The 285,967-nt window shown below is 47.3% G+C and overlaps 10 protein-coding genes across 19 annotated transcripts; 5 read left to right on the top strand and 5 right to left on the bottom strand.

The window, feature by feature from the left end:
• Positions 1-11,442: 11,442 nt before the first annotated feature.
• On the top strand, positions 11,443-38,623 carry MAPT (microtubule associated protein tau; the record flags this gene model as incomplete). Its single annotated transcript, XM_082010463.1, has 15 exons — positions 11,443-11,515; positions 12,898-12,984; positions 14,371-14,457; positions 16,073-16,142; positions 19,273-20,192; positions 22,750-22,805; positions 24,039-24,218; positions 25,479-25,615; positions 26,259-26,305; positions 26,762-27,033; positions 30,380-30,466; positions 30,614-30,706; positions 34,325-34,406; positions 35,028-35,140; positions 37,845-38,623. 15 exons carry the CDS (start codon positions 11,443-11,445, stop codon positions 38,058-38,060), a joined length of 2,520 nt encoding a protein of 839 aa, XP_081866589.1. The 3' UTR covers positions 38,061-38,623.
• Positions 38,624-43,334: 4,711 nt separating this feature from the next.
• Positions 43,335-124,773, bottom strand: KANSL1 (KAT8 regulatory NSL complex subunit 1; the record flags this gene model as incomplete). Of its 3 annotated transcripts, none has more annotated exons than XM_082010410.1 (14): positions 43,335-44,417; positions 44,893-45,139; positions 47,584-47,696; positions 48,285-48,342; positions 49,593-49,711; positions 52,080-52,231; positions 52,565-52,726; positions 53,137-53,322; positions 57,450-57,615; positions 60,668-60,863; positions 62,296-62,386; positions 67,497-67,620; positions 72,617-72,758; positions 123,470-124,773. In XM_082010410.1, the coding sequence occupies 14 exons, from the start codon at positions 124,771-124,773 to the stop codon at positions 44,169-44,171; spliced, it is 3,309 nt and encodes a 1,102-aa protein (XP_081866536.1). In that variant the 3' UTR covers positions 43,335-44,168. The 3 variants fall into 3 exon arrangements, with proteins under 3 accessions (XP_081866536.1, XP_081866535.1, XP_081866537.1); XM_082010409.1 differs by having other exon boundaries at positions 62,296-62,411; positions 67,516-67,620; XM_082010411.1 differs by lacking the exon at positions 52,565-52,726 and having other exon boundaries at positions 62,296-62,411; positions 67,516-67,620.
• Positions 124,774-151,526: 26,753 nt separating this feature from the next.
• CDC27 (cell division cycle 27) lies at positions 151,527-183,414 on the bottom strand (the record flags this gene model as incomplete). Of its 5 annotated transcripts, none has more annotated exons than XM_082010599.1 (19): positions 151,527-151,609; positions 153,811-153,967; positions 155,817-155,891; positions 157,686-157,814; positions 158,897-159,014; positions 159,683-159,891; positions 161,165-161,317; positions 162,628-162,800; positions 163,637-163,844; positions 164,488-164,587; positions 165,018-165,151; positions 168,597-168,711; positions 169,398-169,612; positions 169,724-169,878; positions 170,413-170,510; positions 171,531-171,656; positions 173,776-173,923; positions 177,195-177,270; positions 183,388-183,414. In XM_082010599.1, the coding sequence occupies 19 exons, from the start codon at positions 183,412-183,414 to the stop codon at positions 151,527-151,529; spliced, it is 2,499 nt and encodes an 832-aa protein (XP_081866725.1). The 5 variants fall into 5 exon arrangements, with proteins under 5 accessions (XP_081866725.1, XP_081866726.1, XP_081866727.1 ...); XM_082010600.1 differs by having other exon boundaries at positions 165,018-165,133; XM_082010601.1 differs by having other exon boundaries at positions 162,628-162,797; positions 165,018-165,133.
• A 5,479-nt stretch (positions 183,415-188,893) lies between these two features.
• LOC309413311 (myosin light chain, embryonic) lies at positions 188,894-194,288 on the bottom strand (the record flags this gene model as incomplete). Its single annotated transcript, XM_082010423.1, has 6 exons — positions 188,894-188,922; positions 189,609-189,686; positions 190,108-190,281; positions 190,849-190,998; positions 193,315-193,342; positions 194,190-194,288. 6 exons carry the CDS (start codon positions 194,286-194,288, stop codon positions 188,894-188,896), a joined length of 558 nt encoding a protein of 185 aa, XP_081866549.1.
• A 5,284-nt stretch (positions 194,289-199,572) lies between these two features.
• On the top strand, positions 199,573-204,616 carry LOC309413414 (parathyroid hormone/parathyroid hormone-related peptide receptor-like; the record flags this gene model as incomplete). Its single annotated transcript, XM_082010534.1, has 13 exons — positions 199,573-199,587; positions 199,728-199,965; positions 200,263-200,373; positions 200,495-200,619; positions 200,821-200,915; positions 201,279-201,465; positions 201,922-202,075; positions 202,252-202,312; positions 202,894-202,960; positions 203,231-203,329; positions 203,712-203,849; positions 203,975-204,016; positions 204,254-204,616. The coding sequence occupies 13 exons, from the start codon at positions 199,573-199,575 to the stop codon at positions 204,614-204,616; spliced, it is 1,695 nt and encodes a 564-aa protein (XP_081866660.1).
• Positions 204,617-208,414: 3,798 nt separating this feature from the next.
• Positions 208,415-225,372, bottom strand: DDX42 (DEAD-box helicase 42). Its single transcript, XM_082010640.1, has 17 exons — positions 224,429-225,372; positions 223,408-223,558; positions 222,734-222,795; positions 221,672-221,708; positions 220,063-220,212; positions 219,674-219,778; positions 218,956-219,075; positions 217,681-217,857; positions 217,056-217,184; positions 216,069-216,168; positions 215,325-215,372; positions 214,686-214,783; positions 213,107-213,383; positions 212,207-212,433; positions 210,749-210,859; positions 209,861-209,962; positions 208,415-209,205 (listed from the first exon to the last, which is right to left on the bottom strand). Exons 1-17 carry the CDS (start codon positions 224,647-224,649, stop codon positions 208,456-208,458), a joined length of 2,865 nt encoding a protein of 954 aa, XP_081866766.1. The 5' UTR covers positions 224,650-225,372; the 3' UTR covers positions 208,415-208,455.
• A 3,528-nt stretch (positions 225,373-228,900) lies between these two features.
• Positions 228,901-238,227, top strand: CCDC47 (coiled-coil domain containing 47; the record flags this gene model as incomplete). The annotated part of the gene is made up of 12 exons (XM_082010422.1): positions 228,901-229,345; positions 229,475-229,582; positions 230,943-231,117; positions 231,439-231,560; positions 232,766-232,831; positions 233,538-233,639; positions 234,507-234,617; positions 235,157-235,242; positions 236,637-236,695; positions 237,398-237,507; positions 237,673-237,840; positions 238,147-238,227. The coding sequence occupies exons 1-12, from the start codon at positions 229,085-229,087 to the stop codon at positions 238,225-238,227; spliced, it is 1,449 nt and encodes a 482-aa protein (XP_081866548.1). The 5' UTR covers positions 228,901-229,084.
• A 2,273-nt stretch (positions 238,228-240,500) lies between these two features.
• Positions 240,501-251,585, top strand: STRADA (STE20 related adaptor alpha; the record flags this gene model as incomplete). 4 transcript variants are annotated; one of them, XM_082010695.1, is made up of 12 exons in its annotated part: positions 240,501-240,536; positions 241,826-241,883; positions 242,762-242,790; positions 246,419-246,521; positions 247,036-247,157; positions 247,292-247,400; positions 247,518-247,641; positions 248,641-248,812; positions 249,474-249,578; positions 249,742-249,983; positions 250,671-250,713; positions 251,384-251,536. In XM_082010695.1, the coding sequence occupies 12 exons, from the start codon at positions 240,501-240,503 to the stop codon at positions 251,534-251,536; spliced, it is 1,296 nt and encodes a 431-aa protein (XP_081866821.1). The 4 variants fall into 4 exon arrangements, with proteins under 4 accessions (XP_081866821.1, XP_081866820.1, XP_081866823.1 ...); XM_082010694.1 differs by lacking the exon at positions 250,671-250,713 and having other exon boundaries at positions 251,384-251,585; XM_082010697.1 differs by lacking the exons at positions 241,826-241,883; positions 242,762-242,790 and having other exon boundaries at positions 240,501-240,512.
• A 2,145-nt stretch (positions 251,586-253,730) lies between these two features.
• LOC309413413 (E3 ubiquitin-protein ligase RNF113A-like) lies at positions 253,731-260,844 on the bottom strand (the record flags this gene model as incomplete). Its single annotated transcript, XM_082010533.1, has 10 exons — positions 253,731-253,828; positions 254,307-254,413; positions 255,065-255,158; positions 256,043-256,132; positions 256,713-256,819; positions 257,021-257,130; positions 257,410-257,517; positions 260,099-260,203; positions 260,327-260,403; positions 260,745-260,844. The coding sequence occupies 10 exons, from the start codon at positions 260,842-260,844 to the stop codon at positions 253,731-253,733; spliced, it is 996 nt and encodes a 331-aa protein (XP_081866659.1).
• Positions 260,845-272,009: 11,165 nt separating this feature from the next.
• Positions 272,010-275,841, top strand: LIMD2 (LIM domain containing 2; the record flags this gene model as incomplete). The annotated part of the gene is made up of 4 exons (XM_082010693.1): positions 272,010-272,232; positions 274,699-274,743; positions 274,991-275,130; positions 275,682-275,841. The coding sequence occupies exons 1-4, from the start codon at positions 272,191-272,193 to the stop codon at positions 275,839-275,841; spliced, it is 387 nt and encodes a 128-aa protein (XP_081866819.1). The 5' UTR covers positions 272,010-272,190.
• Positions 275,842-285,967: the final 10,126 nt, after the last annotated feature.

Below are 285,967 nucleotides of genomic sequence, written 5' to 3'. Positions count from 1 at the left end.
GGGGGTGATCCTCTATCTGTCAGCCTTTCCCTGCCCTGGGATGTGTCATGGTACCCACCGGAGCATGAAATAAGTCCTGACAGTTTGTTTCTGACCTGATATTAATGAAGAAAATTGTGATAACCATGAGGAACTGCTGGCCACACCAATAGTCCTACTTGTGGTAGATTGCAAGCATCCACAGACCAGATGAGCCCTGCCAGGCTCCTTTTACCACTGACTGCTGTGTGAAAGGGCCCTTACTCAGCTGCTTATCATGGGAACATCCTTTATCATTATTCCACGTGAGCGACGGGGAGGAGTGCGGCAGCTGTCAATTATTGGGGATGGATGTCTGTTTTTATTTCTTCAGGCAGTGCAATCTCTCAGGAAAGCAGTTTCTTCCTCCTCATGGTGTAATTTGCCAGCCAAGGGAAAGGAGACTTCTGATGGGACAGAACACTGTTGTGATGTGACTATCCTAATTCATTAATACTCCAGTGGCGTTTCTGGGAACTTTTCTTTCCTCTTTTCCCTCTCCCCACCCAGACACACATTAACATTACTTTTCTGCTGTTGCTGGAATGTAGCATGCTCAGAACACATTGACTTGTGTTTCCTTCCCTGCTGGATTCTTTTCAGTGGCAGTGGGCAGGCTGGGGGAGCAGCTCCTCCCAGCAACCGGTGAGACTGTGCGAGAACTTTGCCGTACTGTCACGCATCGCAGTTCGGCCACATCTCAGCATGCAGTGCAGCCTTTGAAAGGCCGCACAAGAGAAATATTAGGCTTCCGCCATTTTCTGTTAAGTGAATAGTGACTGGTACAAGCCTGAATGCCGGTGAGTCCGCCTTAAAACCTGCAGCAGCAGGGAAGATGCTCTGATTTCCAGAGGGTTGGGCTGCAGCTGGGATGGGAAGAGTCAAAGAGAATTAGCTGGTAAATAAGATCTCCTGCCTTCTCTTTGATCCGCTCTACATGTTCAACTGCTTAAAGGCTTCCCAAGCAAGCAGGATTTTGAAGGAGGAGGAATTTATCCACCTGTAGACCATCTCATGGCTCTGTGAAATGCACAACTGCAAGATACTCTAGCAGGGGGCTGGGAAGAAATCCGAAGGTAGCCTAGTAAATCCCTGCTGAAGAGGCTTCTCTGCCTTCTATTCAGGAAGAGCCTGCTGAACAGACAAGACAAGCTTTAAAACTACTGTTGCTTCCTTTTTTTGCTGCTGTGTAAGCCCCTCTGATCAGGGCTTTAATCTAGCTAAAGTTAGTGGACTTAGAGAGAGCCTGATCTTCGCATCATAGTATGGAATGGGAAGGGTGATCTGGAGTTCTGACACCTCCTTGGGCAGCGATCACCCTAAACGCCCTCCTGTAAGTGCACAGAGAAAGCTGGGGTGGGGGGGGCTGCTGCAGTGGTGTTGCAAAAGGTTGCTTTTGACTTGCTTGGATGAGCCAGACAAAAAGCAAAAAAGAAAGATAAGGGGTAAAAGGAAGGGAGGAAGATACTAATAGCAGCAGTGTAGATGCTGCAGGTTGACACAGCGGTGCTCAGGTTTCAGGTGAGGTGGAAGGTGGAGCCTTGCTGCTGTTATGTCCCCGTAGTGTCCCTCAGGAGCTTCCTCTCGTTTCTCTACTCAAGTGCTGCTCCAGAGAGCCCTGCCTGAAGGACAACAGTGTGGCTGGGAGCACGGAGGTTATGGTGGCTGTGGGAGCCTGGCTTCTGCTGTGGTTTGTCCCCAACCTGCTCTGTGAACAAGCCTTTTCACCTCTGTTCCCCTTGCGGGGAAAATGGGAAGAACGATGTCTTTGGTAAAACATCTCATGCCTCTGTCAATAGCAACAGATACCAGAGGTAGGGTTAATATTCCTGCATTGCAAAACACTTGTGTATGTTCCCTCAAGCGATCCTCAGCACACTCCTGTTCTTGGAGAAGGCCACACTTGTGGTGCCCTTTTATTTGGGCAACGAAGAGAGAGGCATGCAGATAAAACCATTTCCCATCTCCTGAGTCCAGCTACTCTTGCAGCTCGGGCCGTGGGCTGGAGTTGTGTGCCTGAATAATCTGGTCTCCTAATTGCCACCCTGCCTGGAGGCAGCTGCTGAACTGGGCCTAAGCTGATTTGGGATGGCAAATTCTGTTAGTTTAATTCTCGGCAACACTGAGGAACTTGTCAGCACATGAGTATCCCTTGGCTTTTCTCTAGCCACGAGCATGCCCTGGAGGCCTTTGCTAAGCTGGTAACCCCCATCAGTTACCTCGCAGAGCTCTTGGCTGTGGAGAGGTTTGCTTTGTAAGGGCTCTTTACTGACGGTTCCCTGAGCTCTTGTGTCTTTGAACCCGGCTTTTCTGTTCCCTTTTGATGCTGTTTGTACAGAATTGTGGCATCTCATTGCTTGGGGCTTCTGAGCCCTCAGTGTTACTGGTCTCTCCTTTCTCCATCTCCTTTCCAGAGTTGGTAATAAGTCACTAGCTGGTGTGGGAGTTTTTTATCGCCTGGGCTCAGTAACTTTTAGGTCCCAAATGGGTGTGCCTGAAGCCAGTGTGACCACCCTTGCTATGTTGAGGCTCTTGTGCCTCAAAGCTCTTCTGCTATCAACCCAAGCCCATCTTGCATCTGCATGGAAGGTGTCCTGCCCCCAGGGAAAGGTGTCAAAAGTTCCAGGCCCCCAAGGAGTCACTTAAAGTAGTAACATGGAAAAAATGTGGGAAAAAAAAAGAAGTACGCATTTTGGAGACTATTTCTTTTGCAGCTCCGTCCTGTTCTAAGAGGCATTTGCCTTTGAACCTGAAGGAAGTTTTTCTAGCCTCTTGACTAGATAACTTCAAACTCCATGTTAATTTCTCAGCTCACTGTATATTAGGCAGTGCTTGCGATTAATGAGATCACTGTCCTTATTCCTTCTCTGTCAGATTCTTGGAAAAACAGTACTTGGAAAAGTACACAAAGGAGATGAAAAGGAAGTTGCTTATGAATTATGAACAGCCTTTCAGGCTGATGTTATTTCATGGGGCTGTCACTCCATTTTAATTAAGTAATTCAGATGGAATGATGCTTTTTTTAAAACGCTGTTTGTGTTTGATCGCCTTTCAGAGGTAACAGATAGCTCATGTTTGTTGAATTTTCATTTTCAAGTAACAAGGCTGGGTGCTTACTGCCCTTACTGATTAAATAACGGAGAAGGAAGACACTGCTGTGGCTGAATACAAGACACAATAGCCAAGAGGCTTTACCCTGCCCGTATCTGGAAATTAGCTGGGTGATTGCTTAGACATTTTGTGGCTGGTGTGAAAGGTGGAGCTGCTCAGTCGGACACAGTGATGAGTACCAGACTGTGCAAATCCATCCAGTTTCTCTCGAAGCATTGCACTCGCCTTCTGCTGAGATTCCTCTTTCCTCTGTTTTCTTACCAATGTGTGGCTAGTAACCCCCCCACACCCAGCCGCAAACAGATCTGCCAACGCCTAGTTTATTTTGGGATTTGTGCGTATGTAAATCGAGCCATTAGTTCCCAGACTCGTGATCCCTGGAGCTGCGCAGTTTGAATTGCTGCAGATCGAGACTCTACCTCTTCCTATGTGATTGGGGATAATCCCGCGGCCGTTCAGAAATCGTGGCTGTCGGATTGTGTCCTGTTGATCCTTGGGCTGTGGTTGTAGCCCTGCATGTTGCTGGGCCCGCGGGTGAGTGGGGTGCAGCTGTGTGGAGGGTTGACCCTGGCTGGAGGCCAGGTGCCCACCAAAGTGGCTCTGTCACCCCCCTCCTCAGCTGGGCATGGGAGAGAATATAACAAAAGGTTTGTGGGTTGAGGTAAAGACAGGGAGAAGTCATTCACTGATTACCATCATGGGCAAGAGAGACTCAACTTAGGGAAAATGAATTTAATACCAATCAGATCAGAGTAGGATAATAAATAAAAACTAAATCTTAAGACACTTTCCCTCCACCCCTCCCTTCTTCCTGGGCTTAACTTCAATCCCAATTTTCTCTCCCTCCTCCTCCTGAGCAGCACAGAGGGACAGGGAATGGGGATTGTGGTCAGTTCATCACATGTCTCTGCTGCTCCTTCCTTCTCAATGAGGACATCTCACACTCTTCCCTGCTCCAACGTGGGGTCTCTCCCATGGGAGACAGTCCTCCATGACCTTCTCTAATGTGAGTCCTTCCCACGGGCTGCAGTTCTTCACGAGCTGCTCCAGCCTGGGTCCTCCATGGGTGCTGTCCTTCAGGAACAGGCTGCTCCAGCCTGGGTCCCCCACAGGTGCCGTCCTTCAGGAACAGGCTGCTCCAGCCCGGGTCCCCCATGGGTGCCGTCCTTCAGGAACAGGCTGCTCCAGCCCGGGTCCCCCATGGGTGCCGTCCTTCAGGAACAGGCTGCTCCAGCCCGGGTCCCCCCACGGGTGCCGTCCTTCAGGAACAGGCTGCTCCAGCCTGGGTCCCCCACGGGTGCCGTCCTTCAGGAACAGGCTGCTCCAGCATGGCCCCCGCGGGGTCCCAGGTCCTGCCAGCAAACCTGCTCCAGCCGGGGCTCCTCTCTCTCCCCACGGGCCCACAGGCCCTGCCAGGAGCCGGCCCCAGCATGGGCTGCCCACGGGGTCACGGCCTCCTTTGGGCATCCCCCTGCTCCGGCGTGGGGCCCTCCCCGGGTGTGGGTGCAGATCTGCTCCCCCGTGGAGCTCCATGGCCGCAGGGGCACAGCCGGCCTCCCCGGGGGCTTCCCCAGGGGCTGCCAGGGACCCTCTGACCTCGGTGCCTGCAGAGTTGTTTCTCTCACATACTCTCACTCCCCTCTTTGCCTGCAATTGCCATTGCACAGGTGGTTTTTTTTTCCCTTATTAACTATGTTATCACAGAGGCGCTACCACCATCGCGGATGGGCTCGGCCGTGGCCAGCGGCGGGTCCATCTCGGAGCCAGCTGGCGCTAGCTCTGTTGGACATGCGGGGAAGCTTCTAGCAGCTTCTCACAGAAGCCACCCCTGCAGCTCCCCCCCCGCTACCAAAACTTGCCACGCAAACTCAATACGAGCTGCTGACCCACTTTCCTTGGACAGGCATCGTGGGAGCACTCATCTCCTGGCACCAGAAGGGTTGCAGGGATGCGTTTTCGTGCTCCTTTGTGACAGTGCTAATGATGTCATCTGGCACAGATTACGCAAGGCTGAGTGCCACCGAAGCACAGCTGTGTGGTCCCTGGCATCTGCTTTCTTCCCCCTCTGCCACTAGGCCACTCTCAATAGGGTACGTTGTTTTCAGCCCTGGTTTTATTTACCTTTCATTGCGGAGAAACCTTCTGCCAAGGGATTAAGACTTCAGGCTGCCCAACTTAATTTGGGATCTAAATCTTCCCAGGCGGAGAGCGCTGGAGGCATTGTGCGGGGTTTGCTGGTGGTTAGCCGGAGCGGCAGCGGAATGAGGGCTCTGCTGTGCCTTTGTGCTGGTGCTGATGTGTCCTGACTGCGCTCCAGCAAGACGTCCGGGGTGCCTGTTTGCTGGCTGTGCGGGAGCTGCTGCTGCAGACCGGGCATGGGGCTGTGTGGCCTCTTGGTCTGCAGCACGGGGGGTCACCAGGCAGGAGAAACATACTGCTTTACGGGAGAAATTTCTTTCCAACACCTGGGGCTGGTTTATGCCCTATAAACAGGGCTTAAATGTGTTCTAGCTGGGAACTTCTCATGTATTTCATTCATTTGTTGATTTAATTTTCTTTTTTAATCCCGGTTTGCATAGGCCTTCCCTATTCTCCTTCCCTCTTTATGAAATAGTATTTGTAACTGTTGTTACAGTTCCTCTGCAGCAGTTGTTTCGTTTGGACCAGTTTTCATGTGTGTGGGTTGTGCAGGGGCGAGGGGTTGCTGTAAATTGAGCAGTTGGCTTTACTTGAAACAGTGCCGCCCCAGCCAGGCTCTAGTAGCTTTTACTTCTGCTGACAGACCAGACCAAGCCATTTTATTGATGCCTTCAAGCCTAACAAGCTATTTAGAAATAAATTTGCAGAATAGGCAGAGGAAGAAGAGTGGTGCCTTCATTTCTGGCTCAGTTCTCCTGGGCACAAATGCAGGACATTGTCGGGGAGGTGGCTCTGGTGTCTTGACCCATGATCACTACACGTTGCATTGCACTGCACTGCATCTGACCACAGCAAGGTCAGGCTGGCTGTGGGCTGGCACGGAGACCTTTGTGGGTGTTGGACAAAAGGCGGTGTGTGGTTTTGCAGGCCGTATGGGAACCATCATATAGAGCTGATAGGCTTTACTGTCAGGTGTCTGCAACCTCCCGTGAGAGGAGTGATGTTGCTTTCAGTATCCTTGCCAAACTCCACAAGGAAAATTATGTTTTTTTTCCTCTTTAAATGTCTTGTGGACCTTGAGCTGACTAAGCTTTCACTTCCTGACCTAAACTTCAGTGCTGTCAATGGCTGTTAAAGGTTTGCATCATTTCACTTAAGGCTTTTCCTTACTGGATATGTGGTCCTACATGGTTTGGGCTCTTTGGGGTGTAAATTGCTGTTTTGGCTTTTGGCCCTTAACATTTTGCACAACACAGGCCTGCAGGGACTGTTCTGGGGCCTGGTTCAGCCGTGCAATGCTATTCAAATACTTGAGAGTTGCTCAATGTTGAGCTTAGCTGGCTGAGTCATGGAGAAGTGCATCCCGAGTCGCCCGGTGGCCTGAATGCCATGAGCCGCCCTGCGCTCCCTCTGCTCTGCCGATGGATCCACGCGCACGTCCAGCCCACCCCAGTTACGGCAAATTGGAATATCTGCTCCTCTCCAGGTTACACCGGTCTGAAGGTGGGGATGGCAATATTCAACTCTCAAACCAGTTGGAAGCTTGGAGGCCACTGTTTTGTAATCCTTTATCATTGGGAAAGCAACGTGTGCCAGCCTGTGTCGCACCTTAACGCTGGTGCGAATGGCAAAGCAATTGCATTTGGTGGCAGGAGATGGCCGAGCTCTCACTGGTTAAACTTGCTTGTCAGGCAAACCACGTTTATGTTTAGGGCCCTAACTACGTTGCATATACAGAGCAAAATCCAGAGGTACTGGTGGGCTGAGCCTACGCTGCCGTTGCCAGAAATCAGCCTGTTTCTCCTGCTCGTGGCAATAAGAACTTTGCCCCGCTCATGCCTCCTCGGGTACCTTGTTGCACAGCTGAAAATGACTGCTCAGTACTCCTCGTCTCTCGAAAGGCGGGCTGTGGGTTTGAGAAAGGTGAGGTTTGGAGAAGCTGTTAATTATGGGATAGGCTGTTGCTTTTTAGATAGTGTCCCTGGTTAACAAGAATAGTTCTGCTGGAAATGGATAAGATTCTTAGGAGGGTTTGTGCCTTATCTGTCATGCAGAGGGTGTTGCCAAAGTTTATCTCTGCGCAGCTATCCTTGGAGTAATTATTCATTACTGAACCATTGCTTCAAGGTGGGGCTGGGTTTAGTTTTTTACAACATTTTTTCCCCTTAATGCTAACGTTTTTCCCCAAGAGGCGTTTCCCCTTCCCTCACTTGAAAAATAAGTAAGATTATCATTATAGACTTTTTTCAAAATTCAAAGTAGTTTTTCAAATGCGCAATTTTCAGACCATCTTTGTTTAAAAAGTCTAAGCTAAAATATGCAGTTTTAATAAGGTTTAAAATCTCTTTAGTCATATGAGTTTATTACCTGAGTGAAAACTCAATGCTGAGACTCTCCCACTAGCATAAGAAGGGGTTTGCATATAGATGATTCAGTTTTGCTTCTTGGTTTCGACCAGACAATCTATGCCAAAACCGTGTGCATCATCAGTACAGTTTTGAGTGAGCAATGCTTTTAGCTGACGTCTACAATGGATGAAAAAGAAAGGAGAGAATGAAGTTCAACATCCATCAGAGAGCCATAAAATGTCTTTATAGATGATGTTGCTGGTGAATAGGACTGTATGATTATATGGCCGGTGTATTGCAAATTCTGCTGGGAGAGCTTTGCAGCTTAGAGATAATGGTGGTGGCGGCTCACTTGTACTTGCCCATTGAATCACTTTGTGTGCTTAATGTTATTTGCTTATCTGGTGCTGATGAAATCTCATCAGCCCTATTGTAATGGGTTTAAGGCTCAACCCTGCCAGGCCTTGGAGGGCAAGCTGTAGGAAATGCTTCCCGAGTTGCACGAGACGGGCAGCGCTTGGGGGAAAGGCATCTGTTGAGTGGGCATTTCTTCAGCTAAAAGCAAGATGCTGCAGGAACCATGTGGGAGCTGGATCCTCCTCCCTGCCCCTTGGCTCGTGCCAGTTTGAGGAGTTTTTGTTCTTCTCCACCACTGACTGGTGCACACAGTGGCTCAGGCACAGAGTGACTCTGCTCCTCTGCCTGCCGTGCTGCAGACATGGCGGGAGGACGTCGTACTTCTGCTGGGAGATGCTTCTGCTCTCCATAGCAAACTCGAAATGAATGAGCATCCAGGGCATTTCATAAACTGCAGCCAGATTTCAGGTGCTCTCAGGGCCCCGTTGAGTGTTCTTTTGATGGATCTTTGTGGCTTTTGGTGGTGCTTTTTTCCTTGTAACAGAAAAGGCAGCTCTTTCTCTCTTGTCTCTGAAAAATTAATGGCTACATCCTCCAGCGCTCATCTCCAGTCCTTTAGCTCTGAGACGGCTGAATCCTGCCATGCAGGAAGCTCAGTGGGAACGGGGGCAGGGACGCCTGGCTGTGAGCAGCACAGCGTTAAAAGCCTTCTTGCAAAGCTCAGGCAGATAGCAAGATTGTCAGCTTCTCTGGAAAACAGCCGGACGTTTCTTTGTGCTGAAAAGCCCCGGCACTGGCAGGTCAGCGGGAAGCAAGCGACAGTCAGCCCTGTGACCAGGCTCTGCGCGCCCGCCAGCAGATCCACCGGCCTTTGCTGAATCATTGCTCGCTGCTGTTGTGCCAGGGTTGCACAGATGCTAAATGCTCTGTTCAGAGGAAAAGTGGAAGATCTTCAGCTGTGTCGGATGCTGTCCATGGAGTCAGCAGATGAGCCTCCGGCGGGGTTTGCGAGCTCACTAGCTGTCAATCAGAACTAGGATTCTTCTCTGGATGGTGTCCCGGGAAATTCTTATCCAGAGGCAAGAAAGGACTAAATGTATCTTTCCAGGGAGATTGGGGGAGACATGAATTGCTCTTTTCCAAAAACAGGTGGGAGGAAGAGAGAAAGGGAGGCAGAAAAAGGAAACAGTAAGCCTCATTTAAATCCAGCACAGCAGATTTGTGAGTGGTTTGCCTCTGGGTCTGCAGTTGGGAAGCAAAGATGTTAATATCTGTAGATGTTTAGTGATCTGAGGTGGGCTGGGAGGACTTTTAGGGATGACCAGTTGTGAGTCGAATAGGAACTGCTTCTCCCATCCATGTTTTCCTACCAACAGACAGGGCAGTGCATGGGGAAAACTGCTCTACCCAGCCCCGTGTGTGCATCTGGGGCAGAGAGGTCACTCTTCTGTACATGCACACACATATACACACACGAGCAGCACATTTGTATGTCATTTTACACTCATGTTCATGCCCAAGTTGCTTTTGTGGCCTGTACACTAGGTTAATGTTATATTTTACTATTTCAGTACTAAGTAGACCTGTAAATAGTATCAAGCAGCGGCCAGATGAGACCAGGATATAATCAATATGATCCTTTGAGCGCTGGGAGGAGGGCAGCCATATGTCCAAATAATTAGGGCCCACCATTTTTGGGGCAAAAATGAGGTACTTAATTCTTTCCTATTTTATACGTCCATTTTTATGGGTGATTTCTTTTCAGGGCAAGTTCTCAAACTTACTTGGTACAGTTCTGTCAAGTGGCTTTGTAGCTGTCTAAGGCAGAAGTTAAATTGCATAGTCATCTTGCTGCTGAGGCTTAAAAAAATCTGTGTGAGAGATCTGGTTACTAGCACTGGAGTTTCTTTTGCGTAGTTCCATATATCCAGTTAATTTATGGCCAGCAAACAAAACCACATGAGTTTGCTTCCTTGCTGGTGGTAACCTGAGCTTTGTTGCTGGATTTATTCACTCCTGTTGGTCATGGAAAACGTGCGATTACACTAATAGCTGGTTATTAATCACTGCCAATGGCTGTAATTATATCGGCTATTAGGAAGTCAACTAAAAGCAATGTCTGTTCAACAAGCATGGAGAATAAGGAGAAACATGGTCCCTGCTCCACAGAAGTGGATAATGTTTGTTGGAGACTTCATCCCCGTTTGCAGATAAATGCATGTTAGAAAAATAACTCTGAATTTTAGCACCTTTCTGCTTCCACTCCAGTGTCCAGACCTATTTACCGTGCCTCGCTCTATACTATAGTGTTGGCTTTCTGAGCACTGCAAGAAGGAGTCAGGGTTAAGCAGCCATTGAGCTGTCCTCTCAGACCCACAACCAAGCGAGACCCTCTTCTCTAAGAGCGCCTGGTCCAAATCCATGTCTGAAGAGTCCTGGTTTACCCCTGTATGTCACTTTTGGATTGCTTTTAAGATGATCAGTCTGTCATGATAGCTGTGTATCCCTGCTGACTGTATCCACAGGGGTTGAAGACATCCCTTCCTGCAGCAGCGTCACACCTTACCGGCAGACACTTTCGTTGAGAGACTGATGAAAGTGGCAAATTCAGAGTTTGGAGCGTGCAGTGGAAGTATGTCTGCACTAAGCGTGCTGCTCCTGGTGATCACCTGTGACAAAACGGTGTCTTGTGTGCACCAGGATGGTCATTTTGCTTGGGATATCTTAAATACCTGTGGAATTTTGATATTGCAGCTGGGCAGAAGTTGTATATATCCTTACTGTGATGGATGCAGTGACTGTCACATGCTTTTGCTGGTGGAGGAATAATTACACCTTCCCTTTGTTCACAAGGAACATTTGTTCTTTTATATGTCTTTTATGCAAAATCCGTGTTTTCCTTTTGGCTCATGCCCATAGGTGAATTTTTTACAGCCTCTGAGTGTGGATTGCTGTAACCTCCTGTGCTGAGAGCTTGGTGCAGCTCCGCTGAAGGGTGGTGTCTGTCTGGAGCAGCCCTTTTAGGTCCCCGTTTGGCATGTTAGCACTCCCTTGCTGCTGCCCTCCTCCATTTGATGACTGTGGACAAAACATGCTTTTGGTGGATTTGGAGGCACTAGCATTAGATACTCTGGGGAGTATTTCAGCACTGGTGTGAAACCCAATAGGTAACATGTATCTTGAGCTGTGACCTTCTCTGAGCACAATGGTGTGATTTCAGAGCTCATCAGGAAAAGGGAACAAAGTAGGTATCTTCTTACAGTGGCTGAAAAGATGGTTGGCTGTTGTTGGCTGATTGCTTGCAATAGGATGTTTAATGCTCCTGGAGATTGTCTGATAAACCGAAACCGTCTCGTGGAGCAGTAGGTGTGAGCACAACAACTGGGCTCCAGGGGAAGGCATGCTTGTGTCAGGTTTTGTCTGATGGGTGTTTGTTTTTACTCTCCTCTTCAGGTAATTTTGCTGAGAGATGGCGGAGCAGCGTCAGGACATCACCATGATGGAAGATCACGCAGCTGGCCAGGAGAAGCACATCCCATCAGGTGAGCACCTCTGGGAGGAGATGGTGTAAAGGACCTGCCTTGCCCACTGCTGAGAGAACGACCTAAGTGGGGAGAGCAGAGCCAGCATGCGAGCAGTCCTTGGGGATGGCCAGGAGGAGGTGGTATGTGTGTCTGGAGGTTAGCGTGGATCAACTGGCTGCCGCCAGTGGACAGTAGGTAGCCCACAAGATGCTCTGATGTTCACAGTCACAGGAAGATGCTGCTGTTTGATATCATTGCCCAGCAAGAGCAGAACCACTAGTATCCAGACTAGTGTTGATCTTACTTCTGCAGCTTTGCAAATGTGTGTTTCTGTGTTTACTCCTTAGTTTGCTATAAAAACACAGCACTGCTTTTATTTGGAAACACAGCTCAAGGATGCTGCTTGCTGCCTGCTTTTCTCACCTGCACAGGGAGATGGGGGGAACTGAACAGAGAGCTCTGGGAGTGGGGGCCATGCAAGAGTCTTTTGCCCCCTATTTCAGACCTGCATTTCTCAAGAACCTTTTTCTTTCTCATTCCACCATGCTCCACAATTGAGCTCGGAAACCCACATAACACCAGCAAACCTGGTGGGGACTCACTCCTGGCTATGCTCCATATAAACATCATCTTAATTTTCTTTTCTTGAGGTGCTTTGGACACACCTTACACCAGATAAATGGATTGCCTCTGTCCTGGAGAGAATCCACAGCATCCATTCATCCTGGGTTCTGTAATGCATTTCAGTCTGATAGCTCCTCTCAGCTTGTAGCCTCAGCTTCACACATCACAGGTTCACAGGGATTTTGCTTATGTTAGTTTGAATCTTCTTTTCCAAGTCATTTTCTCCAGTTCTTATTATTTTATTTGCCCAGACTCCTTGTAGAGAGACTTGTACCTCTTGCCCTACTCTTCCAAAAGATGACTTTTGCAACCACATCTTCATGCAGTACATTATGTGCTACACCAGGCCCTTTACAAAGACTTGCTGGTTAGCAATGATTAGAATTAATGCATCATGGAAGTGTTCATCAGCCTGCTCTGGGAGGGAGGCTAATGGCTCCAGAAATGGCAGAGAGGACAACAGTGACTCAGAAGTTGTACATCTTTTCTGCTTATGTTGCTAAGATCTCCTTTCCTGCTTGTGCCATGCTTTGTTGTTTCTAGCTGTCCGGTTCACTGGGCTTTTCTTTTGCTGATGGGTTTCCGCTTGTTCCTTTTGGTGATGACACTGGTGCTTTTGGTTGGCATTTTCACGCTTTGCTTGCATATTAGTTCAGGTGTTTTATACTCTCCAATTACAGTTTCTTGCTGCTGTGGATCTGGGCAATCAGAGTTCATAGATCACAGGCCATAATTCATAGCCAAGGGCTTGTTCTAAGTATTTGAATGTTTTCCAGGCTATCCCCTTCAGATACCAGTCGATGATGGATCGGATGAGCCTGTTTCTGAAACATCTGACGCTAAGAGCACCCCAACTACGGAAGGTGGGAGCTCTTTGACTTACTGCTTTGAAACCATGATGAGTGGGGTCATGATAAACCTTGCCGAAAGACTCGCCGCACCATGTTCTGGTGGGGTTTCTCAGGAGGAGTGTCTGCACTCTTGGACAAATGCTCTTCATTAGTCTTATCAGCAGCGATGTTTGCCATTCTGCAGAATGAGATAATGAGCTTTAAAGGAGGAGAGTGGGTTGGAAGGCAAGAGAAGGTGAAGTGTTTATTATAGTTCAGGAAGTTGCTTGTGTTTTGTTTCCTGAAGACTTTTTACTCTGCAAGATCCCATTAGCTCAGCACAGCCAGGAACAATCCCACGTTGTGTGCTCCCAGGGCCAGAAGTTTGCATTGTTGTGCTCCCCCAAGATACTGCCAGCACGTCCTGGTCACTGGTTCCCTTTCAGAGTTAGCTGTACCTCATAGCTCATTTTTTGCCCCCTCTGTATTTATATGTTCATTAGTACAGCATAATTCACGCTGGAATGATGAGATAGGCATCTCATTTTATACATAAAACAAAACTTTATGCTGATGTAAAGGTCATATTGATAGGACTCAGAGCATGTCTGTGCTGCTCCAGAGTGTCATCTGAATGCTACGTTTGTAGAAAGAATCTAATTCCGAAGTGGTCTAGAGACTTGTTCACCGTTTTAATTAACTGCATTTTTTGTGTTCCTCTGGCTGCTTTAATCCCAAGTATCTGCCTCTTGGAGACTTCAGGTAAAGGCATTAGTTTGCAAAATTTATCTAAAAGAAAGGTGGACAGAGATGCTGACCAGTTCCAGCCCTGTCCCACTGGAGGTGTGGGCCGACTGGTTTTCTGTGAAGTGTCTATGTTCCTGTGAATGCAGCTTAAGAAATCAGTCTGTAAAACCTGGCTGGTGTGCAAAGGGATGTTGGCCCTCTTTCCAGTTGGATTGGGGCTGTCACAGCGAGCAGACATCCCTAGGAAGGTAAAGACAGGTATCTGCCTGTCTCGGAGCCACCCAGAGTGCGATGCAGTTTATGACAGTATCTGATGGGAGCTGTTCTTTCCTGCTGCAGACCAGTGATGTCCCCATGCGGATAGCATTGCAGTGCATGTAGATCAGGCACTGGTGGCTGTCTTTAGCTGTGTGTTTTCAGACAGTGTTTATGGTAATGCCTCCAGCTGCATAAGAAGTGGAGAGATGCGTAGTTTGTGTGGCAGAGGGGACAGCTCATGGTATCCCTGCAATGCTGGCTTTGCTGTGTCATGCTCTGTTGTCTCCCTCCACAAGCACTGGCTCAAGGGAGGGAGTCGGGTGCTTTTCTGAGCAAAACATTCTTCACGGCATGTCCTGGCCTCCACAGGGTTTTGCCACTCAATGGCTATGTGAAAGCTGCGTTGTTTTTCAGATGCTACAGCACCTTTAGTGGAGGAAGGAGACCACGAGGATCAGGGTGGTGTCGAGCAGCACGGGGAGATCCCAGAAGGAACCACAGGTGAGGGAGACCCAGGTGCAGTTTCATCTCTTGATGCAGACAGAGCAGAGAGCTGGACTGGTTAGTGCTTTAAAATAACACTGCAAAACTCTTGCAGGCAGTGCTTTGCTCCCGATGTGTGCTTCTTTCTTCTCCACGGCCTGCAGAAATAATTCCTAGCTTACAGTTGTCCTCTTGCCTTCCCCATCCTGGGGGAACTTGCAGCCTTTTTCTTCTCTCTTTCTCAGCTCTACATCTGACAATCTTTCTATCTGGTGTCTCTGTGGTGGCTTCGCCTCCCATCTCCAGGAGCAGTGCTTACCTGCAGATCCCGGTCATCTCTGTCCCTCTGCCAGCAGCCCCACTTTGCTGGCGAGGCGAGGCGGTCACCGCAGGACCTTGCTGCTTGTCTCACTGGCACTCTGCTCAGCCCAGCCCATGCGGTTGTCTTTGAAGCGGCAGGTGAAAACCAGGCCACTGCAGCAGTTCTTTGGCTGCCGGCGTGTTTTAAGGATAATGCAGAGGAAGTGAAGTGGCTAATTTGGCCTGAATGCTCTGTGGGGAATTACTGCACCTGGGCCTGGTTTTCTGGGGAAGAATGGGGGCCTTTCAGAGGCAGAGTAAGAAGGGAGTGAGCTGCAGCAGTGCTGTGTGTGTACAAGAGGGCAGGAGCTCCTGAGAGAGTCAGGTCTGTATGTGAAAAATGAGTGTATGTCCTCTGTGCAGCAGCTGCTGTCTTTTCCTAGAAGACCTGAGAAAGGTAGTGGGTGGAAATAGGCTTCTGCCGATGCCCAAACACTGAAACGAGCCCACAGCACACTCCCTTGGGCAGCCAAATTGTCTGTCCTGTATCCAGTCCCCAGGCTGCTTGCTGGTGGAGCCCTGAGCTGAAACACAAAGCGGCTTGCCTGCTAGCAAGGATGCGCAGTCTCTGGTTCAAGATTTGACTGTACCAGGGAGCCAGGAAGAAGCAGTGTGCCCTGAATTCTTTAGAAAAAAATGGGAAAAATGGAGAAAGTCCTAGTTTGACTGTAGAACTGTGACATACAAATATAATTGATTAAACTTGTTTGAAAGTAGTCATATAATAAATTGAAAAAACTCTGGTAGAGACAAAACATCACTTCTGTGAAAAAAATTGTGCTTCTGTAATGTACCAGTATTCCTGAAGTGTCAGATTTATATCAGACTTCTGTTTACTGGTCTTGGCAGAGTTCATTACAGTAAGCTAGGTAGCAGACACCAAGAAGGTAGGGCTCAGGTAAGACAGTCATGTGAGTGCTGCCAGCCGTGTAAACGCTAGGTGGGGGTAGAAGAAGGGATATAAATCCACAAGTTTCCCTGCTCTTTAACAGCCTGTTTTCTGCACCTCTGCCTGAAGGAGCTTGTACTAACCTGCCACCCAGGATGTGCGAGTTGGTGAAACACTCCCCCAGTCTGGCAGAGCACCAGCTGAATAAATCTAGCTAGATCCGCCGTTGGCATAGGTTGATTTCCTTTCTGATACTACCCTGCTCATAATGCAGCGCTGATGGGCAGAATCAACAGGGAGGTAAATAAATTCTCCAGACACATGCTTAAACTTAATTCTTGTTTTGATCATGTTTCTCCCATTCTTCCTCTGAACTGGGACCAGCTGAAGAAGCAGGCATAGGAGCCACCCCCAACCTGGAGGACCATGCTGCAGGAGATGCTGCTCAAGGTTAGTGAATCATCTGTCGCTGGGGTCCAGTTATTGCTGCCCACATGTGCGGCTGGTTGCTAGTGGCTTGGGAATTTTCTTCTGTAGTGCAAATGCTCTGCACTGTACGAGCTGTTGTGCTGTCCTCCCTGTTCTTGACAGGGGAGGGTCATACATGCTTTGAATGTTATACTCATTTCAGGGATCTGCAGCTTTTCATGCACCAGATTTCTCTCTCAGATGGCTGAAGCCCTGGTGCTTGTTAGTCCAGTTGCAAAACAGGGCATCCTCCAGGCTAGAAAAGGTAATAAGCAGAGCCAAAAGGAACAGCTCAGCATTGAACAGTCAGTTTTGGGCCCTGCATGTCACACATGAAATAAGTGAATTGTTTAATTCCAATTACTGTGTCTCTTTCTAATGTAAAACATGTCTCAAACCTACTCACTGATGCCCTGACTCTAACAAAGGTGGTGTTTCCTCATCCCAGTCTTAGGGAGTGTGACTGACAAAGCCAGGCACGATGGGCACTGAGCATTTTTAGAGCGTTAATTGTGTGTCTGCTCAGATGAGCCGAGAAACTATCCAGGGACCTCTTGGCTATCTGGAGAACCTCTCTTGACTCTGCTCAGTTCAGACTTGATGGAAAACTTCAGGATGGGATTTTCCCAAAGCACCCACTGCTAACTTAATTCTGTGCCCAATGGGGCAGACTTATGGGTTCAAACTCACTGTGATATTGCTGTCTTGCTAGCACTAATACACCATAGCGCTAATTTGGTGCGCTGTTTAAAATCTTAGTTAAACCCCATTTTATGAGGTAGTTTTCTGCGCAGTAGACATAACAAATTCCTCCAATTGCTTGGGCAGCGTCTTTCCTCCACATGGCTGCATTTGTGCTTTACAGACATCTATGTCTTTTAAAGAAGTAAATAAGTCTTTGCCTTCTCAGCTCAGGGCAGAATTGAGGTCATCTTTGCTTTTCCACACACAGTTATGTGCAGTCTGCTCCCTGCAATTAAAAAAACCCTTTACTTGCCTGTCCAGTGGTTTTTGGACTAGCAACTCTTCTGTATTTAAAATAGTGGCACCACTATAAAAGAGAAAGCAAGATTGTTAGTAGGAGGGGGGTGAAGTTCTCTCTTCTGTCTGCCCTGTTCGGTCTGGTTCTAGCTGCTGTTTCTCACTAGATTTTTAATAGGACCTTTCTATACTGACCTGGGATCTTTCAGCTGTCAGATATGGAGACATACAGCTGGCTGGAGCTCTGATATAACCTGTATATGACATTTCTAAGTTCTTAAGTAAATTATTACTTCTGTGAAGGTGGACTTGGAATAAATGTGCTGCTTCCTTTTAATAGTTCTCTTTGATTCAGAGGAAAATGTGATTATCAATACACACAGAGAGTCTTGGATGTCTTGTTACTAGCTGCCGTCATTTTTCATGTTGTGGGATTTGAAAAAAATGATCTTTGCAGTGAAGGTGGAGTGGATTAAAATGCCTTCGGAGTCTCAGGTGGCGAAGCGTCTTTTGATGTACCGTTTTCGCTGTGCTGGCATTCTGCCAGCTCTTGACCTTGTGCTGCGTGTTTGCCTCAGAGCTGCCAACAGGTCCTGGAGTATGGAAGTACAGCTAATAAACTGTCCACATCTCTGCATCGGTGATCGTTAATGGTCATGCTATTTGTTTGCAGAAGAAATGAGCCAGGACCGTCTGCTGGCTACTGCATAAACACCCTTCAAATCCCTGTGGTCATAAAAGCTGTTTCTTGGTGCCACATTTCAAATATTATGTTCCAAATAGGTGCCAATTTAGGATTTTTTCTTAAACCACAATTTCCGAGGTCTTTGTGTGGTAGTTTCACTTAACCATTATGGTTAAAGTGGGGAGAACATTGATAAAAGACAGAGTCAGTCTTCACTTCTTCTTTTCTTGTTTTAATGTTTGTTAATTTGACAAAGCAACAGTTGACATCTCAGTACTGAAGTGCTCTGATCTAGGCTCTTTAGTTTACCTGATCAGTGCTCAAAAAAACCAGAGTATTTGAAGCTGGACAAATTCATATTATAAGATGCACATTCTTACTAGGGCAGTTGACTTTGAAGCAATTTATGTTATGTTCAGGGTGAGTTCTTCATTGCTCAGTGCATCTTTGTTTCAGCTGAATGAATTTCTAACAGAAAAACTCCAGCTCAACCAGAATATATGGCTTAATGCAGCAATTGTTGGGTAAAATTGTCTGTGTCATGCATGAGATCAGCGATAGAACAGAATTCTGTCTTTTACCCTCCCCAAAAAACTATCTGTGTCTCTGTGACCTTCGGTTGTGGGTCTTAAATGTTGTTTTCTCCTCTGCCCTAATGGTGGCAGCAGTGCTGGAGCTCTGATGAGTCTGAATGGTTGCACAGTCCAAAATTGCTGTGGCCATGTGGCTACAGCCACATTTTTACTTAATAGTCCTTTCCACTGAGGCTATCTTCTCCACTGGCTATTGAAATACACAGCAATAAGAGAGAAGACATAGGATTGCTCTTCCCCAAGCTCATTAGCAATAGAAATGTTCTGGAGAACAAAGCAGAGATGGTTTGAGCTCTGGGAGGATGTAACTGGTACCATGTCTGCATGAACATCTCCTGCAAGGGAGGAGAGGACTTGAAGGGCTTTTGTAAGACTGTGAAAGAGGGGAGGATGTCTGGCCTGTTTTGTTTAGGCCCTTGAGGGAAGAAGAGGTGGTCACTGACCAGCAAACTGATGGTCCAGTGGTGGTGTTATGTTAGAAAATGGGTGTATTCTTGGTTTCTGAAAACCTCTGTAGCTAAACCAGCTCATAGACCATGGATGTGGCAGATGTTGGCCTTTATGGCACATGCCTGGGATACCCCAGCCACCTCTGCAGCCAGGTCCAGGGAGAAGTCTGGTCTCCTACCTGCTGTGGCTGTCAGTGTTCCTGATTCCCGTGGCGATCAGAGTTTCTTTAAAGGCAAAAGCCACTGTAGAAGTGAGTTGTCTGTTCAATGGGGCGATGTGGGACTTTTTTTTTTCCTCTAGATTGATAGTAGAAATCCTTAGTCTCTCTTCAGTGTTACATGTCTGGCTACTTATTTGACATGCCTGTGCTAATTGTTTGCCCATGCTTCGTACCCTGCATCTTCAACTCCAGGGGAGCCAAGCTCTCCAAAGCTACAGCCTGGTCCTCAGGAGCGTGTGGGAGATGCAATAAAAAGAGAAAGCCCACCCACAAAGCAGGTAGCTGGGGTTCTTCAGCAGCCTCTTCGGTCACATGAAACGAAGGCTACAACAGCAGCTCCCACCAGAATCGAGGTCACCATCCCAATACCCCTGGATATGTACCAAGACTCCAGAGCATCTGAAGACAGCAATGAGTTGTGGGATCATCAAGGCAGAGAAGGCATTGGTGTGGATCCAGTGCTGGGAACAGAGCTAGGTCATGATGTGCGCACTGAGGGGTTGGCAGGAGCAGGTGGCACAGATGACTCCCATATTAAAGATGGGCCATCTCCTTTATATACCAGAGCTCCATTAAAAGAAGATGCCAGTGGACAGGAAAGAGATGAGGACCGTGATATTGATGAAACTTCTGAACAGGATTTGCTTTCCATGGTGGGACAGCATGTTTCACCAGGACCTGAAGTGGGCTTGTGTCCAGCAACAGCCAAGAAAACTCTTGAAGAATACGCCTTTGAAGAAAACAAGTCCAAAGATGGCCTCAGAGACATACCAAGAGAGGCACTTCTTGTTGACACTGGATCACATAAAGCAGGAGGGGACCAAGAGGAGAGGAGACAGCCATTGAGGGGAGAAGAAGACACAATTGTCACCCCATCAGAGCCTTCTGAAATCATCTCCCAAAAAGAAGCAGAGCCCAGGGAGGAAGAAGATTCTGGACCCTTGCTACAAACAGCCAAACTCCCTGTTGAGTTAAAAGATGACATGGAAGACAAAGATGCTCCTTTGGAAGAGGCTGTGCCAGATACAGGAGAACGCCGGACACCCAAGAAGAAACCTTGTGCTCATGTTTCAGATAAAGCTGTCAGTCGCGTCCCTCTCCTAAAAGGTGTGTGCACCGTTTGCCTGCCCTGAGCTCATGTTGCCGGTGGCTTGCTCATGACAAAGCTGCCTGAACCAGTACTTCAGCTTGCTGCCACCTCTCGAATCCTGCTGCTTTGGAAATGGCCTGGACCTTTGCTGTGAACTGATCTACAAAGTGCCGCTGCTTCTTCCTCTCCCTGCTTCCCTCTTTAGTTTAGTCTTGGATATCCTGGCATACTTGCCGGACCCTTATGCTTCGGTTTTGCGTCCCTTGCATGGTGCTGGCGTGTCCCCAGTTATGCTTTGTTCACCTGTTTTTGTTTTGATTTCCTTGGAGTTGTGGGGTGGGTACCTTAACTCACACCAGGCACCTTCACAGAGAAGACGAAGACTGGATGGACATTGTTCTGGCATGTTGGAGTGGGGCTAACCCGGTGTAGGCTGCAGCTTGTTCCAGCGAGACACGTGCCATCTGGTTTGCATGTGTCCACTGTCCAGTCCAATAACTCTTTGTGTTGGCTTTCCTAAAGAGGAGGGAGGAGGAAAGAGGCAAGGGAGATGGCAGGTGTAGCCATGGAAAAGGCCCCACATTGGTCCTGTTTCTTGTACTTTTCTCTTAAATATCCGCTACTGACTGCTGTTGGAGGCAAGGCCTGCAGCTAGCTGGACCTTTGCCCGCTACCAGCCACGTCCAGTGCTCTTACAAAGCATCCTTCTCTGATCCCAGTTCTGGACAGCATGTCCCTGGGTGGTCCAATGCAATGTCTGATTTTGGGGTGTTTCGTGGGAGCTGCCTGTGTGTGTGGAGGCCTGGCTCTGGGGTGCATCTAATGTGTGTGTCTAGGCTAGGCTGGGCTGGGAGGGCAGTCAGACCCTGGAGCTGCGGTGTTCATGCAGCAATCTCAGTCTTAGCTGTCTTGGGTGAAGGTCTGAATTCTCCGCGGAATGCATGAGCGTCCCTGCCAACAGAGCAGCTCTTAGACCTTTTCTTTCTCCAAGAGCTATTTTCTACCATTACTGGGGGACAGAAGGATGTCACTAGGGGCCCTGCTCAGTGGCCGAATGCAGGTTTTGCAGTGAGTTGTGTTAATAAGCTGGGGCAGCAGGACATGTTAAAACCCGATGGTGTCGCACCGTGTTGTACCTCAGCTCTGGCTGTCCAGGGCCTGGCCTGGGGAAAGCTCTGCCTTTCACCCCAGCGCCACATCCCAAAAGCTGGCTTGGCTGTTTCCATTAGCCTGGAAATGCTGCTCTGGTTTGCGGCAGAGAGAGCGTGCTTTTTGCTGCGTGGGGTTCATGAAGAAATTGTTGATGTAGCTTTTTCCATTGGAGCTAAAGCTCATAACATATTTCTCATATTTCACTACCTAATGAGCCAGCAGGAAGCTTCACACGTGCTGCAGGGCATTGGCATGGCTTGCTATCGCTCGCATCGGAGCCTGAAAACAATGGCAGGTTGGGGATGCATTGCCCAGGGTCAAGCAGTTCTTGGTTCAATAGGAGGAATTTCTTTAATAATTTAATGGTCTTTTCCTTCAAAGACAGATACTTTGTGGCTGTTCAGCTCCAGCCTTGCGGCTCCAGTCTGCAGTTTAACTGAATTTGGGAAGGGTAGTGCGTCCAGCAGCTCTGGGAGTGGCTGCTGGGATGGGTCAGTGCTGGATTAACAACACGGTTCATGTCACTGAGAAAGGGTTGCCCCCCCCGGACAAGTTTCCAAAACACTGGGGAGAATATCAGCAGTTTTTCCTCCCAGATTAGGGAGGAATTAGCTGAAGACGGGGAAAAAGGGTTTTGTTACGAGTGCCTTCTGGTACAAACATTACTTCCTCCCTGTTTCTAATCTCATGATTAGCAATACTGCAGTCGGTTGTGCTTGTAGACTAATGGGACAAAACACTGAAATATTGTCAGAGTCACTGTAAGCTTGATATGAATCAAGTAGGATAAATCTAAAACCTTAAGACCCTGCAGGGTCTGCCCCAGATCAAAGGCGCACTGTCTGCTGGGGAGGCAGAAACCAGTGTGTCAGGAGAAGTGGGAATTAACAATGGCCAGGTATAAAAATGCTTTGCAAAGCTAACACACTGAACAACAACTTTAAATGAGATCACGGGCAACCTGGTGCTGCTAGGATTGGGGCATCCTTCAACTGTAGTCTTTATTTATATGATTGTTAGAACCAGTGGATGTTTTAGAGAGGGAGACTCATGTTTAGGGTTGAAGAGGACTGTTCTGTCCTAAACTTAACAGATGCTACTGGAGCTGAGTCCAAATCTGGGCAAAATGGTCTCATACAAACCTTGTTGCATGTGTCTGATGCTCCAGTGGTGACTAATGCACTGTTGCTTGTGCACAGGATAATCTGTTAACCCAGAAAGAATGTGTTTACGATGTGGAAATATTTCTGCAAGAAATGACTGACTTTTTAATATTTCTAAGAATAGTATTTAATTTAAAGGAGAGCAGAAACATGGAACACCCACCCAGCATGCATGTTGCTGTAGCGCAGCCATTATCATCCCTCTAGAGTTTACTGACCAGTCCCAAGAAGCGTAACTGTGTGTGGTTCCATTTGTCAGGTCGTATTGACAGCAAAGACAAGGAAGGGACCGAAGCTGAGGAAAAGAAACCGAAGGTAAGCTAAAAAGTAAAACCAGAGGTGACATCAACCCACTATGTGCTGTCCATGTTCCTGATTCCCTCTCCTGCTCTCCTGGACTGCGGTTGTGCCTCTTAGGAAACCTTGCCATTATCTTCCATTCTTCTGTCTGTCTTTCAAGAGTGTTTTTCTTTTTTTCCTCCCTCACCCCGGTTTGGATGGTGCAATCCATGGTGCTCTTTGAGGGCGGGGAGGCGAACCAAGTCTAAAACAAACATGTGGTTCATGGGGTTGGGTGGGTGGTTAGAGAAATCATTTTCTCAGCCTGAGACTGGAAAGCAAACAGCTGGCTTTGCTGGGGCAAACTGGTTCAAAACCAAACTCAAAACTGCATTGGGCTGTACTGGGGACAAGCAGCCTGACAGTGAAAAGAGCAAGACAAAATTACATAATCTAGGCCTTGGAGGTGCTGTGTTCTGGGTGAGGGACAGAGTTTAATAGTGGGTAAATTCCAGAAGCTTAAAGATATCTGTCACAGTGCTAATTTGGACGAGGTTTAGTTCAACTGACCGTTAGCCTGGCTAGTGCCTGGGCAAGATCATGGACAAGCTGATGGACAATTTAGTGGGTGAAGAATTAAAAGTGAGGAATATAATTATTTTCAAACAATGTAAAATTAGGTCTTTCTCTAGGGAGGTTTGTCAGGGTTGTATCAAGCTAGGCATTTGACATGATACCAAGCAATTGTCTAGATAAGAAACAGTGATCCATTATTAATAAAGTAGGTATGATGGGGTTGAGAGACCTGGGAGCAGTCATCTGCATCTCCCAGAAATGCTGGTGTTGATAATGCTGTACCTGCAGCATCTTTGCCAGTGGAGCACATCCAGAGTTTGGGGGTAAACAGAGCAGTTTAGATGGTAAAATGTGCCAGTGGTGTGGAGGGTGGTGGCAAGGGCAGGCTGTCACAGGGTGACACTTTCCTCAGAAAGGGGCGTGGGTGTTGCTGCACCCTGTGGGAGGAATAGAGCTGAGATATCGCATATTTGCTGGTGCAGCCATGGGACCTTGGCAGTGCCCTGGGCCTTGCAGCTCTTGCCCAGCTCTGGGAGCTCCCAGCAGGGAGAGGGCAGTACCAGCCATTGCCTACCCCACGCCCAGTTCTGTATTGCACCTTCTAATCCTATTTAATGTTGGTGTTCCCCTTTTGTTCCCCTCCTGTACTGATTTTTTTTGTTGTTCCAATTTTATTTTATTTCCATGTTTAAGAAATCCTCACCTTCCACTGCCAAACCCCCAGGCGATAGACCCTCCATCCCCCCCCAACGACACACCTCCTCTAGCACAACCCCTTCGAAAACACCCTCCAGCCCTGCTTCCACCTCTAAACGAGTCTCTTCTGTCACATCCCGACCTGCCGGTACAGAGACGCAAGAAACAAAAGCCAAGGTAAGGAAATGGGATGTGAGAGAGGGAAAGCTGCCTTGGGGAATACCTTAAGGCATTCCTGACAGGTTGGATTGATAGTGCTTGGCTGGGCAATCTCTCCATGTCCCATTCAGTGGAGAAGGTGGGATGTGCTTCTCCTTCACCTTCCGGTGGCGGTGGCCAGACTTGGCTCCAGTTTTTGTGTTTGAAGCAACTGGGTCCATCTCACCAGCACATAGGCCCCTTGCTCTGTGTTAAGCAAAAATATCTTGTCGCTGCAGGGTGTTACCTTGTCTCCCTGAGGCATTTCCAGGTCCCTTTATGGTCTTTCATGCTTTTCTTGGTTTTGCAGCTTTATGCTGTGTTTTATGGGTGCGTTGGCTGTAAACAGCAGATGTATTTGAAATGTGCCGGAGCCAGATCTGCCAGGTGCTACACAGAGAATAGGAAATGCACGTACATCCGTGGCTTATTCTGCAATGTAGAACATAACTTGGAGTTTCCCTTTGTGATATTTAGTCATACAGATACACCCGTGGTGAGGGAAAGAGCAGAGGTCGCAAGTCGCAGACGATGGGATATGATTTTACCGTGGTAGGGATTGCGATGGCTCTGCGCTGGTTCCCTGCTGCCTTGGGACCAGTCAGCTTGTAAATTGTCACTTGCATGTTTTTCCTGAGCTTTTGTACACAGACCAGCATTAGAAAGCAATAGATTTGGGGAGGCTTTTCTGCAGGATCAGAAGACAATAAATAGCATATTGCTATTTACATGCCGTTACAGATGACGTACGTACAGTAGTGGATTACAGGTGAGGGTAAAGGAGATGCTTCCCTGTGTTTGGAGTCTGGCACTGTGCTCCTGAATAGAGCCTCTGGGCTAGCCAATGGATTTATTTATCTTCTGAACAAAATTTTAGCAGGACAGGGAAAACAAAACGCTGAAATGTAGAGAACAGACAAAGAAGGTGAACATATCTTTTAACCAGGCCTGAGTGTGTGGTGAATAACGTAGCTGAAGCTAAGAGCTCACGTGGGAGAGCGGCATAGCTGCTCTGCCAGCCCACGAGTGACCGTGCAGCGGTTGTGGCAGGCGCCGTGACGGGAGATGGGGTGTGAACAGGCACGTTGCAGATGCCTGCATTTGGGGAAACCCGTGGGAGCTCTTGTGGGCTGTCAGGGCAGGAAGCAGGAGGGTCTCATGTGGCTCTGATCCATGAGGGGTGATAGCACATCCCCAGGTAGATGCCCCTGCATCGGCCTTTCCCCCTTGCATCCCCAGGGCCCGGAGATGAGAGGTGGCATGAAGACGGCCACGCCGCGGTCCGCAGCTGGGCAAGCTCAGAGGAACTCGACCAATGCCACGCGCATCCCAGCAAAGACGCCCACGGCCCCCAAGACACCTCCCAGCTCCGGTAAGTGATGGCGAGAGCGGCGTGCCGCTGCCTTCCCATGGCATCTCTGACTCTAGAGATGCTTTGGTGGTGCTCCCAGGCTCTCCGTGCAGTTCTGTGGGGGCGGGGAACAAATTTGTCCCAGTGCGGGCTGGGGTTATGTACAGTGCTAAGCAGGGTCACGGCCAGCAGGCTGAAGTCTGTGTGGTGATTCGGAGCTGCTCAACCTGGTCACGGGGCTGTGGGTGCAGAGCTAGGGACCATTCCTCTGAAGTGAGCCTTTCTGGGTGCTGCTTTATCTGCTCTGTTCAGATAGTTGCCAGTGTGTAGGAGAGGGCAGTTGCTTTATGCCTTTGGGATTTCCTCCAATTTGGAAGATTTAGGCAGCTCCATTTTTTTAATCCATCTATTCCTTTTCTCTTGACAATATTTCACAAAGACCAGGGGCAAGAGGATCAATTCTTCGATTGCAGAAATGGAGATTAGCCCATTATTCTCAGAGGAGAAAACCCCTGAAAGCATGAGGCATTGTGAATTTCCATTAAAACGGTGCATTTCACTGAATGTATATATTTCTCATGCTTAACCAGAGCTGCATAAAACCTTAAATTAATTAAATTTCCAGCTTTATTATGTTTAAGCATCTTCCTCATTCATTAAACAGGCAGAAAGGAGCAGAAAAAACCACCTCCTGCAGCAGCGAAGTCTGAGAAAGGTGATGTTTAAGGGTTTTCTTTTCTTCTTTCATTTCTTTTCAGACTGGGGACAGTTCTAAGCTACTCAGTGATCAGCCTTATTTAATTACATAAAATAATTTTGTAAAAATGCTTCCAAATTTCTAGTAGAAAAGTGGTTTTCTTTGAGTGTCTTTTGTCTGTAATTTGTCATGCATGCTAATGTCATGCTCGGGTGGGGAATCTTACCCATGATCCAGCCAATGAAGACCATCTTCTGAGATACTAGGGAATTGCCTTTAATCACAGTTTTCACTTCAAACTGACCTAAAAGAAAGCACGTCCATCTTCCCCCTGCTGATGGTCTGCACTAGGAGTAGCGGGTGGGCCCTGGGATCAGGCAGATCAACCTGATGAAGGCAGGCAGTGAGTGAGGAAGGGGTTGCGTACCCAGATTACTTATCCTGTGCTTGCCTCCCTCTGTCTGCAAACTTCAGGTGAGCAGCCAAAGTCTGGAGACAGAAGCGGTTACAGCAGTCCCGGCTCCCCCGGGACTCCAGGCAGCCGTTCCCGCACTCCCTCTCTGCCCACCCCACCAGCCAGGGAGCCCAAGAAGGTGGCAGTGGTTCGCACACCACCGAAATCTCCTGCATCCGCCAAGAGCCGCATCCAGCCGTCAGCTGCGCCCATGCCTGATCTGAAAAATGTGAAGTCCAAAATTGGCTCAACCGAAAACCTGAAGCACCAGCCCGGAGGTGGCAAGGTAAATGTGAACTCTGCTTCCCAGGGGCCTGTCTGTAAGGAACAGCGGGTGCTTGATGCTGCATCTGGGAGGGGAGAGCCCTCCCTGGAGCAGCAGCAGCCCAGCTGGGGCCAGAGATACAGCAGTAGGCAGCCAAGCTTCAGCTGATCTCCAGCCTGATTCTGATTTTGGAGTTTTTTGGGCTGATTGGGTTGGGTGCTTGTCTTGAAATTGCTTGCCTGGCTTAGTGCAGTACAGCTGTCCCGCAGAGGACTGCAGAGAGCTTGTGATGTGTCTTTCATGGAGTGGCACATTAGTGTATGGACTGGCTGCCAGGGGAATGACATTCCCTTGTGGTGTCCAGTAAGGGAGAGCAAACTGTGACCTGCAGCCCTAAAGAGTCACAAGGTCAGGGTTGTGTTTCTGAATCCTGCACTGTGTGATCCGGAGCGGTCTCTTCAGTGTTGCCTCCATTTCTTCATTAGCGAGCAGCCCGGATGGTCTCCTCCCTGCGAGGGTCCCAGGCTTGGCACGTTTTTCAGAACATTGTGATTTTGGATCCAACTCCGTTGGCAAGGTTTTGGATTGTGTTCTGCGATCTGGCACTGTCTTGCTACACGATGCAGTGCCGTACGGCCAGAGCTGGTGGCACTATGATTATCCTTTCAACCACTAGTACTTTTCACTCCCAGAGCGGCTGTTTCATGAGCAGCAAAGTGAACTCCATTCTCCAAGTGCTTGGGAACAAGGGTCTCATGTTAAATTTTGCAAGCCCAGCAGAGGAGAGTTTGGGTGAGGGAGTGCTGTAAGCCAATTCATCCATGCAGCCTCAAGAGCAGCAGTGTGTGGTTACATGGCTCCAGCTGTGGTGTTGGCTGCTCAGCACCCATCTGAGCCTCTCTGCACTGCTCCGTTGCACTGTGGATGTGTCCTGAGGCTTTTATAAAATCCTCCTTGCTGCATGGGTGGAGACATGAAAGCACCTGGTTCCTCTGATTGGTGAAGGCCCGGTGGATCTTACACAGATGTTAAGTGACAGAACTGCACATCTGGTGGACAATGCAGTCAGGAGTCCCCATGTGCTGGTGCTTCCCTGCCACGGGGTGGGACACTGCCTTCCAGATCTTGCTCTGCAGCTGCTAATGCAGCAGAGCCGTGACAAATCTTCCCTGAGTGCGGTGCATGCCATTTTATGTGACTAGGTAACTCCGTGGCTCTCAGTGTTCGACTTTGGCATGGGGGGTGGCTTTGAGATGGCTTCTCTTAAGTAGCAGCATGCTTCTACATTTCCTTCTGTGCGCTTTTTGCTGCGGCTGGCGATTTACTGGATAATGCATATTTTGCTGTGTACTACAATCCAGGGGGACTGTGGAGCCTGGGCAGGGCTGCTCTGGCCATTTGGTTATGAGCAGAGCAGAGCAGCATGTGTCCTTCCAGCTGCCCATGTCCCAGGGCCTCAGCCCTCCTGCCCGCTTAGCACAAGGTGTGTGATTTTCCTGCCACCTCCACAAAACACTGCTTTTCAGGGATTTTAGAAGGAACCCTTCTGTTTACGGTAAATTGGTTAAATTGTTTGCTTGTTCTTTTTAAGCCAGCTTTTACAAGTTTTTTTCTCTGCCAGCTTCTCTTCCAGGCAACATGTTGTTTATTGTTGTCACTGAAAGAGTAAGAACAGCTGAATTTGGGGCAATTCATCGCTCTTTGCAGGGAAGAATGGTTGGATGCTCTGTTGGGCATTTTGTAGGACATGAGGCTGCTCTTAGCAGAACGGTTGCAAACTGATCCAACAAGTTAGTTTGATTTTAGTGTGGCCAGAAGATGAGTCTGGAGCCTGGTCTCCATGCAGATTTCAGACTCCCAGCCTAGGGAAGCAAAGATATATGGGCCACATATGCCAGGAGTCAGCTGGGCCAGATCTCTTCCAGTATTTCTGCATTGTCTGGGCACTTTTGTTGTTGCTGGATCACTGAGTACTGCTCCGGCAAAGTGGTCTAGCAGAACTGGACCCTGATTTGCAGGATTAGTTCATGTGAACTTGGAAAATGTCACTGGGGGCACGCGTCAGCCTTGGTGCTTCTCATGGTAAAGGGCCAGGGCATAGCGAGGAGATCTTGCAGCAGCAGGCTGGGGACATGCTGAAATGGAGGGCAAGGTTGCCTGCTCACCCACCGTCACGGATGTTGTCATCCAGGGACTGCATGTGCAGTATGATGTGCCGCTGGTCTCTTGCAGGATGCTGTGTCTCTTTCCCTCTCATGAGGGTTATGCTTCAGACAGTCTTTCTCCTGAGGGAACACAAGCCTGTGTGCCTGCTAGTTTTTACCTGCATTTACATCTGGTTTACACTTGTGTAGGTTGTAAAGCCAGTCCACGCAGGGGAAGGAGCAGGGACGATCTTCATCTTCTCTTGTCTGGAATAGCTCCTCCTACGCATGGGGTCACTCCAGCATAGCTGTCCTTATAAAACCCAAACAGGGAAAACAAGCCCTAAAGGGAAACAGCTTAACTAATTAGTCCAAAAATCTGTGTGTGTGGGGAGAGGGCAGACAGGCCTTGGGACTGGAGGGTGAAGTTAGCACGGTATGTGGTTCCCCTGTGGCACAAAGCCATTTCCAGCCTCTCTCCCCCCTGAGATGGCGTTAGGAATATGCAATAGAGCAGCTGCCTTTGGGGTTGGTCTGTGCTGCCCCTTTCATCTCATCTATACAGGAGCTAAGAAAACTGTAGGCGTGGGACTGCATCCCTGGCAGCATTTGCTTTTTCTCTTTGTAAGTGTAGAGGGATTTTGAGCCCTACACAGTGCAGAGCTCAGGCGTCCCCTCCCAGACCGTGCCGGACACACAGGTCCTGCTGTCCAGCCTGCTGCCCTGGCCAGCTGGGCCTGTTTGCCCAGTTTGCTCCACCTGCTGAGATGTAAGGCTATGTATCTCTGTCCTAGAGAGGGGTCATGCTGCTCGGTGTGGGAGATGGGGCTGAGCAGGCATTTTTCTCTCAGCTCTATCCTTCCTTCTTCCAGTGGCTCTGCAGAAGCTGAGTCTCGGACCACTGGTGCTTTCCAGCGTGTTTACCGCCCGGCAAGTTCCCTGTTTTGTTCAGTGAAAGAAAACAGGGTGAGCTGGCTTTTTGCTAGTGTTTCTGGCCTGAAAACCAGGGTTGCCTTACTAGCCAGACACGTCCAATCTCTAGCTACAGCCTGCCCACCTCTATCTTCAGTTTCCAACCCATGAGTAGACAAATCTCTGCAGCAAGCCAGAGGTTCTCCTTTGCTCTTGTCACTGGAAGGCAGGTTCCTGGTTTTAGTGATGTAACGCATGGTCAAGCTGCAGATGGTCATGTTGTTTCTCACACTCTTTTCTGGCTACCAAAGGTGCAGATTATTAATAAGAAGCTGGACTTTAGCAGCGTTCAATCCAAGTGTGGCTCAAAGGATAATATCAAACACATCCCAGGAGGAGGCAGTGTGAGTACCTTCACACTTTCAATGCACTATAATAGTTCTTATTATAAGTGGCATGTTGTATACACTAAACCGCCAATGCTATCTGCAGCGACCCTGCCATCAGATAGCTATTGGTGACGTGCAATGACTCTTTTCTGGCTACCAAAGGTGCAGATTGTTAATAAGAAGTTGGACTTTAGCAGCGTTCAATCCAGGTGTGGCTCAAAGGATAATATCAAACACATCCCGGGAGGAGGCAGTGTGAGTACCTTCACACTTTGAATGCACTGTAATGATCCCTATTATTAGTGGCATGTTGTATACACTAAATTGCCAATGCTATCTGCAGCGACGCTGCTGTCAGATAGCGATTGGTGACGTGCTGTCATTTAACCCCGTTAACCCAAAAGACATGGTTAGATGAACCCTAACAAGTCCTGTACATGCCTGACATGGACAGAACTAACTGACCCGTGTAGAAACCATGTCTGTAACAAAACATCCAGTTAACCCGAAGGTTTTACACTACCTGGAAAGCTTAATGCCTCATTGTCTGCAGGATGGGTGGCCTCTAGCAGACAGTGATGTAGTTGCTGATGCAGTAGATGGATAGACTTATAAGCAAATGCAGTCCTTGTTGCTTAATGTACTGCTAAATTGCACATGACTCTGCACAACTTGGGAAAGTGCAGATTCCTGCCCATTCCCACCAGGCAAGTATGATCCATGCAAATATTAAGCTTCTCCTCGCTAATGAATGTGTCCGGCACTGGAGGCTGAGCCTAAAATAACACTGAGTTAATTGATTTGAATGCCAGCATTTCCAGCCATTCCTAGCTGAATAGCTGGACTCAGCTTTCAGTTACTGTGCCTGAAACCTGGAGAAACTCCACAGAGGTTGGTGCATTTACACCAGTCTCTCTGGAGACAGAGTTTGGGTCCAGGAAGGATGACAGACCAAGGAAGGAGCACCACTGAGACCCCAAACAGTGTGAGCCAGGGTCTGTGGTTGTCTGGTCTGCAGCCATCTGAGGAAGCTGTCTGGTGCCCCTCAGATGTTGCCGATGGATTTTCTTTGTGCTGTTTTTGATCTCTGTGGATGCCCTCCCTGAGCATTGCAGAGGGCTTGGCATGTAAGCATTGGGACATAACTGGGTTTGCAACCTCTGTCTTAAATTTGATGTCATTTATTTAACGGGCCAGAGGAGCTGCTTCGCGGAGGTCAGACTTCTGTGAAGCAGGTTCCATGCTTGTTCTGCTCTTTCTTACCCCAGGGTCCTGCACTGGCTGGACTGCCTGTTGCATGGTTGGACCACTTGTTACGCCAGGAGTTAGTGTTCATCACGAGTCATCTGTGCTGTGGCTGGTAATTTCTTCAGCACAGGGCGGCAAGCTCATCCTTTTCTCCACTGAGAGCTCACACCATGGGCAAGTGTTCGCAGCTGCAGTGGGTTAAGAATTATCTGAATTTTTGGCTGGAGATTGTCGTCCCTCCCCAGGCTCTGCCAGCAGTGAAAATCGTGTGATTGCTGCCGGCTGTGTTGACACGGAAAGCAGCAGCTTAGCTCTGGGTGCAGGCGCTCGGAGCAAAGCCATGTGCTGATGTGGCCAGAGCGTGGCCACACAGGCTGTCCTGGCGGCAGAGCTGTGCCTTGGGGCTCCTCCGATAGAGGGGCAACAAGAGACCACCGGGGTTTGATGGCCGTCACGTCTTATTCCTCCATGACACTGTCAGCGGTGACTGCCTGCCCAGCCATTGCTGCTTCAAGAGGAATGAACTCTTGCTACAGTAACCTGGGGTTGGTATCTATTTTTTAAGCCAGTGAATGCTCTGACAAGGTGATGCATTAGGCAGAAGTTGACCTAAGCATTGCTGATGCTGAGAGGTGGGATCCCCAGGTCTCTGGCACTGGTTTCCCAGGCAAGCAACTCTGTGCCCCTTTTCCTTTCTTGCTAAAATGGGGAGGATCCTTCTCTGCTCCCCAGCAGGATGGTAAGGGTTAATGGCGTCTTGTCTGTGAAAAAAGGGAACTGGAATGAGAGCAGAAAATGTTTCAATTGCTGATTGCTTGCTCTGGAAATGGGAGGTCTTTCAGTCCCAGGTCCCATTGGTACCCGAATTGCTCACAGTCCTCTTGGGGCCCGTTTCCTGCCTTCCAACTGAATCTAGCTCTCCTCCTGCCCAGTGCATTAAATGTGTGATCTTTCCCCAGCCCTGTCTTCATGTCTGTGTCTGCGATGTGCTCCCAGACCCTAGGGTTGCTTTTCTCCCCTCTCATTGTCTCCACTCTCTGTCAAATGTGCCTTTTGGTATGTGTCAGCATCAGAGACAAGGCAGGCCCTTGTGCATGGTGCTCTGGCTCCGTCCCAGTGGGATGGTGGCACTGAGCCTCTGTTCCTCCCACCTTTTCTTGGCTGCATGATGGAGGGGGGAGTGTTTCTCCGTGGTGCGCACAACCATGGTCCAACACCTCGCTCTGAGGGCAATGGGGTCGGTGGACGTGGGGCTAACGTGAGAACTGAAGGACGCACCTTCGCCACGGGGCTTTTGAGTCAGCACAGGGTGCTCGGGTGTGATGGAGAGCCGTGGCTACGGTGAATCCTGCGTGCTGGCTTTCGGCCACATTGGTCCGGAGGCTGCCTGGCTGCTTGGAGGAGGCAGTTCCTCTGCAAAGGCCCCTTTGGTGCTGGCACATCCTTCCTGAGATTTGTGAGAGCAGCACGCCCGCCGTGGTGGTTGGTGAAGACGCAGAGAGCAGCATACGCTCTCCTTGAAATCCAGGCTATTACTGAGAGCCAGACACTTCCCGGTGAGTAGGAACCAGCCTTGAGGTGCTGGCGATCCAATTTCTCGTACACAGCCCCGCTAATCAGCAATAGCTGATTCACACACTGGTGTGAGTTCAAAACCAGGGTCCAGAGAAACTTCGGGAGGTATGGGGATGTTTTCTCACCCCTGTGTTGCCTGTTCCTGATGTAGCTGGTGTGTATGTGCTGTGGTTTGCTGTCCCTGACACGCCCGATGGTCCCAGACCTCTCCAGTCTATGGTGTTTTCCAGTGTGGTGTTTAACCGCTAACGTAACCACTAAACAGCTCCACGTTAACCGTTCCTTGTGTGTGCGTCTCGTGTAACCCGGTTGTCCATGCGCAAGAGGCCGCCGGCCCCACGCCCAGGCATGTCACAGCGCTGTGGTCGGTCTTTGAACAGGGTGATTTAAGTAGAATTGCTGGAGCCCGTGTTCCGAGACATAATGGGTGAAACGAATAAAAAACAGAGCATAGTATCATGAAATACTGTTGTGGTTCAATATAGTATAATTGCCATTTTAATTTATATTATGTGAACTCCTGACAGATATTTAGACTTTGCTTTGTTTTTTTTTAACCCTTATTTCCACTACAGCATTTTTCAGAAATGCATATTTTGGTCACTCTTTTAAAAGTTCTGTGCACATTGATCATTTCTGTTCTTTCAGTTTTTGTGGACATAAGCTTTATGTTTTACACCAGAAAAGGTATTTATTTTTTACGTTTTCTCTCTGGTATATCTCCTCCTTTTGGATGATGTGTATGCAAATCTTAATTAATTACCACTCCACTTTCTCTCTCACTTAAGCACTTTAAAATTGCCTCTACTTCCCTCCTCTGTGGAGAGGTGATCTTGTGCATGCTGACAAGTTAAGAGAGGCTACTGCACACGGGCATTAATGATCTCCCATTTCTGATGACAGTTTCTTTTGTATTATTAATCTTACTGGGGTTTAAGCTGTCCTTTCCCTTGAATCCAGATCAGGTGCCGGTGTGTGTTGTGCCTCCCCCTCCCCAGGTTGCCCATGGTGGCAGCAAGCTCATCGCCTTTTCCTTTCTTGTACGGACAGGTTCAAATCGTTTACAAGCCAGTCGACCTGAGCCACGTGACATCCAAATGTGGTTCCCTGGGCAACATCCATCACAAACCAGGTACCCTTTGGCTCCGCAGCATCCAGCAGCGATGGGTGCTGGTTGTTTGGAGCTCACAGGCTGTGTCGTGGTGTGCAGCCGGAGATGGGGAGAGTGTTGGGGTAGTGTGGGGAGCGAGGGGAGGCATGTGGGATAGTGCCTCGAGCATCAGAGTGAGCCCTGGGGTGCTGGATGCTGTTACTGGCTCTGTCACTGCAAAATCCTCTCCAGTCTGCCTGATCATTTGATAGTAGGGGAAGGATCTGGTCTGGTCCATGGACACCTGGTCTGTGCCAACACATCTCTGTAAATGAGCAGTATTTAAGAATAAAGAGCGGGAATTGCTGGTGTTTGTTTAGCTCCCTGCCCTTGGTTCTGTAAAACATTGGGATGTCTGTCAGCTCTGCACAGCATCCTTTGGAAAGTCTCTTTCACCCTGGTTTCCATTTGCCATGGCTCCTGGGTTTCCCAAATCACTGGGAGGTCCGTCCTGCTGCTGTTTTCCTGGTCCTCACCTTCTGCTCAGCCTCAGCAATACTTTGGTTGAGCCACGTCAGAGCGGCAGGTCAGATCTCAGCGCTTTCTCTCCAGCCTGCCCTGGCTGGCACAGGAGCTAACCCCACTCGTGCTCTTCTCTTCCAGGCGGTGGCCAGGTGGAGGTGAAATCTGAGAAACTGGACTTCAAAGATAAGGTGCAATCAAAAATCGGATCCTTAGATAACATCAGCCATGTCCCTGGAGGAGGAAATAAAAAGGTAAAGGGGCACTGGGTCGAGAACAGGCATGCTGTTCTGCTGCAGGTGTCTGTCTGCCCTGTGAGCAAAGAGCGCTTGAAGTCTGGACTCGGAGAAGGTCCTGCTCACCCAGCTCAGCTTTAGCTCCCATGGCCTCTCCCCTCTGCTTACCAGGCAGCACTTCTTCCCCAGTGCTGGAAGTGACTTGCTGCCCACGTTCTAGCCTGGGGTGGGTGCACAGTGTCTGTGCACACTTGTCCTTCAGAGGACAAGAATGGCCCTGCTGGGGGACAGGCGGCTCAGCCGCTGCCCAGGCAGCCAGCTTGCCTTCCTGCCAGCAGCTTGCTGAGCCTCACTTGCCTGAGGCTGCATTTGCCAGCCTGGAGGACATTTGCTGGAGCACAGCTGTGGCAGAGCTGTGAGGATGGCAGTCTGTCCTCTTCCTGGCCCATGGCCACCTGAATGAGTGTGAATGTAAGTGATATCCTCTCCTGTGGTTTCCTGCTCTTTCTGCTGTTCTCTGAAGTTTGTGCAGAAACGTATCTGTGTCTCAAACCTTTCACATCAAGGGGTGCTACTGTCAGCAACTGCTTTTGCACACTGCCAGTTACTCCCAGTGGTGTGACACAAAGCTGTCATCTCAGGGTGCTGCATAGGTGTTGGTTCTCCAGTGAAAGTGGAGCATTAAAGGCTTAGCTTTATTTAGGAAAGGTGACTTTGCAGTAGGCTGTCACTTCAGAAGAAAGGTGATCTCTTCTTACTTCGTGTCTCAGTCTCAGCTGAGACTGGCCGGGGACTGGTGTGCGTTTGGGGGGATTTAAATCAAAAGACAACAGCCAGTCAGGTCAGGTGAGATGCTGAACCTGGGGTGAGCCGGTCCTGCTGGAGGCTTCGATGGTGACTTCACAGTAAGTCTTAGCTAAGTAAAACACATCAGCAACCTCACTTCCAGGATAGCCAAGTCTCTTGCAGGCAGGGGATCGGGGAGATCAGGTAAGCACCAACTTGAGACTCCAGCCTGGTGACACACATGGTTGAATTTCTCCAGGGAAAAGTGGTTTTTATCTTGCTTGTTTTTCAAATGTTTTTTTTCTCAATGGGAGGGGGAAGTTCTGTTTTGGCTCCTGTATTTTGGCACTTTGTTCTTGGCCACATTTTCTCTGTGCACCTCCCAGCTCTTCATCTCCCAGCAGTGCGCTGGCCTCTGACTGAGGGATCGCTTGACTTCCTTACCCTTCTCTCGCTGCTGCTACGCATCAGACTGCCCTGTGCTTCACTAAGCCCATTTTCATCGTTTTTATGATTACAATGATGATTCTTTCATATCCTGGCACATTCACTGGGCCATAGTTTGAAGAACTTGCCCTTTGGAGGGCGAATTTATTTGCAAGGGTGTCACCCAGCAGTGGCATACCTGCCCCAGCCTTCCTGTGTGGCCGTCACCCATACCGTGCCTAAATCCACGCTTGGAGGAGGTTGTTGGTGTAACTTGAATTCAGATGCTGCCTCAGATTGCTTCCCTTGTCCAGCCCATTCCCATTCGCACCTTGGCACCAGGGACCATCCTCAGGCAGTGCTGCTCCGAGGTGGGACGCTCCGTTCGCAGGGAGGGGACAAGACACAGTTGAGCTGCATCATCCCTCCGTGTAGAGCAGCTTGGCCGCCCCTTCCCCAGCCTTTCCCATGTCCCCAGTCCCCTCCTTGCTCTGTGACATAGACTATCCAGAGTTGAACACGAAGTCCACAGCTCCTCAGGCTGAACGCTGGTTCATGTGCCACTCTTGCATTGGGTCTCCCGGGGGGAGCCGGGGTGCTCTGCGCCCTGCCAAAGTACCTGTGCTGGCAGCATCTGCTCTCTGCTCCATATGGAAAGCTTTGTTCCCCATCTCCAAAGGCAGCTGCCGTTCTTCTCACTGAGCCAGTGAATGGCCCTGTTTTTCAGATCTTTTTCTCCCCAGTTTTCTATTTCTCTTCTTTATTTTTTGTCTTTTTCCTTCTGGTTGACATTTATTGGATCTTGTTTTTTGTTGCTGATGCGTTTTTTGCACCCCACCGCCCTGGGCGGGTTTCTTCACCTGTAGAGAGAGAAAGGCAAGGAAGACAAGACCCGTCCCCAGGCTCCTCGGACCCTGAGCCCAGACCCCGCTGGGCTCCAGGCCCTGGTGCTGGAGCCGCCCACCCCCCTGGAGAGCCAGCTCCCAGCATTGCACTCGGCTGCGGAGGGCACCAGTAAGTAGCAAACCCGATGCGCTTCACCTCCCCTCCCTGGCCCTCGCGCTCGCCGGGAGAGAGGGGTTTGGCTCGTGAGAGCGGTGTTTTGTGCCCAGCTGGGGCCGTGGGTCAAGGGGAAGCCTTATGCGCCGTATGGGGATCCCACCCCCTCCGTAAATCTCTGCCAGGGGAGTGGGAGCAGCCCAGGTTGTGTCATCCGAGTCCTGTGCCTGGGATCCACTGCCACACCGGGCCTGGGCGCTTGGGAAGGATTTGGCAGCATCCCGAGGTGCTCCAGTCCTGCCGTCCCCTCCGGTTGTGCCCATTCCCTGTGTGGGCTACTGGAAGGCGCATACCTGAGGACTGGGGCTACTGGGGGCATCAGGCCAGTGAACTGAACTTTCCTCCCAGCTGCACAACAGCAGTGACTGAGCGGACAGTTTGCAGGTAAAAACAGCCTCTCTGGATGGTGTCCCGCATCCTCCCCGCTCACCGCCCTCTCCTCTCTTTGCAGATTGAGACTCATAAGCTGACTTTCCGCGAGAACGCCAAAGCCAAGACTGACCATGGCGCCGAAATCGTCTACAAGTCCCCCACCATCTCCGGAGATGCCTCCCCGCGCCGCCTTAGCAACGTCTCCTCCACCGGCAGCATCAATATGGTGGACTCCCCCCAGCTCGCCACGCTAGCTGACGAAGTGTCCGCTTCGCTGGCCAAGCAGGGCTTGTGATCGGGGCACGGCGGGCAAAGATGAGAGAAGACAAGGGAAAAAAAAAAGAAACAAAAATAATAATCTGGCCTTCTTCCTCTGTTCCTTTTACAGCTGCTTCCCTATCCCCTAACTGGTTAATGATTTAACCTGCTTTTACTGTTCATTCAGCTCTAGCTCCAGGACTTCAAAATCAGTGACACTATGAGGTACTAAACCTCCTCTCCCCCTGCTCCTCGGAGCGCACAGCCCGTGCCCATCTCCCCCTCCCTCCCTTCGTCCCCCCACGAGGCCCCTCGCTGTCCCGGGCCTGCCTGGGGCCACCCGCCCTGGCAGGGATGCCCACCGCCCCAGGAAGCGGGGAAGGGGGGCAGCCACAGCACGACGCTGACCCGAGCACCCCACACCGCAGCACAGGGCAGCGGGGGGTCCTCGCAGGGAGCGGATGTGACCTTCCCATGCTCGTTACCCTAACGTAAGGTAACAACTACCCTAAGGTAGTGGGTGCTGCAGCCAGGGACTGTGGGGAGGTGCCCTCCCTTTCTGCATTAAATTTGCCTGCTGATTTGGAAGAAACCTTTTGTTTTTACCTCTGAAAGCCGAGATGTGTATGAAGATCACTGCCAGGTATCCCCTAAACCCGCTCTCAGCTCCGGCAGCTGCAGTACTGGCGAGGCTGGGGTAGCCCAGTGCGGGAGGGGCCCCGGACGGCCGTTCCCCTCTCCGTGGCTGTGCTGGAACCGCTGAGTGGATGAGTAGAGGCTTTTCCCCATTCCTTTGGCAGCCCCTCGTGTCGTAGAGTAGATTTGTCTGTATATGCTTGGACCGTGCCAGGGTGATTGTTTTCATAAACGAGCATGTGTTTAAAAAAATGCTGTAAGTAGTTTTGAGCTGCCCCACGCCGGCTCTGCCTGAGGGCCCGAGGGGAAGCTTTGCCGAGCTCTGGGTTGCGCCCAGACCTGGCGCCGATGGGGCAGCCCGGCACCGCATGTCTGCCGGGCGCGCGGGTGGGCACCGAGCCACCGCCCTGTGGCCGTGGGCTGGGGGCCTGCGTCGGGGCCTCCCCGCTCTGCGCCGCGCCCCTGGGGCTGCGCACCCCCAAGGCCCAGGAGTGCCGTACCAGGGGCATGCGCGGCTCCAGGGCTGGGATGGCCCCTGGCTTTGGGTGCAGCTTGTAACATTTTTGGGTTGTTCTTTTTTTTTCCCTGCAAGGTCAGCTAAGAGATCGCAGAAGTGGCAGCTCCATGGCTCTGCTGTTCTCGTGCCGTTGGCAGCGGTAGGAGACAACCGGGAGGATGCAAGGGGAAGGCGCGAGGGAGGATTTAGCTGGTGCATGGTGGCAGCTCCCCAGGTCCCGTCACGAGCTGGGGGGCCAGGGGCTGCTCCCTGGTGCTGACCCCCCCCAGCCCACTCTCCTGCTTCGGGTTTGCAGCGTGTTACCCCTCGGGGTGTCTCCTCCGCACAGCACTAACCACCCCCAGCGCCACGCAGGGGAAAGGACCCGATTTTCTTTCTTTTGCTGCTTTGCTTCCTGTGGCAACCGAGGGAGTGTCAGGGGGTGGCCCGGGGCTGTGCTGCACCCGTGGCCGTCCCCGCGTGCCCCTTCCTTCTACAACCAAAGAGGCTGAGATGCAATCAGTGCAGCTCAGTGTGCGTCCTCCCTCCCCATCTTCTCCCGCCAAGAGGCACCAGCCGGGCTGTGGGGGTAGAGCTGGCCATGGCAGGCAGGGCCGAGGGGTGAGCCGTGCTGCAGGGAAAGCCATGCAGGGCCCAAAATCCTGGTCATCCTCCGGCTGGAGGCTGGCTGCCACCGGGGCTGGTTTAGCAGCCATTAACAGGGCAGAGCAGCGCTTCCTCCCTGGACAGGAGCCACCCTCATCCTTGGCAGGAGCCGATGAACCTGCCACGCTGCCGCAGCCTTCGCACACCCTGCGCCGGTTCTCCTGGGCGAGGAGGCCTGGGGAGGGCACCTGTCCAGCGCCGGGGGGGACGGCTGCTTGGGGGTCCAGCGCTTGTCTCTGCAGCCCCAGGAGCTGCTTTACTGCTGGGGAGAGGCTGGTCCAGCACCAACGCGAACGGGTCAAGCAAAAGCCCACGTCCAGCTTGTCAGTCGCTCCCTTTCAGTTGACTCCATGATTGTAAGACTGTACTCCGGTCTGTGACCATCTGTATTGGTGTAGGATGGAGGAGCCGCTGTGGTATTTCTGTCCTCTGTAAAACAACCAAGTGGGAGAACGACCAAACGCCAGCCACCCCTTTTAACCCTTTTCAGCTACAGGATGGCCCGTACCTGAGCATGCCCAGCCCTGCCCATGCCACCCCCCCAGTCCTTGGTGCAGCTCCCAAGGGACACCGATGCCCCAGGCCAGGCCATCCGTCCCGTGCAGCGAGCTCCAGGCACCAGCTGGTTCCCACTGCGAGTGTCCTCAGCTGAGCACGCATCCCCGCCCTCCTCCTCACACCCCATCCTCCCCTGGAACAGCCCTTTCCATCCACCGCGTCTCCCACACTCCCCTTCTAGCAGCCTGAGCCACGTCCTCAGCCCCGACCCCGTGTTCAGACCCAGGCCTGAGGGTTACCATGAGCAGCTGGACAGACTGACCCATGGCTTTTCCTTTACTCCGCACACATCTTGGTCTGAAAAGGGTTAAAACTGGCACTGATTCAAAAAACCATGTTTCTGCACTCAAAAAAGAAAAAAAAAGTTAAATGAACTTCCAGTGCCAGACTGCCGGTGGTGCTGGCAGCCCCGAGTTCCCCGCGCTGCGCTGGGAGGGGAGGGAAGGTTTGATCTCAGTGTATCATTCTAGCTTAGCTTCTGTCTGTGGATGTCCATAGTGTATCGTGCGTTTTAACAACTGGTTTACACTGTTGCCGTAAAAGTGAATTTGGAAATAAAGTCATTACTACGATAAATGCCGCCTCTTTTGCAGCGCCTGGGAGCTGGGCCCAGGCGCACAGGACTCGCCCCGGCACATGGGCTCGGGCTCAGGCCGGGGTTTGGCCGCATCCTGGCCCCCTCCGCAGAGGGGCAGGCGCTGTGCCAGCACGTCGGGGTGAGCGGCGAAGCTGGGCAGGGAACGGTTTTTCTCTTTTTTTTTTTTTTTTTTTTTTTTTTTTCCTTTTCTTTTGAAGAACCAGCCCCCCAGCAGCCCGGGCTGCAGCTTCACCAGCTCCCCTTCCCCGCAGGGAGGCCGCACTTCTCCCTGCGGCAAACCAGGGTGCCGGAAGGGGGGGCCCTGCAGGTGGGCAGCGCAGAGGCCCTGCAGCCAGGAAGGCCAAGTTTTATTTTTGGCTCATTGTGTGACCCGGGACAGGACGCTTCCTCAGCTGCGGGGCAAGAGCAACGGCAGCTCTGCGCCGCAGCCCTGCTGAGCCCCGGGGCCGGTCACAGCATCGCCTCCTTCCCTCCAGCTCCAGCCCCCTCAGCCGCAGCCGCTCGCAGCCCGAGCTCCCTGCGGCAGCCGCAGCACCGGGAGCCCTTCGCTCCGCACCTTCCCCAGGCCTCGGGAGCTTCCAGCACGGCAGAGCTGCTGCCATTGTTCCCTTCTCAGATTGGATTCTTCCTCCCCTGCTAATTACTTGTAACGAACCCAGCAATGCCCAGGTCCCTGCGTCCTACTTTAATCATCTGGGTAATCATCACCCAGCACCTTCCTCCTTCCCAGCTGCTCAGGCAAGGAGGAACAAAGCACAATTCTCCCGTCCCGGGAATGCAGGAGCAGCCATGGGAGCCGCCTCCCACCACTCGCCTCTTGCCAACGTTCAACTTTCACAGCAAAACCCGCCACGAGGAGAAACTATTCGCACAAGCGGTTCCTGGGCGCGAATCCGCAGTGACCGGGTAACCCCAAACGTGTGAAATAAACCCCGGGCGCTGTGACCGAGCAACACGAGGCAGAGCTTGGTTCTTGCCAGCTCTCCCAGGGAAGCGCCACCAAGCCCCGGTCCTGCTCCGTCGTGTATCCCAGCGCAAAGCCCAAATCCGGGGAGCCCGCGGAGCAATCCCTCCTGTCCCTCGCCCACAGCAACTGCTGGGAAATAAAAGCTAAAAAGGGGGAGAAAAAAAGAGGCAAAACGCGCGGTGGGAGGGAAGCGGGCTGCGCATGCCGAAGGGCCCCTTCCACTTCCCAACCCGGCCTTTCACAAACACACATTGCGTAGAATATTCTGTTTTAATTTTTTTTTTAATCTTTTCTTCTTTTTTTTTTTTTTATAAGCACATTTGTGCTTTGCCAACAGAATCAAGACATTAACAAAGATCAGCTTCTCGGAAGAAAAGCATTTCTATATAACAAGGACATTACACAGCTCAAAGCAGGAAAAGAAAATATTTACAAAATACAAGGTGGTTTTTTTTCGTGGTTTTTATAATGCTAAAAGGGTTATTCAGAATTTTCAACCTTATAAATAGAAAAGCACTTATGCAGAGGGATATGGTAGCATTGTTTGTTTTTTTTTTTTTTAAAGAAACGATGACAAATCTTTTAACTAGAACAGAACCAGAAACACTAGATAATGTTGAAAATTGTGAAAAACCCAACCATTAAGCAGTTTAGCTACTATTTCTTTACGATTACAAAATGGAAAAAAAAAAATGTCCTTTGTAATTTTTTTTCTTTTTTTTTTTTTTTTTTTGGTGATGTGATTATACATAAGACAGGCACAATGCTAGCAACAGGACAGGGACCAATAGCCACACCGTCGGGATCAGAAAGCATTACAGATGGGAACGGTGTGCGGGATCCGGGAGTCACTGCGGGTGCGGAAGGGCCAGGGGTAGGGGGGGAGGGAGGGACAGCAGCGAACTCGGTTTCAAAATAAAATACCTGTCAGGAGGCGGCACACCGGACCGACGACGGGGAGTGAAACCGAATTGACACCTGTTCTCGGACTGTGTGTGGAAGTGGAGCGAAGCAGGTGGTGACAGACCCCGATCCCCCCCCCAGCACCTCAGCCACCCCCCCCCTCTTATTTCCCCTTTTCCAAGACCAAACCCACGCCCAGGGACCACCCCGACACCTCAGCCGTGCAACCCGGACCCACCACGTCCCGTCCTCCTGGCACGGACGCTCCCTCTGCCGCTCGCTGCTCTGGGTGCTGCGGCCCAGAGCCGCCCTCACCCCAACTTCCCAACCCTGCGGGGGCACACGAGGGCAGAGCTCAAGCATCGGTCGCAGACCCGCGTTTCCCAGCCGAAAGCTGCCGCTGGCCTCGGCCGACGGCCATGTCCCTTAAGCGCATCGCAGCGCCTGCTCCTGCTCGAAGCATCCGACCGCACCAGGCCGGCGACTCTCCCCTCCCCTGCCTTCGACCCGGGAGAAACGCGCAAGGTGTGAACGAGGCTGCTTCCGAAATCCCACTCCTCCCACGCGGAGCTGTGCGTGAAGCGGCTAAAAGGGTCCTTCCTTCTCCCCCGCCGGACAGGGCAGCCAGACCCCAGCACAGCAAACGGCTGCTCCCAGACCAGGGGAGAAGGAAGGAGGAGGTGGCGGGTGGCCCCGGGGGCAGAGGGGAGATCCGGGCGGGGGGCAGAGTCACCCCTCGGGATACCTGGAACCACAACCTGGGGGAGGACAACGCCGGAGGGTGGAAGTGCAGGGCGGGCGCTCTGCACGTGAGGACAGACAGACAGCTAGTGAAGGTTGCAATCCCAAGACATCACTTTTCACCACTAATTTCACTCCACTAAAACCTTTCGGGGGGCGGGGGTAGGGTAGCAGGTTAGGAGGAAAAAAGACACCCTTTTGCTTGAGAAAAACTATCCCCGAAGTCTGCTAGTCAGCTAAATCCTGTGCTCTAGTTTTATACACCTAAGAGGGGAGGGGAGGAAAGAGGGAGGGGGGTCTGGTGGGCTGCTCCCCTCCCGAGGCTTCACTCCGCTGGGAGGAATCTGGGGGCTCTCATTCATGTGACAAGGAAACATGGAGAAGAGGAAAAAAAAAAAAAAAGAAAAAAAAAGAAAACAAAAAAAAAGAAAACAAAAAAACAGTTTCTAAACTCCTTAAATTCACTAAAAACTGTGAAAATTCCCGGCAGGATGTTTGAATATCAAACGCAGATTTTGGAAGCTTTAATGCCAAGAGTTAGTTCTGTGTGTTGGTTTTGCTCATGTCTTCCCGTATGTCTCTATCTGTGCGCTGGCCGCTGAACTGCTGCGGAGGAAGAGGAGGAGGAGGGTGTCACCAGGGGGGGTCGGCTCTTGAGGCTGGCCAGGTTGGGCAAAGCAGAAGTGCCATCGGTCTCCCGGGAGGATTTACTGCCCGACGTGCGCCGGGTGCAGCGCGACGACCGGTCCTGGGGGTCAGATTGGTCCTCGCACTCTGTCCTGGGGTCGTACGAGAGCGGGAAGGTGCGTCGCTCCCACGGCTGCACAGCCTAAGGGGAAGAGACACCAGGCTATGGAAAATCCTCCGGAAAAGCTCTTCTGCTCCAAGCACGACTCCGGCTGCCCACAGCAGCGGTCAGAACGGGCAGCTCCATGGTGCTGTGCCAGCCACGGACTTAGCCTAGCCTCGTTAACAGCGCGGGGAAAGCTTTAGCACGACGTGGTGAGGACACGGCAGCCTCCAAACTGAACCAACCACTAGAAAAGCATCCTGCTGCCGATGCCGAACGGCACTATGCTGGCCAGACACGAGCGTTCGGACAGGATTTCCCACATGCTGGTTTCCAAGCTGCCTCCCCACAGCGAGGAGGATAAAACAGCCAAATTTGAGCATCAGATTTACCTTTATACCACCCATCTGCAGCAGCCACTGCGGCGACACGCCAATGGGCCGCGCTCGGATCTTCCCACCAGCCTCCAGCAACACAACTAGAGCAAACGGCCATGGCTGGAGCCAGCACCCACCTGCTCATCGAGGCCGGCCTCGGGCGTGGAGCAACGGGTGTCCTCGCTGGACAGAAGCCGCATGGAGTCACGGGAGAGGGGGGTGAGGGGAGCAGAGAGCAGTTCGGGGCTGATGGGGCTGCGCGGTGAGTGGGTGTGGGACAGCTCCAAATGCGAGTGGCAGTTGCCCACGTCAGGGGATGCCGGCTGGGGAGTCGAGGGGTTCCCCAGCTGGGGGGTCGTCCGTCCGTCCGTCGATCTGTAAGACCTGAGATAGGAACACATCTGAGAGCCTGGTTTCAGTCCCAGCTGCGCTCCCACCGATGCAGCGGCCCAGGCCGCTCGCTGCCACCTGATGCCACCCTATGATCCCTTCCACCGCCCCCTCCTCGGGAGCGGCCGTGCGATGGGGAACGCTGCGGGGCTTTGGTGCATTCCCACACACAAGCAGGGAATGCCGCAGCCCAGAGGTTAAACTCATCCAGGCTCATCTTTGTCCCTTCTCCACTGTCTCGATGCAGCTTTGCAACACTGATGCTGCTCTCCTAAGGTTATGTGTCCCACGCATCTCCTACGCTGCGAGTGCTGCATAAATACCACGATGAGAAGCCATCCTATGACATCAGACACTTCACAATCTGTTTCTCTAAGTGTTTCCACCATCCACATGCCATGCGACACCAGGCCGTTCAAGAACCAAGCGTAGTGGATCAGTAATGCTGAAAATGCAGCAAGTTCAGCAGTTGGGGGTAGGAGCAGCACTGTAAAACCCCTAAACTTCAGAAGATTTGAACCAAGAATTAAGAAAGTTTGAGCACCTACACAGATTTCCAGAAAAAAAGACCCACAGGCTGCAGAGAAACCTAACTGGAGTCCTCACATCTGTGTGCAACTCTTCCAAGATGAGCTGCAACAGCAAGTGGAGATCAAGGACTACTAAGGATCAGATTCCAAAATCTACCTTGGCCAAAATCAGAACATGCAGACCCAGCCCCAATTAGATGGAGTCAATGTGCTGAGTCAAGATGCAAATTAAAAGCTGCTACAGGAGAAAAAACACACTATTCTGTTACATACATGAGGCAGGAAGACCACAAGATGCTCAGCAGATCTGCTGGAGCAGGTCACAAAGAGAATGACACTTAAGGGAAACTAAGCGAGTTTACCCCAGTGTTTACTGGTTATTACCTGGCCCAGTCACTCCACGGGCAAGGAGCAAGGTACTGGCTGAATCACAGCAACAAGAAGTTACCAGGCCCGGAGGGGCTCCAACCATTTCTAAAGAAAGACTAAAGCAGCTGCAGAGAACAACCCCAGCACAGGAACTGTGGGACTGAGCAAGGACCCTGGAGGAGTTCCGGACGTGGCAAACGCCAAGCTGAACTTGGCCAAGTCGCTCTCGTCACAAACACAGCAAACCATGTCCCGGGATGCGCTCAGGAACGTGGCCAGCGGAGCAGGGACACTCACATCCCCACCTCTCCCTGCTGGGGAGCTGCACTGGGAATACTGGCCCCAGCTCTAGGGGAATCTCCGTCCTTGGAAGTGCTCATGCCATGGCCAAGGCCATAGTCAACCTGGTCTGCTGGCAACAGCCCTGCAGGAGGCTGGACCGGAGACCTCTGCAAGTCCTTTCCCACCAGCGTTCTTAATCCTATGAGATGAAGTTTGAATTCACCTCTGACCAAGCCAGGACCTCAACACAGCATTTTTCACCGATGTCCTTCCAAGAGGGTCTTTAGAGAACAGTTATGGTCATGTGAGGAACTGGCTGAAGAAGTTTGCAAAGAAACACCAAAATGTCCCACACACCCACCAGCACTGGGAAATGCAGCTGCAGACGAAACAAGGCAGCAGCAGCAGAAATGAGTTTGACAAACGCGACCTTTGCATTCACAGAAGTTTTTGCAGAAATAACCCTGTACGATCGCACACACCAGACAGGGCTATACTGAAACTACAACCAGACTAAGACGGGTGCTTATTTGCATGCAGCTGTAGTTCAGCAAGCACTTTGCCCAAGTGCGGAGTGGTTCAAAACCAAACAAAGCATCGCAGATCAAATGGAGAAGAGCAAACCTCTTCTTATGCAGGCTTATGATGAGATCAACAGCTGGGAAGCGTGTGCCGTTTTAGACACACGCTCACAAAAAGACACTGCAGAAAGGGAACGAAGCGTCAAGTGGTCAGAGGAACGTAAGGACACATATGTGAACGGAGCGGAGAAACGCACTGCTGAAGCAATCGAGCAGAGACGCGATAGCGTAACGTTGAGAACAACCACAGTTCCTTGTTCCTGCATGAAGGATGCCCATCTCAGCCCTTTCGTTTTTCTCTGGACTCCCGAGCCAGCACACCAGCCTCCACTCTTCTAGGGTGGTGTAAGTGCTTGAGAAAGCAGAATCCAAACAGATGGTGCAAGAGTTGCTTGTCCACAACTTAACTGGTGTGTAGCTCTACCCCCACCTAAGCAAGACTACGTCCCACTCCTAAAAGGGCTCCTCAAGCTTCTCTTGTGGATGGTCATCAAACTTTCCAATACCAGCACAAGCTTTTAACCATTTTTATGGATCAGCCAATCTAATAAGGCCTCCACAACCGGCTCCCAGGAGTATCCCACTGCATCCTCTTTGCTTTCGAGTGCTGTTGGTGCACTGGGGCAGCCCCTGCCAGCACCGAGGCGGTAGTGAGGAACCGTGCCGGCAGGCGTACCTGCTGCCCCGCCGCTGCGGGGGCATGCTCGTGCTCCAAAGCCACCGGGCCCGCTCCATCTCTTCACACTTGCTATGCCGAGCAGCGAAGGCCGAATCAGACAAGTCCTCGATCTGGAAAGGGAAGGGTACAGGGCTTGGTCAGAGCTTTCTTAGACTCAACACCCATCTACGTGCAGTTTTTTCAGCATTAGCTACAGCATGAATTTAAATAAATGTCTATGTCTGGAGGGAGGCGGATGCTATCAGTGAGTGCAAGAGCACCTTGTTAAACTGAGTCTGCATTGTTTAGGAAGAGATTAAAAACTAAAAACCAAAGGAAAGTACTTCGGCCCAGAGTGAAAGCGCTCACACAGAGGTTTAAGGAAATACCATCAGTATCAGTTTAGCTAAAACCATAACTATAGCAGCGTGACTGGTCATTGATTTCTTGATTAGACTATTTCACAAAAAGATTGCTGCCCAGAGAGGTCTCCTGACAGCAATCAGACCTCACATTCAGCTGTACCCAGCCAGTTAATCCAACTTCTGCCTTATCACGCCTTTCCTGAAAAGGAACCAACACCAGGCTGGTTTCTGCAGGGCCAAATGTGCCATTTTTACTCTGCACCTCCCTGCTGAGGTGCCTGTGTTCAGTCCCTTCCGGAATCCTCCGTGGACACAACCCCTCCCACGTTAACTCGGAAATAAAACTCTTCTTACCTCCTCATTGTCTTCATCAGGGTTCACTTTCAGAGTGCTGATATCCACTTCACGCCAGCTGCAAGACACAAGGTCAGAGAGCAGTCAGTCACCGGCACAGCCAAGCACAGCACCACATGCCCTGCATGCACTAACGCTGTCTTTTGGGAAAAGAAAAAAATACTAGCTTGCCACGATGAGCAACATACTTAGGCTCAGTTTTAAACCACATTTGTCTACCAAAATCCCTCCTGTGCTATCAGACAACGGTTTCTCCCCTTCCCCTGTTAGCCTGCTCCATTTTGAGCACATCCTTTTGCAGCGGGTTTGCACCCACTGAGTGCAATGCCGGGGGACAGACAGGAGACGTCCTTCCACGTTGGGAGGGTCAGGAATGGGGAGCGAGGCTACCAGCGTCCTCCCGCTGCAGCCCTTCCCTTCTGCCTCCCTGCCCAGCTCCTGGCGCTGGTCTGGCAGCATGGCTGAAGCCAGCCAAGGCCAGAGGAAGCAGAGCAGATGTCACAGCATTTCCTCCTCTTCCTCTGGCTCAGCAACAGGCTCCCTCCCTGCCCCGCTCTGAAGAAGGCCTGGGAAGAGCTTGTAGGACCAGGAAGACGAAAGAGGTAAGTTGGGAAAGAGACCTGGAGAACTGGAAAGGAGAAGGACTCTAAACTGGACAGTTGGATGAAGAAGCTGCATCAGCGCCGCAGCAAGTTGGCGCACTCCGGCGTGCAAATCAGCAATGGATCTCATCCACGGTGTTAGTCCAAGAACATCCGAACAAGGGCTGACAGCTCACCTCGCACTCAGCTCGGGCAGACACCTTCTGATTCCTACCACCGCCCACGCACGGGAGGGCTTCTCCTGGCCGCTGAGTGGCCCTCCTGCACTGCCATGTTAACCCAGCCCGGGCACCCACCACCCAGCCCGGACGCATGCAGAGCTGGGAAACCACCAGGATCTTCGGCTCAACATACTTGTCAGCTTTGCAGCAGGACAGAGGACAACAAGGATGACTTTAGGTTGCACAAAAACTTTAGACTGCACAAAGACTGCAGTTAGATTGCCCTGAGCAGGGCAGCCAGCTTTCATGCACGAGGGACACTCAGAAAACATATTCCCTAACTCAGCAAGTCTGCATCAACGATATGACCAGAAGTTTTCCAAACTTTCTCCTACTTTCAGGGAAGAATAAAGCCCCTTTCCTCACCAGCATTAGCAGCCACTGGGAGCAAAGCCCTAGGCCAGGGTTAAACTTCTGAGAGGACAATTGCACAGTAAAAGCCTGGGACGTGACAACCCCGCTGGAGCCAGGGGTCAGGCACATACCTGGGTGTGAGGATCTCTTTGTACTGCAGTTTCTCCACACGAGTCGTTGCAGCAACGGACATCGGGATGACGATGTTGTTAATATCAAATGAACTTTCGCCTCTCCTCCTCCTTGGCTGCTGTAACACGAAGACAAGAACCACGTGAGAAAGAGTTGTAGGTTTTGTCACGTTAAGTCCTTGATGGAAAAAGGACATGGCCTCATATAACCTATGGAGACTCCAGAACTAACAGTCATTTCCATCAGAACGGATTTCACCTACTGCTTGCTGGAAGTCCTCTTCCCAACCAAAAATTCTTCATTTTGAGGGTACAAGAAAGGGCAAGGGCTGCAGTGGTCCTGCAGGCACTGAAGCAAGGTGAGTAAGGGCTTGCAGAGCTCCAGCCACCATCTCCACACTGGCACCAGCTGCTGCACAGCCAGGTGGATCAGGAGATTGGTCCGGCTGATAAACTGACCCAGCAAGAAAAGCCTCCCATATCATCCAATTCCCTACTGCCAATGTAAAGAAAGTAGTGAGACCATCAGGAAAGAGGGAAGAGCCATCCTGTTTGGCAACGGCTCCCCGGCTCGTGGCCCTGCAGGGGTGTGGACCCACCACAGGTGACACTGTGACAGAGGAGGAACGTGAAGCAGTCGTACAGGAGTTCACCTCGGGTTATGACAGCTGTACTAAGAGTCTAACAGCTTCCATCTGTATCGCGCATTTGACTGGAATAGATTTTTTTAAGACAAAAATAAGCTCCACGCTTATCTATTTAAACCTGGTTGAACGCTGGGTGCTCTCCTACCATCTGTCTATCCAAAAACCTCCCCCAAACCTATGACAGCAGCACTGCCGGTACAGTGATACGAATCCTCATGGATCAGCTCGATAAGCAAACGGCCCGTCTTCCTCACAAAGTCACCTGCAATTTACCATGTTCTGCATCTCCTTTGATCCCTGTGGCTTTTAGCGTAAAAACATGCAGGAACCCAACTGCCAGGGACCTGCCAGGTCCCAGGACTCCTGTGAAGTGGGGTGAGGATGGAGTGGGTGGGTAACTATTGCCACGGCAGCAAGGAAATGCCAACGTGTCACTGTCAACAGTGAGGCTGGACCCACTGGTTGGGGAGCACATGCAAACCTGCGCCAGACTGCGATGCTTGAACCCAGGACCCGGACCCTTGAGTCCGGAGACTGGACCCAAGCGCTGGCAATGCTCCTGCAGGACTCGGCTGCTGAAGGGAAGACGCTTCATCTTCCTTTTCCGAACAAGCTTGTGAAAGAGCAGCAGAAAAAGCAGCAAGAGAAGACCAAAATACAGGTGTGAAACACAAGGAAACAGCATCTTGACATGCCAGAGCCACTGAGAAGAGCTGTCCTCTTCTCCAAAACAACTAGCACATTCAAGCCAAACTACCACTGCTCCTTGGGTTCTTCAGACACCCTGTGCCACCACAGGGTGTTTCGCTGATGTCACAGCTGATGATGCAACAGCAAACTCCGCAGTGAAGGAATCCAGCCGAGATCCAGCAGCTCCAGAGCAACAAGCTTGCACCAAGGACAAGGGCACACACAATGCTGCGCTGGAAGTGGTGCCCTCAGCTCTGCCATGGACGGATGCCTCTTAACCACCCTGGTTTCGCCATCAGGGCTCGACAAAATCTGCTGTTATTGCTCGGTCACATCCAGCTTACGCTGTGGCACAAGCTACTAACTGGAGTGGTCAGACAGAGACCAGGTTCTTCACTGGGACAGTTTTAGAGTTCAGCAGATCTCAGTCCTTTAATCAAGAGCTTCTGTTAACGTGTGTGAGGTGCTGGGAGGATGGATGATGCCTGGCAGAGGAGCTATGTCATCCATCTGTCCCAGGGCACAGTGGGAGGGAGTTACAGTCGTGCTCACTGACAGCTTTTAGACACAGCTTCATAAAGGTCCCAAATCCTGTCACCCTTTAGCATTCTGGGAGGCTGAGCATGTCTCAGAAGGCAGTATGAGTTAAACAACTGCTGCAGCTTGTGTAGAGGTGAAAGTTAAGATCCCAGCCACCACTGATGTGATGCCCTGGGACTCAGCCCCAACCCCGTTTACAGCCCAGTGCCACCGAGACCATGCAGGGCAAGCCATCTCAGTGGAAGCATCCTTGTACCAGCAGCAGCACACTGCTGGTGCTCAGCTCTTCTTTTCCTGGCATCCTCAGACAACTTCAGAAACCAAAACCCAGATGTGGAGCAAAGCCAGGAGACTACTGAGAACAGGAACGTTTACCAGCAGTTACTGCGTTGACACCGACCCTGTAATGGAGCTGGCTGGTGCTCTGCACAGCCAACGTCATCCAGGAACCCCAGCAGACCCAAAGTCAGAGTAAGAAAGGGGGCCAGCAACCCTACCATCGGCTGACCCAACAGGTCCAGCACGGTAAGATGCCTGAATTTCTCAAAAGCTGAGACCCCGTGACAAAGCCAAGCCCAAAAACCTCTCCAGAAAGGCAATGGATACTTACAGCTGTGCTGGAGGTGCCCTGTGAACTTGTGCTGGCAGGAGCGGAGCCTTCCGAGGAGGTGGACAGTTGCCGCGCTATAGGGCTGTGAGGTGTAGGGGTCACAGCTGCTGACAAGTAGCTTGGGCCACCGACGTCCGTGTGATGCTTCAACACTACACAAGGAGGGTGGGAGAGAATGAAGAATGCCATTAGCAAAAAAAAAAAAACCCACAAATGGGGGTGGTGGTGGATAGAAAAGGACCATGTGCACCAGAAATGGCCAGTGCTGAGGAACACTTTGCATGAAAGAGAAGCACCTTCTGACGGCGGCTGCCAGCTTGAGAGGCCCTGGGGGAAGAAGCAGTTAGAGCACGAGGCGTTGCTGCGGTGGCGACAAGGCCCAGAAGCAGTGCGTTCCCCCTTCTAACGAGGCCGAAGGGGGGAGAGAGGCTGGATATGCAGCAAAGCCCAAGCTCCCCCCGAGAGACCTGGCCGTGGGAGCCTACCTTCACTCCTCTCAGATGAGCAGTCTCGCAATCGCTTTTTGTCATAGGCAGGAGGCTGGACAAGCGAGCGCTCTGGCGCTCTCTCGGCCTTGGACACGGCCGTAAAATCGTCTAAAGGTGGCCTGTGTGCCTTGTCTGGTTGGATTTTTTGATGTGAGCGCTCTGAGGAGGGGAACAGAGAAAGAGCTATGAAACGCCCGTTTTCACCTCTCTTTCTGTTGGCACAGGAAACTCGGGTAGAGTTTACCAGCTCCATAAATCCAGACAGGTCAGGCTCAACACCATCAGGGTGCCGGAGAGATGTGCTCAGAGCAGAACGAGCCGAGGTACTGCCCGTGCCAGTGTGAGCACAGGCTCAGACTGAGCAAGAAGAGGTCCCTACGAACCAAGACCAGCCTGAACTTCACAACCTGCACACTTCACCTTCAGCCCTGGCCTGCCAGACCATGGCCTCATCCCTGAGAGCTGAATTTGAAGGGTATCCTCCTCCTCTCTCCTCCCAGATTGCAGGGCTGTCGGGCACAAAACTAGGCAATGTTTTTGCACGCGGCGGAGGCAGGGAGGACACTTACTGGCTGCAGTGAAGAACGAATTCACCAGCTTGTGGCGGTCCTTGCGAGCAGGGTCAGACAGGCTGCTGGTAGGCATGGGGGCTCTGTGCTTGAGCGAGAGCTTTTTGGGAGGTTTAATTTTCTCATAGGGTTTGTTCTGCCACTGAGATTTCAACATGCTCTGGAAGTGCAGGCTCGTCGGCACATCTGCAGAGGGATACAAACCACAGCATTCAAATGAACTAAATCATGCACCAGAAACCTGCGGTACCGTAATGCTCTCCCAGGCCCCCGATAAGAACAGCCCTCGACAAACATACAGGCATTGACTGTAAAACCCAGGCTTGCCTACGCCTTCCTCACATTCAGAGAGGACCTCCAATACTAGGACCCAACATTTCTGAAGCTCTTTGAGAGAAGGACTTTCCTACAGGATTCACAGACCAAGTATATCCCAGCAGGAGAACGAAGCCTTTGTCAGAAAAACCATGCATCTTTACCACTGAAGGTATCTCATGTACTGCCACGCTCAATTCTGCTATCTCAGATCTGACTTCCAGGAATCTAAGATACCTCAGCACATCAAATCTACAGAGGTGCGAGCTGGAAGAGAGAAATTGAGCTTAAATCCTCAATTTCAGGTCAAGCCAAAAGCCAACCAAGTACTGTATGACGTTAATCTGCCCGATGTGGCATCTCAAGCATCTAATGAAAGTTGTGTAAGCGAGCACACTTCAGAGGCTCAAAGAGCAGAAGTACTGCTGCTCACCGGCAGCTCCCCGGGCAGGGGCCGGGTCACGCAGCCGTCTGCGAGCGGGCAAACTCACTGGTAATTACCTGCGTAACTGATGTATTTCGAGCCTGAAGTTTCTCTGCATATACCACCCATCACAGTAATCCAGAGTACTTGTCCTTATTTAATCCTGCAATCTCACAACGAGCATAAATACGCTGTACTGCTGTGAAATTTGGCAGACACTACTTTTGCTTACATTCCTCCCAAATCCCATACAGACGTGCACTCCTGACCTTAGTCGAAAGACAGAACACTAATGAGATTATTCAGTGTATTTCTTGTGCAGATAGGCTAAGGTAGCCTATAAAAACCATTAACTGGAGTAGCAAACTAGTCCAGCCTCAGGAGTCCCACAAATAAGCCTTCCTTTCATAGTCATAGCTTTAAACTTCAGATTTGTTCACCAAATACGGATGCCCAAGTCTCCTCTAAGACCCAGCTCTCTTCTACATGCCCGAGGGCCAAAATCCTAGTTCAGAAAAGCATTAAAACCTTTCCGGTTAAGAAGGCAACTTCTGAGATGTTTGTCTTCTCCAACTACACCCGTAAGATGATTATACACCAGCATTTGTAGTTTGACATGCCACCCGTCTGCTCTCCTCCCACAGCACAGGCCAGCAGACCGTCACCAGCAGGATACGCAGCCCGATGCAAACTCATGCTGCTACGACTAGGAGTTAAAAGTAGTACTAAGATGAGCATCAAACATCCCTCCCGCATCTCTCAAGCTCTCATGACATTTTCACAGGGACTTTGAAGCCACCCTGGGCAGAGATGAACCTTCCCAGGCCCTGCACAAGGAATAAAGCTCCTCACTCTGCGCCTGCAGAGAGGACGCGGAGGCAATTAGGAGCTGCCATGGGATTCAGAAACTGCATCTAGATAACCTCAGAGGGCAAGCGGCAGAGATTTGAGCCCTGTCGGTAATCTCAGCGGCTGATACCTGAACCCCGCTCCAGTATTTCCCCACCAGTTCCAGGGACTGGAAAGCCCCAGCAGAGCCAGGCAGGCAAACAGGCTGGAAAGAGCTGGCAGAGCATGGGCTGGAGTCGGCTGTTATTAATGGGGGAAGTTGACTCTCAGGAAAAAGCGAGGACAACTGCATTTCCCGTACCTTGACAGTTAAAGCTCTGGTTTAGCCCCATCCATTTGCTAAGGAAGGGCTATCAGAGCGCGATGGCAGCTCTTCGGCCACCATTACTGGTTTGTGGAGACATGTCCCAAAGAACAGAGAGGGGCCAAGCCAGTCCTTTAAGGACGTTGCCAGCAAGGCTGCAGCACGACTGTGCTGAAGTGGTCCGACTTTGGGAAAATAGCCTCCTCTCTTTGCTAATCTTTTGCTTTCTCCTCAAAATTCACCCCATCCCAGCATCCCAAACGTCTGTGGAAGGAGGGGACAGGTCGAAGAGAGGGGAAAAATGTAAGACAAAATGTTGTCAGCAGAAAATGAGTTATTTGCTGGTTCGCCACTGCCCTGCTGTCAGCCCTGGTTGCACCAGAGTCCGTGCAGCAAGTGACACTGTCACTCCTCCTCCTCCTCCGCCAAGTGGTGCAGGCCTCCCGGGGACCGGCAGATGGCAACCACACTGAGCCCAAGTGCCCTGGCTCTCGCCATCCCCACCAAGGTTATTACATCATCTGAAAATTCCCAGCAAGAAATCAGATGAACCAGAAAAAAAAAAAAAAAAAGGCAACCAACTGAAAGGAAGGGGACAAAGCGCTTACGAAGCGCAAGTGCAACGGGTTAAAAGCCGCGATGCCTGTGCCTCGCTTGCCAGAAGAATAAATGATCTTTTTCCTCCTGTGGCGCCTGGCAATTTTGCCCTTGGCAAACTGCACGGGAGATCCCCGGCTGCTGGCACCAGAGGAGCCTCGGAGAGACAGGCTCAAAGTGAAAGTCAGCACATGCTCTAACAGCCTCACAAACTCCTCCAGAAGGTCTTGACTGAGCCTCTGCCCATCGACCCAGCCAGTTCACTTTCAAGGTAAGCCCCCAAAATAATCACGAGGAGCACCACCAGCAACCCAGATCAATACTCGCAGGCAGGGAGACGCCGCGATGCGGACTAACAACGTCAGGCAGAGCCATTTCCCTACCTGAACGTGCTATCTGGCTTTATGTTTGGATAGAAAAGTATCCCCATCCCAAAAAAGCACGTTCTGCAGAATTACATTAAGCATTAGCCAATACTCAAAGTTATTCTGAGGGAGGAAGGGGGGGGGAATGGGTATTTCTGTATAGGTGTTTTAAGCTTTACTCCCTACAGTTTTAAAAACAAGTTTTTTAATCTCATGCAGTCAGAAAGGATCTTTTACCATGTAAGCTGGCTGCAACTGACCCTAAGAAAATGGAAAGTGAATACGGGATGAGATAATTTGCTTGGTGGCCATGCTGCAATACCACACAACAGCTTTTCTCACCACTTCCTAGGTTATTAGCTTTAACACTATAGCAGAGGATTACAAGTGCTGTGAAATCGGGAAATAAATTTCTGCTTCAGGAGTTCAGCGCGTTAAGGTCCTTTAGCATTCCGTAAGAGAGATGTGTCTTGGGGGTGTGGTGGGGACTTAGTTTTTAAAAATAGCACCAATTTACTATTTTAGTCTGTTTTAAATATAGCACTAGTGAAGGATGCCAGATTAATTGTTCCCAGGCACCCCATGCATTTTCTACTGTCACACAAAGTTTGTGCAAAGCTGGAATTTTAACCCAAACACAATTAGCCCAGTGGCTTAACCTGAACCAACCACTTCACATCCTCATGAGAAACAGGGACACACACCTTCCTCCCAGCATTACTAGCAGTGTTTTACACCTCAAACAGCCAGTTAGGCACTCCTGCCGAGGAAAGGAACCACTACGATCTATTCACTGCCTGGCTCTCGTGATAAAAGTACCAGTTCCTATCATTTGTGATTCTGTATTTTGTGATCGGGGGAAAAAGATGACTGATGGACACAAATCTCATGGAAGCCAATAGTTTTTGGTCAAAGAACAGGCTTGTATTTAATATGGCAGCTTAGGAAGCAAAACACTCTGGAAACTACTTCTTTTCCCTTGGGAAAAGTCCCTACACAGAAAATCTGTGAATACCCCCCAGTCAGGGTTGGTTAGTTATTCCTCTAATGATGTTTAACCCTGACACTGCAGCACACAGAAATAAGCGTCTTAACGAGAACATCTCTTCTTACTGTATCCTCTGAACCATGGAAGCTCATCTACAATTCCTTACAAGGTCAAAAAAATTTCTTGTGACAATCCACAAATAATTTTATACAGATGATTAAACTCTGCGGAAGCAAATATTTCTCAAGTGGTTTACAGCAACAAAGACACCAGCCTGAGACTCAGGTTCCAGTACAGATGCCCAGGCACTACTTGGTTTCTCCACCTTGATCATACCCAAGCAGATCTGCACTTCCCCTGGAAGTCTAGGATGGAGGAGCAGGTTCCAGAGCACCTCCAAGCATTCCTTGTAACCCACCTCAGGACCCAGGTTGACAATACCCCTGGCAGGTCCATGGATGCTGTGCTTACCATCTGGGAATGATAGGACAGGATGAATACATGAGTCCAGTTGGGAGAGGCGCTCCAGCAAAGGAGCATCGTACTGGATTTCCAGAGTTGTCGAGCTTCGAGTGCCACACAGAGCACATGAAGGGTTCACGTCACAGCTACATCGCACCAGGTTATTACGATGGACCTGGAAAGGGGACAGAGAATAGCATCAACACATCGGAGGTCAACGTGTCTAAGGGCTCTCTTCACACATTCCCCTTTGACAGGTCATGAAAAACATCCTAAAGGCTGTTGTTCGATTGGTTTGGGTTTTTTTAATACCTTGTATAAAATCTGTTAATTTAGTCTGGACTCATAAAAGGACGCTTTCACTTTGCATAAGCACAGCTGAAATCTACTACTCACCAGCACAGACAGTTTAACGTGTACTAACTTTGGCTAAAAGTGTTTAATTTTATCTAGATTGAAACCTCATTTATAAAAACCATAAGGCAGCACAATTCAGTTGTCAGAGAGAGGAAAAAAAAAGCCTTTTTGAGTTCAGATGGGTCAGAGAGCCATCACTATATGCCAAGGGCTGACACTTACAGGGATTATCTTTACAGAGTAAAAAAACAGGGTGTTTGTCAGCCTTGTTTCTTAAACCAGGACAGACTTTCAATGCACAGACTTACAGACTTTCTATAGACTTCATTTATATGAAACCACGTAGGCAGATGCACAACTGGACGTAAATCCCACAAAGACAGCAACCTTTTGATGCTGCAAAGACAGCATCAAAATGGAAGGACGTATCAAACTGGATCCTGCAGAAGTCTGTTCTGAGTCTAGGATTATTCAAGTAATTTCCATTAATGACTTGAATGATGGAAGAGATAGTATCCTTAAGCCTTAGCAAATAACACTAGAACTGGAAAGGGCTGCAAGCACCTTGAAGGAAAGAGCTGAAAATCCACTCATGGTTACAAATTAAGAGAAACTATCTAAAACAAATCAAATATAATTCACTGAGGGCAAATGCAACAAGTGGACAAGAGGAGGAAGAGGTAACTGAGCAGCAGTTCTGCCCAGAGGACCTGGTGGTTGTTAGGGATCAGAAAATGAGCATGAATCAGCAGTGTCATACCATTACTGAGAATTAACACCCCACAGGGCTTTATAAACAGGATGGCCGTGCAAGACACATGAGGTAATCCTGCCACTCTGCTCAGCATTGCTAACATGTGAGCTGGAGGGCTGCACCCAGTTTTGGGCACATTATTTCAAGAAATGTGTGCACCAAACGGTGAGGAGAACAACAAAAAAATTTGAAAACAAGATCCAGAAAGATACATCCTATGTGCAAAACCGGAAAGACCCTTGGTGTGTTTAGTATAGAGGTGACCACATTAAGAATTACCACATCAACTCTCACACTTCGGGGAGAGCTTCTGAAGTGATGAGGGGAGCTGACCAGTTTACAACAGGACTTGGTACTGACTTTAAAATGGCAGCCAAGGCAGCTTATATTAGAAAGTTTGGTTTGTTTGGTTTTGCTCTCTGAAAAACAAGACTAGCTCAGCACTCAAATAGCTTGCCTAAGGAGGTTTAGACAAACCGTCTGGCACAGTATGAGGACAAAGTAGTCTGCTCTGGGGCACGGGGATGCTGTGGGTGACTGCAGGAGATCCCTGCCGACCCTTGTTTCGCAAGACTGTTTCCAATCCAGTGTGGGCTACAGTCCCACTCAACCTTTAAGTCGCTGTTCTTTCCTACAGGACACCTCCTTATCTAAAAATTTCAAGTGATGTTGTATTCAGATTTTGTAAAACAGTACGCACAGTTATGGATGATCTCTATGGAAAGAGTGAACTCTCCTGGTTGTAATTTCTGGTCACAACAATCCACAACCACTTTGCGGTAGGTGAGAGAGTGTGGTCAACTGGACATGGTATTTCTGGACCATGACCCAGCCATCACTCAGCTTTCTCTCAAATAACTGGAGGAGTCCACAGAAAGCCTCTGCTAACTGGCACATCTTCCACCCTTTGGAATTGTTCTTCTGAACCATTTCCAATTATCAAATCTATTTGATGACTACAGTCAAGATCTAACACAGAATTAACAGTCACTTCTTCAAACACTGAGTGCACAAGTCAGCATCACCTACGAGACGGTTCATAAACTTCCAAATCACTGAAGATCTTGCAAGCAGTCACTGCAGCGCTCTACCAGAAATACCCCAGATAAAACTGCAAACGAGTAACCAGTTACAGCTAACTCATCTGAGTGAGAATCTATTTTACTCAGAAAAATGTGGCCTTTTTGAGCTTCTCTTTAAAACTCCAGCACTCGCAGAGTGAAAGCCCCTGAACCCTTGGGGTAGAGTTTGACTTTGAAACACTCTGACTCAAAGGTAAGTGGATTTTTGTCATCTATGATTCTGCAATCATGAGAGCTGCATGCATAAAAAAGGTCCTTATTCCCTCAATTTCTAACTATCTATCCTCCAATTGACAGTTTAAGCCATTCCTAAGAGAAATTAAGAAGACTGAAGCACAGCCTTTCCTCATACAGGAAATAAACTGTTTTTCCACTGAACTGAATTCTGCATAAGGGCAAGGGAAGACTTTGAAGAGGAGCATAAAATAAAACAAAACAAAACCAAACCAAGAATAGAGTCATGGCATTCAGTCATTTCCAAACTTAAGCAGCGGAAGCGAACACGATCACCTCGGCAGGCCTTTTGCAAGACATCCCACATACGCCTGGTCCGACAACTGTAGTTTTTCCCTGCGCAAGTAGCAGCAAGTTCCTGGGGCTGTGTTAGTTCCTGTGCTCAGAGTTAAAGTTTCCTAATACTTGACTTTTCAGGGCTTCTTTCGACTGCTCAGACTGTGCCATATTGAACTACTCGGCCTGAAGTTCACCTCAGGCTGGCTGGTTTTAGAAAAGAAAAACCACATCAAAGTTCAGCATCTCCCCTCCCCAGCAATAGCTAATAAAAGTCTTCCAACAAATTAAGAGCTTCTCCTTCGTTTCTCCTCTACATCTCCAACAGTCTTTGAAGCCTCACTGTCCTCCTCGTCCTCCCCATTGTTTTTCCCCTCTTAATAACCACAAACCTTCTCAAAACAGGGACACCTCTTCATACAAAGAGCAAAAGCACACTGGACCAACGCATCAGTACCTCAACCAGGCCCTTTAGTGTGGAGCTTTAACTACATACTGCATCAAAAAACCCAAACAGCACTAACCTTTTTGGAAAGGGGCATAATGCTGCTAGGTCGAACAAGCCGTCGCTTCTTACAGCTCAGTACTGGGCGAGTGCGAGCTGCTACACACGTTCCATCCGAAGATGAAGAAACCATGTTCAGTCGTTGCTTTTTATGCAAGAGCTCCTCAGCTTCCTGGCCATCTCCCTGAGCATGTTCTGCCAGGCCAGGCTGAAGACTGCCCGAGAAGAGAAAAGAATGAGACAGACACTGTTATTCATTCAACCACCCCATGTTAGCCAGCAGTACCAGCCAGGTTCACGATTCATACCTTAGCAAAGACTCCAAGTAATGGCTTTTATTAAGGCAACTCTAATTTTTGCTTTTACTTGGGTCACTTTCCACTCTCTGAACCTTTGACAAAATGGCTTTAGAAGTTCTGAACAAAAATAGCATGTAAAGCCGGACACAGAGCAAAACCGAAAGCTACTCTAGCCCCAAACAGTTTTAATCCTAGAATTCAGCTTCCCTCAAAATTACAGTTCAGGGTGTCTTAATAGAACAGGTTTTCACGAGTCTAAATGCCAGTGAGCACAAGACAGAACATATCCTTTTCTAGAAAAAAAAGATTTAACCTTGATGTAAACTTGATTCTGATTTAATATTTGAGAACTGTACCTCTGATGACTCTCAGCAGTGACACCAGAAAGGTGCAATGTTAATATTAACCTGTTTTACGTACAAAGAACTTTCCTGTCCACACGCAGTAACCATGCCACCTACCAAACAGCAGCGCGGCTCCTCATCTACAGAACCTTTTCATGTATATTTTACAAGTGTTTCATTTCTAAAAATGCAAAACATTAAAGCCCTGTGGTCTAAGGCTCTGCAGTTCAAAGGCTACAGGCATATAAAGGGCTCTGTTATAGCCTGCAGTGTTCCAGCTGTAGCAATGAGTTCAGCTGATCGGTGCTTTGTGCGCTTGCTCATGCCGCACCAGTGCAACATCTCTCCCTCCTCAAGGTACTAAGCAAGTGCAACGGTGCTGGCAAAGCTTCTCTAGCCACTACCAGAACTTTGAAGCTCTGTGCGTTCAAGGGTTTTCAAGTGGTTCAACCCTGAAATCATCCTGTAGCACAGGAGAATTTCTTTCACTTCTTTTCATTTACCCACTTAAAGTCTTACTCAACAAAACCAGCCTGGAGAAACAAAGAATTTAGAAAGCCTTACTCCCCAAATCAATGGGATTTGGGTTCCTCAGTATCTCCAGAAAAGCGGAGGCCAGTGGTTACAGCTACTTCTACAAAATAATTGCAAGCAGGCCACTAGTACCTTTGAACCATACAATTTGCAAGTGTATTAAAAATAAAGAAACAGTTTTGAACACGCTCATTGCATGTTGCCTGCAGGGCTTGTTCATGTAAACACAGCTCAGTTTAATACCATTTTCAGGAAAACAATGCAGCAGAAAACCTCAAGCAAGCAATCTCCTCAAAATGTTTCCAAGTATGACCTACTACCAAACTTTTTTCAAAGAGAGACCATTTATACTGTTACCAACCCGGTTACTACCCACCAGCATGCTACAGGCTGGTTTCCAATGGGATTTTGTCAAGATCATAAAAATCAAGCTCTTTCCAAGAGCTCTTCACAATACGCAAGCAGCTTACGTGTTAATAACTCCATTGACGGGTCTTGGTGCTCCACAGGGCTTGGCGGGATGGGATTCAGGAGTATTTGCAGCAGAAATACCCAAGTTCTCTAGTGGCTGGGATCCAGAAACACTCTAAGGAAGGATGAGAAAGATCACAAATTAATAAAAAAGCTTCTTAAATAGACACAACATTCTTATGCCCAGTTTCTAGTTGAGGATTCTGCACTGTAGCCATGGGTTTCCACACAGGACTTCAAAACAAGGGTTCAGAAGTCACTATGTGAACAGAAGACCGAGACGTAAGAATTTCTTTAGGGAGCAGCTCTGGCAAGGGGATGGATACACGAGGGCCCTTTCAATGCGAGAAACAAAGGACTTCCAATTCCCCTCAGGCAACCACCAAGGAGCATGAAAGGCCGAGGTCTTTAGGGAGATTTTAACATTTTGTCTCAATAGTGCAAACAAGTTCATAACCACCTGTAAACCTTGCAGGCGTCTTCTGAAGTTTGATGTTGTGCTCTAAGCCACACGGCTGCAAGCTCTTGTCTAAGCACTTTGGGGGAAAACAGGAGGAGAGGGAGAGGAGAACAGACTTGCAAAACTGAATTTGCATTTAACTAAATACCTGTGCAAACACGGTCCAAACAGTACTTTAAAAAGTATTTTAAATGAGTATGCACACAAGCTGTGGTTTTTCGATACAAGCAGGCCAACTCAATAAAGCTAAAACTGCCTGATAAACACAAAGCTAGAAACACTTTTTTGTCAGAGGAAAGCAAGTAAAAATTAAGCTAGAGACACAGAGCTCCCCAATCCCTTCTGCCTTAGGTCTGAAACACACCCCCGGCCCTGCGGTGAGCAGCAGTTACTGTGTGGCTGCAGCGCTGGACGTTGCACGTCTCCCACTGCCCCGCCAGTGGCCCCAGCGGAGGGACTGCCACCCCAGCTTCCGAGGACACGCTGGCTTTGTACCTCCTGCCCGTGACATTCCTGCTCTCCACCCCAGCGGCTGCCCGCGTGGTTGAGCACTTTCGTGCCCCCAGAACTCATCGCCCCCCAGCCTCATCCTCGCAGCCCTTTCTTTTTGTTTTCAGACAGGCTCCTCCTCCCCGGGGTTAAACTTCATTTCTTCCTTCGTGCAGCACTTCCTACACTCACTGCCAACGTCCCTCTAGCTGGGCTTCCCCCTTCGCGCACGCACGGGCAGCGGTGCGGTTCAAGTGCTAGTAAAAACAAGACAGAAAGGTCTGACTTCTCTACATAGATGGCCGGCCAGCCAGCCCCCCTGCTTGTCACATACTCCATCTCAAAAGCATCGGTATTGCATCAATTAAAATTTTCCCTGCAATCACTCCCCCAGCTCAATGAACAACTAAAATCTAAAATCAGGCTACGGCAGTGCTGGACTAACGGTTTCCAGAATAGCAGAGACCTGACTCACCAAGGGAAGAGCAATTTCTAACAACACAAACTTCTGCCTGTTGCCTGTTTGAGGAACTTTGCTGGGTTTTCTACACTTCTGCTAAAAAAGACGTTTCTCCCAGGGGGGAGGCAAGGACAGGATCAGACCAACAGGCTCCTCTCCGACACTCGGTCTGAGCACACAGACGGAGGGGCGAGATCAGATCGCGCCAGAAGTGTTACGCAAGCGCAACGCGGCACCCTGGCAAGGTGAGGACAGTGCAGGAGCTGAACGTTTTCCCTCTGGTTTCCAGAGGCTTGGCAAGGCTGAGCCTTCACATGACACCTCCGCCAGAGGCACCCATGGTTCAGGAGGGCGGGTACACATGACTCATAAGCTCTTTTGAAATAGGGTATTTATTTTCTTCTCCAGAAAGGGTCTTAAAGGAGGAACCTCTTCTCCTAGAGCTGTGTCTGGCTCGGTGGTTCAAGATAGGAATAGAGGGTGACCCCTCTGCTTCCTGTAGAGGAGCTGGAAAGCATCAATCGAAAGTCTATTTATCAGAAACAGCCCAGGCTTGCCTTATCACACTGAAGATGGGTGTACCCTAACACGGCTCTGACATGAGCAACGGGACAACGAGCAGGACTGCAAGAGCTGACATCTCCAGCGTTCAGAGCAGTGGCAGGGCTCTTGCACCAGCTCCTCCTGGATGCACCTCCCAATGCTGTGCCGTCCTCCGGGGCTGGCTGGGCAGCCAGGCTGGGATCCAGAGGAGCATGCATCACACCAGGATCACACTGATGCTCCAGACTGAGCTCTTCTCTCTGTTTTGTGTACGCCTGGGGTATGGAAGTCCAGGTCTTTAGGATCCCTAGGAGTCTTAGGTGGGGCAAAGATTCAGCTTTAGCACACTTGCTTGCTGCACATGAAACCAGGAGTTTGCAGACTACCAGGGGCTCTCAGGGCAGTGAAGCAGCTGTGTGCTCACAGGTAGTCATGACCCAACCCAGGCATGGCCCCCGTATTCCCCAAAAACCCAAACAGAACCAAACAGGTTCAGGCCTTCACCTATTACTAGACACAAACCCCTAATGCAGGGAAAAGCCCTACCAAGACACGCCATCAATATCTTTTCTCATTTACTACTGAAAATTTTAAGTGTATCCCCCTTGGTAGACTAGCAATACAAGCAATGAACCAGTACCAACAGCCGAGTTAGTTCTTCAGGGCTTTGTGTTATTCCCATCTTCAAGCAAAAATATTTATTCACATTCCAGTTCCTAACAGACATTCCCAGGCCCTCTTTGCAAAGCTCTTCCCTCCATGACAACGGGATTAGTTCCTCCTAGGGATTATCAGCCCCATCCCACATATCCAGCCGATGCCTGAGGACACGTATCCTGTGTTCAGGCAGGCCAAGGGAGGTACCCATGAGCAGATGAGATCCAAAGAGGAGCTGGGGACGAGACAGGATGGATTCCTCCCCTTATTCCATGTTGCAGACATCTCTTACTCTGCTGGTTTGGATGAGGAAGGGAAAAAAAGTGCCAAATTCTAAGCAGCCCAAAGAGTGCCAAAATGATAAGCACCTCTCCAGGAGAGGCCCAAGAGATACCCTTCCAGTAAGTGTCCTAACGCAACAGGAATGGTCTCTGGGCTAATCTCTGGCTTGGAGCAGATCAAGGCTCTGACTCAACACCCCACCCTTACGAATAAGTCTAACGAAGCACGAACCCTCCAGCAGCAGGGTGTAGAAGTTGGGTGCCTGGAGGCAGCATTTCTGGTGGCTGACACCACCACCACTGCTGCAGAGAAGCTGGCAGATGTGCGTGTCCACCAGCAGCCACACATGGAAGGGGAATAAAAAGTCCTTTTCAGAGGGAGTTACCCTCCAAGATGGCAAGCATGGCTGCAGGAATACCCACAAGAGGGTGCCAAGTAGGAACCTGCAGCCTGCTTTACACGAAAAATGCTGTTCTTCGCTGCTCTCAGTATCTATCATTTGTGTCATGGTTACCTCCAAGACCTACACGAGAGGTCGGAACTCCATCATGCTAGCGCTGCTGTAACAGAAGTCTCTGAAAAGCTCATCCAAGTGAAAGGGATGAGCAAAGGCACAATGCAGGAACTGAGTGAACACAGAAACAGTGAGATGGCTGTGAGCAGCAAAACTGGCCAAGCAAGCATTTTCTTTTCCATACATCAGAAATCTACAGACATTTTCTACTCTATACATACAGAGATGATGTATAAGACAATCTAAAAAAGAACAATGTGATGATTTTGTAAGTATATAGAAAATGTCTTTAATATGTAGGGACAAAGTCAAGTGGGACAGCCCTTCCATCTGCAGATTCCCAGGTTGAAAATACACTCATGTCAGATAAACATTCTGATTCAGACAGATAAGGAAGAAAATATTCTTCCTATCACTGTTAAATTTGATCATTTATCTCTGTTACCAGTCTGCCATTTACAGATTAGCTCCCAAGTAACAGCCAATTCATCAGTGCCGGAGCATGCTATTTCTGAAGCGAATGGGAGCACGCTGTTACTGTGCTTGTTTATTACTCTTCAAGCGCTTTTTGGGTTAAAGCATGAAAAGGGGGGCTAGGGGGATGACATGACAGACGGACATCACTGTTCAAAACCAGACACTGCGTAATGCTTGTGATTCAGTCACAATCAGTAGCAGCCCCTGTCATCCTGGCTCTCCAGCCTCCCGTCGCTCCTCCAGCATGGCTCTGTGTTCATCTGAAGCACCATCTACTATTTCAGTCGTGAGCAAAACCTGTTCATTGTACCAAATTACACAGCAGAGTTTTGGGCTCAGATAATCTTTTAATTAAAGACTTAAATTCTAAACAAACATCTGAAAGCCAGTGTCAAGCAAGGAGACATTTATTACAATCACTTGTAATAACCCCTTTGCGGTCCAGCATTAATAAAAAATTTCACAGTATTTCAGATTACCCTTCAGTATCAAGGAAAACTCTGACAAGGTCTTGCCAGTGATAGGAGAAAACCCTCAAAGTACAATTTTATGGTCACTTCAGTTAAGTTTTTTATCTGTATCAACTACATGGAATATTGGTCTATGAAACTCAAGCACTGCCACTGCGGCAAAGCTCCCAAACGCGACATCAGGACGGAAGAGCAGGAGCGCGGCAGCTTGGCAGCAAGAGTTTGAGCCACACAGGGACCACCCTTCTCTTAGTACTACACCACAACTTCAAAAATCCTCCATTTTACTATGTCGATGTCTCCCACAGGATCAAAAGTAATCACAGCCAGGCTGAACAGTACGATCAAGCCTTTAGTCTGCGGCCTACATTTCTGCATTAAATAATAAATACCTGGCACTCCACATAGTTTCCAGTGCATCTCACTGAAATCATTAGTTCCCCTTCCAAGGGGTAGCACTCAGGCAGATATTAATAGCCACATCTTTAGAAGCCTTTGCTAATTGTGCTGCTCTCAGTTTGAGGTACTTTTTTGCTAGAGGGAAAGGATTAGTTAGGATTTTTAAGCTTCAAAAAACACTAATGCATATTAGAAAGGTACTCCGAGGAACTCTGTTCTAAAAGGTGTTTAAATCCTATCGTTTATTAACCTCAAAATAATCTGGGAAGGGGCGAGCTACACAGACCAACAGATCAGCAATTCCCACGTGAAGTTGCCCAGAGAGGTGCTCCTGCAGGAGGCTGGTCCCATGCCCGACATGGTTCGAGCATTCCTCTCCACCGCAGTTTAAAGGATGAACCTTCCCTACCCAAAATTCATAAACGTGAAGTATCTGGACCACTGGTCACTTCTGCTGCTGGCACTTACCAGCCGGTCAGCCCCAGGCTCCAGCTTAACTTCAGCACTAACGGGACGGGATGCATCATCTACTGCAGGATCAGGGGGTGATGCTTCACCAAGAACTATCAGCCCCTGGAAGAGAGGGAAGGCAACAGGAATTAACTGCGGGTCCTTCGGTCTCAGCAGGGAAACTGCGCATCCATCGTCCCCCAGAAACTACAACCGCTGCGCAGCAAGGCTTGCGTTCCCACCGCATTTTTCAGACGTGATGCCAAACCGAATCCCCTGATGCCTGGATTTTCCTGACATCTAAGCTGAACTCGGAGGGGGAAGGACAGTGGCTGAAGCCAGATCACATGCCTTCAGCCCATTAATAGTAGACAGTTAGCTCCCTCTCGGGCAAAACTGCTGAAACGCTGCTGGCGTCCCGCTTCCCACCCCTTCCCCTCCTCCCGCACGCGAGGAGGTTCAGTGAGCTGCATGCCAGCAAAACCAAAGAGAACATTTTTCTGTAGTGCAGAGCAGGAAACGACTGCTTTCATAGTACAAAGTGGAACTCGCCACCACAGCCAAGCAAGTAATTTTGAGCGGATGCCAAAAATCTACAGTCAAACTTGTTACTCTGAGCAGATTTTTTCAAAGAAGTGATATTCACAAAATTCAATAAGGAAAGAAAAACACTGATAAACAAGCCATTGCTATAAAACTAGTGGGACAAAGCACAGTGGCAGAGCACTGTTTTATCAGGCTTAACATATGTTGTCCTGTTTATGTTTTACTCTAAGTGAAACTTAGTCTAAAGGCAGGACTGCTTTCTCTCTGAACAACACAAAATAAAATAATCACAATTATGCATATTCTAAGCAATATTATAACAAAGCAGGCTAAAACGTGCAAGGGATTCGAGAGTTGGTGGAACCTACAGGCCATGAATATAGTCCAGGACAAAGACAAGCCAGAACATGTTTGCACGTGGTCAAACAAGGAACTATGGAAAGGGCTGCTCAGATTAAGAATAGGCGGATCAATCATCTGAAAACAATTTTGGAGGTTGCACGGTGTGTCACAAGCAAGTGAGCCTGGACGGGAACCTGGACACGTTATCTGGAGAGAGGAGAGAGCTACAAGGCTTCCCTCAAAGTCCACAAAGTCAAATCTTACATGACCAATGCCATGGCACAGGGCCATGGAAGTCCCTCATAAGGCTGATCTTACGCCTTGACACAATCTCCTATACAACACATCGGTGGCTTTCCAGAAAGACAGTGGTAGCCCATAGTTCAGGGATACTTTTTTTAAAAGCAGCTCATGAACTAAATACAACTATACGTGGCCTCTGACCAGCAATGAGGAAGTAGCCAGCTTCTAGAATAAACATGATGATCATTTTCTAGAGTTTTCTGACATCCCAGAAGGACGTTTAGTGGATGAGAGAGGCTAGAAGTCTAAACTCAATTAAATACTGCTGGGCTTTTCCTCTACTCTTGAAAGATCCCTCTCTGAAAGCAACCCATCACATTTTGCCATTGCTTCTAGAGATGTCCTCAGGCATGCTTCAGCGAAGAGGTGGGTCATCTCCAGATGTTGGGTGCAGGAAACAGTGGACGTGAAACAGGGAGAAACTGGGACTGAAGCCAAAATTGGAACCAAGGAAACTACTTCCCTCTGACTCTGGAAAGCCTTTGGACTTCTCATTTGCTCAGTGAGGGAATGAGACAGGGAAGCATGGGCATCAGGAAGAGAAACAGCCACCAAGGACTTTTCTGCCTTCAGTTTAAAGGAGGAGGATGAAGGGAGCTGGTCCACCCATGCCTCAGGAAGGAGCTGTAATGAATTCTACATATTGCGGCTATTTGTTTAGAAGTATGCCCCTTTACTGGTGACTTTGAAGCAGTGGCAACGCTTCACACAGCCCTCCCTGGGACAGTCACAGATTTGGTTTTTGTGCCCTCGTACAGAAGCTGCGCTGCCCGAACCCACCGTGCACACCAGCTGTCCTCTCCCAGCTGCTACCCACGAGACAGCCTCTACACACCTACAGACCCGCACGTTGGATGGCATCTTCCTACTGAGGGCTCATGCTCTCTCCTTTGCTTCCAAGAGTTTTAAATCTCTGTTACTTATACACTTCTGAATAACAGAGAGGAATTAGAAGGGCAACATCAAACTTCCAACTCGCTTTCAGGAAAAGGAAAGGAGCGGCGCATCTCAATTATTCCCAGGTCACACAATACTTGTTTTTCACCAGCATTCTCCAAAATAAAGAAAAAAGAAAAGTCCCCTCCAATACTGATGAGCAAACTTGCTGGGTCTTTACTCCCATTTTTATCACTCATTATGGTATTACTTAGAAGTCAATCGTACAGGTCTCAGACAGAGACAGATACAGAGGTAGATCTCAGATGTCTCACAGTCCTGCGAGAGTCAGCAGCTTCTGCCAAGGGACTAACAAGCAAAGAAGAGGACTGACACACATTAAGACACATCAGAAAGAGACACTCGGGTGTCCTAAACAGCCCCACAGAGGGACAGCAGCATCTCTTATCATGCCCTAAGCCTGACATACCACTGCAGACACAGGAAACTCATGTGAGAGCTGTAAATTCTTCCAGCAAGAGGCTCCTCCTAACTCCCATCCCACCCTTCCCATCACGCGTTTCTCTTGATTCAGCAGCTCCGACCAGAGCACGGCCCTCCCCACGGGACAGGCTGCACACAGATCAGACCAAAGGCTCGAAGGGAACACAGCAAACCCATCTCGGATGTTCTGGGAACAATTTGAACCTGGGTCTGCAGAGACAATGTGCAAAACCACCCCATCTTTAAGGAGTTTCAGTCACTATTTCAACCAAGTCTGCCACTGCACAAAATTCCTGCAGGAGCCCTTCATCTTCATTTATCTCTTAGTCCATCTAAGAGTGGTAAGAGACGGAGAAAGAGAGAAAAAAATGCTCTTTTGTGCCTTTCCAAACACAGAGCATCTGCCACCCACACATGCAGGGAGGTGCAAAGACTCTGCGTGGGGGGGATGACCAGCACAGTGCCACACCCCACCCAAAAAAGGCCCAACGCACATTTGTGAAAAAAACCCAAAAAACAAAAAACACCACACCACACCCCCCCCCAAGCCCCCAAACCCACCGTATTACCTTCACGGACATCCAGTCCCTTAAATTAAGTGTACGCGCTCTTCAAAACCAAGACAAAATCGAAGGTACAACAGCCCGCTATTTTTAAGTGCCAGAAAACACAGTACTTTACAACTAACTTTGAACACATGCTCCCTGATTTGTTGTTTTCCTCTGCATCTCACCGGGCCCCGACTGAGCCAATCCAAATGTGCTGAAAACACAATTACTGCTGAGACACCCAGGCAGCAGTGTACCTTCAAAACAGAAGGTTAGTTTTGACTGCCTGGTCCTTCTCTTGCTTTGATTTCACAAAGCAATGCATCCTTCTTGAAGGGTACACTGGGATGTAAACCTTAATACATAAAGGTAATTAACTGAAAGAATAAAATAGATACATGCACTCCTTTCTCCAGTCTCCTATACTTGTCCCAAGCTGCTTTTAGCAATCTTCCTCTGAGTTTTTCATTGATGAAAACAGAACACATTTCACAAGGCATCCTCGAGCTCGACGACACCAGGACAATGACAGCTGGGTGCAAGCGGTGATCTCCATGAAGTCCTATCAGAAAGATGAGGTATCCGATACCTGCTTTCTGGTTCAGGCAGAACAGCGACTACCAAATCCTCAACATCTGAACTCCTCTGGCACTGTAAGTGGCATGCTTTATCTTAAAATCATGTATCAGGTTATGGTAGCTGAGGAGTTTTTGTTTGAGCAAATCAAAAAAGATGACATCCTGTTTTCCGAAACCTCAGATGTACTTTTCAACTTTGACACAATACCGTGATGTTCTCCTTTCAGACCCAGAGACTGCAACCTTAGATAAAAACATATGGGATGCTTGTAGCCATTACCAGGCCATTTCACAAGTCTGTCAAGTTGTCATCATCTGCTGAAAGCACCAAATCTTCCCCTTCATTAGATGAGTTTTCTCATTTCTTCCATTACTTAACTTTTAGCATACAAATGTTTAGCTATTTTGTATTTTATACTTAGAAACCATGTTGCATGATAGGCTTTCTTAAGACAGAAGGAAGACGGTTCTTTCTGAAACTGGTTCATTAATTTGACATATAGTCCGCTTCCCAGAAGCCTTTTGCTCTAATCTCGGTAATGTATTCCGTTCAGCAAGCCATGCTCTTCCACCTAGTCATTTACAGCCCTCACTACTCACTTAATTACCCTGTTTTTCTACATAGCTGCATAAAAGCCCAGTCTTCCTTCCCTGCCTGTGCTTTCTACCCGCCTGGAAGCCTCTCTCCCCACCACCCCCGAGAACCACACATCTTGGGAAAAACGTTTGCTGGACTCTGAATTCCTAAGGATCTGTAAGTTGATGCAATACTATGAGCCTTCTTGCCACAAACTCCCGACATTCTTCCCTCCAAGGCCTGACATTTAGACATGCGTGCCCGAACAAGTTTCCATAACAATTCCTTCCTCATCCCTTCTCTGCTCTCCCCCATTCTCCCACCATCTGAGACCAAGTCTGAAAAAAATTATTCCTTCCACAGGGAAAGGTCAGCACCTAGAAACAGTCTTTTTTTATGATACAGCCTCAATTTTAAGCCTGTGCTGTGTGATAGCATCTGAAGCTAACTTCCTCCACAGTAAGTCTCTTGGTAAGTTGTTCCTTATCCCCATCTTCAGCTACTCGCAAAAAGAAAGAACAGAAAGGTTTTTTTTCCTGGAACAGCAGAGAACAGCAACACGTATGTAAAAGCAACAGTTTTGTTCAGTAACCAAAGACTGACTTTAAAATAAAGTATTGCTCTCTTCATGTTACCATACTGAACCAAAGAAAAGAATTACACTCAGCCCATGCCAAATAGCATTTCAATTAGTCACAACTGTGAAATATGCTTTTCGAGAGATGCGGGGCACGGGGGGAAGCATCAGATTTTGCATATACACTCCCCACTGCATCAGAAAAGACAGCCATTAGGAGGCAGACAGAGCAAAATCACAGACATGCAAACACACTCCTGATCCTCACCTTATTGGCTCTAATCTGCTTGTAAATGTCCGTTTGCTGCCGGATTCGGTATTCCAGGTCCGAGACATGGGCTTGGAGCCAATTCCAGCGACTGACGATTGCTGCACGGTCTGCTGCCCATCTCCACTCTGCCCTTCGCCTCCTGGAAAAACAGAGAAGGGAAGGGGGGATTATTTTGAGTGTGATTTTAATTATACAGTCCACAAAAAAACCTAGCAGAACTGACAGATAGATCAAAAGCTACATACTGAATGGCATGACTGATACCATCTAGCCACTGCTAATAATTACCAACCGAACTACAGACGTGCTATAAAAGCCATGCCTCCGCAGAGCGGTATTAAAACAACTTTTGGTACCCAGTGATTGAAGTCCTGCCTACGCAAGCGTTAAGATTTTATTCCACGCTTAGCTGAACCAGCAGCTCCAGTCCTACCTGACCACATCTGCCAGACCCACTTTTCTAAGTCTTGGAGGAAACAAAACCCACCTGGCCTTCCCTTCCTTGACATAGCCTCTTTAAAAAAAGATCTCTGTCCTCAGTCAGAAAATATGCCTGAGCACCAGCGTGTACCACGTGGCCACAATTAAAACTCAGTGGCAAGTTTCACAACACGCCATCACTGGGTTTTAAGAGTAACCACTGCTTGGAGACAAGCGACAGAGCTAACAGCGCCTTGCACAAGCCGCTCCCCCACAACGAGGTGTTGCAAAGGAAAGCGGGCAACAGTAAACTCGATTTCTGCATCTGGTGGCTTGACTGAGCAAAGAAAGAAGCCAGGAGAAAAACATCAGAAATTACCAAGCGAGCGGCGACTCCTGGTCTCCGGGGCTCAGAGCTGCATGTGAGAGAACGCGAGCACGCGTGGGTGCGTGGAAGGAACCCACACACTTTGCAACTCTTGACCAATTTCCTACTTTCTTTGTCTCTGCTGTGAACAAAGTACAGTTCTGCAGGAGCACGAATATTCTTTTGATGGACTACACCATCGCATTTTATGGTCGGCTGTTACAAAAACACCTTTACCCTCTACCACTGTACTCCAGGGCAGAAAGGAACACAAAGATGGTAACGTACATATAAATCCACAGGTCCACTCTCCCACATAAAAAGCCATAATATTGTGAAAATATACCCTAAGCATCCTGATTCCGGTGGATAAATATTAAGGCTACCCAGAAAGGAAGAAAACCACAACATGATGCAAAAACAAAGCAACAGCAGAAAGTGCATGCACAAATCCAGTGCCACTGCACAAACCCTTTGTCACATCTGGATGTTTGGTAATTAAGAAATTAATCACAAAATAATTCCCTTTGGCCCTCATCTCCCCTCCTTCTGTAGCATTTTTGAACCCAGCAAGAGCACGTGCAGCAGGGAGCCACAGTCATGTCCAGATTTTTCTTCTAAAATCCAACCAAGAAAGTCTTCTGCCGAGATTAACCCATTTCAAAGATGAAACCAGCCATTACAGCAAAAGCAGCATGTGGTAAATGAGATTTACTACTGAAGCACCCGCAGCTGCAGAGATGGTAAGCAACAGCAATAATCAAGTTCTTAGAAAAATCTACACCTCCTATGCATCTGCCCTTATTTAGGCACACTGCTACCAAAGGCACTTGCCTAAAAAAAAAAAAAAAAAAAAAAAAAAAGCACCAGGGTTATTACAAGTTTCAAATCACCTAATAGAAATACCCTGAAAAGGAGGAGTTGGTTCCTTTGAACTCCAAGTGAAACCCACAAACTTAGAATAAGACACGTTCTCCATATTCTTGGTGGACCTCCCGGCTGCGTGGGCGACGTCGCTTCAGTGCCAATTTAGATGAGGCCAGATTTCCACCAAAACGGGCAATTGTATCCGCTGCCTCCCAGCTCTCTCCAAGACCATTTTCAAAGCACTTTGAAGGAACTTAAGTCCTTCTCTCTGGAGTATTTCCCTGTGTAAAGTGCCTGCTCTGTTTTGATCAACACTGACCTTATGTTTCATGTAAATTTTAGTATTTATTGTAGATGGATGCCAAAGCGAGGACAGATCTTCATCAGTTACACCGAGGATATAGCCAGCAGAGCCCAAGACAAAAGGCAGCCGAGGCAGCTGAGCACCAGGGCTGGGTAAAGGTCTGACATACCTTACCAGCCAGGCAGAGTGACCAGAGGGTTAATCTGGTTTACACTGGGCTGAGCAGTTGCCCACACCACCCCAGCATCACCCCATCAAGCAGCTCTAATCCAGATCTCCCGCCCAGTCATGCTTTGCTCTGTTCCAAGGAGGATAACGCCTTGCAAGCTTTACGGTCCCTCCTCCTCGTGCGGGATCTCCAGTCTGAGCCTAAATGGCACGAAATCCCCTCCGTGACACCCCGGAGGGTAGAAAAGCAGTGTTTGGGAAGCAGATCTTATCGCACAGAGAGGTTTCTCTCGAGCACTGCTGGAAAAGCGGCGCTTCTCTGACTCAATCACCCACAAGATTGACAGTGTTTTCATGTCGTAGTTTCCCACAAGACTTTCCAGAACACGTTACTTCTCTGCCAGCCAAGTTTCAGTGAAATTCTCATTTCAGAAGCTAAGAACAATTTTACTGGAGAAGAGTTCTTTTTTTTTATGGCTTACAAATAGGAAAGACCTCTGCAATGGCTGTGTCTGCTTTTATGGCATCTTCAGCATCTGCGGATGCACTAGACTATCCGGACCCCGGGAAAGTTTAGGACTCCAAGCCAGATCTCAGCAGACTTCAGTTTGCTCTCTGGGGATCCACGTAGCATTGGGAATTGTTTTTAGAAATATCAGAAGTTGCCGAGAGCATGTCCAAACTGCCAGCTCCCTTGCTTGCCTCTGCAACATCATAGAGCACCTATACGTGCCGGAACAATACCGGCCAGGTCCGTTAAATACATCTCAGTCTTTTGCTCAGATTACACAGAAATCTTTTTTTAAGTATAAAAAAACAATCTACGCCCATTTAGATTCCTAAGTGACATGGCAGCGTAAGCAGCAGCAGACCTGCTCTTCACCTTAAAATCAGGACACATCCTACCCCAGAAAAACCTACTGGATTTAAACCAAAAATAAACCAAGAAAGCGAAACAGTAACATTTACTTCATCCTCTGACACCCTGCGGCATAGGTGGAGGAGGGGAAGATACATAATGATCGCTCAGCCACGCTTTCCAAAACAGTATTGAGTGTAGTGTGGTCCTCTATATTTAGAATTAAGCCTTTTTCAGAGCCTGTTCAATTACACCCTTTGCTGCGATGTGCTGTCAGCAACACGTATGTGTTTTCTTCATGTAGATCAGCTTTTGGATAGCAAGCTGCGTAGCTTCTTTAGCTTTAATCTCTATACAAATACTTTGCAAGAATGATTATTTTCTCAACTAGCACTACAAAGTAGCAACCACACACAAAATACTGCATCTGAAGTCGCTGCAGTCGGCGCCGGCAGTGACCCGAAACCTCAGCGAGACACGCGCTCTGGGGGCAGGGAAACCCACTTCCTTTCTTTTTAAACATTAGGGACTTTAACATGACAATTAATAAAAGAGTTTATTATTTGCACTTGCCCGAAACGGGTTTTGGATTAAGCTGAACAAGACCGAGGAGACGGACAGATGGCCGCAGAGAGCGGTGTCGCTGCGAGCGGGCTGCACGGCTCGTCTTGAGAGCGGTCTTGTGCTTCGAGAGGCAAAGCTTGGCGCGGGCAGGAACGTGAGCAGCAACAAAGCAGTTAAATCCCACGTGCTCCAAGGGAAGGAGGGTTCATCATGCTGCTGCACGGGTGTGCCCTGCCCGACCGCAAGCGCTTGCACAAAACAGGCTACGGAGGATGGCATGGGACAGCCTCTCCAGCTGGGACAGCAGCGTAAGCTCATGAAACAGCCCCAGCACAGGAAGCACGTTCTTTAGGGGCCTGAGATTAAAAACAAAAAAAATTCAGAAATTTCCCAGTTAAGACTCATTCCCCTTCTGCAGGCACCGGCGCGCACAGGAGAGCGGCCGCAGCAGAGGACGCGACAGCAGCGGCGGCCGCCCCTCGCCTGCGCGCGCCCAGCTGCTGCGGCACTCGGCTTGACCGACAAGGACAGCGTCCTGCGAACTTCAGCAGATGGTGCTTATTGTCAACGGTGCGCGCGCAGTCGGCAACCTTACGCCTCCTCACGTGGAGGGAGCCCACACGTGCCCAGAAGGTGCCCAAGAGGGCTGGGAGGCTGGGATGGAGGAGGAAGAACAAGCAGGGAGCTGAGCCAAGCTCAGCCCGCAGGGTTATATATACTGTGGGGAGGCCGCGGGGCTTCACGGGAAGGGGGCGAGGAAAGAACAGGACCCCTCTCCCCATCCGTGGTAGAAAAACCTTAAATCCTGCCCTTTGTGGCTGTAGCAGGGCAAAGCCTCCAACCGGTGCCAAGAGCTCCTGCCCTGCGGTACCGTGCCCACCCCTCCAGCAGAAATGCTGTGCAGCCTTTAGGAAACTACAGGAAGAAACTTTAGCAACACAACAAATTCTCAGAGGTAAACGCTTCTTCCTAAAAAATCCCAGCAGGTAGTTCGACACGAATGCAGGAGGGCGGGGGGGAATAAATCCCCCGTTACATCAGCCCAAGTCCTTGGGATGGGCTCTTTTCCTTCCCTAAGTAAAAACCAGGCAACTGTGGGTTAAAATCAGTTATCCCAAACGGCAAAGTCCACTTCAGAAAGCAAAACCCTGCTCCTGCCAGGCAGCACTGTCCCCACTGCACGGGCAGGAGAGCCAGCGGGACAGAAAGGGGACTTGCCCCTGCTGGCCCAGCAAGCTGCCACGGGGCAGCCAGCCCCGCATACCCCACAGCTTGGCTTCGGCTCGTTCAGAACGGGGTGTGTGCTCTCACTTTACCATGATATTTAACGAGCAGTATAAATACAGCCCTGCCAATGAACACGGCAACACCCCGGTCGATGCATTTCCATCCCTACGACCCATGCGAGACCCGGTTCAGTCGTCTCAGCAGCCACAGTGCTGTGAAAGCTGTACAAGCTCCATACAGACAAGCACTCCCTAAGACAACCTCCACCTATGGTACGTGCTTAAACCAAGCCTATGTACAAAAATGAAGGCCAGGCTGTCCACAAGACACTTCTGGGTGAAGATGCACAGGGATCCTTTCCGTTTCCAAGGAATGGCACACCCATGCCCTCCTCCCATGAGCAGGTTTTACATATTGCCTTAGAGGAAATTCGGGCTCACTGAAGTTCTCTATTGCGGCTGGCTTTGTATCAGCAAGTCTTACAAGACACACTTTCATCTTGCTGCTTCTGGACCTCAGAGGAGCTGCGTTGCCTCCCTCCACCATGCGGCCGGTGGTGACAAGCCCTTGCCGGCCGTCAGTCTGTCCTGCTTTCTGCTAAGTCCATGCAGCTGAACACCAACAGGGTGGACAGCGATGGCACCAACAAACTGAGGGAGTTGGAGATTATCAGAATTATTTTTCACCAGGAGATTGCCCTACTAAAGGCCCAGCTGCAAAGTGAACAGAGCAGATCCACCAGCTGCTGCTAAACCATCCTGATAATGACACAGAGCAGTAGAGAAAAATGAAGTTAAAAGATTTCAGATTGAAAAGTTACAGGCTGGAGGGGAACTACGTATCAGAACCACTTCTAGGAGTCAGCAGCAACGAATGAGGAGCAGCCGCCGGGGTCTGGAGTGAAATTGCTTCTGCCACCTAGAGCACTTCAGCAAACCCAAACCATCTTGATGTTAAATGAGGAATAACAGGTCGTGCTGGAAGAGAAAGAGTTGACGCCAGAAGAGAGAGAAATGCAACACACAGAAACACTGAAAAACTCTTCACGCAGCCCAGCAGCCTGTGCAGTGAAATAGCAATGGGAGAGATTCACCGTGAACCAGAAAACGCTTTCAGCAACGAAGCACGAGCCCGCGGTGAGCTGCACGGCACTGCCGGCTCTGCTGCACCACAGCCACCCTGCCCGCGTGCTGGGCAGAGGGCAGCGGAGCCGGCACAGCCCCACGGCACACGGCGGATCTGAAGGTCCTCGGCCGTGATAACACCAGCCTCTCCCTTCCAGTGCAGATACAGATTAATGCTGCAACACGAGGCAATAAGCTGCAGATTTCCAGGCACTTTCCATATGGTTCCCCTCCTCCTCTATTTACTGGCATATACCCAGGGGCTTTTCTGTCCCCTGAAATGCAGTCACCTACCAACACACAGGCCATTCTATATTTACTCTCCCTCTTCCTACACAACTTTCTATGGGGGGAAAAAAACAAAACAAAACACAAAAAACCACCAAAGATCACCATGTCTGGTTCAAAGCCCCAGATTGAGACCTTCTCCCAGAGGACACACAACCTCAGCCTCTCCCACCTGGAAAGGTGATAGCTGATTTCACGTAGGAGGCTCACCATGGCATTAGTACAGACCCCAAGAGGTATGGTATAGGACATTTCTTGAACAAGACAATTAAGTATCTGTCCACCAAATGAGGCTACTGGCAATCAAGAGACGCTCGCCAGATGACCCACAACTGGGGCTCCACTTTGACAATCCTGTGTCTGCCTGTGCTGTGGGGAGAAGGATTTAGTCTGTAACACCCGGCCAAGACGCAGCTGGGTCAACATTTCACTACCCAAGGGAGAAGGAACAGAGCAGGGATTGTAAAACAATGTCCAACAGACCTTCTTCTGCAAGACTGCCTGCACAGAGCTGGTTCTTCATGGAGGTCTCCATCCTGATCCACTCTTGTGCTATATGGACAAATTCTCTTCTTCTTGGGTTGTCTGATTCTACCTACCATGTTGACTTGCTAGAGTTCCACCGCAGCATGCCACATCCTTTCCCACCAAAGGCACAGCCCCACACTGAAAACCTGGGATTGTTCCAGAGCTGCTGTCCACACGTATCCCCTCATGGGTCTACCAGGCTTCAGATCTATTGAGGGGTTTGTCAAAAAAGCAGGCTGGGTGTTACTGGTTTGCCATGAACTGCTCCTAACATCCCAGCTGGTTGGCTCCAGATTGGTAACAACCTGCTTTTGGCCTGGTATGGCCCTTCACACTTGTCCTCTCCCTGAGGATCCAAGAAGAAATACACGTGCAAGATCTCATCATCAGTTACACACATCTCTCAGACTGCACCAGCCAATTTGCAACTGCAGGAAGCCACAGTCCCATCCTAAATTTTGATTCCGCTCCAAAATCTCTGCACAAGCTGCCTTCCTCTTCCCAGCTCTGTACTCAACTCCACATCCCACTGCACCACACCCCTGCCAAAACACTCAGAGGTACACGTCGTGCCTTCCTGAGAGCTACCCAAGTACGAGCACTCGATGCAATTCACTCTTCTTAGCTAGAAGAGGAGTCTTGTTGCCAGCTACAGTAAAAAAGAACAGGGCACACCAGAGCTAAGTTCCCATTTCCACCTGGGATCTTCAGCAGGGACAAAGCCTGCCAACAGACCACAAAAGTCGTTTCAAATATGACAGTTTATGACATTCAGCTGTCAACTCTGTTAAAGGACAAATCATCCATATTAATTCTGCATGCTTTCCTTGCATTACCTACCATAAGGCAGCAGCCCCAGGGCAAAGTTTAGCAGTGCGAATGCAATGCAATGCTTCGTGTCCATACCGGTGCAACGCTTACTCCGGAACAATAGTGAGATGCCAAGAGACATCTCATGGTTAAATCAACTCCTGCTGATTCACCGGAAACTGAAAAACATTAGCATTAAAATCAGGTTTAAGAAAGTTTTCCATTCCCTTTCTCTGCTCATCTTTTGAGGGGCTCAATGCCAGTACTGAAAATAAAGTAAAATATTGGGACGCTTGCTGTTAGAGTCCATGCTAGGGACAGCATAACTAACACTTACGCACCCTGGAAACCCAGGACTGCCCAAATAAAAAAGCCATGTGCTCTGCTCACATACAATTCTGACCAAAAAAAAAAAAAAAAACCCCTAAGCATCATCCCCCAAGCACTACACAAATGCAACTTCCTCAATTGCTCTCATGATTTTTACTTGTGCCTCACTGAAGAAGGGATTTGCACTCAGTTCAGCTGCTATTTTCCAGTTTGCTCCTGTCCCCATATATTCTTCAAGTTCACTCCTCAGACCACCAAGCTTTCATGCTTTTTTTTTTTAGACCAGTGCAAGACCAGCTCTATGGGTGGAGCAAGAGTTAAACTCTGCCAAATACACTTGCATGACAACTCCAAGGGAGGAAGAGAAAACCCCACGAGCGCTCAAGAACAATCTCATTAGCTGATCATAACATTTCTGCCTGCGAAGAAGCCAAAGTGAACAATTTGTTCAGCTCAACACCCGCCCCCACCCTGTGGACAGAAACATCAGCTTCTGAAGGGCTCTTCTATTCCCAGCATGTGCTCGGCACTAATCTCAATCTAGTTCAAACCTCAACTCGGTTCATTCATTCCCATATTCAAAAAAACCAAAGACCTCTAGAGGCTGGGAGTAAAGAGTTATTTCCACTGTTCCTCACTGAAAAACCCGCACTGCTTGGGGGAAATTTGTGAGCGCAAATCCTAAGGCATTTTGCTGCTGAGGAGGGCTAAGCAAGGATGCCAGGCTTCTGCCCGAGAGGACTGCGCTGGCCGGCCGCCAGCGACCCAGGGGCCATGCAAAATTTGCATTCAAATAAAGCAGATCACAACTGCCCTCCTTTTTGATGATGAGGAACCATCCAAACCACTCCACCGGCCACAGCATGCAATGCTTTGTCTACAGAGCAACCATCACTCGGATCAGGATATGAAAGGTTTGTTTTGGCATCTCTAGTTCATTTCTATTAAAAAAGAAAAAAAAAAAAAAAATTGGCCCAGGCCAGTCATTAAAAGATGCCTGAACTCCTGCATAGAAATTATGGCAGGACGAGACCGCACAGCCTGTGGCAACTGTGCGCAGCAGAATCCAAATTTCTAATCCTCCAGCTGCAGAATCAGCATCTAGCCCACGGCCCAGCACTGGTGCGGAGCCGCCGGCCCCAGCAGCCCCTCAACCTGAGGCCATGCTCCATACTAGAGTCCATTTCTTGCCTTCTCCCCTCTCGCTGCCAGGCCACACTCTCATTGCAGTTTCTCTCCCCAAAATACCCCAAAATCCCTTCCAAGCAGAAGGTAAGTGCAGCCCAAGGATCCAAGAAAACCCTTGGATGGGTGCAAAACTCAATCCACAGACAGACCTACAGACGGGGGAAAAAGGAGGGAAATTAAAAATACCAAAGTGAAACAACTGCCAAGGTGGGGGGCAGGGGGACACCCACACCCCAACCTGCTCATTGCCCAGAAAAAAAAAAATCAAAGGTACCAAACCACCTTCACAGCCCTTCCTGCCTACTAACAGCTTTCACTGGGATTCCGGGCAATTTTAATTACTTTAGAAGCTGCATAATAAAAATATACTTGAATCCACTCTTTGAAAAAGAAGTTTTCCCCTGAAATAAAATGTCAGGGGATCATTTATGTTGTTGAATATCACCACCATCTACGTATCTCAGTATCAGGCTTATCTAACAAGATTTATACTTCTGAAGCGCGAATGGTTTCAGAAAGCGTTCTCAGAAAAGGAAGTAAAAAACAAGCCACCCTACTAAACTATCCTTCTTCCCTTAAGTTTAGTTCTCCGAAAAATAATATATGCCACCTAAGAGGAATCCCAGCAAGCAGGTAGGGAACAAGCCAACAAATTCTACAGAGGTACACTTAGATGCACGGTGCAAACAAACTGTACTCGCTTTCTCATCAGTAAACTGAAAATCGTAATTTTATTTACCTCCCATTTTCAGCTCAGAGCAACACTGCTGGCTGGTGAAACACCACCCGCATCCTCTGCGGAAACTTGTAACTTTAGTTCTCACACACCCTGTGCCACGTTCATGGTCTGGCTGTGTGCAGAGATGGAGTTAACATTCGAAATCAGCGCAGTTCAAGAACACTGTCATCCGAGGGTGGAACACCATGCCGCCCCAGGCATTACACCAGGCACATCAGCTCGTGCGCTGACAATACAACATTTCATCCCAGTGTGTAATGGGAGCCCACCACCTCCCGGGTTTGGATCCTGCAGTGGCGAGCCGGCAGCGCAGTGCTGCGCAGCAGCGGTGACTCACGACGTGTCGGTGATGCTGCGTCACTCGCCGTGTCTGTGCTGGCCCTCTCTCAGTCCCATCCACAATCCTAATGGAAACCCGTGAACCTCGAGAGGAACATGCGACAGCTTTCACGAAAGCCTGGAAATGGGAGAACGGTGTCTCAGAAGTAGAGTGGATCCCTTAATAGGTTTTGGTTTTACGAGCTGAAATGGTGCAATAAACATCTGTCTGGATGGTGACCCTGAAATACTCATTAAGGCCATCAGCAAAACGTTCTGTGGGATTTCACATACCAGCTCCCAAGCAGGGTCTGCACACACTGTCAGTTTGTTTTGTCCACACAATAGCAGCTCCATCACAGTTCTCTGTTGTGTCCATCTCGCCTACGGCCAAGCCAACGGGAACCAAACCATGGCTGGGTTCAACGCTGGGCCAGCAGGTATGAGAACAGATGCCAAGGTCCCAAGGGACAGAAATGTTTAACGTTTGTGTTAACATGTGCCAACCCAACAGCATGACTTAGGTAACACCCAACAGGGTGACACAAAAAGGACACCTTCCAAACAAGGACATGGGAGCCAGTCACTAAGACAACAGGCAGAGAGTGGCAAGAGATAGGGGTGGTACTTTCCTGGCAGACCTTCCCATCTCCACTCAGTCCTGCCCAGCAGGAAAACCCTTGGCACAGCAAACCCCACAGCGGTTTGGACTGTGCCACCGCTGCCTGGGACAGGCATTTAGGCATCTTCCTACCATTTTTCAGAAAATGCCTTCCTCTGCCTCAGCTGACCTCCATCAGGAGCTGGCAGTTGCTCCTTGCTCTTACCAGGCAAGGAAGTCAAGGCAGGGGTCACCCACGGCTCAGTGCTGATCTTCAGCAGGAGTCCCCTGTAAGCACTGCATAGATGACGAATGTGCACTCTCTACCTTGTCAACCTCCACTCAGCTTCCTTCCGTTAACAGGCGAATCCACAGGGATCTGGAAGGGTGAGGGGGAAATATGTAGACTAGAAACCACCACTTCAGCACTGGAGAGCACTCCAAGCTCTCCTCCATTTGGATTTTTTGTTTCATTATTGCTTTTCGTAAATTTTAAGGCATCTTACCAGCGTTCCTCTTAGCACCTCCATCTCATTCATTCCCAAAGACTACTGCAGAGAGGATCTTCCCAAAGTGCTCAACTCCCCAAGCCAACACGCACACACAAGTGCAGCTCCAGCCCTCTGCTCCCAACAAGCCCACTTCACCCAGTTCCTGTGAAGCTCTTGCTCTCCCCTGCGGCCACATCGCTACCCCCCAGGCTTGCTTAACTTCTTCAGCTATCTTAAGGTCTCACTTGTTTAAAAGTAGAAGAAGGGAAAAAAACCCACTCCTAATCTTCCACAAAGCCCCAAAAGACCCCTAATCATAAGGGCTCTGTGATGTTGTGTACCCATTAACTATAAAGAGATTTCAACAAAATGACTGTCATACTCTTATGATTTCACTTACTGTTGAGTTCATGACCAAGGCATAAATTTGGCAGCATGTTGATCAATCAGAAGCAAAATAGCACGGCCCAGCAGAAGGCTCTGCTCAGACTCAGAACTGGAGTTCAGATTTTTTTTTTTTTTTCCTTTCTTAGTTCCCTGAATGCTTTAAAATCTTTGCTGAAATTCTTTATATTGGTTACCAGGGCCAGGTTTGAACTTCTGTGATATTTCAAACCCAAGTGCCCCAGATCTTTATGCTATGACATTTATGCAATGCCCCAAGCATTTATTCAGCTGACTGTCTGAAAAACAGCCATTCCAAGCTTTAGCTGCTCTTCAGCCCTTAGCACCAACAATTGTTTTGTGACAATAGCCTAAAATTCTGATTTTATTCTTCCAACTATGCCACTGCAAGTACTTTGGCCCACGTCTGAAGCCCGTTTTGGCACTCGTGAACTACGGAGCAAGGTGTGGGGAGAGTAGGGGAAGGTAAGGGAGCAAGCTGGGGCCGGGAGGTGGGAATCAGAAGAGCATGGACAAAAAGAGCTGGCTGTTACGCCAGCAAAACCAACTCTCCAGATGCACAGCAGAGCAGCCAGCTGAAAAATACCAGTTTTATAAAAGAATTTATTGGACCACTTTTTCAATACAGTTCTCCACATGCTCACAAGCAACTATGCAGGCACAGCAGCCAGCAGAATAGCTAATACTGCCAACGTGCAGAATTTGCCTGATCATCGTACCAGAAAATGCAAGGCAGTTTGTTACCCCCTGCAGCTAAATCCAGGAACAAGGTAAGACTATACCATGCATGAAAGGTGTTTATAACTGAACAACGAAGCTTGCTCCAACTGCAATGCATCATTGGGAAATTTCCCCTTAAAGCTCTGATTAATATGCTATTCTCAAACAATACAGACTAAGTACTAAGATGCCCACCTTTCCCCCCAAAATGCCTAAAATAGGGTTGTTCAAGCTCACAACCAAGTTCTTCCAGGAGCATATCCTCTTTTTTGAAGAGTAAGGTCCTTTGTCGCTACTATAATTTTGCTTACAACAGTCTCCTAACAGGTCTGGGTAGCATAACACAGTATGATCATTACGTTTTTCGGATGCATATTTTTCATTAGAAGTTACACTTCTTCCAACAGAAAGCAAAAAGTGGCAGAAGCAATAAGCCGATTGAAATTTTTCAGTTCCACTTTTTCCTCCTCTTCACACTACAGGTGGGATTTCAATAAGAGATTTATCAAGAAGAGATTTACAACCTCCCTTTGGCAAACTCAGTAGCTAGGGACCGGTGACTCCTGCTCACTAAGTAGAGGATACAGTACATGGTAACACAGGCTGGTTTTACCACCTTCACTAATGCATCATGAGCACAACCAGCAACAACTACACCAGTCCACGTCATTTTCTTGAATTTCCTTAAAATAAGAGGTCCTGAAATACTTGACAAATTGCACACATTGCAACTCCATCCTAAAACTCTGCTTGCTGCCAAAGCACCAGAGAAGCACATGCAGGTGGATAGACTGGCAAAGACTACAAGCCAAGCATCCCCCAACACACCTCTGCAGAAAACCAGAATCCTCTCTAGAAAACACTATAAAGTAAATAAAAGCTGCTGGGACACTCTCAGTCAAAAAACACCTCATGGACTGGGACAGCCAAGGCTTGCAGCAAGCAGTCAACATTTCCCAAGAAGGTATGCTTGAGCAAACAAGTCACTTCCCAGCTCCTGGTCTCCTTCAGCCAGCAATTAGATACCACCTCACACTTGGCAGCACAGGATGATTTGACTTTTTGGATTGCCATAAACTAAGCTTCCCTGAAACTCATGCAGTTAAAACACCAAAGAAGAGAAGGAAGGGGGTGTTCAGTGTCTTAAATTCTTCAAACAAGAGTAAGCGCACAACAGAGAGGAGACAATTACGGCACAGAGTAAACCGTTTGAAAAGTTATTACACTTGTTCAACAGCAAAGCCCTTTGTATGTGTGCAAATAGAGTAGTTTGGTGTCAAAGTGGGGGAGCGCTCACTATAGACCATTAGTGGCACAATCCCCGGGGAAACAAGAATAGAGACTATGCAAATCAGGATCTATTGTTAAAAGAGAAAATTTATTTCACATTCCTGAGCAGCAGTGTTCCTGGAGCATAACAATTGGTGAGGCCCTTCTGCTGAGTACTGCACATTTTTATGCTCCACAGTAAATCAATATTCCATAATACAAAAACTATGTTAAATTATTGCCAGTGTGAGGACAGCAGCTCAGAGCTCCAGTTGGTGAACTGCATTAATACAACACTGTGTCAGAACAGGACTTATTTGGGACATGCTTTTCATTGTTCAGAAGAGTTTACTTAAGGCAGAATTTATGGAATTATTCTCCAGGATGTTAAAACCTTCCAGCTCACACCATAAAGAACACCACTGGCAAAAGCAGTTTCTTGATCCTTACTGCCCTCAACTTGATCCAAAAAAGTGCAACTGGAGTCATCTCAGAGTTGCAAAGCCTCCCACTCAGGCAGCACCAGCTAAACAATGTCACAATGAGATACCCGAGAAAAACTGCAGTTCATCTTGAAGTGGGAAAGTCCTTGGACCCCCATGCCCCAGCTCTCCTTTCAAGAGGAGATGACGACCACTCCTTCAGCATTTACCGATTACTACAGACTAACATGGGATGCAGACATCTGCCCAAACTGTTTTCCACTAAGCAACTTCTGCTCCCCATCAATCCAAGCAGCACCGAAGTAAACAGTCCAACAAATAAAACACGCGCTTGTTTTCCTCTTGGTTTAGCTTACAGGAGATAAGAGTCTTCCTCTTCTCCCCCATCCACTGCACCTAGTAAGTACCAACAGACAGAAGGAGCGAGTAGCACCGAATACTTCCATCTTTCCAGGAATGAAAATGGAGCTTCAGTCTCTTCACTTTTTATTATGCAGCCTTTAAGACCTAAGGTCAAAGGGTGTTTTGTCATGGATCATAGGGAGGGGGGGTGTTTTTGTTTAAACTCCACAGGTTTTGCAGCCCAAGATCAAAATGAAACTTCAGGATAAGTGATTGCACTGAAGCAGGCTTCTCCTCTAGGCCTGGGAAATGCCTGCGCTGCCGAGATGACCTCACCCTCCTTATCTGCTCTTCAGTGTCCTGGGAGGAAAAGGAGAGAGCTCCGCAAACACACAGCTCAAAATGCAGAATTCCAACACAAACTTTGTGTTCATAAATACGGCTCCAAGCATCATAAGACTAAGCTCTGCACCTGAAGCACAAAAGCCCTAAACCCTTTTCATAAAAGCTTCTTCTTAAAAAGTTTCTTTCCAGTCTTCCTCACCACTCATTAGAGAGCAAGCAGGTTTTTACACTCACAGAGGTAGAAGTCAAGAAAAAAAACCACATTTGTTTGGACTGTGTAGTGACAGTAGGACAATATACATAGAAGCCAAGACGGATTTCCAGCCGAAGCAGAAGTTCTCATCAATGCCAAACAGGGCTGAAATGGGGTGGGGTGGGCAGGGAGTAAGGGTGAAATAATGGATTTTATGAAACGTTGAAACAGCAAACAGAGCAGCATCGATGCCTAACAGCATCAGTGCTGTGAATTCACCCATCAGGTACAGTCCCAAGGCTCCCCAAGCTGCCCGCCTTCTAGGGGAGAAGCTGTGCTGCAGGAGGCACAGGGAGCAATCTGCATGTGTGCGATCGCATCTCGTGCCCACTTCTCATGGGCTCGTCCCCATTTCCAAGTCTTCAATCTCAGTTGCTTCAGACTCGTAGGAAAAACTAAATTATGTTTTTCTGGCTTGACACACAGGGAGGTCATGCCTGCCCAAAGTAATAGAAGCACCAGGCCTTTTAGGAAAAGCGGACACCCACTGAATAAAGCTGCAGGTATTTCCTCTGTAGCTGCAGTACTCTGCTCCTCCGCAGCTCACTGCGCAGAGGAGTTCGCAGTAATTCCTGTACCTACACAGGCATGCCCTACCACGGGCCCCCAGCAGACAAAGATCGCCTCTTTAGTCTAAAATAGAGCGAGGATGAAGCTACACATCAATATTAAATCTGAAGGTCATTTAGTCAAGGGAAGGGGCAGACGTGTTATTTCTGGCATCGATCCAAGAGAAGTTTCCTCTCTCAACCCAAAGAGCCCTTCCAGTTAACACAGAAATAATGCAGTTCTGACCTCCAAGCCCTTTATCTAAGAAATGGGATAAAATAATCCTGGCTAAAGGAATACTATACAGCACAGGAGCGTGAAAAAGTCCAGAGAGAAATGGAAAGAGAGAGGGAGAATGACGGGAGACTAATGTGACTTGCACTATGTTCGGTTTTGCCTGTAGCCATAAACACGGCACAAAGCAGCCACGGAGCACAGGGGTGGCACGGGCAGGGAGAAGGGCGTCTGCTTCTGCCTACTTAACTGTGGACAAGCAGCACTAGAGACAGACGATCAGAAGGCATAAATTAAGGAATTAGCAATTATATTCCACAGCAAAGGACGCAGAAAGGTTTCGTGGCACTGGATCAAATCCAAGACCAGGATCCCAGTAAGGACGTGGGGGTAGCTGCTGGGTTTTGGGTGGATAAACGGGGGGGGACAAGTGGGAAGACGCTTTTGGGTCCTCGAAGGGTGGCTGAGGATGGCCAAAACACAGCGTAGTCGGAGGCTGTGAAAATTGAGTTTTATTTCCATTAGGAGAAGAAAGGCACAATCTGCATTGTTCAGCCACGTGAAACCCCTTTTATAACAGACGCTCCGGCGTACAAAGGACTGAGGAAACACAGAATTCAAACATCAAATGGGAGACACAAAAGAGCATCTCTGCTTTCCAGGAAAGAACCGAGCTCTGACCAGGTCGAAGAACCTTCCAGAAGGGCAACTCTGCCACTAATGAATGTTACTAATGATGGGTTTTCAGGGAACTTCTCATCTCATCTGCATGCAACAAACCGACACATCATGTCACTTCCCTCCGCTAGCACTTGCCACAGTTTTCGCACCAGCGGACGTCTGTCAACACCCGTGAATTTCTTGGGCATTCCTGGCTCCTTCATCAAGCTTTCCATCAAAAAGCTCATTTAATGCATCTGCAAGCCCCGCTGCATGGTCCCACGGAGCACAGTTTAAGAACCACTATTTCAGCCCCTGCTGGCTTCTGCACACGTTTTCCAGCAGCAACTAAAAACCAGCAATTTCTGCAAGAACAAACTGCTGATTTAACTAGCACAAGACTGCTTCAAGCCAGACCAAAGCCAGGCAGCACCTTGTAGCTGGTTCGTGCATCACACACCAGGGCAATGCAGTACTGAACCACGGGAAGAAGCGTCACTGCTGAGCTGTGATCCGTCTTTTCCGTTTAAGTAACTATAAAACAGATGCATCACCAGCGTCGGTGGGAGCTGGCGAGTTCAGGAGAGCTGGTCATACAGTACATACACATAACCAATCACATATGCGCTCTGTGATGAAGAAACTTTGATTTTGGCCTGCAAAGCTGCTCAGAACATCCAGAACAGCAGAAGGGGGTATTTCACTGAACACAGACCCCAGTGCAGGATCAGACCCGACTCCGCAAGGCTACAGGGGTGGCGAGGGCTGTGCTGCGCATCCTCAACACGCGGCATGGCATGGCAGAGATAAGAGGTGGCACACACTTCAGCTGAAAAACAAAACGTGCTAGGAAAGATCTGCTAGGAAACGGTTGAGACAAAAAGGACCGAACGCTCCATGGGGCAAGCCATCTGAGGGCTGCGAACCGAGTCATGTCGGCTGGCACCCTCTCCTCCACCCCGGCTGCATGAACTGCCCTTTGGTAGACAGACAAAACGCACTTGGCACAAGTGGTTGGGAGTGAAAAGGGGGAAAAGGCTCGTTGCCGGAGCTCCACCTGTCCCCTGGACAGAGGACTTCAGTCTCAATGCTGCCAAGCCTCCATCTTTCAACAGAACTCAATGCGCTGTAAAACAAGGACCTCCCCGAAACGTAGTTTTATCCACAGGAGGCCTCTGCTACTCGCTGTGGGCTGACAAAGGCCTTAATGTTTAAACTTACAGATACCCTATTTATTTCCCTGAAAAGAGTATGGGGTAATTCAAACCCTGAGGGAACACGCATGCCTTAAAGGGGGAAGGAAGCAGGATCTGGACAAGTCCGCAGAGCTCTTTTCTGCGGGACTCGGAGCTAGGACGCTAACGAACGCCGGTACTCCTACACGAACCGTCCAAACCGCGCATCGCCGTCTGCTGAACGAGGCTCCTGAATTGCCGTGAGACCCTACAGAAGGGCAACCTGCTGCCGCTCCGCACTGCCCTGTTCTCAAGGGCTCCGCAGTGTCGCACGTCCCGACGGCGGCGGGGCGCTGGCCAAGTGCCCACAGCGGCCGCGTGTGGTTCCAGCAGCAGCTACGAGTGCCGTGCCCACCCCGATGAAAGGGGCCGTCAGGACATGCCAAACACACGCAGACACGCTGGGCCAGTTTGGATGTATGTGGTTGGGCAGATGGGCAACAAAACGAGTCAGCGGGTTGCTCTTTAACGAGGTTGCTCTTTAGATGGCCGTGACATTCGCTTCAAAAGTAACATAAAGCCGGATGGAGAGAGAATGGACAGTTTACACGAGGTCCCTATTTTGCTTGATCATCCCAGATTTGCGTCAGATTTCAGATGTAAATTTTCCTTTAAAAAAGGGAAAAGCTTGTAGGCACCCCCTTGCTGACATCAGTTGTGAAGGGTAACAAAGCACGTTCTCAAAACCAGAGATTCTCATGAAAACAATGAATTCTTAACTGCAGCATTTCTGCATTTACAGCATATTTACATCTTCAACACTGAAACAACCATTATGCAAAGGTGAGCAAGAACTGGCTACACAAGTTTCTTCACTCCAAGTGTCACCAAGGGGTGAGGTGGACATCAGTGCAGGCTTAAGCAGATGTGACACTTAAGTGCTGCCTGTTCTTGCCCCAGACCTGCCTCTCACAACGTTCAGAAAATCCACTTAGTTTCAGTCCAGTACTTCAGACAAAGGAATTCCATATGAGCTTCAGTTCAACAACTAAAATGTACATTCCCCCCCACCCTTCTATTCAGACCATATACAGGCTGCAGAGCCAGAGCAAAACAGACCACCAGCACGTCCCAAACTCCACAAAAAACACTCCTACATTTCCCCTAGCCTCGCTGCAGCTTTTCGTAAGACAACACTACCAAAAAAAAACCCAAGCCACAGAGGTTTTAGCTTAGTATATAACAAAAGTTTTACATGAAACACAGCTTTTGTTTCAAGTACATACACACACATAAACACTTTTAACTCGCTTCCACTCTGGAGTACTCAGAAAGGCACAGGAATGAATGATGTGATTTCTGAGTGCTTCAAACACTAGCTGAAAAGTTAATGGGCTGGAGAATCAACTCCTGCATTTTCTCTGCAGTTCTTCTGGTAAGACGTCAACATCCCAGCATCTCCCACTAAATGCCATATATATTTTTGATACCATCTCCCTCACAACTCTTGCTGTGCTGGGCAAGACTCTGCTTTACCCTTGATACACTGACCACACACAACTACTGTGTTTCCAGTGCACAGCTTAAAGTACAAACCTCTTGCTGATGTGCAATTTTGATCCAAACTCCTTAGATATCACTCCATCAATTCATGAGCTGTTTGCACCTCTAAAAAATACTTTTTCTCTGTTACCAAGTGCTTACTAAATCTCCAGTCATGCTTTGGGAAGGGGAGACAGGCTTCAGATGATAAACTCGGGATAATGTAGAGAGTCCAAATACATAAAGTCACAAGTGTGCAGCGTATTTCTTCTACAGAGCCAAAAGGCATCAGCTCACGAGATTTATAGAAGACGTGAAGTATCACCAAGAGCAGAGATATGGAATTAATTCCAGGTATGCTCCAAGGAGGAAATCCACATCTGACCGGGAAGAGAAGTGAAGAACAGACAAAAACTAAGAAGGCCAAGAAGTTCACAACAGCGTATATGGTTGTATATCCATGGTGAACTGTGTGTGACTATAACACTTGAACTTATTTACTCTATCACACAGGAGAACTTGCCCTTGGGGAGTACGACACTACTGATCTACCACTACAGAATCCTGACCGACGGCTGACATCCGTCTTCTGCGACATGGCAGAGCAGTGGTGGGGAAGAAGAAGCTCTTATGGTTTAAAAGGCTCGAAGCGGGGACTCCAGTCCTGAATCTGCTAATTCTCTGCTCCATCACAGATTTGCCTTTTGATCCTGGACGCGTTACTTGACATCTTTTTCTCATCTATCGCATGGCCAGAGGAGTTCTGGCTCACCTTCAAGAGTAGCTGTTATCTATGGTGTATTTATTGTCCCAGGCACAAGATTGCTTTAGACTGGAATGGATTTAGTATCACAGAAGAAATTCCACTGTAACCACCAATTTACTACCTTCTTTCTTTTAATTAATTAAACACATGCCAAAAAAGTTCTCTCTGATCAAGACAGCATACCCTCCCAAGCAGAGTGGAGGTCGGTGAGAAAAAGCAGAACAAAGGGAGTTTTTTCACCTTGTGTCATTGCTAATCATATGGCCGCCCTCTCCAGCTGCAAGGGCTGGAGCTTGCAGGCAAGTATGCCTCTTCTGGAGCTAACTATGTATCTTATATATAAATGTAAGTTTAGAAGTGATTATACGGGCTTTATTTCATTTTTTGAGATTAGAGGAAAAGGGACAGGGTCAGCAGCAGGTTAACCACTCCTCATAGTAACTCATAGGCGAGTGCTATTGTTCGGGCTTTTTATTAGTTCAGCTACACGAGGCATCTTCTATGCAAATCTGGGGAGCAGGAATGCGTGGCCGTTCGGATGTCACGACTGGTTACATGCTCCCAGACGCTTTCTCATTCCCTCCCTGCAGCTCAGGTTCTTCCCAGAGACGCTTTCGCTAGTTCATAAAGATAGGGAAAGGCCACACTTTGTTCAGCAATTCTTTTTGTCCCCTTGTGCTCTACCTTTCTTTCCTCAGTGTCTCAATAACTAAAAGAGAAACCAAAAAGCTATAGCTATTCCTTCCCTTTAATAATCTTGAATACGTTTATTAGCATGTCTGATCTACAAAAGAAAACATACAATCTGATCTACAGCAGCCTGCATCAAGGGTTGCCCCCCTTACCCTTTTTTTTTTTTTTAAATCCACCCTTCCCCCAAAGCTCTGGTTTCAGAGTGACCTTGCCAGCTTGTGCATCTGACTGCCCAATAATTAGTTTCAAAGGAAGTGGCAAAATTTCCTAGATACATTTGCCAGGAAAGCCCCTATACAGCGGGGGCAAGGAAGTCCAGTAAGCTTTCAAAATCCTGCCATCCCTTCACCTCTGCCTATGTAACATTCAATTATGGGAAAAATAAATGAAACCATACATTATTTGGAAGCAAATGCACAGAACTGTGTGAACAGAGATCCTTAACCTCAGATCCATCACAGGCAGGACAGATCTATTCCCCACCACGCAGCAGGAAATTCAGAGGGAGCCGCCTTATCAGCGCCGCTCTGTCCTCCTCCCTCTGTTTTTTCCTTTGCTACCTCGAGCAGAAAAGCATGGATGATGTAATACCCTTTCCAGAATAAATCCAACCAGACCGCATTTCTCCCTATGTGTATGGCACCATCTAACCCCGATTATATTACTTTTTTCAACTATTTATACAAGGCAAGAAAATACCCGAAACACAAAAGCACCCCTTCCCCTGCTGCATGAGGTGGGACGCGAGGTCCCGCACCGGAGCACGCCAAGTGTATTACGCTCCTACTTTACCATGAACACTTATTATGGAGAGATTTGGAGGATTGTTGGCAATTTACTTTTTTTTCCTCTGAAATATGCAATGAAGAGCAAGAAAGGCGGCACGTCAACACTGGTTGCTACCGCAGTAGCACATCTCATCGCGACGCCGCGTGCTAAAAGCAACCTTACTGCTTCCAGAGCCCGATGCTGGGCTTCTGCGGAGTTTGAGACCAGCTGCAGCAGATCCGAGCCTTAATCCTTAAACGTGAGAAAGGCAAGAACCCCGATTGCAGGGGGGTGACTGGCTGCTGCCGCCCACTGACAGGTGTAGACTCGGGAACCTGGACCCGTGACAGAGCCTCAATGCTCCCCTTCATGCCAGGCATTGCTGGGACAATGAAATCACTGTCCAGAGCTTCGCAAATAAAGTTCCTCTTTGTGAAAGTTGAACTCCAACAAGCAAGCGCTGCAACCCAAACCCGACCCCACCTCCTGCCAGGACTCGGGCAGACAAATCCCAACCTCCAAGGCTTATGCTGCCGTGTTCTGCCTTGCCACTACCAGAAAATTCTCTGTACTGCCCTGGTTTGAGACCAAGACCATGCAATTTTAAGCCGAGACCAGAGATACCCCACCGAATCCGATGGGTAGTCGTTGGACCTGACAAATTCGACAAAGAGGAAGTAAGTCTGGTCACAATTCAAACACTCCTCTGCAATCATTGCACAAAGGGGTTGTGCAGACATATTTCATAAATAGGTCAGAGAAATGAGAAAGCAGCTGACAGACAGATGGCACGGCGAAAGGAGAGGCAAGAGGAAGGGGTAAGAGCATCTAAGCCAAGAAAGAAGCATCCAAGAAATTCTTCAATGAAATCCTGGTTTGGTTCCACAGCCCCATGCTCCAACGTCGACAAGTATGTGAAGTGGAAAGTCCGTTTCACTTTGGGCGGGGGCCCCGCACGTGGAAATCGCATCTCCGAGCACAAGACGCTGCTCACCTCCCAGCAGCTCAAGTTCAGAGGTGTCAACGTCTTCCTGGGAACAGAGCCAAAGTGCACTTATAATTATGGCCTAAAGGACAGCATGAATTTAGGGCACACTACCATCAATCTTCAACAAAACTCCCGCTGGCATCAGTATAACCTTCGTGCAAACTTTACAAGACAACTATCACCTGTGTGCATTAAAGGGAATTATGATGCCAGCACATTTAGCTATCTGTCAGAAAAAGGGAGGCCTCGGTGCTTAATCTCATTTTCTGACATAATCAGAATACAGAATACATCCCTCTCATTGCAGAGCTGAGCATGTCAAAACTGCAACACCATTTCAGTATCTTCTGTAAACGTCTGTTTTTTCAAGTCTAAAGCTCCATATATTTTTAAAAAATTACTTTTTCTTTTTAGCTTTTAGTTGTGTAAAGAGAACTCTTTTGTTGAAAAATCTTTGGTACTCCACAGCTTCTTGACCAAGCCATCAGTGTGGTTCTCACAGAGCATACAAACCACATCCTAGATAAGCAACTGAAAGGGAAGACCAGAAACAGGAGGCATTTTGAGTAGTTTCTGCAGAAACAAAAATCTAAATAAACCTTGACTGAAGAAACAAAAAGTAGTAATCATTGACAGCCAGATGGCTTACTTGTACTGACAGCAAATGAAAGCATGAAAACACACTTAACACTCCTGACCATATTTAGCAGACACCAAAGAATATAGGCCAGAATTGCAATATTGGGATTTTTTTTTTTTTTTAATGGAGGAAAAGGAGTGGGGAAAAGATCTTTGGGTGGAAAAGATGCTTTTAAAAGATTTTCTGATTATTCAGGAGAGACGTTGTTGGAATTTGAACACCACTATGAAGCCTTGTTAAAAACAAACAAACAAACAAACAGGCAAATGATCCATCCACAAGCAAGACAACTTTAAGTAAAGTCAAAAAACTTAAAAAGCCACCACATCTCATATTCAAATCTGAGCTCTCTTCGGACGGCAAGAGGCAACGAGATCACGTCCACAAGTACTTATATTTGCTACACAGCTTCCTAACCCAACAGGCAAGGGAAGAAACAAGAACTGATGGCTACAAGATCAAACTAAACACATTCAAGCCAGAAGTAAAGAGTGGTTTTCAAAACCCACTCAAGCTCAAGCAAACAGGAATTTACTCAGCCAAATCATACAGCCTCTGCGATGATCTCTTCTTACATAAATGATCTCATCTGGCCTTACAATCTGAGGCTACAAAAAAAAAAGTATTCTTGACACCATTTCTCTAAGCTTTCTTTCACTTCTTTTCCTGCCAGTTCTCTCAGTATCATTTTGTCGCCTTCCAGCAGCTTTTCTGTCCCATTGCCCAACATATTGCACAGCTCTATCCATCCCAGCCTTGCCCTCCTCTTTTAAGGCCAGCAGCTGGAAGATCAAGATGCACTATCCATACACCCTGCGTGCTCATCCAGGGAGCGTTAAAGCAGAAAATATTTTCGGTTCTAGCAATGTGTCCCAACCATCAGTACCCAGCAAGTACTAAGAGTATTAAAACATTCAGCTGTGCTAACTTTGACTTGGTGTTTTTGAGAGACAGAGCCAAGCGTTTACATCACTTCATGGAATCAGCTCCATCATGGAGGCTTTAATCCACACATTTTATCCTAGTTTCCATTAAATTCTCCCCCAAAAGGTGCAGAGAGTGTCAAGATGCCCTCTCAACTGCCCACTGCCGTATACATCAATGAAATCAGAATCTGGAAGATAGCTAGACAAAGGATCAAGAACTGCAGCTTCAGCAAATTTTGGTTTCTACAGGCTGCCTCAAGGCACATAGAGAAAATAAAAGTTACCCAGATGGCAAGGATCCAGCAGAAAGCACTGACATCAGATTCGATGCATGTCACCTTCTTCAAAGAAAGCCTGAAATGAAGGAGACTGGCAGGCAAGACTCCATTCCTTACCTAGATTTACTACTTGCCTCTATTCCTTCTCCATCTGTTTTCAGCAGCTACTGGAGGGCAGGAGGGGGTACCTTAGTCTGGCAAGTCAGTCTCTAACAGAACAGAGCTCAGCCCTGCATCGGTCACCATCCATACACCCGGCAGCAAGGAAGGTTTGCTACCAAAATACCTACCCTGTAAGCAAGAGATGCTCGGGCACAGGCAGAAGGTGCACCTACCTCTCTAAGCTGGAAATCCTGCTGGAAGGGGATGGGATCTGGGTGGAGCTTACACCTGCTTCACACATTACTAAGAGGACAATAAAGAAACTAATTATGTTTGGAAGTCACTAGTTATTTATAGCATGTTGGCAAATGTGTTACCTGAACAGCTTCAAGCAGGTCTGGGGTTACAGACCTACAGACACATGCATGGGGCATCCTAAAATGCTTGGGCTGGGCCAGACTTGAAATACAACCGAGTTCAAATGTAGCTAAATCCTTAAAAGCAATCCTTCAGCAGTTGATTGCTAAAAATCTTACCAGAAACGTTATTTAAAGGACTTTTATCAGTCTCTTCACAGAAGAGACAGAAACCAGGGTCATGTAACCTGTGGGTGTCTGATTTATTACAGGTGATCTGAGCAGGGAGAAATTCAAATACGTAATTAGAAAACAGGGAGGTGGAACAGTTGGAACAAGCATCTCTTCTCACAGCAACTCCTAATAAGCAATCCCAGTGCTTCACCACAGTGAATAGTAATCCTCCCAAAGCCCCAGTCAAAACTAAATGAATCATATACCAAGAAAAGAACAAACAACTGAAAGTGTCCCAGCTCCGATTCACTGGAGAATCTGATTACTCAGATTGTCCTACAGTTAATGGAAATAGAGGCATGGTATGACAGAGGTGACACAGCTAGACTCTGCTGGACTCCTCCAAAATCAGTGCTCAGTTTATCCTCAAGCACACACAGAAGAAAAACCTATCACAAGCATCTGTCTCCCTTTCTGCCTCTCTGACTGTTGACAAAACCAATAGCCTTTTAAAATGTATTTAGTAATAACGGAACTTTTTTTTTTTTTAAAGAAAAATTAAGCCTCTCTATTCATTTCATATAGCAGGAAAAGCACATGCTGCACCTATTTTCAACAGTTATTACAGAAAACATATGTAAAACCAGAAAAAGCATTATCTAATTGCAGCAGTATAGAATCTCTACATCTGCTGACCAGACACTTTGGGTCAGGTTTTACTTAAAGGTATGGAAAGTGGGACAAAGGTGGGGGGAAGGAGGGGGTTAATGAATGTCAAAATTCATTATGCAGCAATTCTGTTCAGCCACCTACTATTCAAAAGATGAAGAGTGCTGACCGTGTTTATTTTCATCTTTCCAAGCCTTCACAAGCTCCTCTAAAACCTGTGCATGCCTTGAGACAAAGTGGATAAATCCTGGGGCAGTGAATAAAACCTGTGATCCTTCTTTCCACATTTCAATGCCTCTCCTGGTTATATTCTTCTTTTCTAGGACAACGTCCCCCACTTCAAGATTGAGAAACTGTAATTGCTTCAAAACTGCAAAGAAACCTGGAGTAACTATTCTAGACTTCACAACGCTGGTGGGAATACAGCCCTCGGTGAATACAGCTTCAAAAAAGCACCCTATGCCCTCTTCCTCTTTCAACTCTCTAAAATAAGGCTTAAGAGGAAATCTGCCAAGACAGCAAAGAATAAGACCACCTGTTCTGCTAAGTGAACCAAAGGAAGCAACAATAACCCACTAGCAAAAGCACAAAGATAAAGGTTTTTAAAGCTTCGCCACAATGCTGAGCGAGCCAGGAACGGTTCTCAAGGACTTAACACCCCGTAACGTGTCCCCTTGTCCCGGGGAATGAAAGCATCTCTAAGCTATCCAATTCCTCCGCGTACAAAATAGCGGTGCGGCCTCCAGAGGTCCCGACAGACGTCCTTGCAGAGTAATTGTGTTTACTTCAACTATTCTGCTTACCAAATTCAGTCCTTTGGATGACTGAGATGAAGTAGTTACCAGTGGTACGGCAACAAAGGTAGGACAGCTTCATGGTTTCTGGAACATGCTATTATGCCAGAAAAGTAGTCAAATTCGCCCCCTGAGCAGAGCAAGGGGAAGCAAGGGCTCACTGCTGCCTCATCATTTTACTAGAAATGACATCAGTTACATCAGCCCAATTATGACCTACACGAAAATTTAAAGACTCTCGCCAGAAGAATCAATTCAGTGCTCCACTCGACGCGGTAGCTGCGATGTGGTCGCTGGGTTTCTGGTCAGATCAGTAAAGCGATTTGAGTTTTCCTGCACTATCCAGAGGAACCATCAGCAGCTATTTTTAGCGCCCTTTGCCAGCCCATCCTGTGACGTGCTCCCAGTCAACATATATAACAGTATAGGGCCCGCCCAGAGCAGTGCAGATAGCAAGTCTGCCTTCAAACCTAAGTAAGTGTTGGCTAAAAGAAAGTTTAAAGCTCAACTGCTAGGTTAGTTAATGTTTGTGTAGTGCTTTCAAGATGAAAACACTACATGTGCTAAGCATTATCATCAAGTCTAAGGAGAGCAGACTTGGCTCTAGTAGAGATACTAGAATTACATACACACAAATTAAAATGTTTGGATCCTTTCCAGAGCAGATCATTCTGAATTTGTCTTTCTGCTTGTCAGTACACAGCTACACAAATGTCTGCTTTTTGTAGACATGGTACAGAAATCCACACAGCCAAGTTTCAACCCTAAAACGAAATAGTATCAAAACCCATTCCTGCATGTTAGAAGATCATCCTCAAACCAACAAAAAAGCAGCTTGACTTTTGTGACAGGATACCCGTAGAGCTTGAAAAGTCTCAACTTTATGGCCCATAAAGTTTTTCTGACCTCCACAGTGAGACAGCACACCCCTTCCATGAGTAACTAGTGAAACAAAAGCTCTAAAAGTTTTAACCGAAATATTACATATAAATACTACATGTTTACATAAATATTTATATATAGTAAGTTCCAAAATGAGGTTCAAACAAGAAGCAATCAAGGAAGCTTACAAGCTTAGACAAAAAGCATGGTATCTTGATGGAAAGCCACAGCAAGGCAGCTTTCTTCAACAAAACAGCCAAACCCAGGTCTTACTCCTTGTACCTGGAAAAGCCTCTTGAGTATTGTGCAGGGAGTTTCTGGAACAGAGTTTATTCTTTAATCAAAAGTTTATTTTCCTCCACATCTTGTAGTACATCACTGAGTACTCAACATGTCAAAAGCCTTTACAAAATTCCCAGGACTTCACATTTTTCTTACTATTAATGAAAAACAGCCCGTCTGGAGTTGTGAATATTGTCCTTGTTACTGTGATTCGTAAATCTCAAGGTACCGGACTGCTGCTCCCCATGCCTGGGAACCGGACTGCCTACAGCGCTCGAGGGCGTCCTGCAAACGGGACAGCAGGCTGCGTCTGCGTTTTGTGGAGGGGACTAAACAAATGATATTACCCCAGGGTACCAACAGAGAAGGCAGAAAATATCAGGAGGGATGCATTCGTCAGCTGGAACTAACAGGTTGCTTCAGACACCAACGCGAGAGGGTAGGAGGGAACTGAAAGTTTTGGTTGAAAAAGGAAAATCAGTAGTTTTGCTGCTTTATAGGAGGGCAATTCTTCCCCTTCCTTTTTTATTTGAAATAAAATAGGAAAGGGATTTCTTTAACAAAAGATGCAGTATGGCAATCACTTTGCCCCACCACATAGGCCCCTCTCCAGTTGCTCCATCCTTATCGGACACAGCAGGGCAGAGCCAAGCCTTAACTGCAAGCACAGCCTTGCTGGGAAAACTCCCCGCTGCAAGCAGCGGAGCTCAGACAACCCGCTGCAGAGAAGGGAGCACGACAAACCCCAGGTTTGCTGACTAATGCTGACCGGCTGGAGAAGCAAGGAAGCAGCCTGGGATGAGCTGAACTCCACCTTTCGCGGCTGGAGGCTGGGACTGCAGGTGGGCAGCGTTGGACCAGCCACACCAGGGCCAGCAGCGCAGGGAGCACAAGACAAGCCAGGGACGCGTGGGAAGGTCCAGCCGGAGCGCCGGTATCCCCTGCGGACTGACAAGCTAAACATACCCTGCAACACGCGTGGCACCTACAGCTCTCCAAATAACGTAAGATGTGATCAAACCCAGAACTAACCTCAGTCTAACAGTACAAGGCTCAGAGCGTGAACGTAAGGAGTGACATGTTAAATGAGACGAGCAAATCCCGCAACGTGTTTCAAATGCTAGTGGAAAGAAAACCCAGAACAGAAAAATCTGACCTTGAAGAGGAAACTTACTGAACTCTATCAGTTACAGTCTGCCTTAATTTGAACTACCTGTTCTAACAGGGAGGGACATTAATCAATTACTTCTCTCATGCTTTACTTTCCTCGTAGTCTTCTCAGATATTTTTAATATGTATGAGATATATATATATATATAAAAGACACGATAGCTCTGCTGGAGCTTATAATTATATCTAAAAAACCAAGCCCCTTAAGTTTCAACTTAAAATAGAAGGCCAATTTTAGGTGACAAGCTTTCTGCTGATTACAGAACCTTTTTAACATATCCCCAGTTCTCAAATAAACTAATCGCCAGACTGTGCCCAGCAAAGCAGCTCGGAGCAGTGTCAGCCCTTGCCAGGGCCATGCGAGCAGTCTGAAGGGTGCACCACGGGCACTGAAACAACAGCAGTGTGTCTCGGGCAGAAGCTGAGCAGTTTTCTCGGAATAACAGAGGTCAAAATCCACCATTAGGATTTATCTGTGCCAGGAGGACAAGAGGCAGCTGTGTGCAATTGGCCAATGGTTTTATTTATTAATCCGTTCAAGAGAGGGATTATATTTAACATTAGAAAACAGCAATAGCTGCACATCTTCATGTCAACTTTCAGCCTCTGAAATTCCACTCTCAGGGCCCAGCCTCCCGACTGCTCGGAGGAGCAGGGGAGCTCATAGCCTTGAGCAACTCGGCACAGATTAAGCAAGGCAGAGCATGACCTGCGTTACGTGACGTACAGTACCTGCCTCTTGCACTCTCCCATCCTAAAGCAACGTAAAGACCTTATGCCCGCATGAAAAATGCAACAGGGCAAGAACACACACAGCCACTACTGAGCAGCTGGCAGGCTGCAACTTATATTCCATTTTATCTCGCCACAAGTGTTTCACATGGCCTGAACCCCGAGTTCACAATTCAAGCCTTTACTACTGACAGAGGGAGCCGTCCTTAACCTAGTGAGAACAAGACGACGGACGTTCAAGTATTTGCAATCACAACAAAAATAAGCAGTTGCTGAGGCCATAAACCACAGCTGCAAGAGTTACCGAGATATTAACACTAATTTTCCTGAAGAGGAGGAAAGGGTGTGTACTAGTGAAGAACATAACAGCTTTTATACATTTTTATATACACCTCACTATGCAAGACAGACTTAATGGTGTGAGCATCCAAGTTCACGACACTATTTAAGCAGAGTCTCTATAAACCAGCTTCACTACAGACTCTTGGGTGTTTAAGAGGGGAAGAGCCATGAAGTAAAATCTTCCCCACATTGTAAGAATGCAGATATCATGAAGTCTCTCTCCCATATGGATTCTCAACTGTCTAATAAGGAAATTAAAAAGTACCCAGGAAAGCTTTTCTTCTTTCAGAGTAACTGGAACAGAAGCAGGAGACTGGCTCTACCCAAAGCCTCCCAATACTGCTGGAGAAAGAAGGTGAACATACAGCTGTAGGATATTGGCAAGACGCAAGCAGGAAATAAAAGCAATTTCAAGAATGATCACAAGCATTTTCAGCCATAAGAAATCATCTTCCCAACAGCAGCGTCCAAATCATGTGCTTGGAACTTCCTGCAGAAGACAAATTCACGCTGTATGCATGAGCACGCTCTTCCACACAGAAAGGATACACAAGTTTAAGGGGTGTTTTAAATTAGCCATGTACACATGATTTAAGACTCACTTGAGAGGTTTTCCTAAAAGAACACAAACCACGGAGTTCATGACATTCTCAGAAACGAGCATCAGCTATTTGAAGTTCGACCACCAGTGGATCAGAGCAGCACCAGGACGAGCTCACTGCTGGTTTAAATCTTCCCTGCTCTGTTGTTGTTATGCAATAGGGCTCCAAAGGGTCCCAGCCCCAAGGTCGGGAAAGAAGCCAACATCTGATCAAACATCTGAGAGTGTATTAACCCCCCTCTCTCTTCCAAAGGCTTTTATTTCCAGCACAGGCTCAAAGAAGTGTCTTTTGGTACGCTCAGCTGTGCTGTTCTGCAGCACACGAGAAAGCTACCGCTACCACAAAGGAAGGACACTCAAAAAAAAAAAGCTAAAACTTGACAAGAATTTCATAAATGTACCAAAGTTGTTTCCATGATCGAGCTGCCTGAGAATCTGGACTGCGAGAGTGCAAAGGGAAACCCATGTACTCTGCTATACAGGGGTTTGACACCAGAAGGAGGTTCAAATCAAGCACCGTGAGCCTTTGCTACCTTTCCCCAAGGTGCCGTTCCTTAGCCTTCAGGAGGAAAGCTAATTCCAGGGAGATGAGGAGGATACATATGCAAAACCCCCAGTCGAAACCTGACTGCTATAGGGAGAGATGATGTTTTGTTACACCTCCCAAGAATTCTGTGTCCCAGGACCTGTAAAAAAAGCTTTGCAAAAATCACTCGACTGCCACTGACACCCTCCTCCCCAAACTCCCCCACTCAGAAACACCCTGGGTCTTTCTCAACCACCAGCTGCACCCAGATTCAGGGACTCCCAGGCAAAGAAATGGGCAAATCACCAACTACAGCTGAATGCGCTCCAGAAAATGCACCTGTGCAACTCTGATTTTGACAGGCAACACTTCTCTGCATCCAGATCTTTGCTTTGGTCTCCTAGGAATCAGAGATGGCCAGTCTTTAGGCGTCTTTTTGCGCAAAGTTAGAGCACAGGTATTTGGCATCTGAGACCAAGAGAGGATTGACAAGATGAATTTTTGGGTTTGTTGTGCATCTCCCAGAAGGATGCAAAAGAACTAGTTCTTTCCCAAATGTCAGAGCAGTAACAGCAGAGGATTACAAAAATGGACAGAATTTTAGTAGAAGGAAGTGTTACTAATGGGAACATATTTCGGTGACTGCAATAAAGACTTTCAGAGCTACAGTCTAGGTGATCTTATTTTAAAAAGTATTCAACTTCAAAGAAATGAGATACGTTCTGCCACGAAGCAGCACTGAACTTGGCTGGCTTCCCTTCTCTCTCCAAACAGCAACAAAGGAATACTGTTCTTTACCAGCAGACAGAAAATACTGGCACGTATTTTCAGGGAGACACCTGTTTCGGCTAGAAAAGCTCACACTGAGCACAGCAGAGGTGGCCACAGCGGCCCAACGAACCTCGGAGTTTCACAAGGCCAAGGGAAGATGACAACGCCGCAATCAAGGCTCCAGATGCCACCACGCTTGCTTCTTTTTCATCCAAACGATTCCCTGCTCCTTCTCAACTCGATGTAAATAGTTACACAGACAGCATAGATGCTTCTCACCAGGGAAGAGTTACAAGATGATGTTTAGCTACATTTCATAGATAAAGTCTATCTCCCAGAGCAGCATTTTCCCCTTATTTCTCCAAGGAAAAAAATAAAATGCTGCAAAGCCCACTTGGGCTTCGGTCAAGAATTATCTGTACTTATTTTACTTCAAAAAGTAAGTAAGTAAACTATGCTAATGATTCCTGCTAACAGGCTGCAAAAGCCTCATCCTTGAAGAGCTCTGGCAATAGGCATGCTTGCTACAAGTGCAGCTTGAGACACAGAAGACATGGAGGCAATATGCCCTCTTCTATTTGTAAGTGCAATATCATGTACTTCATAGTCGCTAGTTTGGAGGGGCGGGGGGGGGGGCGAGGGAAGGAAAGAGTAAGGCCCTAAAAAGCAGCAGTTACCAATTTTCACAGAATCACTAGGTTGGAAAGGACCTTCAAGATCATCAAGTCCAACCATTAATCCAGCACCACTGTGTCCCCTAAACCATGTCCTGAAGCACCATATCCACACTTTTTTGAACACTTCCAGAGATGGCGACTCCACCACCTCCCTGGGCAGCCTGTTCCAATGCCTGACCACTCTCTCAGTGAAGAAATTTTTCCTAATATCCAATCTAAACCTCCCCTGGCGCAAATTGAGGCCATTTCCTCTTGTCCTATCACTAGTTACTTGGGAGAAGAGACCGACACTCTCATTGCCACAACCCCCTTTCAGGTAGTTGTAGAGAGCGATAAGGTCTCCTCTCAGCCTCCTCTTCTCCAGACTAAACAACCCCAGTTCCCTCAGCCGCTCCTCATCAGACTTGTGCTCCAGACCCCTCACCAGCTTCGTTGCCCTTCTCTGGACACGCTCCAGCACCTCAACATCCTTCTTGTAGTGAGGGGCCCAAAACTGAACACAGGATTCGAGGTGCGGCCTCACCAGTGCCGAGTACAGGGGCACAATCACTTCCCTACTCCTGCTGGCCACACTAGTGCTGATACAGGCCAGGACGCTGTTGGCCTTCTTGGCCACCTGGGCACACTGCTGGCTCATGTTCAGCCGGCTGTCAACCAGCACCCCCAGGTCCCTTTCCGCCGGGCTGCTCTCCAGCCGCTCCTCCCCAAGCCTGTAGCGTTGCATGGGGTTGTTGTGGCTAAAGTGCAGGACCCTGCACTTGGCCTTATTAAACCTCATACAGTTTTTGACCTCTGCCCATCGATCCAGCCTGTCCAGATCCCTCTGCAGAGCCCTCCTGCCCTCCAGCAGTTCAACACTCCCACCCAGCTTGGTGTCATCTGCAAACTTACTGAGGGAGCACTCAATCCCCTCATCCAAATCATCAATAAAGATATTGAACAAGACCGGCCCCAGAAAATTTTGAGAAAAGCTTTCCTCCTCAGACCCACCAGTCCAGACTGATACACGGTGCTCCAGCCTTTGACCTTCATAATGTGGCAAGACACTCATGATTTATATCCTCTGATATTCAACCAGAATTTACAAAAAAACCTGCAAGAAGTCTATTCCATCTTATAAACAAAGTCCTAGACAAACTGGTAACTGCACTCAGTTTAGTTTATTAAGAACAAATTTATTTGCAACCCCTTAATTCCACTTGAAGGTTTATTAAGCAAAACTTACAGGCTGTTTTCTTCTTATTGACAAGTCCCACCTTGAAAATCTACTTCTGTAACAGCCCTATTCTTTGCCATACCAAGTTATAAAAGATAAACTACTAGCAATGCAGAAGCAAGACTGAGTGCTCTATTACCTCCTGCAGTAGCTTGCTCCCAAAAGCAAGGCAGAAAACTCTGACATTTGGAGCTACAAGGTCCAATATTCAAATGCTATAGGAATGCAAAGGAGAAAATGTGGCATCAAGGGAATTAAAAAAGGTCTTAATTGATTCCACCTTCAGCTTTCTCACAAATCTGACCAACAAGCAAATAGCCCCTATCCCCACATACACTGTACACAGAGCTGCTTCACCCTAGGAGACTTCCATGTTAAAAACTGTACGCAACTGTTCACAGTTTTTCTGGACAGTGCAAAATACCAGTCCATCAGCAGCTGAAGTTCCCCAGAATTTCTGGGACCAAGGCAAACGATCTTCAGGCCATGTGTGCAGAACGTTGTTAAAAAACAAATTCACGCAGGACCAGATGCTCCACCTGCCAATTAAGTTTTGGGTAAACTTCGTTTTGAGGTTGGGTTTTAATTTTCTTCAGGCGTAGGGGACGTTAACAGGTCTACCTTCAACTTCTAACGGTGAGATTAGAGGTGGCTCGGCTGAGATGCCAAGACAGAATGAGCTGCAGCAGGGGTGCGTGTTTTATACCACACTAGTTCTGACGGCAGCACGCACCAGACGAGTGATGGTGAAGCAACAATTATGAGAAACCTCAATGAATTTCTGAAAACTGCAAGTTACAAATTAGGAACACCCAGAATGTCATGAAAGACTATTGAACTCTCCTCCAGCAGGCTACCAAAGCAACCAAGAATTTAGCCATGTTTAAGTATTTTGCATAGGGTTACCCACATGAATTTACGACAAGTTTTAGAAGAAATGTTAAACCTCGTGTTTCAAAATCCAAAACAACCTCCAACCAACATGAGTGAAACCTACCACAAAGAGCCAATCCTCCTACTTATTTTTTAGACTTTCTTTTAAAGCACACAAAAGTGGCTAAAAGAACAGAGTTATGTGGTCCAGCCTAACTCCCTCTGTGCAGTAGGATTATCGACATGTAGAGAAAGAGCAGGACGGAGTTTTGGATTTGGAGAAATAAAGCAAGTGGCATTTTCTGTGATTTGGCTGTACTATGAGGAACTTGTCACCCACATGAAGATTTTATATTCAAATTCTCAAAAGGCGCTTACTTTTACCTATTAACGTACGCCTCACTTCCTGCTCTTCCTAAAACCTGCTTTAATAAAATTATATTCCAATCACATCAAAAAAGGACTTCAGATTTCCTCCTCACAGGCCATGAACTTAACTATATCTGTAACGAGGCAATCACAGCAAGGGCCTCAAGACCGAAGTCCTGGGATATATGTAAACATAGAGGCTTCTTTTAAAAAAAAGTTTCTTGTATACCACACACACATTATGTACATACACACTCCAACACGCTTAGACTTCTCTCAAGGCTTTCACAACTCACTATAAATCCATACAAGTTATTCACAATTCCCTGTAGCTTAAAAAACACAAACAGCTAAAAAAAGGAGTGTACGTTAACATGTGAAAGAGAACACAAGACCGTTTTTACTTTAGAACAGTCAGATTCTGCTACTATTTGGTAAACGTACTGGCAATCACATTTATTTGTGAGTCAGGGTTTCCGCAGTCTGTTCCTGATCCCAGAGCTACCTGAATTATCCTTCAGTGCATCTCAGCTTTTTGTTGGCCTATTTACACATCTTAATGTGGCCACAGTACTTCAACTCGTTAATTTGCTAATGATTAACACAATCCTGCAAAAGAGCAGAGCACTTCTGATTCTTTATAAAAAAGCTATACAGAATGCAGTATTAATTTAGTCTCATTTAGATACAGAAAGATTCATCATTTCCTTCTGCAAGTGCACGATGCTTTCTACTACACCGAGGCAGCGAGCAAGAAATCAAAATAATGAGTTCACAGCCACATTTCTGGTTTTCAGACAGACTGAAATTCCATAAACTGAAAGAATAAACTGCCGTCTTGAGCAATTAAGCAGCATTTCCTATCCACGAAAGTATATTCTCCTTTGGTGTCACTAACCATTGCACTGATTTCAAACAACTCAGCTGCTCTTAAAAAAAAAAAAAATCCTCTTTCTTGCTGGCAAGGTGAATTACTGGAAAGCTCTTTCCTTGTCAAGGACAATGCGGGTTTGTATCAAGCAGACGTGGCAGGTTTGCCACTGCTACGCGACTCCTCCTTGTCGTTAATGCAAACAGGGGAGTCCCTGGATCGCAGCACCGGGAGCAAGGGGCTGGATGGGCAGAAGAGGCCCCCACGGACAAGCTGGAAAGATGACCCTAACACTGCACCACCTGGGGAGAGGACAGATGGCAGCCCAGGGGGAATGTCCCCTTCTTACTGCAGGCGTGTTTTTCGGCTCTTCTCCCTCCCTAAACAAAGCCCCACGAACTGTACCTCTGCAAACTAATAACCCCATCAGGTTTTTACAGCCTCAGGAACCCAACGCCAGCAGCTCTGTTCGATCCATTTCGCTGCCGGAGCTTCGGGCGATGCAGTCCCTCGTGGGCAGGTGCCTGTATCGCAACGTGAGCCGTGATTCCCATCTCCAGACTCGGCAGACACCTGGTTCTGCAGTCTACAGAGCGGGAGAAGAGCGAGATGCTCTGCTGTAAGATCTACAGAAGATTAGAAAATAGAGGGTGCAAGGTGGAAAAAGATACCACAGAAACAAGAACTGGTGAGAAAACACCAAGAACTAAATTGTTTTAGCCTAAAAGAGATGGTTATATCTTAACTGCGCTCTCCCATTTCACCCGTATTTCCCAGAGCCAAATCAAACCGCTCCATTTGCACCACCGCCATCGCTCTGAAAGTGGTTCATGTCACACACCCCGCTGGCTGCTCCACCAGAGATTTCTTTTTCTTGGATAGATTTTTCCCAGCCCTTTCAATCAGGTTCAGCCAAGACACACACTCTACTTCAGGACTTTTGAAAAGGACTAGATAATGTTTACTTCATGCCAAGACACCAGGCATGCAACAGAAAAAGTCTCTGTAGAGAAAAGCAAGCCAGTTTCCACCTTCTGAGCAAACTCTCCTGCAGTCCAAGTACCACATTTTTGGAAGGATCTCATGCTCAGACTAATTTTATTCGCATCCTGCGTGAAACCTGCAAAAAGTATCCAGCAATTTAATAAAGAGTTGGAAGGAGAGAAAAGAGAGAGATGAATATTGGTCTGTTTCTTTAATTTGGATCCTTTGCAGTCAACAGTATGTTATTTAATATCGGGCTCTGATTTGCAAGAATAGATTCTTCTAGAAGATGGGATATTTTTAGAAGATGTTTTGATTGGCAGCATCGAAACATCTCATACAAGAGGCAGAGCTTCCATCATTACCCCAACCCTCCTCAGTTTCTCAAAAAATCATGAGATCAATCTCCTCAGGTTTTTGTAAAAGCCGCTTTTACTTCAGGAGAGTTTTCTTATTCTTTTTTCTGGGGGGTGTGTTGGGGTGTGTGTGTTTGTGTCTGTGTGTGTGAACGGAGCATTACTTACCTCACAGTCACTACTTTCCAGGAGTTAGGTTTTTCCATAGAAGTAAATACTAGGGTTTTTTGTTTTGTTTTTTACTTATGAGCAAAAAGCAAAGCATGTCACATTCACATGTCTAGAAGCCAGGACAAGAGCCAAGAAAACCTGAGCTGTGGCAACTTCCAGTCAAGCAATCCATGAGCAAAGGCAACAAGTGAAAATAGTCTGTAGTACGACGTCATCTTCAGACCTTAAAGCTTGATAAAATTTTAAAAGATTCACACAAAGTGAAGAACAGAACACAGATTCTCAACCTACTGCGATTCCTAAAATCTGCTGCAAACAATGTTGTCAGGCTGACAGCAGATTCAACAACCCAAGTTCTGATGCATGATCATGCGATGAACAGGATCATTCCCCATCGCGGCGCATTATACTGGGCTGAACCTGAGACTTCGCCACTTTAGGACAACACTCTTCTGACTCATGTCAACATTATTTGCACATGTCAGAAGAAAGCGTAAAACACATGGTACATTTTCAAATGCATTCAAAAACTTCGAAGCCAAGCATTTCACAACAAAAGCCAACACAAAAGTAATTGTATCAGAAACAAAGAGCCATCGCTGCAAGTCGATTACTACATAGCCTCAAAGGGTCCAAAGGGCCAAGCGGGCTGAACAGCCAAACTATTACGCATTTTCACTTCCCCAGACCTAGAGGATTCCCAGCTCTGGAAGAGATATGACAAATTTTTTTCATTAGCATAGCTGGAACAAGCCGTGGTTAAGAACCAGAACCATAATGCGGCCATTGTACTTCAGTACTGTCATCTCGCTCAAAGGGCAAGGAAGTTCACGGCAAGCACTAGAGACGATGGGCTATTTTAACCTAAAAAAAACCAAAGCAAAAACAAAACGGACAAACCTTGGCACAAAGGGAAAACATCCCTCTGAAATAATTGGAAATCATTGTACAATCTCTTGCAATAAATGCCAGGACTTTAAAAGTGATACTAGTCAGCACTAAGCTAACAGGCAACTACAATGATTAAAAAAAAGGGAGATTTTTTGCTTTTTTTTTTACAGTCTCCAAAACATTTCTGTGAAGTGAGAGATGACACTTTGCTGTTCAGATCTCTGCCCTAATGTGTGTCAAAAACTGATCAGAGGTACAATGGAGATGATTAATCCTTGAGGAAGTCGGGCAGCTGCTGTTCTTCGCAGAGGAGGAGGAAGAGGAGGAGGAGGAAGGGTGCTACCTATTTGCTCCACTGCATTATAAGAGACAACAGCATAAGCCGTGGTTAAGTAGATAATCACAAATTCTCAGAACCTCCTTTATCTCGCCAAGCATCAGCTAAACAAATAAAGCAAAATGCTTTTGGACAAGTTACTCTCAGAAATGAAGTGAAACACATGAGAGTTCCATTACTTCAATTAATACACCCATTTGTACCAGGTCAGCAATTCTCAAGGGCAGCAAGGACAGCCATACACACATCCCAGTATTTCTGATCTGACCAAAATCCCCAATCGCTGGGCAATAAACATCCAACTCGCTTTGAAACTCCAGTCAATCTCTATAGGACCAGAGGGGAAAAAAAAAATTTAGAGAAGAAAGGCCTTCACCGGATATGGATTCTTCAAAATTTTCTTTTCAGTCTCTCAAACTGGAAGGAACATTACACAGTTTTCTCCCAGGCCTAATAGATGTAGGTGAAAACAAATATTTCTCCAGTAAGACTACTACAGCAAGACCCAGCACAGGAAGATTACTTCATGTACTAGTTTGACTAGCAGCAAAATTCAAACACCTACACCAGAGGAAGAAAAAAAGATAAAATCCTACTAGAAAGCTCCAAGGGAGGGGGAATTTCAATTATATAAGGCAAACATTTAAAGCAGACAAGTGCTCTGGATGCAGATGGTTGTTAACAAGCAGACAAGAACTAGATGAAAGCGATTCTGGGGAATGCTGCAACATCAGAGCAAAACAATGACGAGAGGATTCCTACGGCAGATTCACCAGGTAGCACTGAGCTACAGCAACACTCTCAATAGTGGGGACTACCTTCTTACCCTACGAGAGACTGCAGAGGTTACCTCCCTGACGCTGAAGGCTTACGGTCATCACTTGCTCCAAGCATCAAAACTAAAAGCTTCTGGGAATTTATGACCAAAGCCCCCACAGACATGACAACAATGAAGGGAAAAAAAAAAAACCCCAAAACCCACCACAATTTTCCACGCATCTTATCCTCTCTAGGAGTTGCATCACTGAGAACCAAGAATTTTTCAGATACCATCTTTTTAAGTTGTGGGAAGGATAGAAAAAGGAAGGAACAAAGAAGAAAAGGGGGTACAAAACAACTAGAGTTCCTGTGCACCCCAACCACCAGCCTGAGTAGTGGGCAAACCTTGGTCAAGAAGAAACTCTGCTGCAGAAATTACCCAAGGACATGAAGTGGAGGAGATAGCAAACATGCAACTACTGCTCATGGGGGAGAGAGAAAGAGCAGAGAAATTCATATGCAAACTGAGAATTCAAGCAAACACAGTTGGTAATTTTCACTAGGTCTTCATACAGCCGCCAAAGGTTTCATTAAGTCATTTTTCCTTTAATTTATCATAGAAGAGTGCCTTCTCCTAGCACACAAATTCAGTTGCTCAAGTACAAGAAAACATAGGTAAAATAAGCAACTCAATTTGCAGAGCAGATAATCTGATTAGGGCTTACCTGTACCCAGCCTGAAGAGGCATTTGGTTTCACGAGTTTAACATAACCAAAGCATGCCTGGTAACAGCAGGCTAAGGGGGTAAAAAAATGCAGATCTGTGCCATGACAACCAGGATGGGTTACGAAAGCTTTCTCTCTACAGCAGATACTATTTTGAAAATAAATACTACCTCAACAGCCAGCACACAGGAGAATTAGCTGCAAAAATAACTAGAACTCCTTTTATTAAAAAGACATGGACATTAATGCAAGAGGAGAACTAATGCAGGAGTGAGAGGAGGGGCACTAGGGCACGTTTGACAAGTCAAAGATTTACACAAAAGAGTGAACAAGTACAGAACCTCTGTAACTCGAGACAGATGTCATTTCAGTCTTTTAGTAAGAATTCAAAGAACAGATCATGTTCAGAGAAAAGCAGCTGGAAAAAAAACCAAACCCAAAGTTACACATTTTGTAAGCCAGATCTAATACACAAGACCCCCATCAAAGCCTTCAGGTAAGATTTTCTACAAGTATCACTTATTAAAAATAGGTTTAAATAACCAAGAGTTAAGTTGTTTTGGGCTTCTGGCCCATTTCCAGAGGCAGGGAGAAGGAGATGGTGGGGGGAGTGAGCAAGGGCTGAATATGGAAAGCTGTCTTTAGGCACAATGTGAATCATCACACTGAAGATTCTTCTTTAAGTGACTGGCTACTACTCAAACAGATTTATTTTATTTAAAACAGTAAGGTTTTGACCAATATATGAACAACAAACCTTTGAGAAGCCATTAGATGACACTCAGGTGTGTATATTATGATGAAAATACTGGAAAATTAATCTCTGTCAATTTAATCTGCCTTGACATAGGAAAAGTGGCTAATGTGGCTGTTTCTTCAAATTATTTTCTGCTGTCTCAATATAAACAGCATCTTCCCTCTGACTTTCAGAAATTCCTGCAAATGGCAAGAGAGCTACCTACAACATAGAAGCAGCACAGAGAGAATAATTTTCTTGTTTTAGTCTGAGACACTAAAAAGCCAGTGTCACAAAATGTTGCATACATGGAGCAAGAGCCCTGCAAGTGTTCTGCATTCAAAATGCAGATCCACAAAAGGCTAATTGTCTCTTTTTTTTTTTTTAATAGCCAGCACTGGAATAGCAGAAATCACATGGAGAAGGGCTCCAATTCACAGAAAAATAGGCAGATTTAGCTGGTGTAACTTTTATTCATGCTACTGTCCCCGTCTAGGAACGGTAATGACCGCTAAACAGAAATATTCTCCCCTTGGCCACTGGGATGTGAGCCTCCAGTTGAGAAAAAAGCCGCTAGGAACATTGAGAGCCATTACCTCTTCACATCAAACCACCCAGATCAGGAATTGGGACCACAGGAGTTAAATTTTGTCAGAAGCTGCCAAAGCCATGCCGAGCCAAGATCACCGAGCACCAAAGTCAAAAGCCGCCTGTCTCTTGTTCAGCTCTCACCTCTGGATCAGACCCCGCTCCGTCTGCGGACACAGAGGGGGACTCTTCTTCTCCTCCATGCTGACACCCACAGCACCCAGGGCAGGACAGGACCTTAACTGATGGCAATGGGCACTGCAGGTGAACAAGCAGCACTTGTTCAACAAGCAGCTGCAGAGCTCTTGCACCGTATCTTCTCAAGAGGGTGCAGGAAAAGTACACAAGGCATGCACAGGCCACCAGCGACTGCCGCACCCTCCTCCGAACACATTAACCTCCTTCCCAAGCACTTTTAAGGCCAGTCACTGCAGGTGACAGCACACACAGTGCGCTTGCCACTCAGAATGCAGATGCAAAGAAAAAAATGAAAGCCAGGGTGCAAAGCACTGAGTTTGTTTATGATTTGATATCTGTTCCTGCAACGCAACGTATCTTTACTCGGCATAACGTAGTGTGAACTGACTTCCACAGGCACATACAGCTCCTGTGAGTGACTCCACTCACCCCACCAGATTGCTCAGTGCCTGCAAGCACATGGAGGAGAAGGAGCAGCGGCATTTGCAACATCCAGAGAGCCAGGGACGAGCCAGGACTGCACACTGCTGCACTAAAAGCGGGTGTCCTCTCCAAAGTTAAACGGGCAGAAGAAACGCGTTAACTCCGAGATAGCTTCTGATGCAGCCAGAAGACAAGGGCAGGGCAGAACAGGCTGTCACTCCGCCCGAGCTTTGCAATTACGACAGAGAAAAATCAGAAAGCGGCCGTGCAGAGCCCGGCAAGGAGCCGTTTGTAACCTCTGGCCAGCAGTCAGCCGCATCCAGCGAGCACTAACCATCACAGGGACCGGCTCACGGCAGCTTCCCGGCCATAAGTGATCGGGGCAAGGCCAGAAGCTCAGACGACTTAATACCTAACTTAATAATAGAAAGATTAAATATCTAACTTGATAACAGAAAACCACAGATAAGATACACGGAAGTGAGACATTCGTGCACTGATGTTTAAGCTAATCTGGAAAGTAGGAATTTCTTGATGGTTCCTACAAGTGATTTAATTGCAAAGCCATCTAAACCACAGCGCCTTTTACAGCCCTCCACTGCCTCTGGTCACCTAGCTGGGGGGAAATACGGGGCTAGGTGGATGGCTGCTGACCCACAACTCAAACTTGCACCCACTTAAGTACGTGCACACAAACATCCCACGCTAAACCCTTTTTCTCCAAGAAACCATTTTTGTGCTTTTTGACTGTTGCAGCTACATAAAATCCCTTTGCTTCTTACTCAAGAGTAGATTGGATTTGATGATGCAACGTTAACGTCACCAGCCCTGAAACAGCAAAAGCTCAATACCGGTCATTAAGTAGGAGCCACCAGGGAATTCACTGAATGCAGATTGCTTGTAAAGCTGTAGGAGCTACTCTGCTACAAAGGCTTCTAAATGGAGGCAGCCAGTTTTTAACCCAACTAAGCTTAGAGGGACCCCCATGAACACAAATGAGGGAGCAGCTCCAAACATTTAGCCAAATATCACAGAAGGAGATGAGCTCCAACTACACGCAGGCTGGGATGAAAAGTACTTCTGAGAGAAAATATTTTTTACCTGAACCTGGAGAATGAGTGATAGCAGAATATTTCCAAAGTTTTACCTCTAGTATCCAAGAAGAAAGACTTTGTGGCAAACATTCCCAAGATGACTGAAATTCTCTTATTGTCTTGGCCAGCAAACATAAAAGTTCAATTTACAGATGGCTACTCACTCCGGACAGTGCATCAAATCACTTTCCTCTACCTTAGCATCAATTTTTCTGCTCCCAACAGAAAATACAGTGAGACTTCCCTCCAACTCACATTGCCTTCCATTAATATTTTAAAGTCCTCCCTTGTACAAATAAAACCCCTGCAACATTTCTTACAACACCGTTATGTGTTACTATGGAAACTGCTAAAATGTCACAAATACAAAAGCCTAAAGCTCTGCTGCATAAGAAGTACCCTGCTCCTCCTTATTTCCCCTCTTTTGGTAGTTTGATGACCAATTGTCTTGAGCCTAATAAAAATTAGTCCCCATTAGAGCGGGAGGTGGTTTGTTGGTTTTGTTTGGTTTGTGTTTTTTTTTTTCTTTGCATTGCTTTAATTTACTGAATTAATTATTAAGCAAGCAGCCAAATGAAGTCACATTTCACAAATCTACCCCATCAGGAGGCACTTTTTAAGAAGCGAAATGATACTCGAGACTACCTGACAAACTCATTGCTGTACAGTCCTGCAAGGAAACACCTGAAACAGCGAGATCTGTGTCAAACAACTACCCTTTCCTCCCACTCCCGACTGTTCCACTATGTAAGTGAGAGACAACTCAAAATTATGTATTTTACACAGTAAGGATGCATGTATTTAAGAGTTAAACAAAGCTGTAACTCTTTAAAACAGGCTAAATATCTTTGAGAATTAAACACTTCTGGAAAGAGCGTGGTTATGCTCATTCATAAGACAGCGCAAATTAATCCGCTTCGGAAGCGTCACGAGATGTGCCAGCCGAACGCTGCCACCACTATCACAGAGAACATCTCGTTTTGCAGTTAAGACATCATGGTTGCACATGAGCACCAGGCAGACAACAACCATCTGCCAAGGTGTTCACCTTCACTAACCTGACAGCTTACAACTAAGAGAAGAGCTTTAAATACATCACCATGATGACCTCTCTGCTTGGGCACAATAACCAGCCACGGACAACTGCTGTAACAACAAGAAGTCGGAGGCTGGTTTTGGGGACGGGCAGGTAACCTTCAACTTCACCAATTTGCAGAAAAATTTTTGAGATACCCCATCCTCGTAACAAAACCAGTGAATTTAAGCTCTCAACAGCACAACTCTCTGGCTGTCCCCTTTTAAATACTCTCGTTCACCAAAGTATTAATCACACCACCCTACTGCTGATGTGATGCAATTTAATGAAAAAACATGGTCTACGTGGAAATCCCAGGCACCATTAACGAAATCCTTAACTCGGCATGCCCGTGCCAGGTACCCTTCCCTGTAAATAGCTTGTTCAGTGCTGAGGTCAAAGCTGGAGCAGGCATTCCAGAAAGTAACCTTATCACACAGGTCAGAGAAGGGGAGGGGGAGAGAGCTGGATGTTACTTAAGCAAACCATGTCATTACATCAGAGACCAGCACATCAGCAAGCCTTTCAAATGCAGAGAGCAACAACCAGAGGACGTTAGAGACAGCTCCGAGCACAGCAGAGAATCAAACCATCCCCAGTTCCCATCTGGCTCCAGAGGCATGAAGGGCCTCAACCGCAACAGACTCGCCTGCAATTCAAGTTACTCTTCCCACTTCCCAGCTGAATTACTAGTCAATACACAGGCCTCCACTTATTTGTATTTTTAAGTCCTTCCTTTCATTCAGAAATCCAGCAAGTAAAACCTAAGTCAATTTTTTAAGTTCTCTTCTACCTACAGCATTTATCCAAGGATGGCCCAGCAAAGCCATCCAGCTCTCCAAGCCTTTGAAACGAGACACTTGCAAATCGCACCATGTCCAGGGTGTGCCCAAAACACGCTCTGTGGAAAAATCTGTTGGGGTAGTGCCAGTTTAGCAAGGAAAACATTTTCCCCCCAGCTGGAAGCCTAGCGCAGCACTGCTGCTGAGCTAGTGCAACCAGAACGTATCTGCTGGAGGAGAGAACAAAGGGGGGGAAGCCTATGTTACTGCATAATGAAAACCAAAATCTTTCAGGAAGAAAAGCACGTCTGTGAAGTAGGCTTTTACATCTCTTTAAGGAAGTCCACGTTTGCCATTGCTCCAGTTTTAATCTTAGCCATATAGTCATTTTTTGTCTTGTGTCAGTATTGGCAAGAATAAAAACGCAGCGCTCAACTGTAGCCGCTTACAGATGCTGGTGTAACGCAATATTAAAATACTAAAGTCTTCTCCCCATCCCCCACACCAGTATATTAGACTTCAATATTAGAGATCAGCTCTAAATGGGGCCCCTTTCCCTTGCTCAAACACTAACTGCAGTTTCACATGAGACTGTAAGAGAGCAGAGGAGTTACCGCACCAGGTCTTTAATGCCGGTTCAAATTCACAAATTTCACAAACATTTTTTTCTGCTGCTTCAGATGCTGTGACGGGCTTTTTCCAATGAAAGTAAAGTAAATATTTATGCAATCCTATCCAAAGTGTCACCCACAAGTCCTAACAAATCTGAACTAGAGCCCGTTCTTACTCGCTGTCCCACTGGGTAAGGGCTATAGAGACAAAGCGTAGTTTATTGGCAGTGCCAGACACCAAATCATTTCCAGTCCTCCACATTATCTTTCGTACACACAGTCCAAGAAACAGGCAGAAAAGATCCGACTCCAACCGGAACAACGCAAAACCCTGCAAGAGCATTAAAGACACCTGCGAGAAAGATGCTTTGTCTGCATTTGACACCCCACACACCAAATTCAAATGCTTTCCTGCAGCACCTGACTCACAGACACGACCCAACACCAAGTGATGGTCTCTTTCTGCTCCCCCCAAAACAACTGTGACTTCAGCCCAGAAAGATAAATTTAAACCAATGCATCAAACTCCTTCTAGGATGAGAGCCAGCAACACTGCCTTAACAGAGTTCTGCGGATGGCAACACCAGCACCCATGCCGAAAACACCTAATCTCCCATCCGTACTCCCGTGAGGTCTGCATGAGGATCAAGGCTCAGAGAGAAGTCAGAAACAACTTATTAGACATCCATTGTACCAATAAAAGGTGTACTATGACCATCATTTCTTGGAAAAATAACTGACTCGTTTTTCTTACGATCTCTCTCAAGCAGTGTTCTCGTTTGCCCTCTTTTCTTAAAAGCAAGCAGGACTTGCAGAGTGTCCTACTTACTCTGGATACCTGATTAAGCATTTTTGAACAATGAACTGCTCTGCTCTTCTGCTTTCAAATGCAAAGCAAGAACATGTTCGGGATTTGCTCTCTCTCCCTCTTCCCAACTGAAAGATGCTTGAGGGACATCTCTCTTGACCAACATACTGCTGCTGTGCAGCACGTGGATTACAAGCAATTCAGGTATGACATACATTAAGTTTTCATAAATAGCTGAAAACTGGAAGGTTAGGCACGGTGCTCTCGTCGGTACCTGCACTCACAGCTAGAAGTTGAGAACAAGAAAAACATCACAAAAAGCCAAGCAGGTAACTAAGTCATAAAGAGTAGAGACAGACTTTTAGGACTGCTCTGCATAAATCCGAGTTAGTGAAACGTGCGTGTGACCAGTAGGAAAAGCTTCCTCAGACCCCACAGCATGGGATTTGCCATCTGAATTACAGCTCCATGAAGTAACAGATTTGAGAAATGCTATTTAATAGCCCTTGAGATACAGGCTTCCTTATCATGCTCTCGCTTGGAAAATATAATTAAGGGAGAAAAATCAGAATTTCCAAATCCTGTTTCTCAGCCAACCGATGCACCAAATGCAAGTACCCCTCGAACAAGCATTGACACAAGTGCCACACGCATCGCTCTCCAACACAGGACTTTGAAATTAGTGCTGACAAAAGCACACGTTCGTGAGAAATCTTCATTCCTACTTCAAGTCCAGCAATTCTGAAATCCAAGCAGCGTGATGTGACACAGCACAGGGAGGAGTCAACACATGGGCTCCAAGGCTGTGAAATGATTCACTGCAACACCAAAGTGCAGAAGGTGCTCAGATTTCCCACCAGTAAATGGGCTAATTAAAGTCTGCTTAGGCATCATGGCCATAGGCATCGTAACAACCACAACTGAACACACTGTAGGCACTGCCTGACCCTCGTAAAAGGTGGTGTGAGAAGTTAAGTCGCTAGGAACTTCAGTCCACTCTCAGCAGCTTGATGTAACCGCCGTCAAAAAAGTGACTTCCTAGACAGGAAACCTGATCTAAAAGGTAAGTTCCAATTAAATATTTGTTTTCACTACCTTTTCAGAAATTTTCTCCATGGTACACAGACTGAAGTTGAGGATTGCAGACACTGTATCACATACTACTCACAAGCTAATGACTATGTTGCTGCTCAACACAGGTAACTTACCAGACAAAAATAATTGACAAATTCTGAGGAAACAAGTCTGCAAAGACAATCAAAGATTCCAACCAGCCTGAGAAAAGCAACTACTATAAAGACGCACAAGCCACATGAACTATTTGCTACTTATATGTATTAGTACAGGGCCACAGAAGCACCAGGACTTTGATTACTTGCTAAACCATCACTCGGCCACACAAGCCAGAGCCCAGCCAGCCGCCCTCCAGCACTGGGAGGAATTCACATGCCCTACTCCGAGCGACCTTTCACAAACAGCAGTTCCTGATCCTACCACGCTGACAACAGCATTTGGGCTCTTTCAAAGTAGCACAGGTTTCACAGTCGCAGATGGCTGCTGCCTACAGTCACACCTAGCCGAAGACGTTCAGTATGATTCTCTAGAGAGGAGGCTCCAACCTGCCTTTGTCACCACCAGGCAGAGGCAAAGCTTCTCTAGCTCCTAACTCTGCCACCGCACGTGCTTTTGAAGTGACACGTAAGAGGATCTTAGCTGCGAAGTGAGCAGTTTTACATTATGAATCTGAGAGCAAATTAAATGCAATGAGGTGGTCCTCGATCCACATAAACCTAAGAATGCATCATGAAGCAACCCTGTCTGCATGCATTTTCTTTCCCCATCAGCTGCGTAAGAATCGAGAGCACCTTGTTAAACCAAGCCCACAGCTGGCAGGGCTTCCCAAAGGTGTAACGAATACCTCCCTGCTTTGTTTATGCATTACACGATGGCCTGGTTATGCGCCCGAATGACAGCACCTTCCTGGGCAGCAGGCCTATGAGTGTCTTAAAAGGACCTACCAAGTTCTGAGAGATCCCTAACGCTACTGGAAAGATGCAATTCCTCAGGGAGATGCTGCTCTATAGCCAAGATCAGGTGGGCCAGAACAGTACAAATGCTTCGAAGGCTGTCCTTGACCGGATACTGATTCTGGAATGCCACCATGCCAGAAAAACTCAAAGGTCAGCTCTTATCTAAGCATGCTGTAAACATGTCTTTGTTTCTTTTGCATGCTTCTACTTGAATCCCAGAGGCAGTCGGTGACACAGCCACTTACTGCAAGCAAGCTACAAGACGCACAAGTCTGTAGCATAACTCTCACTAAAGATCTAGAAGCGAGCGAGCAGTTTCTTGGGGGAAGGCAGGGGCACCCAGCAACAATACATAGCCAAGGGATGCTGACTGAGGGATGGGACAGAAGCTTGTCCACTCATCAAGATATTCCGTCTCACTACTGAAATTAAAATTACCAGGGTAAAAGTCCTCCCTCTAGTAAGTAAACTCAGCAAGCTGCAAAATCCAGCCATACTTGAGCAACGCTGCAAAAAGCCTTCGCTGTTCTGTGCTCACACAAATGTAAAACAATGGTTCTGTACAATACGCTGGCCCAAGGCAGCTTCCCAGTGGAAAAGTCAGCTCTTCCCCTTCCTGTCTCTTAGCATTACTTTGAAAAGAATGATATTTAGAAGTACGCTCAGACGCTTGTACCAGCTCTTAAGGTTGACTTCAGGAGTTTCGCTAACAAGCACAAATGAGCATTCAGCCTCAACTTCAGTAATGCCAGAGCTTGTGAGACCCAATGTCAAAGCACTCATGACAACAGGACATGTTCCCAGTCAATGCTGGGAAGACTAATTACTAAATACCCACAGGCATAAACTTTAAACTACGTTTGGTGGGCCTGGCCTAGATGCCAGGACACATACACACCAGCTTCTGAACCTACAGATAATAGAATAATTCACTTTATTAGCTTTAAAATTTTCGGCTTTTTTAAGAGTGCTCAGGAGGTTGGGGAACGCAAAGGCATGACTAACACAAAGGGCAGAAAAGTCAGCAAAGAATTTCACGCATCATGTCTCTGAATACCGCACTTCCTCCTGGGATTAAGATGAGTGGCAAAGAAATTTCACTTTGCTAGACAACACATGACTCTACAAAACCCACAATATGGGAAATTTAATATTACTTTGGACAGAATTTTAATCAAATGTCTCCTCCAATAACAATTACAATATTTATAAATGCCATTTTATTACTAATCCCAACAGTAAGTTTGTGGACATTATAAAACGGGAATAAAGTTATTATACTCTCTTCTCTAACAGCGCAAGAACGCCTTTATGTCCAGCCAGCAGGGATCACATGCTCAGCTACTAGATTTGCGCTGGGAGAAAGCCGAACTCATGCCACGTTTAAGACTTCACATACAGAAATTCATCCTATGCTAACATCCCAAAACATGATGTGACATTTAGCTGGAATTTAATATTCAAGAGCTGTAACATCTGTTTATCAGCACTCATCCATATGAGTGTGTTTTTGGAGGATGCTGAAGTTACCAAGTACACACGCTGTTCTCATCCACCTACCTAGTTCAGTAAAATGTGTGTCATGCAGTACTTGACCAGCCATTAACATAACTTCGGACAACAGGTATCAAAATACATTCAGTTATTTCTCCTCAGAGATCTGAACAAACCCAGAATAGCGCAGGTATGCAAAAGTCCTGGTGACTATTTCCAGCCTTGATTGAGCATTCCAAACAGGACCCCTGTGACTGCTGCAGGGAGCTTTTTGTCGACTGTAGCTATACTTCACAGACTAAGGTTTAAATTCAATAGGTCCATCAGGGTGGAAGAGATCATCTACTGATGCAAGCAAGATTTTACACATACTAGACACAGAATACAGCCTTTTAAGAGATTTATGCAAAATACTGCAATATGCACTCCTAGGGAAAATTCTTGGGTTTGGAAGAAAAATTTCCCTTCTTCCTTGACCTGTCTCAAGACCTTTTTCCCTTGACGAGGATCTTCCTCCTCCACACACAAATTGACACCTAACACTTATGCAAACAGCTTCCAGTTAAGAACATAATTATGAGGCTGTTGTGATCATTTAATGCAACTCACAGACAAGAAGAAAATTCCCAACAATAATTTCCCAGATTGAAGAACACATTCACTTCACACTTCCACTGGCAGTTGGACCAAATCCTTTCAGAGGGTTTGTTTTTTTTTTTTCCAGTCAGTTCGTTTAACCAAAAAAATAAAAATTCCCAGTCACAAGCATGCCATCAGCTACAAAGATGCAGACTGGCCTTACTTTACAACAAAGATTCCCATTGTAAAAAGACAAACATTTCATTTCAGGGGACAAGTCCAACACATCATGGAGAGAACCACTTAGAGCATTTCAGGTTTGTAACAGCAGCATGCTTGCACCGCTCTTGCCAGCCAGTATTTCCAGGCCTTGCTGCACCACAAGAACACCAATAACTTCCTTAGGCATGAAGAATTTTATCTTCAAGGATGCATGTGCTGCCTGAACTAGGAAGTGTGCTGCAAATCACACCACACTAGTTTTAACAATTACTTCTTTGATCTAAGCCCATCAAGAGAGAAGAGTGTTCCTACAAAATCCAGATTTTCCATCTGCCACCTTTCACCTTGCTCTCCCCCCGCCAGAGGTAAGCAAAGCATGACTGCTACTTACAGCGGTACGTGGGGTTGTTCTGGGTCTGCTTTGGTCAGTTCCTCTTCTTCAACGTCAGACTCTCCTCCCGAGCTGCTGTCAGTGACATCCGAGTCAAACGCTTGTTCGCTGGATCTCAAGTTGGCCATACCACTGGCCGTGAATCTCTCCAGTTCTTCCGATATTGAATCGCTCTTCAAGAAGCTGCTTAGGCCTTCTGAAGTAACTGTCTCACTCGCAGCTTTCCTCAAGGCTGCTTCTGCTTTCCTGGTCAACATCAGCTGGCTCCGATGCCTCAGGGGGTCCAAAGTTGGAAGCTTGCTTAGAGTTTTCTCCAAGAAGCCACCCAACTGCTGCTGGATGTGTCTCTCCACCTGCTTTGCTTGCACCACCTGCAAGCGTTTCTGCAGCCTGCGGGCACGGTTCTCAATGTCTGCCTGCCGTCGCAGCAATGCCCTTGTCCTCATCTCGGAGTCGAGAGCACTGTGGTGACCAGTCAACAGAGAAGGTTTCTGCTCCTCCAACTTACAGCTCCCAAAGTCAGTGTGACTAGCAACACCGGGCAACCTAGTCTCTCCACTGCCACCCTCGAGCACTCGCTGTTGCTCCGTGGAATTAAGGGAAGATTTGTTTGCAGTGCTATTATTGCTAAATGGAGTTGTGTGCTCTGCATCAAGGCTTCGATGTGGAAGAGTGCAATTGGTCAACCCGGTCTTCAAGTCCCCCAATTCAGAACCTCCTGCATTATAGTCAACACCCTGGAGGGCGGCAGCAGGAGGAGCACACTTCCCACCATTCAGAGAACTAGAGTTTTCATGGTCTGAATTGGTACTTTTGGCCAATTTCTTGGCCAAGCCATTTACAGGCGCTTGCCGGAGAGGTGGCTGGCTATTAGTACTCATTGTTTTTAGATTCTCCAAAGTGAATTCCAACACTGGTTGCCTCCCCAACAGATCACTTGTTTTCAAAAAGGACTGAGATAAGAGAGAGTGAGATTTAAGGACTGTCTGCTTGTTGAAGACTCCTTGCAGCTTCAGAGGCTCTTTTGAAGAAACAGATGTTACATCTGAGCAGAGATAAGAGGCCACTAGCGGCTGCAGCTTGCCCAGCTCTTCTTTCGTAGGGTTGTTTCGGAAATCTAAACTGGGATCCTCCGGAGCAATGGCTTTCCTTTTGGTGCCGTTGGCAGCCAGGAGGATGTTGTTGGCGTTGCCGTTGCTCTCGGCACTGCCAGGCGACAAGGTGGAGGACGGGGGAGCCAGCTTGAATCGGATGTGGTGAGCTTCAGCTGCTGCGTCAGTGAGAGCGGGCGCCATCGCAGCCATTCAGCACAGAGAGACGGGAAGTCCAGCCTCTCCCGGTGCCGAGGCCAGCTCCACTGCCTCCCACTGCCTCTCCCGAGGGCAGCCTACAGAAGGGAAAAAAAGAAAGTTAGGCATTGCACTTGCAGAAAATAAGACAAAACAAGATGGGCAACAGCAGCAAAACTTAACAGAGCAAAACTCAACGCTCTTCGTAAAGCCACCCAAGGTTCAGCACAGCATCCTCCCTCTGTGACCACTGGCCCTGTGCTTGGTGGAGCCACCCAGGCACAAGGCAGCTAAAAACAGAAGTAGCAACACACAGGCCGGTCCCTCAGGATCTTCCAGAGCTAGTGCCTGCCTCTAACTACTATCCTCATCTTTCAGTCCATCCACTGAGCATGCCAGCATCCTTCTAGAACTTCACAAAAGGTCTTGCCCTGGTTACACCCATTCCTCAATGCCAGCAGCTCACCAACTTCACCTTTAAAATTCTTGAGCTACATCTATAAAACAGTTTTCACTGCTCCTACTGCCAGCTCAGGTGCGTTAAAAACGACAAATTAGAACCATAACATGTAACAGAGACAGGGCTTGAGGCAAACAAATCTCCATATGCTTAAACTCCCAGTGGCTAAAGAAACCCCATCACCCCACACCCACTGGCAACACTACTGCTTCCCTCAAAGCCTTGGATTTGAAGAAAGTCATTTCCCTCGTGTATACAAAACCTACTTTCCCAGAAGTACATTTCCGAATAAGCTAGGTGATTTCCAGTGTTAGCAATTCCCATTTCTCTTTCAAGAACGTGGATAAAGATTAACCCACACATACACCATGACAGAGCAGTTCTACGCTCTGACTAATAGCCAGCCACTGGCTTAACTCAACTAAATCAAACAATTTAAGAGAAATAACCAAAGACCTTTCATTCAGATATCGTAACCTTTCTCCCTCCATCACCTTCAAGTTTCTCGTCATTTACCTTCTTTCCTTACCACTAAAAGCGTCAGTTTTTTAATGCCTTTTGTTTTTTTAAACTGCATTCACATAACGCACAACACAGGCTGTGCTAACAGTGCAACAGTTACTTTATTTTCCTTTTGCTGCAAAATTTATCTAGCACCTTCATAAGCTATTTCAATGTCAATTCAATAATAAGAAGTTGCCCTGATCTCTTGCCTGATATGCCAATCCTCTAATTTCACATAAATTTGCATATGCTTGTTGTAGCTGTTCATTAATGCACCCCAATGACCAAATTAATATACCACTTTACAGGAAAAGTGAGGACTATTTGACCGAGCAAAATTTAACAGCCAGTTTTGTTTCCAGCCTCATTCAGCTGCTCCCCAGCATCAGACCAGGTGCTTCTCCATAACAGGGACCACAGACAGACATCAGGGCCAAAAATCACTAAGTACTAAACACTGAATTTTTGTGAAAAGTCAGAAACGAGTTAGAGAAACAAACCCACATCCCCATGGAGGGAAGGACCACGGGACAAACTCAAAGTTATCTGCTCTGTTTGGTTTCCAATGAGCATGTACGTTGGCCAACTGGCAGGCTCCTCACCAGGTCTACAATTCAGACCATCTGCAGTCTTGCTAACTAACTCTCTCGCCAAACCCAGTTAGGCAACACAGAGAAGGAGGACAGGGAAGAAAGGATACCCTCACAGAGGAACTAATGAAAAAATAAGAATTGAAGCCATTGTAACAGAAGTACAGAGACACTAGTGGTGGGTTCAGACTTCACCAGTCCCTTGTTCCCAGAACCTACCGTATTCTGTAATCAACTGTACCTTACTGAAAAAAGGGATACTGCATGCCTAAATGTTTACTGGAGACTCACTGAAAATGGCTTTTAGTCACCATGTGGGTCCATAAATAAAGACTGAACATGACTATTCAGGGAGGAAAGAAAAAAAAGGAACTTGCAGGGAGCTTTCCACTTGAGGCTAAGACGCCCTTGGGAGAGGAGGGAGGAAGACTATCAGAATAAAGGACTTCCCCCCCCGACTCCAGCCTCCCACCAAGACCTTCAATACAGAGACACGTACACTTGGAATGACTGTTCCTAACAGGCGCTCTCAGTTCTGCAGAAACATGTTGGTCTGATTTCCAAAGAAAGACTCTAGATCAGTGCTCTTCACCACAATTACCACCACAGCATTGCAAGTGAGCAGCTTAGAAAATACCCACACTGCAAAAAAAAGCAGAAAAACCCACATTTGGTGCTGAATGCAATGATTCTTTATGAACATATTTGCACTGTGCTGCAGCCATTCAGGAGTTTACCTAGGATGAAGAGCATTTTACAGTAAATTTGTAGGTCATCAACTTTTGTTCAATTAACAGAAGTAGAAAACAGAAGCAAAACTTTCATACTGCCTTTTCCTCCAGGTTAGCAAACTCACTTTAAAAAGAAAATCCTCCCACTAAGCTACTGCAACCCTCCTTGGCTTCGCTTTCAGTTGGGTGGACAGCATTTAAAATACTTTGCAAGCCTGGAAAGTCTCCCTTAAGACTAAGGCTTTGTTCCAGTAGCTTAAAGATGACCTCCAAAAGGTATTCGGCGTTTGGGTTTTTTTTTAATTTTATTTAGGTCCTTATAAACTATTTGCTTGCTACACAGCACTGTTTTTTCTAACACTGAATTAGATCTCTACTCTTACAAACAACCCTTGGAAAAAAACATTAAGGAACTTCTGTAAGCATGTTCCCTCCCCTCTGTTTCTAAGTTTTGGTTGTTATTAAAGCCGTATTACACCTAGCAGTAATTTCTTCCTAACAGGGAATTAGAGGGGAGAGGGTGCTAAGGCATCTCTCTGAGGTGACCATAGGAAGGAAGGTTTTAAAAAAAAAAAAAAAAAAAAAAGGAAAGGAAAGGTCATTCACATGGACACAGTCTGAGGAACTTTCACAGCATTCGGAGAATTTTAAGTTAAGTCCAAGAATTATCCTGAATCTTTTGTCTGCCTCTGGGACTCAAACCATGCTGGCAAGTTCTACCCAAACTGCTATCACCCATCGATATTAGTAGATTGATGTGAGCACCCAGAGGTCCCTCTTTTTAGTGTTTCTCCACCAAACGTCTACAACTCCCAGCACTACATGTGCGTGAGCAAGAGGCTTCTCCTCCTGCAGAAGCCCTGCCAGCAAGCAACTGTCAGAGTAACTGAATTACCACTCCAGTCACCACCACAGCGTGTGTGCTGCAGTACAAGCTCCAGCCCTGCCTTCAACGGCCGCAGCACGGCACCTCGTGCTGGACTTCACTGGGGAATATCCAAAAGGAGCTTCTTTTGGAAGGCCAACATGGCGTTTACAACGTGTCTTAAGAAAATCCACAAGCACATTCTTGATTTTCACTTTAAAACTAGAGCACTGCCAGAGCAGTTAGCATTAATTAACAGAGGAAAGATGAAAGGCTCCAGCAAGCAGGTAAAACCAAGGTAACCCTAACTCACCCATCTCCCCTCACTTCTTAAGCAGCGCCTGCGAGGCCACCGAGGGAGGAAAGTCACCAGGCCTACTCAAGTGGCTTCACCCACAATTCCATGTCAACTACACCGACATTCAAACTCTCACCACTTTTTAAACACAGAGCAGAGGGAAGAGCAGCAACAAGGTCGAGGCAAGGATGGGATGTTAGAAGAGGCATGAGGAACGCACCCAGTCACACTATACCCCAGAGCAGCTATCGGGTCACAACACCCCTGAAAACAATCCTGCAGCATGCTGACTTATTCAAGACCGCCTGTTTTTAAAACCCAAACCAACCACATCTTGAAAGAACCGGGTTTCTAAGCACATGATTTTGTGCAATACCTCAGAAAATAAGCCCAAAATGAAGACGGGAAGGTTTCGTTCTCCAAAAAATCTTTGCGACAAGAGTTTTGGGGGACAAACAGGGCACCTGTACTTCCAGTAAGGTTCATGAGAAGATCAGAAGAGTCCTGGACACAGGAGCTATCAATAGCCTTTTCTTCAGCCACCCATCTAAACACTCATCCTGGTTTTTCTCCTGAAGGGCTCTCCATGTCTTCCCACCAGCAGGTCTCCTTGCAGACACGAGCCCCCCCATGGCCATCCTTCTCGGGCCACCAAGCCCTGCACCCGCCTGGCTACGTTCCCTCCGCCTTCGATCCCTCCCCGCACCACTCAGTGACACACACATCTACCTTGCGTATTTATATTGCCTGAATTACAGTTTAAACCCTCGACATTATATCCAAATTCCTGCACATACTTTCATCACGTGCCAAACCACACTGGGACTGCTCTTTATAACTGCTGCAAGGCCTCCTTGCTTCCCCAGATCTCCTCCTACGAGGCACTCGCCCAAACCCACCTGGGCACATTCCCTTTTTCCTACGACTTGCACAAGAAATGAAGGCAGAGGAGGTTATGGGTGGTCATGCAGAGACTCAAGTTCAACACACACGCCAAGGACAAACAAGCTCTGTGTTAGATGCAAGCCTCCCCCCAGACTACACAACCACCTGCGAACTCCTTCGCCTCCAGTGCTCTGTCCTACCCAGCGCGCAGGTTTTGCAGATGATATGTACACCAAGGTGCTCTTGAATTAGAAGCAGTAAAGGCAAAGCTACCCTGAAGGAAGTGAATATTGTACCCGTTCCCACTTCCCCTCTCCTCCCCCACTATGAATCAAGAGTGCAGCCAACTCGTGAATTTGCGTAGTTACAAATGTCCTTTAGGAAAAAAACACACAAACCCAACCAAACTTGCTAGAATAAAATCCCTACACACTTCATTTTGCAACCAAAATACATCATCTATGCTTTTAACCTCAGCAGAGTAACTTCAAATGTAGGTACTTGACACACAAGCCAACACCCTGAGCCCTAGAAATATTTCCTGCATCAAAAATGTACATCTACCAAAAGTTAGACCTCTTATGCGTAACAGATCCTCCACATGCCTTTTGTTATCACCTTTCAACATTTTATAGTTATAAGACAGATGTTTACCAATTAGAGAGAGATTTACTCTCAAAGTAACTCTCAAAGCTTTAATTAAGGAATGCGACAGGCAAGTACAGGACGATAAACTTATTGATAAGGCAGCTATCATGGGCACTTTGGCAGACTGTATGCTTATAACGACCTACATTTGGGAAACAGTTTGGGTTTTTTTTAATATTAATGAAAAAGAGCTTAAGAACATACATAAGAACCACAGATTTTTATAATATATACACAAGTACCTTCCACATATATTAACATTACAGACTCACACCTAATCTCTCTGGGAAAAATAAGAATTTTAATATTAAGAACATCCCAGGGAACGGTACTTATGCACTGGAGCAAATAAGAAAGATATTACTGAGCTCTGCTTTTATAGCCTTTGTTTCCGACCAGAAGCCCTCAAGATTTAAAATAAAAGCTACTGGTTTCCACTTGCTGGTCTGCACGAGTGGCAGCGTCTTCTGGTCAACTCTAGGAACAGCAATGTGAGGCCTCCTCCTTCAAGAACAATTTTCTCTTATACCTGTGAATTCTCACTGGATATAAATCAATCAAATCAATTGCATAAGCTGAGGTAGAGAAGGTTTTATCAATATGATGTCAGAAAGAAAAACAAAAGCCATGAAGCAAGATTAACTGCCATCTCCCCAGTCAAAAGTCTGAAAAGTTGAGTAATTGTAAGCAAGAATGCCACCACCTGAAAGTGAATCGGCTGGAGATAAAATTACCCATTGCTGTTAAGTTACTCTTCAGAACCAAGTTGCCGTCTACAGTCAAATAAAAAGAAGTGTGGTTTAAAAACAAAAAATGGGACATTTGCAGAAAGAAGCAGCCTGACAAAGACAAAAAAAAAAAGCTTTAATTGTGAAATCCAGGTCTCCCCCCATCCAGTATCAGAGAGATTTTGTTTTTCTTTCGCATAATCTGGGCAAGTTGCCCAGGAAATATGAAAACCTGAACTCAGGACTCAGGGAGCAAGTTAAACAAAAAACAGAATTGCCTTTTAATTTTAAAGACACATTTTCATTCACTAGGTGCGGTCATACCAACATTCGCTCAAAAGCATATGATGGTTACCAAAACTTTTAAAACCCCCCTGTCCCATAAATGGTACTACCTTAATACTTCATATTTTAAAACAAACCATAGACTGTCATTATAAAAAGTCTTTTAGAGTGCCTTGTGTTAACTGACCATGTCCTCAAGAGGAAATAACAGAATAGAGAGGAGCACAATTAGGTATCTCCAAGTACCAGCTCCCCGCCCAGTCTCTTGTTTAAATATCTTATTTTGAATGGAGTTCATAACAATTCTCCAGCTAACTGCACATCTCAGCTTTTACTGCTCCTCAGATCTCAGAGGAGAGAGAACAATCCACAAAGACTGCCATGGCAGCAACGAAAAACAAGATGACATGAACTCCAGAACAGAGATACTTGTTTAATAGAAGGTTCAAACAGAAGTGTTCAATCACGCATCACAGGTTCCTTTTTATGGGCCGTAATTACAACGTGAACTTGGTTTGCTGTTTCTTATTTAGTGTAAGGCAACTTGGTAACCTTTCCCATAATATCCTCTTGTCGCTGCAGACCTCAACAGGAAGTTGTAAAGATTTCAGAGAGAGAATTCCTAACATTTGATAGAGCTGAAAATGAGAAATATTTAAGGTCCATTTTCTGCTAACATTTCTGAGGCCCGAAGCAGCTCCCAATACAGAATATATACATTTCAATTAAGCTTTTTTTCAAATAGCTAGGTGGGTTTTTTTTGTTTTTTTAAAACACTTGTCTTTCCATCAAATCTGTAAAAAATAAGTTTGCAGCAAGAGATTAAGGAACAGATGACGATACGGCCTGTTCAGGCTGACAGCTACTCCCATTTCCTCTCTTCAGATGCGATTTTGTTATCCTTTTTCCTCTTTTTATTAGATAAAGAGCACAGTTTCATCATTAAATTCAGATACTGCGCTGCCAAAACTCTGTCCCCAGAATTAAGTCTTCATGGCTATTAGCATATCCCATTTCGCTGTTTGTCTCATTCTCTAAACCGAGTTATTCTTTGGCAGTCATCTGCTAACAGCAGTTCACAGGGGGGGAGGATGCACACTTATTTTCTAACTTTCTTTGAAACATGAACAGCAGCTTATCCAAGCTATCCTCTTCCAAAAACATAGGTCTGAACTCAGGCTGAAGAGGACACGTGCAGGGTTTAATGGAGTTCTGTTTACTCAAGTCCTGCATTACCAGGACTCTTGCCGATTTGAGTATGACAACTCCTTGCCCAGCTGAGAAGAAACAGAAAGCCTTATTCCAATTTAAATGATTTTGTTACAGAAAACCGCATCTGAACTGTTACTTACAAGGCTTGGAAGGATTCTCAACCCAAGCGGTGTGCTGAAGTCTTTGCTGCTTTTCATTCCAGATAGACATTGTATTCCTGGAAGTTATGAGCAGGGACACGGTATTTATAAAATGCAGCAACGGAAATGGTGCTTCTCAGATCACCTGCCATTCTGGCTGCCCAAATGCTAAGAGGTTCTTGTTAATGAAACGATAAACACTTTGAAGAGAGGCATGCATGCAGAACTTGCGTATTATTTGGTCTAATCAGTATGTGATCCACCTGAGAGGCTTGTGCTGAATTCAATTCCTGTTTAGGCATAAGTTGGCCCACCTGCTTCCCATGCAGACCCGTAAAAAACAAACAAAAAAAAGCAAAATCAGGTGCTGTTAAATGGGGATGGGCAGAGATATCACTGACCTACCCAAAAAATAGTTCCAGAAAAACACAATTTTCCAGAAGAGGAAAATGACATGGAAGGGGGGGTGGGGGGAGGCCCACAAATAAAAACATGTGCTGCTCGCCCTTTCTCCCCCCTCCCCAAGCTTTACCCTTTCCCTGCTGTGGTAGGACCTAAGAAGTCCTCAGGCCTTATGTTTACTTCCCTATACATTAAAGTCTTATCCTCCCCGGAGAAGTCTTTTGAGGTTCCTAAGGACATGCACCACTTGCTGCCTGAGCAGAAAAAGGGTGGAGTGCTGAAACTCCAGAGACAGTCTTTGTTCAGAGCGTTCATTAGATAATGGCAGTTGCGTTCACAAAAACACAGTTATAAACAGGGCAAAAGGAAGTGACTTTGGTCAAAGAACTGCTCAGTTTTCACCCTTGACTTGCATGATGTCAGAATTTCACCAGTTCTCCAGTTACCGGATGATCTCTAAGAGCAAATGAGACTCAAATGCAGCATTAAAAAAAAAAAAAAAGGAAAAAGAGAGGAGGGGAAAAAAACCAAAAGCATAAGAGACACACAGAGCCACATCTGCCTGGTCATCTGCTGCTTTATCACCCCTGAAGAGGGAACACAAGTCATCCTCATTGCTAAATCATTACAAATCAGCTATAACAGTATCACAACCAAGTTCCACAATTAACTGCTCCTGCAGCATATCAATCCATTAAGCCCTACACAGCTGTGCTACCTTGGCACTGTGGCTACAAAAAAAACCATACCCCATCCCTCCCGCGCCAAAAAAACATGCCACCCATATCTCGTCTCTGACGGTGGCCGACAGCGGACACCTCAGGAAGGAAAAACAAGTGGCCCCAGGATCCAGGTCCCATCGTCGGCTCTGGGGTTTCCCTTTTTCTGTTTTCCTTTACAGCCCCTGAGTCTACTCTGCTTCATCTTCCCCTTCGCTGATTTAAAAGGCTGCTGACTTTGCAATTAAAGAAATAATATAATCAGATCAAACAGCATTGCTACCCGCACCATTCCCATGCCAGAATGAAAAATTCAAGAGGACTATGCTAAAGCAGGGGAAGAGCATCAGAGGTTCCTCCATGAAAACAAAGGCTATAAAAAGGACAAATATGGTTTTAAAGAGAAAAACGCTTCTGTAACAAACAGACCCCTGGATTCTTAACTACGGCAGAGGTTTAGTCACACACACAGAGACACGTAACGCCTTAACAGCCCCCCCCAAAGTGTTTTATATCCCTGTCATCAGCGGGACCGTACCACGGCTGAAGTACTCTCCTACTTTCCTACCTCTGAGAAACGGGCTTTTACCTTGCCTTATTTTTAGAGGCGCAAATCACACTGTACACAACACATGACATGATGTAACCGCGAATACAGACATGGCCCAAACCAGTTCAAAATATAATGGTCAGTCAAAACAAATAAAAACCTGCAGTTCCTCCCGTATCCTGACCGGTTTCATGGAAAACTACAGTTTGTCATTCAAGTGCATTTTACATAACAGGCAATATAATCTATATCGTGCCTACGTTTTGATCCACCTGTACACAGATTTAATGAGCAGAGAGACAACACCTCAGTTTGTGAGGAGGGTCTGCTGCTTTTGTAGAAGACCAGTTTCCAGTAAATTTGGCCACTGTATTTTTCCTTTTACACGACCCTCATTTAACGCCAAAAAGAGGCAAATTTCTCTGTCATCAAGCACTGGAAGATGCTTAATCCCGTGATGGAAGTAAACACACATACCGATCACGGAAAGCATTTCAGGATAGCCGTGCTCTTCCAGCTTGTTTTGAGAAAAATAATTCCTGATCGGCAGGGCCCGGTTGAAAAAAATAAAACAAAAAATGAGCACCCGGAAAGTAAATACAGGAAAATGGCTTAGCAGCTCAAACCCACATGAAATATTACGCTATTGTATACCCCGAGAGAAGGGGAAAGCGCACCGTGACACATCCACGGCTCCCGCACGCAGGCACCGGTGACAGCGCCGGGAGCCCACCGGGATTACCGGAGACCGCTACGTTAATATTTTCCAGGCGGATTTGGGGCCGGAGGAGCTGCTCCCCTCCACGCGTTTTGCAAGATTGGAGGTTATGCAATTTAAATTTTTTTTTTCTGTTTACTTTTAAAACTTCGCGTGTGCCCCCCCCCCCCGCAGGTTAGGGAGCGGCGATCTCCCTCACCACCCCCCTGGCCGTCCCTCTCCCCCCCCCCGGGGAAGCGGGGCCCAGCACCGCCGCCGCGGGGCCGCCGGCCACGTGAGGGGCCCCGGCCCGGCGGGACCCCGCCGCCCACCCGGGCGCCTCCGGGCCGGAGATTTCAATTTAAAGTGGCGCCATTCCCCCCCCTCCCCACCGCCACCATCCCCCCGCCCGAGGGAGCCGCAGCACCGGGGGCGGAGGGTCAGCCCGGCCCCCGTTCCCCCGCCACGACCCCCGCACTTTCCCCGGCACCGGGAAGGGAGAGGCGCGGGGGGGGGGAGAGGCGGGGGAGCCACCTCCCGCCGGGCGGAGAAGTTGGGGCGCGGCGGCCGCCCGCAGCGGGGCCCGGCGGGGCGCGGCGGCGCTAACAAAGGGGCGGCGGGGGAGGCGCGGGGCGGCGGGCGCGGAGCGGCGCGGGGCGAGCGGCACCTACCACGTGACGAGCGGCGAGCGCGGTCCGGGCGGGCTCGGCCCCCCACAAAATGGGCGCAGTTTGCAAACAAGCCCCGGCCGAGGGGCAGCCGCGGCGCCGCAACCGGGGCGGGCACCGCCAGCCCCGGCCGCAGCCCCGGCGCCCCCCCCGCCCGCTCGGGCCCGCCCCGGCGGCAGGGGGGATGGGCTCGCCCGTCTCCCTCGGCGGGCGCAGAGCGGCGGCCGCAGTCCGGGCTGGGGCGGGCGGGCGGGGGGGGGGGGGGGGAGCGGCCCCCCCACCCCCGGCTCGGAGCGCTGGGCGGCGGCGGGGCCGGCCCGGCGGGGCGCGGCGGAGCGGGCGCTGCGGCGCTTTTCTTCTCCCCCCGCTCCCCCCGCTCCGGGCGAGCGCGGCGGCGGCGCGGCTCGGAAAATGGCGGCCGGGCTCCTTCTCTGCCCTCCCCCTCCCGTCAGCCGGAGAATGCACCGGGGGGGGGAGGAGGAGGAGGAGGAGAAGGGGGGGCGCCGCAGCGCCCCCGCCGGCCGTCACGCGCACCGCGCCCGCCGCCCGCCCGCAGCCAGGGGGCCCCGCCGAGCTCCCGCCGCCGCCACGCCGCAGCGCCGGGCGCCCGCCGCGCGGAGGAGCTGCAGTGCGGGAGGGGCGTCCGCCGCCGCCTGGGAGGGGAGGGACGGCGGGGGCGTGGGGGAAACGGGGGCGGGGCGCACCCGCCGCCTATTGTCCGGCCGCCGCGTACGCCGCTGCGGGCGGCTGCTCCCTTGCCGCCGCCCGCCAGGGGGCGCGCCCGGCAGCGCGCAGGCGCGCCCGCCCCCGCTCATGGGCGGAGTTCCGCAGGGGCGCGCGGTGCACGCCGGGAGGTGTAGTCCGACATCCCCCACGCCGCCGCCCGCCGCGGGGTCCGCTCCCGCACGCACCGGCCCCGGCAGCGCAGGGCGGGGGGGGGAGCCGAGCCCCCTCCCTGCAGAAACTTTCACCGTTTTAAGTGTTTCCGCCCTCAAAACAACACTTTCCGTTTTTCCATCTCCCAGGCTGCTGCCTCCAGAAAAAACTTTCACCGTTTGAAGCGGTTTCCCCCCTAAAACACGTCTCGTTCTTCCATCTCCACCTGCAGCCCCCCGAGCTTCTTACGGGCTCATTGTGCATTGCCCCTGCCAGGCCCTTCAGCTTTATTCCCCAAAATTCTGCCTAAAAATTCCATGAAACCCCCTGAGTCCAGAGCAGCTCTGGGATACCCAAAGCCAGCACAGTTCTGGGAGGCGTTACTGCAAAATACAATCCTGGCCACAGGCTGCTCGAGGGCTCTCGGCTCCCGCGCTGGCGAAGGGAGCTCTGCACGCTCCCCGCCGCTCTGCGCACGGGGATCTGAGGCCCCTGATGTCAAAGGCTACGAACAGGCTTGTTAGCAAACGCCGTAAGGAGACGCAGGGTTGGAAACCTTCGGAGTGGGATCTGCAGCCCAGCAGAAGAGGGTTTCTTGTACCACCGTAACGATACCTTCTCCCCCTCCGCAACAAACTTCATCTCGCTACGCGCGCAGGACACCCCGAGAGGCAGCGGAGCAGGAAAGAATTCGTTTGGGACTGCAGAGGCCATCTCACCCCCTTGACCTTCAGTTTTGCCATTTGCACGAGGGTGATGCCGATCCGTCCCCAGTGCAGCTGGAGCCAAGGCGTGCACGTTCACCCGACATGCTCAGGGTGCCACAAAGCCACCCGATATTGCTGCCGGGCCAAGGCACTCTCCCCCCTCAGGCAGGTCTACATGTCAATTTTGATTTGGTATCTATTGCAGCCAGCACACTACTTTCCCGTCACTATAGCTATGCTGCCTCTACAGTAGGAACGCAGTTATGCCAATAAAAAGGTGCTTTAGACCATCATTTGTCTGCAAAGGGGAAAAGCTACAGCAGTGCACGCTGTTACACACCGTCAGAGAGGAGTACTTGCCCTAGGGAGTTCAGGGTAAAGCAAAAAAATAAAAGTTGTAATGTCTCAACTGTAGAATTAGGTAAGACCTATGAATACTGTTTCCATAGCCAGTACAAGCAATCCTGATCCGGATTATGCAGCACACGCAGACGAGGTTTTTTTCCCTCCTCTTGCTTCAAATCCCACCACCACACAAGGGGAAAAGCAGTGCTCCTCTCCTTTAAAAAGCATTCAGAAATACAGAATCCAGACACTACTATTGCTCTTTAAAATCCAATATATTGCTTAACAAATTACACCACGGAACTGTCATCACAGCTGTTTTGGGGGGGTCAGGAAATCCATGGGCAACACATTCCATTTTTTTTTTCCTAAGGAGCCTGTGTGGCCACCTACGCTCGCGGCCAAAGCTACCCCAGAGGCCAGATACCGACTGCATCTCTGCTGACCAACACAAATGCTCAAAACTTGGCTCATACCGAAGTGTTTTTCGAGAAAAGCATCCCGCTAAGGACAGCGGAGAGACCAATGCTGGTTTTGATGCCCTCGCAGGGAGCTGCAGACAGCCAGCTCTGCTCCTGTGCGTGCCGTCCCCTGCGGTCACAGCCCCCCCTCCTAGACGGCCCTTCCCCGTCCCAATGCACCAGTTCCCCAGTCTCAGCAATGTCATGCAGTACCTTGAAAAAAATGAGTCTAGGGACCTTGAACTGGGCTTGCAGTCAATGATGAAACAGTGCCAAGGAGGACATCAGGACAGCGTGTTATCAGCAACCCCGTATCCAGCACAGAACCAGGTCACGGGGAGAATATATTCTATTCTTAAGGGTAACAGAAATAGCGCTTCTTAAAGACGGTTGCATGATGAACTCTGACAGCAGCTTCACGCTTCCTCCCGATCTGTTTTTCCCCACCACACTTGGGCAGCTCTTTAGGAAGCCTAAAGACCCTACAACAGCATATATACCTCTGATTTTTTTTTTATCTACCTTGAATTCAGCCCAGCTAAAAAGCAGACATAGCAACAAATGCATTTTTATACTGGAACAGAAGAGGGAGAGCAATCTGTTGTGGAGGAAGTTAAAAGAAATTCCTGTGCAACACAGTTTATAATCTGTTGTTCATTCTGCACTGCAGAATTTTCTGCTGAGGCAAGCCTAGCCAAGAGCTGAGGTCTCTAGCTTGACGGTCCGGTACAGATCTGGATCTTCCTGCAGCACAGACATAGAGCTTTCATCAGTCAACCTGATCTGGAGATGATGTAGCAAAAATTGCTGCGCAGACCAAAATAATACAACTTTGGTCTCTGAGACATAACATTTTTATAGCACTTCCAGTCTCCATTTTCCATTCAAAATAATGCTGCAACATCTCCTCCAGGTCACCTAGCTACTCCTGTGCCAGCCCACGAGTCCCTCTCACAGCTTCACCATTGCTCTTCAGGTGCCCCACGTGAACGAGAAGAGCTCTCCCCAGTGAATTCACATATTTACAGCATCATCCTTTAAATCTTTCTTTGAATTCACCCTCTTCCGCAAAGCGTCAAGAATACACAAACGACAGGGCTCAATGTATGGCGAGTGTCACATACTCAGCTGCTCATACGCGATCGCTACCTTGTCTTTCCAACACACGTTCATTGCCTCCATCTATTAATCCTCATGACTTGCTTTGTTTGTACCTGCCTCAAATTTAAGTCTCTACACAATAAGTATATGCATAGTTGTCCATATAGTGATATTAAACTAGGGCACATGAAGGAAGATTTTTGAGCCTGCAAAGATGCTAGATCGGTTTGAGAAACACCTTGAAGGTGGAAAAGGCAATGACCACCAAAGAACACAGTGATGAGATTCCCTAGAGATACAACCGCAACTTTTGCATCTTCATTTGCATCCTCATTAGTCATCCTAACAAAAACCAAACTCAAATGCCAGTGGCCACAGAGGCTTCAGAGGATGCAAGACTCGCCTGGTTTAAAGCTAAATACAGGTAAGCTGTAGCAACAAGAGACCTTGGCAGTCATCATATTCATGATATTCTTCTTCAACATTAGAGAATGTCTTCAGTGACGTTAAGAAAGGCACTCAGCTGTGACAGACACAGCACATCCCAGCGAGCTACTCTGAAAACGCTCACTAGAAAGGAAAAGAGCAAAGTCCTTAAAAAACAGAAAGCAGAGACACATCAAGGTAAATAGTGCAGAGGCTGGTAGAGCTCAGCAACACTGAATCTCTCTCTGATCAGGGAGGTCTCTATTCTACTAACGTATCCTAAGGTCGGGCTACAAACGTGGATCTTCCTTGGGGACTACTAGATCGATGGGTTAAGTTTCAGTTTGCTTGATATAAAGAGGAAATTGATATACTACCCACCAAAAAAAGCCAAGTGAGCCACACGTGAAGCAACACTGCTTGTTTGAAACCCCCCTTGATGATTTAGAGCAAGTCATTCGATACAGACATCCATAATTTCAAGGACAACACGTGTTGCTTGTTCTCGTATCGGAGAATCTACTCTATAGAACATCAGCACCTCTCAAGGTCACAGCTCTGTTGTTACCCAGGCTGGGGGGGAATTTACTTTAATCTGCTGTGAAGTTAAGGGGCATTGGTTATTACGATGTAGTAAGAAGCAATTTTGAATCAATTATGCTTTCCACTGTGAAATGTATTTCTACGGTTTCCATAGGGATGAGAGGCTGGCAATGTGAGACCATTTAACAAAGGTAACAAACAAAACTTCACCGCTGTATTTTTGAGTCCCTGCCAAAGATGTTGGTCCCATCGTGCCAAAAAGTACTCGAATACGCCACACTTGCATCAGACCGGTGCACGTTGTACAGAAGGGCCAGACTCCCCAACGTCCGCGTGGGAACTTCTATTTGTACCAGTTTGGGGAATACAGTGAAGTGCTTGCTGAAGAAGAATGGCAGGCTGAGAACTCACAATAAAGCACCCTGAATTTTTAAGCTGTTAGTCCAGCTGGGGCCCAATAGCCAGGTTTTATCAACTTGCAGAGAGCAAAGCATCCAAATCTACATTTAGTTGTAACCCTGATTCATGTAGGTCTTCATGAATTGCCAACAGTATTATTGTGTTGGCTTGGATCCATCCAAGGCACGTGTATGAAATTGCACAAGAGATGCAAGAGTAAGCCTCAGATCCCATCAGTTTTCTTGGGTATTTGGTCAAGAAACACCATGATGGCAGTAATTAAGGCAATATTTCTTTATGGAAATCAGTACCTTCTGTGCAGAGTACACAGAAATTTAATCATGCAAGCAGTAAAATAAAATATAAATGAATAGCAGAATAAGTAAGGTGAGAAAAGCCGCATTCCTTCCGTTTCAGGTTATAGGTAGTTATATCATGGGAAAGGAGGAGGGGAAAAAAAAAATACTTAAAAAATTAAAGGAGAGGAGAGGGAAATGTGACCCTGCACTAACCATGTAAAAGCCCCTTATAAGACAGTGAGACATAGGCTCATTGAGTATTAGGGAACAACCCTTTCAGATCTCAGCACTGAAATACACCTTATGAGGTTTGTGTAGTTACAGCATAGGCATTTCACGCTTGTGTTCCCACTGCTAGGGGCAATGCTCAGTTCCACTGTACAACAGACAAATAGATTAAGGAGTTTTTATGTAAATAAAAGTTAGAAGAATTAGGTAGGAACCCAGCAACTGGTAACAGGCATGGGTATGCTACCAGCAGCACGGGGCTGAAGGAAACTGGATTTATACCTGCTGTGCAACTCAACCCTTCCTCCATCTTCCAGTTGGAAAGTCTTTGATGTACTGTACTTTATCCTGGGCAGGGGAATCCATAAGCCATGGCTCAGGCTCACAGGACGTCTTCATAGATTTGATTTGCACCAAATCCTGCACCTCACGCTTCCTTTCATGAGTCAACAGCAAATCTGAGCCCTTCCCAGGCCGGCCTCCAGTCGCTGCTGACACTGGGACGTGAGAGCTCTCCCTCTGCCACAGGCAAGCTTAAGAGTCGCTGTTCATTAATTCATGTTATAGTCTTCTTTTTCACATGGCTTTTCTCAGGTCCACTAACAGTCTCTGTTTCTGCTGTAGGGCACCTGGAACAATTCTATTGCTGCTTGGATTTCAAGACTCACAGAAAAAATTACCGCTCTATTGGTAGCTGCTTATAATTCCGTTTAATCCCAAACTGGAGCAGCAGTTTAACCAGAGTGAAACATAGCCGATAACCAGGATATTATTTACTCTTGTGGTCACGCTCAAGAGTCATCTAGCATCTTAGGATCAGAGCTGTGCTCTGAGAGCTTCTGTTCCAGGGAGAACACACTCAGCAGTCCGAGCCCTGAGTTTCAGGGCTTCACACAAATTCCTCAGTCCCGGCCAAATCCACCTGCCTTCAAACTCTGGCCACGCAGGAAAACGCCAGAGATCAGAGGTGGAAAAAGTCAAGTCCCTACACGCTCTCCTCATTAACGCTACTTCCTATGACAAGCCTAGCGCAGGAGAACCTGTGCCCAGACGACCGCAGGGAAACGGCGGAGAGAAGAGTAATGCAGCAAGTCCCCCGTTTCTGCGACCACCACCACAGCACAGCGCAGATTTCTTCCTGCGCCCGCTCGATGCGAAGGGCCAGGCAGACCTTCCTGGTCCTCTGCTCTGAGGAGCCCTCCTTCCCCCTTGAGGGGCTGCAGGCAGAGCTTTAAAACATAAGGGCCATAAAGAGTTATAAAACATAAAGGCTATAATGAATTTCTCTCTTCTATGATGAAAAAGCGTTGCAAACTGTGACAATAACGTTGGGTTCTAGAGTTTGAGCGCAAGTCAGGGATACGGGATACAAAAGCACTCAAATACATACTAATATGAGGTTTAATGCAATTGGCACAGGAACAGATGACACACTCATACGCTAAAAAAACAAGGTCCAACTAGATCCTCACCACAAGAGGTGAGCACCTCTCAGCAAAAACGCCGAGCGGACGTGACGGCCCGACACGATGACGGTCTGCACACCCTCCTCGGTACACCCACCAGCAGACTTCGGCTGGTCACGCGTGACCTGCTGCCACAGGCACAGCTCCTTCCCCTCGGTGCCTGCCAGCTCGTGGGAGGCAGAGAGGACCTGGTGTTATCCTCCCACATGCTCACCCCTGACCCGCTCTGCTGGAGAAAGCGGGTGCCTTCGGTGCCCTCCCAAATCAGGGTTCTCTCTCCAGTACGGCACGGGCACTACCTGCAGCCTTCCCAGCCATCAACACGAAGATGACACGGTCTCTCCATTTCACAACGGCTTAAGCGCTCTTAAATTTTACTTTTTTTATTCCTCCAACTTTTCCGGACTGAAACGCGAGGCTAATGAGCTCACATTTGGAATGGGGACATTTTGCTAGAGCAGCACCACTGTCCACTACCGCAGACCCTCGCTTGTTGGCGTACGCACTGGAATCACAGGGCTGACAACACCCTAGGGCTACACAAGTACCCAGACGGGTGTCAAGCTCCGCACAGGCACGTGCTAAACCCCTGTTTAGCCGATACATCAGCATGTGGGCTTTGGAAATAAGGACGGGTTTCGGAAGAAGCTATCTGCTGGCTTTCTACCAGTTTCAGCAGGAGAAGTAGGAAAACAGACTTCCCAGAAATATAGCGATAACCTCCAAAACCTATAGCAGAAAGCTTTAATTCCTTTCTTAAAGCCCACACAACAACTTACTGTTGTTATGTATACACAGAATAAGAGCCTTTACTGTTGTGTTAGCCAACTGGAGATCAGATACCAGAGCAGATTTGTCTAAGGTCAGTGGGAAAGGATTGAATAAAGATTTTTGTTTTTTCCATTACAAGAGAATTTGTCTAAATTCAGCCTCCGTAATTGGCCTAAAGTCAGGCTGCTTTGGCTTGTAGATTTATGAAAAGAGGGAATATCCTTCCCTTTAGGTTTTATTCAGCTTCACAGAACCTGGTTGCTGTACCTAAGTGTTTAAGACACAATTCTTAACCTGTAATAACATTAGCAAGGTAAGAGGTGACTTTTCAAAACAAGCATCAGCAAACCCTCGCCACCCTCCACTCCAGACCCAGAAGTGCTAAGGCCACTTCACACGTGGGGAAGCCAGAGGCACGGAAATGTGAGCGTGAAAACACAGGTTTAAACCTTTGGTTTTCACGGGACAAAGCCGAGACCACTGACAGGTACACACAAACCTCTCTCGGTATCATAAGCACATATATAAGCCAGATTGTATCAGCAGGTATAAAGGTCCTGACTGATGCAAACTTGGGGTTTAAGGATGCACGCAATAAGGGGGGGGAAGTAGGAGATCTTCCTTTTTCTGGGCGAGTCATACCTTGATGTCCTGTTGCATGCAAGGACAGGTAATACCAGGAAACGCATACGCACGCTCCCAAGAGGAGGCTACACATCTCCTCGTTACGCATGGGCCCGGGAACGGTTTTGGAGAGAGAAACACCCTACACACACGGGATGAATCCACATTTTCCGCCGTATTCCCAAACCTCCATCTTAAAAGTTACGCGTTCGCCAAGGAACGACGTGCAAGGGCTCCAGACTCATCCCGCACCGTCAGAAACTACACAAACGCAACTCGGCGCGTCCGACCCAGCCGGCGCGGCGGTTCGCAAGACCCAAAGCTCGGCCTCGCCGCGTCAGGCGGGGAGAGGGGGAGACCATACCTCGCCGGGCATCTTGGCCAGGCCCATCCTCGCCACCTGCGGTCCAGGCGGTCAGCCGGCGGCGCGGGGAGGCCCTCCGGATCCTTCCAGCCCCCGCCGACGCCTGGCAGGGCTGCAAGTTTCTGATTGATTTATTTATTTGAGGAGGTGGAAAAATCCGGGACCTGGGGAGAGAAAGGGCTGTCAGCAGAGGCGGGGGGACACAGCCCAGGCGACCCCGGCTCTCCCGCACGCCCCTCCCCGCTGCCTCCATCCCGCCCCGGGCCGGCCGGCGGGGTCGGGGCCCGGCAGCGCCCGCAGGCCGGGCCGGGGTGCGGGGGGCCGGGGGCTGCCACCCCCGGATCTTTCGAGAAGCCCCCAGGGCCCAGCCTCGCTTCCCCAGGCTAAAATGGAGGCCCGGGGCGGGAGGCGGGGGGGTCCCCGCTCCGCACGGAGCCGGCCCGGCCCCCCCGGGCAGCGCGGCGGGGCGGAGCTCTCCCCGGCGCCCCGGGCCCTGCCACCGCCCCCCGAGGCGAGCCCCGGCCCCCAACTCCCCGGGCGGCCGCGAGAGGAGCCGCCCCCCCACCCCCGACCCGCCGCGGCCCGGGCCCCGCAGCCAAGTTGCGGGACGGCGACGAGGGGGGGCGGGGACGCGACTTGGCCTGGCGCTGCCCGCCGGAGGGTACCGGGCTCCACTCCGCGCCAGCCCGCCCCGCGGCCCCGGCCGCCCCCCGCCGCGGCCCAGCCCCCCCCCCCCCCCCGCGCCGCCCCGCACCGGCAGCGCCTCGCCCCGCACCTACCTGCGCCGCTCAACCAGCCTTGAAGTGGGGACCTTCCGCCCTCCCCCGCCCCCATTGGCTGAGCGCGGGGCATGGGCCCTCCCCATTGGCCGCCGACGCGTCAGTCAGCGCGGGAGGGGCGGGGCGGGAGGTGATTGATGCGGTGCCGCGGCTCGCCCCCTGCCCGGCACCCCCCGCACCCCGCACCCCGCACCCCCCCCCACGTCCCCGGGACCCCCCGCCCGGCGCTCCCTCCCCCTCGCCGCGCCCCCGACCCCCGCAGGCCCGGCCCGGCCCGGCCGCGAGGCCCCGGGCGCTGGGCCGCCTCCCGGGGCAGCCACGGGTCCGCCCGGGCCGCGGGACCGGCGGGCGGGGGGCGGCGGCGGCCTCTCCGCGGGGGCGGCTTGAGGGTGAGGAGGGGTGTCCGGCGGGCGGCGGGGCACGACTGCCCCGCAGGTGGCACCGCATCGTGACCCACGGGGGACGCGGGGCATCCCGCGGGCTACAGGCCACTAGTGACCCACGGATGACACGGGGCTGACGTCCCACAGGTGTGGAGGCACGCCTGCCCCATAGGTGACACCGGGCTCCTGTCCCACGGGTGACAGCGGGCCCCCGTCCCACAGATGACACCAGGCCCATATCCCACAGGTGACACAGGGCCTGTGTCCCGTGTGTGACACTGGGCCTATGTCCCACGGGCAACACGGGCCCCTGCCCCACGGGTGACACCAGGCTGCAGGAGGGCCAGCATCGCTGTCCTGCGTCCCCCTGCCCACAGCCGGGCCTGGGCAGGCCCCGAGCTGCGTTGTGGCTCCCATGGGCCAGCGACCGACGTGGCCCGGCCGCAGCTGCCTCGGGCCCCCATGAGCCACATGCTGCTGAACCCGGGGCCATCTTCAGCGTCACCTTCTTCCCCTAGACGAGGAAAACCCTTCCACTGGCTTCTCCTCCTGCCCGCTCACGTGGGGAGGCACGACAGCGGTGCTCTTCGTTCAGTTGCTTCCACCGTTCCTTTTTTGGGGGGGGGGGGTGTCTTTTAGCTTTTATCCCAGTGATGGGCTGGGTTTAATTCAAATAAAAGGCACAACTCCACGTCCTACAGGCTGAGGGCAAGAGTGCCTGTTCCCCTTCGGGACAGCGGAGCTGTGGAGAGGATGTTTGAGATGCTCCGAGTAGTCAGAGACGACGTCCTGATCCTCAGTGCCCCGCTGCCCCCCGGAATCCCTGGGATGCTTTGTACCATCCTAAAATATCCCCAACATCTGAGCAAAGGCGAGTTCCGCTGGATGGATCAAAGGAAGAAATTCCCATTTCTGGCTCCTTGGGCAAGCCGAGCTGTGTTGGTTTTAGGTGTCATTTCTTGCCCCTGCACCTCCCTGCAGTCCAGGTAGGTCCATCCACCGGCCGATGCCGATGGAGGGAGAGACACCGCTACACCCCGAGGCTTTACGTGGGATTAGCTGAATGCTGGAATTCACCGGCGTGCGGAGGCAGGAGACTTCCTTCTCTTTCAGAGCATCACCACGCACGCGTTGTTAGATACAGGCAGTCTTTTCCTCTTCAGCAGGTATTTTCAGTTGTAGGACCAAAATGAATTTTTCACCACTTCTGGAGCAGGGGGAACTTCTGGCCCTACTCAACCTAGCGACCAAACTCCTCTATATTTAAATGAAAGGTCATAGATGTCCTCCACAGAGCAGCCGCACCCGCTGTCTCCATGCAGACACTGTCCTCTGCCTCTTCTTCCCCAGGGAAGGTGTTTTTTGTATGGTGGTTGCAACCAGGCTGTTTTGCCTAGTTATCCAGGAAAATCCAGAATGGGACCATGTTCTGCAGGCGATTGCCAGCGACCCAGCAGATTGCCTTAACAAAGTGCTTAAAAGCGCAGTCAATGTGCCGCTCACCCAGCACAACAGGTCTGAGAGAGAAACACCGGCCAGAAAGTGCCTTTTCTAAATCTGTTGAGACACAAGAGAAACCAAAAGAGGCAGAAAGTAGCAAACTAATCCTCTTGTCTTCTTAAGCTCACTTTCCAAATGTCCCCACAACAAAGAATTTCTGTTCTTCCACATATACGTGGATATGAACTGCTGGATTTTGGAATAGGAGGACATTTTTAACCAATAAAATGTCTGAATGTAAAGATTATCAGAAAGGAACTTGTGGCTCCTTTCCAGATGTGGTTTTCTTGAGTATTTTTGATGGAATTGACCTTTGAAAGTGATTTTTTTTTCTGATCCGGGAGGCGTTTCTGATACTTCCCTTATTGATACCATTAGAATATATGAAACCCTTCTCATCCTTTAAGGCCGAATAAAATATTCTGGGTCAGGAAAGCAGGTCCCAGATGAGAATGGGTCAGAGCATCACACGACGGGGGGAGCAGGACCCCCAACGGATGGACCAGAAATGCAGCCAGAGCCACAGACGAGACGTACGGGCACTGGTGGACGCAGAAGCCATCAGCGTCCGTGTTTGCCTGTGCACGAGGCTCCATAGGCACAGGGGGTGGCCCTGCTGAGCATCGCCCCTGCTGAAGTGCCGAGAAACCCAGAAAAGCCCCAAAGTGGCCCAATCCCGGCTGAAAGCGACAGTTGGCTCTGGAGAGGGGATGGTCACCCTGCCATGCCCGTTCCCCCGTTTCTAATCAGTCTCACATCTCTGTTGCAGCTGCCACAGCGGCTCCTCAGTCTCCTTCACCCTCACCTGCCCCGTTTCCACCTCCACGGGCTGTTCTGGGTCCGGCCTTCCCAGTCCATGGCTTTGCTCCGTGACTGCCCAGCTGGACGTGAGGACAGAGAGGCTGGAGAGGTGTTTGCTGTCTGGGTCCGGTGCCGTGATGCCAGGGAAGGGACTGGGTCCCCTCCTGTCCCTGCTTCTCCGGCTGCCCGCCGCCATGGGATTTCAAAGTAAGGAACATCTCCCAGGGATTATTTAGCAGCTGGATGCAAACTGAGAAATCAGATGCTCCACAAATCCTGATTTGAAAAGTAGGGAGGAAAAAGAAGCAGAGAAAGTCTTATTCTCTGTGTTAATATGATTTTAAACCCCGCTCCTCCAAGGATCAGGAACACAGGGCTCCCTGCCTTAGAAACCCTGTTCTTCTGCTCCATTTAAAAAAAATAAACCAGTGCCTGCTCCCGGACCAGGTCTTGCTCAAATAAAGCCAGTAACTTTGGCAGAGGGACAGAAAATAAGAGAGATGATGGAGCAGCAGAGTTACTGATGAACAACAGAATGAAGCGTGTTGCACCAGTAAGAAGCTGTAGGTGCTCCAGCTGGAAATCCTGAGATACGAAAACTCCCGGTGCTCGCTGCGATTCAGACACAGAATGAAGTATTGCAGCTTGCAAGTCAAATTTTGTTAATGTTTTGCCCTGCTCCGGAGACATCGAAAGCTCAGCCTACCATTAACGAAGCTTCGTTTCGCCGCTAGGAAGCGTACAGCCTAAATCGTACGTATTTGAGCCGACACAGAGGAACTGCAGAGACACAGGAAGAATAACTCTGCTCTCGCTGCTGCGTGTAAAGCAGGGCGGGAAGTCGGCTACAGAGCAGAGAATTTAATGCACAATCTAAAAGTTCAGGATTAAAAGAAACATGGGGAAAAAAAGGGGGAGGCAACTAGGTGTATAGGAAAGGGTTTGGTGGCACTTTTACAGACAAACTTGGCTCTCAAAAAAACTACTGGATTAGGCTAATATAGTGGACAAAAATGAGCGCTAAAAGAGTTAATCCAAGATGACTGCACATGCAGCAAGAGGAATTCCTATACAGCCATAAGCCTCAGCCTTCCTGGCAAGCCTTTCCCCCAGGTCTGAAAGTATAGCACAGTCTGTAATGGTTTCTCTGCTGAGCCGGTAACAGTTGCAGCCACAAACGATGTTAGGAGCTGCTACGGACGGCGGAATTAAAAAAAAAAAAAAAAAAAAAAATCTGCTCCATACCTGGGAGCTTATTGACTCTCCTGTGGAGCTGCAGGATGTAAGCTGACGACGAACAGAAACATTTTTGGAAACCTCACAGCGTGCCCCTAACATCAGGTGTAACACCCCACACCTCACCCAAAATTCCAGCCCAGGGAGATGCACTGGCAGCCCGCCGCGCCGGAAGCCTGCGGCAGATTCACAGCCGACACCGGGATCACCGGCTACTGCAAGACAAAAAAGAGCCCCCACGTACCCCAAGGCGTGTCCTTAAACCTCTCTCCAGCTCTGCTGCATGTGAAGGATGAATCCCAACCCTGACCCGAAGGACCTGGGGATAAGTCTGCTTTTAAAAGTAGTTTATTTGGATTTTCCACATCCTTTAATGAATCGCAAATATATTAACAGAAAAGACTTTTTTTTTTCCCCTAAGACTGTACAATTTTTGAAATAAAAAGTCAGGAAAAGCAAAAAAAAAAAAAAAAAGGAAAAAGACAAATTACATTGTTTCAATGCAAATAGTACACACCACACCCACACGTTGCATTTTTCCATAGTTTTGTTGTAAGAAAATGAGAGTTCCCTAATTCTTTTCAGTGAACGCACTTGCTCTAACCTGGCTGCCAGAGTGCCTTCATGCTCGCTGTCCTTCTCCCTGTTCCTCTTCAAAGAAAGCAAAATTTTATTGATTAAATACTTAATTTTGTGTATCTATTTAGGAGGTAAAATAGCAGCATGGTCTAAACGTTACTTGAGATTCCTGGGAAACAAGAAAAATCACTTTAAGTTATGATGTACATATAAAGCGAGGGACAGTTGTAAGTATTAAATCTTCCAGGTAGCATGAATATTCTTTTGAGGGCCCAGCTGAATTAAGAGCTCTTTCCAGAATGTTGAAAATTTTACTACAATTGCTCACAGTTTTTAGAGAACAAAACAAAAGGGAAAAAGCAACCGCATTTCCTAAATCTCTAGTCCCCATCTTCCCATTTGTTATGGAAAAATCTTGAGAGCAGCACCTGCTTATTCCAGCTTTTTGCTTAGAAAATGCGTTGGGAACAAAAAAGAAGCCAATTAACAGATTAATCGGTGGCATTCACACGAGTGCTGCCTCCAGACCTTACGCTGAGGTGCTGCCTAGAAACTCCTCCTTGCGGGGGATGCGCTGGGAAGCTGCAAACACGCTCTGGGGCTGGATGGGAAAAGCGCGCCGGGACAGGCACGGGAAACTCCAGAGCAGCGTGCGCGAGCTCTGCCCTGGCTGCGGATCAGCTCTCGGGAAATCCGAACCCTGTGTCTTCCTCGGGGAGGACTCGTCAGGAAGGGGAATCGCCCCCAGAGCATCTATCGCTGCAAAAAGCGGTGCGAGAGTCAGTATGCTCAAGGCAGCTGAAACAAGTCATGATTTTCCAGACAATTCATCAACCTTCCAGACGCAAGCTGATCAGAAGTAGGTGGCAGAGGCACAAAGCTTCTTTAATATATTATCATTCCTCAGATTTTAGAAATTCCTTTTCACGCTATTAGGGAAGTTTAAGCCTATTTTTCACTGCTTATCCTCCTACTTAAAAGAACAATAAAAATTTTTTGCTCAGCACTTGAGGATTATTTTTCAAATGATAAAGGTATCTGTGTAGCTCTTGACCAGAGAGGAGCTGTGACAGAAGACGTGCCTGGTGCAAGGCAAGGACAGAATTAAAAAAATGGAAGTTCTAAAAGTAACTAAGAGAGCCCTAAAACCCAATACATTAAAAAAAAAAATTAAGACTGATCACAACAAATATGTTGCTATGAAATTTATATCATTCCCAATTTATTATGCATCAATTGCTCTTTAAAACTGTTTATATCATACACTTTCTTTATCATCACTGCATAAAGGGCACCAACTGTTGCTGCAGAATGCTACAGAGAATGATCATTTTGGACTCATTAACGTGGCGCAGCTTTCTTCTCACAGAAGCAGCCTCTTGTAGAAGAGGAAAGTGTTCCTAGAGTGAGAATCTTAAAGAACAGCTTAAAAAAGAAAGAGACAGATAATTGCACATTTTTGCATCCTGCTTAGACCACAAATTACAAAACAGTCTTAAAAATTACACTAATCTTAGACAATTATTTGATGTGTTTGACTAAGGTTGCGATTGTGTTAAGGCTTCCACGGTCTTCCCAGTCTATCTGCTTAGAAACACGCAGTCACTCTGGATTAAGGGTTTGATGTTGTCATGTTACAGTTGTATCTACATTTCTCTCTTGATTTTGTCCTTTAGTAATTTTTATTCTTAAAGGGGAAGAAAAAGTCACAGGGTATACAAAAAAAAATGAAGCAAGGTGGTGCTGACTTGTTTCTTTGAAGTACAAAGTAAACACTGACCTTTCAGAGACTAGGTGAATAAATTAATTCCTGGTTGGAACATGAAAGCATTTCATGAAAGCTTTGATTCTGCAACGCGCTTCTCCTGCTACGTTTCCACTCCTGCAATTTTGCACTCTAAGTAGGGACACCGGGTATTTTATGTAGTCTGACACACTCCCAGTCCTGAGCACGTGCATCGTGTTTGTTCACTGGAGACACTGCAGCTTTAAGGTCATTTACATTCCCTGGCATTTAAGTTACACTACAATATGCAAACGTCTTTAACAGCCTGCATTTGTCAACACTGTCCTTGAAGAACTTGGAAATGAGGTTCAGCACTCTGCTTACCAAGAAAGAACCAAGCTAAGACACATTTCTGGAAAAAGAACAAGACACTGCTTCATTAGTACTATCCCCACATCTACTGGCTTCGTTACAGCAAACCACAAGTCTTTCTTCCATGATATTTTTCCAGCGAAGGGGAGTCCAAAAATAGCATTTCCTCCTCAGTCACTTTCATAAATGTGTAAGAGCCAACTAAGTCAGACTCAGTAGCAGCTGAATATTGCACTGCCATTAACTCTGTGTACAGTTTAAGTCTGAGTGGTGTACTCATGGTGTCAGTGGAGAATAATGACAATGCTGGCTCAGTGATGTGAAGACCCAGGATGTGAAGGAAGGGGAGAACACAACAGGACCAGTCACACGCTCAAGCTCAGATACTGGCTTTTGGAGGTTAAAATTCATCACTTTCCACTGCGTGGAGCTGTGTGTCATCTGCATCCGTCATGCTGCTCTCTTGGGATTCGTCTGTGCCAACTTGAAAGAAAAAGAAACACAGAGTAGTCAAACGCTACTGGGCTGCTTCACTGCAGAGACTGCCCCCCAATCAATGCCAGCTCGTCGAAAGCCCAGCAGCAATAGATTTGGGCTTCCTCTCAAAATGCTTTAAAGCCATATGGGCTTTCCCTTTTTCCTTCTAACACACTAACCCCTGCCAGCTTCATGAAGCCTAAATAAACGCATTTTAGAAAGGAACTAACATGAAGTATGTATTAATAAAACATGCTGCCTTAGCCAGCTTCTGTTCAAAATGTGAAATCTCTGACACCTAGTTAGGTAAGTATTGCTATGAAGGGTTTCAAAATTGCCTTAAAAGCAATTTAAGCTTCCCACTCCTTCAGAACGTACGAGCTGCCTGAAATACTCACACTAATTACCCACTGCATTAGTGCATTGTGACCGCTTCATTTATAACCAAATAATATTAAATTAGTAGCATTAGGCAGCCTCTGCTTGCTCCCTGCTTCCGTGACAAAGAAGATTGCATAAGATATGTGGCAAGAGAACTGCTTTGAGTAAATGCATACAGATGTTTCCGATGCAGAGGAACTACTCTACTCACTCAGCTCAGCTGATGGCTAGCCTGGAGCTTTCAGAAAAACTCAATTCCTACTGCTATTTGAATAAAGACAGCAGGCTGTGCACAGGAGACAAGATAAATGTGTACGTACTGAGAGGCTACCCCCTAAATATTTAACTTCTGTACTTCTTAAAATTAGAACAAAAATAAGTATCTAATGATGGTTGTTCTTCACACACAGGAACGTGACTTGAGTCTGCTCTCCATAGTACAATTTAGCACAGTAATTGTAAATTCCCAAATACCTAAGTTGTTTCACAGATGCCTTTTATTGATTTAATGCAAACACTTTACAGGGTACTGTACAATGGGCACAGCCAGCCCCATGCTAGGCAATTTAATCCACAAAATGGCTTACACTAGCCAATGTATTAAAAACAATTCCTCCTTGCCCCCAGTACGACCTTAATTTACTTTAACTAAGAATTATTCAGCCGAGACTGTGAAACTCTTCTACATTTTATCTGCAGAGCCAAGGACACTGAATTGCTCACACACAGCTTCACACTGTTTTATTTTGGTTACGTTTATTGGACAGGTGAAGTTGTTGGGTTTGTGAGTTGGGGTTTTTTTTTTTTCTATTGCTTAGATGTTGCTCAGCAGTTCAAGTACTTTGTCTCCATCTTCTGGTCAGAAACATGCTCATCCCCCAGTGAGCCAGTGTCCTAAGTTAGTCCAACTATAATAGCAGGGAGAGAAACTCTTGATACTTCAGGAAATGCAGTGCAAGATAAGTTTCCAGTATTAAAGAGCACGCTGTACACAGGATCAATAAAAATCAACATGATACATAGCAGGAAAGTGTGATAACTTTTTCAGTTGAAGATTTAGAAGTGTAGAGCATAGCATACATCTATTAGTAAGAATTCAAAACCTGCTGTATTTTCTTCCTTGGAGAAAAAGAATTAAACTGCTTATTAGCATTTATTTTCTATCACTATTTCAATCTGCAAAGAGGTCAGTATTTATGACTGTCCATGCTTCACAGAGCTACCCATGCTTCATGGAATTTTAGCTCATAATAAAGAGTTAGAGAGAAAAGAAACCTGGGCCGTTCCTTTTTGTGGATTATTCCCAAATAGTGTAATGGAAATGTTTTATTTTCTCTTGATTCAAATGAAACTTTTGTGTCAAAAGCTACCTTTTATGTTTAGCAAACCAAATATCTTTACCCAACAGCCAGTTTGCTTAACTTTTGACAAAGCCTCTACAGACAATTTCAGTTGCCATTCAGTTACCTTGAAATGATTTGATGCTTCTATGAGGGAAGACTTGTGGCCCTGGGAACATCTTGCTCTCCCAGGGTACTGGAAGCCAACCATGATTTGTATGGATTTACAGGAGTCATTATCTCTGTCCTACTCCATCTACAGATTCTAAAGAAATGTCACAATCCTTTATTTCATGCATACTGTAGGAAGCATGAATGAATTCTTCTAAATTAAGAGCCTCTTGAGTTCTTACTTGCCGAGCAGCGAGGTTGAGCAGTGTGTTTCACTTATTAAACCTGGGATTCTTCCTACCACCTAAGTGCAAATACCTCCTTGAATGACAAAGGCCTGAAAATACAAACCTGATTCATAAGGGTAACATTCACTGATTTGCTCTTCTTGAGTTATTGGTTCCTCGTCATCTGGAAGGTAGCGTTTATCAATGGCCTCTTTAATCTGGTTATTGGCTCCTTTGGGATCCAAGTCCATTGCCCATGAGAAATTCATTAGGGCCAAATGTGTTTGACCCAGTTTTTTATAAACCTAAAATAAAAGCATAAAATGCTACATTTACATGAAGTTGCTACTTGAATGTTTGGACAACAAACATACCAAGCCACATTTAACTGATATTTTATGCAAAGCAACAGAGGGTAGATACAAAAAATTTGAGTCCCAAGGGAAACAGCCAATGTGTAGAAAGAGTGAGCAAGTGTTTCTATTTAAAACTCCAACTAAACTAGCAGCTGACAGATTCAAAAACAAAAGGAGGTGGATCTTCAGATATAAGTTTAAGCTTTGGAACTATGCAGCTGGGGGGTGTAGAAGCTATTAGTGTACATGTTTTGTTTTGTCTTACCCTCTCACCACCCTTTCAATATCTTGAGTCATTGTTACCCCAAGTCTACTTGTGGCTCAGGAAAAGCCCAAAGTCTCAGACTTCTAATGTCAGAGACCCAGAGAATAGTTCGGGGTAGTATCGCCACATGCACAGAGTCTTATACTCTTCCCTACAGCGCTCACACTGAGGACCAAAGGCAGGATACATGGTTAGATTTTTCTATCTGGCTCAGTATGGCCATTCTTACATCTTCAAGTGGCATTTTAATTGTCATTGGCAGGTGGAGAAAACAACGGGACAGTAAGTGCCACCTAGCTTCTCCTGCTAAACTGAAAGACATTTTCAAGACAAAACTGCACAGCAGAATCCAGCCCATATTTTACCTTCTTTGTCACCGTAACTTGCACCAAAGCTTTCCTTATCATTAAGGACAGATAACCAAGTAATTTATCTGTGTTAAGCATTTAAACAGTGAAAGTACTTCAGTTTGTCAAGACTTGGCAACTCCAATGTCCAATTTACGGGTCCAGCTACTCCTGGACAAATACCAATCAACAAATTTCAGCACAAATCCTTCTACCTCTCTCCAGTTCCAAAAAAAAAAAAAAAGAAATCTTGCTGATTAAGAGTTATCCAGGACTGTGCTAGAGGCAAGTTGGTCTTGTTGCTTCCTATTGAACAGACACCCCACAGAAGAAAACTGCGAAACTTAAAACATCAGCAGAGACGATGGTGAGGAAGGAGGTTTCTGTTCCTAGATTACTTCTCTCTGGCATTAAAACACAAAGAAGGTTGGAGCGTGAACACAGCTGACAAACCAGTAAGATCTTTCCTTGTGCTAGCCTACTCCTACTAGGCTCACTAAAGACTCTTCTTTCTTTCAAACTGATAACCAACCTCCTACAACTCTTCCGAGGAGACTGTCAGCCGAGGAGGACTTTGAGGCTATTGGCAGAGACTTAGGAGTATTCTACAATTACTCCTTGTTCAGCATTTCTGATACAACACATTAGAATGTGATTCAACGTCTTAATAGCTACACACGCAAAAAACCAACACTGCTGACTGATGGATGGACAATCCCTCAAAATCTTGAGGATTTCTATCGATCACACATTATTGCTATTGTATTGAGTCAAGTCTTGAAAGAGTTCCATTTTTAGGCAAAGATATGTCTGTGTGCGTAACCACTGTATCTCTTTGCAGTGAAGTATCTTTATCAGGACCAATTTCTTGCTTTTTGAAATTAATTATCTTTCAAGTTAACAGTGTTGAAATCAAAGCAGGCAAAGAACACCACCAGCTTGGGTTATTTTTTCTTGGTTTGTTTTAGAGAGCTGAAGGCTGCTCCAGTAATAACTGTCTTTGCATTTAAAAGCTGATACATAATAAGACAGTGAGCAGTAAGCCTTATTTAAAGCTTTGGGAATTTTTAGAAAACTGCTCCAAATGGAAGCAGCTTGGTTACAGGCATCAAATTTTCTCATTAGGCGTACATTTCTGCAACAAAAGAAACCAAAGGACTTACGATCACAGTTAAGTTTTACCTACCTTTCCTATTAAAAAGTAAACAAGAGACTCTTTGGGAACAATCTGTTTCAGTTCTTCAAGTTCTTGTAAAGCAGACTGAAAAGGAAGAAAAAAAAGAGCTTAGTAAGTACAAGCTAGCAGTCTGCAACCAAGTTACAGCATCACTAAACTGTGATTTAGCTCTAATGTGAAACAAAAATAATTCTGGCATTTATATACAGTATATTCCATCAAGAACAATAGTACAATCTCATGAGACGCAGATAAAATTCCTTTTACATTAGTTTCTCATTTAAAGATTGCAGCATATTATAGCCCCGTTATTACAGAAACAGAGCCAGTTTATTGGGCTTTGGTCTCCTACAACACATCTAACAGCTCTGACATCATATGCCCCCGTCACCCCCAACAAGGCATAGTAGGGTTGAAGACAAGAAGCTGACAGTGTATCTCCAGTGAGCGCTTCCTTTAGTACACTGAGCTTCTGAAAAAGAATATTGATGTTTTGTGCTGAACATACTGCTCTCAACACAGCTTTTGAAAGGTTCTGGTTTTAGATATGTACCTGTGGATTCTTACAAGTGATGACTGTGTTTATATTAGGCATTTGAAGTCCAAAATATTTAGTGAAACTTCTCATGTACTTCTAAACTAATTGTTGACACTGAGACAATTTATCCTGCTGTGACAGTAACCTGGCATTATTAAGAAATCCTACCTAAAACATTTAGTCTGCAGTTAGGAATAAACATTGTTTTTAGTTACAAAGAGTTCCACTCAAGCCTCTAGAACTTATTCATGTGAAGACAATCTCAAGTCAGGGCTTGCTATGTAAATGGAAGGGTAAGCATGCATTTGTTTACCTAACACTAGCCAAATTTATCACACTATCAAAATGCTCTTAGTACTGGTGTTAAAAATGTAATGAAATGTTTTGGGTTTTTTTTATGTAGTTTATGTGACCAGCATAACTTTAGTCTTACGAGTCTCAGCCTGCTAAAGAAAAAAAAGAAAGTTTTATTTTTGTCCAAATGTTTTATTTCTTAAAACTTCACCATGGTCAACAAGTTCCTTTACTCGCACAAGGGCAATAAGGTCATGAAGTATTACATTTACTTTTTTTCCCCTTGAGCTTATCCTCTGCTTTTAAATTTTAAAACAATCCACAAATGGGCACTTCGTTAAGTCTTTAATACATTTTATATTTAATTGGTTCAGTTATAAATTTTCAAAAAAAGTTCTAAGTAAAGTTTTCCCTTTACATGTGCACACACATTTCTGAAGCAAGGTTTGAAAAACCAGACTGCAGCTTGTCTTCTGTACCAAAAAAAAAAAAAAAAACCAGTCCAGAGGACAAGAGTCACTGGAAAGACAGAGTGTGGGAAGATCTTTCCTCATTCTAAACAGGGTACAGGTCAGCAGGGGATCAGACCAAGATTGCTTAGCTTATTTTTCATTCAATAACACAGCCTTTGAAATAGTGGTTCTTATCGCTGTAATTGGTTATGGGGCAGTTTGCTGAGCCTTTTTTAGTTATTTAGTATAAACTCGTGATAATACAGCTACATCTCAGTGACAGCTGCAATAATTTCCCCTTCTTCCTTCTTCCAGGGTCAGATTAAAATCATAATAATTAAAAAAACCCTATCACCTGTTGGCCCCAGATTTTATAACAAAAAATTTAACAGAGTTCCCTTGGCAAAGATGGCACTTGCCAAAGCAAATGCTTCATGTTAGCCTCTACAAGATAGGCCAACGTCCCAGGCTCCTCCTGCAAGCCCTGATGCTACCCAGTGTTAATCTGTAAACATTTAGCTTCCAGTGCATCCCCATTCCTAGGTACAGCAATTTAAAGATAACTTAAGGTTGTCTACATATACCAAATCTTACCTTGTATTTTTCATTTGCAAATAATACAGAAGCTCTATGGAATTTGCATAGTGGGTTCTTGGGATCAATGTTAATAGCTTTGTTTAAAGTATCCAAAGCCTTTTCAGATTTTTTCAGTGCATGCTGGACCTATTACAGAAAGGGAGAACAATTTTAAAAGGGAAAACAACAGCTCATCTGCCAGACAAGTATAAATCTATTTGACTACATTTACTTACAATCTGTTCCTTTAAAAAAATATTTGTCCAATTCTAGACCAAGTCTTAACAAGCTTTATTACAAGAAGAAAACTTCACCTTGCCCCATCTCCACCTCAAAATGTTGTCCCCACCCAATAGCTGACAGAAATCATTTATCCTTTGGCCAGGAGCGAACACAATGCTTTTCTCAGTATATAAATGAGAAGAAGCCACTCTCCCTGTAGAATTTGACACAGCTTTGCTGCCACTTAGAAGGCAAATACATGCAAGCAGGTAACCATCCACCACACTTAGACAGCCTTGAGTGACCATCACAAATATCTGAGAACTGCTTCCCAACTTCATAAGCAAGCACTTGCTAGAGCAAGGCTACTGTTTTCTAAGGACCACAGTGGCAGATGGATAAATGACCAACTTTTCAAATATCCCTGTACATTTAATTGAACAGATGCTGGCTGAAGTAGCTGCCTGCTACTTAAACTTCACTTGGCATAAAGTGGCCTAAGAAAGAATTTGTCACATGTACAAGTGGCTGGAATGAGGGCAATGTGGACATGCAGCCAAGACAAAGATATTGCACTCTGAAAGGTGAGACAGGTGCCTTAGCATTTACAGAACTGGAAGTGCTGGTCTGAGTGCATGCAACAGCAATTAAAAAAACCACTTAAGTTCTTATCTATTAAGTGTAAAAAAATCCCTACATTCCGTTCACATTAATATCTGCACACAGACTTGATTTCATATCACTGCTATTTTGGCTAACTCAAACATGACTTGATAGTATAATTTCATTACTGGCTAAAAGTAGTTGGGAAAGAGAGGAGGGATTCTTTTCTGACACATTAATCCTGTGGTTATTCATTCATACGGCACTTAAGATCCCTCCAGCAGGTACTCCGAATTTGTTTGGGCTTTTTTGCTAAAAACATTCAGAATGACTTTGCTGCTGCAAGCAAAGTACAGAAGCAGATAAAAACACAACAAGGATAAAGTTAAGTGCAATCTACTTACTACTCCGATGTGACACAGTAAGACTGAGCTCTGAGGATTGATATCGAGTGCTTTCTGGAAATGCATTTCTGCTAGACTGAATTTTTCCTGTTTGTAATAAATCATTCCCAACCCATACCTGCAAGCAGAAAAACAATTCTATTAAGTAAGACTGTATTCTAATCAAATTACCGTTTGTGTGAATGCCAGTGAATATGACCTGGCAAAAAATGGTCTATAGACTTGCCAACCCCATCCAGGGTGGCAAATGATTTCTTGTGGGGTAAAAAAAAGGCTTTGTCTAAAATTACATTCTTTTAATCAATTCTTCAAACTAACCAATTGATATCTGATACACAGGAAGACTGGCTAAACAGCTACAAAGTAAGAAGCATAGAAAACTTTCTCAAGACTAAGTGACTTACACTAGCAGATCTAACTTGTAGTGCTTTATATATGTTTTCCCCCCACAGAAAGAGTTGTAAGAAACTAACTGTATCCTAAGGTAGAAAGGGGCAGATCTCTCATCTCTCCGACTGCAAGTGAAGAACAATCAACTAGATGCATGAGGAGTGCTGCACAGAAGAACAAAATAACTGGGGTAATACAGCCAAGAAGGTATGTGGAAACCAAAAAAGCTTCAGTTTTCACCCTTCTCATGGAAGGAACTGTTTAACAAACAGATGAGGCCTGCATCTTCTGCAGAAGAGTGGTAGGGAAACGGTAGCCCTGGCAGCATCTAGAAGATATTTCTCCAAAAGGAGGTCTGTATCACATGCAATAGGAGGGGGATGAAGCAAAACTTACCATGCATTATAGTGCCTAGGGTTGACTCTGATTGCATTTCTAAAACAAGCTAATGCTTTGTCTAGTTCTTCTGTTAACACAAATTCATGCCCCAACAGGGTGTAGGCATAAGCATAGTTTGGATCAACTTGAATGGCTCTCTGGAAGAACTTGATTGCAATGTCATGCTCTCGTTGCAAGCTGAAACAGTTTCCTGCAGCACACCATGCCTAGTAAAGACAGCATTGCAAAATTAGCACACTTTTTACAACTCAGCGTGACTAAGTTTGACCCCAACAGATTTTTCCACACTGCTTTACATAACTACCTATAACTTCCTCCTAGATAAAAAAAGTAACAATAGTAATAAATCAACAGTTAGTTAAGCCTCATTCCTGAGAGGCAGATAGGCCTAAATACATCTTATAGCTAGACAAGCTGAAATACAGTAACCAAGAATCTAAGGACACACCAACAAGTTTGTGCCAGTTACATACTTCAATGACTAACAACTAAAGCTCTTGAAGCTGTTGAAAAGGCTAGAAATAAGACATCTCAGATATTTAAGAATACGAAGGGGGAGATAGTACATTCACTTTCACTCCTCAGCTCCCTCCAGCTGACAAATCTGGAAATCGGCAAAGCAACAATTTTAGCAGCAACCTCCTCTTTCCCTCCTGCTCAGCAACCAGCATTGAGATAGTAAAGCATCACCGCCCAGGGTCCCCAGCTTTCCCAAACTGTTAGCATTACTGCCAAATTGCATAACTGTTCTCCACTCCTTGTATTAGAATCTGTACTAGAATCTCCAGACTATCTTACTACAACTACCAACTGCTTCATTGGTTTTGATTTTCCCATTATTAGACACGCTAACGAGACAACCTGTACAGGATTCTCTCATCCAACAAAAACATCCCAATATAATCTATAGCTTTCTCAACTCTGTCAAGAACACGTTTATAAATGCACACATCTATTACTTTTACTGTGGCACCTACTCAAAAGATGCCTGGCTTTTTGGGTATCAGGACTTTATACTACCACACACACAGCAGTTTAATGGTCTTTGGCATAAAAATGTGCAACATTATGTTTGAGAATAAAAACTACAGCAAATAGGTTTTAAGTGCCAGTGAATTAACTACAGCAATTAAAAGGTGGTACAGGAAAAAGATACTCCTTATCTTCACATACTGGCAGCAGTAGGAGTGACTAACCCATGATCTTCCTGGATGAATGGTGCCAATGCAAATTTAAATAACCTTTAACAGATAAAAGGTTTCAACCTGTTCCATGTAAGCTGATATTCTAATTCTAAGAAGCCATTTCAAGCATCATCAGTTCAACAGGCAATCCTGCCACCTCCCTCTCCAGTTTTGCCATGCAGTTCTCACAGGAGAACCCACGTGAACTAGACTAGAGTTCAGAGCTTTGTTCCGAATAATTGATTTCACCACATACAGTTACCGTCTTCTCATTCAACACCACAGCATTTTATACCTCTGGTGAGTTTTTATCCATGTCCGTCAAATCCTTTGAAAGAACCGAAAGAGCAACATCTTTCTGCAGATGCCACAGTGTAGTCGAATAGATCTCCATGCCTTCTACTCTGTAGTTTTCAATCCTCCTTACTTCTGAAAATATTCTCTCAGCCTAAGAACAGAAATTAAAGCTTAAAACAAAACTCTACCCACCAAAGCAGAGCACACAAGTCAAGGTCAGAAGCCTTGGATGTCCAGAGCGCATCCTCTTTGCTTTGTACTACGCAGAGTTACAAGTCCTGTAACTTCCCCTTCAAGCAAAGCAAGCGACTATACCCCAATATAGTTACGGCAAGCAGAAATGCAGCAAGCCCTCCCTACTGCTGACTAGGATTACATTATTGTTTCTATCACAGCACACAAGCAAGGCAAAAAAGTTTTTTCTGCAAAATCAGAAAAAGCGCAACATACTTTTACGGGCCAGTTACGATTATTAGCCATTCTAACAGATGACAGGTATCGCATTCATTCCAGTGCTACATCCCTCCAAACATTGTGCATAACAATTACAGGGCAAAAGGCAACATGACAATCACTGCAGTAAACACGGCTGACACAGGGATGAGGGCATACATAAGCATGCGACAACACATATGTGCTTTACTTTCATTTGTGACAGCTACGCTTCCTATGAACAGTTGACTAATGAAGTCTTTCTAACATAGATATCTATTTCATAAACTTGAGTTCCAGGTTACACCACTCAAAGCAGCAACAAGGGAAAAAGGCTAGCTTTAGGAAATCTTTAAGCTCTGTACCCTCAGTTTTCAAAATGAACTGTTAAGTAGTACATTTCTCATCAGACTACGTGTACAGTTTAAAAAACACTTCTGAAACCTACCGCATTTGTCTCCTGTGCTCAATCTGTCAAAAAGTGTTTTAAAAAACTTCTGAGAAAACAGGCACATCAGCTATTAGGACAATAGCGACAAGGAGAGTTGAACTGATGGATTACCCTTAACCACTCGCTTCTGTTTCAGAAATGGTCTGAGATCACCTCAGCTGTGCCAATGCTGTAATTTCTGAGGCTGCAAAGGAAACTAGGTCATTGATGTGATCTCCATTAACTAAAAAAAGGGTGAGAATTGTTTCGATGATCTAATTTACAACATTGCAGTACAAACAATTACATCAGCACAGCTGTGGGTGAAGACAGGGCGAGGCAAGGAGACCCCCCCAATGGCTGGATGCAAGAGGAAATAACGTTAGAAGAAATCTAAAGTGTAACTCTTCAGGAAAGCTCAATGACTACTGGCTGCTGCAGATTCAAGACCTAAATCCATTCCGGGTATAACTTTTATGTTTATACAATTATCTTAACTGTCAACTTCCCCATAGCTTTTGCAGGAAGCCTGCAGGTTTTTTGCAAAGCTATGCAAAACAAAAGTGAAAAGAGTAAGAACCGAACCACACAGTTCCTACCTGCATATATTCTGCAAGTTCGAAGTAAGCTCTCCCAATTTGGCATAGCACCCAGCCAGTGTTGTAGTGGTGGGATGGTAAATGGCTTAAAATATTTATCGCTTCTTTGCAGTTGTATGAACACAAGGCTAAATAACCTTTCCCCATATCACGGAGAAGGCTCATCAAACCTTCTAGGAGAAAAATACAATAAATAAAAGTGGAAAGAAAAAAAAGACAGCTGAGACTTATTTACTTGAAACTGCTAATCCCATAAGCTCTTCATTGTGGCAGGCACTGCTCCCGAATTTGCTTATGAACATCTTTTGGGAGTTCCCAAACACAGGCCTATGCACTCTTAATTTAGGCACAATATTCTAAACATCAACCTTTGTAATGGAAGTCAGATAGTAACAACTTCTTAAACCAGCAACAGAACACTCAGGAACAGAGAAACCCTGAAGTTTGCGGCAACTGGAGTTCTGCATTTACAACAGCTATTCAAACATTTTGTTAGGTCTGAACACAGTTTCCACATGTCTGGTATCCATGGATACCTCTTCTTGCTGCCTGGAAACATTATCGAGCCAAAAGAGAGGTATTCAGCAGTTTGTCTAGGATTTTCTGACAATCTGAATAAAGACTTGTTTTTAAACAAATGGGAAATAGGAAGGGAGAACAGACGACAAGCTCGATTTTGAGGGAAGATGATTGGGTTCCTCATAGCTCCTTTGAATCAGTTTCTGAGGATCTCGCCTGAAAATATTTTAACCATTAATAATAAGGATTAAGCCTGCAAGATATATCTGCTTACAACTAGCCACTTTTTACTACTTCTTCACATGTTCTCTGTGAGTTAACTAGAAGATACTGAATTCAATGTCTTTATAATTATACAAAGGTGATAGCTGCAGGCTAACTGAAACAAGAAAGAAACCAACACTGGAACAAAACATTTTTTTCATTCAACCTTAAAATACAGATATAATGAAGTTTTACTTCACTACAGTCCAACAGCATTCAAACAGACCTGCTGCTGCCTTCTGTAGTGTAAAAGCCTGGATCTGTGGTGCCACACTGGAAATTTTCCCTTCTGAAATGATGGAAGAGTCCAGTTTGGTAATTTCCAAACTGTCATTTAAGTTTGGTTGAGTTATTCCTCCCTTATTTGTTTTACTTTTTGTTTTTCTGTTTGGAATCTTAGGTGGAAACTTCATTTTTAATTTTTTGCTATTTTCCTGCAAGTAAGAAGAATAAGAGTTAGAGAGAGAGATATATATTATTTTACATTCAGGTAACTAAACATGAAAGCAAATTGTGTAAAAATATATTTATGCCTCTTTGCAGCCTTAACAACGATGCCCAGCCATTTGACTTCTAAACTTAATCACACAGACACTCGGTACCTTCACTGAATATGTTTACTGGTTCTCTTTTAAACAGCAAATGTTCACATTGCCTAACTACAGTCCATGAGTATTTGCACTTTGGTGTTCTGCTCCACTGCTTGGAGAGCAGAAAACTGGAACATAACTTTGTTTTCACACACAAGAAATGAATTCTTCAAATACACGTGAACACAACCACCTCTTTATCAAATAACAGCTAGTGGCATCACTGCACTTGTCAACCCAGCGTCTTCTTTTTTTTTGTTTATGATACTCTTCTTCCCACTATTTTAGTTGAGCACTTGAGAGCTGAAAAAATAACCTATTATGGCATCATGACATGTTTTGTCCAGCCAGGTATTTCGTAAGTTCTGCTCATTATAGAACCTGTTCTTAAGCTGTCAGAATTGCTACACATATAGGGAAATCATTAGTCAGTACAGCGGCACAGGCAAGAAACCCACAAGTTTGTAAAACACATGAAGTTTGTTACCTTTGTTGTAGAGCTATCACTGGTAAATAGGCGAGAGCTTCTTCGAGGCAGTGCGTTTGGTGGAGCAGCAATTGTTGGGCTCAATACCTGAGGTGTTGTACTGAAAAAAACCAGCACATTAAAATCTAAAGTTATGCACTCCATTTTTAATAAAACCAGCTTTTATCTTTGTTTTGAACAAGTACTATAGCACAGATATTCCCATTGCAAGGGAGAAGAAAAAATAAATCTACCTGTTGCATGTTAAGAACATGAGCAGAATTTCCTTCCAGTTACTTTTTCATTTATTGATGAAACGGTCTAACTGCAAAGGAGATTTAAAACAAACAGACCAACCACTACGCACGAGCTTCTTTCTTACCCATTGAAGTTATTTTACCTAACAAAAAAATACACTTCTTCCTGATCCAAAAAGGAATTCTGCAGGAACACCCACACAGGTTGGGCAAATAAAGCACCAAATTCCTTCAAGAAAGGAGATGCAAAAGATAGCATCAAGATGATTTTTTGTTGTTGTTATTTTCCCCTACCTTGTCTGTGGGCCAGAGCTCTGTGTTTGTGCAACAAGAATTGGAGTGACTTCCCGGCTATTTCCGCTCTGTGAGAAGACAGATTTTGTTCCAGCTTGGCTTATCCTGCTGACAGTCTGCATAACACAAAGTTTCTACAGGTTTGTTATTATGTCACTAAAAAATCTCAATCTCTGCTATATCACACCAAATCCATTCTGCCTATCAAATATTGCACAAAGGAGGATTAAGTATGGGATAAATATAGATTATTTCAATAAAAAGTGAGGGTCCCCCTCCAAGGAGCACCCATCAAAAAAGCATTTTTTCTCTTCCTACCTGTTAAAATGCCAATAACAGAGTTTACCAACTTCATGCACTTTATTTGAAAGATATAAAACCTCCATCTAGTGGCAAGACTATATGTTAAGATGTTAGTGCAAGAATAAAAGGGAATGAAAAAGATGTCATATTTAAAACTTCCTTCTCCACAGAAAGTTGTACCAAAAAACACAACCATGGAGAGAAAAAGATTTTTGAATTATCATATTACAATCACGTCCAGAAGCCATTCGCCATTAACACCTCATTGAGGTGCTCACTGTACAACATCTGAGTCTGCTGCTCCCGTTTAGCATACCTGTTCATAGCATAAATCAGAACTTCATAAATTGAATCATTACTGCATGGGCTTTTGGAACAGATAAAGAAATAAACTACTTCATCAGAAAGGGACCTGCATTATGCAGCATAGAAAGTTAATAGATACCTACAGTCAAGTTAACACGGAGCAGCAAGTTGCTGCACGTCAGTTGAGCAATGCTTTGTGTGCACACGCAATTTTTTGTACCTTTTATTTGCCACAAGGTACAAGCATGCAATATGACTTAGCACCAAAACATTGTCTTGTATCTTCACACATCTTCAGAGCGCTAAAATGTGCACTTTGATGCCTACCCTGGAACCGCTGACGTGTGGGAACTTAGAGCTGTGATAACTTGACTGTGAATCTGAGACCTAAGGAACAAGTTCAGATAGAAATTCATTGTCTGATGTGTAGACCTCTTATAAAGGATTCATAACAGGTCCTCCCCTCCATGCCTTTAAGAAAGCTTACACCCTATCTTTCTGCCCACTCTAGGGATGCCAGCATTCAACTCAGCTATGGTTGTTTGGAAGAGATATTTTTAAGAGACCAGAAATAGGTAAGTGGGATCAATGACAGCACAAGCAACACCAGTTTATGCATTATCTAACTTCTAACGTTCTGTCCTTCTCTTCCCTTCTCAGTTTCTTCGTTATCAGAGGACAGTTTAAGCAGCCAGCAAGCATGCTTGCCCACTCACATAGGAAGGCTTTGGATCCATCCTAATGTTTCATTCATTTACGTGTTTCCTAGGAAACTGGCTCCATTAAGTCATGCACATTCTAGCCACAGCTACACTAAACCTCTTCTAAGTGGGTAATTTGAAGAGCAGAAGTGAAAGTGGACAAGTGATTCTTTGCATTGGACAAAGCAGGCATCAGAATGCTAAGCTGTTTATTAAAATGTATTAAATATTTGTGTTTGGTAATAGCACAGATGCATCTGGGCAGAAAGCATATGCACAGCTTAGCAAAATTTACACCTCGGTGCTGTTACACCATACCTAGCAAAGCAACAAAGGAGCAACTATGACTTGATTCCCCAAAGCTTTTCACCTACCACGTAGTACACACATGAGGTTAAATGCAGATGAGTACCACCCTGAAGAGCTACGCTTTGCTAACTATTTCAATTTTTAAGGCTCATGACCCTCCTACATAGGCACAATCCACCACAAGCCAGCATTTTCAACCACACCACGGAAAACTGGTTGGTCCTGAGCAACTACAGGATAGAAATTGGATCAGCCATATGAAGCACAGTTCTAGCAGACTGTTTTAGCACAGTCCAGCCCCAACAGAACAAAGGCAAAAGAAAAAAAAGGCAGGAGTAAGAACTGATAGAAAGTGTTGCAGTAATAATATGTGTAGAGACAGGACAGCACTATGGCTTGTGCAATGAGATCCCAGAGTTCCCAGTCACAGGCTTCCGAAGACCATCCAAAAAGTTACTTGCTTACTGGCTTTTATTAAGTATTGGGCCAATAAGAGAAGACAAATGCACTTTTTAACAGCTCCCAGATTTCACTTGCAGAATGGCACAGCAAGCTGAGCACCAACTGATTTGTCCAGAGCATCAAATGGGGAAATTCAAGTTCTACTTTTTTAGGAATTAAACACTATTACTTGCACTGAGTTTTTACTTTAAAGAGTTGGCCACCTATAAAACACTATTGTTCCTCATGTGACTTCTGGATTTACTAAAAATACAGGGAGAAATCCTCAGGTTTTTTGTTTTTAGAAAGGAACAAATGGTTCTTCAACTGTCACCAACATTCCACCTCTCATTTATCACTATGGCAACTATGGCAGTTTCTTACGAAGTAAAAAAAGACAATTTTTAGTTTCCTCTACATGTTACATAGCCAGGTGAAACAGCATCCTTCTATCAGTCAGCCCTCCACAGACAACCAGCAACACTTTGATTACTCCGGTCTCTAAACCAGAATTCAAGAACTGCTTGCAAGAAAGCAGTAGCTTCAGCTCACTTGAGGCTTCCAGGATTATTTTAAATCATCCCTGAAAGTGGAAAAACTTCAAGTTTAGACTACCTTCGGACTCCACCTTGCACACTGAAAAGTTATGAATCCTTCGTTATTTCGAATCAGTGCTTGTACATTCCTCTGATGGCAGGTGGACAGAGGATATAGCACCTTCCTCAGATTGCCTCTAGCAACACCAGCCAGGCAGTCTGCACATGCCTGTGCATTTCGGGTGGGGAAAAAAGGCTTGCTTTAATTAGAAATAAAACACTATTTCTTATAATTATAAAAGTTAATAAAACAAAAATGTTTTGCTAGCCAAAAGAAGTGCACAATAGCTGAAAACATTTACAACACAGACTTTACTTGAGATAGTGTATTTTTTTCTTGCTGCCTCAATTGCTTAGCTGAAAAGAAGGTTTTCAAAATAAAAAGCTATTGAGCCTTTAGAAACAGTTGTTTCAGTGTAACAGACTATTCTACAGCAAACTTGATTTTAACTAACACTTCAGAAAAGTCTAAAAAGTTTTGTCAGGGAGATACCTAACCAGTTGTAGACAAATTAAAAATAAACTTGTTCCTGCACCCCAACCTCACTAGCCTATAAATATACATAGGCTGGTGAACAACATTTTATTTTCCTGCATGAATTAATTGTTAGTAAGAGCAGGAGTGTTGTCTGGGTTGAGGTTTTTGTTTGCTTTTACACACACTTTGTAGAGAAGTTATACATAAATTTAATTCTCTATTAACTCAAACCATTTCCACAATCAAAGGAGCGATCAGTCAGTTCCACACTCAAAACTGTTTTTCAAAACAGATTTTGTAAACAGTGGGTAAGTTGGGTTCTCCCCACTGTCAGCACAATTCAGCTCATATGCAGTGTTTTTTAAAGAAGAATCCATAATGCAGATAAAGTAGACTGCATTATCAAATTCATAGAACAACAATCACATTCTAGAATGCAAGATACCTTCTTTGAAGGTGCTCCTGTGGTTGGCACATCAATTACAGAAGAAGAGTTTGTGTAGTTTTGTAAATACGATCCATCTCCAGGGCTTGGGGTTTCTAGTGGCAAAATTCCAAAGCTGAAAAAACAAAGAGGAAGGGTCAAAATCTAGAGTGTTAGACCATAACACCTGGCCTGATTCTGTGGTTAAAAGAGACACCCAGATGATCAACTTAAATCAATGAAGTAGTTCTGAAACAACATTAACTCTCTAACATATTACTATCCTCATCTATAAAAGACACTTTAATAGAAAATATTTTTATTCCTGAAACTGAAAAATACAGAACTTTCTTTGCCTGCATAATACTAATAGACACAGACCATCCAAGTATCAATGGCTTCTAACAAAGCGCTGTTTAAAAAAATGGCATACAGGACAGAGAATATATTTACATGCTCTTTGGAAAACAGTGATTCTTCAAGGAATGCTCTTAAGAGTTTATTTCAGAGCAGAAACATACTCCTTTAAAGATTTTTCCAGTGTGAACATTGCAACAAGCAATATAAAGGAATCAAGAGTTCTTATCTTCTAATCAAAAATACCAACTGCTCGTTTAAAAAAAAAAAAACACAGAAGAGATGAAGACTAAGACCAAGAGCAGTTACTGAAGTTGTTTAGCTTTTGCGTCTGCAGCATTATTTTAATACACTATCAACACGCATGTCCGAGTACGCTGTGCAGCAGACATCTTCCCTGTTTCAAATCACAAACACTATCAACAGCACAGCTGTAGACAGAAATAGTCTATCTCAAGGACTTACCTTGGAGTTAGTGGGCTCAAAGCTGCAGGTCCCCCCAGTAAACTCCGACCAGTTTTTGGTTTATTTTGAGCCTGTTTAGACAATATGGCAGTTCCTGACCCAAGAGGGACAGCATCTGGAGATATTACAGACGAGTCAATGTAAGACATAGAAGAATCTGTGTTCAAGGAGGAATATTTTGAATTGGAGGATTCTAGGTTGATTCTGTTCAACTCCTGAAAAATGGAAGGCAGCTGTTAGACACCCACATGGTGTGGTTCCTAATTATCAGTTTTCAGTTAAGCTGGAAAGACTACCCTAAATACAATTATTTTAGCAAAACTCACAATTGTGTCTTGTGGCGTTTCCATAAGGACAGTCTCAGGCTGTCTATGGGATATGTTGTGATTAGATACCAACGTTGTGCAAGTGTTAGGCAGACAGCTGCTGAAGTTCTGCAAAGATGTTAACTTAAATGTTTGGTCAGGGTCTGGTTTTTCACCTGCGAGATTGGAAGGAGATTTAAATAAGAGTTACTCCTGATTCTATACGCTGAATGTTCAGGCTGAAACAAGGAGGACAGGGGACAAGGGACTTTAGAAGGAGTGCATTTTTATTTCATTCTTTTAAAACCCCTTACGCTATATCAGAAGTGTTCCTCCACTACAAAACCCTGGACAATCAGTTTTATTAAAAAAAAACACCACAACAACTTGCTTTTTTAAGTAATTCTCAGAATCATAGTTCCTAAGGGTCTACTAAGTGTAGGTTGGAAAACATGTAGTATTGTGAAATACAAAAATGTATAAGTAGTGAAAATAGAAGACAAAGCAAAAAGCTCTAAACGCTGGCCAAATATTTTAAATGCATTATTGCTCAGAAAACCACCCCCAAAGAATTCTGCCGGCATTTTCCTTACCAGTTCTAGACAAGGAGTAAAATAAACCTTGCCACATGGCAATGGCAAATCAGAAAGCTTGACATAACCAGAAACGTAGAAGACATCTTCGCTAGTAAAACAGTGCTGCAGACTTACCTATTTCGCATAGCGACTCAAAAGGGGACCAGAGGAACGGATTTAAACTAAGGCTCTTTTGGTAACATTCTGATCCTTTGGCAAGCCGGTCAGTCTTGCTGCAAAAAGAATGTAACAGTTTACAGGGAAACTTAAGAACCGCACTTTTGTTCAAGCGAGCTTTCCAGAAGATGAGTTAAAAAACAAAAACATGTTGAGAGTCACAGCAACATTCCTCTTTTTAAGCCACAGAGTAATATTGAGTTATTTTGAAGTTATCTGACATATTTAGACACAGATGAAAATTACTTAGACACAGTCCTCAAAAATAAGTTACGTAAGCACTAAGATAGTTTGAGAATTTTCCTTTTAGAAAGATACTGTTCTTTGCAACAGCTTTTTTCTTTTTTGCAAACAGCAACCTGATTGCAAGCCTTCCAGCCATTTTAAATATCTATGGATAATATTTTTGCATATAAATCAGCGGGTAAACTGAACACCTAAGTATCTGGCTACAATATCTTTGTGATATTTGTGATAATACCTTCCTCTGAAATAAATTTTGAGAACAGGTATACTTGGGAAGAATCCAAGAACCCCACTGTTCTTATTCAATCTGTTTTTTTCACATTTACTGAAACCTTTCTTGTACTGAAGCCTACACAACAGCAAAACACTTAAATTTGTAAAGTTATTCTGACTAGCAGTCCTCAAAATTTTCATTTGAAGGTTATAGCTATACATCTGCAAAATAAACACAGAAAAATCAAAACGGCAACACTGAGAAACAGGCCTTGAGAGTTTCTGTTAGGAAAGAATATAGAACAAACCCGAAGGTATTAAAAACACAAAACCAAACGCTCTTGGATTGCATGCTTAACAACCTGGAAAAGAGGAATTTTGTGTTTTCAGTCAGTTAGAAGCTCTGGTTACGACAAGAACGACAAACTGTTCTTGCATTCCCAGGTTAGATAGCTTCCAGAACTATCTACCTGCATCTATCATGCTCCAAAATTGTGCAGGTCATACAGCCCAGAGAAAGGTGTACCCTGTGGTGACTAAAAATTTGACTAAAATTGGGCTTGGTCATATTAAAAGACCCAAGCTTTATTAAACAAAATTTAAAAAAGCAACATTACCAGTAGACATGTCCCAGTAAGGAGAGTGTAAAGCATGCAGAGTCACCAAACTCCATAACAATGTCATCATGGCTTTTCTGTTTATTCAACACTCCACCAGATAAGATCTGCTCTCCTTCTGCAAGCCTTTTTAAAAAACAAGAGGTTTAAAGGGGTTACAAGGCTCACAGTATTGGCAGTCCAGTGTTTTCACCCTGCTGCAAACAAAAACAGAAATCCACTGTCAGTGTTCACAAGTTTCAAACCACATACAAACTAGATCCTGCAAACAAATTTTAAATAAGTGATGGATTCTTCTAGCAACATGGAGGTATGCAGCACTCTGAAGCCGAACATCTCTATTGGGGGGGAAGAAAAAAACCAAACCCAACCCAACACCCTAGACCACTCCAAAACCAGAGACACTTAATACAACATGACTTTTCCAGAAGTGCCTAATCTTAGGCAGAATACTAAATGGAGGACAAGAAAGTCTTCTAGACACTTCATTTTTGAAGGTACTTTACCTAGTAAAGCTAAGATAGCACTTTGTATTTCTTAGCTGGGAAACAAAGACCAACTATCTAGAACGTTCCACGCAGTCAGTTAAAATCCAATACTGAGATATGGCACAGACTTTGGCTTTTAACACCTTGCTTTCTTGCAAGAGGGTCTCAAAAGCAGAATAAAGGCTTAGTTTGCATCGACTACACCTGCAGCAAGCAGTACCGCTCACGTGGAATGGGCCACTCACTATTAGGCTTGAAAATTACTTTATACAAGTTCCAGGGATGGAAGGCATTCTTCTGGCATTTGAGACTGACACTTGCACAAACAAATCATCTCTTCTTGCCATCACATGAAATTATACTTGTAGGTAGATGCTTCTATCAGTATAGACCATTCCCACAAGGAAATAAGGTACATCTGTATAAATGAGTTCACATAACTCTAACAGCAACAACAGTTAAATTTAACAAATTCTAAAGAATACATTTAAGAAGTCACACCTATCTAACTGAAATCAGTTCAGAAGCTGATATATTATACACACACAGCAGACTTTGCAAAAGCAAGAGAGGGAACGAACAGCTTAGAATTTATTCCACTGGGACCTTTCCAAGTAGAGAATTAACATGACTTCCCTTTCAACAGAAGATGCAAAGAAACCTGTATCCTAATAGCTCCAAAAGTGTTAAAAGAAACACAAGAAGTCAAGACATCCTTGCTACTCTAAAAACGTCAAAGGACTCAACTACCACAGAGAGTATCAAAGACTAAGGAGCTTCCCCTGCTGCCTCTGGAGAGATCTGCATTTTGGTTACATGCTGTGGGTAGGATCACAAATCCTGCAAAATAATCTTGTCATACCGTGTGAATCTCCAAACATCACTTTACCTATTCTAAAGAAATGAAACCTTTTTTTGGTCATTGAAAGAAGACCACTCAAAAAAACCCACCACCAACAAACCAAAAAAGCCACAACACATGACCACAAACTGTTTTGTAGAGAAACATTTAGACTTCTGTAAAGAACCACCACAGTATTTCAACTTTTTTGAACTAAGGTTTTTGCCTTCCTTGGTGCCTCATCCTCTCCGTTCTACACCTCAGCCAGACATTGTTTCCTACATTTAAGCTGCAACAGCCTGAAGGGTCTACATAGGAGTGAAATACCCTCACCAACAAACTCCCAGGGCATTAGGGCCTGTAGCTTGAGCAATTTCATTATATGCTCTTGCTGTTAGGCTCCAGAAACCCCAGAAGATACCTTGACATTGCTGTATTTGACATCAAAATTAACTTTGATAAGAACATAGTATTCTCAGATGTGGACTCAAGGTGGGTTTGTTGCAGGTTTTTAAAAACAGGTTTCTGTCTGCCATCTTTTCCCCCATCTACCCATTAGCAGTAACTGGGTGAGCTTACTGTTTGAGGGAAGCAGCCTATCCATTACATTCATAGTGGAAACACTTAAAAAAAAATAAGTATCAGCAAAACAAACACTTCCCACAGTGATCTCCTTCAGTCATATCAGTAATCAATGTTTTCTCCCCCTACGCAGTTTGGCAGCTCCTTTTTAAGTTATTAAATACCTTTTAGACATTTCTGCAATATGGGTCCACGTCTGTATGAATTGAACTTATAATCTTTAGAGCTAAAGGACCAATGAATTACTAGTTTATGCAGTATGACAGCTTTTAAAGAAAATTCCAAGCAAAAAATGCATTTGTAACCCTGGACAGAACATAAAGGATTTACTTACTTGCTGAGGTCAACACAACATTTTGCAAGCAGGTATTTACATTGTGGGGTAGTACAGCTGTGTCCCTTTAGGAGCCTGTACGCTTTATATGCCTTTCCTGAGCGGTAGTAACATGTTGCCAGTAAAAACAGTGCTTCTTCTGAATGTACTAAAAAATAAAAAAAAAAAAAATTTAGAAATCAGTTGGTTGTTCACCATTTTGATATAAGGAATTTGGGAGCAGGGAGTAAAAGACAGCTAGGAACAAGGCACAAGAAAACAAGTATTGATATTAGAGAAATTCTTTACTGAACGAAGTGCATTTCTTTATTCATCAGCATATAACAGACTTTCATTTGCTTCTATAGTCAGACCAACTCTCAGCATCAAAGTTCTAAGAGAACTTTGATCTTTCTGGCTACCTAATCTAAATAAGTGATTAGCCAGCTTGTTAAAATAACAGCAAGTCAAGCAAAGCAGTCATTCCCAGTAGAACAGAGCTACTTTAACAACTTCTTGGCCACACCAAGACCTGGCTCAGTTATCACACCTGCTAGTAACACTTTGCACTACACTGGCATAATGGGAATGTACAAGAACTTTCAGAAGGAAGATCTGTTTCAGCCTAAGTAGCCTAATTACAATTTTAATCCTAATTCCAAGTGGTCTTTTCCTGTTTGCAATTTTACTTCTGTTATTTTTCTAAAGCACTTGATGCTATATCTTCACATGACTTAGAGGAGCAGATCTTCTGATTTTAATGACTATTAAAGTCAGTCACTTACCAGTCATCTCTACCCCAACATTAAGTCTTGTCCTTTTTGCTGCCTACACTCATCATTTCATTGGTAACATGGCTTAATATTACCATTCAGATGCTTATTTATTTTACGTTAGAAAGTAGTGATAGGGACAAGCTCTCCTACAAATACTCTTCCCAAGATGAGTCCTCACAAGTTTCTAAATTCCGAATGAAGTAGTCAAGCTTCAGGAAAAATCATCTCTATGTAAACAAAGAATAAAAGTAATCAAGACAGAAACATTCCTCTATGGCAGAAACTGGAAGTATTTAGATTTGTTGTCTGCTTCAACACTTCTTCCACTGCAGAGATGAATTATGTACCACATTGAGAATATTCTATTCTCAGAGCTTGACTTGGCATCCAGATTTAAGACTGAGGTCAGATGTGCCGATTTTACCCGTGATTACAATGTAAAGGGCAGAGAGCTAACCCTTGAAGTAACTTTAAAACCTTACTGTAAAATTATCAGCTGAAACTTTAAACGCCAGAGAATGCACTTCTGTGAGGCAGTGAGCATTACCATGCCATGGTGTTAATTTGAGCATTAAGCTATCATTGTGTGAAATATCTATATGACTTCATTTTAACTCTGTTTTCTGTGTTTTAAGCAAAACGTGGGAGATACCCAGGTACGCTCAGAGACTATGTACAGCCACGGTGTCTTACCCTATTCTTTGTACTACCCCCAAATGTTACACTCAAATCACCCTTATGCAATGATGTATTTTAAATCAAAGGCAGGCAAGCAACTTAAATCTCCAACCAATTAAGAAACCCATATTACTTTATACTTTTCAGAACACACTACCATGCAAATGGAATTCAGCATTAAAAGAGACAGTTCTGATGTTTGTTTATCCACCTACATGGAACACTTCAGAAAAATCAGTATGAGCATTGTACAAAAAGCTCTTTGGGCAGCCTGCTCAAATCCTTTGCTACACTGAAAATTGACTATTTTACATTTGTGTCATCACCCAGACAGTGATAATGGAAACTGAAGACCCAAAGAGAGGACATTTTATTAGCCTTATCCTAAAAACACCAGAAGATCTTTTTGAAAATTAAAGTTAAATCAATTCTCTTATCCGCTAATTTAACACACTTTGAGTTCTGGGAAACTACCAAGCCACAGATGTCCCCACAAGGACAGTAATTCCAGGTGGACTTAAAAGAAGTTCTTCTCGGGGTAAAATCACTACTGCCAACATGAAGTCACCGTATTCAAGTGTAGCAGCTTCTCCTCCGCAGTATAACTACTTGTTTTAACCAGAAGCCAGATGTTTTGTTAGCAGTTAATTGCCTGAACCAAGTGACAGCACGCATGCTGTTCTCTCTCAGCACTGTTGGTCACCGAAAAAAGCTGTTTGAAGTACTCTTGCAGAGTATTATTCTGCAGAGATAGCACCAGTATCAAATCGTATATTTTTCTCTTGGCTGCTGCAAAAAGTGGGGTCTTTTCTACATCCTTGGCAATTACCTTCAATCTAGCATTTCCCTGCATCTCACAATGTGCTGTGTTCAGGGGTGATATGTCATCCCTAAAACACTGTTTCGTTTATGTACGCCTAGATTTTATGAGGTTCCATAATATTCTACAAAACACTTTGCATTTAAGCGCCAGATGGAAGACCCCAGATTTCACGCGTAACCTTGACATAAGGAAAAAGTCTTTATTTCTCAAAAATTAGGTTTGTGCTTCCTTTGTTAAGTACATTGTGGGCATGTCAGGCAAAACACTGAAAGCAAAACATTTCATTACAAAATATGGCACATGAAACCGTTTATATGCCTCAATTCACATTATAAGCTCAAGTTGTTTAGCACGAGGATTTATATTATGCTTATATTTTAGCTTAAGGTCTGGGTTGGGTTTTTTCATGTTGGTGATTAGGGCACAATACCTTTCAAAATAGAGAAGAAAAGCTGAACACCAGTATCAGGGAGAAAGAAGTAGAAAAGAACAAAAAGCTTATCTGAGGTCACGGAGGAAAGTTAAGGAAGAAGCAGCACTATATGACAAGAAAGTGGTCTTTGAAAGACGCAGGAAAAGTACTGATCTGTGTTACTGTTGCCTGCTCAGCATCCAAGACATCCTAGATCTGACAGCATTACAGTGAAGTAACAATTAATAAGAATTTAACAGGAGATACCTATTCCATGTGTTCCGATTCTCATTGTCTCAGTTTCACTGTGCTTTTCTCTCATCATCACAAGATTATCTCTTCCAGCTAACACACCAATCAACATATCTGCTTAGCAAAGACAGCTTGCAATATCAAGACAATTTGTAGAACTTGTGTACTGCATCTATCCTCAAGTGCCCTTGGGAGACACGCAATGCTTAAGGTTATTTAAAAAAACTCTCCCTTTTGATAACATACAGCAGAACACTTTAAACATTGTACTTAAACACATGACTAACTTTTTTAAGGATGTTTTACTGTAAAATAACATTGCTGCTGTTACATGATTTGATTTTCCAACCTAATTGCGAGGCATTCTTCCGCTTTCCCCAAGCAGAAAGTTAAACTTCATTATCACAACAACAGGAGTAAAACAAAGCAGGACTAGAGGCTCAAAATTCCTACATCAAAACTGAAAAAAGCATCAACTTTTTATTTGCAAAGTACATACCTTCTGCATATAATCTTTCCGCAAGGAACACTGCATCACGGTAAGCATAGTGGTTAAGTGCTTGCCATATAGCAGCCTGCAAGACAAAGAAAATAATCTAAATTTAGAGAGAAGCTTTAAAAATGCAAAACTCATTAGCTCTTACTGTCAAAAGGCAAAGTTCAGTTTTGTTTTACTGGAGTCATAAGAAGAATGGAGAAGGATAAACATGCAGGCCAGGTTTTAGTTGTTTCAGCTATTAGTAAGGGGACTAAAAAAACCCCGCAAACTTAGCGCTGAAGTCATGAACCAATCTAAGAACGTTGCTCACTCGTCACCATACGCAACCGTCTATAAACCTCAGCTAACATGCACTGAAATAACAGTGACTACTTCCACTTGTTACTGAGTTTTATCCTGGTGCATAACTGAGCGTGATTTATTGCTAACTACCACCAAACAATAACACATTAAGTAAAGATAAGAACAAAAAAGTACCACCCAACTGGTTACCAAAGTAGTCCATTTTGCTCTTAGCTGTGCTCAAGGAGGGGCAGGAGAGGTGGGAAAAAGCTAGGGTGCCCAACCCATTTTAATGGTATTATGCTTAAACCCATTTAAACTATCTCCTCTTGAGAGATGCCAAACAAAAAATCAACAGGACTAGAAATCACATCAGTGTCTGAGGTTGTCAGTATAATACTGCTGTTGATTAAGTATGTATACTTAAGGTACACAGCATTTCCTTTGAAGAGATATCGGCGTTCCTTTAAGAACCAAGACAAATGCCACTGCTTTTTGTTGCGGTGTTTTGTTTGGGTCTTTGCTCATCAGCCACCTCTTTACTGCTACTAATTAGGATTGTGAGGTATCACACAAGAATGAATGCAATGCAAATGAGGTGGACAAATTGATACAGACAGACATACATGAAGGCAACCTACTCTTGCATTTTGCTCATATACCCCTATTTCGTCAAAACCAGCTACCTGCTTAAGGGTACTATTTTCTTTTTTCATGAACACCAAGCTCAAGTGTTTGGGACTGTCAATATTTGCGCAGACTGGAAAGATGGCACTACTCCAGTGAAACGCAAATCAAACGTACATACAGGTGTACAAACTGTGTAGACCATTAAAGCAGCTGTCATAATTACTTGCACGGCTGTCGCCATTAGCTGAACGACAAGCAAGAGCTGTCCAGCAACAGAATAGGGCTGGGGTACACAGGTCTCTCAAACACTACTCAGCCAATTTTCTTCAGCTCAGATTAAAAGCCTTCTGTTATCTGTAAAAGAAGGGTGGGATGGGAAAAATAATTCCTTTTAAGATCTACTCAGCCGCTCCTCCCCACCTATTACAAGTGGCGGTGTGCACGCTTATCAGGGTTTGCGTTCTGAGGTTAGCAGGGTTGGTATCAGGACTACGGTTCCTTCCCATCTGGCAGTCTTGCTCAAGTTCCAAAGCAGTTTCCCATAAGCAGCAAACAGCCATTTTGCAGTAGTTTTGTTATTACTGATCCAAATAAGATCTGAACTTAGGAACTCAAGGCACTGTGGTCTAGTATTTCTCCAATATTCATCAGCAACTGAAGACAAACAGAACTAGCTTCCACCACCTATTATCAGAGACTCCAAAACTCAAAAAAATCTTCCAGAGCTAAAGAAATAGCGCCCTGTAATGCTATTCCCAGTAGGAAAGGCAAGCGCCAATTTAATCTAAAAAAAATTTCAAACATCACATAGAGTTAGTTACATGTACCATATGCTACTTCTTCCAACACAAACTTGACAAACTCAGGGTGTGAAAAATGTGCGAGTTCTCTTCACGGGAAGCCTACACAGTCTTCATGAACAGTACACACCAGAGTTTCCAATTACTATATAGAATATTATACACAAAAATCTCTACAGAGATACTATTTTCTTCTATCAGTAGGTCCCAACAATATACTAAAGTCAATAGGTTCTTTTAAGCTCGTGTGAAAGTATTTAAGAATGAACTCTCTTAGTTTGATTATTATAATACAAACACCTTATTATTTCTCTTTGGCTGTATTCCACATTTCAGTAACTTCAGCCACAGAGTCTGCTCAGAGTGATTACTCCCTTTTACCTTGAAAAGCTCAAAGGCTCTACATTGTTCTGTGCAGCACAGACAGCGTGGTACAAAAAAATACGAGACAGAAGGAGGGTGTTAAAAATATTTCAGACTATACCCAAGTGAGAGCAGCCCAAGGTCTCCTTTTTCTCTTGCTCTCAGAAGCAGCTCTTCCTTTATCAAGTCATGAGTGACATTTACTTGAATCTATCCAAGTTGTGCCTTCTTCAGGTTAAAAATACTGTCTTTACAGGGACATAACTCTGCATGCTTACAAAACAAAGGTACGGGGGGGGGGGGGGTGAGGGTGGTGAAATCAATGTCATCTGACTTCTCAAACAGGAGCAAGCTGCCAGCAAAAAGTCTTGCCAAAGGCTAAGAGGGGACACAAGTGATTTTTGGCTGTATCACAGCCACATCATAAAAGTTACACTACCTAGTGGCTCAAAAAATAATCGCTGCTGAGCAGAGTCCCAGTGAAAGCAAGAAGTCAGCTGGTAGTATCCCTGTTATGTAATAATTGTAATTTTGCAACCCAAAAGGTACACGTTGGACTCATGCCTTCAACAGACAAGGCTGGATCCTTGCACACGCTCTCCTAAAGGAGCAGGAAGAGGAAAGGATGGTGGCAGGGAATCAGCCATACCTATGCTCTATTAGAACAGATGTCTAAACTACAACTGTGTCTTGAGACTACTGAAAAAGAAGATTTCTTGTGCACCTTTTAGGAAGCAAATTTTGGACAGGAACATCAGTCTCTTTATAAGGTAGTAATTTAGTTTGTTCTAGCAGAGGTTCAATGCATCTACAGAGCATTAGCAGCACATGGCAATTGCTAAACCACACCAGAAGAGGGGTCTGAAGCAAAAAACTTTGGGAGCATTTATCCAATAAGGCTTATTTAATCCCAAAAGACTTCAGAGCAGGACAAAACAGTACAACCACAAACACAACCTAAATGCAGTCTTAGTTTCCTCCCTGTGGTAGTTATCAAATTTTACATGGAACCTGTCAACAGAAATCCAAAGCAGCAGCCTCCTCAAGAGTATGCAAAGCAGTTGAGATACTCTGGTTGCAATGTCTGTTCTCAGGGCTAAAAACATGGACAGGAAGGAAGCTTGAAGTGTTTAAAAGTTTTATTTAAGCATGCTTGCAGACCAGATAAACCTCCAGGTCCTAGTCACTCATTTAAAATACGCATTAATTTGCAAATGCAAAGTGAACAGAGAATTCCAAAACTACCATACTGGCCACAGCCCTGCAGCAAAGCATCCTCTGAGAGCAGAGCAAGAAAATAACAGCAGGTTCAGAGAGGTCCATCTTCTATCCAGAAGATCCTGTGCCTTGTCCAAGTGTCACTTCATATCTAAGCCAAAGAGCTCTTAAAAGATAGTTGTGCTCCTCTAACAGTTATATAGCCTCGGACATTACTTTCACAGCTTTATAGCCTATTGACATGCTAAGCAGTTTTTATCATGATTTAAGACTTCTTCAGGGTGGACGTAGGGGAGGAGAGTTTTCTGTCATAAGTTGTGCTGCATTTACTAGTTATGCAAACTCTGCCCATTAAATAAGCAGACACTGGTATTGCATGTTTTCAGCCATGACAGTAGCCTTGGAGTTCAAGCAGCATTCAAGTGGGTCACATCAGATGATCACCTTAAACAGCTAAATTCCAAGAAGAGTATTCATTTTGTTTCCAAGATTTTTTTCATAAGTATTTGGAAGGCATCCAGTCTGTTTCTCAGCACATGGGATACAAGGCTTTATGTTTGAAGAGTTTTAAATTTACCACATCAGGAAGTACAGTAGAGGTCTATTGTCTATGTAAACTCTGGCACTTTTGTTCATCTTAAGGGATTAAAAAAGTTATTAAAAATCTATCTAGTGAACAGGGTGCTTTTTGGGACACTAATTTCATACAATTAAAACCCAACATTTTTAAGGCAACATATACACACAGATTCCGTTATTTATCTGTCATGCTTTGCCTATCACAATTGTAAAGATGACAATTTTTTCCTGGAATGCTAAACTCTGTAGACATCTGAAAGGCTGTGAGAGAACAGACAAATAGACAGGAAAAATCTCTGCAATGACAAAAATGAGAAGTAGTGTCAGCTTTTCCAATCGTATCATTGAAAAAAAGAACAGAGCGAAATGCGCAGACTCCAGCTAAAATGGGAATTCAGAAAGGCATTCGACTTCACCCAGATGCGTACCGCAAAACGGAGACTGCTCACTGGACACGTTACACTAGCGAAAAAACAACCATGAGCTGGTTTGGAAAGGTGCTGTAGTACAGCAGTCCCATCTCTACACTGCTGCTCATAGCCATGGCACAGAGGACTACAGCTACAACAGCAGATCCAGGCAGAACTCAAACAGTGACCTTGTTTTGGACGGTGCACTGGTGGTTTCCTTACCATTAAAAGCAACAAATATGATCAAGGCCGTAACAAATCCTGAACTTATCAGTGTTGCTGTAAGCAAGGAATAGCAGCAAAGCTAACAGCAGTAGAACCACTGATGAAGGAATTATCTGACATTTGAAAGCAGGCAGAATCTACAGAAGATATATGCAACGTAGCAACGCCTCATCAAAACATCCAAGCTGATGAGAACTTAAGAATGGAGAATGACATTAGAGAGGTCTTTACCTTTCTGACAAATGAAAACAAGACTGCACATTTCTATCAGGGAACTCTCAGAACAGCAAATATTTTCCACTTGGTTAGTCTAATTAGCACAGTACCGGAAACATTGAATATTGTTTCCTGTCATTCACTCTGCAATGCATTCTTGCTTCTTTTTCTATTGTAATCCCATGTTTTCCTAGAATACCCAACGGATGCAAAACACATCCAGGTCCAGGGGTAACAGCAATGGCGTAAATACGACCACTGCGGGAGAGAGACCAAGTGGCCAAAAGCATTTCCAGCACCACATTGACCCTTGCTCTCAGAGTGGACGAACAGAACAGTAGTGTCAAGGACACAAACCCCTGGTCTACAAGAGTGCCATCACTGTCGCCATCTTGCACAGAGGGTCAAGTCAGCAGGCTGGTCTTCCACAGCAGAAGTCTTTCTTCCCCTCCCACCTTTTCATTAAAAGGAGAAGGGAGAACCAAAAGCAAGAATTTTCACTATGCTCATTATAGAACATAATCATGTACTTACAGTGGAAGGTTCCTAGCACAACTAGGAAAAACCCCCACCCTGTTAAAAAGCTAAAAATCAAAAAAGAATGGGAACATGAATAAGAAGACCGATTAATTAAAATTACAGAGTAGTGAGGGTAATGGGCATACAGGAAAGGTGGAAAGAAGCAGCAACTCTTAATTCTGTGAATCATGCCTTTTGGATAGGAAGACCAAGAACAAGAGCAGAAAGCCCATCCAGGGTAACTGCAGTAAGACTAAAATATTGCAGAAAAACGAAATTTATGTTATTTTTCTCTCCCAGGTCTCCCATCAATCTGAAGGTACTAACCCCTTGGGAAGAAGAAACGTCCTTCATTTACACAACCCGTACAGAGCCAAGCACACTGCGAGCATTTAAAAATGAAATAGCAGCAAATGCAGAAAGGTAAACGAGATGGAGAGAGAGGTATCAACAGGTCTTCCAGGGGTTCTATGCGGGGGGAGCCGAAAGGGCCTTTTCTGGAAGTCGATTCAGCTGCGGTGCCGCCGGAGACCGACACCTCCTGCGGGGAGGCCGGCTGCCCCCGGGCGGGGGCCCGAAAGGGCGAGGGCAGCTCGTCCCAGGGTCGCAGGGGATGGGGAGGGGACGCACGAAGGAGCGAGGAGACCCAGCAGCCCCACGGGCTCCCAGCCGGGAGGGCGGAGGAGCCCGGGCTGGCGGCGGAAAGCGGCTAGAGCGCCCCGTTCACCGGGCCCACTCCCACCGGCGAAGGGGGCGCCCGGAGCCCCCCCGGCAGAGGCCCAGGCAGAGCGGGGCCCCCCGCCACAGGAGAGGGCCCGACGGCAGGGAGGCCTGCCCCGGCGAGGGGGCGGCGCGGCGGGTCCGGTTTCCCCCCGCCAGGCCAGGCCGGACCGGGCCTTGGGGCCTGAGCGCGGCGGCGAGCCCGAGCCCGTGCCGCCCAGGGGTCGGTACCTGGACGGGTTCCTGCAGCACCGTCATCCTGCTCTCCCCGGCCTCCACCACCTCCTCCTCGCCGAGCCCGGAGCGGGGCGGCCCCGGCCCCGCCTCAGTGCGTGTCCCGGCGGCGGCGCGGCCCGGCCCGGCCCCTGCTCATTTAAACTCCCAGCGACCGTTACCGGGGCAGGCGGCGGGGAGGGAAGGAACGAGGCCGGCCAAGCGCCGAGTCCGTCCGAAGCTGGCGGCGGAAACACCCGAACTACCTGCCGGAAATACCCGAAGCCTCAGGCGGAAAGAGCCGAGCACCGACGGAAAACAGCTGGGAAAGCCCCCTCGTCAGCCAGGCGGAAGCGCCTCGGCCGACGGAGTCGCCCGAGCGGTGCCGGAGATTGCCGAGCGGCGCGACGAGACGGTGCGGGCGCGACGGCGGCGCGGAGTCCCGAAGGGCCGCGGCGTCCCCCCGGTGCCCGTGAGCACCGGCACGGCAGCCGGGGCAGCACGCTGCCCAAACGGGCCGGCTGAAGTGGGGAATACAGAGACGGACGGTTCTGTCCCTCTCAGCGGGGAGGGTAGTGGCTGCCTCAGGCCCTCAGCCCTGGTGCCCCGCGTCGGGGGTGCCGTGAAACGCCCAGCGGGGCCTGGGGCTCGTTCTGCAAGGTGCCTTTGCACCCGTAGAAGGTAGAAACTTGCACTTTATACCAAAAAACGGGTTGCTGGCGTGTCTTGGGTGCAGCGGGGGCCTGTCAGGAGCCCCAGAATCCCTCACAGTGCTGGGCCGTGGTTTCCTTCCCGCCATAACGGGAGGCCTGCTGTGTCCTGTGTTGACCTGGCTGCTAGTGCTGGCTTTGCCTGGTGCTTTCCTCATCTCCTGTCCCAGTGTAGGGGGTCAGCACGGCCTGTCCACGTCATTGACAGGTGAGTCCCGAGGTCGCGTGCTGCTGGCTCTCCCCACTGTCCCTGGGTGGGTACGGCGAAGAGAGCCAGGAGTAAAATGGGCAGGTTGGGGTACGAGGGCCAAAAGGAATAATTTGACAATTACAACTTGGATCTGTTTGCAGGTGCCATGACTCCTGGCATAGGGAGAGCTCTCTTCCTTTCCCAAAAGGATGGCATAAAAATGCACACAACTAAACTACAATTTATTAAAAATACCTACTTTTCAATAGCCACCTACAACTAGCAGAGGCTTTCCTTCTCCAAACCCCTCTGCGGGCTTCCTGTAATACAACCACCACATAACACCACCCCCAACACATGCACACACACCTACGCACATGGACTCGATGCTCTATCCTGCTCTTTCCAGGAGCTTTTGCGCGCATGCTGCCTGAAGGACGGATCCTGGCACTGCCCAATGGGCTGCTGAGCGCTGCAGAGCACGTGTAGGAGCAGGGGGCTGCATCTTTACGGCAGAATAAAAGCTGAGTGCATGGTGCTTATGCTGAAAAGTCACATGTAGAGCAGGAAGGCTTGGCCTGCCTGCTTCCCTACTCTCTTTACACATCTTTCTCTGTGTTTCTGAAAAGCATATTTACAAGTTTGTTATCGCTCCAGTAAATCTGCAGGTGTTTGCTTTCAGGGTGTGAGTAGGTTGGCATGGAAAGGCAAAGCTTTCTTCAATCCCTGACCTGAGACAAATAACAAAATGGGTCACGGAGCAGTGCTTTCCCCTTGGGACAGATACCTGTCTCTCTGTCATGTCGACCCAAGTAATTTTGCCGAACACAAAGGGTGTAAACAACAAGGTACAGTGAAATGTCTGCCTTCCTAAAGGCCTTTGGCCTCACACACTGACAGTGATGATGGTGATGTGTGTGTACATGGGTCTGGGGGTCCGAGGGAGCCTTTCAAGGAGCACAGTTCGTATTCATCATCCTCATCCTGATCTCATTGCCTTGCTGTGCACGGCTGATAACTCCTCAGGATGAAAGCTGGCTCCATCTGTCTCTACCATTTCACAGGGCACAGCACTAACTCTCCTGACATCCAGACCTTCTTTGGTATGAGTCTCTGTCTTATCATAGCCTGAGGAGATACAGCCATCGGCTCTCCTTAGAGTGGGGGGTTATTTTTACCTCTCCTCAGGAGTCCCTTGGACTTCAAGTAAAGCATCCGAACTATAAGAGGACAGGGTGTTGACTATTGTCTTGGGACATACTGATTTATAGCGATTCCCTCAGTCCTGAAGTGCAGGTCTGCATGTGGGGTCACTCACTGGTGTCCACAGATGTTTTTCTAAATGTCTGTGGGACTAAAGCTGCTTGCTCCTTGGGATCCTCAGCTTTTCCAGAGGAGGAGGCAGGGCATGGAGGCACATATACAGGCATATAGCTATAGAGAGATAGAGGTATATACTGCGTCTGTTCAAGTGCATCATTCCGACCTGCTTTGGTACAAATCAGCTCTGCTTTATCCTAAAGAGACAGAACAGGTCCCCAAAGTAAAGCGTGGCTGGCTGTTACCCAAGGGTGCTTCAAAGGCTGGATTTCACAGCCCTCACATTTTTCTCTAGTTCCCTCTGTCATTTTCCACTGCTCTTTTTCTGTCTGTCTCTTTGCAGGAGTCTCTTTGGTTTTAATTTACGGTGCCACTCCTGTCTGCACAGAAGCTGGAGACTCAAATACAAGGCTTGTACTCTGCATATAGGAGTGAGAGTGCAGCTTCTTGGCTTGCTGGGGCAGGAATATCACAGCTAGCAGGGCCTCCAGTCTCTCCTGTGGATTTCCTCTGCAAGTTTGGGCAGGTCCCCCACCTTGCCTCTGCTTGGTTCCTCTCCGCAACAGCACGTTCCTCTGCAGGAGTCAATGCTACAGTGGTGGCAAGGGCAAATGTGGCCCCAGAGTGAGTGTGCAGAAAGCAGCGTCCTTTCTCACCCTGTCACCATGGTCCTTTAGCAGGTTAAAACACAGATAGTACATTAAAGATACGAGGTGCCCAGATTCTTCCTAATGGAAGCTGTTAGAAATACCACAGACAGAAGCTAAAATCTAATCTTGCATCTATAAACAGCTTATGTTGCTTTTTATGAGCATTTGAATCAAGCAGTGGGAATTGAAAGCAGCTGTTACTCAGTCACTGCACAGAAACGAGCAAGTGGCAGCTGAAGTCAAGCACGTCGGAGCAAAGCACCTTCAATTTCTAGTCAAAGTCACAGAGCGAGGACGTTGGAATAAGGAACAAATCAAAGAAAAGCGTTTTCTGCTCCCAGGTGTTCTGCTGATGGGAGGGCAGAGTTATCTGTCATGAATTATTCAACATTTCTAATGATGCTGTGATGGTTTTTTTGCAGGTAGGAAGAGGGAAAGAGCCACCAGCTTGCATCACACAGCCCCTGGACAGCTTCTGCCTCTAAACACGCTGTCTACCTGAAGAGGAACCACCCGGGGAGCCCTATCCGGGCTGGTCTGCATCCCAGGCAGGAGATGTGACCCGCTGTCCCATGCCATGAGGGTGGAGGTGGGACCTGGCCCAGAAATACCCGTTGCTTCTCTGTTTTCCTTCCCCCTTACTGATTCATCAGGATTCAACTGCCTGGAAACCAGCCTTCAAAACGAGACTTTTGGACCTGTCAATGATATATCAAAATAAATGTTTTCAATGCTTTCTTGGATGTTTTTGGTTCTTTTAAAGGGCCTCTGGCCTTTTCTGGCTGGGACAGGCAGCGTGTTGATGAAGGAGAGGTGCCTGCTGGTCTGTCCCATGGCAGGGACAGTGGCAGGGTCAAGCAGGTCCCTCTCTGTTCCATGGTGCAGTTCAGCCTGGATGTGGAGGGAATGCTCATGGGGCAGCATGGTGTAGGGTGGATGGGCTACAGGACTGAAAAAGGGCTGGTTTTAGGACAGACAGGAGGTGAAGAACCTGCCAAGAACAGGGAGTCTGATGCAACCTGTCCCTCACGCTCACTTTTCTCCAGACGTACGTCCATCAGCAAGATGTGGCCAGACTGCAGCCCACCTCCAGGCCTCACACTGAGGGGGGGCTGATGAGCAAAGACTCCCGTGTCTGAACTCTTCCCTCATATCTAGTGGTCATAAAACCTGTCTTTTTCCTCTGTCTGTGGGAACATCCTGCTATCTCTGATAGCTGGTGGAGGCTGAGGCATCTCCTCCATCTACTGCTTCAACGAATAGTCCAAAGCCAAAGCAGAGACACCGTTTAAGGGAGGAAGGAATGAAATTTAATGAGCTAAATGTCACAGAAAAAAACCTGAAAAGAATAACTTAAAGTTTAAAACCAAGTTGCAGGTGTCTCATTGTATACCAAGGCTTAGGCACACACACACGGAGGCCAACTCTTCATGGTGGCTCATGCAAAACATCTCTGCGGATGTACAACATCGAGGGTGGAAGGGACACGGATGGAGGAATCTCGCTGTTCGTGGCGCTCAGGTGGGTTCAAACATTTCCAGGAGCCTGGGAGACAAGCATGAGAGGGCTTAATGCAATGAATCTTTGAGGTGAGAGTGCTCCTTCTCAGATGAGCCCAAAATGCCAATAGCCTTAATTCCACACCATTAAAAAACAACTTACATGCAAATAGCTTTGTGTAGAATTAAATCTCCCTGGCAGTGTTTGCCACCTAACCACCTGTGTTGCTGAGCTGATGTACAGAGAAAAATAGATTAAAAGCAAGATAAAAAGGATGCTGAACATTCGAAGTTCAGACTTCTGTCTGTCTCTGTTTTAACCTTCTGATGTTTAAAGAGATTTGCAGAGGGGAGGAAAAAAGGTATTTTAAAATGTTTAATTTGTGTATTTAGCAGTATCTGAAGGTAATTTTTTTTTTTTCCCCTGCTGCCTTTCATGAAACTGAGGAGAGGAGAAATGTTTAAGAAAAGTAAGCGAGATGATAACAAAACCATAAGAAACTAGCAGGGGAGGCTAAGGCCAACTCTCTTACTGAGATTTGGATTTTCTTTTAAATTGAATAGATTTCCGAGGGGTAGTTCACCCTAAAAGAAACCTGTTTCTCTGTTTTCCTCAGGAAGACTGAGAGGAATGCAAAAAAGCTTAACAAGCATCGATGGTACATTTTCCATATTCTTTCTAATGTTAATGGGAATGTTGATATTTCTTAGTTCAGAAATTTCCTCGCTAAGTACTTAGTATTTTCTTAGCATCAAGTCATTCAGTGCTGCAGGTTTTTAAATATTTATTCCATCGGCTGCTGTTTCATGACCACCTTAGCTCCTGGTGGGTTAGAAAAATGTATCACCATAAACCACACGAACCTCTTTCTTTCCGAGCAGAGAATTGGCACAATAACCCGACCATGACTGACAGTGATGGGGTTGATGCTGTCCTGATAAATCTTAAATGGCACGAGTTACAAATGAGGTTCGTTATCATGAACACAGCTTTTTGTGCTTTCAGACCCGGGATTATTCCTGTGGCGTTAGTCCACTGCAGGGTTGCTGGTGGGGTTTGGGTTTGGGTTCCTCTGCCCCTGGCTCTTATATGCAGGATTTCCAATTTCAGTAAGCAGCGGGAGACCCCGATAAACTCACCTGAAGTTTCTTCTTTCAGCCAGACATGATGTGCTTGACAAAAGCTGAGGAGGAATTGAGAGCATGAGAGGTCAAAGCATGCTGTGAGCTGTGGTGGGGCGAGCAGAGAGGCAGCGGGGGGTACCCCCAGCCCAGGGCACCCCAGGGACGAAGGGGACGTACTCTGCCAGGACTGAGGTTTCTCCTTCTGTCCCCACCTTCTGCATGCCATCCCAAACCTGGTTAGAGTGATACCAAACCCCTCTTGAAGACGAGCCGGTACCGCTATCCGCAGTTTTCTGAAGCCAAGGGAAATGGGAAATTTTCCTCAGCGTTCTCCAATTTTAGTGTTTCCAAGATTTAACCACCCCCTGTGCCAGATTTTCACCCTCTTGGAGCCGTGAGCGATCTGGGTCTCCAAATGTTACCAATTAGCCTCTGCTGTGAAAGATGCTGGCTTTGTTTATTTTTGATAGCTTACAACAAAACAGTGCCAAAACTGGGCATAAAACAGTCCTGAAACCCTTGGAAACATGCTGTCTTCACCTGCTTTTACTGGAAATCACTGGCACAACCGCCTTGTTTCCCACCCCAGCTGTCATGTCTCACAGCTCTCCTTGGAGAGACTTTGGAGGGTGGTCCACACCTCCCTCTTAGTGATCGCCAATGTCCTCACAGAGGACACAGTTTGCACCCTAAGACAAGACGACCATGTCTGGGATGGCCCCCGACGGGCATCTCTGGCTCCTACCTTCATAGTTGATACAGCCATTAGCATCTTCTTGCCCTGCCATGAGCTGCTCCACCTCGCTTTCTGTCATCTTCTCCCCTGGAGGAGGAGGATGGAGAGGTGAGGGGAAGGGTTCTCAGCCCACCAGGACCCTCCTGTCCGTATTCCAGAGAGCCAAAGCCACCAGAGGAAGGAAAAGGGGATTAAAAAGGAGCTGTGTGCCATTACAGACTGGAGAATACTGGTGGGAGATTGTGGAGAGAAGACCAAGCTGCAATGGTTGTCTGATAATTGAGGATTTTATGGACTCCCCATCCCACCTGGATCATGCATGAAGCTGTGGCAGAAGATGGAAAAGGCCACATATTCAAGAACCATTCACTCCTACAAAAGCCTAAGAGCAGCAAAATGCAAAGAGTCTCTCCGACACGTGAGACCAGCAAATTAACCCGAGTCATTTGCCCAGAAAGAGCTTAGGGGTGGCCTGTGGCCTGCTCCCCTCCCCAGGTCCAGCCCGTACCCAGTGTGACCAGCACATGGCGCAGCTCGGCCCCCATCACCATGCCATTGCCCTCCTTGTCAAAGACGCGCAGCCCTTCCACAAAGTCCTCGAAGGTGCCCTGCTCCTTGTTGCGGGTGAAGTGCTGCAGGATGGGGAGGAAGGTCTCGAAGTCCAGCATCTTTGTGTTCATTTCTGGAAGGGGAGGAGGAGATGGGGTCAGAGATTAACTTCACTGGCCTGAAGACAGCCTCTGAGGACCTCCTACTCAACCTTCCTGGTCTCATTTCCATCGGAGTACAGGGGAAAAACCCCACAAGGTGATGGGACTATTAGTATATCATACTTGAGATGGGAAGGTCCGTATGAGGCGTGAGGTACCACCACCTGGGGACTGCACACAGACTGCTGATAGCAGCCAGAAACTAAAACCAGCGGACAGGTAGGTCCTCTGTCACCAGGGCAATGCGGCCTCACTGGGACTGGTCAGGTTACACCAGTTTGCACCAGCTCAGGATACGGTCTGCTAAGCATCAGTTACCACCATCCCCAGCTGAGGACAGCCTACCCCTTATGTCAGCTATGGTATGGGGAGGGAGATTGAAGGAATTTTGCAGGAATGAAGCCTCTCTGTGTCATTTCCTTCCCAACTCCTTCCTCTTGCAGGACTGTTCCTCCAGGGGATGTAATCCTTCACTTGCTGCTAGGGAGCACAGGGATTGCTTATCCCACCCTGTCCCCACTGTCCCAGGTTTTTGTCACCTTCTGGTTTGGGCTTGCCCAGCACCTTCAGGACCTCTGCATTGGTGGGGTTGTGGCCGAGTGCCCGTAGGACGTCCCCGCACTGCGCGTAGGTGATCTGCATGGCTCCCGTGGGTGTCCGGTCAAAGAGGCTGAAGGCTTCTTTGAACTCTGCGGGGAAGAAGAGCTCGGATGTCCTCTGCCATGCTGGCCCCATTTCCCACCCCGCTGGGAGCGAGTCCTGCCTGGCAGGCAGGGAAGGGATGGACATGCACGTGGTGAGTTCCCTGCGCAGCCGTCGCTGCTGCCCAGGGCGGGCAGCCCTGCGCTAGCCTCAGCGAGGAGCCACCGAAGCTTGCCAGGCTCCTTCAACGAGCCGCTCAGCTTCTTGAGCAGGTTTTGCCAGCCGTGCGGAGCTGGCTGGACGAATCCCGCTGGGATTCCTGCGCCACCTTGAGCTGGCAGCACCGGCAGAACATCCCCTTTGCTCTTCTCCTTCTTGACTCTGGCCTCCCGGGGACCCCATGACCCCTGCAACACCCCGACTGCTCTGCTGGCGTCCCCCCAGCCCCAGCCAGGCAGACACAGCGCGGCATTGCTCGTGTTTGGGGAAGGGTGACCATGTCCCCCCCGGCCCTGCAGACCACATGTCACGCCAGCCCTGCGTGGAAGGACACGGGAGATTAATTTCTAAGCTCGTTCCCATAAATTATCATGACATTGAGTGCTACATTTTACCTGGAGGAAGGAGGCCTAAATTAGGAACAACTAAGGATCGCTTTCCTTCTGTGTAGAATGCTTTTCACCTTCCTGACCTGCTGCTGGATTCTCTCTTTAATCCCAGTGCTGGCTACATGGACAACCATGCACCTGCGCTGCTCAGAGCCTGGTCTCTGCCTCTTGTTTCAAACCAGAAGGTCTTCTCCACTACAGCAGGCTCCTCGCTGGTGTTGAGGTGCAAAATGTGGGAAACCAGTCCTCCAGGAAACCCCCACCCCAAGTCCTTACCCTCCTCTGCTGCCGGCAAGCCAAGGACCCCGAGGCTGGTGGCTGGCACCTGCCTCTCCAGCTGCTCCGTGCAGGCAGCAGGACGCTGATTTTCCTGCAGCAGATGCTCCACACACTTCTGGATTTCACCCTGCTGCCTCCAGGCCAGCAAGTCCACCTGAGCAGTTGACTGGCCAAGCAAGTAACCAGCCTTTCCAGCCTGTCCACGTGAGCACTCAGAGCTGTGTTTCTTGTCCATGGCACTAATGAATTCCAGGTTCTGGTCCATCATGATAGCCAGCAATAGTTCACTCAAAGCGGAGTCGCTTCTCCTCCTGCTGTTGGGTGGGATGAGACGATCACGGTCTCCATGTGGTGATGGAGACATCATGGTCTGGTAGACACTGCCTTGGGTTTGGTGGGGATCTTTGCCCAGAGCTTTGGATTTGCTCCATTTTCTTCTTGGCATCTTTATATCTTCTCCTGAGCCTCACCATCCCATGGACCTGTCCCCACGATGTCCATGCCATGTCCCTGTAATCCTGCCACGACCCCCCCCAGCACTTCGGGCTGCTCTGGGGGGATCCAGGGAGGGACGTTGTCACCTGCGAGTCCCTGGTCAAGAGGCACTGCTGTGAGGGTGCTCAGTGATGCCCACTCCTGGCTGCCTGGAGCCGCGGGAGCACATCATATGCCGTGGGACGTTGCTGCAGGTTAAATCCAAATATCTCTGCATTTTAACTTGCTCACATTTCCACTGGCTTTCTTTTCTCCCTTCAAAAGCTGGTTTGGGGGCCAAGCCTGCATGATACTGGGTCTCCTCCTCCCAGTATTCCCACCAGGATCTGCCCTCACATCTTGTCCCTTCCCTAGTCTGTACAGAGGCGTTAAAACTGGCCGTGGAGAGATGAGAAATCCCAGTCCCAGCTCAGCCCCTTGGTATGGGGCTGTCCCTGCATCACCAGAGGCTGCTCCTCCTGCGTGAATCCCAGACTTTGAACCAGCCTGCAGCTCTCACCATGAATGGAAAAGTACCTTTTTCCTGCCAGGCTCTGAAGCTGGGATTATCCTCTTCAACTGGGGCACCCTCCACGCAGAGCAAAGAACCAGGATCCGTTTATTGCTCCTGACAGCCCTGCGTCGCAGTCCCAGCTAAATCCCTGTGCTGGCTCCCGCTCACCTCCAGCCTTGCTCCCATCTCCATCTCCTCCCTCCTCCCTTCCCACCAATGCTCTTCCCCATCTCCTGACCAGCGCGATGCTGGTTGGGGACACGACTTTCTGGTTCATATGTCCTTCCTGCCTGCTAGGAACCCCCATGAGCCCACCCTGGAGGAGAGCAGTGTGTTGGGAATGGGGTGCCTGGACCCTGCTGGGCTTTCCCCAGGAGCAGATTTGATGTGTGGGGCCTCGGCTCTCATGTCTGCTGCAAAAAAACGCCTGGAAAAAGGTCTCCTCATTTCTGATGCCATCTCTGGGAGAAGTTGAAGTCTGCACTTACCCTCGGTCTGCTCTGCAGTGAATTCAATCTGTCGGGGGAAGAGAACAGAGCTGGGTGTGAGGGCTGTGGTACTGCCGGGGTAACGATGCGTTTGAGCATCTCCCTCCCCAGGCTCCACAGCCTGCTCGGGGCGGGGGGCCATATCCATGCCGTGCCCGGCCATGCCGTGCCCAGGAGCGCTCCTGCCCTCGCTGCGGAGCCGGGGTCCCTGCGGAAAGCGCAGCCAAGCAGCAGCGCAGCAGGCGAGGGGTGGGCAGGAAGCCGGGATGCTCAGACCACAGTCAGGGCTGTTTTGGGTGGAAAGGATGTTATTTCAAGGTTTGATACCTAATTCAAGTGATTAAACAGCCTCCGTGCTGAGCCTGCTATTAACAACTCTCCTGCCGCAGCTCTGGCTTAAAAATGTAGCTATATCCTGGGGAATCACAGAAAAAGTAAGCTCCCATTGTAAAGACTTGGATAAAAGATGCTCCCACATGGAGGAGACAATGCAGGTGGCAAAATATTTTAGGATGAATAGAGTGGGTGGCAGAAAAGCTTTTTAAAGCTGCCGGGGCCCCGACACAGCGTCTCAGCCGGGAGCTGTGGGGCGTTCGACTCCGCAGCCGGAGCTCCGGGCAGCAGCGTCCCGGTGCGAGCGCGAGGCCGTTTCCCTGGGGGATCGCTGCGCGGGGCCGGATGGGGGAAGACTGGAACATCCCCCCAGCGCGGAGAGCGTCGCTCCCAGCCCGCTGCATCAGTGCAGTCTGAGAACTCCCCGCTCCCAAGCCTGGCTCTCAGCCTGGCTAACGCCGTTTGCGCGGGGCATTGCATCGCCCGTGCCTGGCAGATGGCAGGCGCGAAGAAAGACGGCGACTTCTTCGCTCCTCGCTCACCTTCACGCTCTTGGGATCGAAGGCAGGCTCTCTGGGTGGCTCCGGGGCTGGAGCCAGCTTGGCTGCTTCCTTCCTCGGGTCGGGTTTCTTGAGCGGCATCGCGCTGGGTCTTTGCAGAGGTGCAGGGATGAGTCCTGCTGCCCAGCGAAGCGACCGGCCGGAGGGATGAAAGGCAAAGCCTGCTCCTTCCCTTATATACGGAGCCCTGTCCTCACCCCGGAGGGGCAGGCCGGCTGCTGCAGCAACTGCTACTTACTATAAAAGGAAGAAAACTCAAACGAGAGGGGCCCCAACTTGACAATTGCCCATTGTCATCGGCTCCCGGCACGGCCAAGCCACCAGCCGCTCCCCCCCAGCCACAAAAGGGGGGACGTCTCCCCCTCCGGCACCTGCACCGGGTGGGCTCCACGGGGGCCGCTTGCTAAGTGACCACTGCAAACCTAAACGCGAACGGCCCCGGGCGCCTGGCAAGGAAATAGCGACGCAAGGGCTGATAAACCTGCCGCGATACCCACGGGAAAAGCGCGTCTGTTTTTAGGCAGGCCTGCAAGGGCGAACGCTGCAGAGCCCTTTTTAAGACCAGGATTTATGAAATGCTGCTTCAAAGGAGCTCAGTCCTCTCTGAACAATCCCCCCGGCCTCGTGCTCGGGGTCTGCTTTGCCTCAATCTCTCCCCAGGACTGAGCTTGTGCCCTGGAAAAGGCCACGCTGTGGGTGAGGAGCTGTGCTCACCTCCCTAAGGGTGGCTAACGAGGGTAATGCAAACGATGGCTAAAGGCAGGCATTTAATTCATCAGCTCGGGATCTTTCACAGCCCCGCACCGCTCGACCCATGCATCCCCAAATCCTACGGGGCAGAGCGGGCGATAGGGTCTCCGTTCGGCTCCCCGCCAGCCTGGGCAGGCTCTGGTGGGAGATGCTCCTGCTCTCACCCTCCTCTCCCAACTGTTTGAAGACCCGCAGGAGGGGCAGGAGAAGTCATTGAGGTTCAGCATCCTAGAAAATGGGGCTTGAGGGTTACACCAAGACATCCTAAACCATCAAATTAAATATAGCCAGATTGCAACAGAGAACAGGAGGAGGAGAACCCATCCCTAGTTTGCACTGGGGTCCGAGAGCTGGTATTTTGGTAATGGAAATAAATGAATAAAAAATTATTTACAACAGATGAGAGCATCTCCCAGCTGTGGAGATGCTGCTCAGCCTCATTTCTCTGGCCGGCGCTTGCTTACGCTGGGCTGCAGGGACGGTTGCAAGCCGCTGGGTGGAACAGGATCCTGCGAGATGCCTTTAGTCCTGGTGCGAAGCTCTGAGGTCTTGGTGCTGGCGGGAGTCTGAGCCCTTATATTTGCATGTCTATATATATATATGTATGTTTTTAAGTTTTGTTTACTCGTAGATATAGAAAATGCGGTTATATTTGTATTTTCAGGTGGTCGAGTCAGGGTGGCTCAGGTCACGTTGTACCGCGGCGGCTCAGGCTTGGTGTGGCTGGGCAGGTCTAATCCTGCTGTTTCGGAGCTGCTGCGGGGCTGGGAGTGGTGGGAACAGCTCTGTGCTCCGAGCCCCCCAGCCTCTTCCTTGCCGAAACGCTGCTCAAGCCGGAGGCTGAGCCATCGCCTGCTGGGTTACAGGGGTCTTACAGGAGGAGGGAGCAGCCACAAACTGCTGGGAAATTTGCTGTCACGATTGCTGGCGTGGGTTCAGGGAGCTGAGGGGGCTGGATGATGGGGCTGGGTGGGTGTCATTTGCGATGATTGCTTTCCCAATCTACAGCAAGTAATTTAAAAAAAAAACCCCAAACCCAATACGTTTTGCTAACTGCAAACTCAGAGCCTGGGTCAGATTTCACCTGTAATGGGAATCAAATTGCTCCTGTGAGCGTTGCTGCCTCCCCCTCAGCCAGCATCCGTCCGTCCACACCATCCGACTCCAAAATAACCTCACCGTAACTCCATCCTCACTCCCCGGCAGCTTCTGGGTCAGAAATCAGTACCCGGAAGAGCCTTTAGAAAACATTAATCCTGCAATTTAACTGCTTATCCCTTCTCCTGCCCTACACGCCCGTGCAGCATCCCAAGGAGCGAGCGCGGGAGCTGCGGTGGCCGCCGGGCTGGTATCGGCACCCAGGCGATGGGCCGGGGTGGTGGCTAAATTGGGCCGGGAAGACGGGCAGCTGCCGAAGATGCCCCTAATCCCTCCTTGGTGTACAGCTGGTTGCCGTGCAGGGAAAGCAACCGAGAGGCTTGTTTTCCTGTCTGATTTAACCGGCGGGAGCGGCAGCTGCTCCCGAGCGCTGTAGTTTGGGTTTGCTTTGCTCTCTCAGCCGGCTGATACCCCGGCTGTCGCCGCAGGAGCCAAAAGTCTGACCCTCCTCCAAGCAGCTACAGGGGCTTGTGGTTGGGGCCAGGACGAGCCGCCCTGCCGGGAGAGCCGCGAGGGAGGCCCCGGGGGCTCTGCCCTGCGCAGGATTTTGCCCTCATGGAGGCAGCGATAGCTGCGCCCGGCCGCGGATTACATGGATTACGTTACCGGGGTCGGAAGCCTGCTGTTCCCGGGGTTTGGCGCCGGGCTTTTGAATTTCAGCCTCATCCCACTAATGACAAGCTGCGCAGGGAACAAAGGCTGCCTGCTTTCTGCCCCCATTTCCCCGGGGGGCTGCTCGGGGGACACAAGGTGTTCAAGCTGGCGGGGTGGTGGGACCAAGCCGGGCATCTGCATCATCCCAAAACACAGGGGACAGCCCTGGGGCTTCCCCGGGGGGACACAGGGGACAAGGGACTGCTCCGATGGGGACGGTGTCAGCTGCGGCGGGACAAGCTCTGACCCACCAGCCCTGCCGTTTTGGCTCATCTCATTTGCGGGCTGCGTGAAGCACCCATCCGGGTGGAAACTCCCCGCTGCCAGGACCGTCTGTCTGTCCTGCCTGCTCCCACAGGCAGGAGCAGGGCTGGTTTAGCCGTCAGCCTCCCCCCGCAGAGAGCGAAGTGCAGCTGTGCAGTGAGGTCCTTTTGCAAACAAGCGCACAAAGCGGGGTGCTTGTCCTAGCGGGGAGCGGGGCTGATCCCAGCACATCTCCCCAAAACACGCCCCAAACTCGAGAGAAGGAAAAGGGTTAAACCGGTGTTTGCCTGAAAGACATCCCATCTCGGAGCATCGGTGCTCGCCGAGGTGACGCTCACGTGCTTGCACCCTCTGCCTCCGTACCTCCAGCCAGTTCACTGGGGTTTTCCCCGCCGTCCTTCGGCTCCTTGGGACCAGCCTGGGGCTGGAGGGGACCGAGCAGCGCGGGGGCAGTGGGGAGATGCTGTGACAGCTGAAAAATGAGCCACCAGCCAGTGAGAGAAGTTTCTGAAAAGCGAAGAGGAATCTGCCATGAATGAAGAGGATTTTAGCACCTAGGGCTAAGCCAATAAACCTCTGCCATCCCCATCCGAACGGGAATTGTTTGCACATGCTCCAGGGGCTGCTTAAAGCAGGCGAGACGTGGAGACTGGTGGGGGTGCATGGTGGGGCCAGAAACCCCCCTGCCTGGAAAGCCTGCGAGCGGCTCCGTATAGCACTGCCGGGGCACGGGACTCCCCTCGGGGTGCTCCCCCAGCCCCGAGCACCCAGGCTCGGGCTGCGCCCCTGCCGCCTCCTCGCCTCGACCACAGCCGGGAAGGTGCTCGCAGAAGATGCTCTGTCCTGCTGAACGCGCCAGCCCTCTCCATCACCTGCGGCCCTGGGCCAGCAGCAATTCGGCTGTCCCCAGGTGAAGGCTTTGCTTTCTCCAGCTCGCCGTCCCCGAGGTCCCCATCTGAGCGGTGCGGTGGGAGCATGGAGGCACCCGTCCCCGTGGGAGGCATCCCGGCGGCTCTCCTCTGCTGCTGCCTCCTGAGCTCTGCCTGGGCTCTGGTAAGTCTGCGTGGCCCCGTGGGCTCCTCCGGTTCCTCTCCTGGCTTTAAATATTGGTAATCGTGCGACAGGCTCTGGTCGGGGGCCGGGTGCCCCCCAGCTGCACGTCCCGCTCCGCAGAGCTGCTGTGTGGGAGCCGGGTGGGAGCGGAGAGCCTCTCGCTCTGGCTAAAGGCTTTCCAGCAGCCCTGGAGGCACCGCGACCTGATGGTTTTTCCATTTCTTGGGGGCATCCAGGGCAGGGTTCGCCGCCTCGGAGGCGTCGGGGGAACACCAAGAGCGGGGTGATTTGTGGTCAGCGCAGGCGAGGCTGGAGGGACCTGGCGAGGGCAGAGCTGGGCGCACCCAGTGCCTCTCCCAAAGCCGGGTCCCCACCCTGCTGATGCACCCCCAGGACCCCCGCTCCTGCCCTACGCCCCTCACCGCCCCCCCTCCGGTCTACCCACCCAGGCTGCTGCTTTTGGGAAGGGTGTGAATGGGAGTTCGGGGTCTCCTCTCTGGGGCAGGATTTGGCCGTGCTCACCAGTGGGGAGTCTGAGAGCCAACGCGAACCCCCTGCATCCCGGCTCCAAACTCCTTTGAACATCTCAGCCCAAAACGTCCCAAAAGCCGTTTGCACGTGTGACCGGCTGCACCCGGCTGCATTGTGCTGCGCCCGGTGTTGGGCACCCCCGTGTTTGCAGAGCCCGGACGACCACTTTGACCAGGGGCTGCCAGAGCCGGCTCTGAAGGGCTCCGTGTGGGCAACGGGGGCATCCAGCACCGCTCTTGGGGTGGGTGAGAGGGAGCCGGGCAGAAGCCCGACGTGCCACTGATTTCTAGCACAGAAACATGGACATTTCTCAGTGGACCGTGGACAGGGTGGAAGGGGGGCTCATGGTCAGCCTCAGACTTGCAAGGGGGAAAAACGTGAGCGGGAAGGCAGGCAGCACTCTTCTCTTCCCCCGTATTGTTTGGATCTACCCGAAGCCGCGCAAACCTGCCTTGCACAGGGAGGGCTGGGAGAGCCCCGCCATGCCGTGGCTGTGCCGTCAGCTTTGCCTACCAGCACATCCATTTTCCATGCGTGCTCCTGCCTTCCCTGCCTGGCTCTTGCACCGGCTTTGATTCTCATTTCTTGCCCCAAGGATGGTCCTGCTTGATGCTACGAGTCTGTGGGTGAGACCACCACCCTGCAGGGTTCAGCAAAGCGTCATTTCCACGGCGGGAGATGATGTTCCCATAACAGCCCTTGAGCCCCTTGTGATTTTGGGCTTGGTGTCAATTAGCTGGTTGGATTCAGGGGTTGGTGGCAGGGAGCAATGGGGTGGTTTTTGGCAGCAGAAGTGATGTGGGTCCTGCCCTGAGTTGGGAATTCTTTGTGGGTCTCCTCAACGACCTTTGGGGTGCTGCTGGGACAGAGCAGCTTCGCTCCCAGCTATGGGATCCCGGATCCCAGCTGTGGGTGGCTCATGTCACTGAGCAGGCGGTGGCAGCTCTCTGGGGACATGGAGATCACCAGGGTGGGTCGAGCATCACCAGGGATGATTAATCTCTAAGTTGTGAGCACAAAGAGAAGACCTGAGCTGAGCTGCTGTCTGAGACTGCTGGCCCAAGCCAAGCCACAGGGAGGTGGGGTTTGTCACTGGTTTTGTCTTGGCAGGTTGACCCCGATGATGTTCTCACAAAAGAAGAGCAGATCTATCTCCTGGTGGAAGCGAAGGAGAAATGCCAGAGAGACATAAAAGCCCAACTGGAGAAGACCAAAGGTAGCGTCCCTCCCCTGCGCGTGGGTCAGGCAGCCCAGCGGAGCCGGCCGCATTGTGGGAAACGCTCTCCCCTCCGACGGGGGTGTGATGGGGCCAGGGAGACGTGCAGCTCCTGGGTGCTGCAGGGTCCCGGTGTGAGTTTGTGCAGCTCCTGGCACCGTGGCTGCTCTGGGCGCAATTAGGTGCTCATTAAATCATCGCCCTGCTCAGCCAGCCGCCGGCTGCCCTGCGCACACCACAAATGAGAGCACGTGGAGGGGCCGCCCCAGGGTCATGTCCCCAGACCCCCCTCAGCTCCCCCTGCTCTGCAGGCCAGGGGCGATCGCGCAGCAGCGCGTTTTCCTCGCCCCGGTCCGGCACACGCTGCGGGAAGCCGGAGGTTATGATGCGGCCCTGTTTGGAGCCAAACTGTCTTTGCTCCTTGGCCAGACACCAGTTGCCTTCCAGAGTGGGACGGGATTATCTGCTGGCCAAAGGGCTCCCCCAGCCAGGAGGTGTCGGTGCCCTGCCCCGACTACATCTACGACTTCAACCATCAAGGTAAGCGCTTGCGCCCGGGCAGGGAGCGACCTCACCTTGGCGATAATCCTCCACCGAGCAGGGATGCGTCTGGGCCTCCCGCGGGTCCCACCACTGTCACAGCACCCGTCGCCGTTCCCAGGTCGTGCCTACAGGTACTGCAGCGCCTACGGGAATTGGGCCATGGCTCTCAGCATCAACAAGACCTGGGCCAATTACACTGAATGTGCTCTGCTCTTCTCCTCCGAGAGCCGGAGCCGTGAGAAGGTGACGTTGCTCATCGGAGGAGCTGCGTAAAAGGGGTGGGGATGAGGGACTGGGAAGCGCAGCAAAGGCCAGGGGAATTGCTCGTCCCCCTCCGCTCCCCAAACAAGCCCTGGTCCTCCCGTGCTCTCAGCCCAGAGGCCGGGGGCAGAGGAAGGGGCCTGGGCTGCAGAGGGGTTGTGGAGCACAGCCCTTCTCTTCCAGGAGGTGTTTGACCGCCTGCACCTGATGTACACTGTTGGCTACTCCATCTCCCTGGCCTCCCTCATCGTCGCCGTCTGCATCCTCTCCTACTTCAAGTAAGGAGCTGAATTCCCATCTCTGTGTGTGGGAGAACCGTCTGCTCGCCACCGGCTGCACACACGACCCCCTGAGGGGGTGCAGCCCCTTAGGGAACGGGAGTGAGCGCCAAACCCCAGCACAAGCATCAGACCATTTCCCAAAGCCCCAGAACACCCCCAGTATGACCAGCTCCCCATCCACTCCACCCTGCTCTTGAAGGGGTTGATGCCCCACGTGCCCCCAAGTCTGGCTTCTGTGCCCATGGGAGGGCTGACACCTTGGAGCTCACCTTCTCTGGGACCCCCCCGTTGCCTGAGCCCACATGTGATGAGCTGCTTGGGCAGCCGGGGCTGGGCTCGTGTCGCACCCCTTCTCCGTAGGCGCCTGCACTGCACACGCAATTACATCCATGTCCACCTCTTCACCTCCTTCATCTGCCGGGCGGTGAGCATCTTCGTGAAGGACATGGTGCTCTACTCAGGCACACTGGCCACTGACACGGAGAAGATGCGGGAGGACGACTTCAAGGCAGAAATGGCTCACACGCCGGGACAACGGAGCCACCTGGCAAGTGGCGCGCCGAGACCAGAGGCAGGATCAGGGGAAAAGGGGATTTAGGAGCCCTGGTGCAAGGTGATGTGCTTGGGACCCTCCCAGATCGGGGCTGTGCTGCTCAGGTGATGCAGTCAGGGAGGGATGAAGGGCCACCTACAGCTCTGCCCAGCTGGTCCCCATCCTGGTCCCACAGTAGAGGTCAGAGCCACAGAGGACACGGGTCTGGCAGCCTGTCTGAGCTCAGAGTGCCCGGGTACAGGAAATACCTCTCCCATGGGAAATGCCTAAGCACCCGCTCCACGTCTGATGCTGGAACATCCCGGGGGAGATGTAGCACCCTGCAAGAGGAGGAATGTGAGCCGTGCGTGAGGCACAGCCTGGCTTTTGCTGGCCAGAGAGCAAAAGCCACCGGGTTTTGGTTTCAGGGGACAGCCTCACATGGGCACCTCTCTGACTATATATCCACAGGTTGGCTGCAAGGTGGTGGTGACTCTTTTCCTCTATTTTCTGGCCACCAACCACTACTGGATCCTGGTGGAAGGTCTCTACCTGCACAGCCTGATCTTCATGGCCTTCCTCTCAAACAAGAACTACTTGTGGGTCCTCATCATCATCGGCTGGGGTAAGCATGGACCCTAAGCCAATGCTGCAGCCGCTGAGGCCAGCTGGGAGCTGCGGCATCAGCCATGGTTGAGCGGCTCTGAGTGCCCAGATAAGGGCAGATGAGCTGCCAGGAACTGGTTTGGTCTGCAAACGTGATGCTTCACCCATGCTCCTCACTCCATCCTGTCCCTCCAGGTCTCCCCGCTGTGTTTGTGTCTGTCTGGGCCAGCGTCAGGGCTTCCCTGGCAGATACACAGTACGTAGGTCCACCTTCCCTGACAGTCCTTTGGGGAGGGAAAAACTAGTTGCAAATACTAGCAAAAAAAAATCTGTGGCCACCACAACTTTCAAAAATGAAAATTTGCCAAAAAGAACAAGAGGCTTCAAGAGATGTTACAAGGCTTGTTCCTAAAATTGTCAGTAATCTAGACCAATAGTGGATGTTCTGCATTTGGGAGGAAGCTAAATGCAGGTTTACACCATAAATTGATCAATAAACAGTGCAAAGATAAATGCTAAAGGACATGTTCTAAAGTTAAGCATTTAAAATGAGAAAAGCCACATAATGTACAACAAGAGTTTTAGATGGCAAAGGAGCTCTCAGGAAGGTTAATGCTAATTTAAAACTGATTTGCAACACCATGATGGTTAAGGATGCTTGTAGCACAGCTGTTGTTGGGTCAAGGTTTACACAAACTCCACAAACTTCTCACCCAGGGTTGGTGAGGGGTGGGAGGATGGGGACAGTGGCTCGGGGCACAGGGAGCCATCAGCCGGCAATTTTCCTTACCAGTGATTTCAGGCTTTTCCAAGGTGTTTCTTTACTGGTCTCTTCAGGTGCTGGGACCTCAGCGCAGGGAACATGAAGTGGATTTATCAGGTCCCCATCTTGGCCGCCATCGTGGTAAGAATCCCAACGTGTTTTGGTTAAAGGAGATCGATACAGACCCAGAGCCGTTCACCTGTGGTCACTGGGGTTGGTCCCCAGCCACCAGGGAGGGCCTACATGATGCAAAGGGATCCAGGGGCACTGGTCCCTCCCTGCTCTGACCACAGCATCACCCCCATATCCCTGCCTGCAGCTCACCCAGAACTGCCTGTCCTTGGCCTGGGGGCCTGCTTGGGCAGGCTGTTCACCGCGGGCAGCAACACTGCGGCACGTGTCTGTCGGCAGGTGAACTTCTTCCTCTTCCTCAACATTGTCCGGGTGCTGGCCTCCAAGCTCTGGGAGACAAACACGGGGAAGCTGGACCCCCGACAGCAGTACAGGCAAGTGCTGGCAGCACCAAAACCATGCCCCAGCCTTGGTCTGCTCGTTTTCTGCCTGTTTAGCTGAGACAGCTCCCCAGAGGTTGTGAATAAAGAGCAGGGGCACGGGAACGGCTGCAGGAGCGAGGGAAGGTGGCCGGACAGTGGCAGCCAGCACTTCTGGCAGCCCAGTTCGCCTGAAAGAGCAGGCTCAGGAGTTCAAGCTCTGAACACTTCTGTGCCCTTCCTCAAGCTGGACAGCATGCAATAGCTACACACAAACCAGCTGCGGCGGCGGCTGAAGTGGCTGCCCTCTTTGCTGGGACGCTTTCCAACATCTGCAAGTGGGCTGCAGGCTGGCTGGCAGGGCCCGGCTAACGGCTCGGAGCATTTCTCCTCTCAGGAAGCTGCTGAAGTCCACGCTGGTGCTGATGCCGCTTTTCGGGGTCCATTATGTGGTGTTCATGGCCATGCCCTACACTGAAGTCTCTGGCGTCCTGTGGCAGATCCAGATGCATTACGAGATGCTCTTTAACTCCTCTCAGGTACGTCACCATGGGGCTGCTGGCCCTGCTCTGGACACCGAGCGATGCTCGGCCGGGGAGGGTGGAGACACACATACAGCGTCCCGGCTCAGGACTCAAACTCCACCTCTGTCTCTTTTTGGCAGGGTTTCTTTGTGGCTTTTATCTACTGCTTTTGCAATGGGGAGGTAAGTTAGAAGGGTTGAGCAGCTGAGCTCCCTGTTATAGCCCCTTTAGGGTCGGGGAAGTTAACCTGCAGCCCCCAGGCTGGGATAACCAGAGGGAAAACTTGGATCCATCCCTCTCAGTAGGATTTGGAAAGAGAAAAAGAAACATCAGTAGGAGTGAAAACCAAAAACCATGGGGAAGGGATGTCTGCTTTGCCATCTCTGGGCGCCAGCAGCCGACTCCAAACTCTCCTTCAGGTGCAGGCAGAGATTAAGAAAGCTCATTTTCGGAGAAGCCTGGCGCTGGACTTGAGGCAGAAAGCACGTGCCACCAGCGCGGCTGGGAGCTGCTACTATGGCGGGCTGGTCTCCCATACCACCACGAGCTTCAGCACAAGCCTCACGGGCCGAGGGGCAGGGAGCATGCAGCCACGGGGGCTGTTGCTCCCTGCCTGTGCCAGCCTGCCGGGCTACATCCCCAGCTCCTTCACCTCGGATAACTTTTTGCCTTGTCCGACCCAGGAGATGAGCCAGAAAGCCTGTGGGGAAAACATAGTGGATGTAATGGACCTGAATCAGCAGCACCCCAACCTAAACAAGGAGCTGGAGACGATGCTCTGAACTGGATTGTGTCTCTCCCATCTGGACATCCAGCTGTGCCTGGAAAGATGCTGATCCTCACGCTTTGGGCTCCTTTTACGCTTGCACGGAGAGGCAGGGTAGGGGATAGCAGCTGGAACAACACAGTTCCCTTTCCCTCACAGCCAGTGTGCAAAGGGACCACATGCTCTCGCTGCTTCTACCTGCCTGGTCTGAAAACGAGCGGCCAGTTCAAAACCTCATTTCCTTCCTCACACAAGTGATCGATGTAAGCCATGTCTGTGCATGCAAAGCCTCAAATCGTCACCAGGAAACAATCCTACAGGCTCCATCTTACCTCAACAGTCTGGAAAATGACTTCAGCTCCAGCGTATATAAAGCCGATTCAATGAGCCCATAGTCCTGAAGCCCAGTTCCCACGTGGTACAGCCTGGGGCTGGCAGAGTGCAGGGCTATTCTGCAGCTCACCCCGTCCTTGCATCCTTGTGCAACTCACAGATACTGCGAAGCCCAGCCACAAACAGGGAGCATGAGCCACTGGGATACGATGGGCTCAGGGAGGCAGGCCAAGCTTTGGCAAGGGTGCAGCAAAACGCCTGGGTCCCCCATGCTTTACAGTGCAGTTTTCATAAATGCACAGGCCACTGCATGCACGAGCCTTGGCCCTGTAATCTTTTTGCAGGCTAAAAAATGAATAAAGAGACAGTCTATACAGCTCGTTTCCATCCTTGAACTCCGTTGTGGACCCAGTGGTGTTACGCACAGCGATGGGTTGCTGGAGGGTAGCAGAGGCTGTGAAGGGCTTCATGTCACCTTCATGTCACCTTCATGCCAGCTCTACTCTCGGTGCTTGCTGTTGAGGACGAGGCAGCCCCGACTTCCCCCGCCAGCTCTGCTACACGTGCGCTGCCTGGGAAAGCTCATCACCCTGATGGGAAAAGGCATTCCCAAAGAGCCTGCAATGCTCAGCCCAGACAATTCAGCCAGACCACAGGGGAGGGGAGAATTACCATGTCGTTGGGAGAGGGGGTATATACACCAGTTAAAATTAAACAGCATGTTGGTGGTAGCATGGAGAATTTTTTTTTTCCTACCTGCTCTAATGAGACACAGTCCCTCAAGGCAGACATTTCATGATAAAGACAGTGAACAGGTAAATAATTCTGTGCATTTACAGATCTTCCAGTGAGAAGCTAAGATACAAAGGGAGTCACGAGGATTAGAAAGCACTGGAGGGACAGCCAGTCAGAAGGCCAGGAAGCACTTCAGGGAAGGGAAGGGCTCCAGGATTCACATTCTTTAAATGGTCCAGAAGAAGGTGCAGAGTCAGGCAGATCTGCACCACCTCCCACCCAAGAAAGCAAGTGCTGTAGGATGTGGAAGAGGCACAGCTGGCTGGTGGCAGCATTTGTCTCCCTTGGGTAGATAAGGCAGAGGGGGTAACCGATGGGCAGGCACAGAGGCAGGAGCAGAATCCGAGGACTGCACTTTACAAACCCAAGCTTCCTGCAATTGAGTTGCTCAGCTGTGAGTTGTGCTCCAGTCTCTTTAGAAGAAAGCAGCACAGCCTGCCACTGCAAGGAGAGAGATTCTCTTTCAGGGTAGTTGGCACGCTGCTCACACTGCTACCTTGTTCTGTGGAGATGGAATCAACCCTCTTAGGTATCTAACACAGACCTGTGAACCGACATTTATAGCGCTCTGTCAGCAATCAATATTTACTCATTCAGGTCTCAAGAGGCTCCTGGCAGCTGAGAGAAGGGTGAGGAATTTCAATAATCCTACTGAACAGCAAAGGGATGCATTAAAAAGAAGGGGAGAAACCCAAGCAATAAGCCACATACAGGGTCAGTTGCCAGTGGCAGCAAGCCGAGATCCAGCAAGGGAGGGAGCAGATGGCAGCTTCAGACTACGGAGCTATTTTTATTTTTTAACTCAAATCTTTAATTGTGCAGAGTGATAAACCTTACGTGTGCTAAGGATAGGGGAATGCAACAGCTTCTACACCCCTGTCACATCTGCCCTGGAACATATATGTCTTAACACTAAAAATGTGGAGCTCAAACCAGCGCAATGAGGTTTCTTCCTAGATCGTGATGAGAGAATTCAAGTGGAAGCTGTTTTTAAAAAAAACACAAACACGCAACCCAACAGATTAGAGCTACTTAGTGAGGGGGCCCAAATGAAGTCGGTGTCTTAACTGAAACCAGTACATGTGCAAGTCAGATCACAAGACTGTTGCTGAGTCAACAATTTCTTTCCAGGTTAACCAATGACCCCATGAAAGGCTGGGATGAGCAACATGTCCGGGGCTGTACTTCCCACATGTAAAATAGAGAAAAATCTATTTCCCAGGAGACTTTGAAGCTAAAATATGTTTTGCAAAACAGTTTGGGATGAAAGATATTGAGAAAAAACACAAGAAGTCTTTTATCAACTACAATCCACAACTTCTGATGGAAGAAAGGGACACAGTCAAATCTCTATCCACATACCAGAACAGCCAAAGGAAGAAGTGGAGAATAAAAAGCACATGCTAGGTATTTTTGTCCCAGTAATAAAACATTTACTAGAGCAAGCAGAAAGTAAATGCACAGCTGATAAAGAAAACATCACAATGTCACAAAACCCTGACAGTTTCTGATACTTCTTTCAGTAGAAACAAGACAGAGGTGGGTGCTGACATGTTTCAACAAAAGAGTTCTTCCTTACCTTTATGGCGCAAAAAAAAAAAAAAAAAAAGTTATAAAACAGATAATACACACTAGTTAAAAATGGTCAAGCAAGATTTTACAGTTTTAACTACGTGTGTCCATTATGGGGTGATATTTGAGCTGTTCCACTTAATCGCTTTTCAGGTTCTCCCTAAAGGCTTCTGAGCAGCAGGTCCCTGAATTTCTGAATGAAGCCTCTTCATTTAACTACGCTTCATGGGGGGGCACCAGCCTTTGATTGCTGTGGCGTATCTACATTTTTTTCCCTTTTTTGCTTTTAATTTGAAGAAAGCACTCAACCCTCTCTTAACAGTGGGTGCATAGGCACAGCAGAGATACAAGTTTGCTATGCAGGCTTCCACCAAAATGAAGGTTATTAGGAAAGAAGACGTTCTTTAAAAGAAAAAAAACACCTGGGCAATGGGATTGGGATTGATATACTGACCACAAACAAGCCAGGGAGCCCATCCTACACTAACATGTGAATCTGTGGTTAGCTGGGCTGGAGAAGGATCCCTTGAACAGCTTCATTTAAAAAAAAAAAGAAAAAGAAAGAAAAATCAACTTGCTTCATCCCACCTTCAGCAATGCAAACTGATACAATCCTAGTTGATGGGGAGAGATGTAAGGGGCAACCTGGAGGCCAAATCATTTGGGGATAAGAGAATATGTGAAGAGATTGGGGAAGAACTCGCCATACTGAACAAATTGCTGAAAGACTGATGTTTAACTGGTGGGTCCTGAGCAACTCTAGATTGACTGCTTTTTTAAATGTGAACGCTGGTTAAGAAAAGACTACTTTATATTTCTATGGATAAGTTTCTTAATGTTCCAAGGATGTGAAACATCTTCTTTCTTGTCAAGAAGATCATTTAAATCCAGCAGAGAGTCACTTGAGCACTGAATGTTTAAAAGCAGAGCCCAGGGAGCTTTATCAAAATGATTTCTCTTTGACTAAGCATTGTGTGTACACATTATTAGAGTAAATCTGTCCGTAGATGTACCGGCCCAGACTTGCACGGGGAGTTTGCATGGTTTCCTTCTCTTCCCCCAGGTGCTCAACAACCAGTTACCAAAAACCCCAAGAAATCCTCTGGAAAAAGACAACACTACCTGCAGAGATTCCAGGCTGTGAAACACCAGCTTTTAACTGTCCCACCGGCTCTTCTTACGTTTTGGGGGCTCTGGGACAGCAAAACCATCTGTCTTGTTGTCTCGGTTGTTGGCATCCTTCCTGTTCTCACCATTCCTGTTCTCGTTGTTCCTACCTTCATTGCTATTCCTGCTATCACTGATGTTGCGATTGCCACTGCCCACATCAGCGAAGTGCCGATTTTCACCATGGCGATGGTTGTCGCTATGTCGGCCTTCTCCGTGGCGGTAAGCGTCACTGTGGCGACCGCCTCCTTCTCCATGGCGTTGCACATCATTGTAGCGACCACCACCCTCTCCACGGCGTGGGACCTCATTGTGGCGACTGTTCCGGTTGTCGTACCGTTCTCTGACAATGCTGCCACCACCACTGCTACTGCCGCCACCACTGCTGCCACTGCCGCCACCACCACCACCGCCGCCGCTGCCAGTGGCGGCAACGCTAGTGCTGCTGCTGCCTTCTCGACTGTTGGTGCTGGCATTTGTGTTGTTGAAGCCCTGTACTCCAACACTTGGAAAGGTGGGAACGCTACTCAAATTCCCCGTGCTGGTGAAGCCTGGAACACCCTTTGCTGCTGCGGCAGCTGCAATTGGGCTGTCAGGATTTGCAGCATTTTGCTGTGCTGAACTTGTCGGTACTGAGTTCAAGCTCCCAGCGCTGGTCCAGCCACTGGCACCAGCAGCAGAGCTACCAGTCTTTTGATTATTTAAGCTTGCAGCAACAAAGTGGCTCTTGTACTGGGACTGCCGGAAAGAGACAGAAAGAAAAAAAAAGAGAGCATGTTTGGCTCTACCCTGCCCCACAAAACATGCAGTTGTCACGCATACACAAGCCTGTCTTGAATTCTGGGGAACCCCTAGGAAAAAAGAGTTCCTATAAAAAGTCAGTCTTGGAGGGATTATGTTCCTGCTGTGCTTACGAACATAGAATTAGTAACGGACATCTGCTACCAGACTACAGAAACAAGGGAACTCCTATATTATGGGGTTAATTTTTACACTGAAGAGAAAGGGTTTACTCTGTTCCCCATTTCTTTGGGTTGCAATTACACTATTGCTGCTAAGCAACCTAAATAGTATCAAGCCTAGAAGCAGAATCCAGAAGGGAGAGAGAGCAAACAGGCAGCAGGAAACAAAGTAAGTTTGGCAAATTAACTTTGCGCAAACATGTTCAGTCCAGCCTGCATACTAATTCTACCACTTTGGACTGCAAGGCTGAGTGGGTGCTCCAAGTAGATAAGACATGGCCACAACCACCAAACTCAACAGGGTTTCTGCATTTGAAGCGGGCGGGGGGGGGGGGGGAGGGAAATCGTCTTGAATCATCAGCAGTAAAGCTTTTCCATGTTATGTCCTTTCTTCTTGAGTTAGAACTTGGAGTACAAGTGATCAAACCAACCTGAAAAGCTGCTTTCATTGCCGTAAGTCTGTCTCCCATTGCCCCAGTGGATGGCTTGTATGCCTCATAGTTACTCATCACACTGTTGTTGTTTCCACGGTCCTGTGCAAAAAGACAAAGGACAACTGGAGAGATTTATCCAACACAGACAGTTTCAATTCAACTGTTCGCCAAACCTATCTTGGCCCTGGAAAGACATCTACTAAGGATGACAAACTTTTGGAGAGCACTGAGCAGCAGAACAGTTTGCCCCATGACCTTGAGGACGACAGAAAAGTGAAAATGCATTAAGTCCTAGTAACTCACTAGGAAACAGTATAACCACGTTTCCCAGCTCCTTAGAGTAGAAGCAAAAGCAAAATGCAATCAAATGGAGATTTTTACAGAGGTCACAGCCAGGACCAAGTGTGAAAAAGGCTTCAGCTGTGACTTTTGCAAAGATGCTGACCATGATGTGTTTTCAATGTCTACAGTTAAACTCTGTCCCCATACACATTGGCAATAAGCTGTTTCCTAGCATGGACATACCTTAGTAAGTATTCCCAATGCTGCAAGATTTTTTTGTTGCCAAGCATCAGCCTGGAAATGGCTTTTCAAGCAATTTATTAGTATTTATTTTGCATTGACAGTCAATTTGCGAAGAATGTCCAAACCTTCTGGATCACTCTGGCTCTAAAGGCGGCAGCTCTTGACAAGAGGATAACAGCATGGGCCAGTTTCACTTGAGATATTTCTGATACTAGTGCTGAAAGATTCTGAGATATAAAAACCTTTGAAAGAAGAGGCTATACTCCAGAACCAAGAAGATTTTCTAAATTAAAGAGTGGTCAATACTAAGTTTAAAGGTTCCAAGCATCTGTAAACCACTTCCTCAGCATCTCTACTTACAGAATTTTCTGATCCCAGACCAGGACGTTCACGGTATCCTAAGCCACCACCACCAATATTCAGCTTCTTGCCTTTTCCTCCTTTGAAACGTGATTTCCGGAACCACGGATTCTGTACAAAAGAAGGATAAATTCTTCTCAATACAGGGAATAAGAAGCTTCATAAATGCATGTAATAAGACTCAGAAAAGGAGGATTTTCAGCATTTCAAAAGAAAAATGAAAACAGAATGTTTCCCATTCAACAACACAGCTGTTGCAAGGGGATGGGACATGCCAGACTACAGCGCTTTGGAACTAAACTGTAGACAGTTCTGTCATGTGGGTCTGAAGCTTTTTTTAACAAATGCTTTTTATGAAAACTAATTTTTTTCCCCCTGAACTTTCATCCACGTTAAATTTTTGGGGTTTGCATTCTAATAAACCCAGGAATAAATGCAATCTCTAATGCCATTCATTTGGGAGCTCTGCACTTGCTCATACTAGGGTTTTATTGACTTAGCCCACTGTCCAGCTACGGAGAAATGAGGTCCTGTCAGCAAAACTTCCTGCAACAAGCAGTGGCCAGGAAAGGGCAGTCCAACCAGACATCCTCCTGTTACCAGGTTTTTAAATAATGGTTGGCTTGCACCTCTTTTTATGCCCTATAGTTTCTTCAAACCCGAAGAAGCCAATAAGCCAAGCCATTTAGCTTCTATACTCTTCCTCTCAAAGGCAGCCTGTGGAGCTCTGCCTCACAAATTGTGTCCCTTCTGAAAATGTTGCCTCTGTACCTTGGAAAAAATACTTCTAGTAAGTGCCTCTAGTGCCCAAGCTGCTTGGCAATGAAGCCAGAAGCATGCTAATCCATCTCTGAATTTGGGAATTACCAAAAAGCCTTTACTCTCTTGCCGCTACATGGGCAGCAAAAGACAAGAACTTACAGAGCTGAGGAGCACAGTGCACAGGAGCACAATTGTGCTTGAGGAGCACAAGCACAATTGCTTCAGCTATTTGTCATACCTATATATAGCAAGCCTGCCAGACAGCACTGCCAAGCAGGTATAATGATCACGCAACAACCGTTCCACAGAATGCATATCCCTGTAATTGTTTTCTAGTTCAGCTTTCAGCTAAGCTGTATTTCCCAGATGCCTGCCATAAATGCATATCAAAAATCCAACTGTAATGAGATAGTGGAGCTGGAGTATTCTGCTGCCATCACACAGATTACAGTTCCTAATTTCCTAGGCAGTGCCTACCCCAAAACAGATTACACACTGTGTTCCACAATTTACATGTCTTCCTGGATTCTTTCCAAGGCCATAAAAACCACTAGAAACCCTACTTAAAAACAGTGTAGGTTGCCAAAAGGTCACTGCGAACATATGATGGAGCCAGAAACAAGTCCTAGAGCTCCTGATTTTGTGCTAATCATGGCAGGAACCTTCCTCTACTCAAGGAGTTTTGCTTCTTTGTACCTGCATTGCTAGATCCAACAGCTCTTTGGAAACATGTTGATTAGCACCTTCCAGATTTCTGACAAGATCACCAGCGAAGTTACTGTCTTTGGGAGTCAGCAGAGTGTAGGCAACTCCCTTCTCGCCTGCTCTGCCAGTACGACCAATTCTATGGGTGTGTGTATCTATGTCTCGAGCCACATCATAATTGATGACAGTCTTAATGGAAGGAATATCTAACCCACGAGCTGTAATAAAGAACAATATAGTGGTAAGCATGATTATCCTGAATGAATTCAAAGTAATCCTGTTCATACAAGCATATCACTTCATTCTGCTCCAGCATACGAAGGGAGTTTCCACAGGACCACACCCCGGTTAAGACACCCTTCATAGGCTAAAATTCTTTGTTACCTTAAGTCTAGCAATATCTTCTCCAAGAGTAGTATAAGTTATACCGATCCCCAGGTTCACAGGATTGAAGATGGAAGAGATCTCTTCTAAATGATTGTTAATTCCAAGGAAGAGAGAGGGCTTTATTAAAGGACACTGAAATTCATTCTTTGTTCAGTTAAACATTTGGGTACGAAAGCTGTTCTAGACAAGGCTTCAAGTGTGTCCATTTCCTCTTCATTTAAGCATGCATAATGTGTCAGCTGATTAACAAAGAGCAACTACTTCCTTAAGAAATAGATTTTTTTTTCTGTATATTAAAAAATATCTGTCAGGCTGTAATTTAAACATCATCAGAAGACTTTAAAATAAAATCCCTTGCTAACACTGTGTGCTTCTGAAAAACATCTGGAACACAGTGCTCAGCAGGTACGGAAGCCAACCTTGCTGCCTTCCACTGAAATGTGTTAGCCTTTCCACTGATATCCACAACTTGTATGAGCTGCTGTTTCTTAGAACATCACATACCTGCCACATCAGTAGCTACTAGGATCGGGATCCCCTTTTTCTTAAATTCTGAAATGACTTTATTCCTCTCACTCTGGTCCATGTCACCATGAAGCAGTCCCAGATTATGATCCTCCTGCTTAAGGTTATTGGCCAGCTCTTCTGCATTTGCCTTCTTGGTGACAAACAGGAGAACACTCCCAGAAGATGTGAACTCCACAAGGCGTCGAGTCAGCCAGTTCCATTTGCTAGGGCCAGAGGGGAAAATCTCCACAATTTGAGTAACGTCTTCATTTGCCTAAGGGGAGGAATAAAGACAAGCAATAGCACAGGCTAGAAATGACAGCATGGAAAACATGCACAGATGGCAGAATAAACCCAGGAATTTAAACTAGGTGTGAGAATAAAAAAAAAGCAGGGGACCAAAATGCTCCTTTAAAAGACATTTCAGCTCTTGTCTAACTAAACGCTGACCACGTCATTTTCACAGTGTGGAAAAGGCAAGGGTTAAACGAACTATTCTTTGCTAAACCTGAGAGGTAAAGTGCAGTCTTTGACATGATGCAGTTTAGCACCCTACTGATCTAAAGATGGGTACTTGCAATTTAGATGCTCTTGCAACAGATGCTATTAACGTCTAAAATAGGCTGTGCAAGAGCAGGCCTGAGATGGAGAGGATGCTCATCAGTAAAAGTTACTCATACGGCGATCAGAGAAAGTACTCCTGTGGGCTGTGACTCGTCCTCAGAGTCAGGAAGAGGGGAGGCATAAACAGACTCCCTATACACTCCATATTGCAAGTAATGAAAGTGCAGTAGAACTCACAGCACTACCGCACTACTTCCCACTATCTGGAAGTTTCTCTGAAAGATTTAATTTTTACACATTGAAGTATTAATTATTTCAAGGATGACGCTCTCAAAGTAATAATTGAGATCAAAGAAAAGATAACATGTGATTGAGCTAGGAAAGCTGCTTCTTAAGCGCTGTTTAATTTCTTGTTATAAAGGGGTACCTCACATTCCTGATTGAAAAAAATTAAAAATGAAGAGAACTGGTTAAAAGAAGAATGTTCTGAAGGCATCTTGTGAAACTTCTTGACAGTTTTCATATATTATAAGTAAATTTCTTCACAGCAAACATAATCTGCCCACTTCATTGACTTATTACCAAATCCCTAGTCTGCTAACAGTTCAGCTGCTACTGTCAAGCAAGTGTAGAATGAACATTCCCACATAAACCAGCTGAAAGACATTACCCCCTAAATTTCAAGTCCTTCATTGCCAAAGCTGTAATTTAGAATTTTGAAACAAAACAGAAGAATATACCCATTGATTCAGCTTAATAAAAAAATAATAAAATCAAGCACTGCATTAATGTTGTTTCACTCCTTGATGGAATCTCCCGTCACTTACATATTTGTTGGCAGAAAGAAAGCTCAATAAAATTAAAAGAAAAAAACCAAACCACTTACAATTTTTGTTAAGCACAAAGTAGTTACTCTCAAATATAAATGACTACAGCACTTTACCATAAATTTCAGACAACAGAAACAGAATGGTTCATTTCTCTGCTTGTCTCAGAAGTAATGTGGAATTACCTCTCCAATGTCTCCCTGCACAACTCGAATTGGGTCGATCAGAATATCTCGGGCCAATTTCTCAATCTTCTTACGGAAAGTGGCACTGAACAAGAGGGCTAAAAGAAGAACAGTATTTGAACTCCTTGAAAAATAAACTTTCTTTCAGAAAATTGCACAGATCTTGTAAATGAGGACCTGTACAACTGTATTAGATGTCAGTGATGACCGGTCTGTTTTACCAGTTCTAATGAAAATTATCAATTCCACAAGTAGAATACCTCGAAGTGGAAACACATTTCATGGTATCTGAAATAACATGTTGATAATATGTGGCACTGCTGAGAACTTTCTTTCATGGCAGTTTAGAACAGAGGATCTCAAAGCATATGAACATTAATTCAGCTCATCATCTTTTCCCTGAGTAAAGTCTGTGGAGGGATTACAGACTGATGAACAGCGTGGTTAAATGCCCGCACTTCACAAGCGCTCCCTCCCAACAGCCCACACTGAGAATTAACACTAGTGGACTTCTGCAAAAGTCTCATTGCGCAGCTGCATCAAGAACAGGAAATCCAAGCTCTGTTCCAGACTCTTAATGATACCCACCGTATACCCTCCTTCAACTCTCAGTTTAGTCTGAAACATGCTTATACTTACTCTGTCTGTCTGGACGTACATGGCTTGCAATTGATCTAACCTGATATTCTGGAAAGGAGAGGGAAAATGTTCTAATCAACATCATATGCTCATTATTTAGTAGAATAATTCAAAATACAAGTTCACTGCTCCATTTAACAAATAACCATAGAGTGAATGAGTGCCTCTCACTCAGTATTTAATTATAATGTGACTTCCAGCTGCTCTTTGCTGCACAATGGAAGTTCCTTTGCTGTACAAAGAAACTTCTGCAAGTTCCTTCAGCAAGGAGTTCCATAAACAAAGATTCTAGCCAAGTCTGTGCATACCCTGTACATCTTACAAGTGTCTCCCTCCATTTCCAATATTACAGTACTGTCAAATCTTTGCTATGTCCCATGATTCTTGAGTACAAATTGAAAATCATCCAGATCTGAATGATCAAACCTCCTCCAATAAAGTAGAAAGTTCTTTTAACATCACTAGTTTGTACACACAGAATCAAAGCACTGAAGTGACTTGCCCAAAAGTTACTCAGCAATTCTAAGAGAAAAGTCAGCGGTTTTGGACTTCAACATCAACAGGATGTCATTGATCTCTTTATATCACCAGATATTAGGCCTTTAAATATGTCCATATTGTCTATAAAATATTTCCTTAATGTATTTCCAAGTATATGAAGCTACAGAGCTTAAAAACAGTCCTACTAAGCTGGGAACTGAACACCATTGCTTTCCAAAACAGTGACCTTTGTTCATTACATACCAAAACCCATATCAAACATTCTGTCAGCTTCATCAAACACAAGGTAAGTGACTCTTTGAAGGTTTGTAGCTTTCTTTTTCACATGATCAATCAAACGACCCTATTAAAAAAGAAAAAAAGGCCAAGTTTTTAAAGCATATTTTAAAAAATGTTAATATATGCAACCTTCAAGCACTTAACTGCTTTTTAGCCTCACTTACCAGAGACTTAGAACAGAAAACATCTCAACGCTTCAGCCTAGAAACGAGTGTCAATATTCAAGTCATAGAAACAGATTCCTAAAACTCTCCTCAACCATGCTTGACAAGTTGAATTTTAGGACTGTTTTTCCAACGTTAAGATATCCGAAATCCTAAAATTCTCCAGTCTTCATTAAAATTACATTTTAAATATGAACTGGCTACTCAATCCCACAGTTTTTGGCAAGGGAGTTCATCACACTTTGTTTTCTTGCCTAGTACCCCAATAAATAGCCACAATAAAATCTCCTCCAACCATTAGTTGCTCAGTTTTGCTTCAGTTCCTAACCAGTTTTTGCAATAAGCAGAGCCAGTTGACAAAGGTGCTCATTTACATCACTGGTTCAGCATCAACACCCATTCTGATTCAATGTTTCAACCTTTCAGTATTACTGCCACGGGCTCTATACTGATTCAGGAAGATGGCACTCAAGTTCATGACATTCTGGGAATTCTCCTCATGAATTTAAGGCTTGGCAATCAGAAGCTGGTGCTGCATACAACTGACACAGATTCAAGCAGATCTTACTTGCTACTCTGTCTCTATTGGAAATCACACCTAATGTCTTTCAATTTCTCTTGGAACACAAATAACCCCAGCATATTTGCTCTCAACACCTGATAATCTGTGAAGAAGCTAGATTTCAGAGATCAAGAGAACAAATTCTGCATCACCAATGGTATTAAAAATCTGTCTTGGCTTCAGTTAAGCAACAAGAAATTGTACTGTTTGCATACAGGTACTTACTGGTGTGCAGACAACTATCTCTGCCCCCTCCTGGAGGGCTTTGGCTTGCTCCCACATGCTTCCTCCTCCATACACAGCTACAGAGCGCAGATTATATGCCTTACCAAAGCGCTTACATTCAGAATGGATCTGAGAATTTTAAACAAAGCACATCACAGTTCACGTTAGACAGATCTGAGAAAACATACCTACCTTGAAAATATAGTCCAGCTCCTGAAATCCACTTTTCTGCTAATAACTTAATAAAATTATTCAGAAATCCTCAAGGCTGCAGACTTCAATACTGTGGATAATTTCCAGTAATTTGAGAAACCTATTTAGGCATCCACCATAATTTAACCTGCAGGCTCTATCCTTTTACACACACAATTTGTGGCAAGGCATCCACAGTATTCTTAATACTTAGAAATAATATGGGAGCACTGTGCAAAAATTTACAATTGCAGATTTGTCATGATGCTTCAACAAAAAGAGGTATAAGAGAGAATTGTGAGCTTACATTGGAGGCATGTTACTAATGCACAGTGGTTTTTTTTTAAATAGTTTCTCAAATAATTTCTGCCCAGAATTTTGTCATCTTCTATAAGAACACTGTATGGCACATATATGCTTACTATACACTTACCTGCTGGCAAAGCTCTCTGGTTGGGCATACAATCACTGCAATGGGACCATCCCCTGGTTCAAGCTCCTTTTGATCCATGATGTGAATCAACATCGGCCAGATGAAGGCTGCTGTTTTTCCGCTTCCCGTCTTAGCTATCCCAATCATATCTCTGCCACTTAGTGCAACTGGAACACCCTAAAAATAAGGAGATTCTAAACCCATATTATGCCTACCTTAGCATATTCTTGTGCTAGATTGTTACACAAAAACTTAGATAACAAGAGAAAAGCACATTACAGAGGACTCATAGCAACATATGTCGATGCTTACACATTTATTGCCAAGTTCAGATCTGAATTGGTTTAAGGGCTGGAAGCAATGACCATTTTATGACTGTTGGTGTCCTATATGAAGTCAATGTTTGGGCACAGTACAACATCCCAAGGATATATTTACTGTTCCACAAATCTTGTGGAACATCTTGTCCAGCTGTAAGAATGCTAAAAACAAATTCTCAGAGCCTATTCTTTCTGCAACCACTCTGAGTGCTGAAGTCCTCAGTTCATCCCTACTGTTGCTGTAAGGACCTCTCAACCACAGGTTTTTACAAATAGTATGGACTAAGGTCCTAATACACATCCCTTGGACACAGCACCATGTCATCTTTTATACTTCACACCACTTCAGATACTTTTCTTGGTTATAATCACATTAATGATAACCTTAATTACTTATAATAATCAATTTACATGCAGTAGAATCCCTTTTGCAGGCATGGCTCTCCAAGGAATGACCAGTTAAATGGTCCAGCTTATAGGGTATTTATTCTAACTCCCAAAAGAAATTAAAAAAAATGCCTTGTTGCATACCTCTTCTAGTTACAAGACTTTCAAATATAAGCTGTTTAAAGGAACAAGGGTGTCAATATATGTCTCTTTACTCAGCTACTGCTATGGTTATTTTTAATACAATTTCTAAAAAAACCCAAACAAACCAATCTTTCATGCATTTCTATAAGCAAGAGATGCCACTTGCATGTTTTTCAGTCTTCACCAAGAGACAAATGAAGAAAAGAATATGGATATATTTACAGTGGTCATTTAACAAGAAAAAAAGTGGGTAAACTTCTATATAAAAAAAATCAAAGCTACTTTCCTAGAAAAATACAAAATATTCTTCTCTGTGACAGCTCTATATAGGAAACTAGAATTGTATACATCCTCACATGGATTAGGGACCTTCGCACATGTTCTATTAGTTCCATTTTGATGTTAAAGAAGTAATGACACTCACCTGACATTGTATAGGAGTGGGCTGGGTATACTCGGATTTCCTAATTTGATGCATAAGTTGCTCATCAAACCCAAAATGAGCAAAACTACTGCCAGGCCTTGGAGGAGCAGCACCGGAGACCTTAGAAACAGAAACATACCTTTGTTCATGAACAGTAAGAGAAAAACAGAGAGAGCGCTGTACAAAAATGAAAAAAAGTGTCTCTACCTCCAAAACTGGCTTTTTATTTTTTGAATAGACATAAGTTTAACTAGGTGAAAACTCCAGATGTGCTGTGTAAATAGGACTTTCAGGTATAAAAATTTAGATAAACTGGCAATCAACATAAGCTACTAAACATCGTATCTACCTCCTTCTATAATTAGTCTCCTTCTTCCCCAAATAATTCCCTTCACAGAAAGGCACACACTAATATGTCACAAATGGCAAAGAAGTAATTCTTGCATATAATATTTCGAGTTTCAATTCCTAGTTCTTTAGTCCAAGTGCAACCATGCAACTGGCAATCCCGGGTGCCCGCTTTGACAAGTCCAGAAAAGACTTTCAAGAACTGCTGAGCAAAACCAAACTCCCTTGAATCAAAGTCACTGAAGGTATCCAAAAGGCTTGGTATTCAAAAGCTGGAGTTTCCTATGAAAGTTTTCATTAAAACTACTGAGACAGTCCAAATAAATGGGAGAAAAAAGATCCTAGGAGGATAGTTTTGTGACCAGCTTACCCGGAGATTTAGCTTATGACGTAACTCCACCACTTGCTGTGGGGTGAGACTGGTGATCTCCTCATGCTCATCATAGAAATTTTTCTCAAATGGTGGATATTCAATCTGCAAGGGGTAATTACTCAGTTAGTCCAGGACTCAAGATTCTCTCTCTGTACACTTAGTTTTGGAGAGAAAGGATCCTTTTGAGAAAGTGTTCTTAATTATCTGCAAGAACATTAGTTTAATATGAAGTCATGTGAAGGATCTTTAGTATGACTCAAGTGGCACAGCACTGAAATAGTATCTGCCAATATTGATGTACAGGGACAGAACCATGTTTCAATCTACTTCTTAGCACCTGCTTTCTAGAACACATTGGACAGAACAGAATGGAATAAACTTCTTACCTCTGAATGGTCAATAGGTGGAAGAGGATCAATGATTTTTTTGGATGGTGCAATTGGATTCCCATCACTATCATACTCCAGGTTATCCTCTTCCTCTTCTTGGACCACACCAGCAGTGGGGTTTTCAGCCATGTAGCGAAAATAAGCTTCCTGCAGCAAAACATATCAGTAAAATCACATACAAGAGGATGCAAAAATACTACTACATTTGTTTAAATGGTGTACATGCTAGATGGCTGCTTTCACACCCACCATTGAAGAAAAAAAGTCCACTAGAACTGGTTCTTCTAATAAATACCAACAGTTATGTCCAGAAGAAGGACAATAAATACAAATGAAGAAAACAACTACAGTGTCAGTTAGACCACAAAGATGCTTTTAAAAACCAAACTTCTTCTCTTACATGTCTGCTTAACAACTCCTTCTACCAAGACATGTTATGCTTTAACAATAGAAGAATCTATGAATCACATGAACAAAGTACAAACACTGCAGGTTTTTAAACAAAGAACACAATGTTACTAAACATGTGATGTTTACATTTTTTTTAAACACACTATGCCAAAGGTAGTTTCTCCACTTTCCCTAACTAGACTCTAAGAAAATAAAATATATCTATTTTTCATTAAGAGAGTCAACAGCAAATGGGAAAGAAAGAAACTATTTCAGAAGAATCCTTCACCACAAGCCCAGGTTAGAAGTCACTGTCAGCAACTGTAACATGCCATCCTTACAGCTCACAAATATGTACGTGTCTTACAGAATCTCACTGGCACACCAAGACATTCTTGTAGAGAAAACACCAGTCTCAGTTGACTTTCAGGCAAATACTTAAGAATAGATTTTTAAAGCAAGGTTCATTTACAAAGAAATGTATATACTCAAGTGGCTTTTTGATTTGCATGGCCAATTATCACTTAGTCACATAGATATGCATATACAATACACTTGAACAACAGCTATCTACTAGCGTAAGTCACCTTTGCTCACACTTTAGCACAGCTACACTCACCAAATTGGAAGCAAAAGCCTAAAGGCCAGACAACCCTGCCACGCTCTGCATTACTGCGAGTAACACAATAGTTATTAATTAAAACTTAGTAGTAAGGTACATTTCAAAATGAAGTCTTTGTTTATTGTTTCTGTTACAGTGATGCTTATAATCCTCAATCAGAACGGGAGCTCCTCTGAAAATAAAGACCAAAAAGCCTGATTCTTGCCCTTAACAGAAATTTCACTGCAAATAGCCTCCACAGTTTAACAGCCTCTCACTGGTGCTCCATGTTAGTTGTTTCTGCTAATTTCAAATTTGATGAGACCCTCAAATACTGAAAAACTTGTACAGGAAGTTGAAATTCAAATTGTCTGAAAAATATCTTCTTAAATGGAGTAAAAAAGAATGAAATTGTCTCCTAATATTCTTCCTTTTTCTAGTGAAACACCTAGAAGGGTAGAGGCAGCAGGGTAACCACCACAGCTTCCTGCTGAATTGTCCGGATACTGCACATGATACTGGAGTTTTGTTTGTACCTAGTAGTATAAGTATTTGGGGAGGGAAGATAAAAAAAAGAAAAAAAAAAGAAAATAGAAAGACTGCATAGGAACTCACTTGGTCATCTTCCTCTTCAATGTCATCTCGAATACCCCTGGAAAAACAAGCGGAGAAAAAAAACTTCCCTGCAAGTGTTCCACATACTCAGCTCCATACTTTCATTTGATTAGTGCTGAGCTCCATATTTCGTGGAAGACACAACACTAACAACTCAGTAACATTTATAATCCCAGCCCATGGAGTTTCCATATTTGGTGCCAACCGTAACAGCGACCCTGTTTACTGAATTCTATTTACTTGTATTAATGAGACTGAAAGATTAGGACTCCGTCTTCCCAGTAGAAGCCACATCAAAGATCATCCTGGTCTAAGCTCTCGATGCTACAGAAGTCCCATAACTGAAGAGGAATATGAGCCAGGAAGTGCAAATCCAGTTCAGAGCTTCCCCGGGTGGTGATTTGGATCCAGTGTTCTGTTTCAGGACCATGTATAATCTGGTCAACCCCATACAATGCAAGTTCTACCAATGTCTCTGACATTTAGATCAAGAATCAAGAGCGTTACTTTCCTTGGTCAAAACTGACAGATAAACTGCAATATGTAAACTGTTTAAACTCCAAATTTAGTATCCCAATTGTCACATGCTACCTAATACATCAGCTTTACAGGGAATGTCTTAAAACCTGGTTCAAGTTTGGAAGAATCTCCAGTACTACAGCTACAGCAGTACTGAGTTGTTTTGCTCACATAAATGCAATTTTAATCTAAACCATCCTGATCACTGCAAGGATGTGGAAAGAAGAAAAATTATTCAGGCTGATCTGAAAGGTGGTAGTAGATGTGCTGCCCCAATTGCGTGGCCTAGAAAGGCTTCTTGTGTGAGACAACTCTCAGTGCGGTTACATTTTACCATGGATGCTGCCATGGATTCTCCCTTCCTTTTATTCAATTTTTATTGCACCGAACTTTACCCATGGAGGATATCATGTGCTGGTTAATGCTGTTTACTAGGTATATATTATATTGCCTACAGAAAATCATCATCAACAAAACGCATTGGAATTCTCTTAGCACCATACAAGACACAGGCAGGTATGGGAATTATAAAAGAGAACTTACTTAACATTCTTTTTTTCTTTGTCTTTATCTTCAAGTCTCTTCATGTCTCGAGCAGCTTGATCCTAACAGGTCATAAAATTATGACATGTTAAAAAAACCAAGATGATAAAACATGGAAGGGAAAAATGTTTCTACATAGCTAGACCATCATGCCACAGAGGCAACACTTTTTGGACTATACCTTCTCTGGTTCCATATCTTATTATGATAAATAAATTCGCCTACTAATACCTTTGAAATTTATATACTGTAACTTTGTGGCAATATTGTTGAAAAAATATATTCTCCACATCCCTCATGAAAACACTGTGATAGAATCCAGCTAATAACAGAACTGTAGCTAAGGAACAGCTCATGATGAACACAAATAATTTCAATTCAGGTAGTGTAAAATGCACAAAACCTTAATTTCATATTCAGAGACACACAAAGCTCTTGTTGTGTTGCCTCGACATACTCAAAACAGTTCAACAGTTAAACTACTGTAAATCATATCTGCCCTGTCCCCATCTAATCCACCTTTGAGTTCTAATTAACACAGCATCTTACATAAAAAACAAAAGCTAAGTGACATTCTGAATACAGCTGCCAAAGTCATGAGTGACATTTGGTGCTCCTGACGGAGAGAAGTATGGCCACATAAATTAATAAATGTTTCACGAGCCAGGTCTTGCCTCCACTTCAGCCATGAATGCCTCCAGAGGATCATCATCGCTGTCAGAGTCTGCTGATTTGGAATGAAACTGCTGGCGAGTGGGGGAATTCTCTGCGGGAATGTATGGCAATTCGACATTGCTGGAATCTTCCTCTTCATCCTCAAAGTACCTGAAAAGAAAGAAACAATGGCCTGGTCAGCACATAGTCTACAGCACCATGCTGTCTTTCATCGTTTCTGAGTAGAGTCAAGTTTCCCGCACAGAGATGGATAATAAAAGTCAGTACGTACACAGGAAAAGATGTTGAGATTTATTTATTTCTTTACAATTATTCATGTTGTAAGCTAAAAGTGGCGGTAGGGCAAATGGATGTTACGAAACTGATCTTGAACGGCTCTCCCAGGCTGATGAATATAGGACTATTTTCCGAGCTCCCTTCTGTTCAACACATTTATGCAGCTAACAGAAGGGTTAGTAAAGAAACGTGGAGTTGACTGTTTCCCTGCGCAAAAGACACACAAATTTATCCTGCTTGGATCCAATTCTGAACATACCACTGCAGGCAAAGTCTTGTTCAGACCACAGCATAAGTGACACTGAGCTGCCCAAGGCTCAGCTGAGGTAGATATGTTCTTAGGGAGGGGAAAGCTAGAGGAGGAGCACTCTCCATGGGCTGCTGTAGCATCTCACAGTTCTTAAAAGATATTTAAAGGCAAGGATGTATTCTCATTCTCATTTTACAGATGATGGGCTGGCACCCAGAGAAAGGGTAAATACTCAGTCCAGAGCGACATCAAAAGTCTGCTGCAAAGCAAAGATGGGAGTACCTGCAGGTGACTAGCTCAGTTTTTCTTGACACTATTGCGATAAAGCTACCAGGGCTCTCTTGCACCCTAATGCCATGTTAGGGTACTTATCCCTGAGCAGGCTTTTCTAAATAACTAAACTTCATAAATGTCACCGATACTTCCCCCGACCTTGGAAACTTTAAAACACTAAAATCTAGAGCTAGATAAACACAAGCAATAACCCTACTTACGCATTCTCTTCATCAAAATTTGCTCGCTTTGACCCAATTTTGTAGAAAGAAGGCAGCTGAGGAGGTCCTGATTTCGCAAATGCAGCAGAAGAACCAGCTGTTCCAAAAGCACTATGAGACTGTTGAGAGAGCTTAGGCTCCTCTTTCTTTCCAGGTGTTATGGCAAATCCACCAAAACCAAAGCCTCTCTTAGTACCAGGTCCACCTTTATTCCAATTCATGATGTCCTCAATATATCTGTTAAAAATCACAAAAGACAAATTAATGCCCAGTCTGCTTTAGGCAGTAATATATAACTGTGTCACAATTTTTCTTTTAACTGGATTACTTCAGTCATGACAAAGAGACTTGTGGAAATGCGACTGACAAAAGTTTGATCTGTTACCCAAAAAGACTCAGGCCTTGTTCTTCTCTTTTAAGTATGAGTGTATCCACAAATCGAAAAAAAAAAAAAAAACCAAAAAGGTTGTCTTCCATAACAGACCATGTCCCTCAATGACTGTTTAAGCATATTTAAGATATTGCCTGTCTTGCCTGTTTTGCAATCCAAGACAAACAAACCCAAGGCTGGAACTTTGCATGTCCATAACAATCCCATCCTTGAGTGTTTCATGGTTTTGTAAATACCACACTACAAATCCAGATATCTCTAGAAAAGCAGGCCCAAAGTAGCACACAGCACACCACTCTGTTATGAGACAAGGCATACTTCTACCAAAAAGTTGACTCCCTCTTAAGAAAGCATCTTTAGCCATATATGTTTGTCAATCTACATTTTTCAAACCACATTTTCAATACTCCACATAACATGCCTGCCCAGATCTCAGTTTTCTAAGTTAGATGAAGAGAAGACTGATCTGATATACTAAGATGTACACGTTCCATTACAAGTAATTGAATTATTTCATCTGCATGGTCAATTAAGTCATACCTTTAAGGCAGCCAAAAAGAGTATGACACCCACTGCTTTCAAGAGCATTATAATTAGATGGCCCAAAGGCTACAAGTCTTATTAAACAAATCCTCACATTCAGTAAGAATCCTCCAATAACATAAGAATTCACTTGCAAAAGAAATAACCTGAGAGTAAATACTGCTACTGCTCCCTGTGCAGAATATTTACCAGCTTGGACCTTGCTCAATAAATCTCAAGACCAGATCAGAGCTCACTAGGAGACTTTGGGGAAAACTCTGCTGTTCAGTTCTCCATACTAGCAGCTGTTCTCCCACTTGCCCTGACACACCTTGCAAGTTTCACACCTGTAGATGCGTGGCAGATAAGAGATCAACATGTACCACAAGTGAATGAAATAGGTAACTTTGCACTTCTGCACAGTAGGCAATCTTGTTACTGCATCTGATTTTCAGGGCTCTTCCTCGCTGTACCTACCGACTTTTCTCCCTCCCACTACCCCAGAAAATAAAAAGAATCATTCTTTTACTCTGTCATACCACTGGAAAAGTAGGAAATTTGGTCTGTTTGCCCACAGAGCCCACTAGTGAGTGTACAGAAAGAGGGCTCCTACAGGACAGCGATGAAACCCAAAGGGAGACCGTAGGCTAACTGCCGAGCCTTTGCTTCCCTGCCAATGCCGTTCCGAGGGAGGGAACGCGAAGGCACGGACCCTTTCTATATATTCCCTGGATCTGAGGGAAACGCAGCAACATGGCTTAGCTGCTCCCGTTTCTGGCGGTTGCTGAAGAGAAGAGGAGCCCCCCTCGCCTGCCGAGATCGCTCTTCCCCCGGGCACAGCAGGGAAAGGAGACGGGGGGCCCGGCGCCGCGGAGAGGCTCCTGCCCCAGGGCAGGCGCAGCGAAGGGAGCCGCAGCTCACTCTCTCGGCGGCGCGGCCTCCTGGCACACCGGGGCCGGTAGCGGGGCCCCTCACAGCCCTTCCCGCCCGCGGGGCCCCGGCACGGGGGCGGGCCCTTTGTGCAGGCCAGGCCGAGGCCGCCCGAACCCGCAGTAGGCCGCGGTCCCGCCAGTTCCCGCCCGCGGAGGCCACCGTCGAACGGCGGGGGAAGAGCCGCTGCACCGTCCCACCCCGCCTGGCCCCACACCCCCTCACTCACCCCTCGGACACCGCTGCCGCCGGCCGCCGCTTCCCCGGTTACCGGGGCGGGGGAAGTGGGGGGTGGAGACGTGACGTACCTACGCACCAACGTGCGTACGTGCGTGACGTGCTGAGGTCAGCTCGCCTCCTGGAGCATGCGCGTTCCGGCAGGCGAAGCCGCGCGAGGAGGGCAGTGGAGTCGGGCAAGGTGTGAACTGTCGCGGGCCGCCCTTGCCGGCAGCCTCGGGGCCGCGCAGGGGCCCCGCTTCTTCCTCAGCCGGGAGCCTAGGGATTCCCCCGCCCTCTGCCCACGCGTGCACACAGCCACCCCTGCGCACATGTAGTCCGCAGTGCGCATGCCTCTCGCTACGTAAAGCGCTTAGGCTGCGCCGCTTGCGGCCGCCGCGGCGGGCGCCGAGCGGAGGGTGAGGGCCGGGCCTAAGCGGTGGCGGCGCCGCGTGACTCAGGTAACGCGGCCCCGGGCCGGGTTCCGCGGGCCCGCAGCGGTTGCCCCGCGCTCTGCCGGGCATGGGGCACCCCGCGCCCGCCTCCCCGGCAGCGACCGGGCCAGCTTCCCTCTCCTCCCCTTTCCCAGTGCCCGTTACCGGCTGCGCTCGGCCCCGTAGTGCCCCCGAGAGGGGCGGCCTGGCCCTGAGGGCACCGGGCATGCGGGGTCTGTGCTGTGCCCCGCTGGGGCAGGGGGCGCTGGCAGCGGGGCTGGGGAGCCCGGGATCCTCAGCACCCCTCTGGGGGTGAGAGTGGGACTGGGGGAGTGGGGCAGGAGAGGGGGGTCCGGGGTGGTGGGGAAGCAGGGAGCTCATTTTAGCCTCGCTAACCTTGACTTGTGTCCCTAGAAAGGAACCAGGAGCGGAGCCGTGTGCCTGGAGCGAGGGGATCCGCGGCACGGCGGTGGGGGTCCCTGCTTTAGGCCGCTGGGGCCCGGCGCCTCCCCCTTCCCTCTCGCCCGTCTGGAGGTCGGTGGGCGAATCGGCCGCTCTTGCCAGGGCAAGTCGGTGGCATGTGGATCGTGGAGGGCCTGCCAGAATGTATTGCGCTTTGTGGAGTTGTTTGTACTTGGAACCCGTTGTGACAGATCCCTGTAACAGAGATAGCCAAGTTAGGAGCGTGTTCTAGTTTTCACCCATCTCTAGTTTAACTGTCTCTTCCGAATTGGCTACAGAAGTTTATTTTGCATAAGGCGTTATGGAGTTGTGGGGTCTTTTGAAAGTGGATATACTCCAGTAGTCTCAAAATTCTTATTCTGAAACTGTTGGGGTTTGGTTGAGCAGGTGGCTCTGCTGTCCTGGTGTTTTTAGCCTCCAAGTGCAAATTCTGTCATATGTAAATAGTGTTTTGTTTTTCTGTTTAAATTCACATAAAATTGTGACATACCTGAACGATGTGCTAAATTCCTTGGCTCTGACTTGTTGTACTTCCCATCTTGTTTAATGTTCTTTGGAACATGTTCTGTTCAGGTTTTTGCCAGAATGAGAAGTCATTGACAAAGTTATTTATTTTAGCTGTCCTTGTCATTCGTAGCATTGGGTTCCCTGCATGTGGTACTCGGAGGAGTGCTGGTCTAATTTAGAAACAAATTGTTTCTATTTCAAGTTTTTAAGAGAACAATCTCATTAACATTCAAGTTCCCACTCAGATCTGGTTGCGGGAGGGTGTAACAGGAGTCTTGCTGCCAAGTCTGATGCAGCTGATCCTCCGCAGCTATTTGTGAAATGCAGTAGTAGGGTTACTACTGCCTTTTAGGCTCTTAGTTTGGACCTTGGTAATGTATAATTCTCGGTGATATACAGTCTCTGTGGGAGACTGGGACTGTTTTGAGATCAAGAAGAAAAGGTACAGGAAGCTGAGGGCAAAAAAAAGTGAACTCATAAACTGTCTCTACAGGTTTCTGGCAGATCTGGGGAAGAGAGCTTTAGTCTCATGAACACCAGTTTCCTCTGTTGTTTTGGGGACCAGTGCAATGTTCATCTCTTCCTGCTATTTTGTGGTAGAGCTTACAACAAAAGGTCTCTATCTCTAAACAGAAATAGTGCTGGGGTGCTGTGGGACCCGATTCTGAGCATGCAGTCTAGAAAATCAAAAATGAGTGCTTTGAGCGTTGCTGTTTAAAGTAAATAAATTAAGTGCATTTTAAGATTTACTGCTGTTGTTACACATTCATTGATCTGACTGTGTCTAATTGCTAATTAATAACAACTGTAGGCACAGTGTGTGGTCTTTGAAATGAGCTGGCAGCACTGACTGACTGAGATGCTATTGGAGAGTCAGTTTTATAGCGGAACATCTCTGCTTCTAGAATGTGTTCTGCTGAACAGCTTGGCCAGATGTGAACTTGCTGCTGCCTCAGCTGCTCCTGCTACAAGCAAGAGAGTCTAGAACATTCACCTTTAAAGTTATTTTTTTCTTGTAAGAGCATTCACTTTCTTTATACAGAAGATGGCAAGATCAGGCAGGGGTTTATTTCTCTCTTTGGTGTGACCTGATGGTGTTTTTAAGTTGTTCATGGAAGCTGGGCCTTACTGGAGGTGTGGTCTAACAGAATAAGGATTTTTTGCAATGTTTCCTTTTTTTTCCCCCCAGTGAAAATGAGGAATTTATATATTTTTATTGCTGTCCTGTTCATCCCATGGAGTTTTTCTTTGGCAAAGTATGATGAATTTGAGGATGGAGATGACATTATGGAATACGATGATAATGACTTTGCTGAATTTGAAGATGTTAATGAAGATGCAGTCACAGAGTCTCCTCAGAGGATTATCACTACAGAAGATGATGAAGAAGAAGCCACTGTAGAGCTTGAAGGTCAGGATGAGAATCAGGAAGACTTTGATGATGCAGATGCACAGGTAATGCCTCATCTCCTTCCTCTATGTGTTTCCTAACAGTATCTCTACACCTTTCTTTCTCACCTTATCTTTTTGGATTTTGCTTACTGGACTTTGAATCTTCATGCTGTTTGTGATTTTGTCCCTTAGGAAGGTGATACTGAGAGTGAACCATATGATGATGAGGAGTTTGAAGGCTACGAAGAGAAACCAGATGCATCTCCTGGCAAAAATAAAGACCCCATAACAATAGTTAATGTAGGTATAAATGCTGATCTGCTTTCTATTTGGTGTTTCATCACTTATTTTTTAAGTCATTGGTGTACAAACATAAGAGAGAATATGTCCTAAAGAATTTGCTATTTGAATTAACAAGAGACAGTTCAGAAATGGGAAGAAGAGTGGAGACAAGAAATACCTGAAATAATGCAACAGGATAGCAGCAGAATATGATCTAGGTGTGCCAGCTTCCAACTCCATGTTCTTCTGCATTGGTTTATGCTACTTTAAATAGCAACTCTTGAAGTAAAACTTCAGGGCATATGCCCTTGGTCAGTTGATAGCTATTATAAGCTGCTAGAACTCACATCCTTGGATCAATGCTGTATTCTGCATTAAAATTGAGAATTGGAATTGGAATATAGATCAGGAAATTCTTCATTAAAACAGACCTTTTGAGACATAGTTTTGACCAAAGCATTTTGTGACTTGGCTTCTTTTACCCGTATGACTATGGGGGAGAAGTGGAGGAGCTAGAGTGCTGACCTTCACGTAATCCAAAGAAAAAACATACGTCCCAGAATATCTGGGTGCTTTGTCAACACATAAATAAGAGGTTGCAGTGATGATATGCTTACAATAAACATAGTGTATTTTTAGCTTGTGTGTGGCTAAAGTTTCAGATTAGAAATTGACTCCTCTGATGATGTTTGAAGCCAATCTCTCTGTCCACCCTGCATCACCTTCTTGTCGCCTCCCAAGAGAGTCTTTTACAGAATGATCAGGTGCTTGAGGCCTGCATTTTTATTATCCTTAAGATCTCTTTTTAAGTATTATGGCTGACCTTGGTAGTAAAAATTAAAGTTTGGATACTTTTATGACTGAAGGGTGATACAGTGATAGCAGAACAGCTAATTATTCTCTGAAGATGGCAAGGTCAGACAGGCTTCCCTGCTCCCTCACAAGTGGCTTTTGGTGATCATCCTGAAAATGCTCCTGGACATTGGGTATTTAGATTTCACCAGACGTTACCGGATGATCAGATAATGCTGTGATGGGCAGGGCATCAGGCTCCAATAATCAGTGGGTTGAGATGCTGGGCTGTTGACTACTCTTAAGGCATACATGCTAGCACAGGCTCACTTGGGAGAGAGAAATATTTTCTTTGTATTAGCCAGATACAGGAAACACCTGATAATAGCATTCCCAAAGTATGATTACTGCATCCCAGTAGAGCCAAATGCATTATGTAGGCTTAGCTCTGTCCTGTTGCCTTTGTAAAGCTTATTGCTGTGTTTGGGATCAAGCTTCTCCAGTACTCGGTGTTTTCCAAATTGTTTGTGTATATGGAATCCGTTCAATCAATATGTAAAAGACGGTCTCTATTCACTTACCGTAGGTCCCTGCTCACCTTCAAAACAGCTGGGAAAGTTATTACATGGAGATCCTGATGGTAACAGGTCTTCTTGCTTACATCATGAATTACATCATTGGGAAGAACAAAAACAACCGTCTGGCTCATGCATGGTTCAATACTCACAGGGACCTGCTAGAAAGTAACTTTGCTCTTGTTGGTGAGTTCCATAATGACTAGGATCCAGGTTTAGTTATGTGAATGAAGCTGGTTTTAGACCTGCATGTAGGCTGTAGAGAAGACTAACCTTTTCTGTGCAGATGCACGATCGCACTAATGACAGCTCTGCGTGTAGACAGATAGTGTGGCAGTGTTCCAGAGCTGAAATTAATTATGGTGTTGTAGTATAAATTATTCATAAAGATCACAGTGATACTGAAGTAATCCAGGAACAACTGAGCTCTAAGTCTACTGATGAACTTCGGTGTTTTAAATTTGTGATTTTTAGACTGCAGTTCTCTTTCACTGTTGTTTTCTTCAGGGGATGATGGCACTAATAAAGAAGCTACAAGCACTGGGAAACTAAATCAAGAAAATGAGCACATATATAACTTGTGGTGCTCGGGAAGGGTGTGCTGTGAAGGAATGCTCATCCAGCTAAAGGTAAGGATGAGTGAGTTTGTAGCACTGTTTACCTGTCACCAGTTTTCAGGTTCTAGAGGCTTTTCCATTCCAGTGTGAACAACAAGAAGTCCTAGCTTGACTCTTTTGATCACATTCAGAGACAGGGTTCTAAATATGCACACATGAAGGGAAGACTGGTTGAATTAAAGATCCATACAGGCCTATATTCTGCCAACCAAAGTAGGTAAGAGTGTGTCCTGGTTTCAGCCGGGAGGGAGCTGGTTTTCTTCACAGAAGCTAGTGTGAGACTATGTTTTGGATTTGGGATGAGAAACTGTTGATAATGTGCTGATGTTTTGGGTTGTCGCTAAGTAGTCAAGAACAGTCTAGCTTCTTGTGCTGGCCTGCTAGCAAGAAGGCTGGGGTTGCACAGGAAGCTGGGAGGGGACACGGCCAGGACAGCTGACCCAGGCTGGCCAAAGAGATATTCCCTACCATACAATGTCATGCCCAGTACCTAAACTGGAGTTGGCTGGGGGGTGGAAATCGCTGGTCAGGGATGGGCTATTGATCGCCGGGTGGTGAGCAATCGCTGTATTGGTCATCACTTGTTCTTGTACACTCCTTTGTCGGTATTATTATTGTTGTTATCATTGTTGTTTCTCTCTCTCTTTCTGTCCTATTAAACTGTTTTTATCTCAACCCATGAGGTTTTTTTTTTCTAATTCTCTCCTCCGTCCCACTGGGGGAGGGGGAGTGAGTGAGTGAGTGAGCGGCTGTGTGGTGCTTAGTTGCCGGCTGGGGCTAAACCACGACAGAGTGAATGCTTACAGAAAGAGTATAGAAACCAGAAGTATAGCGTAAAGAGACGTAACTGGATGATGAAGAGCCCAGCTGCCATTTAGAGGTCCTCTAGCCTGTTGGAGAAATGGACCAACAGGAATTCCAGTGAAGTATAACAGACAAATACAGAGTCCTGCACCTGGGATGAAACAGCCCCACACATTGGTTCAGCACATAACTGGAGGGTACAAGGCCCTGAGAAACTCCTCTAATGCAGAAAGTCAGCCTGCTTTTCAGCAGTATGGGTGACTTCCAACGGGCCCTTCAAAGCTAAATTATTCTATGAAAAATCTACTTATAACTGCCCTCTTTTTCCTTGTGCGCCACTCCTATCTGCCAGTGAAGTGCTGCACCCTAGGTATATTCATCTATCTTCTGTGTTTACAAACTTGTATTTTTAGTTTCTCAAGAGACAAGACCTACTGAACGTTCTTGCACGCATGATGAGGCCAGCTTCTGACCAAGTGGTATGTACTCAGCCCTTTAGATTAGCTGTGATAAATGGTTGCATTCCTTTGGTTCTGCTGTGCTGGTTTTGATTATTCTTGTAACACACAAGTGAATTGCTAGGTGTCTTTCTGTAGTATTCCATATCTTCCAGTTCAGTGGCTGTTAAAACAATCCGAAAGAATCATTCGTGTTTCTTTTCTGACGGTGAAATGCAAAAGGCTGATGACTGTAAATTGTTTTGTCTGTGGCTTTTATTGTTTGAGTGGTTTTGTGCACAGTCTTACCATGCTTTAAGACCTCATCTTGATAAAAAAGTGATTTTACGATCTGAAATCCTTACTGATTGTTCTTCTATCTGTTCAGTCTGCCTGAACAGAGCTGCTTAAGGCATATGCTGGCCTGGATATTATATCCTGTAATGTTACTTTTTGCTTGGCCCTTGCTGTTGATGAGGGGAATGTCTAACCGCCTAAATACCAAGAGAGGTTACATTTTGGAAGAAGAGTGGCCGTGTGCACTGTGAATACTCTTTCCATGTACCTATAACTCGAATCAACTACCTTTATCTTAGCTGTATATGGCCTCACTTAGTCTTTGTTCTTATGAATGAAAGTCTGACAAACATTGAAGTCGTGGAAGACATAGGTCTCCATTTGGCCAGTAATTTGAGGGCAGAGTACATCGTCTAAATCTGACCAAGGCTAATAACATTCTGTCTCACAGCAAATAAAAGTAACAATGAATGATGAAGATATGGACACCTATGTGTTTGCTGTTGGAACAAGAAAAGCACTGGTGCGACTTCAGAAAGAGATGCAGGACCTGGTATGTATGTTCACACTGGGAATTCTAACATGATAAATAACAGGGTATAAGAACGTCTGTTCTGTAGATTTCTTATTTTTTGGGGAACCATTGAAAACTTATGACTGACTTGTTGGAATTAGTGTGTGGGGGAAAAGACATTTTCATCTAATGGATGAAAGTCTAATGCCATCAAACAGGTGAAGTGCTAGCCAGCTGCTGTCAGAACTGCAGGAAAAGAGGCAAGTGAAAGCAGCTTACATCTTCCTTTTGGCATATAATTCATTTAGGAGGAGGCTGAAGTATATTGTCAGGATACACACAAGTGGCACTTCACCTCATTTAATTTGCACAAATGACTTTTTGAAGGATTGAAAAGTAAATTTAATTAGTGATACAGAAAGTTTGGGTCTGTTACCTGCTTTTATGTGATCTGAAATGAAAACTTTCCATGCGTTCAAGCCTTGAAGCTTGCAAAGAATCCAGTGATAACAAGCAGAGGTTTGCAAATCTTTTCTCTCATAACTTGTCTCAAGTGATAGCACTAAACTGTGGTTGATAGGATGCCAGTTGTTTTTGTTCTGTTACCAAACACTATAAGCAAAATACCTTAATCCACTTGAGCATTCCAGCATGGCTATATTACAATTGTTTTAACTTTTTCCTTAAAGTACTCACAATTGAAGGGAAATACTAACTTAAAGGCTACTGGTACTGCATGCTTTACTTCATGCTTGAAACGTCCCCAGCCAAACTGAGTGACCGAGTTAGTGTATTTTTGTTGTTTCTTATCAGGTACTTTTAGGGGTCTCACTGTGCTGCAGCAGTTCAGTCTGATAAGATACTTCGAAGCTTGTGTTTTATTTCTTTCCTCTTGTTCTGTTTCAGAGTGAGTTCTGCAGTGATAAACCTAAGTCTGGTGCAAAATATGGGCTTCCAGATTCACTGGCTATCTTGTCGGAGATGGGGGAGGTCACAGAGGGAATGATGGACGCTAAGGTAATCTTGAATGAATTGGTACAAACCTTCCTTGGTAACCCTGGGAATTGCAGCCTATGCAAAAAGGTGCTAATCTTTATCTCCTCTAAATATCACAACAGGAGAGCCAAATGGCCCTAGTGAGATCTAGAGAAATCAAGACCCTAAGGAAGCTTAAGGGCTGGAAGAAGGATGTAATTCTCATGTCTTTATTCCTTTTACATAACAACTGGTAGTCTGACATGAACTGCAGACTTAAAACTGCCTTTCAAAGCCTGGAAGTTACCTCCAACAGACAGTTTGAAGGCGGGTGTTGGTGTGTCTGTAGGTCCTCAGAGTTCACATCTGTTATCAAATGAATTGGAAAATCCCAAATGGGAGTTAGATACCTAATATCTGAGTTGGTCACATTAATTCCATGTATTGAGGCCCCTTCTAGCAAAAGCTAAAAAAAATTTGAGAGTTTAAATTTCAGTGTCATTATGGCATAGCTGAGTAATATATGGGTAGGCTGCAAATGGATCAGTGTTGGGAAAAACTAACCCCAGTTTCTCTTTTAGATGATACATTTCCTCACGCACTATGCTGACAAGATTGAGTCCGTCCAATTCTCGGACCAGTTCTCTGGTCCAAAACTTATGCAAGAGTACGTATAAAGCTACATCTCTCCTCCCAGTAGCTATTGTAACACTAAGCAAAATAGAGGCTGACAAACTTGTTTGTAGTGTGAAGCCTGCTGGAATGCACACAAAGAGGAATTGGGAGTAAAGGTGAAACAGGTGAATAAATACACTCCCAATGCTTCCAAATGCTCTATTAGTTTAGAACATCAAAGTGCTTTATTGCCTTAATATTTGTGTGCTGGTTATGCTGTAGTTTGGGCAGCTACAAATTTCAGATAACACCTAGCAGCTACAGTGTACACAGCTGCATGGAAAACAACCGAGTAATCCCACTAAAGGTATATGGCATGTTAGAGTTTTAATGGCCAAGAAGTAATACTGCAGGAGGAGAACTTGACATGCTAACTAGGATGCTATTTGAATGCATTGAGAACTAGGTTTAAGCAAAGTCTGCAGTGTAAAAACCAAAAAAACCCCCCCAAAAAACCACCACCAAAAAAACCCCCCCAAAACCAACAAACCCAACACCCCCCCCCCCACGCCCCAAACCCCAAAAACCCCAACAACAAAAACCACCAAGGCTGCTTGTCCTTCCCTAGCTGAAATAGCTGCTGAAACAGCTAAGTGTTCTGCTGTTGAATCCATCGCTTGGGTACTTCTGTTCAGGCCAATTCTCATCTGTGCTTCAGAAATACACAGATGCAGTATCTCTTCTGTTTCTCTAAGCCTCCTAGTCTTGAGGTGCTTTTAGCTGCTGTTTCAGAATTGCCAAGTGGTGGGTGATTTATCTTATCTGAATTATCATGTAGGTTGTTGAAAGGGTGTATTATGCTCACAGGCATAAAAATGATCCATATCAAAACTTGAAACTGTCCTCCAAAAAAAAGGAACATACTTTGATTTAATTGTAAGACAGCAGTACGTGTATCCTGTACTGAAATTGCTAGGCTTTGGAGGATCTGTGAAATGTAGGTCTGACTTTTTCTTATGTTGGAATACTGTGGGTTTTTGGGCAGCGAAGACTTAAATTCTTTAGAAAATATTTTTTTTCCTAACTGATATTTATAAAAGATCTGTCGTAGTATAAACAGCAGGGCATATGTAAAACTGAATGTCATTAAAAATATACAGGCCTTCTTGGGGCTCAGATGACCTCCGACAATCAGACTGGATGGTGCTGTTAGTATGTGTTTACATTAATTCCTTTTCACTGCATGCTTTTGAGTAAAACGCTTCAAGAATCTGAATTGTTTGAAATTTAAATTTGGGTTCCAGCCAGGCTTTTAATCTTGTTTATTTTATTTTAGTAGTTTGCAAGCGTCTCTGTTCTCGATGAGGTTTTCCTTAACAATGTTAGGTATTTTGTATGCCCGTATTTTTCTTCACACATTCCAGCCACTTTTTTCTTTCCTACCAGGGAGGGTCAGCTTACAAAACTGCCCGAAACTAAAAAGACACTTTTGTTTACATTTAACGGTAAGAGAAGTGGTGTACCTGTGTGTATGTGTATCTGGGGGAGTGTTGCACTTCATTTGTGTGAGTCACGTGCTCAATTTCTGTTTGTCTATAGAAGACAATATGTGATGAATGACACCAGTGCATGTAACAGGATCATTGATTGATTAGCCAGTAAAGAGAAGCCAGTAGTAACGCTGGGGACTGAGCGGCATATCGTCATGATAATAGGATATTCAGTCCTGCTATTATTGATCTCGGTTCATACTCGTATCTCTACTAGTGGTTGTATTGGGAGATGGCTTGTTTTTAAAGCTGCATGCCTTGCAGTTTGAGCTTGCACCGAGTTACTTGGTTAACCCTGTTTTGAAATAAAAAACAGCCTCTTGAGAGTCTATTCTAGAAACGGCCCATAGTTCTGTTCAACATTCAAGGCCATAGCTCCAAGTGGAGCTGATGTCAGAGCTTGAATTCAACCCTTACCTTTGTATTTCGCACTAATAAAACTAAGAAGGATTTTGTGGGGGGAAATGTGCCTGTCATTGTGTGAGGACTCTAAATGTGATCTCCAAAGCTAAACACCTCTTAGTTAATTATGTCCTTCCTAAAGAAGGAAAGAACATCTTTTTTTCATGAATGGTGCAAGCAATAAGGAAAGAGTGGTATAGCAAATAGAAAAATCCTACCAACCTCTCTGAATTAACAAGAAACTCTTTATTTCAGTGCCTGGTTCAGGCAACACTTCCCCAAAGGACATGGAGTCTTTGCTGCCTCTGATGAGCATGGTCATCTACTCTATTGACAAAGCAAAGAAGTTCCGTCTAAACAGAGAAGTAAGTAGTGTATATTTTTCTGTCTTCTGAATATTGTATGAAATTGCAACCATTACATTGTGTCCTTAATCTTAAGATTGGGAGCCTTATGTTTCTAATACGAGATACTGCATCCTGCTCATGGGGAGATGAATATTAACTGCATTTGCTTTTCTCTGTGAAAAGGGTAAACAAAAAGCTGACAAGAACAGGGCTCGCGTGGAAGAGAACTTCCTTAAACTGACTCATGTGCAAAGACAGGAGGCTGCCCAGTCCCGTCGAGAAGAGAAAAAACGGGCAGAGAAGGAGCGAATCATGAATGAAGAGGATCCTGAAAAACAGCGTCGGCTGGAGGTGAGATGGATTTTTCAAATTGCTACAAGCTACTGGCAAATTTCTCCTACGATATCTCCAGGGCTGCTTGTAGGTATACTACCAATGGCCAGCTTTGATTCACTTCTTATTTGCTGGAAGGCAGACAACTTCCAGGGCATATGCTGTAGCTTTCTGAATGTGCAGAGGCTCCCAGTGAGGAGCCAGCTCACGTGGTTAGAGCCGTGAACCCAAGTACTGGAGGTCTTTTGGCTCTTCTGAAGGGATCAGCTTGCTCTTTGAAGAGATCACCAATATTCATTCAGATCTCTCTGTCGTTGACTACAGGAAGCTGCTTTGCGGCGTGAGCAGAAGAAACTTGAGAAGAAGCAGATGAAGATGAAGCAAATCAAAGTGAAAGCTATGTGACTCCATTGTGAAAAGCGTCTCGGTGCCACCTGCAGAATTCTAATTCACAGGGTACAAAGACCTACTGAACTCATAATCTTACACTTCTTCCACAATCCTAACACTAGTAGCCATTAAGAGAAATGTTCCTTGCATTGGTGTTACTTAAATAAGTATTACAGCAACATGCAGGTGTGTGTAGAGAGCTTTGTCTTGGCAGTTTTATTCCAGGTGGTATACATTTTTGCTACTTGTCTGTTTAAAAAAAATTGCAATATTCTTGAATGCTCTTTGTCATTTGTTCTTTAAAAACGGAAGATTGTAAACCTGTCCACGTGTACTGGTAACATTCATACTTTGGTTTTAGCTATTGGGAGGTAAGGGGGAAAAACTTAATGGGAGGAAATCTGCACAATAAAAATGTACTGTGCATTTATTTGCATCAAGCTTGTAAAGGCACAAAACTTAGAGCCTTCCATACACAGTATGGATTCTTCAGGGATTTAAGCCCAGTAGAATAGAAGTGATTTTTCTTTTCTCTCTTTTTTTTTTTTTTTTAAAAAAGCAAGGGACTGAAACAGTATTTGGTCACCTGTCGGCATGATTGGCATAGGTGTAAAACATAGGTGGATTAGATAGAAGGGAATGGAATACACAAACAGTTTCCTACTTGTGGTTTTGAGTGCTGCAAGCTTAATACAATGTGAAGTCTGTAATGTCAGTGTGGTCTTTCTTCAGGAGTGAGTGTATGGTGAGTAAGCAGCTTCAACTAGCTTTCCTTGAATATTGTTACTGTACAAGTTGGCCTCAAAAACTTTTCTCCTGATCTCAGCAGCTGCTGCCTAATTCATTTCAGCCAGAAGCTAGATTTAGTGAAGTATCTGCAATTGCCAATTTCCCAAAGCAAGTAAAAACATTTCAGAGGACATATATCCTCTTCAACTGGTAAATGATCACTTCAGTTTTTTGAATATAAAAGGGGAGAATGAAGTGAATGTGCCTGTGCAAGCACTTTGCTGAGAGCTCTGCATTTTATAAATGCTTCTTGTCTAGAAGGCATTTTATTGTTGCTTGTAACACGTTTAACAGTTTTGTGGGGAAACAATGTCTTGCATTTTCTTGTTCAATACTTTGTGCGCACTTGGTTCTGAGGCAATAAGAATGAGCTGAATTGCTTGAACTTCTTGTTCCAGCATGGGATACTTCACACTACTTTAAATGCAAATGTCTGTAACCTGATATGTGCAAATACATTAATTTTATAATGGTTGGTAAAATTACTTAAAACCAAAACTAATGTAGATTATGTGAAATTTTAGAACTATTTAGCTTTAAAGATTAATCAAGGTATTGTTTCACATAGCTCTTTGAAAGGAAATACTAGTTTGTGCTCTTTTGAATAAGTGGATAACTTTCCTGAAGTCCCATACCTTGTGGGCTATGGCAGCTAATTTTGTAATATGAATATTCAAATGAACAACCTACTGAAGAGTAAAATATAATTGAAACACTCCACTTGCCTACTTTACTTGGCTGGACTCCATGTTCCTTTCATCTACTCGAATCTCGAAGCCTTGCTTGTCCTGAGTAGGTTTTTAAACATGCAGTAGCTGGCGTTATCTCCACTGCCGTGTTGGTGGAAGTGATTTCACCCGGAGTTGCTTCCTCTGAGGGCAGTGGTTGCTGGGGGAGTGCCTGTAGCTGGAGGAAGGTGGCTCTCCCCTCTGCGGGCCGGGGTGGGTGGAGAGGGAAGATTCGCCTCCTGCGTTTACGGACGGGCCCGTGCAGGCACTGCGGTAGCACCGAGGCCGCGTTCCCCTGTGCCTGAGGAGCGGCTGGGCGGGCGGCGGGTGAGAAGCCTCGGCCGCTTGTCTGAGGTAACCAACATGGCGCCTGCTGCTTCCCGCCGTTCCTGCGCGCGGGAGCTTCACAGGCGGCGTCACGCACGCGCCGCCAGACCTGTGCGCGCGCCCGCATCACGTGGCAGCGTGCTGGCGTCACACGCACAGAGTCTCCTGCCGGCAAGCGGCGGCCGCAGCCTGAGGAGCGGGTGAGGGGTGCGGGGGGTGTGTGTCGTTGTCCCGCGGGGCCCGGCCGGTGCTTGCACCGCCGGCCGCGCTCCGGTAAGGCCCTCCCGGCCTGGGGCCGCTGGGCCCCGGGCGGGCGAGGGCGGGTGAGCGCTGCCCGGCGCTGCGCACGGTCCTGGGGTGAGGCGTGAGGGGGTGACCCGCTCTTGTGCCTGCAGGTTGCCCGTCCTTTCACGAGCTGCGTGTGGTAACACAAACGCGGAGTCCATGTCTTTTCTTGTAAGTAAACCCGAACGGATTAGGGTGAGTGCTGAACACCTTCCAGCTTCCCTCAGACGCCGGCGTGTCGGTAGAGCCTGCCTTGCGCTTGTGCAGAGGAGCTGCGGCGGGGCCGGCCTCCTGCAAAGCACCTTAAAGTCACGTTAAAACGTGCTAATTATAGGGCAGGGTGTCGATGTGCAAGCTAGGTGCTAGATAAAAAACTCTCTGCGCTGAAGTATTTATTGCTCGCACACCTGCGTCTCCTCTGTGTGCGATGCAAGGAGTTTGTAATGCGCGTCGCAATTAAGAAAAAGTGCAGTAATGCTGATTCCAACCTTTGTCGCACAGGTTCACTTTGTGATTTGTTGTTTGTTTTTTTTTTTTTGTAAACGTAAATTAGCTTGGAAAGCTGAACGTAACAGCTTTTTTCAATTCTGCATTTTTAAGTGAGGAAGTTTCATGCTAGTAAACCACTTTCAGTGCCTTAAAATGGTATTACTATATACAAGTTTTGCATCGTTACCAGCTGAAGACTCGTTGGTGCTTTCTAGGACTGGCTTCTCTCGCACTAAAGAACATAAGCTACTATTTTAGTTACTTTGCCGAGTAGGCAAATGCTAATGTGGGAGTGTTTGTGATTGTTTATTTAATGCTAACTTCATGATCCACACTCTGCAAGCCTAACATTGCATATTCACTTGCATGTTATGTGTGTGTGTGTGTATATGTATTTTTTTTCTTTGAATCACAGAGTTGAATAGAATGGTAGAAAGCATTTCTCTGCACAGCCTAATGCTTTCTGTGAATTTTAAGCATGAATTCTGGAAGAGAACAACAGCTTTAAAATATTTATGTTCTAATTTTGCATTCTGTCAATAGATATGTAACCAAAATACTTAAGTTCTCCAAGACATCACTTCATTGTAAATAGTTGAGGCTTTTTTTACACCTATTACACCCAAACCAACAACTTTTATTTGCCTATGTATGGGAGTTGTAGCATGATTATTATTTTTGCTGTATGTGCATGGATAAAGGTTCTTGTCTGAATGATCTAAAACTATGTCAACTTTATTGCAAATGCATACTGGTCAGGAAAAGCAGTAGCACCTGTGTGGTTGCTGGGTGCATGCCATCGTAGTGGCACAAGAAAAGAATATCCTTGTCCAAAGGAAGGCTGTAACTCTGATGTTGCAGCTAATGAGTCTCAGGCCATAGCAGAATCCTTGAAGTGTTATGATTCTTTTATGTTTTTTGTGGGGGAGGGGGAAAAGAACCTTGTTTCTAGATGGAATAACTAATTATCTGGGTGTGGTTTTTTTTTCTTTCAGCGGTGGGTGTCTGAAAAGTTCATTGTTGAGGGCTTAAGAGAGTTCGAACTGTTCGGAGGTAAGTTCTCTTCTTGTGAGGCGATCTTGTTAGAAATGTTTTATTTTAACCGCAAGGTCTGTTGATTTGGTTGTAAATACGTATCTTAACAGTAAAAGAGATGAATAAATCTGGTTGTAGCACCAGATCTGGTTATTTCATATGGTTTTTCAAGCTGGCTAGCCACATAAAGTTAATATGGAAGTGTCCAAGATCTAGCAAGTTATTTAGAAATCAATGGCATGTTGATGGCAGTACTATTTTCACACCCTGTGTTCTCTATTTCTTAGCATAACTGCTTTTTTCCTATGCAAAAGATAGATTTGGGAAGGTTGATTATAATTTTCCGAGTAAAAGTGGATTTTAAAACTCTGATGGTAGCTCCCAGTTGTGCTTGCAGGAGAGCTGATTGGCTTCTGTTCTGCTTTGTGCAGTCACGAACAAAATTGCCCACTAGGATGCGGAATTCCTGATCAGTGACATGGAAAGCAACTAAAGCGTAGGAAAGATGTCTAGATCTTGAGCTTCCAGGTGGAGTGGAAGGATTTTCACTACTCTAAATGAACCTTTGATAGTTTCTTCTCTCTTAAGCAAAGTAGAGATGTCATTTTGTAATGTGTTTAGAGGTATAATAAAAAAAATTGTTGCCTTATATTAATGTTGAGTATATGAACAGTAGCACTATTTGAATCTATTTAATTCCTATACTGGTACTACAATTTGATTATTTTTAGTGCCGCAACCTTATGTGTAAATTGAATGCTTTTGTCTATTAAAAATATTGTATATATTTGGTATCAAAAAGTATCATGCAGGGTTATTTACTCAGTTTTCCAAGTATATTTTTAATGGGTATCTGCTGAACACAACATGGTGAACAATTAATTTCTTTACTCCAGAGCAGCCTCCGGGTGACTCTCGGAGAAAAGTAAGTGACTTTTGCAGGCTGTGGTGCTGTGGTTCATTGCATGGAGATTATTCCTTGTGGAAGTTTGATTTTTCTTTTTATCTTAGTTATATATTTCATCTCTATATTTAGCTCTACAAGTGTGGAAACAGGTTTCACCCTGGAGTAGAGATTTTGGTGTGTGGTTTTCAAACTATATGTGATAAGTCAAAACTTTAAACTTAATCTCTTGGATTTGTATTTGTGTCATCATTGTCCCTTCCCCCAGCCCCCCAAGGATTTCTTTTTTGACATGATTTAGATCTGATTCTTCAGAGATGCTGATCTCTTATAACTCTCTTTTATTCTAAAAGGAATAGGTTAGTTTATAGGACTTCTGAAAACTAGGCCCAAAAAATTTTATGTTGACCATTCAAAACCAGCGTTCCCTTCTGAACACATCGATTCCGATTTCCTTTCTCTTCCCTGTAGAGCAACCACAACAGAGGCTCCAACATCAAACCCAAACATTGTGTAATTTTCAGTTTGAGGTGACTTTGCCTCTTGTTGTCTGGTTGTCTTCAGACCCAATTCCGCACATGCTTAGAGAGCTTTGCCTCTTAAAAACTAATCACTAGCAAATGTGGAATGTCTGTTAAAAAATGTACAGCCAAGGTGTGGCAGTTGAAAACTTCACCTTGATGCTTTTTGTTCTGCAGGCCTTGCTTGCACACTATCTGGTTCATAATGAACAATGCTCATAGAACAACACAACTTGCGATAGAATATATTTGTCTTAATTATTTCCCACCTACCCACACTATATTGAAACATTTCTGTGTGCAGGTGTTGCTCTAGTTTAAGCTAATTACAAAAGCAATTTAAGTGTGATTTGATTTTAAGTGTGTCAGTTCAAGCTGCTTATAATCGATTTTTGTGCCAGTGTCTGTAATTTATGGGCACAAAAAAAGCTGAAAATAGGAGATGTACATAGAATGTTTTGTATAAAGTCAAGTAAATTCACACCCTTTTTTAAATTGCTGAGTATTACGCATATGCTGGACTGGAAGCAAATTGAGATTAGCATCTGTTTTGTTTTTGTTACATTATTCACTTGGGGTTTGGTCACCTCTGCAGTGGTATTGCTGACTCTTATTTTGATTTTTACATCTAAATAAAAGCTTACTATTTCCAGCAGGGCTATAGAAGAAGGTAAATAATTTGGGGAGAGGGATGGGAGGAAAATTTTTGTTGCTCATGGTGAAAATGAATGAGGGAATGAGGAGGTGGAGAGGAAGACAGAAGAAAAATGACATTCCCTCGTCCTAGTTCAGATGAACATCATTTGTCAGATGCAGATCCTTGCTAGCATCACATAACTGATTTTCTTATGGCATTTATAACAGTAGTTGCCTTTCAAAGATTAATTTCCTTAAATTTATCTCAAATTAAAATCAGATCAATAAGCCAGAGAGCTAGCTCTTAATGTCATGCCATAAAGCTAGTCATATGTGACTTCATTTTGCAGCTGCTTTTGCTTTTGACCATACACCAAAAGTTGTCCTGTGTGAAACCACCGAGGAGCTTTTTTTCAGTATTTCATAAATGACATTTCAGTTTAACTTTTTTTTTTTTAAACTCTTGTATGATGTTGATAAAATTCTGGTAGAGCTCCTTTTGCATTAACTCTCAGTTATTGGTCACTGCTAACATGAAGAGAGGTGAGTGAAGACGTCTGATGTACTGGAAGACTTTAAAAAAGGGAATTTACAGTATTTTTCCATTAGTGTTGAAATAGCCTACACCATTAATAAGATTAAATTTATTTTTTTGCATCTGTTTTGTTGGCTTATGCTATATCTGGAGTGGACTTTAATAAAGCAAACTACTTACATTGCTCAGTGTTTCACCAGCTGTCATTGCTCCATAACGCTGCTTATCAGAGCCTCCTGCTTTCATTTCCTTGGTGGTGCCTTTCTGCTTCAGAGGTTTCCATCTGCCTGTGTGTCTATCCTGGCAATCTTGCAGTTGACGGGACTGTGTGAAATTGCTGGAAGAAGTAATAAACGATACAATTGAGATCAGAATTGACAGGCATCTTTAACAGAAGTTTGAAATTGTGCATGGAAAGTTGCTGCCTGTTCTCAGCCAAGGAACAGCACTGTGTAGCGTTACTAGAATAAAGGATTTGGGACTGCTGAGATCTCGGGGGTTAGCTATCCTGAAAGAGGACTGAGTTGCTGTGCTGGAGTTGTTTGAGCTGAAATTATACCGTAGCACTGTTACAAATCTTAAGTTTTGCCTTTTCCCTTAACTGAAGAATACACCTATTTTAAAGGTAGGCAGAGAGAGGTAAAATGTGTGCTGTTCAAAGTCAGTTGAAAGGTGGAACTTGGGAAGTGTGACTGTTAGCTTACTCCCAAAAGTATACCTAGGGACCCAAAGGTAATTTATGGCAAATTCATGTCTGTGCTCATTGCACTATGTTTACCCTGGGCTGACTGTACAACAGCAAGTTCCTTGTTTTTCAGCTGTCACTGTGCTGTTTCCATCTTTCAGTGATGGAAAAAAAAAAAAAAAAAGAGTATGTGCTGTCTAGGAAAATGCACGAGCCTTTTCTGCTTCATGTACCATGAGAAAAGGTCTGATAAAGGGCAGTTGCAGTTGATGAAGAATGAGGTGGAAAAAATGAGCTGGAGTTCCAAATGTCAGGAGGAGTTAATGTGCTGGAAATTTCAGGTAACTCAATTTGATCTTAGACACCAAATAAATTTGGTTCCCCATTAGGATGCTCATTGTGACTTTGAAGTTTGAGGGAGTTCGAAGGTATAATGGAACTTGCAAGAATATTGAAGTTTGTCTTCTGTGAAATCCTGCTTGGAAGGATTTATGTGTGTGTAAATAAAGCAGATGGCTTTATGTCAGGTGTAGTGAAGAAGAGCTGACAGGCTTGGGAGTGCTGCCTTCCCTGTGTGGTGTGGGTTCTTTTTTTTTATTTTTATTTTTTCTTTGTTTTCTTTTTTTTTCCCCCCTGTAAGCACTAATGCTTTGCATTTCAGTTTTTGCTTTCATTTGGAGCTTCTCTTTTCATGTGTGTCTGATCTTCATATCTTGGCCTAAGTTGGTTCATCACTTGTACCATTCAGCCAAGCAGCTTCAGTTGCGCTGGTCTCATCACAGACGAGCAGCTGAAAACCAGAAGCCCCAGCATCAGACAGGAATGCTGACTGCCACAGTGCAGAGAAGTGCTATATATAACCAAGCTTTTCTTTGGCCCCTGCTCAGACAACAGGATGGTGGCACAGAAGTTTTTGTAATTAATGGGAGAAAGGTAGTTATTATAAAGCAGTGCTTAATTTGTCCTGGGGAATAGTAATTGGCTTTATCCAAATATTCCTAAAGAAATTCTAGCTTACAGTAATTAAGAACCTACCTGTTAGAGTTACATGTTTTGAAATACAGATGTCTGGATCTTCTGAAATGAGGCATCTCCTGGATATCGATTGATAAATAACTACTTAAAATTATTTTAACAGCAATTAAATTCTCTCTTCTGTATTCAGTACTGTCATATTATTTTGAGGTGTATGATAATATAAGGAGCAGGTGATTTTTCCAGCACGTGATCTTTATTTCTTTTGACCTGACTTCATATTTTTTTTTTCCCCAGACAAATGAGGCGAGCTCCGAGTCGATAGCTTCTTCCCCTAAAAGGGACACCATGAGCAACTTCCTACCAGACAGCGGCTGTTATGAGTTGCTCACTATCATAGGTAATGGTGGGCTGGAGGATCAGAAGTCTGCTTTGCAAAGAAAATAACTTCTGCAAATTTGTTGGCCTTTTCTTGATTGATTACTTATTTTTGACATTAGATGCCTGTCCTCTTTGATTTTAAAATCACTTTAATAAAAAATGAGATGCCAGTCCTAAAGGCTTTCCACTGAAAGGGGCACGTGGTGGGTTAATGATACTGAATGTGAAATACAAAGTCAGCAGAAACAGCCTGAAACCTGTCCCTGTCCTTGGCGGGGCTGTGGCCTAACAATTTTATTTCTACCTCAGTTCTGAACTTGAAAGACAGGATAATATTACTGGCTAGGAGGATTTCTCTTGGGATACGTGCCAAGGAAGGTGGTATCTGATGGAACAATTACTCCTTTTCATAAGGCCAAAAATAGTTTCGGTAAATGAGTGTAAAGATTATTTAAGGGTCAAGGACTGGAGGCGTGCTCTAGAAGTGTGTGGTTCCAGAAATATTGCTGAAGCGTTAATGGCTTTTCTTTCAGGCAGAGGCTTTGAAGACTTGATGGTTGTGAACTTGGCAAGGTATAAACCCACAGGAGAGTATGTCACCGTCAGAAGAGTGAACTTGGAGGCCTGCACAAATGAAATGGTCACATTCTTGCAGGTAACACGAATCCACCAATACTGTAATGCAAATTTAGGAGGGGACAGACAGCAAGAGCGGTGCTTATCAATACTGTATTCATATTTCTGCATTTACTAAATTTGAATCAAAATATCTCTCTTTTTTAATTTTAGGGGGAACTTCATGTTTCCAAGCTCTTCAACCACCCTAACATTGTGCCGTACAAAGCAACTTTCATTGCTGACAATGAGCTATGGGTAGTGACATCTTTCATGGCCTATGGTAGGTGGAGAGCGAATACCTTTGGCCATCATATTCTGTGAAATGAAATTTAAGAGGTGAACTGTCCTTGGCATTTTTTTTCCCTGACCAATTAAGAGGTGTTTTGTTTCTTTTTAGGTTCTGCAAAGGATTTAATCTGTACCCATTTTATGGATGGGATGAGTGAACTGGCTATTGCATATATCCTCCAAGGCATATTGAAAGCACTTGACTACATCCACCATATGGGCTATGTACATAGGTATTAAAAAAAAAAAAAACAGGGTGATCTGTTTTCCTTCTGTCACAAGTTCTCAGAAATACTGCTCATCATTAGAGCAGCGTGGGTAGTTCAAGAGATGTGGAATGCATTATCAAGTTTTGTATTACTTTGCTGTTAGAGCCAGTCAGTTTGATAGTAATGGGAAGTTATCACTGATCTTGGTAAACTGCATGAAAGTGTCACTGTGGAACAAACTTTTCCCAAAGACCACTGTGTATCTAAAATCACAACTGCAGCTCATGTTGACAGGCTGACTTGTTAAGGCTCTGTTCAGATGCTATTGATTTTTTTTTTTTTTCAGTTGATTATTGATTATTTTAGTGGGCATAGTGGTGTTGGGTTGATGGTTGGACTTGATGATCTTTAAGGTCTTTTCCAACCTTAATGATTCTGCAGTAGTATCCAAATTGAGACTGATGGTGGTGGTAGGGATTTGCCCTGTTGCTGTTGAAAGTCCTGGATCCATAACCTTTAGTCTTGCATTTCTCCTTGCCACAGACACATTCTTTGGGAACCTGCAAAGTGGGTGAATAGAGTCCTGTTAATTTTTGTAGAAGTGGTTTTGCACAGCAGTCAAGACCGTCGGTAGGAGTCTCAGCCTCCTGAGGAGGCTGATCAAGTATTGTCCTGTGCATTGAGCTGTCTGAAGTAGGCTTTTATCTTTTCCGTAGGTGCTCACTAAGGATGAATTTCTGTTTAGTACTACAGCTTCTCTTAATCTTTCTAAATCACTGTTTCCACCCCTTAGCATATTTTTCCTCTTCTCTGAGACATCCTTCTGTTGCGAGAGTAAATTTCAAATGCTGAAAATTCTAGGTTATTAGTGGTTACTACTTTCATTGTCTGCACTGTAAGAGAAATTCAGCCTTAAATCCTTTGCAGTGCCCTTCCGCACTAAGTTTTCCTGGGAAAACTGCAAGGAACATAACTCTTTCGAGCACAGAGAACCTGACTATTTTTACTTTTTTTATTTTTTAGGAGTGTTAAAGCCAGCCATATCCTGATCTCTGTAGATGGGAAGGTGTACCTCTCTGGCCTGCGAAGTAATCTAAGTATGATCAACCATGGGCAGCGACTCAAAGTTGTTCATGACTTTCCCAAATACAGCATCAAGGTCCTGCCCTGGCTCAGTCCTGAAGTCTTGCAGCAGGTGTGTTTAAAAAAAAAAACAAATTAAAAAAACCACCAAAACTGCTAGTTTTTAATGATATATGGTATCTCTTTATGATTTTCTGAGTTCTTGGCGGGGGGGGAGGGTTGGGGGCCACAACGGAAGCCACAGGGTTACTTTTTCTTGTGTTGAACTCTATTCTTTTTATGTTAAAATCACTGACCCCTAGCAAGGGGAAACCTGTATTCCTGTAAACAGGGGCAATTGCTGAGAATCCCATGTTACAACATTGTCTTTTCTTTCCCTCCAGAGGAAGGTGTGCGAATGCAAGGAAAAGGAAGGGGAGAGGCTAGAGGAAACAGATTTGGGGCAGGTGCAGGGCAAGTGCATAGAATTTGGTCTGATCTATTTGACTAAACAGTTTTCTTGCAGGTACCTCTAACAGACTCTTCCCGTTAGCAAAGTGTTATATTAGATGCCATCCCTACTAGTTAGTTGATTTCAGTTAAATAAATGTTGCCCTTAACTGTGGGTTTTAACAAACAAAAAAATCACCACCACAATAAACCAGCCTATATGTGGGTTGTACTGTTTCTGCTCTAACCATCTGGGTTTGCTGTTCTGCATATCGAATCACGGGTATTGCCCACGCAATCCCATGTAAGTCCACAAGGCTAATTTTTATTTTCCTTTCATCTAGAATCTCCAGGGTTATGATGCAAAATCTGACATTTACAGTGTAGGAATAACAGCCTGTGAGCTGGCAAATGGACACGTACCATTTAAAGACATGCCTTCTACTCAGGTAAGGTTTAAAAGCTGTTCTTTTCTCATCCTTGATCCTGGCACACGGAACTGCTTTGCTGCACTGGGCTGTGAAGACTGAAGGGTGCCATGCCTACCTGAATGGGAAATCTTAACTGTCTAGTCTTTCTGTGTGTGATGTTGCTTCTGCCCCTCTCTTCCAGATGCTCTTGGAGAAGCTGAATGGAACTGTTCCCTGCCTGCTAGACACCACCACGATTCCTGCTGATGAGCTGACTATGAAGAGCTCCCGTTCAAGTGCTAACTACGGGATGGGTGAGAGCATGGCTATTAGCAATGCGAGAGCGGCCAACGGAGAGCCAACCCTGCACCCTTATCTTCGGACCTTCTCCACCTACTTCCATAACTTTGTAGAGCAGTGCCTCCAAAGGAACCCTGATTTCAGGTAAAGCCAGGTGAAAGCTGCTCTTCACAGACCTGCACTATTCTAGGGCTGATTAAACTGTGAGAGCCAGCAGAGGTGGTTCTAAGTTTTCTTTCTGAAAGCATAGCGGAGTGAAGATGTGCTCCATACACTGAGAAGAGCAGTCCATGTATGTAAAACAAGAGCAGTGTTAACAGTTTGAGCACTTTTTGTAAGAAATGCTGAAGAATTACTTTGCAGCCTTCTTTGGGGGGTAGAGTGGTGCTACATGTCAAGAAAAGAAACTGAACAACTTGAGTTTCTGGGCCCTGAGACTGTTTATCCAGTTTCCATCACTCTGAATGTCTGCTGTTCAGCCAGCAGAGAGTAGCGATGGGAAGTGATCAAGAACTGTATTTTCCTCTGTAGAGAGCGTAAGGTCGTCCTTAGCCATGACAAACTTCTCCAGCATCCACCTTCTTCAGGCACTTTCCCTTGACCAAACGCTGGCATGTGCAAGTAGGTAACTTGCGCAGAAGGCTGAACTGCTTGCATAAAACGTCACATGAACATAATAAACAGCGCTGCTGGTTACAGAAGGGAGATACCCTATAGCTGAGAAATGAGAGAGGGTGGAAGGACCCACGTCTCTTCTTTCTTCCACTACCTGACTTCAAACACAGATGCATTTTCTTGTGTGCTTACTTTATTCTAACTCCCTTCTTACAGACCAAGCGCGGGCACTCTACTTAATCATCCCTTTTTCAAGCAGGTAAGGAACTCATTCAATCTGCAGATAAAGAATCGGTGGCTTTTCTGTTGTTGTTGTCTTGCTGTGTCACAACTAGAGGGTGGGAATGTCGAGTTGCTCAATTTTGTGTGATCTGAAAGGATTAAGTTAGTTTGACTAATTGTAGTGCAGCTTGGTGATCCTCACATTCCCCTGGCAGATGGACAGGCTGCTCTCTGTGCATCTCTTATCTAAAGAGAGGATGTGAATCTGCTGGGCCTGTATGCCAGAAGTTTTTCACTCGCAGACTGTAGAGTGCTGGGGCAAGGCAGTCCTAGCCTGGCCTGGTCTTACAGAGACCAAACTGAGGTGACCTGAGTGGCAGGTTGGTGAGTTCCAGCCCTGGCCTGGGAAGAGGCAGAGGCTCTGCTGCCCCTGCAGCGATCTGTCTCGCTTGCTGTGAGCTGAGGGTTAGGGTGATGCTTCACTGAGGGGAGCATCAGGACTGTAGCGCCCAAGTGCTGCTGAAAAGACTGCCTGCAAAGCACTTTCTTGTTACAAGATGCAGCGCGAAAGCCCTGCATGCCTCTGGGTGCAGGCGGGAGGATAATACCGTGTTCTTTCTACCTGTAACCACACGTTATTCTGCTCACCTGTGATGCACAGCTGTGGGGAAGCATTTCAGCAGCTGAGTTCTCTCCTTTCTGTGCAGATCAAGCGCCGTGCTTCTGAAGCACTTCCTGAACTTCTGCGCCCCGTCACCCCAATCACCAGTTTTGAAGGAACGCGGCCCCAGGATCCCAGCGGCATTTTTGGGCTGGTGTCAAACCTGGAGCAGCTGGATGTGGATGACTGGGAATTCTAGAAAAATGGGGACTGTATCTGCCTCTGGAGGAGCTTTATGGACATTGTAATTTATTCGTCCTCTTCATAAAAGGTGATGAATGTTACACATAGAAGAGTTTATAGGTCCTTGGGAAGGAACTTCAACTGCCCGTTTACTTAAGAAGTAGCCAGGAAACAAATGGACAGACCTGAGCTGGAAAAGCATTGACCCCAAGGAACTGTGGAGTATTCCAGATGGTGCAGTGCCCAGAGCCCCAGTTCTTGCAACGGAGCACTGGTAGATCACTCAAATGGGTTGTGTGAGTGTGTTTAGTCTCTATTTATGTTTTTCTAAAAATCACTGGCTTCCTTGTATCATAGTTGAAGACTGCATGTCCCTACCCTCTTTTGTTTTTTCTCTTCTAAGGGTGCCTTAGAGTTAAGGGGAGGCAGGCAGCTCTTAGTTTTGGGCATTCTTTTAGAGCTAGTTGGATTACTGTTACAGTCTTGTCACAGGGGAAGGTTTGGGGGGGTGGGGGAGGGATTATGTTCTTAAATTTATTCTCTGCTTTGTGATGGAAAATGGGAGATGGAAGACAACCTGCTTCCATTCCAGGCACACTCACGGCATTGGGCATTCCTCGGCAGCACTGGATTCTTCTCTTCCATAGAGAGCTTTTGAGAAGATTCCTCTCACTTGGTGCTGAGCATTCTGAACTCCAGGTCAGACAGGGCATTCCAGCCTCTCCTCCCGTGGCTGCCTGGGTCACTAAAGCGAGTGTGTACACCTGTGCACTGTACCAGCTTTTTTTATCCCCCACAGCACATCTAGTTCAGCCTCTCATTAGCTGGGCTGGTTTCACAGCATGTAACACTCAAACCAGCTTGTTCTTGGTGACTTACCCTGGCACAGAGGAAAAATAAGCTAATTTTCATGCTAAATCCTCTTGCTCATGACTCCTCTTCTGAACATCATGTACAGAATTGATCTTAAGCCTTCCATTACCATTGCTGTTCTGCCTTCCCTGACTGAATGACAGGTAAGATGTTGCTTCTCACATGGCTCCCCTTGATTCATGGCTGTGTGACCCTGCCCTGCTGCTGTGGCAGCTCTCCCCCATTCCATGGTATTTGTTTTTTGGAGGTGTATTTAAGGCTTTTACTTTGACCCTGCCAAGGACCACGGGTGCGGGATGTCTTTCTACTCTTTAATGAAGCACCAACAATCCAGTCCTGTGTGGTTGATGGGAGTAGTGGTGCTGGCAACAGGTCCTTCTTGTGTTTATAAACTGTACTTGAACCCAGATAAGTTTGTTACTCTAGTTTTTTTGCCAAAACAAATAAAATATTTCTGAAGTTTGCTTTTTTTAAAGGCTGCTGTTGTTGCAAGGTGATGACACAGGCTGTCTGTACACATTTAACTCTCTTCTCCTTTCCTTACTTAAAAGGCTGCTGCTTTTACCCAGCTGGCATTAGAACATACAACAGCAGTTGCTGTTGTACAGCTCACAGCACTGTTTTAGTTGCAACTGTCTTCACTTTTCAAAACCCTATTTCTTTCTTGTTCTTCTCTGGAAGTTTCAGTAGAATGCACTCATCCTCCCAGAGCAGGAGTGTTTGTAAGGGCAGGCTACACTTCTTCCTCTCTAGGATCATGTTTGGCTCCTGATTGAATTTTATTACAGCAAGTAGATCTTGGTTTCCTAGCTTGTCATGAAGGCTGCAGTCTGTGAAAATCCTTAGCCATCTCCCATAAGCCTGGACAGGGACTGGATTGCTGGTACTTAGAGCAAGAAAAAGCACAGTACCTCTCAGCATAAAACCCTGGGGACTGAGCTAGTGACATACTGCAGGTGTTGTGTTTGGAGTTAGGAGTGAAACAGCAGCACCTTGATCAAAAAAAGAAGTTGGGAAGTAACTGAGTGCACAGCCTTCAACACCTCCTTCCCCAGGTGCACTGCTGCACTCAGACAACTGCTGGGGGCCTGCCAGCAGCACGGCAGTAGCAGGCAGCCATATTCGGGCACAAGTCTTGAGTCTCACCTTACCTGTTCCATCTTGTGCCTTCACAGAGCAGCAAACAAGGAGCCCGGCACACTCAGGACACTGTTTTAGTAGCTGCTGGCTGGATACACACGCACTGGCTACAGCTGCTGGCCCCAAGGTAACTGCTGTGAGCCTTTTTTTTCCCCCATGAAAGCTTTATTCAGCTAGATAGAAAACACGATTTTCTGCTATTGCGGATCCTCTCCATGGTCTGAATGCTGCTGCTCTTCTTCCTCCTCTTCCTCCCCTTCCTCCCCTTTGTGTTTTTCCAATTTTGCCATGAGCTCTGAAAAATGGCAATAGGCAGGATGAGATGCCAGGTGCCCACGTCCTGTAAACACCCATCTCTGCAAAAACCAGGGCAGCTACCAAAAATCACTTGCTACACACAGGCTCAGCTAGGAGCCATCAGCGCTTGCGGAGTCCAGAGCGTCAGATGTTGCAGTGACAGAGCCCATCAGTGCGTAACTGACATGCCAACTAGAGCATCTAGTCCCCGGGGCACATCCCCCCTACCCTCACCAGAAGTCACACTCTCCAAGTTCCCCAGCTGGGGAATAGGCACAGATGCTCCCTTCACACCTACAGAGCCCCCGAGGCCATGATTTAGTATCTCCTGCACTAAAGGAAGCTCTGCCAGCAGCCAAGAGCTGTGAGCTCCAGCTTAGAGTCAGGCCCAACGCCAAGAAGATACATCAGGAGCTGGTGCCAGGCTGCTCCAAGCTCTCCCACTGAAAGTCCTCTCTCCCACAAGTGCCCGTTACCTTTTGCTGGGTTGAAGACTCCATTGGTTTGCTTGTCACAGACGTAGCAGCGCTGGGATTTGCGATACTGTTGGAGGGCACAGCTCTCACAGAAGTAGTGCCTACACCTGTGCAGACACAGATGCCACTGCAAGTCACCAGATACAATCACTGTGTCCAGGAGTTAGAAATTACTGCCTACTGGTCCCTGGGGGATGCAAAAGTGAGCTGCATGCAGAGCTTCCTCTGCATCACTGTCCCCATGAAAGGTGTTTCAGCATTGCTTCACTGATGTGGAGTGATGGCACAGAACCACCAGTGAGCTCATCCAGACAGCAGGTACCCAGCAACACAGCCAGCAGTGTGGGAGAGGGCTGGCAGCGTGTGATGTCCACACTGCCCGCCGAGCCTACTCCTCATCCTTGCCATGCTTCTGTTCTCTGCTAATGCAATGTGGTGTGCTGCTCAGTGTCGGGAGGAATGAAGGCATGGAAACAAAATCTCCAGATTAAGGGGAAAGATGATGTAATGAGGCAGCCTCTGTGGAAATCTAAAAGGTGCCTGGACAACAAAGGCTTGAGATCCCTTCCAAGGGGAAGTTCCAGATAGATACAGTTATAAGACTACCTGGTTATTGGAGGATTTCCCCACCCACCAGACAACAAGCAGATTCCACCCACCAGCCTGTGGGCAGTGTTTGTATTTGCCTCAACAGTGAGTAAGTAGTGAGCTGGATCAACAGCAGCCACTTGGCTCCTCATGTCAAAACAACCACTTACTTGGTGACCACAGGGTTCTTGAAGGAACTTCTGCAGATGAAGCATTTGAAAGGCATATCCTCCTCATCACTGCTCACCTCATAGTTCTCCTCATCTGCAGAAGAGAAGGTTAACCAGACTGGAGCAAGAGCAGAGGCAGCCAGACCAGCCCATATGTGGGGCATGAAATATTAAATATGGAGAGACCACAGCAGGTGGGATTAAATCTGTGCTGGAAACAATAGAGCTCTGGCATCTGGGTGTTGCTGATGTCAGTAACGCATGTGGGACTAAGATATAATTAGGTCTAATGAGCCAGTGTGCTTGTTGCTCATCCCACAAGAGCAAATTCTTTTCTACGTCGCCCACTCACCACTATAAAGAGACAGATCCTCCAGCCCCCTCCTGTTTCTTAGATTTTCTTCCAAACCAGCTGCCACCAAACTCTTTGGCTCCAACTGAACATAGAATACCCTCTTCCCCCCAGCTGCAAAGTGGTTCACGACCAACACTCATGAGCTTTGGGCCGCAGCTACGGATGCTGCGAGTGAGAAATAATGACGTGACGTAGCATGAAAGCATCCCGCCTCCTGGGCATATGGGAGGCAGGAGACTGTCACATCTCCACAGCTCCATGCAGCTCGCTGCTGGGACCCGACAACAGCAGTGCTGTCCTTTTACAGAAAGCCAGAGGAAATAATTCTCTCTGGTGGCAGTCAGTGATTATCTGAAAGCAGCAGATTTCCTCAGCACTTGTCAGTGGTTATTGGCCCTTGCAGCAGGGAGTTCCACAGCTTTGGAATAAAGAATCCTTTCTGTCTAATATTAATTCAACCCACGGCCCATGTAGTTTGAGACAGCAAAGGTCCCATTTCATTCTTAGTGATCCAATATCCCTAAGTAAGTCACATTCACTTTAGGGCATGATAAAAGGCAGGACCTGGTAGCCTCGTCCACCATTAGCTTAGGGAGCTGGAGAGCAGAGGGGTGATGCCGTACCATTGACTCCGTATCTGCCTTCATCCAGTTCCCGTTCGATCTGCCAGCCGTGTTTGTAGTCCGAGCGGTCGTGGAGGAATTTGCAGCTGTCTGAACAGCACAAAGAAAGAAGAAATTTAACAGCTAGGCCGTGCGGGGTAGAGTGTTAACAGGACACTTCATTCAGGGGCAGCCTGCGCTTTGTGCACAGACAGTGAAACCCGATTGCTTCCCCACTCGCCTGTGCTCCAGGGCAGTGCCAAGCTCCTGGAGCAGGCAGAGGATCCCTCTCAGGGCTGACAGGCCATGAGGATCCTGCTCTGTGTGCCACAGCGACAGTTCCAGCATTTGCACACATGGGAAGTGGGATAAGGAACAGGAAATCCCGCCCCTCACATGGCCTCGGCAGCCAGAATACCTGTGGGAATGTGCGTCACTGGAACATCCCAGGGGTCCCTCCCAGTATTCTTACATTTACTGACTAGAGGCCACCAGCTTTCAGAAGGGCTGACACAGATAACAAGAACGTTGCATAAAACAACTTTGCAACAGCATCACACACCAGCTCTGCAGACACGTGCTTGTAAATCAGCGCATATCTTAGCACCACAAATCCAGGCTCACAAGCTGGACTGGATCCCTTCGCAAATCTGGCACAGCACATGTTCAGCTGCAGGCAAGATCCACTCACCTCCAAAACCGCAGAAGCCAGTTTCTTTGTAGTCCTTGCAGATGTCGGGCTGGTAGTCCCATCGCACTGTGGCCCGCAAGTGCTCTGGAGCACGGATGGGTCCTTTTCTGAAAGGGTGGGAGAAGGCTCAAGCCGGCTGTGCAGCTGCAGTGGAGAAGGCCTCTGGGGGCCTGGTCAGAACCAAACACCGCACTCAGACAGAAAGAAGCTGGCAGTAACAGCAAAGTTCAAGCCCCAAACAAGTGCCTTTGGGGAAGGTGCCTGAGCTCCTCTGTGGTTCCAGACCTCTGAGGCACATCACGACCTACCTGACCATTCCTGAAGAGGCATTTCCCATTGATGTGTCCTTGGGCTTCACATACTTCTGGTAGTTGTTAATACCACGGTAAATTTTATCATCCTCCTTTCCTCTCAGCTCCTTGGAAAGCAAAAAGAAAGGTGATTAAGGGTCAGGAGGGCTTCACGTCACAGATTAAATTTTCACCTCTCTGACACCAGCCTCCCTTCCCAGCCCTGCCTTCCATAATACCAAGATGCCAATGAAGCCAGAAACTTCCCCTGCTTAGAAGAGTTACAATCCTGGCTTCTCAAATTCCCAAGGAGGAAGAGACTCAAACTCTTCTTGGTGTGCAGAAGGGGATCAGTAAAGCACATGTTCTCCTGTTGCAGAGCAACTTACATAGCATGGCTGACTCACCTCCTGAATTTTCTGGCTGCGCTCGAAGATGGCCTGGGCATCTTTCTCCTTCTCTGTGTCCAGTTCATACACTGCTGTGGCTCCCATGTCTTCTGGGCCAACAGGTTTCTGAAAAGCAAGGAGGGCTTGTGATGACAGTGAAGAGAAAACCTGTATAGGACAGAGAGCTCCTTGGCTACCTGGAGGGTTGGTCACAGAGCCAGTACTGGACATGGTCTGCTTTACTCCCACCAGTTTCTAGCATCCCTTAGCACCTGCCAGGGAGAATCCCCCATGGGCCAGATCCAGCCTAGTGCTTGCAGGAAACACTTGTCCATACTTTACTCCTTCATGCTCAGCCTCGGCTCAGCTGGAAGCTGAACTCAGGTCTCCTATGTCCAACACTTCAATCATGAGACCATCCCGCCTACATGTAGGATGTTGTATCTGAACTTTTAACCCAGCTGTGGGTGGCTTACATTCAGTTTTAATACAGTGATCTGGTTTAGATTCCTCTTTAATGGTCTGAACAGATACCTATTCCTAGGTTTTATCAGATCTTCAGGAACAGCTGCACAGAAACCGAAGAATAATTACAGCCAGCCTTAATTAAAACCTAATCCAACTTAGGTGCCAAAAAGCTTCTGGAGCCCCAAAACTGTCATCTCCTCCTGTTGCCTTCCCATTCTCCTACAGCAAAGATGGCTAATAAATGCTGCCCTCCTTGGCAGCAGCCAAAGCAGTGAATAATTACAGCACAAGGTTATATTCATATTAATCTCTAATGTGACAAGGAGACCTCAGTCTGACCCTGCAGCTTCGACTGCGGACAGTTAGGTATTATTCCCATTTTATACAGAGGCACAGGAAATAAGGAAATAGGTCCAAAGAGGAACGTGTGTTGATACCTGCTTTTAATCCTACTTATATCTTGCCCAGGCTCATACTAATGGGCAAAACTTCACTGGATCAAGAGGGAAGTTAAGAGAAAAATCTAGTGGGAAAAGCAGTTTGAGCTGTGCCCAAACCTTCACAGCTGATTTCTCTCCACTCCAGATGTTAACAGGTGTTACAGGAGTCACCTCCTAGTTCAAACGGAATCCATTGTATAGCATTAGTTAAAAGCCTTACGTCGCAAGCTGTGAACTTTCACCTAGATACTGATGAACTTATATTGAACTCTTAGTTACATGAGGGAAGGCCCTGAAACTGGTGTAAATTAGAAAGGTAAGAAAGACAGGCACATCCATCAGCAGAAGTTGCCTCCTCGAGAAAAGAAAAAGAATGTCTCGTCTGGAGAGAGTGAAAGGATCCAACGAGGAGCAAGGAAACCCCAGACCTAAATGCTCCAATTGGACTGAACCGTCTCATGAGGGGAGAGGAACTTGGACTGTAAGGGTATAATTGCCCAGAGATTCTTTTGTTTGGTGTCCCTCTCCAGAGGCACCCAGCTTGAGCTGTTCTGCATTGCTGTACCACCTAATAAATTTGTCTGGCGTATGTCATGTCAGAGATTCTGCTTTGGGAAACCTCGGGTCGAGCCTGAGGGAAGAGGAAGTGCCCAAGAGTGAGTGTGTGTGTGTGGAGTCGAAAGGGGCACCCATCAGCTCACTGGAGTTGCTCGCTGCGAAGGGACCCCGGTCCTAGCAGTTAAAGTCTCAGGTGATGTGTGTGCGGCTCCTTGATTAGTGTGTGAATGCTTGGGCAGCAGCTGCTCCTTTAACACAGGACGCCCAGCACACTCCACCCACCAGTCCCAAGAAAACAATGACCGACCTCTGTAGCTCTTAATCCATCACTAGTCACAGGGATAGAGATGGGAGCACCTTCTAAGTCACCTTGAATTCTTTGTGAAGGAAGATGGCCTAAAACTGAAAACATCAACCCAACAGTAAGACAAACCTGATTCAAGTGCTCCCTCTCCTGAAAATTTTGTGTGATGTTGTGCAAGCCCAGTGGCATCTTGGGGTTTTAATGCCCACCTCGTAAGAGGAAAAGGCCAACCTTTGATGGCCTCCTGAGGATGCAGGGGTTATCAGGAGAATAAACAGAATCACTAAGGTTGGAAAGGACCTTCAAGATCATCAAATCCACCCATTAATCCAGCACCACCATGTTCCCTAAACCATGTCCTGAAGCACCACATCCACACGTTTTTTGAACACTTCCAGAGATGGCGACTCCACCATCTCTCTGGGCAGCCAGTTCCAATGCTTGACCACTCTCTCGGTGAAGAAATTTTTCCTAATATCCAATCTAAACCTCCCCTGGCGTAACTTGAGGCCATTTCCTCTTGTACTATCACTAGCTACTTGGGAAAAGAGACCAACCCCCACCTTACCACAACCCCCTTTCAGGTAGTTGTAGAGGGCAATAAGGTCTTCCCTCAGCCTCCTCTTCTCCAGACTGAACAACCCCAGTTCCCTCAGTCGCTCCTTGTAAGACTTGTGCTCCAGACCCCTCCCCAGCTCCGTTGCCCTTCTCTGGACATGCTCAAGCACCTCAGCATCCTTCTTGTAGTGAGGGGCCCAAAACTGAACACAGCACAGTGTGTTGTCTATTAAGAGGGAAGGGACAGGGAGGTGCATCTACAGATAAAAAAAAAAGGAATGGCTGATCCCACATTTGCAGGGGCAAATTCTATCTCTGTGGGATCTGCCAGTCCCACCTGATCTGACACCCCAGAACCACATTCTTGCCCAGTCCTTACCGCCGACCTTGTTGATTTGTAAGTGACTCCAATCTCCCGTGATGGATCCTCATCGTCACTGCTGCTCAGTGCGTACGCAGGCCTCTCCTTCGCGCACCTCCTGGTCTGAGGGGCAAGAAGACAGCAGCTATGAAGGATGTAAGGCTCCAACACTGCGTCTAGCCTGAGCTTGGCAGGCCACTGCAGATGCACCCGGGATGGAGCAGTGCCGTGCTGTGGCTCCCTTACCTTTTGGATCATGGGGTTGGGGGTCTCCCGCCGCCGCTCCTTCCGCACCACCGTGCTGCCCTCTTCACCGCTGCTCTCTGAGGGGTAAAGCCCAGAGGTAAGGGTGCGTCTGGGGACTGGCCTTCGGCCCAAGTGCCAGCTCTGCTGGTAGCCTCCCCTCTCTGTGGGCTGGGGACGACCACGAGAAAGTGCGGGAGGGCGGCAGAACCCCTAAGAGCTGTAGCATGACCGGGAAAGAGCCCTTCACCCCCTCTACCACATGGACATCAGTACAGCTGGGGAGGGCAGCGAGGCCGCTCCGTGCGAGGGCTGAGCTCCGGGGTGGCACCAGGCCCTCCTTCGCCTCCCCAGGATATCGCAACGACCCGGCTCCCAGCACCCTCTCGAGGTCCTCCGCGAGCCCCTCGTCAGCCCTCACCCTGCTCCTGGTCGCTACTGGGCCGCTTGCGCCGACCCCTGCCCGCCGCCAGACCCCGCTTCTTGAAAACGAAGCTGCAAACAGATCCCTCGTCCGCCATCTTGCACCGCAGACCACCGCTGTCGACGGCTAGAGCGGCGCCGGAGACGGCCCAGTGTAGCGCAGCGCCCTCTGCGGGAGAGGAGGATTGGGCGCCCCGAGCGGAGGGGCGGGGCCCCGGTAAGAGCGGCGCCCCCAGGGGAGGGCGCCCCCTGCCGACGGGGGGAGGGAGCGGGGGGGGGCCGAGGTGGGCCGGGGGGTCCCGGGCTGCTGAAGCCCCTCGCGTCCCCCTGGGCCGCCCCTCGCTCCCTTCTGTGCCCCCCGGCGCCCCGGGGCCGGCACCGCCAGGCCCCTCTGGCACCCTGGCTTCTGCTCCCGGCCTCTGAGCCCGGCAGCGGGGCGGGTGCAGTGAGGGGCGAGGGCCGCGCCCCGCCCCCCCCCCCCCCCCCCATCCCCGTTCCCCCTCCACCTCCTCCAGGCCTGGCGGGCTGCTGGGGCCTTCCACGTCGCCATAGCAACGGGAAAAGGAGCCGAGCCCCGGCACCCCGCACCCGGGCTCACCCCGAGGTGGTCCAGGCCGGCGGGCCCCAGCCCCTGCACAGCCTGTGCAGCCCCGGCATCGCCCGCAGCCCCGTCTGCGCGGGCGTGAGTGTGTGCACGGGTGCGAGAACACGTGCGTGCATCCGTGTGCGTGCACACGTTTGCACGTGCGCGCACATGTGCACAAACGCGTGGGCGTGGGCATCGGCGTGCGTGTGCACGCATGTGTGAGCATGCCAGTGTGCATGTGTGCGTGCGTGTGTGCACGCCTGGCTGTGCGCATGCACGTATGTGCATACACATGCACGCTTGTGTGCGTATGCCCACATACATACGCGGCACACGGGTGCTGCGCTCTCAGCGGGGCTGGTTGGCTGCAGGCTTCCCACGCGCCTGCCCTCGTTTCGGGTCAGTGTGGCGATGCCTTGGATGCGCTTCCGCTCTTCCCCCTGCCCAGATGGACACCGGCTCTCGCGGCCCTGCCAGTCTCCTGCTGTGTGGTACGTATGACCATCCCTGTCGCTGGGCCTGCTCGGCAACAGCTAATTTTACTATCGAGTCAAATCCCTCTTTTCTTTGCTCCCGATGGCAGCGAGCCTTTTCATCACAGATGCCATTTGGGCAATGCAGAGTGACAGAGGTGATAAATCATATCACCGCTGTCTCTGTGTCCAGTAAACACCGCCATAAGTTCCTTAACCCTATTTTTTGTATGGGCAATTACAGGCAAACTCTGCACGCAAAGATCACCTTGCCTTTGCTGCTGGGCTCAGACGCGGGGCCATCTCCAGCCGGCGTTTGGCTCTTTCCAGTAGCCCCACGCTGTGTTGAGGAGCCCAAACAAGAATGTTTGTTCCTGCATCATCACCATCAAAGCTCTTCCCACCGCTCCATTGCATATTTTGCCTCCATTTATCCCCCACTGGAGGGTTTTGGGAGGTTAAGGTGATGTCCTCAGCACCACAGGGTCCCTCTGCCTTTCTGACAGCTCCGGCCATCCCCGCTTTCTTGGCTGGTCTCAGACTGCCCCTGAGTTCCCTTCATGTTTTAACTATTAATATTTAACCTATTTATTCCTAATATTTTGCCCTGTTCCTGGGGAAATCCCAGCCCTCCAAACTTCAGCCACCCGGTCCCAAACCTCAGGGGCGGTGTGGGGGAAGCTGCCTTTATTGTCCCGGCAGTGATTTTGCTCGTCCCACGAGAACCTACCCTGGCAGATCTACCTACCACCTCACACAGCACGGCTCCCACGCATGGCTCCTCAACCTCCTGTGGAGCAAAACTCGGATTTCTGAAACCATCAGGGCTCAGTTTTGCTCCCCTGGGGGGTGAGGAGCTGGGGGCAATGGGATCCCCCTTTCCTGCCGCTGCCTGATAAGATCCTTCCTCTGCAAATAGTTTGCTGAGGCTGGCGGGGGGGAGTTCAGCTTTGCAGACCCTGGAGGGATGGATCCTCCAGGATGCTTGCAGGAAACCTTACACGAGTGGGGTAGTGCCATGCGGAGAGAGCCCGAGGCCACGTCCAAAGTCTTAAGCGAAGCCCATCTGCACGTGCAGAACACGGCAAGGAGCGGGGGGAGAGGCTGGGCAAAAGCTAATTATGCCGGTGCGGTAATTGCATGCACGCTGCCGGCGGGGAGGAAAACGGAGGCGAGTTCTTGGGGTCGGTGGCCGGGTTGGGGAGGCTGCAGGGATCTGGGGGTAGCTGGGGAGAGGGACCCCCGGGAAGAGAGGGGCTGGGGAAGGTTTGGGGTTAGAGGGTGGCTTCACACAAAGGAGCGAGCGGCTGGAAGACGGTTCGACACCGAGAGCCAATCACCGCGGCAGCCCGGCGATAAAAGGGCTCGTGAGGCAGCCGTGGGAGCTCGCAGGAAACGGTTCCCGCTCCCACAGCCCCAGCCTCTGCAGCGGGGAGAAAGGGAGCGAGAACACCCTGCCATCGGGGACGGCTGGACAGGCCCACCGCTGGACAGACCCACCCTCCTGGGGTGAAACCCTCCTGCTCGGCGTCGCCGTGAGGAGCCCAGGCATATGGTGAGCCTCCGCTCGTGGAGAACAACGGGGCTGAGAGGCGGCGGGCAGCTCGGCGGGAGACAATGATGGTCCCCGAGATGTGGGGAGCGAGGAGGTTCACCCACCCCAGGGACTGCCGCGGATCGCGGCTCTGCTCAGCGGTGGGAGGGCTGGGGAAGAGAGCACGACCAAGCAGTGGGGAGGGAGAGAGGCAGGCGCCCGCGGAGAAAGGGATGGAGAGGAGGGAAGAATGCAAAGACAGGGAGAGCCCCGGGAAGCAGCACCGCTGGCCAGGGGCCACGCAGCGGATGGGGGGTTCACCCTCCCCTCCACAGCCCCCCAGAGGAGGTCCCACCCAGATGCACCGGGAACTTTTTTGCTTTGGGAGGAGGCTCAGCCGAGGTGGTCGCGGGAAGCAGATTCAGGGTGGGGGGAAACACAAGGGGGTCTGTTCTCGGCCCTGGGTGGCCTCGCCGGGGTCAGGCGAGGGCAAGGAGATGCTGCCTGAGCTCCAGGAGCCTGCTGGGGAGCGATGCTGCTGAAGGGGGGGGCGAGCACCCTGCGCCCTGCGTGGGCTGGGGGGGTGAGGGGCTTGCGCCCAGCGTATCATGGGGACAAGAGCAAGCGGAGGCCGGTGTTCGCTGGATCCTCTGCAGCGGGCATCTTGGGGGGAAGCGTTTCGGGGCTTGTGCACCCCGTTTGGGCTGTAATTCGCCCTTTGTTGTGTGCTGCAGGACATGCCAGAGGGGGGCTGGACAGATCCATTTTATTAAGCTGATCAGAAAAAGCAGAGGTGGAAGAAAACCTGTTAGATCCTGACTCCCTATTTCCTTTCATTAATGCCTGCTAATTCTCAATGGTGTGTCTCCTACCGCCTCATCCAGCCTGGCTTTAAACCTTTCCAGCGACAGGTCTTTCATCACTTCCCTGGGGAGGCTGTTGCATGACTGTGAGATTTAATAACAACACAAATACCCTGAGCTCTGACATAACCCTTAACAGCCAGGGATCTCCCAGGGCTTCACAAAGGAGAGTGGCTCTGTTTTCATGGGGGGTGTGCAGAAAGGGAACAGAAAAAATGACATTATTTGCCCACTGTCACCCAAAAATTAACAGCAGAGCTGGGAATCAAGCCCAGGTCTCCCGAGTCCCAGCCCTGTGTTGTAACTACCACATTTTGAGCCAGTCTGATCTGTCTAATCCCCTTGGATCACTTGAGACCAGCTAAGCTACCTTTTAGGTCATATTTTTGATCAATTTTCTGCTGATTTTTGTTCACGGGATGGGTGAGCATCAGTTCTGAAAGAACATGATAATTCAGCAGCCTGGATCATGCCTTGGAAACTGGGCTTTGTCCACGGAAGGCATCGTGTGAGGGCTCTCACAGGGAAGACATCTGGTGCCTCAGCTGAGCTGTCGTGTATTTAAAGCCAGGAGTAGCACATCTGCAGCATTATTCATGTAGATTACAAAATAATTGCAGGGCAACCGATTAAGCCTAGTCCGAAACGGCTCCAGCATTAACATCCTTTTTAAATGGGAGCCCTTTGCAAGAAGCAAATTCCCAGTTAAGAAGTGAGGGTCTGTCAGAACCAGCTTCTTGGGCTTTGCCAAGTGACTGGATGCATCTTCTTTTTCTTACAGCTCAAAACCAGGTTCCTGACCTTTTTTAGTCAACAAAAATCCCACGAGTGTTCTCATTAGGGAAGGGAGTTCCTCTTCTGGTTTCTTTCAGCAAGTCAGTCCTGTGAGCCCACAACTACACTCTCTGGTCCTACATGGCGATGGAGTTTTTCTCTTCTTTTCGCCATCCTTTTGCAGGGTTGTTGTCCATTGTCAGGCAGCTGCCATGTTCTCCCGGAGGTGTCTGCCTTTCACTTTCCAGTTAAGTCATTTTTATCTGCCATCTGGGGGTGTTGCAGAGCTTACCTAGCTGTTAGCAAAAGCTCTGGGATGGAAAACATTAAATCTGGGTGAAGGGATTATTGCAATCAATATTAATCACACTTTAGACATATTTCTCACTCCTCTGGAGTGCCCATAACCCTCTCCATATGGCAGCTCAAGGTTTTGAGACACAAGGAGCCTCAGCAACCTCTGACATGCCTCTCGGGGGTTTGCTTTTCCCAGCACACCCGCTCCACTGAAATCCCATGGCCTTGCAGGGCACGAGATCCTATACTGGCCTGTATGGCATCTTGGATCCTAAAAGGGAGGATGGAGGTGAAGGCTGAAAATAGACAGGGCAGCTCAAAAAGAACGATCTTTTCAGAGATTTAATCTGTGAATAAGATTTTGGTGGCTTTTTTTTTTTTTTTGACACAATCGGCACTTGGACAGCAAACGCAGGAGGACAGCAGCTCTCGCAGGGGTGGTGCGGAGGCAGGCACCATGGAAAGTGGTTGTGCTGTGTTTTGGGGTGCCTGAAACAGGACTCACTCCTGCTCTTGCTGCGTCTGCAGATGGCGAAACAGCAGAAGCTCTCAGCAGGGGCTCTCTGGGAGCTCAAGAGATGGGCTAACCCACCAGTCCAAAGTCTGGTGTTTTACAGGTCATATTCCATGAGAGGAGATTAACCAACATAACATTCACAGGTTATGGCTGGGGAAAGAGGAAATTACAGGCAATTAATGGTCCATTAATTGGAGTACAATAAAAGGTGAGTTTCTAGAACAGGTTTTGGAAGAGTAATCAAAGACGTGGTGTTGGGAAGCAGAATAAAATGCAGTGTGGTTTTAACACAGATCATGTCAAGTTGGCTCAGTATCTTCCCTGGGTATGACAACTGAGGTCTGAAACAACAGGGCCTCATGAATCTGGATTGACACAGTACCCTAAGGAAATGATTATTTTAGGTGGAGACAGGAAAGAGGATAGGGAAGAGATGGCAAAATGGAAGGAGGACACTTGGATCCTTCCACAAGGAGAGATCTAGGGACTGAACTTGTTAACAGTCCCTTTAGAAGTCAGGAGATCTGCCCATGGTGAGAAAAAACAGATCAGTGAAACAGGAAGATGGATTGGAGTCCTAGAAATGGCAAAAGTAAGTTGTGCCAGAGCAGGTCCTTGTGGAGCTGCAACACGACGCTGCTGTAGCCTGGAGGGATCTCAGCATGTGGAAGGCACTGAAGAAGAAAAAGCATCTAGGATTTCTGGCAGAGGTGACAGAAGAAGAGCACATCAGGCCAGATGTTTTCAGTTCCAGAGAAGCATTCATACTGGAATACAAAGGCCTGAGATCTCCTTCAGTGTGGTGCATCCAGGCCAGCTCGCCTACTTTGCAGCAGGGCACCAAGATGGCTGTAGGAACAGAGAACCCACCTTATGAGAACAGTTTAAAAGGAATTGGCTTCTCCTGCTAGAATAAGACTAATAAGAAACGTGGTTACTCTTTATGAATCCCTCTGACAGGCAGAGGTGATGGTAGGAGAAGAACTAGGAACATAATGCCAGTATAACGGTAAACGGATATACATTTATGTAGGAAACCAGAAGGTGAGGTTTCCAGGTGGAACACGGTTTAGGAAAGAGACAATGGAAAAACTCAAAAGGGGAGGGAAGGAGCACGAACTGCTATTTGCCTATTGTGCTTTTTTGCACCACGTTTATATTGCACTTAATTAGTACCATGCTGCAGAGCTTCCACGTCTTTCTCCCAGTGAAGCAGTTTTGCCTAATGTTCAACCTGAACGTCCCAATTTTTGGCCATTGCCGCTTGCTCTGTCATCTGAGAAGGATTTGTCTCTGCCTGGAATAAGAGGCTCTTCTCATCCTTCCAGCAGGATTTCTGCTGTATTTGTCTGCTCTATCTGAGCTCCTAGGCAAGGTAGGAGATCCCAGGGAGCAGGGATTCCCTTCAGACCATGATTTTTGATGGATGCCATTAAACACTGCCATAGTCCAGGAATGGGCTGCTCTGTGCTTCAGTTTCTGCATCTGGAAAATGGATGAATCCCAGCAGCATCCTCCTGCCCCATCTGCCCCCTCGCTGAGAGGCAGGGGCTGGGGACCAGCCTTGTCCCCCTTGGCCCTGGTCCTTCCAGGGCCGTGCACCTCCTCCGCAGGGGAGGCAAGCCAAGGCAGGGATGAAGGTAGGAGACAAGAGCGGGTGGGCAGGGGCTTCCCTCGGGCTCCCTCCTCTCTTGTGTGGGTCCTCCATTGTTGCCCTGACAAAGGCAGGCCTGTTCCTCCCCACAACTGCTCCTTGTCAGCATCCCTCAGCATTTCGGCTGCAGATTTCCTGCCCGCTGGCAGCCTTTCAAGAGGCAATCTGGGCGCAGAACGTGGACGGAAAGCGGATTAGTGGGGCAGGCTGGTGGAAGGTAGCTCCGTGCCATGGGGTGCAGGCAGACGCAGGTCTGTGTGGTGGGGCTGCTCTCCAGAAACCCGAGGAACAGGGTAGCGGTGTCTGCAGAAGTGGCCCAGCCACTGCTGCCTGGAGTCCTCCACCCTGCGGCAAGCCAGCAGCGACCTGCCCTGGGTCCCAGATACTGGTGAGGACAAGTGGTTGGCTTGGAGCCACAAAAGGAGCCAAGATCTGAAGCTGAATTAAGGTCTTCTGTGGCTAAAGCTGGAGCCATGACCATTGGGCTCGCTCCATCATCCTCCCCAAACTGCATCTTGCTGTCTCTTTCCACGCTTGAGAAGATGAAGCAGCGCTGGGGACGCTGGCAGTGCTGTGCCCAGTTCTGGCGCCGGCCCGTTTGACGCCAACTCTGCACCACGCTTTGTTTCGTGGTGTGGACTGGCCGTGTGAGGCCCCGAGGCTGCAGAAACAGGGGCCAGCTGGGCAGCGAGCTGGGTGATTCCCAGGCTCAGGAGATGGGCTCTTCCAGCTCCTCTTCACCTCCTCCCTGTGCAGTCCTGCTGAGAGAGGCCATGGAGCTGGAGGGTCAGCAGTTGTCCCGTGTGTGTAGGCTGCACTAATCCTGCGCGTGACCTCGGGGACATCAGGCCCCATAGCAATTGGCATAGGCCACGATTTCCTGGGGGAGAGGCTTGACAGCCTCTCCGACGTGTTGAGCCCCCGCCCGTGCCTCGCCGTGCTGCCGGGGATGCTCCACATCCTCTCAGGACGGAGGAGGAAGGGGCCCAGATCCCCCACACCACGCTTTGCCTTTGGGAAAGCCTCTTGCAATGGTGCAGTGATCCCAGCAGTAAACATACACTCCACAGGGCTGCTAATGGGAACCATATGGCAGAAAGGGGCCTCTCGCCCTCCGCAGTCATGCTGCTCTCCTGTGCCGGAAACCCATCGGCTTTCGGAGAGGCCATTAGCCTGCGCCGGGCTGGGGCCCGCTGGGAGCAGGCTGGCGTGGCAGTGAGGGCAGCCCGGGCGACCCCACTGGTCAGGGGAAGGGGGAAAGTCTCACCGCACCCGTCCTGGCTGCGGGAAACGCGATGCTTCGGAGACAGGTCGCTGCCAAGAGGATTGGGGAATTTCCTCGAGGGGCCACCCCAGATGCTTCCCTCTCCCTACGTCTGCCCCAGGGTCAGGCCGGAAGGCGAGAGGGGACGGGAGAGGCTGCTGGGCAAAAGCTCTGCAACCGCACAGCTTCTGGGATGAACGTTGCCTTCCTCACCCCAAACTGCTCTCCATTTGGTGCTAAAAGACAGAGCCGTAGCACCTCTCTAGCTGCTCTCACACGGCATCAGGCGCACGTCCCCTGCGGATGCCAGACAAGCTCCAACGCCACGGTCCCAGGTCGAACACCAGCTTGCTGGCATCACCAGAAGAGCCCCCAGCGCAGGACCGGCAGCTGCCGGTGATGACATGGGCAGGCAGAGCTGGCAGCTCGGGCACCAAGTGCATCCCACTGGCTGTGGCGCCGAGTCTCTGGAGCACACTAAGATCCACCTCCCTCTGTGTCTGCTGTGCTGTGGCCACCAGTGCTGCCATCAGAAGCTGCTCCGTCTCCCTGGGTAGACGGCACACGCCCAGATTCCTTGGAGAAAGGTTTTTTTTGTCCACACCAGCCATCAGATGCTCCCAGGAGGGGGAGGAACAATGGAGGCTGTAAGGCAAAGGGGTTTTCACCTTGTCCTGAGCCAAATACCTGAAATTGCTGGCTGCATGACTGGAAGAGGACAGCCCTCAGTTTGGCCTTCCCAGGCTGCCGAGGAGCCCTAGGGAACAGAGGTTTGGAGAAGTCAGGTCTAGCAGCTGCGGTGCTGGCCTCCACCATGGAGACTTAGACTTGGCTTTTTGCTTTGTCACAGATGCCCTCCGCGCTCCTCGGAAGATCAGCGAGCCCCCGCTGCGCGCTGTAGGGTTGCCCTAGCCATTGTGAAGGCTTCATAACGTCAATGTGGCAGCATCTCCTTAAGCAAAGCCTGTGCCAGTGGGGTTCCTCTGCTCATGGAGGCTCATGTTGACTGTCTCAGGCTCAAATCCCATCCTGCGCAGACTAATGTCTCCTTGGAAGGGCAAAGACAGCAGCTGCGAGCCTCCTAGAAACCCTCCTGTGGTTTCTAACTTGTTCTGTTTCCCTTATCGCTTCAGCACACCCTTCCCCTTCGAGATTTCTGCTCTTGCCTCCTGTCCTTCAGCAGGAAGGACGTTTAGCAACTTCTACTCACATGCCTGTAGGGCAGCTACACCGAGGGGACCTCTCGTTTGAAACGAAGGCTGCGAGAGTGTGGGCACGGAGTGCGAGCAGGGTATGTGCACAGGCGGGCAGAGAGACGTTAAGAGAAAGGAGACCTGGAGAATGGGGCTGGATGGAGAACATCAAGCCCATGGGGTAGGGTAAGTGGGATGGCATTGAAGGGAACAGGGTTTGGGGGCAAGAGAAGCAAAGCAACAAATAGTAGATGGAAGAAGCCAGGGAGCATGTGTGTATGGGGAAGGGCAAGAGGGGGATGACCAAGGGGAAGATGGGAGAAACCAAAGGGAAGAAGGTGGCTGGGGTAGGGGAGGAAGAAGAGCTGTGAGGGAAGAGGAAAGGAAGCTGGGGTTGGAGAAACGTTTGTGGCAAAGGCAGGGTAGAAGGTGAAAGGCAGGTGAGAAGGGGGAGGGTTGTGCGTTCGCATTAGAGGTGTGCATGGGGTAGGGACCAGAGCGGTTTTCCGGGTTCCTCAAGTTCCCCTCGGGGTCTGCGCTGGGCTGTATGCACCGTACAGACCCCGGCGACGTTGAGAGGGAAGGTCCTGTCCCAGGCAACGGTGGGCAGAGAGGGGCTGTGGGCTTGGGCCACGAGCCCCTGCAGGGGGACAGCTCTGCCCCGGCTCCCGGCACACGCCGTACGGCAGCAGCCGCCTGCGTGCTGCCATCCGCCCCGCTCGGCGAGCAGGAAATAACAAGCAAACCGCAGAGGAGACGGGAAATGATTTAGGTAAAATCGGAGCCGTATTCTCAGACGAGGCTGTGAAATGTTTGTGACCAGGGCTGTCCAGTCCCCCAGGGCTGCGAGGGGAGCCCAGCCCACCAGCCACTGCTCAGGACCTGCAGCAAAGGTCTCTCAACTCTGAAAGCAGCCACTAATTTTGGGTGCTTTGCTGGGCACCGCACAAGCCGGTTAGCTGCTGGGTGTTGGGATTTTTTAGGCAGCCAAAGAGCCCCCAAAACCCAGGGCATGTTTGCAAATGTCACCGTGAGATTGGCATTGTGGAGATATGCCCAGGCCCATGCCCTCCACCCCGGTACATCTCCTGCCCTCGGGCTTTCTCAGGCTCTACCCTAGCCCTTGGGCAGCAGGAAAGTTTTTGGGGTGACAATATGAGGATGAGAGATTTCAGTAGGAGAGGAAAGCAGCCCCAGACAGGAGCGGGGGTGCTGGTTTGCCAGCCCCCAACACGTCCCCGTCATTGCAGAGCTGCACAGCCACCCCTTCTCCCTCCTATTCCCCGCTCCGCTCCTCCCTCGGCATCATTTGCTCAACCTCACATCTCTTGTTTTGCATACGTAAAACAGGGCTCATCAAGCCTGACCTTTTATGGGTGTTTTGAAGGTAAGGCGCAATGGGGAAAAACCCCCGAGGATCTGTCAGCGCCTTTTCAGCTATTTTTTACCAAAAGGGAAGATTTGCGATGCTGGTGGGGTTTTTTTGTGCTGCATTAAAACTGGTCCAAGACCTGTCAAACGCGTCCTCCTGGGCACCCAGCACGTCACACAGAGGCCACAGCTTACGGGTCTCAGCCTAAAGGTGACGTGGGCTTCCCAGAGAAGACAAAATCACTCTGCTGAGCTGTGATCCACTCTGTTCAGCAAGGCTTTTCTGGGCTAAAATTAGACTAAAGTCACAGTCCATGCTCCAGCAACACCAGTCCTTTAGTGGCTGCATTAGGGAAACACTGGGTGCTGGTTTCGCTGCCTCGGCAGGACAGCAGCTCTGGCTGGGAGTCGTAGCCTTGCTGCTAATGGCTTGGCCATTGCCTGGCAATTGCCTTCCACATGTGGGCTTGGAGCAGAAGCTGTCACATCACCTTCTGCTCATGTTTCCAGCAGCTGTCTCCCATCCTAGCCCAATACCTTTATATGGGACTAGAGCTCAGTGCCTCAGATCACTTGCCAGCTTCCTAAAACTGAGCAGTATTCCAGACCTGCATCTCCTGTCTGCCAGTCCAGTCCGGTGTGCCTAAATCTCTTGGATCTCAATCTCTTCTCAAGAAATACCTAGACCAGAGAGGCTGCACTGACCCAACGAAGGAAGCTCTGAGCACGCTGCTGTCACGCACCAGCTCCTGCAGCGCTGCACAGCTGCCGGGCTTGGGGTGATGAAACCAGCCACGCTCCTGTTGACATTTCCTTTCCAGGTGTTGCAAGAGATCTGTCTTAGACGCCTCCCCAGGGAACATCGGCCCACAGACTTCAAGCTCAGGATTAAATAGAGACGGAGGAGGGGAAGGAACCATGTTCCAGGCCACGGGACCCGCCAGCCCACCCCCAACTCATGTACGTAGCATCCCCTGTGGTTTGTATGGGAATTTCAAACTGGGTTTTGGTTCTCAGGGATGGAGGGTTGTGTACAGAAGCTATATTCTGCACCTGATATTTTAGGTGATCCAAGGCACCGTCACTGCTACTCAAACAACAAAATTGGGGGCAGGAATGTTCCAGCAGAAGGTGCTGTTTGCTGAGCACATTGCAACGCCGGTGTCCAGGCTCCGGTCCGTACAGAGCCGCTCACCCTGCTCTCGTCTTGAGTTGCTGTCTGTTTGTTTGTGTTTCCATGGCTTTCTGTGATCACAATTGAGAGCATGCAAGTTGCTTAGGATTGGAGATGGAAAAACATAAAGGCTCAAGAACATCTCCTGCTGGGACAGGATATGGCCCTTCCCCGAGGGAGGATATATCAGATATGAAATAGATAGTGTGCCTGATCGGAGCCAGAAGGCTGCCGAGAAGTGACGAGCAACAGTGGATTGCCTGTAGCCTTGGGAATGGATATATTCCAGCTCCGAAGAGGCAGCATTTTCCTTAGCTCTGGTCAGCTGAGCCTGGAAATAGTATATTAAATCCTAACCCCAGGAGAGCACCTGCGGTTGTTTTACCAGTACCGAGGGATGCAACTGGTTTTACACGGCCCGAGTCTCCTCGCTGCCCATGTCCCACTGTTGACTTTGGCTTACTCTTCCAGCCTTGTGGGAGTGAGAAGAAAATCACGTCCCTGACCTCAGTCAATGAGAGCAGCTGGGAAACGTCTGAAGAGGCAGCTCAGCAAAGTGAGAGTTTCCTGTGCGTCTCTTAGACAAACTTTCCAAAAATACAAAGGCGAAACGATGGGGAAGGACAAAGCAGGAGGAATGGGGATGGAAGCTCAGTCTGCAGGCAGAGAGAAGGGGGAGAGCCAAACGAGCGGCAAGAGGAAGGACAAGGAGGCAGTGGGGTGATGTTCCGGGGCTGCACTGCCCCAGCCTTGGGAACAAACAGTGCAGAGGGTGAGCCAGTCTGTTGTAAAGCGGTCCTGGCTGGTCCACCTTGCTGAAAGTGTGTTCACCCCTTTGATCCTGACTGTTTGAAAGAAGAAGGGAGCATTGTCATCAGTGCAAAAGCAGGCTAAAATACTTGCAGGTGGCTGACGGGGACCCAGTGGGTGCCTGCACAAACAGGCAGCTTGGGGCGGGTGCAGGACTGTGGGGCTGCAGAGTGGGGCAAGTGAAGGGGAGGAGCGGGAGCTGGATTTGGGAGAAGAGTTGTTGCAGCTGCAGATGGGAGAGCGTGCACCGAGACCCTGCTCTGAAATCCTGGGGGCAGAGGTACAGGCACCTCGGTGTTTGGATCTCTCTGCCCTGTTGCTCCTCCCGCAGCTGCAGGGTCTGAGTAACATCCGTCCCCACCGTGCTGCAGAACCCCACGGAGCAGGTCTTCGGCTCTGGCCGTGCCCCACACACACGCCTGCCCTCCACACACACACACACACACACACACACAGAGCCTGCGGGGACTTGAGAAGGCTTTTCGATCTCGCTTATGGCGCAGGCGTTTCCTGCGCAGTGCAGCGGCGTGACGGGCCACTGTCGGTCTGAGGAACTCAGAAACAAAACATCCGCTGGGGGGGAACCAGCACAACATGCTCCACGAGAGCGAGGGGCACCCCAGTTATGCCCTGGGGGAACTGGCAGACCACCGCCCTTCGACGGCAGGCAAAGACCCACACTGGCAGTGTTGCTAGAGCCCTGTGCACACCTCCAGCAAGAGAAGGGTTAATTATCACTCTCCAGCCCTATAAATGTTGGCCAGAAGGAGCACAAGCAGCATCTTGCACCAAAGCAGAGCTGCTGCTGGTAGATGTACAAGCCAGCAGGCGACGATGTGCCAGCGCAGGTCACAGCGGGAACTTTGCCAGGGGCTTGTGCCGCAGCAGCTCAGCAAAGCCCAGTCCCCCGCTCTGCCCACCACAGGCCCCAGCTGTCCCCCAGGCATGCGGAAGCAGGGCTCCTCTGCTTTGCTGCTGTTATTCCCGAGCGGCTAGTGCCAGCCCTCCGCGGCCTGAGACACGCGTGGCAGTGGCACTGGGTAGCCGAGGACAGTAGTCGACGCCTGCAGATGGTGAGAGCTACTCGTCAGTGGTTGCTGGGAGCAAGGGAGGGTTGTCACCCCAGGGCTGTGCTCTGCAATGTCTATGCTGTGACATCTCCTAGATCTGTGTCTGGGTGCTAACCACCACAAGAGAGGTCAGCTGTACCTTGGCCATGGAAGAAACAAAGCCATGACACGGTCCAGTGTCCAAGGTTGAGGTCTCAGTGCGCAGTGCTGGATGAGAGCTGGCTGCTCTGCCCCCACGGCGCCGGGGAAGTCCCACAGCCTCCTGGTGCCTAGTTCTCTCACTGCAACACATAATGTCTTTTCCTCGCTCCTCCTTAACGCCAGGTTTGTCAGTCCAGGCTCTCATTTTGATTTCTCTTCTTCCCGTCTTAGGAGGCAAAGAACAACTCAGGAGGCAGCACGGTGCAGCGCTCCAAGGTACCTGCAATTTTACCGCGTTCTACTGATTCACGGCGAGGGGGGAAGGACAGAAAGCCTAAGGCCGAAGCCCCAGTCCAGCCCAGCATCAGTACAGGGAGGGTGAGGGGAGATGGGGCTTCACTCCAACCAGTGCTCCACCAAATGGCAGCATAGACGTTAGGGAAGAGGGTTGTGGTGGGAGCCAGGCGCAGGATCTCCCAAACCCCTTCCTCACCTTCTCTCCCGTTGGTCTCCCCTTGCCCAGTCCTTCAGCCTGAAGGCGCAAGTGAAGGAGATGTGCACGGCCTGCCAGAAAACCGTCTACCCCATGGAGCGGCTGGTGGCGGATAAATTTGTCTTCCACAACGCCTGCTTCTGCTGCAAGCACTGCCACACCAAGCTCAGGTGAGCCGGGCCAGGAGGCTGCCGCGGTGCTTGCTGACGGCGATGTGGATGGGTGTCACCGCAGCGCTCCCTCGCCTGGGTGGGGGATGCCCCTTCCAAATAGCGCACCCACCCACCCATCACAGCCCTTGCTCCTCTTGTGGGGTAGCTAGAGACCCCCAGCCCACTCGCTACAGCAAAAAATGGCCTTTATCTGCCCCCCTGGTCCCAAGTCTCAGCTAAATCCCTCCTGGCATGGAAGAAGAGTTTTTTCCCTGGGAGAGCACCCCACGGTAACTCGGAGCTGAGCCAGAGTTTCCTCCTAGATAATGCAGAGCCAAAGCTGAGCTGCCCTGTGGGACCGTCCTCTTTACACACCTTTAGTGCTGCTCACTGTAGCCCACAATGTCCTGAGCCGGCTGGAATAAGCAGTTGACCTAAGGGTCCCCTTCTGCATGTTCTCCTCCTCCTTCCTCCCCTGTCCCGGTGCCCCTGAGCCTCACACGCTCCCCCGCAGACTGCAGCCAAGTCCCACTGCCCTGAGCCCAGCTAACCCTGCCCTCCTTCCCCAGCCTGGGCAGCTACGCGGCGCTCCACGGGGAATTCTACTGCAAGCCCCACTTCCAGCAGCTCTTCAAGAGTAAAGGCAACTACGACGAGGGCTTTGGGCGCAAGCAGCACAAGGAGCTGTGGGTGCACAAGGAGGTGGAGAGTGGGACCAAGTCGGCATGAGCGGGGCCAGCCCACCCTTCCCTGGAGCCCAGCAGAGACGGCATGGAGCAGTGCTGAGCCGGGGGCTAACTGAGCTGATGTAAAGCAAAGGGGACCCAAGAGCCTGTGGGCAGTAAGGGAAGGGAGGCGGCCCAGCTCTCTGGAGGATGCTTAGAGGGGTCCATAAGGTCAGGGCAGAGGTGACCGGGGTAGAGCCCCCAGACCTGAAGCCCTCTCACTGATGAGATCAGACCAGAAGCACTTGCCCCCATGGGAACCCCAGCCGTGTTCATACATTTCAGGCCTGCCACCAGGGAAAAGGAGATGATCTGGGGGCTTAACCTAGCCTGTAAGTCACAGCAGAGCTCCCAGCTCCTGCCACACCAGTCCTGCCTTGCTGGGGCTCTGAATAAGGAGGGTCCTTGGTTTACATCAGCTCAGTTCAGCTGGGATTGTTCAGCCTTAAGGATGTTGCCCTGCGACTGTTTAACAGTGGTCTGTCTTTTTTATATTTGCCTTTGATCGGTACGTTCTGCGCTGGAGCCTGGCACAGCAGCTTCACGCGTGACACTGCGCCATGCGCTCTTTTATTTTTATAATAGAAGGTTTCTGAGCCTTCCCTGTCTTGTCCTGTGTTCCCAGGGGTCCGGGGAGGTGGGAGTCATGGTCAGGTCTGCGTCTTACTGCCCAGTTACTGAGAAAAGAGCCTCTGCCTATGCAGGATCAAGAAAGTATTCCTGGATACACGTGTGTAATGCTATGACTGAGGCAGACCGGTCCTTTGGGGACTGAACCTGGGATTTCAAACTGCACACCAGCATTACTACCCTGAGAGCTACACACCCCAGCTGCAGCCGCACACCAGCTTCCACGTGGAGCTCAGACCACCCTCAAAGGGAATTCACCGTCCTGTGAATTAGATCCAGCCCTTTTGCCCTGCATACATGTTGTGGCTTTACTTGCATCCCTCTCCGTGTCAATAAACATTGTGCCCTGCCTCCACAAGCAGATGCTGGCTCAATTCACTCTGCAGCCGGCGCAACGGGCAGGACGGGCATCAGAGCTGGGCTGACTGGGGCAATACAGGGTCTGGTTTGGATCAACCCCACCTGCTGAGCTGTGATGTTTGGATAGCATAGTCCATACAAACTAATGAGCCTGACAAGACCTGCTGGGCTGGAGAGCCTAACGCAGTGAAAACCAGGTGAGTCTGTTTTTAATTATTATTTACCTCCTTCCTCCACACACAATTTGTAAGACTAGCTTGAAAGAGTAAGTGTTCAGGAACCTCCCGTCTTTCAAATGCTACAGGAATTGGGCTTTCCAGAGCCCACCGAGCAGAGCAACAGCCTTTGATATCAACAGCAAGAGCCCCTAATTCCATCGCCAACTGATGACATCAGCTCCCACTGAGCACGTCCTGTCTGGGAGAATCCAGACGCAGCCAGGAAAACTGGAGCTAAGGATTGAAGAGGGAAAAAGATGGGTATGGGTAGTCCACAGAGGGGTCCCAGGAGGAACAGATGGTATGTACAGAGAAGCGTTCTTAACTTGGGTCACTGCGGTACTGCTCCCCCAAAACGAGTCCTTCTGGGGCTCTGGGTGTGCACCAACAGCCGGGCAGCATCTCCACAGCTCTCCTTCACTGGCAAAGCTGGCTGCAGTCATGCCTCACCTCGGGGAAGATACGTGTTGGATGACTCCAGGAGCCTGATGTCCCTCCTGTTAGACAAGTTATTTCTCCATTTTAGTTAAGGGCTTTCTAAAGGGCAGGTCTGTCAGCTCTTCTGGGCGCGAACCACCTGGGGATTTACACTGCCAGCACAGCAGGGACTGTATACAGAGACCCTGGGCAAGGCTCCAGGAGAGTTTCAGCCTCACTAAGTGCTTTAACTGTCCCCACCACGCAGGTGTCACCTACTCCTCCTCACACCAACACGCGGGCAACAGATTTACACCACAACAAAAGCCGCTTCCTGAGCAGCCCTGCAACATTCACCGTCATAGAACAGAAACCGAGCGGGCGCTGCTCTGCGGCGAGGGTCTTGTGATGCTGTTCGGGTTGCGGCCCCTTCCTTCCTAAGGTTGGCTTAGAAAATGAAAGCAGACTCCTCGGTTTCGCATCCTGTTTCTTGCTGGCCTCACTTCCCGATTCCCTCACCTCGGCAGGCTGCTGCCCTTTTCTGCGCAGCGGGGCAATCAGATACAAAGCTTTTTTAACTAGGCTAGATTTTGGGATAGGAGAGGGGAGGAAAAAACCCCTAGCTTTTAAATGTTGGCTTTTCAGTTAAAACAAAGCAAACCAAACCATTAAGCAAGAACAATTATGTTCCATTTCTCTCCTTCAACCCAAAAATTTAAATGTGGGATTTTGTCTCAAGACAGTAGCCCTCACCATTCGCTACCACTTTCCCATAAGCTCTTCTCATACGGGCACAGCAAACTCACGCTGGTGCAGCAGAAACGGAAGGAGCATGTGCAGGCACAAGAGGTGTGAGATCTCCAGCCTGCTGTATGATCGTTTTCTGATTTTAAAAGCAGAAACCAATGACCAGGCTATATATTATCGAAACAGGCTGCAGCAACCTGACCCAGGCACCACAGACCAGGGGAGGGAAGCGAATCTCATGAGTATCAGATTCACATGGGGGAGAGAGACGTTCGACACAGCTACGTTTCACAGAATGGCTGCTGCAGACAAAGCTGCGAACGCGAACTCCTGCTTCCCCGATTAACACGCCAGGCTCTGCACACAGGGAAACCCTAGCGGTAACACACGTGGGAAGATTTTTTTTGAACACCTTGAGCCTATCTTATCTGCCCGATACATTTGAAAGGTGGTGCACTGCACGAATGACAGCGCGCGCTTTCCCAGGGTGTACCAGAAGAAGCAGCACTACAGAATGGCTTAAAATGTCTGACTGAGGTTTCTGTAAAACAGATTAAAAAAGAAAAAGCCCCCAATATTGTCTCTTTGTCCTAATGTTTAGCTAATATCCAGCTGTTTTTATGATGAGAGCTAGTCTTACTCCACTGGGACTGGAAACCTCCGTTCTGAATCCCCCATACCTTAGCATACCTTTTGAACAACACACAAAAAAATCTCATTTCTGAGCGGACACAGTGACTTCTTACTGCAACACCCTCGCTTCAGATCTCCATCTTTAAGCATAAGGGCCACCTTTTCTCATTCCAGCTGCCAGCAGCCTCCCTTGACCAGCAGTCTAAACTGGCAATCTGTATGTATGGAGTTACCAGGATTCAGGATGTTCAGACCCCACGGTTGAGGGTCAGATTTAACGGTGTAAATATCCACGAAGAGAAGGAGGACCACAAGTTCTCAGCGTATATAGCTGCCAAACATAATTACAGCTTTTTATTTGAAATTTCTGAGCGGCCAGAAGCCAGTCATCAACTTGGCGTGGTGGGGGGAAGCATTCTGCGCTCCCCCTGGTGAGGCTGCGCAGCGCTGCACCGCGGCACCGCACCGCGGCACCCCACGCCAGCCTGCGACAAAGATGGTTCAGAGCGATGTGGAGACAGAAGCTGTCCAGACAGCTGGGTTCAGAAAGAAGCCTGCAGCACTTGGCAAGCGAAGCAAGAGCGAGGGAGATAGATACTGCCTGCAACCTCCTCGAGGATGCTGCACAGAGCTTGCACCCAGTCCTGCTGAGATGAGCTACTTAAAGTTCTTTTCAGGTCATGACCTGGTCCCTGCTGGGGCATCTTTCTGCTGCTGCAGCACAGAGCAGCCAGAGAAGCAGGAAAAGTTGCAGCCAAAGCAGAGGATGCTGCAGCTCGCTTGGGCTCCAAGGCGATGCAACGAGCGCTCAAGAAGAGCGTCTTTAATAGCAGCACGAGGGCTGTTCCAGGGTCTATCGATGACTGCTGCAACACTGAAACCAGCCCTTAAGCCGAAGCATAGAAAATGGCACGCTGCCACCTGCGCTTCCTCTCCCCCAAAGCACAGATCTGGTCTTGCCGCCGAAGAAACAGTACGGCTGTGGGGCAACAAATAACCTTTATTTGCATTACACACACCACAACTTTCTTTTGCTTTTCCACGCACGCACGAGGCTTCCGTTACCAACCTGCCTTTTAGCTGAAGAAAGGATATTTTACGGACCCTAAAAATTCAAGCCAACAGATTCAAGTAATAAAAACTGGGTTTTTTTTTTGAAAAAAAAATATCGGTGAGAATCCAGATACATCCATACCATCCAGATGTCCAGTTTTGGACAAGACACAGAGCACTAGGCAGAGATCAACACCAGAAGAGCAAGTGACATGACTGCTAACCATGCCAGCATTTCCTGGATATAATGCAATACACCCACACCCAAGCAATATTAAATCCAGAAGACATTGTTCCTAGTTTAGACTTTACTGTCCTAATAGAAAGAGCGACAGTAGTGTCGAATAGCCAATCTCTTTAGAGATTTTAAATTACACTTGCTTTAGAACTGGATTTAAAGAGGAAACATACCTTAAGTCACCTTCCCCTCAGCCATACTAGTTACCAGAAATAAAAAAGCAGTAGAGGTTTTCAGCTGCATTTCTTTTGTGTGTTGGTCAGTGTTTCATGTCTGACCATTTCCACCTTCAACCTAAGCCTCCAGACTTCCCTCTCCCAGCCCCTGCTCAACCACCAGCTGCGGACTGGCATGGTGAAGTTGCAAGTCAGGACCACACATGCTGTATTCACAGAATCATTAAGGTTGGAAAAGACCTTTAAGATCATAAAGTCCAACCACCAACCCAACACCCCCATGCCCACTAAACCATGTCCTGAAGTGCCACATCTACACGTTTTTTGAACACTTCCAGTGATGGTGACTCCACCACCTCCCTGGGCAGCCTGTGCCAATGCTTGACCACCCTCTCCGTAAAGACATTTTTCTTAATCTCCAATCTGAACCTCCCCTGGTGCAACTTGAGGCCATTTCCTCTCATCCTGTCGCTGGTTACTTGGGAGAAGAGACCAACTCCCACCTCACCACAACCCCCTTTCAGGCAGTTGCAGAGAGCGATGAGGGCTCCCCTCAGCCTCCTCTTCTCCAGACTGAACACTCCCAGTTCCCTCAGCCGCTCCTCACCAGACTTGTGCTCCAGACCCCTCCCCAGCTCCGTTGCCCTTCTCTGGACACGCTCCAGCACCTCAACACCCTTCTTGTCGTGAGGGGCCCAACACTGAACACAGGAGTCGAAGTGTGGCCTCACCAGTGACGAATCATTTTTACTTACGGAAAGCAGAATTACTATAGAGCTACTTATTTTTTGCGAGGGGGGAGTGGGAGGGGAGTTCAGAAGAAAACATGCCATCATACAGGCCCAAGACATGAATCTCATGTTCATAAAGCAAATGTTACCGCTGAACATACTGAGTGGAAAGGAGAATGAACACGTCAGCTTCAGGAGGGACCGCCTCAAGTAAAGGTAACTGAGTTTCTAAGTTCCTCCTTCAACAAAGGAAGGATTTTCAGGTTCTAACATATAAGGAGGGTGTCAAGAAGCAGTGGGAGGTGGTTATTTCTGGTTCCACACAACATTTTTGTCCTGGGACAACTTCATTTGTCTGGTTCTCATCTGTTCTGGAACGGCACACAAGCACCACACACGTACTTGTTTCATGTGCAGGGGTTTCTACTGCATCAGCTTGTTAACCCATTTATTCTTACTTGTTCGTATTTTACATTAACAAATATTTCAGTATTTAATTGACATAACAACTAGCTATCCCATGGCCTGGGAAAAGGCGACTAGAGGGAAGGCTGTGGTTAGGGCCCGGGGAGGCCAGCATCTCAAGGGACCAGGGCAGCATTCAAACCACTGCTTAAGTGACTGTGACACCAAAGACCAGGAGCTGCACAAACAGAGCAGTACCAGGAAAAAATGAGCATTTCAGCAAGTAGTGTAGACAAATTTTATAGCAGCACTATTTCTGTCCTTTCCTAAGATAGTATGCTGGAAAAAAAATAAAGCCTGAAGATATTTGGAAATGTGGTTACCCATTCCCTTGCCCTACTCTGGGGCAGCAAAGCTGATCCTGTCCCAAATCCCGAGTATGGTCTACGCAAGGCGACCCAGATTCCTCCACTTCTGTTGGGAGCCTTCAGTTCTGGAAGCGAGCTCATGGTATCTCCAGTTTGCCTGAAGTCCAGAGGCCCTACTTCTCCAAGTTTTTACTTTCTAAATTGACTAGACAACACATTCAAAGGAGAAACAATTCAGGAACCTTCAACTCTTTGCAGATATTTAGAATAAAAACATTTTCAAGCAGCCTGAGCTCCACAAACTAGAGCTGGAAGTATCCTCTTAGCAAGCTACTCTGCAGTATTCCCCAGAGTTCCCAGCTGAAGCAGGGAATCAGACATTATCATACTAACCATCTCCTCCTGGTCTTGTTACCAACCACCTTTTCCCCACCTGATGACAATCTACCCTGTTAGACAGTGATGAATCAAGAACACTTACAGACCAAGACCTGAAGTAAAGAACTCACCACCACAGCAAAATCCAAATGCAAACCACAGCTCCTGCTCTCCATCAGTAGGATCTCCACATGAAGAGCCAATAAACCAGTCCAGCTACTCTCCTGCAAGGTGAAATGAAGACGTTGCTATTTTTACACACAACAAGAGGGATGGAGCCATTCCACCTCGCTCTTTGAAGAGTGAAAATGGATGAATGTGACCTTCCTCAGAGGCAGCCTTGTAGAGGATACACACTTACCTGATCCAGGAAGCAATGCTTCACAAATAGGACACTTCTCCATCTGTCCCAAGGAATAAATTCCTGAAAGGAAAAATGTCCTCCTTCAGTTAAAGTTCTTGTTTAGAAGGAAAACTAGTTAACTGTCTTACTCATTTATCTTGAGGCATCACTTACACAGGAAGAGACACTGTATTGCAAACAACCACCAAAAAGGCTTTCATATAAATGATAATTTTATTGTAAATAAAATGATACATTGGCCTGGCTTTGCACTGCAAGCCCCCGGTCGGTATATATAGACTACTGGTTCAAGGTCTTCTGCACAATCCAGGTTAAAGCAACTTCTCCCTGCTCTGCACAGCTTATGTCAGACAGGTATTGATAAAGTTCTTTTCTTCATTTCTGAACCGCCCCATGGCACATCTACCTTTTCTAACCGGGAAGTTCTGAGCTGCTCAGTGAGATTTGCTCCTAAACAAGGCTGGGGTTTAAAGACCTGAAGCCCAAATGCCATTAAACTACAGAGGGCACCTATTTTTTTCTGAAAATTAAAGACAGACTGAATACTCCCAGCTCCAAGGGCAGGTACCGAGGTGACAGCCACAGGACTGTACATATTCAAATATATAAAACCTTTCCATCCAGCAGCTATTAACCTAAGCACCAAGTGCTGGGATCTCATTCAACTCCCCTGTACAGCCCTAAGATCTAATCTGGCCTTTGCCTACCAGAGAAAGCATGTACAGCAGGGATATGTATTTACTGAGGTTTCACAAATTGTCCTGGCTCTCTGGGCACTTGGAAATAACGTGTGTCACCTGAGCAGCTACCAATCTCCCTCTTGGTCAATTTGTTTTGGTAATTAATGGCAACGGGAACTGTTCAGAGCATCTTCAAATCCTTTGGAATACTACTCCAAAAATATGAAAAAAAAAAAAATCCAAAACCTACTGCTGGTAGAATAGGCAAAGATCAGATTTACTGGAGAACAAGCAAATAACCTGGAATGCACAGAATCGTCACACCACGACCAAAATGCCAGCAGTTTGTTTCCTAACAAGCTTAGGGACAGCCAAATCCCCCATTCCCCCAAGTTCCTCTCTGATGGGAATCTCGGACATTTTCCTGCTCACAGTCTCAACTGTTTCAGGATAATGAGACTCCTACAAGGTATTTCTCTTCATATAGAATATTCTCCATTTCTGCCGCACCTTCCATCAAGGATCCCAATACTCAAATATTCACTATATATCCCTCCCTGGAAGGAGCAGCAGAAAACACAAAGTGACATTTGGAATGGACACAATAGCTTATTGTTAGCCTGGCACTCCCTCCTCCACTCTCCCCTAAATGAGTTTATTCCCATTTTTTTTCAAATTCTGCCAGGATAAAGAGGCCAGACGTAATTCAATTTAGAGGTATAATTACATTTATGTCCACTTGAAACTTTTTCGCTGCCAGGGCCCCAAGTTTATTCACTGTAGCAGTGGACTTAGGAATCCAGATCTTCCTTTTCCATAATCAAGAGGGCTGTGAGGAAACAAAGAACGCATTTTGGCTTGGCTCTACTTGTTAAAAACCATCAGCAAATTCTCTGCAAAACCAGCTGCTTTTTTTCCTTTTTAAATTCATAAAGGCGTCAAATTTATTTCCCATCCTCCCCCCTACCCCGTAACAGTCGAGTCGATATATATAAAAATCACCAAATATGATCTTTTACGATATAAATAAAAAAAAAGTATGAGGCATCACCGTTTACATGATGTAAAAAGAGCTAAAAAAGAGCGATATAAACTACATTCATAAAAGTGCATCTCCAAACATACAAGTAATGCTTTGGCTTGTTCCTGTGCCGAACGGGTGGCATTGGGTCAGGTACTGGAATACAAGAAGTCCAAGCTGGCACCCCATGTTCTCTGTCACTGTACAATTGCTATTTACTTTCATTAATACAGACTGGAATACAAGTGTATACACAGAGTAGGCACATTTCAGCATAGGTGGTGGGAAGGACCAGAAGCTCTGGAGGGGAGAGGACTGAGCCCATCAGTCCACGATGCTCTTTGCTCTGCTCTGGAACAGCCTTCCATGATGCATATGAGGTAAAAGCCACAACGGATCCTGAGGATTTAGTTGCTTTGAAACATTAAAAGTTACACCATTTCCTCATGCCCTATTCTCTCCCAAAGCACAACGTGTGGGATAGCAAGGAAAAAAGGTCTCAATACAGTGAGGACAAGCCAAGGGTAGAGAGAAACCTACGCAGACAGGATCACCACACTCTTGATTGCTGCTGCACGTCTGCAGGGTAAAGTGTGATGAATAAAAGATTCCAATCTTTGGTATATTTAGGTGCTAGTTGCAAGGCTTTAAGAGTGCTACCAGGCCCCATAGGAGTGCTGACCACCCTACTTCTGTCATCAAGACGACAGGAATGATTTCGCATTCCTCTGCAGCATATGCAGCCATTTACACCACAGCGAAGTGATGTAAAAAGCTCCCTAGAACAGAGTAGTAGTGTCACGTCCTCACCTCCCTTCGGTGCAAGTGACAGCGAAGTGCAGGCCAAGAGTCAGGCCATGTGTCTTGACAATTTGGAGTCAAGTTCCGGGTTTGGAAAAGATCAATAGAAGTGCTCTCACTAGAATTAAATAAATTATGGAACAAGGGCTTTCGTAAAAGATATCCCCCCAGGTGCCTGCAACCCAAACAGTGCATCCTTATAGTAGTGCAGGAGAGCCTGAAAGTGAAACCACTACTGGCTTGCTTTGAGTTTGGCACAGGAAAAACACTTCAGATCGTTAAACCCTTTCAAGGCTTTTGGTCGTTCGGGGTTTCTTAGGGTTATTTTTTTCCTCTTTTAATTAAACACATTATTTATCATGTGTTCAAGGAGCTCGGTTTCATTAAAACTTGCCTTCTCCTGCTATGAGCATTCACTTAAAACTATTAATTTTACTGCATTTTGAAAGCAATTTTCAAGTTTTCTTTGGGGGGGGGAAGAGTGGAGGCATGTGGACCCTTACATGTTTCCAATACAAGAGCAGAACACCTTCAGCGTTGGTCTATAAAGCAGTATTTTAGCTAATTATACATCTGCTTTTCTTAGTTTCATTTCACGCAGATAACTTACAATTACTTCATGAATCCCCAGCACTTAAAAACTGCTGCTCTTTTATGAGTGAAATAAGGACTATTAGTGCCCCAATCAAGATACAGTATTTGAGGCCAGTAAGCCATCAGGAACTCAGTTTTCAGAGACGGGCTACCTTTCAAATGCAAAATCACTTGGATACATTTTGCTGGTACCTGTATGGGGATCTCCAGTTAATTTTAGAAATATGCTAGCATTACAAATGTTCTCTCTGGTTCACTGTTTGACTTAACTTGTTAAATAGGGCCCTAATATTTTACGGAAACCTTAAAAGAACAC

Source organism: Phaethon aethereus (assembly GCF_964289735.1).
Source record: "Phaethon aethereus genome assembly, chromosome: 25".
In the NCBI taxonomy this organism is placed as follows: domain Eukaryota; kingdom Metazoa; phylum Chordata; class Aves; order Phaethontiformes; family Phaethontidae; genus Phaethon; species Phaethon aethereus.
Note: the sequence above shows the minus strand (reverse complement) of the source record. Positions and strands in the feature narration are given on the sequence as shown.

What these genes read in the sequence shown, in the direction of transcription:
- DDX42 (XM_082010640.1), bottom strand. Translation starts at nt 224,649, where the DNA reads ATGAATTGGAATAAAGGTGGACCTGGTACTAAGAGAGGCTTTGGTTTT. An exon ending in TTGAAGAGGAAGATGACCAA is followed by an intron (nt 220,213 to 221,671) that starts GTGAGTTCCTAT and finishes GTTTTGCTGCAG; the next exon opens with GAAGCTTATTTTCGCTACAT. An exon ending in TGTACGTCCAGACAGACAGA is followed by an intron (nt 214,784 to 215,324) that starts GTAAGTATAAGC and finishes TTCTTCTTTTAG; the next exon opens with CCCTCTTGTTCAGTGCCACT.